This window comes from Cervus canadensis, chromosome 4 (assembly GCF_019320065.1).
Source record: "Cervus canadensis isolate Bull #8, Minnesota chromosome 4, ASM1932006v1, whole genome shotgun sequence".
NCBI lineage: Eukaryota > Metazoa > Chordata > Mammalia > Artiodactyla > Cervidae > Cervus > Cervus canadensis.
The window spans coordinates 104,067,261-104,315,178 of record NC_057389.1 but is presented as its reverse complement, the minus strand read 5'-3'; the positions used below and the strand labels follow the sequence as shown (position 1 = coordinate 104,315,178).

General features: G+C 53.7%; 7 protein-coding genes, 2 long non-coding RNA genes and 1 other non-coding gene across 27 annotated transcripts; 4 read left to right on the top strand and 6 right to left on the bottom strand.

The window, feature by feature from the left end:
• The first annotated feature begins 8,733 nt into the window (after nucleotides 1–8,733).
• ELL (elongation factor for RNA polymerase II) lies at nucleotides 8,734–88,714 on the top strand. Its single transcript, XM_043467357.1, has 12 exons — nucleotides 8,734–8,921; nucleotides 59,243–59,290; nucleotides 65,916–66,037; nucleotides 66,383–66,546; nucleotides 68,465–68,739; nucleotides 72,538–72,662; nucleotides 78,803–78,899; nucleotides 80,048–80,534; nucleotides 84,284–84,350; nucleotides 84,606–84,777; nucleotides 85,824–85,868; nucleotides 86,527–88,714. The coding sequence occupies exons 1-12, from the start codon at nucleotides 8,787–8,789 to the stop codon at nucleotides 86,641–86,643; spliced, it is 1,854 nt and encodes a 617-aa protein (XP_043323292.1). The 5' UTR covers nucleotides 8,734–8,786; the 3' UTR covers nucleotides 86,644–88,714.
• On the bottom strand, nucleotides 77,043–77,149 carry LOC122441049. Its single transcript, XR_006269194.1, has one exon. It is a non-coding gene; the product is annotated as a U6 spliceosomal RNA (small nuclear RNA).
• A 2,495-nt stretch (nucleotides 88,715–91,209) lies between the features above and the next one.
• On the top strand, nucleotides 91,210–95,435 carry ISYNA1 (inositol-3-phosphate synthase 1). Its single transcript, XM_043467358.1, has 11 exons — nucleotides 91,210–92,265; nucleotides 92,372–92,500; nucleotides 92,653–92,814; nucleotides 93,178–93,310; nucleotides 93,393–93,586; nucleotides 93,787–93,936; nucleotides 94,010–94,225; nucleotides 94,338–94,502; nucleotides 94,594–94,707; nucleotides 94,783–95,000; nucleotides 95,126–95,435. The coding sequence occupies exons 2-11, from the start codon at nucleotides 92,381–92,383 to the stop codon at nucleotides 95,325–95,327; spliced, it is 1,674 nt and encodes a 557-aa protein (XP_043323293.1). The 5' UTR covers nucleotides 91,210–92,265; nucleotides 92,372–92,380; the 3' UTR covers nucleotides 95,328–95,435.
• Nucleotides 95,436–95,691: 256 nt separating this feature from the next.
• Nucleotides 95,692–111,424, bottom strand: SSBP4 (single stranded DNA binding protein 4). Of its 14 annotated transcripts, XM_043467363.1 has the most exons (18): nucleotides 111,063–111,412; nucleotides 102,703–102,775; nucleotides 102,257–102,318; nucleotides 102,086–102,170; nucleotides 99,267–99,356; nucleotides 98,806–98,871; nucleotides 98,532–98,591; nucleotides 98,378–98,447; nucleotides 98,187–98,254; nucleotides 98,040–98,107; nucleotides 97,687–97,732; nucleotides 97,568–97,603; nucleotides 97,406–97,460; nucleotides 97,248–97,318; nucleotides 97,076–97,154; nucleotides 96,669–96,697; nucleotides 96,445–96,552; nucleotides 95,692–96,080 (listed from the first exon to the last, which is right to left on the bottom strand). In XM_043467363.1, exons 1-18 carry the CDS (start codon nucleotides 111,119–111,121, stop codon nucleotides 96,051–96,053), a joined length of 1,155 nt encoding a protein of 384 aa, XP_043323298.1. In that variant the 5' UTR covers nucleotides 111,122–111,412; the 3' UTR covers nucleotides 95,692–96,050. The 14 variants fall into 14 exon arrangements, with proteins under 14 accessions (XP_043323298.1, XP_043323305.1, XP_043323308.1 ...); XM_043467370.1 differs by lacking the exon at nucleotides 98,806–98,871 and having other exon boundaries at nucleotides 111,063–111,406; XM_043467367.1 differs by lacking the exon at nucleotides 95,692–96,080 and having other exon boundaries at nucleotides 96,087–96,552; nucleotides 102,086–102,144; nucleotides 111,055–111,424.
• Nucleotides 111,425–126,674: 15,250 nt separating this feature from the next.
• LRRC25 (leucine rich repeat containing 25) lies at nucleotides 126,675–130,450 on the top strand. The gene is given in 4 exon segments (XM_043467377.1): nucleotides 126,675–126,875; nucleotides 127,392–128,176; nucleotides 130,029–130,044; nucleotides 130,046–130,450. Coding segments are annotated over 3 exon segments (915 nt in total). The 5' UTR covers nucleotides 126,675–126,875; nucleotides 127,392–127,400; the 3' UTR covers nucleotides 130,169–130,450.
• A 2,449-nt stretch (nucleotides 130,451–132,899) lies between these two features.
• On the bottom strand, nucleotides 132,900–135,411 carry GDF15 (growth differentiation factor 15). The gene is made up of 2 exons (XM_043467376.1): nucleotides 135,129–135,411; nucleotides 132,900–134,071 (listed from the first exon to the last, which is right to left on the bottom strand). The coding sequence occupies exons 1-2, from the start codon at nucleotides 135,409–135,411 to the stop codon at nucleotides 133,428–133,430; spliced, it is 927 nt and encodes a 308-aa protein (XP_043323311.1). The 3' UTR covers nucleotides 132,900–133,427.
• A 1,855-nt stretch (nucleotides 135,412–137,266) lies between these two features.
• On the bottom strand, nucleotides 137,267–151,473 carry LOC122440757. The gene is made up of 3 exons (XR_006269159.1): nucleotides 151,462–151,473; nucleotides 139,979–139,985; nucleotides 137,267–137,399 (listed from the first exon to the last, which is right to left on the bottom strand). It is a non-coding gene; the product is annotated as an uncharacterized LOC122440757 (long non-coding RNA).
• A 21,895-nt stretch (nucleotides 151,474–173,368) lies between these two features.
• On the bottom strand, nucleotides 173,369–209,569 carry PGPEP1 (pyroglutamyl-peptidase I). 4 transcript variants are annotated; one of them, XM_043467383.1, is made up of 5 exons: nucleotides 209,442–209,569; nucleotides 207,386–207,438; nucleotides 187,509–187,640; nucleotides 182,223–182,455; nucleotides 173,369–177,907 (listed from the first exon to the last, which is right to left on the bottom strand). In XM_043467383.1, exons 1-5 carry the CDS (start codon nucleotides 209,473–209,475, stop codon nucleotides 177,715–177,717), a joined length of 645 nt encoding a protein of 214 aa, XP_043323318.1. In that variant the 5' UTR covers nucleotides 209,476–209,569; the 3' UTR covers nucleotides 173,369–177,714. The 4 variants fall into 4 exon arrangements, with proteins under 4 accessions (XP_043323318.1, XP_043323320.1, XP_043323319.1 ...); XM_043467385.1 differs by having other exon boundaries at nucleotides 187,524–187,640; XM_043467384.1 differs by lacking the exon at nucleotides 209,442–209,569 and adding an exon at nucleotides 208,564–208,693.
• A 130-nt stretch (nucleotides 209,570–209,699) lies between these two features.
• On the top strand, nucleotides 209,700–239,162 carry LSM4 (LSM4 homolog, U6 small nuclear RNA and mRNA degradation associated). Of its 2 annotated transcripts, none has more exons than XM_043467388.1 (5): nucleotides 209,700–209,869; nucleotides 231,340–231,381; nucleotides 233,899–233,997; nucleotides 236,534–236,717; nucleotides 238,539–239,162. In XM_043467388.1, exons 1-5 carry the CDS (start codon nucleotides 209,780–209,782, stop codon nucleotides 238,628–238,630), a joined length of 507 nt encoding a protein of 168 aa, XP_043323323.1. In that variant the 5' UTR covers nucleotides 209,700–209,779; the 3' UTR covers nucleotides 238,631–239,162. The 2 variants fall into 2 exon arrangements, with proteins under 2 accessions (XP_043323323.1, XP_043323324.1); XM_043467389.1 differs by lacking the exon at nucleotides 209,700–209,869 and adding an exon at nucleotides 226,947–227,059.
• A 3,083-nt stretch (nucleotides 239,163–242,245) lies between these two features.
• On the bottom strand, nucleotides 242,246–247,555 carry LOC122440756. The gene is made up of 3 exons (XR_006269158.1): nucleotides 247,207–247,555; nucleotides 244,358–244,614; nucleotides 242,246–243,300 (listed from the first exon to the last, which is right to left on the bottom strand). It is a non-coding gene; the product is annotated as an uncharacterized LOC122440756 (long non-coding RNA).
• Between the last annotated feature and the right edge of the window lie 363 nt (nucleotides 247,556–247,918).

Genomic DNA, 247,918 nt, shown 5'->3' with positions numbered 1-247,918 from the left:
TGTTTGGCATGCTAACTGTTGGTTGTGGCATGTGGGATCTAGTTCCCTGACCAGGAATTGAACCTGGGTCTCCTGCATTGGGAGCATGGCAATTTTAACCACTGGGCCCCCAGGGAAGTTCCTCACTTTTCATTTTCTGTTCATTCAAAGAACAGACATTTAAAATTTAATGCAGTCCAATTTGTCAATTTTTTCCCTTTCATTCCACATGCTTTTTGTCAATACTTGCTGAGCCGTTTGTAGAGATTTTTTGGTTTTTCTTTTAAACCTCTTATGGCTTTAACTTTTACATTGAGATCCAGGAGCCACTTTGAGTTAACTTTTCTAAGTGGTGTGAGGTTGGGGTTGAGGTTCATATTTTTCCAAATAGCCATCCAGTTGGGCTTCCCAGCGGTGCAGTTGGTAATGAATCTGCCTGCCAACGCAGGAGATGCAAGAGATAAAGGTTTGATCCTTGGGTGGGGAAGATCCCTGGAGTAGGAAATGGCAACCCACTCCAGTATTCTTGGCTGGAAAATACCAGGGCAGAGGAGCCTGGCAGGCTAGTTTATGGGGTCGCAAAGAGCTGGACACAACTGAACACACATGCATATGTCCAGCTGTTGCAGAAACATCTGTGGGGAAGACTTTGTCTCCCCTAGTGAGTTACTATGACAGCTTTGTCAAATAGCAGCTGAGGGACTTCCCTGGTGGTCCAGTGGCTAAGACTCTGCATTCCTAATGCAGGGGCCCAAGTTCTGTACCTAGTCAGGGAACTAGATCCCACAAGCTGCAACTGAGAGTTTGCATGCCACAACTAAAGATTCTGCATGCTGCAACTAAGACTGGAGCAGCCAAATAAATAAATATTTAAAAAAAAAAAAAAGCAACTGACCACACACCTGTGAGTCGTTTCTGACCCTGCTCCATGCTGAGGGTCTCTGTGTCCCCTTGGCAGGTTTCACGTGTCCTGAAGAATAGCTTTTTAATGATGATGGAGTCAGGCTGGTCGTGCCTCCTTCCTTTGCCCCTCTTCTTCATGGTTGCTCTGGTTGTGCCCATTATGAGCCGAGCAGGTGAAAGCTCAGAGAGGAGGCGGATCCTGCCCAGGGTCCCACTACCTGGAAGTAACAGGCAGGATTTGGCCCAGGTCAGCCTGCCTCCAGAGCCCATGCAGCTGTTTCTGCATCTTACTGCAGGTTAAGGCCAAGAGGTGAGAATAGGCCTTGAATGCCAGGGCCAGGTGGGGGCTTTAGTGTATCCATCCCCGGGGTCATTCCATCCTCAGTGGTGTGAACAGGATGGTGGTAGGGAGCCAGAGGGGCAGTGAAGCTACCCTGAGGACACAGGAGGCCTTTGGGGGGTGTCAGACGGTGCTTGCTCCTGATTCAGGCACAGTATGTGCAAAGGTGTGCTGACTGGACAGTGTGTGCTGTGTTCAGAGATTGGAGAGATGGATTTTTCTTTCATATCAAAACGTATACCTGTGTCTTCTGTGTACCCTGTCTTGAGTGATGACTCAGCCTAGCCCTTGCCCTCAAGGGGTGCGACTTGCCATGAATTGGAAGTGAACATGGAAGGAGCTTTGTGTGTGAAAGCTCAGGTCTCCTGAGCACTTCAACAGGGTGACCTTTGCACGCCTCCATCTCACATCTTCCCTAAAGGACAACTTGAGTGCTGGCTGGGGTCAGCCAGTGTAGCATCATCAGTGTCTTTGAATGCCCGTTCTCTATTTCTCCTCCTGGTGGAACTCACCTTTACTCCTTACCACACAGATGGGGCTGGTTCCCCACCAGCCTTCGGGCAACCCAGGCCTGACCAATCAGACCAGTCCAGCAGCCTGGCCACAGTGATTGGCTCCTGGGTGTCATGTGACTCACAGTGACCCACTCAAGGCCTTCCCTGGTACTTCCGCTGGAACCATGAGGGCTCTTAGAACCCCATCTGTAGAGCAGTAAAGAAGAAACTCTAAAGGCGTGGGTTGTGCAAACCCTGCACAACAAACCTTGCACATTTAAAGGACTGGCCCTTGACTGGCACCTGGGAAGTCACTTCTAGACTATTGGAATGTCCTGACTGATAAGAGTATCAGCTTACCTGAGGCCATGGGCCATGCCAAATAGTCCACAATAACAATATGATTGGGTGGGGGGTACTTTCCTGATGGTTCAGTGGTTAAGACACCGCACTTCCAATCTGAAGGACACAGGTTCACTTCCTGGTCAGGGAACTAAGATCTTACATGCCATCTGCCCTCCCCACTGCCCACCCCCCCCCAAAAAAGAGAGAAAAATAGGGTAGGGGCTTTTGGTCACATGGTATCAACTCAGTCTCTGGATGGGTGATCAGCCATATCTGCATGAGTGACCCCTCCTCCTCCACAAAAACCCTGGACAAGGCTTGAGTGTGCTTCCCTGGATGGCAATATTCTGTGTGTGTTGTCACGATCGTTGCTGGGAAAATTAAGTGCTGTCTGCAACCAGAAGCTTGTGCCTGGTTTCTCTTGGTTTCTGCCTTATGCATCCTTTTCCTTTGCTGATCCTAGACTGTATCCTTTCACTGTGATTAACACAGCCATGAATATAAGAGCTTTTCTGAGTTCTGTGCATCCTTCTAGTGAATTACCAAACCTGACAGTGGTCTTAGGGATTCCTGACAACAGATGCCTTTGGCCTCCTCCCGAGAAGAGGTGTGAGTCTCCCTATTGCACAGATAAGCCCTGAGACCCCCAAAGGTGGACTTGCTGGCTCTGAGGCGGCCAGCTAAGAGAGCGGTGGAGCAGATTGCTTGCTGGCCACCCCACCAGGCAGAGGGGCCAGCTCCAAACAGAGTTCTCAGGGATCTTCATGTTCCTTCTGTTGCAAAACTGTTTGCTTCAAAATCCCCAAGGTCCATTTGCTCTGACCTAGCAACTCAACTTTCAGGAAGCTGTGGGACAGATGTGCAGCAGTGTGTCTCTAAGGGCTGTGTGTTGCAGAAATTAAGGCGTTCCTGAGATTTCTCATCCTGCATCATCCCTGGATGGGGAATGCGGTGTATCTCGGTCCCATGACTGTTTTGTCATTGGGCACGGTTGACCTTAAGATATGGGGATAATCTGGGTAGGCCCGACCCTGCTGGCTATAGAAGAGTCAGAGGGATTCAACACAAGGGAGGTTTCTATTACTGAGATGGAGGGGGCCACATGGCCAGTGCCTGAGATTGCCCCCCAGTGACAGCAAGAAGTAGGGACCTCAGTCCTACAACCGCCAAAAAATGAGTTCTACCAACAACCTGAAGGAGCTTGGACACAGAGCCTTCTTCAGGTGAGCTTCTGGATGAGGACATAGCCCACCCAACATCTTGACTACAGCTCATGGGACCCTGAGCAGAGAACCAGTTAAAAGATACCAGACTCAGGACTCAGAAACTATGAAATAACTGCTCCTTTTATTAAGCCACTTTGTTATGCAGCAATAGGCAGCAATAGCTGACTAATATATATATTAGCAGTCGCCAGCTAATGAATAGTGGGTGTTCATCCCAGTGTGGCTTAAAATTCCATAAACTGCAAACAACATAGATGTCTAAAGGAAAGGGATTATGTAGATAAACTCTTGTAAAACCATTAATAATGATCCCCATGATAATGGCATCTTCTTTGGTCTAGGGCTATGCTCTTGGGTAAATGCTGTTATTATCCCTATTTTATGGATGAGCAAAGTGAGGAAAAGAGAGGGCAAGACACATCCAAGGTTCCATAGGGTGAGGGTCAGGCCAGGTCACTGTTCCCATCACAGAACTAGAACATTTTCAATGGGCTTGCTACACGGACTATATGTTGAGTGACCACCCCAAGGTAATCAACTGGCTTCCAATTTTTTGGGTGACCTACTTCTTAGAGGCTTTTGGAGAGCATGCAATGCCTAATGATTTCCTCCATTATTGTTTCCAGGGTCCTCGGGAGACACTGGGGCAGTAAATGTAAAATGGAGAAATAATTGTTGCCAAGCAGCACAGCCCGTAGTTGCAGTGTTCTTAATTCTTTTTAACTTCTCTAAGCCCTCAGTTTCCCCATCTGGCAAATGGGACCAAACCACAGAATCCACCCCAAAAGGCAGTTGTAAGTGTTACTGAAAACAGAGCCTGGTACATTTTAAGCACTCATCATGGGGTGGTTGTTATTAATGCTGTTGTCTGTTTCTCAGCTGAAATCACTTTCAGCTCCAGGAGGGGAAGTGCCTTTCCTCATGTCACACAGCAAGCTGGTCAGCACTTAGAGCTGGCTCCTCCCATGTTTTACTCGGTTCAGCAGTCTGGCTGTCTGTCCCCTCTCCATCCTCTAACTCCAGACCACCTGCTTCTCAGTTGCCCTTCCTGCCCTTATGTGGCCCTTCTAGGGGCAGTGCAGCCCTGGCCTGCTCCCATATTTACCTGGCCTAGCCTCCAGATTAACAGTTGGGCACAGCAGTGGGCAAACTTGTCAGCATGTCTGAAGAGTGATGATGGAAAAAATTCCGGAAATGAACAATGGTGATGGTTGTACAACAATGTGAATTTCACTTATTGACACTGAATTGTATATTTTAAAATTATGAACTGATCCCAGATGAAGGGTGGAGGATCCCAGAACTTCGGCCCTGAACTCAGACAGGCTGGAGTTGGAATTCCTGTAGCAGTATTCATACACAGAGAACTGTACATAAAAGATCTTCATGACCCAGATAACCACAATGACGTGATCACTCACCTAGAGCCAGGCATCCTGGGATGTGAAGTCAAGCGGGCCTTAAGGAAGCATGACCACGAACAAAGCTAGTGGAGGTGATGGGATTCCAGCTGAGCTATTTCAAATCCTAAAAGATGATGCTGCGAAAGTGCTGCACTCAATATGCCAGCAAATTTGGACAACTCAGCAGTCGCCATAGGACTGGAAGAGGTTGGTTTTCATTCCAATCCCACAGAAAGGCAATGCCAAAGAATGCTCACACTACCACACAACTGTGGTCATCTCACACACTAGCAAAGTAATGTGCAAATTCTCCAAGCCAGGATTCAACAGTATGTGACCCGAGAACTTCCAGATGTTCAAGCTGGATTTAGAAAAGGCAGAGGAACCAGAGATCAAATTGCCTACATCTGTTGGATTATTGAAAAAGCAAGAGAGTTCCAGAAAAACATCTACTTCTGCTTTGTTGACTATGCCAAAGATTTTGACTGTGTGGATCACAATAAACTGGAAAATTCTGAAAGAGATGGGAATACCAGACCTCCTGAGAAATCTGTATGCAGGTCAGGAAGCAACAGTTAGAACTGGACATGGAACAACAGACTGGTTCCAAATTGGGAAAGGGGTACATCAAGGCTGCATATTGTCACCCTGCTTATTTAACTTATATGCAGAATACATACGTGAAATGCTGGGCTAGAAGCTGGAATCAAGATTGCCGGAAGAAATATCAATAACCTCAGATATGCAGATGACACCACTCTTATGGCAGAAAGTGAAGAACTAAAGAGCCTCTTGATAAAAGTGAAAGAGGAGAGGGGAAAAGTTGGCTTAAAACTCAACATTCAGGGACTTTCTGGATGGTCCAGAGGTTAAGAATCTGCCTTCCAGTGCTAGGGACGCAGGTTTGGTCCCTGGTCGGAGAACCAAGATCCCACATGCCGCAGGGTGACTAAGCCCGGGTGTCCCAACTACTGAGCCACGTGCTCTAGAGTTCCAGGACGCAAAAAGGGATCCCAAGTTGCTGCAACTAAGACCCGATGCAGCCGAATAAAAAAATAAACTTAAAAAAAAAACCCTCAACATTCAGAAAACTAAGATCATGGTACCCAGTCCCATCACTTCATGGCAAATAGATGGGGAAACAGTGGAAACAGTGGCTGACTTTATTTTTCTGGGCTCCAAAATCACTGCAGATGATGCCTGTGGCCATGAAATTAAAAGACGCTTGCTCCTTGGAAGGAAAGCTAGGATCAACCTAGATAGCATATTAAAAAGCAGAGACATTACTTTGCCAACACAGGTCTGTCTAGTCACAACTATGATTTTTCCAGTGGTCATGTATGGATGTGAGAGTTGGACTATAAGTGCTGAAGAATCGATGCTTTTGAACTGTGGTGTTGGAGAAGACTCTTGAAAGTCCCTTGGACTTCAAAGTGATCCAACCAGTCCATCCTAAAGGAAATCAGTCCTGAATATTCACTGAAATGACTGATGCGGAAGCTGAAACTCCAATACTTTGGCCACCTGATGTGAAGAACTGAACTTGATGCTGGGAAAGATTGAAGGTGGGAGGAGAAGGGGACAACAGAGGGTGACATGGTTGGATGGCATCACTGACTCAATGGACTTGACTAGACAGACCTTTGTTGGCAAAGTAATGTCTCTGCTTTTTAATATGCTGCCTAGGTTGGTCATAACTTTCCTTCCAAGGAGTAAGCATCTTTTAATTTCATGGCTGCAGTCACCATCTGCAGTGATTTTGGAGCCCAAAAAAATAACTTCTGTCACTGTTTCCCCATCTATTTGCCATGAAGTGATGGGACTGGATGCCATGATCTTAGTTTTCTGAAGGTTGAGCTTTAAGCCAATTTTTTCACTTTCATCAAGAGGTTCTTTAGTTCTTCACTTTCTGTTAAAAGGGTCGTGTCATTTGTGTATCTGAGGTTATTGACATTTCTCCTGGAAATCTTGATTCCAGCTTGGGGTTCATCCAGCCCAGTGTTTTTCATGATGTACTCTGCATATAAGTTAAATAGGCAGAGTGACAATATGCAGCCTTGATGTACCCCTTTCCCTATTTGGAACCAGTCTGTTGTTCCATGTCCAGTTCTAACTGTTGCTTCCTGACCTGCATACAGATTTCTCAGGAGGCAGGTCAGGCGGTCTGGTATTCCCATCTCTTTCAGAATTTTCCAGAGTTTATTGTGATCCACACAGTCAAAGGCTTTGGCATAGTCAATAAAGTAGAAATAGATGTTTTTCTGCAACTCTCTTGCTTTTTTGATCATCCAACGGATGTTGGCAATTTGATCTCTGGTTCTTCTGCCTTTTCTAAATCCAGCTTGAACATCTGGAAGTTCACAGTTCACATATTGTTGAAGCCTGGCTTGGAGAATTTTGAGCATTACTTTACTAGCATGTGAGATGAGTGCAATTTTGTGGTAGTTTGAACATCCTTTGGCATTGCCTTTCTTTGGAATTAGAATGAAAACTGACCTTTTCTAGTTCTGTGGCCACTGCTGAGTTGTCCAAATTTGCTGGCATATTGAGTGCAGCACTTCCACAGCATCATATTTTAGGATTTGAAATAGCTTAACTGGAATTCCATCACCTCCACTAGCTTGTTTGTAGTGATGCTTCCTACGGCCCACTTGACTTCACATTCCAGGATGTTTGGTTCTGGGGGAGTGATCACACCATCGTGATTATCTGGGTTGTGAAGATCTTTTTTATACAGTTCTTCTGTGTATTCTTGCCATCTCTTCTTAATATCTTCTGTTTCTGTTAGGTCTATACCATTTATGTCCTTTATTGAGCCCATCTTTGCATGAAATGTTCCCTTGGTATCTCTAATTTTCTTGAAGAGATCTCAAGTCTTTCCCATTCTATTGTTTTCCTCTATTTCTTTGCACTGATCACTGAGGAAGGCTTTATCTCTCCTTGCTGTTCTTTGGAACTCTGCATTCAAATGGGTATATCTTTCCTTTTCTCCTTTGCTTTTTGCTTCTCTTCTTTTCACAGCTATTTGTAAAGCCTCCCCAGGCAGCCATTTTGCTTTTTTGCATTTCTTTTTCTTGGGGATGGTCTTGATCTGTGTCTCCTGTACAATGTCATGAACCTCCACCCATAGTTCATCAGGCACTCTGTCTTTCAGATGTAGTCCCTTAAATCTATTTCTCACTTACACTGTATAATCGTAAGGGATTTGATTTAGGTCATACCTGAATGGTTTAGTGGTTTTTCCTACTTTCTTCAATTTAAGTCTGAATTTGGCAATAAAAAAGTTGTACACTTTATTATTTTTTTTTAAGTTGTACACTTTAAATGCGTTAATTTTATGATATGTGACATTTTTTTAATGGGAGAGCTGGATAACCAGCATCTCTCAGGGTCCTTTGGGGATGTAGGATTTTATTCTATAAAAAGTCTACTGTTACAAAAGAGCAAAGTTTACTAACCCCCACGACCCCCCAACAACCCCGGACCTACCTTAGGGAAGACCCAGCAGCGCAACCCAGCGTCCCATTCGCTCGCGGTTTGCATAGACACGCCCACTCACCCAGCCAGTCTCTGCTTCCGCGCCCCCACGTGTTTTGCGCCGGCCTGTCCCCTCCACGCCCTCGCTGGGGCTCTCCACAGAAGCCAAAGACGGAAGACTTGCAGAGACCTCATAAATAATACATCACGTCAGCGGCTGGTGGGGCGGGGCTTCGACGCGCCTGGCTGAGTCAGGGTTATGAATAATACACATTGAGGCGGGGCCTGAAGGAGTGCGCGTGTCGGGGCGGAGTCCGGGCACGGAAGTGGACGCCTCTGGGGCCTTGAGAGGTGGGGGCCATCCATCCTTATGAATATGCAGAAATAAGGGGCGGTGACTGTGGGCCGCCTTCGGCCCGTAGCGCGGCGTGGCTAGCCGCGGCTCATGAATAATGCAGCAAGTCGGCGGGCAATGCTGCCCTGGCCCGGCCCTTAGGGGCGTGGCCAGGCGCGTCTCATGAATAATGCAGTGCGTCAGCGGGCGGCGGGGTGGGGCGTGGCCGGCGCGCCGCTGGCCCAGGAGCCGGGAAGCGGGGGGCGGGGGAGCGATGGTCGCAAGATGGCGGCGCTGAAGGAGGATCGGAGCTACGGGCTGTCGTGCGGGCGGGTGAGCGACGGCAGCAAGGTGTCCGTGTTCCATGTGAAGCTCACCGACAGTGCCCTGAGGGCCTTCGAGAGCTACCGCGCCAGCCAGGTGAGCGGCGGACTCGGCGCGGGCGTCGGGGCACAGGTCGGCCTCGCGCGCCCCTCTCCGCGGCGTCCTGGCTTGGGGGTGCTGGGTCCGGCGTCTGAGGTGTTGCTCGCCGGTTTCTGGGCCAGCGGGGCGCGGGGTGGGCGCATGTCCCACTCGGAGAGCGGGGAACCTCGGCTCGGGGAGGCGACCCTGGCGGGCGGCCGAGGGTGGCCGACGGGCCAGAACTCGCGCGCCGGATCCGGGGGGCGTCTTTGTCGGCACCTGGAGGCGTCCGGGGCCTTTCCGGACTCACCCGGCACCTGGGCAGGAACTAGTTTTCTCACCTGACCAGGGGAGGGGGTGGAGGCAGCGCTGTCCGGGCACGGGAGGTGGGGGGTTAGGACTTCTCTGGCTGCTTGGCAGGGAGACTGGTAGGGATGGCCGACTGCGCTCCCGGGAACAGCTTTTCTGTCTAGGTCACTGGCAGGGTGGGTCAGTGGGTCACCGCTGTCGGGCCGCCTGTGGGGTCCTGTTCAGTTTGTGTGGGGAGGGTCTGTCTGCACTTGGGGGCCGTCTTTGACGCTTTCCAGTGAGGCTTCTGGAGTTGGGTTCACTCTTATTTCTTGGGAAGGGAAGTTTGGGCAGATCCTGACAGCGTTTCCCCAGCTCCCCAGGTGATCCTGAATCGCTGGACACCTTTAGGAAGAGGGAGTCTTTTTTTTGGGGGGGGGTTGCTGGCATGGAGCCTTTCCTAGGCTGGAAGCCTGTGGTGGGCACCTGGGGAGGCACTCTGGCCACTGCACCTGGCCGCTGACTCTCACACTTCTCAGGGGCCGATTTGGGCCCTTCTGGGGAAGTTAGAGGTGTTTCAGTTCTGCCACCTGGCCCCCCGGGGAGAGGGTGTTGGGGATGGGCTTCTTTGCACCATCTCTCAAGGCCTGACTCGGGAGCACATCTGGGCCCGTGGTCAGAAACTGCTTCTTCCCATTTCTGTGTGTGTCATGGCGCCCTCATCCTGTGTTGGGACAGAAGTTGCAGGTGCCCAATGCTCAGGTCCTGAGGGGAAATGGTTGGGGGGGTCCTTTTCCTCTTTGCCTGGAAAGTAGGGACTTCAGAGCCTGTGGTTAGGGGGTTGGGTCTGGTGTCAGGTTCGGGGAGGCGCTGCCCTGTGTGTGTGTGTGTGTGTACTGGGGATGGGGGGGCCTCGGGCGGGTTAGGAGAGAGACTAACTAGGAAGGAATGTGGCTTTCTTCCTGCCCTGGACTTGTTCGGCACCATTAGCTAAGCCCGGAGTTTCTTTCCCTGTTCTGTTCCCAGTGCCCACCCTTCCCGCCCTGCTTCCCACTTTGGGGGGCAGTTTCCTTCCTCTCCTCGTGTCTCGGTTTCCCCTTCATTGAACTGGGAATTCATCTATTTTGGAAGAGCAAGCGCCCACCGTGTCCAAAAGGGGTTCCCCCAGGTGAGGCTGGGGTGTCCCTGCAGGTGAGGAGGAGGGGGCCGGGTGGCCAGCTGGAGCCTCCCTTCCTTGTGGAATCCCAGCCCAGAGTCTTTTTTCCCCCTGGGCAATTCTGACTCGTCCTGCAGGAAGGCGGGCTTTCCTCGAAACAGCTGGGGAAGAGCTCCTGCGTCGTGTAAATGAGGTGAGCTTGGCACCTGGTCACGGTGGCTTGGGAGCCCCGCCTTCCCTGCCATGCTGCCCTCCCTGGCTCCAGTCGCCCGGAAGGCCTGCCTGTGCGTCCACCTCATGCTGTCACGCTGCTATTTTTAATTGAGGGTGTTGGTTACATCCCTTAAGCTGGATCTTCCTCCTGTGAGGGTGAAGGTATAACTGCAGACTCAAGTTTGTCCCACGCAGAGCCCAGCTGTGTGCGTCAGTGTTGATCAGCCAGAAGGGGCTCCCTGGCAGAGCTTCTCCTGCAAGCCGGTCGTGTTAACCTGACTGGTTGGGCTGAGTTTTGGGGGTGACTCAAACTTTCATTTTTCTCAGAGGCTGACAGGTGATTTAAGTTTCTTGCCAATTTTGTATTTAATCCCACCAGACAGGCGGTGTCGTGGACTGAGGTAAGGCCGGGGCAGCTCGGGCACTCAATGTTCTTGGGCGGTGGGCATGGGGAAGGTGACTGATGAACCTGTGCGACCAGAGAAGTGTGTTGGCTGTTAGCACAATATGTGTTTTGTTGCATCCTCATTTGTATGACTGTCACAGTTTAGAGTTTTCTCTTCTCTAGCGCTGTGGCTATATGGTTTGCCAATGGGAACTTGTGGAGAGGGAGGGTTTTCACTTTTACTTTATGTTTTTCTTTACGTTGTTACTTTATGTTTATGTTTTACTTTAAATTGCCCCTTGGACAGCACAGGTTTAAAGTGCCCATTTATACATGGTTTTTCTTTCACCAAACACGTACCATAGTACTAGGGGACCCACGGTTGGTTGACTCTGCAGATGTGGAACTCAGGATATGGAGGGCCGACTATAAAGTTTATTCACAATATTTGACTGTTAGAGGATTGGTGCCCCTAACCCCGGTGTTGTTCAAGGGGGAGCTGTAATGGCAAAGAGGTTTTACAAACTCAGATGTGGCAGGAGACTAGAGAGGAGCTTCCTTCAAAACTTTTTCTGTGGCTCCCAGGAGCCTGTAATCCTACCTGTTGGACTAGCCCAAGTAGGAGTCCCTGATAGCTCCCGTCTCCCGGGGGGTCTGGAGTCTGAGCTGCCTTTTGTAGACCCAGTGAGCAGCCCGGAACGTGGTGGAAGGTAAAGGTGAAGTTACACGTGGCTGCCACTGTCCAGACTGGGATGTCGTGCAGTCTCGAGTGTGTCCCAAGGCACTCCCATGGATCTCCCTTTTCGCTGTGATGGGTTATTTCCGGGAGAGAAGAGAGAGGACGTGTAAACACAGCCCATCACTTCAGGATCGCATCATGGGTCTGTTCAGAGAAGTGTCCCTGATAGTGACTCTGAGGAAGTGATCTTTGCTGGGGCACCTTCCTCGATCACGTGGATATTTCATCATCAGATTTGATGGGTCTGTTGCTGAGTGACCCCCTCCTCTCCTGGATTATAAGTTTCTTGAGAGGAAGATGTTGTTGTTTAGGGAAAATTGAGGGCTCAGGGAAGGGCCCAAGAAACCTGCGAACTGGAGCCTGTCTGGGTTTGAATCTCTGCATCTCAGGTGTACCTGCGTGAGGCCTTGGTTCTGTGCCTGACCTCTCCCAGTCCAGCTCCTCCTAAGAGCTCTGAGGATCCCAGCAGCTGCACTGGATCCTTCTCCTCTTTAGGGCTATGAGTGTGCCAGTCCCTGCGCCCTCTTAGCTCCTAATCCCGCCCTCGGGGTTGGGGGTGTCTCAGTGCCCAATCCCTCTCTGAGCTCTGGATTCTTCTCTCGAGGCTGTGAGGGTCCTAGTACCTGAGCCCTCCCAGCACCCGGTCCTTCTCTCTGGACTCCGAGGGTCTCGGGCTCTGCCTGCTCTAAGCTCTGGATTCTTCTCTTGGGGCTGTGAGGGTCCTAGTACCTGAGCCTCCCAGTCCTCTCCGGACTCCTAGGGTCTCGGGCCCTGCCCGCTCTGAGCTCCGGCTCCTCCTGGGGCTGGGAGGGTCCTAGTACCTGAGCCCTCCCAGTCCTCTCCAGACTCCGAGGGCCTCGGGCCCTGCCCGCTCTGAGCTCCGGCTCCTCATGGGGCTGTCAGGGTCCTTTTGGCACGTGTGCAGCCCTGATCCCTCCCAGGTTCTCAGCATTTGGTGTGGGGACCCAGGGCCGGCTCCCACCTGGAGGTTTGAGCAGAGACTAGGGGAGACTATCTTCCTGAATCTGATTTGGGTGCCCGGTCTGTACAGGGACACTGCTCAGGGGCTAGATGTTTACCAGTGACCAGAATGTGTCCCCAGTCTCTCTCGCTGGCATGCTAGAGGCAGGAGACAGATAATGAACAGGGTGGCACGGAAATCAGCATGAAGAGCTTGTCAGAGGCCAGCGTCAGGAAGGAAATAAAACGGGGTGACGTGAGAGGGCGCTGATTAAGAGAGACACACGCAGGGCATGCCAGAGCTGAGGTCTGCCGGGCGAGGGGTCCCCAGGCATGGCGCATGTACAGGCCTTGAAACATGAGGGGCTGGGGAGGGTGTTTGCTGACGGTGGGGCCTGGGGGCTAGGTAAAGGGGTGGAGGCAGCTACAGGGCTCTGTCCTGGGACGGGTGTAGGAAGAGGGGCTCTGCAGCAGATTCCACAAGACTGTTTTGGACTCACACTGGGGGCTGCTCGCCTGCTTCTAAGGGGCTAGCTGCGTGAGGTGGGTTTGTCTCCTTTTCCTGGGTGGGGCACCCCACTTGGCCCTAACCAGGTGGCTTCTTGCCAGCTATGTTTGTTTTTCAGATAAGCTGTCTTTAGGAATAGCGACTAGGTAGATTCGCTGCCCCTCCTGGCTTCCAGCCAGGTCCCTGTAAGCCCTTTGTCCAGGCACATATCATCTTCCTGATGGTCTTGGCCAGTAGACTAGCTTCTTGTTCCCACTGTTTATTGTGGGCAGTTGAGCCTCTGAGGGGCCGTATTGCTTGCTGAGGTCACTTGGATTGTCCTCACTGGCCCAGGCTGCCTCTCAAGTTAGGAGGGAGTTTGAGCCACTAGGACTTAGCTCTGAAAGGGAGTCCCACTGTGGTCTCCAGTCCTTATGAAATGCCAGCATTCTAGGCCCCTGGAGTGTTGGTGACGTGAGGGGCCATGCAGGTGCCTGAGGTTGCCAGCTGTGACAGTCCTGTGTCCCCTGTCCCTTGAGAAAGCCTGCAGGTGGTAACCAGTGCCTGTGGGTCGTGCCCCACGTGCTCTTCTGTCCTGAGCCGTACACGTGACTCATCTCGTCTCCTGGCTGTCAGCCCCAAGTAGGGAGCGGGTCCCATTGCTCAGGTGAGGACACGGGTCAAGACTCTGGGAGGCTGAGTCTCCAGAAGGAGTCGGGCCCCTGGCTGGATGCAGTGTGTGGCCTTGAGCTTTGCCCCCTCTGAAGGGCGGGGAGCCCCTCCCAGAAGGCGCATGCCTCACAGGTACTGAGGGCAGGCGAGCAGCCTCGGGTGTGGGGTGAGTGCTGGTCATTTCTGCGGCTAGCCTGTGAGGCTGTGTGTGAGGGGCCAAGCCCCTCATCGGCCGCTGTGACCCTTGACTGGGTTTCCGACAGCCGTTCGCCATGGTGACTGTGTGTAAACAGTCGTCGGCTCTCGGAAACCCATCCTCTGTTGACTCATCGGCAAGGCCAGAGTTCATCACCCTTGAAGTAGTTTTGACATCATACCCGGATTGTGACATCTCTGGGAAGTCCTTGAAAAACAAGACTGCTTCTCCTGGTCCCAGAGCAGACCCTGGTTTTTAGAGAGCTGCGTCTTTGTGGCAGCAGCGCTGCTCGCCGTGCCCGGCGGTCAGTGCGTCCTGCGCCTTTGGGTTTGCCTCCGCGGCTTCCTCGTTTGTAGGGCCTCGCTCCCTTGCTCTGCCTCTATGCCTTTCTTTTTGGTCTTCTTTCTTCTCGGTGGCTTGTGTGACCCGGAGTTGTCTGAGATCTCATCTTTTGCAATACATGGCCACTCTGCAGTCACCCAGAGCCCAAATGGATGTATTCTAGAACAGTCCCTCCAGAGACAGCCTCTGACCAGTTATGTAGTAAGTGGCACAGACAGCCACGACGTACAGTTCTGTCACTTTGCTTTTTAATGAGGAAGCTGGTGTCCAAGTAAAGCATCCAGGGGGAGACCTCCTGTCCCCACACTCAGAGGCTGCACTGGAGTCTGATGCTAATTACACCCTCCCAGCTGGGCCCTCCCTGGCCCCACTGAGATGTGGCTCCCGGCTGAGTCACCAGGTCAGAGGGTGTGTCGGTGACTCGCCACAACCCCTCCAGAGGGGAGGGGTCCTCACGGGTGTGGGAAGTTTGTGGGGTCACTGAAGTGATGTGAAAGTCGCTCAGTCGTGTCTCACTTTGCAACCTCGTGGGCTATACAGTCCATGGAATTCTCCAGGCCAGAATACGGGAGTGGGTAACCTTTCCTTCCCCAGGGATTGAACCCAGGTCTCCCGCATTGCCGGCGGATTCTTTATCAGCCGAGCCAGCAGGGAAGCCCAAGAATACTGGAGTGGGTAGCCTGCCCCGTCTCCAGGGGATCTCCCCGACCCAGAATCGAACCGGGCTCTCCTGCGTTGCAGGCAGATCCTTTACCAACTGAACTATCAGGGAAACCTGTGGGGTCACTGAACTCCTATTTAAAAGTGACATGTGTCAGAATTTCTTTCTCTTTACCATAAAAGCAGTATAGCTCAGTGATGAATACTAGTGATTCCCTGTTCCCATGGACTGTTGTTGACACCTTGGTGCCTTCCTCTTTCTTGCATCTAGGCACTGAGTTATCACAGTGGTGTTCTCATATAGTCTTTTTTTTTAATATAAAGTTTTATTGATTAAAAAATATTTACTTTTAGGAGTGCTGGGTCTTTGTTGCTGGGCATGGGCTGCTCTTTAGTTGTGGCTTGCAGGCTCAGTAGTGAAGAGGAACTAAAGAGCCTCTTGACGAGGGTGAAAGAGGAGAATGGAAAAAACTGGCTTAAAACGGAACATTCAAAAAACTAAACTAAAAAAACCCTGAAAACCTAAGATCATGGCATCTGGCCCCATCATTTTATGGCAGCTAGAAGGGGAAAAAGTGGAAGCAGTGACAGATTTTAATTTCTTGGACTCCAAAATCACTGCTCAGTAGTTAACCACTCAACCACCAGAGAAGCCCCTTATATAATCTTAGGTCTCAATTCTTCCCTAAAACTGTATAAACTTTTTTTTTTCCTCTTTAAATCACAGTGCTAAGCTTTGCTTTTTAGTGGCTGCGTTTGCTCCTGCGGTGCAGACTCTGAACAGGTCTGTAGTCCTCTGGCATCGCACGGATCCTGGGGATTCCCAGGTGCCTGGAGCCTTGTCCTCTGCCCTGGCTGAGTGAGGGCTGTGTGGACATGCAGAATTGCAGAGAGGAGCGGAGCCGAGGGCTGCAGGTGCTGAGCAACTGAACTCTTGTCTGATGAAATCGAGACCCAAGAGGGATATGGTCTGTTTTGGGGTGTTGGACTGTCAGCTCGGTCAGGCGTGGAGCAGGGGAGACTGGGGGTAGAAACTTGGATGCCTGAGCTGGGGTCCCGTGGGGTCAGGCGAGGGGACAGATGTGGGAGTATTGGGGCTGCCACCTGTACCTGGGTGGGGAAGGTGGACATATCTAACCTTTCCTGACTCTGGGCACAGAGCGGAAATGCCTTTGTGCTCCTGGCTTATTGTCATGCCTGAGCTAGGTTTGTGAGAGTCAGGTTGTGCAGGGCTTTAGGAGACGCTGGTGGTTGCCTCTGGAGTGACTCTTGGCAGGGGAGGAAGGCGGCTGTGGCCCATCAGAGAGCTGCTGTGGGTCTGCGGTGGGTGAACGACGAGGGCGCGAGGAAGGTGGGCGACGTGTGTGTGTGGCCGTGGCGATGGCTGCCGCAGGGCCTGTGTCTTTCTGGGTTGCTGCCTTTGTCTCAGGGTGTAGATGTCATGAGCTTCTTGCCAGAGTCCTAACGAGTGCAATTTAGAGGTGGTTTTGAATGGATGTGGCAGCCGTGGAAGCCAGCAGCCTTTCTTTTTCTGGTTCTTGGATTGTGTTCGTGGCTCGGGGGCAGTTGGATGGCAGGTTTCCTCGATTGTGCTGGCCTTGACCAGTTCCTGGACAGTGGATGTTCTGGATGCTGGGAGAACCAAGGCTGGGCCCTGGACCTGAGATGGCATTTGGGGGTCAGTGTCACCCCTAGTCAGCTTCCTGGGCAGACAAGCAAGTGGGCTATGCTGTCCACGCACAGAGAACATTGGGTCGGGGCCCAAGGCCTGCTTACCACTTCCCGTGGTTCCTAGGCACACTCCTAAACAGGCAGTCCTGGGGTAGCTCAGCCTGCCTTGGCCTGCCCTGCTTTCGAGAAATGCGTAAGCTGCTGGTGGCTGCAGGCTGAGGTCCGCGCGCACTGTGGCTGGCCCCTCATCGGGGCTCTCCTGAAGGTAGGCCTGCAGCGCGGGAAGCTGAGGCGCGGCCCAGGGACGCCTGTCCCGAGTGTGTGCTCTCCCGGTACCCCTGCTTTCTGCAGCCTACGCCTGTTGAGGGGGTGTCAGCTCCTCATGGTTTGCCTGGCCGCACTCTGTCCATCTTAGATATGCCGGGAGGATGTCCTCACAAGGAGGTGTCTCTGTCGAAGGAGGCTACACGTTGGGATCAGGTGGCCTGGCTCCAGCCAGCTCCTGCTGACCACATGGGGGCCCTGGGCTTCTTCCCCAGCCTCAGTTTCCCTGGTTGAAGCCACCCCTGCAGGTGTGCTGGCCTCCCAGGTCAGGCAGGGGAGGCATATGGATGCTGACCACCCCGCCTCCCCTTGCGTGTGTATGTGCGTCCAGAAACGACCTGAGAATGTGAAGGCCTTCAGAGTGTAAATACCGACTTCTTTGTCTGTGCTGTCAAAGGTTTCTTTGTAAAGTGAAGGATAGCTAGATGAAGTGAATTTCCTGTCTTTTTGAGCTATGTCCCTGTGCCTGCAAAGGCACCGTGTCGGAGGGAGCTGGGCCCCGTCTGTGGTCTCTGTGGACAGTGGTGGTGGGGCAGCCGGTGAGCAGAGCCCAGCTGGAGTTGAGGGGGACAGGAGGGCACGACCAGGTTTCTGGAGACACGTCTGACTGGGCCGCAGGCTGACTGCTGAGCCCTCTGGGTTGGTGGCTGCTGATGGCGGAGCATGAGGAGCCAGGCCCAGAGCCCAGGCTGTGGTGGCTCTGTCTTTGCCTTCAGGTTGTGCCCAAGCATGTGGCCTTTGGGGAATCACACGAGGGCAGCCTCGAGGGGTCAGACCTCCCTCCATTCGAAAATGCTGCTCCCCAGGTTGCAGGGGACGGGGGAGTTCTCTCCCCTCCATCAACAGCTTGGCTGCGTGTGGCCCTGGCAAAGGTGTGTAAAAGCTGAGTAGTAAGGGTCCACCCCTGCCCTTTCCTGGACCCTATGGCTTCTTTCTGGGCAGGAGTGGCAGGACATGGGCATGAAGGGCCTGAGGAGTCCCTGGCCTGTCTCTCTGCCCACGTGGATGTGTGCTCGTGGCCTCCATGTCCTGTTTATTAGATGGACTAAGTTGGCTTTGCCCTACAGCCTCTGCATCCCTGTGGGGGAGGCCAGCAGAGGGCATGGTGACGAGGTGGGAGACGAGATGAGAGAGAGAGAAACACAATGGCAATGGGCAGGAGGTGCCCTGGGGATGCAGGGCAAGTGAAACCCTACGGGGAGGGCCAGGAATGTCTGCGTGAGATTCGAGAGAGCAGTTGAAGGAGGGAGACTGGGGGTTGGGGGGCAGCCGGAGGAGGTGGGGGTAAGGGGTGCCTGGCCGGAAGCTGGGGTTAATTTCATCATCCAGGGAAGACCTGAGTGAGTTGCTGTGGCTGCTCTTCTTTGTGTGGGTGTAGATGGCTGCCACCCCTTCCTGGGCTCCCTGTGGAAGGCTCAGCCCCATGCCTGACTTCACTCTGTGTATGAACATTTTCCCCTGGGGGCTTCCTCCTGTGACAGGCAGGACTGGGGCAGGTTGTGGTCAGGGAGGCCTTGCCAATGCTAAGACCAGTAAATCCCAGTCTTAAACCTGGGACCTCTCAGAGCCTTAATATTCTTTTTATTGTTGTTATCTTTTATCTTGAATTATAAAATTCACATAGCATACATTTGCCATCTTAACCATTTTCAAGCACACAGTTCAGTGCCACGAAGTACGTTCACGTGACTTGGCAGCCGTCACCATCACCCGTCCCCAGAGCTCGTTCAGCTCCCGCTTTCTCCCCCCTCAGCCCCTGGCAGCCACAGTTCTGTTGTCTGCCTCTACAGGTTTGATAGGCTTCCCAGGTGGTGCTAGTGGGAAAGAACCCATCTCCCACTGCAGTAGACTTAAGAAACGCTGGTTTGATCCCTGGGTTGGGAAGATCCCCTGGAGAAGAAAATGGCAGTCCACTCCAGTATTCTTGCCTGGAGAATCCCCATGGACGGAGGAGCCTGGTGAGTGAACATCCTCACCAACACTTGCTGTCTTCTCTTTCGTTGGCAGTAACCATTCTGACGAGTGAGAGGTGGTCTTGGAGCCTTTAAAATGCACGAAGATACTTGTGACTCTCTTACGAGAGCTGCAGTCTGGAGGGCCTCTGGCGCTTGATAGGCTTGGGAGTTCCCTGGTTGAGGGTGACAGGGAACCTGGCCCCAGCAGAACGGGGCGTGTTGGCACCCACACTTGGGGTAGGCTTGGGCTGGCTTCAAGGGCTTCCCAGGTGGTGCTAGTGGTAAGGAACCCCTCTGCCAGTGCAGGAGACATAAGAGACATGGGTTTGATTTCTGGGCCGGGAAGACCCCCTGGAGGAGGAAATGGCAACCCACTCCAGTATTTTTGCCTGAAGAATCCCATGGATAGGGGAGCCTGGCCGGCTACAGTCCATGGGGTCACAAAGAGTTGGATACGACTGAAGTGACTTAATACATACACGACTTCAAGGCCTGCCTGAGGGATGATCTTGAGCAGGGTCACCTGGGAGCAGATGACAGGAAGGGCAGGGAGAGCAGGTACGGCCCCGCCCTGAACGAGAAGCTGTGGTCAGTGGTGATGCAGTGACCAGGGGAGGAGAACAGTGATGAGCAGAGATGGCGGTGACGGTGCGGGAGCCCGGCCCAGTCAGCACCTGGATCACTTAAGTTGGGAGAGTCAGTAAGTACCTTGGGTGATTTTTTCCCTGGTGGCTCAGGCAGTAAAAAAAAAAATCTGCCTGCAATACAGGAGGCCCAGGTTTGATCCCTGGGTCAGGAAGACCCCCTGGAGGAGGGCATGGCAACCTACTCCAGTATCCTTGCCTGGAGTATCCCATGGACAGAGGAGCCTGGTGGGCCACAGTCCATGGAGTCGCCAAGAGTCAGACACAACTGAGCGACTAACACTTTCAAGTTTTCAACACTTTCAACTTAGGTAGTCTAGAAAACCTGTCAGGAAGGGGCAGGCAGAGCCGGGTGAGGGCCAGGGAAGAGTGGGAGTGTGTGACATGAGTCAGCCCAGGCAGCTCAGCTCTCGGCCACCCTCTCTACTTCCTGACCTCCCAGAGGCAAGACTTCTGCGCTCCCCACTCCCCTAAACCCAGACGGAGATCCTGAGCTCATGTGACCGGGAGGGGCTGGGCGCCTCCCTCCAGGCACCTGAGGCTGCCGGACCCTTCCCTGGTCCCGAACCTGGATGGGGCAGAATCTGCTCTGCTTTTGTCAGTTTCGCCGTTTGGGGCCCATGTTGAATCACAGAGGGAATGTTTTTGAAAATGGGCTTTCTTCCAGGTGGGAAGCGGCCTGGAGACCCCAAGGGCCTGGAACTGCCCTTTGTAGGGCACTGGGCGGGTGCAGGCTGAGCCTCAGCCTTCAATACCTCTAGTGCTTTTGTCCCCGCTCCTGTGCTTGACCTGACCTCAGGGCCTGGGTGAAGGTGCCTGGGGAGGCCAGCAGGAGGACCCTGTGGGCCAACCGCGCCGCTTGCCTCTGGGTGGTGGGGCTCCTGCAGGGGAAGTTGGGCCCCCGTCTGGTCCTTCTGCCTCCCCTCCTCTTGCATGGTGTGTGTGCACGTGTGTATATGTATGTGCGCCTTGGCCACACACCCTTGGTCCCCTCGGTCCAGGGAGGCTGATCTGAGGGGACCCACGGGCCCTGGTTGGGGTGACCACTCTGTCATGTCTGCTTCCTGGTGGGGGTACCGCTGGGGCCCAGAGGCACCGTGCCCTGTCCCACTGCCCTGCGGAGCGTAAGTAGGCCAGGAGGTTCCTTTTTCCTTTTCCCTTTAAAAAAGGAACGATTTACTTACTTATTTATGACCGTGCCATGCAGCTTGTAGGATCTTAATTCCTTGACCAGGTTTCTTTTTCCTTTTCCCTTTTTTAAATTGATTGACCTATTGCCACACCGAGAGGCTTGCAGGGTCTTAGCTGCCCAGCCAGGGATTGAAGCCGAGCCCTGGCAGTGACCATGTCCTAACTGCTGCTGGTGGGTGACGGTCTGGTTGCTAAATTGTGTCCGACTCTTGGAGACCCCAGGGGCTGTGGCCTGCCAGGCCTCTGCCCATGCGATTTCCCAGGCAAGAGTATTGCAGTGGACCTCCATTTCCTTCTTTATTTAACCACTGGACTGCCAGGAAATTCCTCCCTTTTTAAAAAATGTTTGTTTATTTGTTCTGCACCAGGCCTTAGTTGTGGCATTCGGGATCTTTCCTCTTCATTGCTGCCTCTGGGATCTTGAGTTGTAGCATGTGGCAGTCTGGTTGCCTGACCAGGAATTGAACCTCGGCTCCCTGCATTGGGAGCACAGTCTTAGCCACTGGATCAGCAGGGAAATACTCTCTCCCCCTTTTTAAAACTTAACTGATTTGTATTTTACTTAACTTCTTCGGTTGTGCTGGGTCTTTGTTGCTGAGTGTCCGCTTTCTCTAGGTGTGGTGAGTGGGGGCTGCTCTTCCTGGGGCACTTGAGCTCCTTGTTGCAGTGGCTTCTCTTGTTGCGGAGCACAGGCTCTGGGTGAGCGGGCTTCAGTGGTTGCAGCGTGCAGGCTCAGTAGTTGTGGCTTGTGGGCCCTAGAGTATGCTGGCTTCAGTAGTTGTGGCTCACGGGCTTAGTTGCCCAGTGGCAAGTGAATCTTCCTGGACCAGGGATTGAACCCATGTCGCCTGCATTGACAGACGGAGTCCCATGTACTGCAGCACCAGAGAATTCCCCCCTCCCTTTTTTTTCAACAGTGACTTTTTGGGGAAATGCAGCTTCCTGCTGTGGACTTTGTGGTTCTCCCCACATCTGGAGGAAGTGATTTAAGGGTCCCAGTGCCACACTCCCACCAAGGGGAGCGCCCACTGAACCGAGTTATGGCAGCCTGACTCACGGGGCCAGAGTGGGGGCAAGCTCAGCTTGGTCTTGCGCGCGTTGGCTGGTGCTTCCCTGCCACGTTCTCAAGGTCCTGGCAGTGAGCCTGCGCCATGTCCCCTTTGGCTGCTCCCGTTATCTGTGGGGTTGGTGGTAGGACTCCCGGGGCCACCTTCTGCGCATGAAGAAGCTGAGTCTGTTGTGCCCAGTGTTGCAAAACCAAGGTGCCGGCAGTCTGCCACCAGGTTAGATGAGCAGGCTCAGGTAAGGATGCCGATGATGTCGCTGTTAGGCACGTTCCTCTTCAGTGCCAGCCTTGGAGTCTCACAGGAGGGTTTGTAAAGAGAGTGTCACTGGGTGCAGCGGCGGCGGCTGGCTGCTGTCTCATTGTGATGGAGGCAGACTTTCCCGTCAGGGCCTGTCTGGCCATCTGAGCCTGAGACGGCGACCCTCTGGCCCCTCACGGAGGAGGCCTGCAGCGATGGGTCTGGAGTGCTGGGTGGGTGTGTGAGCAGACGGCGCTGTCCTGGGGCAGACTCAGGCGCTCGGCCCCTGTGCTGTTGTGAGCCGCCTGTGAGCCCCGGCAGACAGCGTGGTGTCGTGTCTCAGGCTGGGCCCGTGCTTCAGGCGGCTCTTCTGGTCCCGCTCCTTCATTTCACGAATGGGAATGTCTAGAGGGTGGTGGCGAGCCTGACCCGAGGGGGTCCAGTCGGGCCTGCCTGCACTCCTGTTTCACGCAGGCTCTGTGTGCTCTCCGCCCCTCGTGGGAGGCGCTGGCTTTCCTGGTAGCAGCTTTCCTCAGGCACAGTGTCAGGCTTGGCGCAGCTTCCAGTGGGCCTGGCCTTTTCGTTTGTGACCTTCTGGTGAACTTGGGAAAACATAGTTGCGCAGCCTGGGTGGGAACAGCTGTGCGCGAGTCCCTGGGAAAGCTGGGAGGGCGGGGGTCTGCCCCTGATCCGAGTCAGGCTCTGGTGGAACACCCCCCCCCGCCCCCCCCACGGATCCCTCTGCCTCAGCCCCCTGGGTGTAAGGCCGGGCTGGTCCAGCAAGGGGTCAGTTGTTCACACGGTGTTTTCGAGTGTGTACTACCCGCCCTGAGGAACAGTCAGGTAACTGTGGTTTCAGATGGGTCCCTGGTGTGGAGACGGCGGGCAGCAGGCATCTCCCGTTCTCCAGGAGAGAGCACTCACAGGCAGGGTCCGTGCTTGTGGCTTTGGTGACCCTTTGGCGCTTTCTCAGTTCTGGGCCAATGCCACCTGTAGTTAGATCCTGATGGGCGCCATCTGTGGGTGAGTCTGAACTAGATCCCAGAGAAGGCCTTCTTGGGCAGGCCTCTGCCAAGGGGCTGTGGTTTCTGGGTTCTGTCACAGAAAAGGCATGATTTTGCGGTTATCTGATAGTGTCACTTCTTCCTTTTTAGAATTGGATGGAACTGTTGAGCTGCTGCAGGACGTGCAAGGATGGTGTAGGGGGAATTTGAGGGGAGGGGTCGGTCCACGGAGGATGATACGGGGGACACCTCAGGGTGGAGAGACTGCTGAGAGATGTCTGAGGCTGGGGCAGGCCACAGCTAGAAGGATGTGTTCCTTCTTCCCCTGGTTGTACTATTTTTGGTATTGGACGCTCACAGATGTCTGCTCGTTCCAGCAAAATACGCTCAGCTCACAGTAGATCTGGCAAGCGGGACAAGGACAGCCAGCCCTGGCGGGCTGTGTCCGACTTGTCTCCAGCCTGCTCAGAAGAGGGCATCAGGCCCCTGCTCGCTCCCTTTGCTGTGCCAGAGACTTGCTAGTCCAGGGCCGTGTGTGTAGAGATCTGGTGATCTGGGCCAGCTTCTCCTGACAGGAAGTGGAGCTGTGTTAAGGATTCTGAGGTAGTGTTTGGGTTCGATTGTAGGATGGGTGGTACGTGGTTCTGGCCCTCCCTGGTCTTAGCCCTGCCCTCTGATGTCTCTGTGGGGAGGGCCCCTTCTTACCATTGGGTGGGTGAGGTTAATAACTGACCCCCCGCCCCCCGCCCCCCGCCAGGTGAGCTGGGCCATAAGAGTGGGGCCAAGAGTGGAGTCTCCCAGTGTGTGCATAAGTGCGCAGGGTGAGGCTTACGGGTTGTCTGCAGAAGGTGGGCTGATGCAGGGATGCAAAGGCACAAGGCTCTGGACCCTGTTTCCCGCAGGGGTTGAAGGTGATCCTGCAAAGTCTGGGCTCCAGAGCCAGGCCTCTCATTGTACCTCATCCTGGGACCTTCGCACGGCTCCTGCTGTCTGCCTCGACTCCTCCTGGTCTTGGTCTCGCATAGGAGAATTCCGAGGCCCGGCGCTGTGTGACAGGAATGACCAGTGTGTGATCTGCAGGGCACCGCTCAGCCCAGGGGAGCGGCTGGTCTGAGTGGACCTGGTGTCTCTCCGCACCTCCTTGGAGCTCCTGGTGCTGTTGTCCCAGGGCTCAGCCATTCAGGAGCGAGCACCCAGGGTAGGTGTCTCTGTTACTGCATAGCTCAGGGCTGGGCGAGCGCAGCAGCGTTGGAGCAGGCCCCGGAGGACTCACGGCCCAGACCTGGGGCAGACAGCAGGATGCCTCACCCTGGCGGACCCGGGCTGCCTTTGAGCCAGCCTGCCGACCTGGGTTGGCGGCCTCCGGCCCCACGTTCTGGTGGGCACCCCGCAGGCCTGGGTGCAGAGGCTCTGGGTGTCTGAGCCCCGTCCCTCCGTCAGTGCGGGCCCGGGTAGGAGACCAGCTGTAGGGCGCAGTGCACGAGCCGGACCGGGAAGGGGGGGCTGACTGGACTCTGGACTTCAGCTTGGCCCCTTGCGAGATACGGGTCGTGTTGCGGGGGTCTGTCCCTTCCTTCCAGGCCACATCCCTTGCTGTCTGCAGAAGTCAAGGCCTGAGGCGTCTCTGAAAGGGAGGCATTTGCTTCTCTGTTGGAGCTCTAGGCCAAGAGTCTCCCGGGTGCCAGCACTGTAGACCTCAGACCAGCCGACTCCTCTGCTGCTCAGGGTGACAGGGTCTCAGTGGGCCCCTGGAGCCTGTCGACTGGACCGTGGGTGGCAGGACTTGGGGGTGGCTGTACCGGGCTTTGCAGAGCAGGCAGTGTAGGGAGCATTTCCCGTGACAGCACTGGGAGCGTTAGAGGTGGGGAGTGGGGGCTTAGCCCAGTGCACAGAGCCTTGTGAATCACGGCCTTAGGCAGGATGTAGCCTGCGGAACTCTTTAAAATCCGGCCTCGTATTTTGCTTGTTACTTATTAGCCCGTAGATTAACCTGTGCGGGGTACCGAGCTGGTGGTAGGCCTGGCTGCTGGGCTCCATAGGCCTGGCAAGCCAGCCAGTTCTGGAGGGAAGAGGGTTACTGCTCCTCTGAAAACCGGATGCTAGGATTGTGGGTTCTGGAGCCTCAAGTTGCTTCCCTTTCCGGCCCAGTCATAGATGAATGTGACAGAAATCAGATGTGCACCGCAGTTTCATGTAGGCGTCCAGGAGGAATCCTGAAGTCTGCGGAAAATTTAGGGGAAATTTACAACAGCGATCCCCGTGTCATCATTGTCACTCAGGATGTGCCCTGAAACTTTGGTAACTCAGAGAGTCACAAGATGGCATTTAAAAAACAGAACAAGAGTGGCATCAGCCAGCCCACACGGGCAGATCCCTCAGCAGGGTGGCTGGCCCCCAGCACTGCCCCAGCTTGTCTGCACAGTGCCCGGGCACCTGTCTTCCAGGGCCTGAGATGCTCGAAGCAGTGTGTGTATGTGTGTCCTCTGCACACGACAGCCATCTGACAGGCCCTCCCCAGACCCGGGGAGACCCTGACTGTAAGGGATAGACCAGTGGCACATGGACGTGGCGGGTCCTGGTTGGCCCCAGGCGTCTGGCCCAGGGCGCCTGTTCTCTGCCTTGGGTGGGCTGCAGCCAGGCCCCAGGAGTGGCATCCGCAGCCTGGCAGCGCCTGGCCCAGTGCCAGGCCGCACGGGTTCTGAGTGAAGAGCCATAGTCCATTGGGCTCAGATTCCACCGCAGGTCAGGAGGGCTTGCTGGAGAAGGAATGTTTGCTGGGACCTGTTGGAAAAGTGGATCTCCTGGGGCCAGAGCAGGTGGTGAGGAAGAGCCTCCACTCCAGGAGGCCCGTCCTCTTCCAGGTGGGCCAAGATCAGGGTGAGAGGCCAGAGTGTTGGGGAGGGTGGCCCGCACGCGCCACTGCAAGGCAGAGGCTTCAGGAAATGGCTGAGTGCCTGTGCCTCAAACCCTTGTCCTCTGGGTCTTTTTTTTTTAACTTTATATTTTGCGTTAGACTATAGCCGATTAACAATGTTCCCATAGTTTCAGGTGGACACAAAGGGACGCAGCCAAACATACGCATGTATCCATCTCCCCCTAACTCCCCTCCCCTCCAGGCTGCCACTTCACACCGAGCAGAGTCCCCTGTGCTTACACAGTAGCACCCTGTTGGTTATCCATTTTAAATACATCAGTGTGTGCGTGTCCATCCCAAACCCCCATCTGTTCGCCAAGTTTTTCCACCAGGCGGCCAAGTCTGATTGCTCCAGGTCTTCACGGGCTTCTCCCTCCTGCCCTTGCCGTCTGTGTTCAGAGGCCTGCTTCTCCCCGTGCCCCCGCGCGCCGTGTGTCCTCTGAGGTGCGTGTGCTCCTGTCGCAGCGTCTGGGGCCGCGCTGACACCCTGCTGCAGCAGGGCGAACCGTGTTCTGTGAACTCGCGGTGGGACCATGTCGAGGAGGGGCGCGGCTCCTGTGTGGTCCCCATGTCGAATTCATTGGGCACAGTCTGTTCTGTCGTTCCAGGGGCCAGCATCCTGCTCCGGATCCAGGATGCTGTCAGCTCAGCTCCCTCCGCAGGGAGAGCCCTGCCCTGGAGGCCGTGAGTCTTCCCGGTGGGGGGCTCTCCTCAGCTGCCTGTGTCTGATTCCCTCCCTTCCCCGTCCTCCAGCTCTGCCAGATTCCTTTTCCAAAAATAAAAGCCCCGCCTCCTCCTCCTCACTGGCTTTGTCCCAGCTCTCACCCCAGGGTGGTGAAGTGGAGGTAAAGTTCCCTCTGGAGTTGCCCGGGGCAGCAGTGCGGGGCTGTGGGGTGGACATCCAGAAAGCTCTCAGACCACTGCTTAGCACTTGCCCTGTGGTGGGCCTGGGCCTGGCCTGTGATGCTGAGTTTAACACTTTTTCTTTTTCAGCCGGCTTCCCTTTTTACCAAATAAAATCAGCTTTATTTTTACTTATTTTAAATATATTTTTTTTAAACAATTAATTATTAGTGGTGGCGTGCAGGATCTGTTAGTTGTGGCATGCGGGATCTTGCTCCCTGACCAAGAATCACACCTGGGCCCTGTACATTGGGAGCACAGTCTTAGTTAGTGGACCACCAAGGAAGTCTCTATTTATTTATTTTTATATTTTTGTTTTTGTCTGTGCTGGGCCTTTGTTACTGTGCAGGTTTTTCTCTGGTTTTGATGAGCGGGGGCTGCTCTCTAACTGCAGTGGGGCCCCTCATTACAGTGGTCTCCTGTTAGAGAGCCTGGGCTCTAGGGCACTTGGGCCTCAGTAGTTGAGGCTTCCAGTCTCCAGAACACAGGCTCAATAATTGTGGCTCACGGGGTTCATTGCGCTGCGGCATGTGGGATCTTCCCGGATCCGGGATCGGATTCTGAGCCAACAGGGAAGTCCAGTGTTTATGTATTCATTTATTTGCTTGCGCCGGTCTTGGTTGCAGCCCTGCAGGACCTTGGTTCTTCGTTGGGGCTCGTAGGGTCTTTAGTTGCAGCACTTGGCTGCACTGGACGGCCAGGGAGTCCCTCATCAGCTATAACGTGCCACTTTATCAAGCAGGTGATGGGCCACCCTGGTGGGGGCCGGGGGCCCTGCTGGGTGGCCCGTGCCCTGGGGGGTTGGGGCCAGCTCTGCCCAGGAGCTCGCGGCTGTTGGTGAGATGCTGGCCCCGTGGGGTCCCAGGCAGTATCCTCCCACTGCCAGGATGCTCCAGCCCCTTCAGCCTGCCTGTGGTGGAGGCACCTCAGATGGCAGCCATGGGGCATCTGCGTGGAGCCCTGAATCATTCCCAGTGACCAGGCCCCTCCCTGGGCATCGCAAACCTCGCCAGGCTGCTGAGTGCTCTCCCTTCCAGGGGCTTTTGGATTCTGCATTTATGGGCCCGGAACCTCTTCCCTCATTTGGCTCAGAAGCAAAAGGGGAAGGTTGTGGAGTTTGCGCGCGGAGCGTTGACCGTGCCGCTTGCCCTGCCTTCCTGCTTCTCTGTCCTGGAGGTGTGGGCTGTGGCGGGTAGTGTCACTGCTGTTTGTCCTCCTTCACGGGATAGGGTTTTGGGAAACCCCAAAGGCCGCTGTTTGGGGTCCTGACATGTCCTTTTTGAGACTCTACAGGTTTGCTCCTAATTTGGCTGGTTGCAGGGTTTTCCGTGGGGGGGGTCCCCGTTTGCAAGGTTGACTGAGGCGGGCTCACTCTGGTTCCAGCTGCCCCAGCGGCCTGCAGCACCGCCATCACCAGCATGCCACAGGGCGAGGTTCGCTACTCACAAGGGCCTCCACCTGGAGCCGTAGGTGCAGGTCTGCACCCTGCCCTCCCTAGGGGTCTGTGCCCCTTGCCCCGACACCCTCGATGCCCTTTGTTGCCTTCTGACTCCCTCCTGTCACACCACGACTCTCGGAAAGCGCTCTGTCAGCATAGATAGCGCTGTGGTCGCGGCTCCCGGAAGCCTCTCGGCACCCACAGACACGGGGCCTGCCCTGTGTTCTCACGGCCCATCACCCCAGGGCCGCCGTGTCTCTCTCTGGGTCCGCTGCTTTCCTGGAGCCCCCGGGCGTCACTGGCCATTGGACTGGGTGTGTGGCTCCTTAGCGGGATATCCAGCCGCAGTGATGGGGCCCCTCCTGTCCTACAGAGCTCTGGGACGTTTGGTGGCCTAACGTGGAGTGTCTGCCCCCTGTTAACAAAGCCCTGATCTCGGCCAGCTGGGCGGTGGTGCCACTTACAGCTCCTGGGGACCCTTGTGGGCCGCCGGGTGTGAGTCACGGGGTTCCTGGGGTCCCACTGCTGAGGCCACAGCATTCTCTCCTTGGCTGCCCAAGACTTTCTTTGAAAATCTCCTGGGGAATTCTCTGGTGGTTCCATGATTAGGACTCTGAGCGGTCACTGCGGGGGGTGGGGGGAGGGGGTGTGGGTTTGATCCCTGATCAAGGAATTAAAATCCCATAAGCCTGTGCCGTGTGCCAAAAAAATGTCTCTCTGCTATCAGTGCCCTTGCTGCCTCTCCTCCTCCTTGCCCACCGGGAAGCGCCCTCCTGGAGCCCAGGATGCTTCCCAGGGACAGAGTGCATGAGAGGACCTGGCACCCACCAGGCCTCTGCCACAAGCCTGTGGATTTGACTGGGCCTTCCCTTCCCGGTTCAGTGGTTTCCAACTTTGTTTCGCTCTTACACAGTGCGGCCAGCTCTTCGACATCAGCCAGGTGTGTCAGATAGACCAGTGGGAAGTACCTCACTCCCCCAGAGCACACCCTGCTGAGTGCCGAGGCCCCTCAGGTCCCACCCCAGGACTCCAGCTGAGCAACTGGCAAGTGCCCAAGACGTTTGGCCAGCCTGACCACAGACTCGAGGGAGGGCCGGGGGAGCTCCGCCAGCCTGTGGGTTGTACCTTGCTCCCCACCACCCCCAACAATAGCTGACTTGCCTTTAAAATTTTTTTAAATTATTTTATAGTAATTGTTTATTTTTGCCTGTCCCTAGTCTTCGTTGCTTTGCATGGGCTTTCTCTATTTGGGGCGAGCAGGGGCTGCTCTTCATTGAGGGCACGCGGGCTCAGTAGTTGTGGCTCTCCAGCTTTAGAGCTCAGGCTCAGAAGTTGTGGTACGTGGGCTTAGTTGCTCCGAGGCATGTGGAATCTTCCTGGACCAGGGATTGAACCTGTGTCCCCTGCGTTGGCAGGCAGATTCTCACCCACTGCGTCACCAAGGAAGTCCAACAACAACTGACTTTTCTTGCCACATCTGTGAGTGTGTCCCAGGATGTTTCCCGCATCCTTTTGCACACTAGATTGTCTTATTCTTCCTAATTCTATAGCAGTGCTGGGCAAAGAAAATCTCTCATTTTTGTTTTCTTGGGGACTTCTCTTGTGTTTTAGCCACTTGCACTATCTTCTCAGTCTGTACCATATTCATCACCTTTTCTTGTTGGGGGGTGTGTGTCTTTTACTGGGGCTCACTCCAGTGCAGATTAACCTCGGCAGCTCTCTCACAGGATGCTACCTGAGTGCTGTCTGCTCACCAGGATGGCACTGCGGTGTGGTCATTGCTTCTCCCGGGAGTGACCCATCACATTCTTGACAGGACAAGATCACCTCACCTGCTGTGAGTTTTGGCCTGGCTGTCCCTGTGAGCAGTGCTTACTCATAGGTTCTTCTCTGGCAAGTCAGATGTGTGAAGTTGGAAACCAGCTGGCCATTTGTCACTTTCTTAAAGTGTGACCGTGGACCCAGCTGGCTGATGACTTTGAAGCACTTAGACTGTGTTGTTAGGCTAGTTTTCAGGGTCTTGGATTTGCTTGCATTTATCTCCGTGACATATTAGTGGAAAAAACATGATTGTGGATTGGAAAACACTACATTCTACATGACTCCTGTTGGTTCCCAGAGTTATTCCATGTATGTAGAGTGAACCCATGCCAACTTCAGGAGGCGGGAGTGGTCAGTTAGGGGGACTGTGCCTAGGCCGTGGGAGGTGTGCTGCCCGTCCCCGGGCGTGGTGAGGGCTCACCCAGAAGTCCGGGCCCTGGTGCTGTGCCGGCCTCGACTGAGATGAGGACACACTACCCATCAGCCCGACACATCACTGCTTCCCTGAAGGAAGCCGCAGTTTCCCAGCGTTTGGTCCTGCAAGGGTGGTTCCTGTTTCTACCTTTGTCAGAGTTGATTCCTTGAGGAGGACTCTGCTGACAGGTCTTGCTTGGAGGGCACTGGATTTGGACTGCAGGATTTCAAGTGTCATGACCAGAGGGTTGATGAGGGGGCTGTTAAAGGAATCCATGTCAGACGTCTGCCGTGGTGAGTGCTTGGTGAGAGCACCTTCCAAGGGGAGTCAGTCAAATGCTGAGATGCACTGGGGTCCTTGCAGAGTTACCCACCACATGCATGGTAGAGGTGACAGGAGACAGGAGTGTGGCTGGTGGTCATGTTTTACTTAAACGAGCACTTCTCTTTCTTGCTTGCTTTAAATTTTTTGGCCATACCGTGTGACATGTGGGATCCCAGTTCCCTGACCAGGGATTGAACCTCTGCTAGGCACACCCCACCCCCACCCCGGCTCCGCCTGCATGCATTGGAATGCTTAATCACTAGACCAACAAGAGAGAGTGAGAGTGAAGTCGGTCAGTCGTGTCCGGCTCTGCAGTCACATGGACAGTAGCCTGCCAGGCTTCTCCGTCCATGGGATTTTCCAGGCAAGAGTACCGGAGTTGGTTGCCATTTTATTTTCCAGGGGATCTTCCTGACCCAGGGATCGAACCTGGGTCTCCCGCATTGCAGACAGATGTTTCACCCTCTGAGCCACCAGGGAAGCCCCTGGACCACCAAGGAAGTCCCTAAATGAGCACTTTTTATTGACTCATCATCACTTTGTTGAGTATTATTTGAGGTCATCAATACAGTTTTGGGAAAGGTTCTGTGGCCCTGATGGTTCTCTTGGTTTGGGGGCCGGGTGCTCCCTTTGTCCGAGTCTGTCTTGTCAGCTGTCCCTGCTGGGGCCTCTCAGCGTGCCTGGGGCCCTTAAGCGCCCTTTCTCCAGCCCTCTTCCCCTGCGGCCAGTCATTTCCCTGATGGGAGAGCAGACTCAGTGAGATCATGTGACCCAGGCTACCCCTGCAGTGCCCTTGCTGCCTTGAAAACCATGAACAAGGTCATTCCCATTTCGCAGATGAGAAAACTAACTAGCTCAGGCATGAAGTCTGTCTCCCAGGGCCACACGGCTGGTTAGAGGATGGGCTCCCTCACCCTGAAGGTTCTTGGAGGCCTCTTCTCCTTGCCTTCTTCCTGGTGTCTGGGTTGTTGTTGTTTTAAAGAGTGTTGCAGTGGCTTATTTAACAACATTCAGAAACGGAGAGAGAGGAGCTGGAGCTCACATGTGGCAGAGCCGGTTTGTACTGTTCCCTATGCAGTTTCAAGCAGCTGCTGAGTTATTGCCAGCCCTGTGTGACCAAGTCAGAGAGGCTGAGTGTCTTACTTAGGTCACAGAGCTTCTAAATGGCAGACCCTGAAGTGGAAGCGAGTTTTCTGATCTTAGTTCTGGGCCCCGAGACTGAAGTTTTGTCTTTGGTTCACGGCGGCTGTTGGGAGCCCCATGTGTCATTCTTGTTCTGAAGCCTTTGGTTCCAGCTCTGCGGGGACCGGTTGGTTGGTGTGGAGGCTGGGCCAGTGCACTGCTCCGATCTCCTACCGAACGGACGGGACCCCTCCAGGTGCTGCCTCAGCTTTCAGGCAGCACGCAGCCCCTCCCTGCACCCCAGCTCTGGCTTGAGTTTGAATGGCTTGGAGTGGTGTGGAGGAGGGGACCCTGGGGCCCCGGGCAGCGTGTCGGTGATGCGAGGCCGGAGCAGCCGAGGGCCGGCAAGTTAACCTGACTTCTCGCCCTGCTCGGTTCTGGGCCCCTGGCTCACGGTTCAGACTGTGCTGCGCGGTCACCGCCGCCACACGCACCTGTCCGCGCCAGCGGGACCCTTCCGCCTTCCTTTCCTAAACAGACCTTCTGGTCCTGTTTCCGCCAAGGCAGCTGGCCTGGGAGTCCCGCCAGGTTCTACTTCTGTGATGGCGCAGATGGTAAGCTGCGCCCGAATCTAACTTCAGGCCTGAGATAAAATGGTTTTTGTCGACCTGGGCTTGGTGAGTAGGAAGGCGGGTGGCTTGAGCTTTCCTTCAAGGTGTTTCGCAATGTTTGCTCACTCAGAAGGCTCGATGTTCCGGCCACAATGAGAGGCCACTGCGCTCCTCCCGTCACTGAGGCTGGCCTCACTGTGTCACCTACACAGACTAACCTTCTAGTAACTTGGAAAAAAGTTACTTCTCACACCTGACCTGGTTTTATTTATGTTCAAGCCCAGGAAGGTGGGCTCTGTCACCCACAAGTGTGGCGTGGGGCTGGGTCTCTCAGATCCAGCCTGGCGAGCAGCCGAGCGAGGCGTGGAGGGCCGCTCCTTGCCTGGGTCACCCCTCCGGAGGCCCTGCTGCTTCCCGAGTCTGGCAGCAGCTCTGGCTCCACGGTCTCCAAGATCACAGAATGCAGTGGGAGTCTCCTGCTTCATTTGGAATCTCAGCCAGTGTCCACGCTCGAGGGCCTCCCGTGGGCAGCGGAGGTGTCCGGGCGAGGTGGGGTCTGCTCCCTCCGGCACACCGTGCACTCAGGCACGGCTTCTACAGCTCGAGGCCGTCACGAGCTGATATTTGGCTCGGTGATGCTGAAAGGCCGCTGCGGGAGGACCCGGCCAGTCTGGGTTGAGTCCTCCTCCCCCGTCATGGAACTGAGGCCTGGCCCAAGCCTCAGTTTCTCCCTGGGTGGGTGAGGAGGGAGCAGTCGCCCCTGCCCTGGAGGTAGAAAGGGATTGAGGGGAGCATCAAATGAAGGGCCAAGTGTAGGGGCGTCCTCCGCTCACCACTGTCACCCTGAGGCGAGGATGCCCTCAGCCACGTCTCCACACCTGTCCCAGCCCTGGATGTTATCTGTTGGGGTGTCCAAACCCCCACCATCAGGGCAGCCTGTCCCCTCCCCCAGTGCAGACCCCCCCGAAGTGGCTGTGCAGGGGACCTGGCTTCTGTCCGCCCCCTCTTGCCCTCCCTGTCACTCTGCTCTGCCTGGCTCAGCCTCCGTGAGGCTGGTCTCTCTGTCTAGGGCCCCGCCTCCCTCCCTCTGCTGCAGGGGGCAGCTGATGGGGACATGAGTGAGCAGGAGATGCAGGGCCCAGCGTCCCCCCCCCGGGGCCCCGTGCTGCTTACGCGCTCCTGTCCCCTGGTCCATGTGCGCACGGGACCGCGCCCTGCCCCTCTGGGCACTCAGGCCCTTCCCTCCCCACTGCCTTTCCCTGGCCTGGCCTCCCTTAATGTCTGCGCGCCGCCCATCCTTCTGGTCGTGGCTCATCACCACCCCTCGCCTCGTCAGAACACCTCTCGCAGCGTCACTCTGTCGTCCAGCTCTGAGGCTGTGCTGAGGGGTCCTCGGCGGACAGGGCGGCATCTCTCTCATTGGTTGCTGGGTCCCTGCCTCTGCCTCTGCCCTCCACCTTGCTGCAGTGCTTCTGCTGCTTTCTCTAGCTATTCATGTGAAATCCTAGGCGAGTTGGTCCTGAGATCGCACCCGCCTGAAAGTGGCTGGTGTCCAGGTGCTGCCGGCCTAGGAGGTGGAGGAGGGAGCGGGTTCCAGTCTGGCATGGGCGGAACTGACCCAGCTGTGAAGGTGCAGATGATGCGGGAAGATGCACTTACCTGATCTGGCGCCAGAACACTGGCAATGGCTGTGAGGTGGCAGGAGGGGGCCAAACTGGGCAGGGACAGGGAGTTGGAAATTTTCTTCTGTGGTCTTTAGTGCCAGGCAGCAAAGAGGAGGGAGGAGGCTAGAAGGTAGAAGACCTGGGGGGGTTTCAGGGGAGTCTTTGGGGATCCTCTTGCCCTGGGATAGATTTCTGGTAATGGTTTTTGGTTCTGACTCCCTGCCTGGGGAGAGAGGCTTTGCTCTGCCCTTGTAGGACAGATCACCTTCTGGGGGTCTCTGGGACTGTCCCCTCTGGAGGGCACTTATGTGCTGGGACCAGAGCAGACGAAGCGCTGGGAAGAGTGGTCAGTGACCCAGCACATCTTCCCCAGGCAGCAGGGTAAAGAATGGTGTTTCCCAGGGCCAGGTGGTGGTGGGCCCCTTCCATTTGTCTGCAGGGCTCTCCAGCTGTGGCTGTCCTGCTTTTTGGGTCCCCTGGGTAGGTTAGAGATAGGAAAATATGATGACATATTCTTGTCACTTCACCCTCTCGAGTGGGGCATTTCGCTCCCATTTATGGTCTCTGCTTTTGCCCAAGATGAAGCCCATGCCTTGCATGCAGGGAGCCCAGCTCACTCTGTTCTGGTCAGCAGCCTCATGGGGTAGCAGCATCATGACGCTGCCTAGAGCCAGGTGAGCGCGGCAGAGCTGCAGTGCAGTGTTTTCCAGAAGATGCTGGCTGGAGCTTCCCAGCCTGGCCTGGTGGGCAGTTCTGGTGCCAGGGACCCCCTTTCTCATCACCCTGGCCGCTGAGCTGCCCATTGCAGCCTCCTGCTTCTTTCCCTTTTAATTCCTCATACAAATCTCCGGGCTGACAGAAATGGTTTGTGTTTAGTACGTCCCCCCCTTCTCAGTTACCCTCCTGGTCTGTTCTTGGTGCTGGAGATGAGGGCAGCCTGCACTCACCTCTCTCTGTCCGCATTGGCTTTAGAAACCACACTGTGGACTTCGTTGGTGGTCCGGTGGTTTAGAATCCGCCCGCCAGTGCAGGGGACGTGGGATTGATCCCTGGTCGGGGAACTAAGATCCTGCATGCCCTGTGACAATAAGCCAGAGAGCCACAGCTAAGACCCGACACAGCCAAATAGATAAAGAAAAATCAGGGGAGGAGAAAACAAGGAAAGCGTAGCAGACCAGGAGCAGCAGTGGGCCAGCATGCTCTGTGAGGCGTTTAGAGTCCTGCTTTTCATTTGGGGGGGTGGAGGGGAGTCAGGAACCGCTGAGTGTCGGGGGAGCATGGACTTACTCTGGCCTTTCCTGGCGTCATCTCAGCCCGGCTGATGGAGGCCAGCACATGGGCTCTTCCTGCCTGGCTGGCTGAGGAGATGGGGCAGGAGGGACAGCCGCTCCTTGGAGCAAAGTATACAGGGTGGGGAGAGGCAGCCTGACCCTGCAGAAGAGCACCCTGAGTGAGGGTTTAGAGAGGGGCCTGGTCAGTGGGTGTGCTCCAGACAGGCCCCGGGGGAGGGGCATTCATTCCCAAATGTCCTCTCTTGTGTGACGTCTTGGGGCACCTTCGCACACCTGTGTTCTGGAAGTACTAGTGAGACCTTCAGTAACTTGAACCCGATGCTCCAGAGCTCAGTCATGTGTTCCCTGCTGCATGGAGACACCCCCGCCTCACCCCGTGGGCTTCGGGAAGCGCTGGGCAGGTTAGTCCCCCAGCGGCACTGGTGTGGAGGTGGGGTGCTGACAGTCCATGCCCCAGTTAGCGCTTGATGTGGCTTGTCTGGTGAGTCCTCACCCCTCCCCAAGGAGTAAAGAGTGTTTTAGAAAGGTGGAGGAACCTCCCTAGTGGTCCAGTAGCTAAGATTCTGTGCTCCCAACGCAGAGAGCCTGGGTTCGATCCCTAGTCAGGGAAATAGATTCCACATGGAGAAAGTAAGACCTAGAACAGCCAAATAAATAAATTAGTTGAATGTTTAGAAAAAAAAAATAGTAATAGGGACTTCCCCAGTAGTCGGGTGATTAGAAATCCGCCTGCCAGTACAGGGGACACATGTTCGATCCCTGATCTGGGAAGATTCCACGTGCCACAGCAGCTCAGCCCGTGGGCCACAGCTACTGAGCCTGTGTGCGCTAGAGCCGTTCCCTGCAACAAGAGAAGCCACGGTGAGAGGGCCGTGCGCTGCAACTAGAGGAAGCCTGTGTGCAGCAAGGAACCCTCGGTGCAGCCAAAAACACAGAATCAAAAAAACTTTAAAAACAAGGGATTATGACCTAGTACCAGTTTATTATGTCATCATGTTAAGTCATGAGATCAAGCAGAGGATTTTATTGCTATAATTGTGAAATGGTGGTGAGCATAAGTGGCATTGGAAAATAGCAACATAACTGTCTTATCATCTGATAAAGCATGTCAGAGTTGATACTGTTCATAACTGCTGGAGGAAATGCTGAGAAAACAGATGTTTTTCCTTCACACCTAAATTCAAGGACCGCCCAGATGGGAGCCCTGTTCTGTCCATGTCCTCTGATGCAGGGCCCTCAGCGGCTGTTCCCGGCGTGAACTTTTGTAATCTGCTGTGATGAATAATGAAGCTTCCCAGCTTCAGTCTCGGAAGCGGGGCTCTTTTGAGAGGTGGTTGATCCCACAGCTCTGGTCAGATCCCTCATGGTCCTCAGATGTTAGAGAGGGCTCAGAGGAGGGCGGGGATGAGTCCGCAGCCAGCACCAAGGGTCCAGGACCAGCCAAAGACAATCTGAGTATCAGGATGTGTGCGTAGTCGCTCAGTTGTGTCTGACTCTTTGCGACCCCATGGACTGTAGCCCGTCAGGCTCCTCCATCCATGGCATTCTCCAGGCAAGAATACTGGAGTGGGTTCCATTCCCTTCTCCATGGATTTTCCTGATCCAGGGGTTGACCCAGCATCTACTGCGTTGCAGGCAGATTCTTTATTGTCTGAGCCACCTGGGAAGCCCCGAGTATCAGGATAATTAAGGACTACAGTGCATTTGAGACCATTGCAAAAGGCAGTCCACGCATCTGTCAGGGTTCTCCAGAGAAACAGAATCCAATAGGAGTGAGAGAGTGAGAAGAGACGTGTGTGTGTGTGTGTGTCTGTGTGTGTTTCCTTTTTGGCCACGCTGCATGGCTTGCGAGATCTTACTTTCCCAATCAGGGATGTAATCTGGGCCGCGGCGGTAAAAGTGTGAAAGCCCTGAGTCCTAGGCACTGGACCTCCAGGAAACTCCACTGTATGTACGTGTGTGTGTTTTAAGCAGTTTTATCTGTTTATTTCTGTCTGGGCTCTTTGGTGTTGGAGGGACTTTTTCTCTAGTTGTGGTGTGCGGGCTCCTTAGTGCAGCGGCCTCTCGTTGCGGAGCGTGGGCTCTAGCACGCTCGGGCTTCAGCAGGCGGGTCAGTCGCTGCACTTCCCAGGCTCTCGGGCTCAGTCTCAGCAGTTGTGGTGCATGAGCTTACGTTGTTCCAGGGCATGTGGGGTCTTCCTGGCTCTCCTGCACTGGCAGGCAGGTTCTTTGTGACTCAGCCACCAGGGCGGGCGCGTGTGTGTGTGTGTGTCTGTGTGTGTGTGTCTGTGTGTGTGTGTGTGTCTGTGTGTTTTAATTTTGAAGGTTGAGGTATAACTGATTCACAGTGCTGTGCTGATTTCTGCTGTACACCAAAGTGATCCTGGGAGGGCAGTGTGTGTGTGTATACATTCTTTTTTTTTTTAATTAAGATTTATTTGGCTGCATTGGGTCTTAGTTGCAGCACGTGGGGTCTCTGGTTGTGGTGGGGGGCTCCAGAGTGCAAGGGCTCAGAGTGCAGCATGGGGTCTTAGCTACTCCGTGGCATGTGGGATTCTTTTTCCCCCACCAGGGATCGAACCCACATCCCTTGTATTGCACAGCAGATTCTTAACCACTGGACTACCAGAGAAATCCCTATATGCTTTGTTTTTAAGCTACATTTTCCATTATGGCTTATTGTAGGATATTGAATATAGTTCTCTGTGCTATGGAGCAGGACCTTGTTGCTTATCCGTTCTGTATGCAGCAGTTCACATCTGCTCAGCCCGGCCTCCCACCCCACCCCTTCCCCAGTCCCCTTCCCCTGGGCAGCCACATGTCGGTTCTCTGTTCGTGAGTCTGTTCTGTTCATTCGTGTCACAGCTTGGACTCCACATATAAGTGATATCATATGGTATTTGTCCTTCTCTTTCTGATTTACTTAATACGATAATCTCTACTTGCATCCATGTTGCTATAAGTGGCATTAATTCATTTTAGTGGCTGAGTAGTGCTCGATTGTATACACGCACCACGTTGTCCTCACCCAGTCACCTGTCCGTGGACGTGACGGTTGTCTCCAGGTCTGGGCTGTTGTGAACAGTGACGCTATGAACACAGAGGTGCATGTATCTTTTTGAGTTACAGTTTTGTCTGGTTATGCCCAGGAGTGGGATGCTGCATCATATGGTAATTCTGTTTTTAGTTTTCTGAGGAACCGCCATACTCTTTTCCATAGTGGCTGCACCAGCTTACATTAGCACCAACAGTGTAGGAAGATGCCCTTTTCTCCACCCTCTCCAGCATTGGTTTTTTATAGAGTTTCTAATGATGGCCATACTGACCGGTGTGAGGTGGAGTGCCCCAGTGTGGTTCTTATTTGCATTTCTCTAATAATTAACGCTGTTGAGCATCTTTTCATGGGTCTGTTGGCCGTTTGTGTTTGAGAAAAGACTTACTAAAGAATCACCTCATGCATCTCTGGAGGCTGATAAGTTCAAAATCTGTAGGGCAGGTTGACAGGCTGGAGACCCAGGGAAGAGCTGAAGTTGTATCTTAAGATACTGATTGGGAGACTTGTGGAGGCTTTAGTCAGAATCTATTGATTTAAATGTCAGTCTCATCTAAAAAATGCCTTCACTTCCACTGGTATGTGACCAAACAACTTAGTTCCGTGACCAGCCAAGTTGACACATAAAATTCACCATCACACTGCTGATGGTAGCATGTAAATAAATTAGTGGGGAAGGGGGGGGGGGGCTCCTGCTTATTGTGGGATGCCACGGCTGGCAGAGATAGAAGCTGTGTTTTACAGCCGCTGCTGTAAACCTGTGGATGGTGGGGTTGGCTGAACCTGGGCTGTGGGTGGGGAGCAAGCATCTGCTGCCAGCTGCACAGGCAGAAGGCAGGCCAGACAGGTCTGGGTGATCAGAAGTCGCGGTGCCGTGAGGGCAGACAGAGCCCTCTGGGAGGCCCTCTGGGTGGGGCGCTGCCGAGAAGGACGATCCCCCCCAGGCGCGTGCCTGGAGCACAGCACCGTTCATCACAGGCACACTGGGTGGGCCCACAGTCCTAGGCAGCATGTTCTAGTAAAGGGGGGTGGGCGGAAATCTCCAAAAATGTCCGTGTCTTAAACGTCAGAGAAAGCCGAGAAACCTCCGGGATAAAGGCGGCTGATGAGACGGGGCAGCTCCGTGCTGTGTGTGGTTCTCTTCACTGGAGGGAGGGCAGTGGGAGGACACCACCAGGCCAGGTGGCAGTGTGGAAGGCAGGCAGCGGTGCAGAGTGTCCTGTCGATGATGAACACAGTGCAGCTGGCGGCTGGCGTGTGGCTTACCCCTCAGAAACGCACCACGCATTTGGGGTGAAGCGTAGTGGTCTGTGCAGCTCACTCTTAACTGGTTTGAGAAAGCAAGTAGATGCATGCAGATCTATATGCTACAGGGTGTGTGCGTGGGCCAGAGAGCTTGTGGGTTTAAAGGTAACTTGGGTATTCTTCGTGCTGTGGCAGCTTTTCTGCGAGTTGGGGATTATTCCCACACCACGTCTAGGAGAGAGAGCCAGGCAGGGGCGTTTATTCCCTGCTCCTGGAAGCAGCACCTCGCCTGCTGCCCTGTGTGGTCAGGGCCAGCTCCCATCTCTGCTCTGCAGGTGGCTGAGCCCCGAATCAGGTGACCTGGTGCGTGCCCTGGAGGCCAGCAGCGGTAGGACATCCTCCGTCCTTCTGGGACTCAGCTTCCCGTGGGAGAGACCAGCCCAGCATGTCGGTCAGGTCTTCCCCTGGTGGCAGGGGTCCGAGTGAGCATGCCCCCCTGGGAGCCTTTCTGAGGAAGCCTCAGTGGAGGAGGCAGCTGGCTGGATCCAGGGAGGAATGCCCTGAACAGTGGCTTGGTGGGGGGCGGTGGTCTCACAGTGCTGGGTCTGAGTGTTGTAAAGGGGGTCACCATGGGCCCCCGGGCTGTGGGCTGTGATTCAACGGATGCTTGTGAGCGTCCGGGAAGGACTCCTCCTCATTTCCGTCTGCTTTCTGTTCTTAAGGGATCCGCGGTGCTCTCAGCAGCGCTCTAGCTCCCTCCTGGTTTCTGGGGCACCTCAGCTCTAGGCAGATACACAATGCTTGATCCTGTCACTCTGAGCCAAGATTAGTCACTTGTTTTCCGGCAGGTGACAAGATGTTCTGTAAAAAGGTGGCTGATGGTTTCAGACTTCTGGCTCTTTGTGCTTTGGGGGCAGAGCAGGCTGGGGAATGAAAACAGACCTGCAGGAACAGGAGTGAGTGCCCACCTCTGGCAAGGACTCTGGTCAGCTAGTTGAGGGGACAGGAGTGTCCAAGGCAGCATGACCCCGCCTTGCTGCCTGGGGAGAAGTTCTGTCCTAAAGTAGTGGGGGGCCTGCTGCCTCTTGACTGCGGGGGTGCAGTCTTGGGTGTGAGTGTGGGCTCTGCCGCTCCCTGAGCTGGTGACCTTGAGCAGAGCTGCTGGCTTCCCTGAGCCCCCGTTTCCTCATCCACTCTGAGCCAGTCAGGGAAACACGTGACCTTGTCCACGGGAGGTCCCCACAGTCAGGCTCCTGAGGGCCACTTGGGACACCAAGGCGCTGGCAGAACACACACTGCTCCCACCCCGGAAGAGACCAGCGTTGCTGCCCCATCAGCTCTGCAGGACGGGCCGTTTGGTGACATTTCTCATTGCACAGTTCCCACTAAGGGCCGGTCATGTTTCCGGGGAGCAGTCAGTTGGCAGACCTGGGTGGACACCAAGGTACAACTTAACCCAAGAACGGGGCTGATCCTTTCCTGATGAGAGCCAGGTGGCAGCTGATGTGTGTGGAGGGGCAGCCTGCCAAGGTGAGCAGGGGCCCACAGGCACACTTCTCAGAACTCCAGGGCAGGTGGAGGGCCCTGGAAAAGCCACCACCCGGCGGACTCTCCAGTTGGCCCATATGTGCCCCAAGAGCGCCATCCATAAACCTGGTGGGGGCAGCAGAGAGCTCCCTGAGGGCTGGGGCTGAGCCAGTGGCCGGGATGACAGCTGGGTGGGCAGCCGGCCCCCACCCTCCTTGGGTTCCAGCAGCTTGTGAGTGTCCAGAGTTGTTCCAGGAAGGTCTGTTCTGGCTGGCTGATAGAGGATCCTGTTGTTCCGAGAGACTGACACCTGGGTCTGTTGGAGCCCAAACAAGGATTGGAAGGAAACAATCCATTCTTGGCTCTGGTAGGGATGAGGCCTGAGCCTCTGACAGCCGCTCGACTCCTCACTGTGGAGATGCTCTGCTGGTGCGGGACTCCGGGCAGTGTTTGGTTCCTGGGCCTCCCTCTGGGTCCAGCACAGCCACCCTCAACCAGGTCAGGAGTGGTTTCTCACAGCAGAGTTTTAACAGCGTGCCAATTTCAGGTAGCCTTCTCCGTGTCAGACCCTGTGAGAGGGAGGACTTTGTTGGGACAGGTAGCTAGTAACTGGGAACCCACGTCTGCGCCTGCCACCTGGCTGCTCCAAGCACTGTCCCGAGCTGGAGGGTGGCCCCCAGCCCGGCTCTGTGCACGGCCCTCTCGTGCTCCGCCAGGAGAAGAAAGAGCGTGCACTGAGCTCAGCCGCCAGCTGCGTGAGACATGGCCGCCTTCCACGTGTTTGTCACGTTTTCTCTGCTCTCCCCTGCCCCACGCATTTGAGGACTGGCCAGGCTGAGCCCTGCCCCCAGTCAACGCCTGCTCTCTGTGCCGTGGAAGTGGGCCAGTGACTACGGGACCTGTGGGCGGGTCCCGAGCCCTTGACCATCTTTTCTCCCACGTTAAATACGTGTGTGTGTGTGTGCGCGCGCGCGTGTATGGATGTGCTGGGTCTTAGCTGCGGTATGTGAACTCTTAGTGGCCACATGTGGGATCTAGTTCCCTGACCAGGGACTGAACCTGGGGCTCCCCTGCATTGGGAGCTCGAAGGGTTAACCACTGGACCAGCAGGGAAGTTCCTTCTCCCAGATTTTGATGGCTCTTTGAGACTTTTGGAGTCTTCTGGCTCAAAATATCAGAACTACTTGAAAGAGAGAGGTTACCAGCTCTCTGGGGAGGCTGACTTGTCCAGCCATTTCTCCATGCCTCCGAGATGCCTCTGGAGCCCCCAGGAGGGCTGTCTCAGCCTGTGGTCCAAGGCCACGTCTCTAACCTGACCGTGTGGGAGAGGCAGCCATCACAGCCCAGCTGGTCCAGAGTTGGCTCTGCTTGGAGGCAGTCCCCCTTCCTGGGGTCCCCACTGTTGAGTGGTGGGGTGTTCAAGGCAGGATCTGCATGGTGGGGCCTTCTCTGTTCCCGAGCAGCTAGGATTTATTCCAACACAATGGTGGCTTCCCAGGGAGCACAGTGGAAGAACCCGCCTGCCAGTGCAGGAGACGCAAGAGACGCTGGTTCAAACCCTGAGTCTGAAAGATCCCCTGGAGAAGGAAACAGCAAGGCACTCCAGTATTCTTGCCTGGAAAATTCCATGAACATGAACAGAGAAGCCTGGCAGGCTGTGGTCCGTGGGGTCACAGAAGAGACACAGCTAAGCCAGTGCAGCGCTGCAGTTAACGGTGGGTGTGGCGGAGCATGTTGAACACGGCCTGGAGCTGATGCCTGAGGCTGGTCAGAGGCTGGTGGGGTGCAGAGGTGCGTGAACGTGGAGCGTGTCCAAGGTAACCTCGTGGGACTGATGCTGAGTGAGCTCCTAGGCTAGGAATGCAGGTCCCTGACCCGGCAGCTCCTGGGTTGCTCTGTGTGTGTGTGTGTGTGCACTTTAAAAGTGGATGTGAGAGAGTGACCCTGCTATAGGCACCAGCTGGAGGCCATGGGGTGGGGTGGGAGGAGCTCATCCTGAAAGGAAGAGAAGGCTGAGTTCTTGGCCATGGCTTTTGTTTTTCTGCAACTTGTGCCTGCATCTCCTGGGACAGATCTGTGGTGCTTTGCAGAAAATGAGAAGGGGGAAACTTGAGCTGAGCCCTGGGCTGAGATGCAGAGCATCCGGGCAGCCCACATCCTGGGCTGCGCCCCCAGAGGGCCTGGGCCATCTAGGTCAGGCCCTCAGCTTCCTCTGCTGGAAGATTCCATCCTAGTTACTGCTGTCTGGGCGGGGGGTGGGGTGGGGGTGTGTGTGTTTCTTTTGTCATGGTGCCCCTAGGCTGTGGGCGAAAGACAGGTTTGGGCAGAGTGAAGTTTGGTACCAACCTCAGGGCCTGTTGAAGAGTTTTAGTGAGCAGTTAAAAAGGGAAAACAGGACTTCCCTGGTGGCCCAGTGGTTGAGAATCCTTCTGCCAATGCAGGGGCACGGGTTCGATCCCTGGTGCGGGAAGATCCCACAGACCGGAGCACTGAGCCCATGCGCCCCAACTGTTGAGGCCACCCCGCCTAGAGCCCGAGCTCCACACCCAGAGAAGCCTCCACAACGAGAAGCCCACACCCCGCACCTCGAGAGCAGCCCTCACTCACTGCAGCTAGAGGAAGCCCGCTCGCAGCAGGGAAGACCCAGCATAGCCAAAAATAAAAAAACCAAGTACAGTTTTTAAAGAAGAGGAAAAACAAGCCCACTCAGCACACAAGCTCCCGGTGAGGCCCGTCGGGAGCGCATCGGTGCAGAGCGCCCTGTCTACTTTCCTGCCCACTTGTCCATTTCCCCAGGGCTCCCATTGGCCTCATCGGGGCTCCCAGGGAGAGAGTGGGATGAGGCCAAGGACACACTCTGGGGTGGGCCTCTGCTGGGAGGAGGGCTCAGGTCCCCGGGGCGGAACATGGGCGCGGGCTGCAAGCCCCGAGACTCGGTGCTGCTCGTGCGCAGCCCGCTCCGGGCGCACAGGCCCAGGGTGGCAGAGGAGACGAGACCCGCGGTTTGGCCCTCCACAGCCCGTGCCCAGTGCTGCAGGCTGCGTGTGCTGGGGCGTGCAGCAGGTACTGACGTGGGGCGGCTTCTTAATTTTTCTATTTGAGGAAAGGCAGATGGGAGAGATGGAATAGTAATGAGGCAAAAGTGTTGAAAAGAGGGCCTGGTGCAGGCGTGGGTTGCAGAGCTCAGCGCGGTGGCAGGGGTTGGTGGCTCATGACAGCCACACTTCCCTGGAGCCAGGCCTGGGATGTGCTGCCAGCAGCCGTGGAGGGAACAGGGCTCAGTGGAATAGAACCACTTAAAAGTACATGTTTATTTTTGTTTATTTGTTACTGGCTGCACTAGGTCTTCATTGCTACATGTGAGCTTTTCTCCAGGTCAGCGAATGGGGGCTACTCTCTGCTTGTGGTGCACGGGCTTCTCTCGTTGCGAAGCACCGGCTCTGAGAGGGCTTCAGGTGTTGCTGCACATGGACTTATAGCTGTGGATCACGGGCTTAGTTCCCCATGGCATGTGGGATATTCCCGGAACCAAGGATCAAACCTGCGTACCTTGAGTTGCGAGTGGATTCTTAACCACTGGACCACCAAGGAAACCCTAGAAGAACTTTAATGTGAAGAATTAATTATTTAGCAAATGTTGGGTTCATCCTGTTACATTATGTGTGTTTCACAAAGAGTTTGGATAAATTGTAGAATTGGGATACGATCTAATGAACTGTGTCAGGGCCCATGACTGGTCTTCCTTTGAGATTGGGATCAGCTCTACTAGTGAAGTGGGGACCCCAGCCCTGCCCTGGGACCTCCAACAGCCCTGTCCCCGCTCTCTACTTCCTCTTCCTCAGTCATACAACAAGAACCCTCATATCTGTGAGTAGTTGAAGATGAGAGTGAGTTTCCTGCTGGAGATTGGCTGTTCTTGATATCACAAGGCGTCATGTTCATTTTGGCTGTGATTTCCGTGAAGAGCCTGTGCCCGGTGCAGCCCACCTCCAGTCAGGCTTCAGATGCCTCCCGCCCACCCACAGCCAAGTAGAGCGCTTGTCAGGGCTGTTGCCCTGCGGTTCCTTTTGCCCTCCTGGTCTCAGCAGCCCCTGTGGTGCGACTTACCCATCTATAGAGTCACTGCTTCGGGCACCTGGGGCAGTTGTTTGGGCTGACACACAGGGGACACAGGAAACCTGGAAGGGGCTGGGTTTTGGCTCCACATGGCCTAGGCCTAGACATGTTGACTTTATTGGTGTGTGAGCCGTGGAGCAAAAAAATTGTCAAGTGGCACTTTATCAGAGTCTGTAATTGCTCTTTGAAGGACATCGTTAAGAGAACGAAAGGACAAGCCACAAACTGGGGGAAGAATCTTTGCAAAAGTCATCTGCTAAAGCTCTAGTATCTAGAATACATGAAGAACTCTCAAAGTGTGGTAGTGAAAAGTTGTCCCAGTTTTTTAAAAATGCATTGGAGATTTGTATAGCTTCTCCATAAAGGTGCGGAATGGCAGATTTGTCCATGAGAACATTCTTCACGTCATTAGTCGTTAGGGAAATGCAAGTTGAAACCACGGGATACCACTTCACACCTAGGAGAATGGCTCAAATAGAAAACCTGACTACGCTAAATCCTGACATGGATCGGGAGCAGGTGGAACTCTGCTTCCTTGAGGGTGGGATGCAAAACGGCCAGCCACCCGGAAGGCAGTCTCATGAAGTTAAACGTACACTTGCCATTAAGATCAAGCCTATGCTTCTGGCTGTTCATCAGGTGAGATGAAAACTCATGTCTGCACAGGAGTCTGCATGTGAATGTTTGTAGCAGTTGATTCATTGGTCCCCAAGGTGGACACGACGCCAGTGTCCTTCAGTCCACAGGTGGGTGAACAGACTGCAGTATGATATGGGGCTTAATACTAAGCAGTGAGAAGAAGTTTGATGACAGCAGCATGGGTCGGTCTCCAGCGCCCTACGCTAAGGGTTCTGTGGTCAGCTGCGTGTGTTGCTGTTCAGTCTCTCAGTCATGTCCAACTCTGCCACCCACGGACTGCAGCACACCAGGCTTCCCTGTCCTTGACCATCTCCCAGAGTTTGCTCAGACTCACGTCCATTGAGTCAGTGATGCCATCCAGTCATCTCGTCCTTTGTTGTCCCCTTCTCCTCCCGCCTTCAGTCTTTCCCAGCATCAGGGTCTTTTGCAAGGAGTCAGTTCTTCCCATCAGGTGGCCAAAGAATTGGAGCTTCAGCGTCAGTCCTTCCAATGAATATTCAGGGTTGATTTCCTTTAGGATGGACTGGTTGGATCTCCTTGTAGTTCAAGGGACTCAAGAGTCTTCTCTAACACCACAGTTCAAAAGCATCAATTCTTTGACCCTCAGCTTTCTTCATAGTCCAGCTCTCACATCCATACATGACTACTGGAAAAACCATAGCTTCGACTAGACAGACCTTTGTTGGCAAAGTAATGTCTCTGCTTTTTAAAACACTGTCTAGGTTTGTCATAGCTTTTCTTCTAAGGAGCAAGTGTCTTTTAATTTCATGGCTGCAGTCACCATCTGCAGTGATTTTGGAGCCCAAGAAAATAAAGTCTGTCACTGTTCCCATTGTTTCCCATCTATTTGCTGTGAAGTGATGGGACCGGATGCCATGATCTTCGTTTTTTGAACGTTGAGTTTTAAGCCAACTTTTCCGCTCTCCTCTTTCATCTTCATGAAGAGGCTCTTTAGTTCCTCTTCTCTTTTCTGACATAAGGGTGATCTCATTTGCATATCTGAAGTTACTGATATTTCTCCGGGCAATCTTGAGTCTAGCTTGTGCTTCATCCAGCATGATGTACTCTGCATTTAAGTTAAATAGTCAGGGTGACAATATACAGCCTTGATGTACTCCTTTCCCAGTTTGGAACCAGTCTGTTGTTCCATGTTTGGTTCTAACTGTTGCTTCTTGACCTGCATACAGGTTTCTCAGGAGGCAGGTAAGATGGTCTGGTATTCCCATCTCTTGAAGAATTTTCGACAGTTTGTTGTGATCCACACAGTCAAAGGCTTTAGCATAAAGTCAGCTGCATAAGGACCCCCAGTAGATGTCCAAGTCTTAACCCCTGGAACCTGTGGATTTGGTCTTACATGAAAAAAAGGACTTTGCAGTTGAGAAAATGTTAAGGATTCTTAAGCCGATTCACAGTTACAGAGAACACACTAGTGGTTACCAGTGAGGAGAGGGAGTGAGGAGGGGCAGATAGGGATAGGGGGTTTTACAAAAAGGGTTGTTATGGGATTGTATGAAATCGTGTATATAAAACTTCTGAAAATTGTAAAGCACTGTTGAATTTAAAGACTCATTCAGTTTGTTGTTAAGTGGTGTCCAACTCTTTGTGACCCCACGGACTGCAGCCTGCTAGGCTCCTCTGTTCTCCACTGTCTCTTAAAGTTTGCTCAAATTCATTCAGTAAAGAGCTTTACAAAGTTAAAAAAGATATGATACATGTAAATCTGTGTTTAGATGCCAAAAAAAGCCAGGAAAAAAAGTTTTTTTAAAGTTAAGCGTTCAGAGATGGTATTTCCCAGGATCCTTGGGCGCTAAATCTGATCACAAGTGCTCTTTTGAGAGTAGAGAGGGATTTGAGGCAGGCAGAAGAAGAGGAGGTGATGGGGCCCTAAGACTGCAGTGTCCAGAGGCCACGGATGCTTGCGGCCGTCAGAGTCGGACGAGTCAGGGACTGCGCTCCCACTGGCGCGCTCAGTGGGGGTGCAGCCCTGCAGGTGACAGCCCGACTTCGTCCTCCAGGACCCAGGGAGTAAACGGGTTTCTGTTCGTCTAAACCATCGCCTTTGTTGTGACTGGTTCCATAGCCACAGAAAACTAATGCAGTGTGATCCCATTTATGTGACCATGTGGAAAAGGTGCACCCGTAGGGCCAGGACACAGATTGGAGGTCGCTGGGGGTGAGGGGAGAGTTAGAGTCCAGGTGAGCCCGTGGAAGTTACAGCAGAAAGGAAGGTGGACCGTCCAGTGCTGGCTGTTTATTTGCTCATCCAAGACGAGCAAAACAGAAATGCACGGCAGGGTGTCAGGGCCAGTTACAGGTGACTTACATCTGTTTTCCTAATCCTTAAGATGTCTTAAAATTTTTTTCCCTAAGCTTTCTGTGTACTTCGGTGACACATATTTTGACACAAACGTTTGTTTGCTGGCAACCAACATGGGTCCTGATTTACACCTGGCTTCTGGCCAGAATCCCTTTTCTCTTGCCTTAGGTGTCCCTTCACTTAATGATGAATGTTGTGCCCTCCTCCTGGCTAAAGGGAGGAGCTGTTGTGAGCCCTGATGCTGGCCTGCCACGCCCCTTCTCTGCCCTCAGCCAGGAAGGGTGGAATCTGTGTGTCCACTCAGGTTTCCCAGCCTGGCCCCAAGCTGGCCTTGTCCACCGCACTGAGCTGGGGCTGCATCCCAGACCTTTCTTCCTGCCTGTGGTTCACAGAAAGGCCCCCCTCTTGGTCCCCGACACCACAGTCTAAACTCTCCACGGCCTTGCCATCCCCTTGGAACCTGCCAGGAAGCCACAGGAAGGATTCCTGAAAGGCGTTTCCCAATCGTCTCTGCTTTACTGGAAATGGGTGGGTGGGGTGGTGGGCAGTTGCCAGGAGGTCAGCAGCCGGGCCTTTTCTCAGGACTTAACCTCCCCCTTTGCTGGCCGCACTCTGCCCAGGGGAAGGGGCATCCCAGCTCCGAAGAATCAGCTCATGGACTTCTTTGTGCTTCACAGAATTGGAAAGACAAACCCTTCAAGGAGAGGCAGCAGCCTTCACCTTCATCACTTCGTGCAGGCACCTCTGAGTTACGAGGGCCTCGGGCCACAGGGAAGGTGCAGCCTGGGCACAGTCAGCGCCCCCGGTGGGTAGTGGAGGACCCGGAGGGCGGTGTTGGGCACCGCTCCCCATGCTTATCAGTGCTGTGCGTCCTGCCGCTGTGTCTGGATCTGCCCTTACCGCAGCAGTCCTTCCGCCTCGCCCCCTTTCTCCCTGAGGGCACACTGGTCTGTGCTGGCAAACAGGACCTGCCCCTGTCTGCTCTGTGTACCTTGGTGAGGGGCGGGGGCAGGTCTTGTAAACCTTTCACCTGGGAGTGTTCTTGGGTTGGTGGGACAGAGCTGAGAGTAACAGCTGCCCTCTGGCTGTGATTCAGTCTCACCCTCTGAGCTCTGACCTGTCTTCGCAGCTTTGCCCGGTGCCCTCCTCATCTCCCCATTTTTTGGTTTCTTTGGTTTTGATAGTACATCCTTAGAACAATCCCAGGTGTCTTTTCATTTCACCCGTGGCTTTTTTTCAGCCACTGTGTTGCATATGAAGAGATACAGACGTGTGTGTTTGAGACATCGCCTCTGCGCAGCTCCCTGAGAGCACCCTTGCTGGGACTAGTTCAAGTAGTGTCCACACAGAGCCACTCTGGACCTTCACGTCTAGTCTCTGCTCTTCCTTCCCTGGAGGTGCCCATCTGCTGAAGACACTAGCTCATTGGTCCCGTGGAATTTCCCGCACTGTGCTCTGCCAGTCGCCATCCTTGTTGCCTTCCGCCTGGCTGGCTCAGGGCTTCTCAGCCTTGGCTCCACTGACGTCTGGGGCTGGGTGACGCTGTGGAGGGGCCGCCCTGTGCCCTGTCGTCTGTTGGGCAGGGTCTTCTGTCAGATGCTAGGAGCAGCGCCCCGTCACCAAGTGGCGACATCCAAACATGTCTCTGGGCACGGCCAGTGTCCCTGGGGCAGAGTCTCCCCATGAGACCCACAAGTGTAAGTGGATGCCTTACCCACTGCGCTTCCTGCACTCTGGTCGCTAGACCTGGAGGTGGATTTCATAAGCCACTTCCTGTTGCTTCACCCTCGAAGCCGCCTTCATGGGGAGAGGAGGGGATTTCGGCCATCGAGTTCCTCCTCACTGTCTCCTTGCCCCATCTTAGGCGAGGGGAGTCTAAGGCCAGTGCTCACACCTCCCCACCCCGCTGGGCCCACCTGTTTCCCTGCCCGGCACTGTCCTCTGCCCGCCCCGTGTTTTTTTACATCCATCAACATCTTTATTACATGGGTTTCTTCATCCAAGTCGTACGGAGTGGCCTGGGTGCCAAGTGACCTCGGGGTGTGGACACCCCCTGCTGCCGTGTGGAGGCCTTCTCACTGCTCAGCCCTGCCAGGCCTCCCGACTTAGCCCTGGCTCTCAGCCACACCTTGGCACGCGGAGTGCCACTCGTCCTGGGAAGCTCCTGGGTTCATCCCCCCTGCACTGCTGATGGGAAGTGGTTCCTGCCACTCGGGGTGCTGACAGGGCCCGTGTGGGTCGGCGCCTGCTGCTCAGATGGTGCCACGTTGGACAGCCTGGCCCCGGAGGGGTGTGTGGCCTGGGAGCCTGCGGCGAGTGGTGTGAGCCCCCAGAGGGTCTGAGGAGACTCGGGTGCCGCGTGTAAGGCTGCCAGCCTGAGGCGTAGCCCGTGCAGGTACCGAGAGTGAGAGGCGTGGAGACGGGCAGCATTGAGCCTGGGCCGGGCTGTCGCGGGATCACATGACCTGCCCGCTTGCTGGTCACAGTCTGGGGCTGCCCCGAAAGCTGCCCCAGGGAGACAGGGAGATGAGCGGTCCTGGCCCACAGTCCTATGGGGGGTGACAGGGTGGCGCTGACCCCGCGCTGTCAGCCCCTGCGGCAGGAAGAAAAGGGCCATGTTTGCCTGGGGAGCCCCTGCGCTCGGGGCCAGGCCAGGCTGGCTGCGTCTGGAGGGTGAGCCCGATGCACACCGCTGAGGCTGGCTCCGCCTGCTTCCTCAGAGGAGCCTGGTGGTACATTGGCCTTCCGGGGAGCACGAGCCCGGGGGCGCCCTGTCCCCCCTCGCGGCTGTGCTCCACACCGTGCCTCCTCAGCCGCGGCCGCCGTCTTTGCCCCCCTTGCCGCCTGCAGCCCAGCCCAGCGCCTCAGCTGTGTCTCCTTATGCCGTGTGCACTGTGCCCTTAGCCTCAAGGCCTGGGCAGTACCCCTTGAGCGCAGGAACAGGAAAATGATCCACTTAGGCCGATGTTGCATTCAGCATGTCCAGCAGGCAAATATTTGAGTCCGTCTGCTTTGCACCCCCGAGCCGACCGAGGTACAGGGAGATCAGGGTCAGCTCTGGCACCTGGAGACCCCGCCCTCCATTGACCCCCGGCCGTGGGTCAGACGGTGTCAGGACCCTGGGACAGTCGCTGCCATCCCCCCAGATCCCCATCTTTGCACCCGGTTGCCACCCATTCAGTGCTGCACGTGCCAATCCCACACGTCATTATTGTTATTTACACCTTAACCTGTCGTGCCTTTTACAGAAGCGTCATGAGAAAGAAGTCTTTCGTGTTCATACATGCTCACCATAACCCAGCCTTCTTCATCCTCTGTGCAGATCTGCCTGCCCATCTGGTGTCACTATTCGTTCTTCTTAGCGAGCTTCCAGAACCTTCCTCAGAGTGCAGAGCTGCTGCAAGCGGGTTCTTTCCCCCTTTGTCTGAACCAGCCTTGACGTTACCTTCTCTTCGCCCTGTATGTGGGGCTTTAGGCTGTGGTCCTCTTCCCTCCTAGTTGGCAGAGGTCTTCCGTGGTCCCTGAGCTTGTTTCTGGTATTGGACCTTGTGAGTTTTACCTTCGCTTCTCCGACTGTGACCCGCAGTCTGCTGCTGCGCTGACTGGCAGGGCGTGTTGCCATGGGGCTGTTTGTTCTCCTGCTGGAGTTCTGTAGGTCTGTGGGTTTATAGTCTTTGTCACACTTGGAGGTTTGAAGCCATTATTTCTTTGGATACCATGCCCTTGGGATTTCAGTTACATGTATAATGGATTTCTTAGTACTGTCCAGCAGTTCACCAAGGCTTTGTTCCTTTTCTTAATAGATTTGTTCCTGTGTGATTCATTTTGGATACATTTCTGTTGCCTTGTCATCAGATTCACTAACCTTTTCTTCCACAGCGTCTAATATTAATCCCACTCAGTACTTCAAGATACTGCATTTCTCAACTCAAGAAGTTCTGACTCTCCTCTGATACTTCGTATTCTTCTTTGCATCAGTTCAAGTTTCCCTTTAAGCTTGCGAGCATTTTAAATTTAGAATAGTTGCTCTAAAGTGAAACCCTTGTCTGATAATGCCATCTTCTCTGTTCTTTCTGGGTCTGTTTCCATTCATTGACTGATGCTTCTTTTGGGTTAAGGGTCACATTTTTCTACAGCTTCCCACGTCTGAAGGCTTTTGGTTTGGGATACTGAGTGTTGTAGGGTCCATGGGATCGTGTGCTGGATTTGGTTGTCTTTTCTTAGAGACTGACAGTTCTTCTAGCGGCTGACAGGCAATTTGGTTAGCAGTGGGTCAGCTGATATTGGGGAAGCTTGCTTTTGAAATTCCTTAGTGAGAGGAATGAGAGAAGCCCTTAAATGAGGGCTCGTTTAGCTCCACCACTGAACGGGGTTCAGGGAGGACTCCTCTGGGCTGGCTGTGGATGGCAGCTCCTGCCCCCCAGGCTTGGGGCCCCATCTCAGGGAGAGTCCTGAAGCCTTCCTCTGCAGCAGCTCAGGCCCCGTGCTGGTGCCAGGAGCAGTCTCTGCATCATCTCTCCTTCACGGGCCTCTGCCCGCACTTCCGGTTCTGTCAGACTTCGCAGCCCACGGTCCAGAGGCTTCTCTAGGCAGTGAGCTCAGCGGCCTCGAGAGGCTCCCTCAGCCCTTCCCCTCTTGCAGGCCTTTCTGGCCTGTGCCGCCCGTGTTCACTTTGAGATCGTGGTTGTGTGTTCTGTCCAGCACCCTAGCTGTCACCGGTGGATGGCTTGTGTGGCCCTCACATGGGTGCCTACTTGGGAAGAAGCCGAGAAGATTCAACAGAACTGCTGTCTGTCCGTTTGCTCTTCATCCATCCAGTGAATATCTCCTGGGCTTGGGTGGCCCATCGTGGCCTCCCTGGGGTGGAAAGGCCTGCCCCCTGGAGTGCGTCACTGACCTAAACACAGAAATCTCCAGATAAAAGGTTGGAGGTGACTGCAGCTGTGTCCTCCTGGGGTCAGCTTCCAAGTCTTCCTCTGAGGAAAGGAGGCTGCGAGTGTGTGTATCATCCCTGCAGAGAACCTTGGAGGTGGCAGGTGGAGCTGGCTCCTGGCCCTGTGTGGGTTTGGGCTAGTCCTTTGACCTTTTCTGCTGCTTGAGGTTTGTGATAGAGTTTAGCGATAACAAGCCTAAAGTGCAGCTCTCAGCCTGGCCCACAGGCCGCGCTCCCAGGAGCCATGTGCCCTGGTCCCGGGCTGCCCCCCCCTGCCCCCAGGACGGTTCTGGGGGTTTGAGCCTTCACGGGCCGTGGAGGCGTAAGTCCAGGGACATGCGGGCAGGCTGTTCTCAGGGAGCCTAGGCCTCTGGCTTTCAATGTGTCCTGCCGTAGGAGTCTGGAGCTCATGGGCCTGGAGCCTTGAGGCTGCTCTGCCCAGGCTTTCCGAAGCCTTCAGGAACAGCCAGCGTCAGACCTGCACCCGCTACAAGCAGAGCTGCAGCCGCCCCTGCCCCCACTGGCCCAGGGGGGCCTGTGCTGGTGGAGTCTGTCCTGGGCATACCCAATGGACACCCAGCAGCCTCCCATGTGAGAGTCCCGTTGGCACCTGCCGCAGCTTGCTGGTTGGCGCAGGAAGAAAGCCAGGTGGTCCCGCCCTGCCTGGTGTAACAGCGGAGGGAGGAAATGGGGCCACGTTCCCAGGGGCTGGGAGCCCCCGCTGACAGTGTGACCGACCCATATGGCAGAGGGCCTCATGGCGCTTGGGGTTCCCCTTAGCCTACCTGCCCCACTTGGAATGTGACTCAGAGGGAAGGGAGAAAGCTGGCACGTTATCACACAACCAGCTTCCTTCCAGTAGGTTCTTGGAGGTAACAGGGCTGGATGCACTTTGAGTCATTCAGATGAAGTGTGTTTGCTCTACAGTAAATATCTGTAAACTTTGGTTTGAAAAAATAAAAGCCTGGAACTTCCCTGGTGGTCCAGTGGCTAAGACTGTGCTTCCAGTGCGGGGGACCTGGGTTCACCCCTCGGTCAGGGAACTCATGTGTCACATGCCACAGAGAAGATGGGAGATCCTGAGTGCTGCAGCGGAGACCCAGTGCAGCCAAACAAATAAACTCGAGAAAAGTAAGGTGAAAACTTACTTTGATCTAAAACAGATCCCCCCCCCCAAAAAAAATAGATCCCCACCTTCACAGCAAAACAGTACGTGCCAAAGGCCACTTTGGTCGATGTTGAAGACACACAAGTAATTTTAGTACATTTTAGAACTCTTCAGAAAATTCTCTTTTCTTGTAACAATTTTAATTTTGTTGTGCTTCATTAAAATGTCATTGGGCCTCCGAGCTTGAGAGTCTGTGACAGGTGGGATGGTCACATGTCGGTGCGAAGGACACTCCAAAAGCGGAGACTCCTGTAACGCCCCGGCCAGCACCAGCGTTTCCTCCTGGAAACCTGGTTGGGGGTGGGGGGCCACAGTGGTGACCAGGCAGCTTACTGACAGGTGCCCCGGGTGGGAAGGTCTACACACAAGGTCACGGCTGTCGCCCCTAAGACTGAGGAGAACCTGTGGCGAGGGCCGCACCCGGCAGCGGCAGCGCTAACCCCAGTGCGGAGGGCGGGCCCTCTGGTGCCAGCAGGTGTGTCTCTGATGCTGTTGGCCGCCACCTGTTGAGCAACAAGGGCTGAGTGCCATTAGGACGCACCTCAGGAGGGGAAATGCCCTGGTGGACCAGTGGTGTGAACTCCACACGTCCACTGCTGAGGGCCCAGCTGCCGCCGATCAATCAATCAACGAACAGACAAGCACATACCTCAGGGGAATTCCCTGGTGGCCGGGTGGTCGTGACGTGAAAACGTCACGCTTTCACTGCCGGAAGTGTGGCTTCCATCTTCGGGCAGGGAGCTAGGATCCCACAAGCCATGGGACACGGCCCCCAAAAAAGAATACACCTCAGTCATTGACCAGGTGTTACTGACTACTCCTTTTGTTCTAAGATCTTCCAAGTGGGACTCCTGTCCTCTCTGCCTGCACAGGGGCTGGTGTAATTTAGGGTTCCATGTGGTGTCTGTTTTGCTAATGGCTGTAGACAGGTGACTTGTGTCTGGGGGTCACTTGTGTGTGTGTTTGCGTATGCACGATGGTATGAGTGAATTGCTCTGTTGTGGACAGGACTGACCTGGCCTGGTCCTCCTGCTGGCGGGAGGAGACACTGCGAGAGCCCATGTGGCCCAGAGCCTGGTTCTGCGATGAAAGTTAGGCGACACACACTGCAGACCAGCCCTCTTGGCATCGTGGTCCTTTTAGCTTGAGCTTTTAGCCTTGGCCAACTTCCCCATAGTATAAAATCTTATTCACAGTGCCCTTAGTGAATGACCAGGGCTTCATAAGAAAGTGATCTTCTGAATAACCTGCTTGGCAACTAGTAAACGAGTTCAATGCCTCTCTAGATGCCGCAGGGAGCGTGTGGGCCACTCTAGGCACAGGTGGGGCTGCCTTGGTAGAGCCCCTTCTTCAGGGGGTGCACCCTTCTTAGTTCTTCTCCTTCTCGTCCCTAAATCTGGGCTTGCATCAGCACCGTCGTCGTGGTGCCTGTCCCCCAAGCTCCTGCAACGCAGCCTTGCTGCCGTGAGCCCCGGACTGAGTTCTGCATGGAGGGGTCTGGGCTGAGGGCGTGAGAACCAGGTGCTGCGAGCCCTTTGCTTCTGTGGCCCCCGTGTCTCTGCTCCAAGTTTGCACCTGCCGTTCCCCACCAAGAGCACCCTGCCTTCTCGGCTCTCGGGGTCGGGTGATGTCGGTGGAGAGCTCCGTAAGGACGGTGGGCACGCAGCTTTGCTTCGGCGCTGTCTTTGCTGCCCTTGCATGTCCTGCTGTCTCCCTTCCGTCCGCTGTACATCACTGTTGACTGAGACTGGGTAACAGATGAGTCTCCCCGCTGCCTGTTCAGTAACTCTCTGTACGCTCAGGTGACGTTCCCCAAAGCCCCTGAGGCTTTGGAGTGCTCTCGGGGTCTTTTACAACCCATGGAAGTTACACCCATTTTAGGCGTATAGTCAGTGTTAACTCCACCCGAGAAGTTCCCTCCAGCCCACCTGCAGCCACTCCCCACTTCCAGGCACTCACAGTTCTGCGCTCTCACTAGTTTGGCCTTTTCTGAAAATTTATACAGGTGGAGTCATCCATTGTACAGTGTTGTATATTGGGCTTCTCTCATTTAGCTGGTGGCTTTAGGGTTCGTCTATGTCGTGTCTATTGGGAGTTCATTTATTTTTGTTTCTAGGTAGTATTTTGTTTCTCTACCAACTTACGGGCATTTGGGTTTTTGGCTGTTCTTTGAATGTTGTCGTTTAGTCACTAAGCCCTATCTGACTCTTTGCCACCTCATGGACTGTAGCCCACCAGGCTTCTCTGTCCATGGGATTTCCCAGGCAAGAATACTGGGGTGGGTTGCCGTTTCCTTCTCCTAGGGGATCTTCCCAACCCAGGGGTTGAACCTGTGTCTCCTACGTTGGCAGGTGGATTCTCTACTGCTGAGCCACCAGGGAAGTAAAGAGTATTTCTGCTGTGCACATTTGTGTGTATGTTCGTGCATTCCTGTGTTTCCATTTCTCTTGGGTATATCCCTAGGAATTGGAGTTGGTGGGTCACGTGATAACTGTTTAAAGAAACCACGAGGGGACTCCGCGGTGGCTCCGTGGTTAAGAGTCTGCCTTACTGTGCAGGGGATGTGGGTTCCATCCCTGGTCAGGGAACTAAGATTCCACATGCTGTGGAACAGCTATGCCCATGTGTCACAAGTACTGAGACCATGTACCCCAGCTAGAGAGTCTGCACTGCAGCAGAGATCCTGTGTGCTGCAGCTAGGCCCTGACACAGCCAAGTTAGTTGATATTAAAATACCTGCTGGACTTTTCTACAGGACCTTGTATGCTCCCACCAGTAAGGGATGAGGGTTCTGGGGTGTCGTCTTTTTTAGCTATCCTGGTAGGCACCTGCGTAGTCTGCACCGCACTGGTGAGAAATGGCTTCTCCCGTGCTTACTGGCCACCTGCAGATTTTCCTTTGGGCCTCTGTCTTTAAGCTGGTTCCAAGCAAAGGCTGCATAAATGTTGCGTCTCCAAGGGCCCAGCCAGACGGGCCCCCCGGTGCTGCCCCTCTAAGTCTGTGAACTGCATTCCAGGCAGCAGTCTCACCATGGCTGGGGGCAGGTCGTCTGGTCTCGAGCCTGCTGTGAAGGGAGCCTGGCCCCTGTCTGAGCAGCGCAGTAGCCCTTGCCCCTGCAGGGGCTGGAGTCCATCCTGTATCTGCCCACCTGGCAGTGAGGTGGGATGTGCTTTAAAAGTGTGGTCCAGTGGTCAAGCCTCCATCTTCCAGTACACAGTGCATGGGTTCGACCCTCACTGTAGGGGGCACGGGTCAGAGACTGAGGTCCAAAAAGTAAAATACATCCTGACATTCTTTCTCAGAGTTTAAAAAAAATTAAAAAAATGTTTTCAGTCTTTCTCAAATTAAAAAAAAAACAGGGTGGCTGGCTTCTGGGATGTCTGATTCCGTGGAGGTGAGCGCTGGAGCTTGCTGTGACCACTCAGGTCTGCTCCGGGTGCCTGAGTGAAGTCCTTGGAGACTCTTGGCTAAAGGGGAGGCGCCTGTAAGCCGAGCAGGGTGCATGTGTGGCCCCCGTGGTCCCGGTTGGCTGAGCGCTGTCTGCCTCACCTGTGGACAGCTGCCCGGCGGTCTGACAGGGTCACAGGCACTGAGAGGCCAGCCCGAGCACTGGTTGGCTCTCCCCCTGTGTGTGCGGCTGCTCTGCCCGCCCCGGGCCGCTGGCGGGCCTGACGTGCTGGGCACAGAGCAGACAGGTAGTCACTGCAGACTGGTCCTGGGGTCCAGGTGGGGGAGCTGGGGCAGAGGCCTGAGAGGCGGGCTCTGCTGGAGGCGGGTGAGCCCAAGATCTGGGCTGCCACGTGGAGGAAAGCTGAGGAGAACCACAGGCCCAGAGGCTGATTTGGGCCCTGTGGGTTTGAGGATGGAGGGAGGGGGTCGTTGTGACGAACCGGCACCACCCTGTGGGGTGGGGTCTGCTACACACAAAGTAGGTGCCAAGGGCCCGGGATAAATGAGAAAGAGAAGTGTGACCCTCCATCTGGATCCATGTTCTTTCTGAAATTCCACCAGAAGGCTGATCTCCGAATAGCTAAAGCTTAAATTAGAGTTTTTTGGTGTATTTTTTTCCTGTGACATTTGGAAATTCTGCCGCCCCAAGCACAGGGACGAGCTGCTCTGAAGCTGTGATGTGGAGCTGGGCAGGCGTTGGGCTCTGTCCTGTCAGGGCCTTCAGGTGGGGGGCGTCGCCTCATCAGCCGGCCACCTGGCGGGTGGCGCTCACCCGCGCAGTTCCGCTCCTCCTGGAGTGCCCCCGAGGCGGGATGGCCTGGGCTGGTGCTGCTGTGCGGGGGGATGGTGACGGGCTGCGCAAAAAAGTTGCCTCTCGTGTACCTTCAACCCTGGCCCCCGGGACATCTGAGGAGCTTACTGACCTGTCAAAACCCTGCTCCAGCGACTTTTCCTGTAATTTTCAACACGTGTAGTTTCTTCTTTTCACCCTCTCCTGAAAACACTGTCTTTGTCCTGCTCCTTGTATGACTGGGAGGTGAGTCTTTGGGTTTCCCGCTATCTTTTTCAGATTTTAGACTTCTTACTTGACTGATTAACAATGTGGGGAGATTTCAGGTGAACAGTGAAGGGACTCAGCCGCATATAAACATGTTCCAGGTATCTTCATTGATGTTTTCCTGTTTTGCTTTTTTGCAGGATTCTGTTTCACTGAGACCTTCGATTCGATTTCAGGGAAGTCAAGGGGTGAGTCTTTTTTTGATCTTAATCATACTTATTTAGAATTGTGGCTTGCTGGGCACCACAGCCTGCTGGGAGCAGTGTTTTGGCCCCATCGCCCCTGTGCCAGGCAGGGCCTGCTGCTGAGCCATGCTCTGCCTCTGGTCCTCTCCAGGCTGGCCCCGTGGCTGCGGCCACATCAGCGGGCCCTCTGTGGGCGGAAGGCAGCTCCTCTGTCCCGCAGCTCCTGAGCTTCCCACTTCCTGTCGTTGCCAAACTCCTGTTCTGACTTGATCTTTGTGCTGATCGGAAACTATGCACCCCCCCCCCCCCCCAAGCCCAAGTGAACTTGGGCGTGTGCCCGCCCCCAAGGGTGGGGCGCTTCTGTCGGTGGGCCTGGGACCACAAGTATTTAACTTTTTAGTACTGGGAAGTATAGAAACTCAATACTCCAGTTTTTTCGTGGAAGATACTTGATCATAAATGACTATCTTACGGAAGAATTGAGGAATGGGAGAAAGGGCGGGTTGTCCGTAAGCCTTGCCACCCAGGTCCTAGGATCCCCATATCATCCACCCACTAAAGATGCTTTGGAACACTTTAGTTTTTTTCCTAGTTTTTATTGCAAGTCTTTTTTTATTTCTTTATATCTGAAGAGTTGCCACACGCGTCTAAGTCAGTTTCCACCCGACAGCCTGCTGGCTTCTTACAGAATCAGGGAGATCTGTAGATTTCGCCCCAGGCTGGGTGCTCCAGAGAGATGAAGCCTTGAGGAGATACATGTCTGCAAGTGCAGATACAGCGATACCAAGAGATGTATTGCAAGACGTTGACTCACGGGGCTGTGGGGCTGATGAGTCTGAATTCTGTGGGGCAAGCAGGAGCTGGCCCCGAGGTTCATGGGCAAGCTTCTTCCTCATCAGGGAAGCCTCAGTTTCCCTCTTAAGGCCTTCCGCTGGTTGTGTGAGGCTGACCCAGACCTGGTCATGGGTTCACCGCACCTACAGAGAAGCTTTAGAGCACACCCAGGTTACCTCTCAGGGAGTCACTAGGGGCTGTGGCCTGGCCCGGGGATCACCAGCACACCAAGAGCAGTCAGGCTCAGTGAGGGGCCCTTAAAGGCCCCAGGGCATGCGCCCTGCCCCATGCCTTCTCTTGGCTCCCATGCCTTCTTTGGCCCTGGCTGCCTGGCTTCTGCTTGATCTTCCCCTGAGCTGCTTCCCCAAGGGGCAGGGCCCGCTGGGCTTGCTGCCAGACTGGCCCAGTGGCGCCCTCTTGTGGCCTGTGGTCACAGTGTGCCCCCAGCAGCTGTGGGAACGTGAGGAAGCCAGGGCACAGATTGCTGTTCTTTTTATCCATGAGCAGTGCTTTCTAGTCAGCAAGACACCACTGGGGTGCTCCTAGAAGCGCCGTGAGGGTCTCCTGGGCTTTGCACTGTGTCGCCCAAATCCCTGTGCCAAACTTAAGCGCCACATCCATTCAAGAAAGGGTCCCTGCCTCTGAGTTGAGAATCCCACATTTTTTCCTTTTGGGCATTCTCATGTGTCATGGACTACCTAGAAGGTTCTGAGGGTGTGGAGGCCGTGTGCTGCAGCCAGGGGCAAGCCAGGCCGTGAGTGTCCACTAAGAGGCTCTTCCCTGGGTGGGACCGTGTGAGGACTGGAGGAGGCCTGTGGCAAGGGGTTGCTGTTCTTTCCCAGTTTGCTGTGAAGGCCCAGGCGCGCGGTCTGCCCCTGCTGGCCTCTGGGCCTTGTCCTTCTCCTGGGTGTTGATAGAACATGACCGTTCCTCCCCGCCGGGTGTGAGAGGCCTGGCCTGGGGCCAGGTGCAGAGCAGATGTTCTCGTGGCCAGGCACGAGTGCGTGGCCACTCGGAGCAGTGGGGGGAGGAGGCGAGGCCCTTGCTGTCTGCTCCCGATTCTCCTGGCTGTACCCTCCTGCCTCGAGGCTGGAAACAGCAGGAGGCGGGCGGGTCGAGTTGGCCCAGCTCGTTCAGCACTCCTGTGCCTGTGCTGACTCCATGTTCTGGACCCCGAGCAGGCTGGCAGGGCCTGCTTCCCAGAGGCCCATGAGGCTGGCGCGCTGAAGATCGAGACCCTCTTTGCTCCTTAGCTCAGGGGCCTCGGCCAGGTCATCTCCCTCTGGCTGCTGGCCTCCCCACCCAGGAGAGAGCCTGTGCACCTCAGGGCTGGGTGCCTTAGGAGGGAGCCTTCCTGGCAGCACGTGGCTGTGACTCTGCACTCCCCATGCAGGGGGCCTGGGTTCCATCCCTGGTCGGAGAACTAAATCCTACATGCCTCAACTAAGAGCTTGCATGTCGCAAGTGAAGATCCCGCCTGCCGCAACGCATATCAGAGATCCCAGGTGCCGCAGCTGGGCCTGTGAGACCCTGCGCAGCCAACAAAATAAACCATGGCTCAAGGAGAAGCAGAGTCCCCCTGCAGTCCAGAACACGCTCACTCGGTTCCTGGTGCTCGCCACACACCCCCCCCGATGTGAATGCAGCCCAGCTGGCAGAGGGTCTCAGTGTCCCCCAGCTCCTGGGGTGGGAGTCAGGTCCGGCCCGGCCACTTCCCCACCCGTGCAGGGAGTGCCACGAGGTCTGGCCGTGGTGGTGGGCGGCCAGGCCCTGGTGTTGGCTGGTTCCTGGGGGTGACTACGGCAGCCTGTAGCACGTCCAGCATTGGGGCATCATCATTGGAGCAAAACGCTCACCTTTGTTTCGTCTGCCATGTCTGTGTCTGTGTGAGTTCTCTGTTCTCTCTCAGACACTGGGGTGGCTGCCCTGGGCCCCTCTGCCATCAGGGGTCACTTCTCAGCTCTCAATTCCTGACAGCTGGTGAAGCATCAGCTTCCCGAGGGGAAGAGGCAACCCCCTCACTGGCTGGCCCCACCCCAGAAGTCTTCATTTGATGAAGAAAGAAAGGGAGCTGCGATTGGTGTCTAGGGCTGTGTAAGGCATTTCTGTGTGCTGCAGCGGGAACCCAAAGGCAGTTTCTAGAACAAGGTATGATGGCCCTGGTCAGAGGCCGTGACCAGTGTGTGTCTGCAGTCCAGATGCCGGCTCTGCGGGAGTTCTTAGGGCTGGCCCAAGCTTGAGCCCAGGGCTGCCGGTTGCTGCATGGTGGGAATGACTTGGAAGCCTGGGAAGTGGTGGGCGGGGGGCTGTGTGCGCTCCCTCTCCCTGTCCACAGTGCGAGGGGGCAGCTCTTGAAAGGAAGTAGGTGCTCAGAACACCCCCTGGGTTTGGGGCTGAGGACCTGAGGGCCTTCCAGTGGGCGGAAGAGGCTGCTTTGCTATGGGAAGGCCATCCAGGGTGTGTGTGGTCACTTGTCCGATGCTGGGACTCCATGGGCTGTAGCCCAGCGGCTTTTCTGTCAGTGGGATTTCCTGGGCAAGAATCATAGAGTGGGTTGCCGTTGCCTCCTCCAGAGGATCTTCCCGACCATGCAGCCGTGCAGCAGTAATTCTTGATCCAAAATATGTTTTATGCTGAGGGCTCCCTGAAAATAAAGGTAATAAAGCAAGCGTTCCCTGAAAACCCTCTGGCCAGAGTCTGGCTCGGCAGTGTTTGGTTCCTGTTTGGCCCTGTTTGGTCTTGTTCTCTCCTGAAGAGGATGCCAAGTGCGTCCCCTGCCATTTCTTTGTGCCCACAGCCTGCTGGGGTTTTCATTTGTCTCAGTGAAGCCCCCACTTGGACTGCAGACACATCAGGCCCTGCATATGTGGGGTTAGGGCTGCCAGCTTGACTTGGACAAATTTCAAAGGGGCTTGACCTACCCACGGTGGAACCAGCACCATCCTCGGGAGGATTGGATTGGACGTCAGCCCCTTGGGTTGTCCGGGTGGGACACGGCTGTTTGGAGGTCCAGGTCTGCCTGTGTATCTCCGCACTCAGGCACATCCGTGAGTCTGTGGCACCTTGCTCGGCCTCCTCATAGCAGGGGTTGGGGCCGACACCAGATGCACTAAACCTGCCCTGCTCAGGCCTGCTGCAGGCCCCGTGGTGGCCCCTGGGGGAGCCAGGGCTCGGTCCAGAACGCGGAGCAGAGGCCGAGTTTGAGAAAGCGTGTCGCGCTGTCTGCCACCACAGAGAAAGCCGGACATCCTGGGCCATTTGTGCCCAGCGGGCTGGTTTCCCTCACTGGTTCCCGGGACTGGTAGCCATTAACCAGCATCGTAACAGCCCGTTAACCAGAGGATTCCGTGCGCTCTGGTGCCAGAGAGCTGGGGAGGGGCTGGGGCTTCAGGACTGCTGTGGCAGGCTCCACCAGGCCTTCCCCCGCCCGCTGTCTTGCGGCCCCAGTGGCTACACAGACCTGGCTCTGGGCTTTGCCCCCCCACTTGAGGATTTTGAAAGGGCTGATACATACCTGTGTGGAAAAGGTCCTCACTGGGCTAAAGGATCACAGGGAATGGTCCCCCATGCCCCTGCCCGGACAGGCGCACGGTGGTGTCGGGACATAGGCTGTACCCCTCTCCTTTCCTCTCCCTGACGGGGGCTGTGGCAGGCAGTCACGGCAGCTGCTGCCCTCTGAGCAGCCAGAGATGGAAAAATGTCACCGGGGGAGGCCAGGTCTCCGCCAGAGCCAACACATGGTGAGGGAGAGGCTCAGGGTCGGGCGTGGGGAGGGGCTGCGTGTCAGGGCTCAGGCTCCGTTAGAAGCGCTTTTGGTTTTGCTGACATCATGGTGCACACTCTTCCTGCCGCGTTCTCGGTCACTGCATCAGTGTGTCCCTTCCTGTGGTACCTGGGGGGCCTCTCCCGCGGTGGCCCTCAGAAGCGTCTGGGTGCTGGGTGTCCGGTTACTTCCGTGATAGAGAACGAAGGTCGCGTCTGCAGAGGAGTGTGTGCGGACAGTGCGACGCTGCATGGGGACTCCAGTGTGCGTGTGTGTACACACAGGTGTTCTCCTGCCCAAGGTGCGTCGTGGCAGGCAGTCCAGGCTTATAGTAGAAACACACTTGCCAAGTGGGAGGTGCTTCATCCCCTCTTTGACCCTTACAGAAACGTGTGTGTGGAGATCAGGGTCTGTGTGACTGCCCAGGGCTGACCTGGCATGGGCGCCCTGCTGGTCTCCCTGCCACTGGCTGCACGTGCTGACTGGGCCCTCTGCCACCTGCTGCATGCGCAGGAGGATGCTGGAGGGCCAGGAGAGCGTGCGGGGCAGACACCAGCTGTGGGGCGGGGCCGGCGGGGCGGGGAGCTGGGGGCAGCGTGATCGGCAGCCCGAGGTCGTCTGCAGTCCCTGGACAGCCGCTGCAGACTGCCCCTCTCCCCCAGGCCAGGCTCTTCCCGTCCCGAGCGGCTGGGCCCAGGGGCCGCTCTGTGACGCCTTGGCTCTCCCTGTGTGAGGAGGGAGCGTCTCCGTGGAGCAGAGACTGGCTGTGCGTGACGGGGCTTCCGCAGCGTTTAGAGCCAGTCCTGGGTTGCGTGCCCTCCCAGCTCCCCTTGAGGGTCTTCACACCCCGCCGAGGGCTGGGCGGGGCAGCAGCTTCTCTCGCAGTGGCCGGGCCTGCGTGTCCTTGATCACACAGACTCGACTCAGACAGGCCGAGCTGGCTGCGTTGGCATGTGACAGCCGGGCACGGGGCAGGAGGCGTTCAGCCCAGGGTCGCGTGCTGCTGTCCTCACGTCACCTCAGAGGAGGCGTCCTCGGCTCGGCTTGCGGAGGCGGCGTGACAGCCCAGGGACAGCCTGCTGCCCGCTGCACCCTGCTGCCGCCCCTTCTCGTCCATCCGTGACTCCTCCTGTGTCTCCCTGACTGTGACAAGCCCGGTGCTCCAGCCCAGGACGGACCGTAAGGCTGGTCTTCTCTGGCGACAGGGCTCTGGAGGCCCTTCCCGGCCCGCCCAGGGGCTGGCAGCTGGAGCGTGAGGTCTTCCTGTCTGTGTTTCTCAGCAGCTGCTGGCCGTCGCCCAGGGTGGGCAGGGGGCCAGAGGGTCGGCCTGGAATGAAGCGGCCTCTGGGTTTCCTGCCTTGCGCTGAGCCCTGCACCTCAGCCAGGGCTAGTGCCATCTGTCTGTCGGCCGGCCAGGCCTTCTGTCTTTCCTCTCCGGCAGCTGTGGCTTTGCCTAGTCAGGCTCTGGCGATGCCGTCTGCCGTCAGGGTTAGGTGAACCACGTGCACACATCCCGTGTCGTGGTCGGCGGGGGCAAGTGCTGCCCGTCTGTGAGCCCCTCGGGGCCCGCGCCTGTGTGCCTGCCTTCTTCCCAGACACCCTGGAGGAGGTGGAGAGGGCCTCGCCACATGGGAGTAGGGGGAGTGTGCACCAGGGTATCTCAGCCGGGCATGCCTGGCCCGCTGCTGACACCCACCCACCTTGTCCCATTTCAGCGTGGCGGGCTGTCTCGAGCCTGGCCTGCCCGGCGTGGCGGGGGACTGGCGTGGCCGGGTCGGAGCGGCCCTGCCTCCGGTGTGTGCTGAGAGCCCGTGCTCCTCAGCCCGCGGCACCACTGCTGCAGACGCGGGAGGCCGCGTCCCCACCGCGCCGCTGTGGGGGCCAGGGCCCGCCAGCAGCCTGGCCGTGGTGACAGGCTGGTCCCTCAGATAGGGAGACAGAGGGGATGTATTCACACGTTGCCAGGGACGGGCCAGGACCGCGTGCTGGCCCTGCCTGTGGGCCCCCCAGTGACACCCCTTCTCCATGCAGCACATCTCCATCCCCCAACCTGACTGCCCCGCGGAGGCGCGGACGTTCTCCTTCTACCTCTCCAACATCGGCCGTGACAGCCCCCAGGGCAGCTTCGATTGCATCCAGCAGTACGTCTCCAGGTGAGCCTTGCCCGCGCTGCCCGGCTCTCACGGCGGCCCGGCCCACCGTGCGGGTGTTTACCCCCACCTCCAGCCCCCGCTCTCCTCCTCAGGTGAGCTGTCCCGGCGCTTACAGTGCATCCAGGGTCCAGGTGTGGGTCCTGGCGTGCCCCCTCTTGCCCGGGAACCTGGGTTCCCTTGCTTCTTTCAGGTCAGGGTGTGCCTTGCAGAAACCCTGTTGGCCAAGTCAGCACCAGGCCCCCTTTCCTAGGCGGGAGTGTCAGAGGCGGGGGCGGCGTCGGCCCCGAGGCCGCCTCTCCAGTCATCCGAGGAGCTCACCTCACCTTCTGGCCTCTTGTCTTGCAGCCGTGGGGATGTCCACCTGGACTGCCTGGGCAGCATCCAGGACAAAATCACAGTGTGCGCCACGGACGACTCCTACCAGAAGGCACGGCAGAGCCTGGCGCAGGCCGAGGAGGAGACGCGGAGCCGAGGGGCCATCGTCATCAAGCCTGGAGGCCGCTACCTGGGTGAGGATCGGGGGCCGGGGCCTTGTGGGGGTCTTGTGCCTGCTGGGCAGCTGCCAGGAGAGCTGGAGAGCCTCAGGGCCCGTCGGGAGCCGGAACAGGAGTGATGGGCTGACAGAGGCCGGGGCAGTGGGGTCAGTGTTGCGTCAGCAGGTCCTTCTTGGGTGGTGTCCGCTGCATTCTGAATCCAGCATGGACTAGAGGGCCTGAGAGTTCCCGGAATTCTGAATCCCAGGGCCGCGTCCCCAGGCTGTTGCTTCAGGTACATCTGCCTCTCACCTTGCGTGAAGCCAGAGCTGCAGCCTGTCCTTCAGTGGCCACCCCTGCCCTCACCTGCCCCGGTGTCCCCTTCCCATGGCTGCCCTGGTCAGGGCACAGTGCAGATGGCAAGATGCACTCTGCGGCGGGCAGCCTGCTGCTGTGCTGGGGCCAGCGAGGGACCATGGGGTGGAGACCTGGGAGGAAACGCGTTGATCCCTGTTTCCTAGGGCCTCCCACCCCCTCAGCCTCTGCTTGGAAACAGTTTCAGTGACAGTGAGACACTGACCACACTGACAGTGCAGAGAGAAGTCCTGCTCCCTTAGAAAGCTCCGTCGCGCTGCCCCCGTCTTCCCACCTCTGGACGGAGACGGAGTCAAAGAGGCCAGTGAGTTCATGGTCAGGCAAGAAAGGCCAGAGAGGCACAGAGCAAAGGAGAACCTTGCTGGCTTTTGGAGGTTTTTCTTCTTTAAGGAAAAATTGGTCTTTCACATTGCTCCAAAGAGCATGCAGTCTCCCTTGCCTAGCGGTGGCGTTGGCGCTGAATGAAACCCCAGATGGTGCTGGTCCTCCTATCAGCACAGGGCCCTGGTGGGCATGGCAGTGTGGCCAGGGAGCCTGGGCCCTGGGCTGTCAGCCACCCAGGAGGTGCCCACCAGAATCCCAAAGGGCTGCAGCTGCCTGCTCCTGCCTTAAGATGCAAATATGGACATTTGTACCCATTTCAATAAGTTTTGGGTGGGTCTTTCAGTCAGAATTTGCCTTACTGTTCCATTTAGGATACAGTGACGGCTTTTGCGTTGGTTTGTGTTCTCCGGCCTCAGAAGCCACGGACGTGGAGTCCTGGCTGTGTCCGGCCTCTCCCCCGTGTCATCAGGGTTCTCTTGGGATGAAGTCTGACCCTGCAGGTTCTAAAAGCATTTCTTGTGTTCATTCGACAAGTCAGAGTTAAGGGATACATGCCAAAGACAGTTGTCGTGGAGAGGTTTGTGGCCCAAGGGTTTAAGACCTGCACTGACTTCGCTCAGAGGTCCTCCTTCCTGCGGTGGCAGGGGCGTTGTCCAAGGTGGAGTGAGCGACTTTGGATGGAAGCCCCCTCCCTCGAGAGCACTCCGGGGGCTCCATGGAGGACCCCCTTGCATGTCTCTGTTTGCACCAGGAGGGTGGGGGAGAGGCCTGCAGCCCCCGGGGCTCTGAGCACAGGCAGGTCTGCCCAAGTGACCTGATGCTTTTATCTTCCCCTTTGTCATAAAAGAGAATGGCGGGACCCAGGGGACCAGCATAGAGCTGTGAACTGCAGGCTCTGGGGTGCTCCTTCTGGCCGTTCTGGGACTCCTTTTTAAGCATCAGCCACCTTCCCCATAGGGGCCAGGGCTTGGATGAAGTTAGATAATAAGGCTCTCAGCCCACTTCTGAGACTGGGGACCCCGCACGTACCCGTCGATCTGCTTGTGGTCAGCAGGTGGCGCACTCGCTGGGCAGGCGGGGCTGCACGAGGCTTAAGGCGCCTGCCTCCTGGGCTCGGTGAGAGCTCGGGGCTGTAGGCCGTGGGCCATCCATGGGCGTCTCTGCTCGCTCAGGAGCGTGCCGTCCGCTCCAGACAGGGGCACACGGCGACCACCCCTCAGCCCCTCCCGTCCCTGACACCTGGCTCTTACTGTAGGCAAGAAGGTTCAGTTTCGGAAACCGGCCCCAGGGGCAGTGGATGCTGTGCCCTCCCGGAAGCGGGCAACCCCTATCAACCCGGCCAGCGCCATCAAGAAGTGCAGCGCTGCCAGCGCTGGCGGGGGCAGCGGGGTGTCTCAGCGGCCCTTCCGGGACCGCGTGCTGCACCTGCTGGCGCTGAGACCCTACCGGAAGGCCGAGCTGCTGCTGCGGCTGCAGAAGGACGGCCTGGCGCAGGCGGACAAGGACGCGCTGGACGGCCTCCTCCAGCAGGTGCGTGCTGCCCGGGGCGGGGCGCGGGGCACGGGGCACTGTTTACTGTCCAGGGCTCGTCTCCTCACAGCTGTAGGCTCGCAGGCAGTGGGCACAGCATGGGGGACCCGAGACTTCAGCTGCACAAGGTTTTTGGAATTGAATGAAGCCTGGGGAATGCGCAAGCCCGAGTTAGCAAGAACTCAGGCTTCATATCAGGTGGGTCTCCTTGTGGCTTTTCAGTTGTGGCTGTAGGCAAGGGGCTTCATGTCTGGACCCTCAGGCTTCTGTCTGAGGCTGGGGTGCGACTGGAGCACCTCGCTTTGGGGTCAGGAGCTAATCAGGCAGGAACGTGGGGCCGGCAGGCAGAGCCTGCTCTTAAACGGCCAGGGCTTTGCAGCAACAGCGGCGGTCCCAGAGCCTTCCTGGCGCTGTGCCCTGGGGGAGCCAGCTCACGGACTCCTGAGAGGGTGAGTGGCTCGCGCCCGATCCACCGCCTCAGCTGGGCCCCGTGGACGCCGCTCCGCTGTGGAGTGGCAGCAGGCCGCCTCAGAGCACTGCCGCTGCCAGGATGGCACAGCCAGCGGCAGTCACGCCAGTGTTCTGGGAGGAGCTGAGGCCCTGCCTCGGACACTCTGGGCTCCTGGGTGCTGCCTCCTGTGGTCGGAAGTTGGCGCCATGACCATCCGGAGCTGTGTCTGAGGAATTGCCGAGAATTTCCAATTGACCGAGTTCTCCCGTGGGCGCCCTGCTGCCCCTCTGCCCCTCCCTGAGTGCCGTCTGAGGCTGGGGTGACCACACACAGCTTTGGTAGAACGTCGGCGTGGCTCTCGTCCCCCCATGCTTGGATTGGCATCCCTGTGTCGTCATCGCCCCCCAGCGAGTTCAGGGCACGGGGCAGGGGTGAGGAGGGAAGAGGGGCCGCGGTGACCAGCCGCTGCACTCCGACACGAGTGCTGACCTGGGGCTGGGCTCGCCTCCCCTCCCCTTCACCGTGGAGACGCCCCGGGGCCTGAGGGCTGAGGTGCTCCCGGGAGCCTTGTTCCCGTCGGGGGCTCCTCCGGGTACTCACTGGGGCCTCTGTGCAGACTTGGCCTCCTGAGCCGCCGCCCCCCTCGCGCAGGTTGTGCCGGCGAGGACTGAGGGGCAGCTTCTCCCGGCCAGCTCGGGAGTCGGCCTGGGGCCTAGAGAAGACAGGTACAGTGCTCTGTAGTCCAGGAGGTTTCTCTGGGGCTTGCTAGAGCATCCAGAAAGCTCTGGAACCAGGAAGGACATTTCCCAGGGTGCTCATTTCCTTGGAAAGTCACACGTGTTACCTCACCCTTGGGAAATTGGGGGAAGCACACGGGAGGCCCTTTTCCTGGGCTGGGGCCGCCCAGAGCTGCCTCCTGCAGCACAGGGTGGCTGAGGCACGGCTCGGAGCGGGGCAGGGCCGTCAGCCGTGAGCTGAGGCTGACGGAGGGCTGACTACCACGCTTGCCCTGCCGGCGCCTAGAGCGCGGGCCACCGTCCGGCCAGGCCCTCGGTCCCTGGGGTAGCGTTCTGAAAGACGCCCTTGCTCCTGCTCTCCAGTCTCGTTCTGTTCGGGCCCAGAGTGAAAAAGCAGCACATGCAGAATGTGAGCTGTGGCTGACCCAGCGTTTGACGGCACCTGAGATTTACCCACTGAGTGACCCTTAGCCACGACAGGGGCACCAGGCTTGGTGCTCTGGAGAGAGAGGGCGCTGGCGGCGCTGACCTGGGTCTGCCTGGGGCACCTGCTTCGTTTTTAACTGCCAGGGTGTTCTCGTCACTCCTGGTCCTTTCCTGGGACCAGGGAGGCATCGTGCTAAGTGCCAGCCTTCCCAGTCATCTTGGGTTTGGCAGCTCCCCGAGGCGGCCCAGGCGATGTCTTGTGCTAGAGCATCCTGGGAGCCCACTCTGATCTTTCCCATTCTCTGATTTCCTGTCCCTTCTGCCTTGAGCTGCTATGTTTGCTACCGGACTTGTTCTCCCCACCAACTGTGGGAGGGGGCACTGGGACCCCACCAGCATGGGGATAGGAAGGTATGGGGGCTACACCTCACTACGGATGCTCATTTCCCAGCTCCCCCCCCCCCCACCCCGTGACCAGGGACTCTGATGAGCAGCACTGACAAAGCAGCGCTGTGCAAAGACGCCTCCTCCTCTACTCTTGTGAAAACATCCAAAGAGAAGATTTGAGGCAGTCCACCTTCCTGGTGGGAGTGTGGATGGCTGGGTGGCTCTTCTGGAGAGCATTTTAGCAAAGCGTCTCAGAAGCCATAAAAATGTTCAGAGCCTCTGACCCACTAATCCCACTTCTGGGAAGCTGGCCGAAAAAAACCGTTACCAGCATGGAAAAACCTGCGCAAGTGACATCTGTTTATGCTCCAGAGAAGCTGGAAGCAGAGTCCGCGTCCAACAAAGGAGAGGGGATGGAGTGAATCACAGTGCAGCCTCGTGGCGGAATATTACTCAGCCATTAAAAAATGCTCTCTGTGGAAACCGCCGTGACGTGGAGCATAAATTCACAGTCTCAGCTGTAGTGAAAAACAGCAGCTGCCGTGCCAATCACACAGCTCTGCACGCGCTCCGGAGACCGTGGTGCCTGACGAGACGCTCAGGAGAGTGCCCTCTGCGGGCCAGGGGCCTGAATTCCATCAAGCATATTAAGGCAAATGTTCTAAATGCATCTTTGCACAGTCTTGAAGACAAACTCAGCTTATGTTAACCAAAAGCAGCAGGGCTGGCTGGTGGCAGGGAAGGTGGGCTCAGCTTGGGCCCTGAAGGCACCCCTCCCCCAGCTCGGCCAACTCTGCCACAGGAGCTGTGAGTTTGAGAGTGTGTATGTATCTTAGTCCATAGGCTGCTGTCATAGAACACCATGGCCTGGGTGGGTTAGACACCACAGACCCGTCACACAGCTTTGGAGACTTGGAGGCCCAGGATCAGGGCTCCGGGAGATTGGGTGTCTGGTGAGGGCCTGTGTTCTGCCTTCTCATGCTCATCCCGGGGAGAGGGGCGCGGAAACTCTGGGTTCTCTTTTATAAAGACACTTGGGCTTCTCTGGTGGATCAGTGGTAAAGAATCTGCCTGCCAGTCCAGAAGACACGGATTCAATCCCTGATCCAGGAAGATCCCACATACTGCAGAGCAGCTAAGCCCATGCGCCATTACTCTTGAGCCTGCGCTCTAGTGCCTGGAAGCCACGACTGCCGAGCCCATGCACCACTACTGCTGAAGCCCAAGAGCCCTGAGTTTGTGCTCTGCAACAGAACCACCACGATGAGCAGCCCACACAGTGCAGCTGGGGAGTAGCCCCCGACCTGCCGCATCTGGAGAAGGCTCACAGCAGCAGAGACCGGCACAGCCCCTCCCCCAAAAAGACACTCCCTCATGGGGGCTGCACCCTCGTGACCTCATCACCTCCCAGAGGCCTCGCCTCCTAATCCATCACCTTAGGTTAGCAGGGGGTAAGATTGAACATGGATTTGTGGAGGACAAAAATGGTTCCGTCCATAGCAGCGGGATGGGCTGCTGATGGAGTCTTGGGAGTGTAGATGGCAGCGCCCCCTTGTGGAGCCAGCCTGGCCTCCAGCAGCATCTGGGCCTGCTGCTCTGACCCTTCTGCACCCCAAGGGCCACTGTCCCGGACTGCGGAGGAGTTGGGGGGCCAAGTGTTGGCTTGGGGCAGAGGTGTGCTGTCCTCTTTCCCCTTTAATGTCTGTCTCCGCCTCTCCCCACACCACCCCCCAAAATGCTTTCATGATCATCTCTCTCTCGGGCTATACACGAGGTGAGCCTGGCTCTATCTTGCAGGTGGCCAATGTGAATGCCAAGGATGGCACGTGCACGCTGAAGGACTGTGTGTACAAGGATGTGCAGAAGGACTGGCCCGGCTACTCGGAGGGAGACCAGCAGTTGCTGAAGCGGATGCTCATCCGGTAAAACTGCCACCCCATCCATGAGTGGGTCCCCGTCCGCCGGGCCTGGGCCACATCCCGTCTCCTGGAGGCTGGGGCGGCCTCCTGTGGCGCCAGAGCCCACAGGGCCCGCAGGCAGCATGGAGGGGTCTGGAGAGACTGCCTGGGTAGCCCACCGTGGCCTCCTGTAGGGAAAAGGCGAGACTTGCTGAGTGGGGTGGAGGGCACGAGTGTTTGTGAACATGAGAACTTCGGGACAGAAGGCCCCAAAGCGGCCATTCCTGCTGGCCCTCCTTCCCCTCCTACCAAGCTCCTTCTGAAATTTGCACATCCCCACAGGTTACTGCTGCAGGCCGCCTCTTTCTTAAAAAGAAAGTCTCAAGGACTGGAAGCAGAGAGGAACAAAGCAAAGCAAACCTCCCCACAGACACTATTAAGCAGCATTAATTAAACGCATCCCCTCTCGGGTTAATGGGGACCCGAAGTCAGGAGTAGCCAAGGTGGCTCTGGGGAGAAGTGGTTAAGTCGGCCCTTGTCTAAGGCAAGCAGTTAATGATTTCCTTTTCAACTGATGCCCGAGAGCCCGGCTGTGAAGCGCCCTTCAGAGCAGCCTGAGATGCTAATTAGTCCTTAAGTGGTTTCTCAGGGACTTGGAGCAATTTATGAAGGTTTTTTTTTTTAAGTTGTTTAAAGCAGTAACTGCATCTGGAAATCAGAGCCAAGTTGGGGCCACTCCAGGTGAACACGGAGTTCCTCCTTGGCCCTGCAGGGTGCTCACCTGCTGTTCCGGGGTCACTCTTCTGGCTCCCTAGCAGTCTCTAGGTGCTCAGGGAGGCTGAGCGGGATGGTTTCGGCAGACAACGCTCCCCCTCCCCTCTCTGGCTGTCCTCTGCTGCCTGGACGAGCAGGTCTCAGATAGACACTGTCACCTCCTGCAGGTGGTTGCGTCAGCGGTAAAGGATCTGCTTGCGATGCGGGAGACGCAGGTTCAGTCCCTGGGTTGGGAAGATCCCCTGGAGGGGGGCATGGCAATCCAGTCCAGTATCCTTGCCTGGAGACTCTAATGGACTCTAGTGGCAGGCTATAGGGCATGGGGTTGCAAAGAGTCGGACATGACCGAAGCGATGGAGCATGCATGCACGCCTGGCAGTAGTGTTGAAGTAGTAAGTTACACCCACCTCAGTGCTTTGAGGTGCCAAGGGGCACATGGGGGTGGGGCGCCTTGAGGCTGCTCCCACCCTTCCTTCCTTCAGAGCCTCTCACTCGGCGCCTGCTGATCTCAGGCTCCCAGGCCTTGCCCTCCCAGAGCTCTCCAGGAGGGGCATGGCCAGGAGCAAGCAATCTGTGGGCAGTCTGGCCCTGGGTGGGTGTGGGCCCTCGGAAACTGGGCTGAATATTGAGGGGTATCAGGGGGGAGGCTCCTCAGGCTCCTGACTCCCGGAGCTCAGGGCAATGCCAAGCTCTCCTTTCCTCCCTCTTGTTTGCTCTGGGCCGTCTTGGCGCTCTCCTCTTGGCCTGAGTGGTCTAGCTGGGGGGGTGGCCTGGCCCGATGCCTCTCCAGAAGCTGACAGCATCTGCTGCTCTTGGGAGCTTGACCTGATTGGTGGGCAGAGGTCAGGGTCAGTATCACTGATACCCACAACCCGGCGCTGCTCTGCACAGCTTTTTTTTTTTCATGTTTAGGTTGCTCCCTCCCTGAAGAAAGCCTTCATTGCAACCGCTCTTCATGCACGGGTCTCATGGCAAGGAGGAGAAACGAGGTCTTAGGGTGTTACCCTGGGGGCTGTGGCCCTCCTTGTCCTACAGCTTCTTCTAAGCCTGAGTTGGGTGCACTTGTGCTCCCAGGGTCTGCCTGGGCCCCCGTGGCTCTGCTCTGGCAGACAGGCACTCGGGCCTCGTGTTGCAGAGGCTTCTCTTGTTGCGGAGCGCCGATTCAGGGCGGTGCACACGTCACTAGTTGCAGCACTTGGGCTCTGCATCATGGGCTCAGTGGTTGTGGCATGTGGACTTAAGGGCTCCTCGGCACGTGAAATCTTCCCGGACCAGGGATCACACCTGTGTCCCCTGCATTGGCAGGTGGATTCTTAACCACTGGACCACCAGGGAAGCCCTCAGCTGTTTATTTGGATGCTCCCTCCGTGCTTTCAGTCCCCATGAGTAGCTGCTCAGCCCTGGCCTGGCCCAGGCAGAGTCTGGATGTCCCAGTGCAGGATGAGGCCTTGAAATCAGTCCCCCGACTGCCCCGTCCTGGCCTCCCTCCCCCAGGGCGTAGCCTAGACAGCCCAAGCCTCTGTCCATCTCACGGGCGGTGCACTTCCCTGTAGTTGGTGAGCCGCTTGGCCAAGTGCTCGGCCTTCTGTGCCCTTCACGTCCAGCCACAAGCTCCCTCTGGTTGTCTCATGGCCTTGCATCACTTTCAAGGGACCAGGGCTTCCGCAGGGAGCTGCCTCCCTCCCTTGCAGATCCTCCTGTTTCCGGGTCTGTGATTCTGCCCTGATGCTGAAGGAACCCAGCTCTTGGAGCATCTCTCCGGGGAGAAGGCTTTGGGACGTCTGTCTTCCACAGCTCCACACCTGGGTGGCCAGCACACTGTCGGCAGTTGGCCACATCTAGCCTTCTAGATTGGAAGGAACTTTCCCTCCCCATTGAAGGTCTGGCCGAGGAAGCCTCGTCAGTTCCCTCCCTGGCCTGTGTGTGTCCCCGCGGTCACAGGATAGTCCGGAGGGTGCTCTGGGGCCAGGGCGCCGGTGGCCCTGGCAGTCTGAATGCTTGCCTCATCCTCTTCATCCTCCGTGCGGCTGTGAGAGGCCTCAGCGTCCTCCCGGGGGCTTCCTGTGAGTTGCCCTTGGGGGCCATGCTCCTACACCATTCACTGTTGTCCTCCTGGTTGTTTATTTCTTCTACTTTGGGGACATTTCTTCAGCTTCTCCCATGTCTCTCTTTTTGCCATCATTTCTAGTTCCCAAGGTGCAACCACCACCTCCATCTAGTTCCAAACCATTTACCCTCCAAAAACCCAACAACCTGAATTAGCAGTCACTCCCCATCCCCCTGCCCCCAGCCCCTGGCAACCGCTAATCTGCTTCCTGCCTGTTCTGGACGCGTCTTATCAATGGGATTATGTGCTCTGTGGCCTTTGGGTCTGGCTTCTTTCACTCAGTATTATGTTTTCAAGGTTTCTCCACACTGTAGCCTGTAGCAGAGCTTCGTTCTTTCCTGTGGCCAGGGTCTTGGTTCGTTTCTATAGTCTGTTGTGTGTGAGTTTTTGCTTATTCGTTTTTCTGTCAGTGAACATGTGGACTGTTGCCACCTTTTCGGGATTGTGTACAGTGATGCTGTGAACATTTGTGTACGAGGACACAAATACAACTGACACAGATTTTCAGTTCTCTCAAATACGTCCTGAGGAGTATAATTGCTGGGCCGTATGGCAGTCCTGGGTTTAACTTTCTGAAGAACTGCCAAACTCTTTTTCTCAGTGGCTGCCCCATTTTATGTTCCCACCCACAGTGCCCAATTCCAGTTTTTCCACAGCCTCACCAACACTGATTATATTTTCTTTTTTTTTTTAATTCTAGCCAGTGTGAAGTGGTATTTTATAGTGGTGTCAATTTGAGTTTCTTGGATGAGCAATGAATGATGTTGAGCATCTATGCGTGCGGTTATCGGCTGTTTGTATATTTTCTTTGGAGAGGTGTGTGTTTCAGATCTTTGTCTTTCTGAGGCTGTTAAGGCTGGTGTGTTTCTGGTGGATTTAACATTTTCATCCTCTTAGAGTCTCTCTTTCCTTCCTTTCTTTATTTTTTTTTTTAATTGGTAAAAGAATTTTATTATGTGGCTTAGGTAGGTCTTTGCATTCTACTAACAGAAAAGCATTTTCCCACATCTTAGTTAACCTAACAAACGATATATCTGTGGTTTTATCTACACGGCTGCAGTATTACCCTGTTGAAGAAAACCTTCCTTTCATTTGTACTTTGGTGCAATTATACAGTAGGTACCTCTTTCTCCAGAAAATAAAAATATTCTTGATCTAAGCTTGAAGTGGAAAAAGACATTAACACCAAGTTTCTCACACCACTTGGTAAAAGATTGTAACAGAAATCCAAACATTATACTGGTTAACATACAAAGATGACGTGTGCGCCACTGTTGTAGGCAGTCAGAGCTCTGTAGGAATGCTTCCGCATGTGGGTTTATTTTTCTGGGGTTTTCACATATGATAGGTGGAATTGTACCATAATGAAGAATAGTCACCTTTTGCTCAAGAGACTCAAATATTAGATTCTAACACGGGAAACATCTCTTGCGGTCACAGTAATGTACGAATGGATAGGGGAAGAAATTGCCTTAGGAAAAATTTCACCATGGACCAAACACCTGAAATGTTTTTATCACAGCAAGAATATGGAACGCTTCGTAAATTTGCGTGTCATCCTTGCGCAGGGGCCATGCTAATCTTCTCTGTATCGTTCCAATTTTAGTATATGTGCTGCCGAAGTGAGCACTCCTTTCTTTATCACAATTAATTTCTTTGTGGCTGTGCTGGGTCTTTGTTGCTTGCGGGCTCCTCTCTAGTTGCGGTTCTCAGGCTCCTCGTTGCGGCGGCCTCTCCTGCTGTGGAGCACGGGCTCTGGGCTCGGGCTTCGGTCACCGTGGCCTGTGGGCTCAGTGGTTGTGGCACAGGGGCTTGGTTGCTCTCTGTCCTTTGAAATGCATAGTCTTGTCTGCTTCAGGGCCTGACATTTGTCACCTGGAAGCCGGGTGCCGCCTCCACAGAACTCTGCTGTTGTCAGCTCAGCTTCCCTGGTAGCCCTGAGGCATCTCTGGGTCCCTCCACAGGCCCCTCTGTCTCCTCTCCTCTGGAGGCCATGTTTCTGTCCATCCTGTGTGGCCTGAGCAGCCTCCTGGCCCCCTGGGGAAGGCCTGGGCTCCTTCACTCCCGAACATGCTGGGGGTTCCCTTTGCAGCTGCCCCCCAGCAGGCCAGGCCCCAGAGCAGGGCTGTTGGGGGACAGCCTGGCGGGCCCCTGCGCTGAGGTCTCCGAGGCGCACACTGCGGGCCTGAGGCCCCTGCAGCCCAGGACTCCTCCAGGACAGTCCCCACTCGTGCTTCTGCTTTCCGTGTGAAGTCGCATTGCTGTCTTTTTTCCCCTTTCTCTTCTATGCCTTTTAGTGGGGACTTGAGAGAGAATGGACGTGAACACCGGATTCTCTGTCTCTGACTGGAAGTTCTGGGTTGAACAGTAGACTTGCCCCACCCACTCTCGGAACCTTCCTTTCGGCTCTCCTTGCATTTCAGGCTGCTGTGGGGCGGGCGGCCTCCGGAGCCTGGAATGCAGCTGAAGGCCAGGGAGGTGCTCTGCTGGTCACTGGTCAGAGCAGCAGACGTGGCCCCGGGCCTCAGCTCAGCTTCATGCAGGGCGTGGGGGGCCAGCCGGGTGCCTGGCCTCCCCTGAGACTCTCAGCCTCTAGGAGTGCAAGAAGCCAACCTCACCAGCCAGGGTGACTGTCAGGGCCTCTGTTTTCTGTCAGGCCTCGGGGCATTTCTTCTCTCATCCTGGCTGCGCTGTGAGCTCAGATTCCAGTGGTCTGCTGGCTGCCCCTGCCATCCCTAGAGGGCCTGGGGCCTGGGCTCCCAGGAAGATGGGAGCTGAATCTTGGGGGGGCGGGGATCCTCCCACTAAGAGCAGGGCATCTCAGCCCTCTTTTGCGTTCTGTTTCTGCAGTGAGCGTTGTTATTGGGATGACAGTTGTTTATAAAAGTAAGGACCAAATAAAATGTTTTTTAAAAAAGGGCCAATACCCAATGTCTGTAGCTCCCATGGGGACACAGTTTTGCACAGGGGTCCTCGGTCTCCATGATCATGAAGGTCAAGATGAGTGTCTGGGCACAGAGCACCCAATGTGACCGGCCTGATGGTGAGGCTGGGCCGTGGCCACAGGGCAGGTGTGAATGCACCCAGGACAGGTGTGCTCAGACTGCTTTCTGCCTGCCAGGCGGGCCCGTCGCACCCAGCCCTGCCCTGGTTCAGCGGGGAGTCAGGCCCTCCCCAGGACGCTGGGTGCAAGTGGGACAGCATGGGGTCAGTGCAGAGGTGGGTGGGCCTGGGTGCGCCTCGCAGGGAGGGCCTTCCAACCTGCCTTGCTTCTCCTCTGCAGGAAACTGTGCCAGCCACAGAGCACAGGCGGCCTCCCTGGGGACCCTGCTGCCAACAGTCCTCCGGGCGAGCACGGGAGCTCAGCCTCGCCCCCTCAGGTAGGAGCGGCTGGCGGGGAGGGTGGGCGGGCTTCAGCAGAGGCGGTGGGCCTGACCTTGCTTCTCGGGGAATCTGCTGGGCTTCTGACTCAGGGCTGGCGAGCTTTCTTGAATGCGTAAGCAGCTGGCTGGGGGCTGGGGGTCCCAGACCTGGAACCTGGATAGGTTCCTTGGGTTACCTGTGGGGGTAGTGTGGCTGAGGGCGTGCAGGCTGGTGGCCACTGAGCCTTGCACTTTCTCTGTACACTGGAGGCCTCTGACTCCCAGCGCTGTTGTGAAAATCACTGTGTCCCCCAGCGGGACCTGCCGTGTCAGTAGCCAGGGAGGGCCTCGCTATCAGGGGCTTGATCTTCAGCAGTGGGGTCCCTCACTGTTGTTGGAGCTGTTGGGTGAAAGCTGTCTCTTCCCCTCGCTTGTTGTGACCAGTGAGTCCCATGTCTCCATCCCCTGTTTGGCCAGCCCCTCTCTTTCCCCCTCTGCTTCCCCCTGGAGGCATCCGGCCTAGGTCCTGAAGCCTCCCAGGGCACCCCGCAGCTGGGGCGTGGAGGGCAGGGCCTCGTTTCACTCTGGTCCACTCTGCCGCACCCTGGGCCTGGGCCGTCGGGTGTAATCCCGGCTCCGTTCCTCTGCTCTGGCCTTCCTTCCGGACCTCAGTCTTCTCCTTTGTGAATGGGGATGAGGCCTGCACCATGTGACAGGGGTGCCATGGGGACTCCAGGGCCCTGGGGAGGACGGTCCTGGCCTGCGGGGCCTGGCTGGTGTCACTCAGACTGGGCTCGTTGCTCTTCCTGTCATCGGGGGAGATGCCGAGCACAGTCACGTTTTAGACCAGTTCCCGGGGAGGCCCTTGTGGGCTGAAGCGGGTGCAGTAATGGCGCAGCCGCCCTTTCTCTGCCCTGCTGGCCCGTGGCCCGGCCGGGTCCCTGGGCAGGCAGGCCCCAGGAGCTCCGGGCCTCTCGGGCCTGCTGTGGCGTCCGTGCGCCCCCTTGTGGTCGGAGTGGCCCTGCCTGCGGGCGCTGGTCCCTCGGGGCCTGTGGTGGGGGTGCTGGTCAGCCCAAGTTTGGCCTGTTGCTGCCCAGCCTCTCCCTGGGGCACACAGTGGCTCCAGGCACAGGCTCCCTTCTGGGATTCTCTTCTTCCCTTCACAGAAGCGGCCGCAGCCTCCTGATTTCATTGACCCTCTGGCCAACAAGAAACCCAGGATATCGCACTTCACCCAGAGAGCTCAGCCCACAGTCAACGGGAAGTTGAGCACAACCCTCGGCCGCGAGGGCCTGCTGCCCACCCCGGGCCTGCTGGCTGGCACGGACGCCCACCTGCCCCTGCGACTGGAGCCGCCGCGGGCCCACGACCCCTTGGCCGACGTCAGCAACGACCTGGGCCACAGTGGCCGGGACTGTGAGCGTGGGGAGGTGGCCGCCCCAGCCCCTACCGAGCGCCTCAGCATGCCCCTGCTGACGGACTGTGCCCAGCCCAGCAGGCCCCACGGCGGTTCCTTGCACGGCAAATCCAAGAAGAAATCCAAGAAGCACAAAGACAGGGAGAGGGCCGCAGAGGACAGGCCCCGGGACCGGCCGCTCGGCCCGGTGCCGGGCCCCCTTGGAGCCCCTCCAGTTGCCCCACCAGTCGCCCCGGGTAGGTGCCAAGAGGTCAAGGGGCAGAGGGCTCTGCAGAAGGGGGGTCACTGGGAGCCTGAGCACTGGCCCTGTGCCCACGCACCCTCACGCCACAGGACGCCGGGGCTGCCTCCTGAGTCCCCACTGGGACCCGCCCTGCACTCTGAGGCCCCGTGTCCTCGCGCTGGCTCACGTGACTGCCCTGGAGGTGCTCTCCTCGAAGCCTCCTGCAGTCAGGGTGTGCCAGGCCAGCCCTGGGGACCAGGGGCACAGAGCCTGATGGAGCTGAGGCTCATGGGAGGGGATACTTCACAGGGAGAGGAACAATTCCAGGGCCCAGTTCTGGCTGCAGGGAAATCCCAGACACAGCACTCAACAGGGGTCTGGGGCTCAGGGATGGCTGCGGGGGGCAGGACTTGGTGGAGAGGGGGTCCCTGGATCACTGTGGACCTGCTGTGACCTGCTGAGCAAACATTTGAGTCTGCAGAGAGAGGGTCTGAGAGGCGGGTCCAGGAGGAGGCGGGAGACTGTCTACTGAAAGCAGGCGGTAAGAGCCAGAACAAGGTCTCTCACTTGCAGCCTGTAGGGAAGCTGGCGGTTGAGAGCCCCTCAGCGGGGTGCGGGATGTGAGGCTGCCGGGACTGTGTGCTGACCAGGGCCTGGGGCACTGCGGAGGCTCATAGGGACGGAGTCCTCACCCCCAGAGCCTCCCTACTCCCAGCTACAGCCCCAGGCATCTGAGCTGAGCACCCCTTGTGGCTACTGTCAACCCCAAAATAACTCTGGAGGCTGCAGAAAGGGAAATGATTTCTTTAGGGTCTTAAGAATTACCATTCGGGAGACATAGGTTCAGGTGACCATGAGCGTTTGTTCTCAGGAAGAGCAAGAGTTGGGTTTATGGAGAGATCAAAAGCCTTGAGTTTGTTAAAGGTTTCTGGTGAGAACAGTTTAACTCTGACGCAAATCAGACAAGTCAGAAAATATTTGTTTTAGGTTAGGGGTCCAGTAAGTCGACAGTATCACGCATGGTTTGAGGGTGGGGGTCTAATAAGTAGATCAGCTGTCACGAGTTCCTGGCAGATGACTTCATGGGGTCAAAAGGTCAGATTCCATGCTGGCTGAGCCGTGCATAAGTCACACTTCCTTAATGGCTTCTTGATTGCATTTTTAGAGAGTGCTCTGAGCAGTACTGACTCCATTGTGATTTCCTCTCTCGTAATTTAACCTGATCAGCATGTCACAGCAGCAGAGGCACAGCCTTCCGGGCCTTGTGGGCCGTACGACCTGCTGCAGCTTTCAGATTATTTCCTCAGGAGGATCCCCAGCAGGGGGCATTCCTGGATCATGGGTGGAGCCCCTGCTCCTTAAGGCTTTGGAATTTGTCCCTCAGCTGTCCTTCAGAAAGGCCATGCCAGCTCCTCCCTCTGCAGCTGGAGACCGGGGCTCGTCTGATGAAGAGACCTTGCAGCTCCGTCAGTCCTCTGGGACCCCTCGACCCTGCTGCATGCTAGGCTTCTCAGAAGGGAGCCTGGCTCCCTGAGCACAGGCCATCTGACCCGGGTCCCGCCCAGGGACACAGACCTGAGCAGCTGGGTCCAGGGAGCCGTCTGTCCCAGGCAGCAGAAGCGAGGTTCCATATGCTGCTGGCAGGGTCTGGGGAAGTGGGACTATGGGGCCAGGCAGGAGGCCAGGCCAGGAAGGTGCTGCCCAGACCGGCCCCACACGTGGGGCTCAGGAGGCTCTGGCTCCTGCCCAGTGTGTGTCAGCCACAGGCAGCGTGGCCCCAGGCCACGGTGAGGAAGGGGTTTGGGATCAGGAAAGCCAGGGAGCAGGGCCCCGATGGGGAGGAAAGGACAAGTGAGGCGCTGGAAGTTGGATATGGCACCAAGTGATCCACCGTAACTGGCCTCTCTGGCAGCTCAGGTGATGATGATCATAGGTTGGTGGGAAGCCTACCTTTCCTCTCAAGCTCCCACCACACACAGCCTCCTGCTGTGGCTCTTTCCTGGGTAGGGGTTTGTGCAGGCTAGGGCTCCCCACCCGCCTTTAACAACAGCATTGTTCCCTGAACATTTCCCCTGCCTCGCTGGAGAGGGTTCCAGGTCGGCACCCAAGTGCAGAAGCTCCCTTAGCCTTGTTTCCTGTGAGGTAGCCCACCCTTCTGCATGCTGCTGCCCGCTTGTCTGGCCCTGCAGTCCCAGCCCTGCCCTGTGATCGCTTCTGACCCTGACAGGTGTGGCAGCCTCCGGTTGAGCAGACTCCTCAGCTCACCCCACCTGTGTCCCCCGTCTCCCGCACCCCGCCAAGGCCCCCCTCTGCCACCTTCTTCCGCCTGTGCTGCGGGCCCACTCCTGGGTCCTAGACCCACCCTCGTGCCTGCCCCCAGCTCTCGCTCAGATTGTGGTCCCCACCTCTGGCCCAAGGGCACCTTCCTGGCCAGGCCACATGCTGGGCAGGGGCGTGCTTCGGTTTATTCAGGCCGAACTCAGGCCTACTGAACTGTGTGTGGAAATGGGGGCACCCTCTCTCATTGGCACCCAGACCTGGGTCCTGCAGGGTGACCCTGCAGACACGTCCCTGCACCCACTGCCCTGGGAGGGGGCACACGGGTGGGAAGCAGCTGGGCTGGTGCAGGGGTGGCCGGGTGACAGCTTTGCACAGCCAGTGCCGGGGCAGGAGTGGGGCCCACAGAGGGTTGCCACAGGCGACTCCAGTGGTATCCTGCCAGGGTGATCTGATTCTCAGCCTCAAGGTGAAGCACCCCGGGGTGCCTGACGTGCCTGGGCTGTGGGAGGTGGGAATGTAGACTAAACTGCATGTTTGCGCCTATTGGGTTGCATCCCAGCGCGGCCACAGCCCTTCCAGAGACAACACCCAGATGGGGGTGCCGGTGGGCGCCATCCATTGGTGGGAGTCTCCCCTTGCACTGGATGGAGTATAAAACCACACAGGGGCTCATCAAACCGCTGATCCACTGGAGGGCTGCTTTCCTCCAAGAGAGGCACCAAAATAGGCACTCAGCATATGCTGCAAAGTGATAATATCGCTTCTGTCTTGGGGTAAAAAAAGGTCATCTGGGAGAAGTCCCCGGGGAAAGGAGCAGAGTGTAGTTTGGGTTGACTGTAGCCTGGGCAGGCCTCGGGCACTGTCTCAGGACAGTCTCGGGTCACAGTCCCAGGGCTGTCCCTCTGGTCTCACAGTCAGTCTGGTGGGAAGAATGGGAGGATGGGGTTGAGGGGAGGGTGGTCAGGCCAGGGACCAGAGCCTGCAGGGCCTGCAACTCCATCCGCAGGGAGAGGAAGGGGAAAACCCTGGCAGCTATCCGGCTTTGTCCTGCAGGGCCCGAGAATGGTATGCCCCCGGGACTCAACTGGTCAGGGGTCACCGGTTTTCTTCTTCGTGGCCTTTTACGTGGGGTCAGCAAAGGCTCTGGACGAGCTTCCCAGGCTTTGGCCCTGCAGTGAAGCCGTCCTTTTGGGTGCTTGCTGAGAACTGCGCCCACGATGCCATCTCTGCATGGCTGTGCTCTGGGGACGCACACCGTGCTGGCTCGCCACCTCTCCCACTGGCAGGGGGCACGTCCAGCTCCAGGCAGCCCCCTACGGTGGCCAGACGGTGCTCGCCCTGACTCACGCCACCTCTGCTCATCCTGGCCCCCTCTGCGTGGCCTCCCCTCTGAGGCCTTCAGACAATAGGGCATCAACCTTCTGTAGATCTCATCACAGACAGACCAGGTATGGACTCAGGAGATACATTTTCTCTTTGTAGGTTTAAACGGGACCTGCAGCAGCTCAAGTGTCCCCACGTCGACCTCGGAGACGCCCGACTACTTGCTGTGAGTACTTCCCTCGCCTGCTGCTCCCCGCCCCCCGGCCCTGCAGGTTAGCAGAGGGAGCACGGACCCCACGGCTGTGTGTGTGCACGTGCGTGCGCTGACTTGACCCCGTGGCTCTGTGTGTATTCCTGATGGCCCGGCTGCTCGGAGTCAGGGCTGCTTCCTGGGCGGGGCTGGCCACGTGGCTGTGGACACTTCCAGGCTCTCTGCTGCAGCCCCCTGAGCCCTTGCGGCCCCTCTCTCCCATCTCCCCAGAAAATACGCCACCATCTCCTCCTCGGAGCAGCGGCAGAGCTACAAAAACGACTTCAACGCCGAGTACAGCGAGTACCGAGACCTGCACGCCCGCATCGAGCGGATCACGCGGCGCTTCACGCAGCTCGATGCCCAGCTCCGGCAGCTCTCGCAGGGCTCTGAGGAGTACGAGGTAGTGCCCCGCCCGGTGCCTGCATCCCGGCATGTCCCCCCCCCCCCGCCCCCCGCTTCCCACTCCGAGATTCAGGCCTGTCCAGGGAGCTCCGCCGCTTCAGCCATGAGACTGGGCAAGACCAGCGCTGTAGGTGGGAGGTGACTGTGGGCTGGGGGTCCGCCGAGCCGTGGAGACAGCCAGGAAGCCGGGGCTGGGGTGCGTGCGCCCCCCGCTGTGAGCACCTGGGGCTCCTCTGCAGCCCACAGCTGCGTCACCGGAGAACTCAGCGCTGCCCCCCAGTGGGGAGGGGCGGTGGCAGGCCCTGGCCACACCCCACAGCCCCTCAGAGCTGTCACAGCCACGTGGGGGGGGCAGGGGATGCAGGGTCTCTGGGTTCCCAACCCCCTCCCCCACCTAGGGCATTTGAGCTTCCCTGGGCATCCTGAGTGGGAACTCGGCACAGGGGGCCTTGGGACACCAGCCCCCACCTTGCGACCCCTTTCGGAGCTGGTTACCTGATGACAAGGCCGGCCCTGAGGAGCCGTCGCGCTGGGCTCTGTCTGCCTGCTGGAGGCCATGTTGATTTCCCGAGGAGATGGCTTGTGACTGGAGGCGCAGTGGGGGTTCTGAGGGTCTAGGACACGCAAGCGCCCCCCTGCCCCCGGGCACCCCCATCCTTCCGCCTCCTTGCAGCCCCCACAGGTGGTCAGGGGGCCTCTGCACTTGGCCTCGACCTGGGCACCGGCCAGCTGGGCGCGAGGGAAGGCGCCGTCCCACCTGCTCTCTGCCTCCCCCCGCCCCTCCCCCCGTGTGACCCCTCCCACTGTGTGACCCCTCCTGCCGCGTGGCCTCGTGCGTGTCCCCGAGTCGCCCCCTTGGCCCTGCTCCTCCCCCAGCCTGCACCCAGCCCCTCTTCTCTTCTCCCTCAGGCCATCACGCCACAGCTGCGGCCATTGTCCCCAAGCATGCAGTGACCTAGCAGGTCACAGTTATCAAGGAGAAGGGTCACTCCGTTGGGGTATCCTGCAGATAATGCATTGTTCACTTTTTCTTTTTCCATCCAGACTACTCGTGGGCAGATCCTTCAGGAATATCGAAAAATCAAAAAGGTGAGCTTCCGTCCCCTTGTGGGGGTTAGGGCGGGGTGGGATCAGGTGAGTGGCGCCGTGGTCTGGGAGAGGAGGAAGGGCAGGCCTCCCTGAGGTGGTCTCAGGTCCTCAGAGTATCTCCTCCCCTGCTGACAGCTGGGGACCTTAAGTCTGTCCTGGGCGCTCGGATGCCCCCCTCCCCTGAGCACCCCTGCACGCTCTCCCACTGTTGGTGGGCACAGCCCCAGGCCCTTTGCAGCTCCCTCAAAGGTCTGGGGGAGGAAGCACAGTTCCCCACCCCATCCTGGCCCCGTCTGAGCCCTTCACTGCTGAGTCGGGGAGGAACTGTGGTCTCGTGGGCGCAGCCTGCCCCCACCTCGGGCTCCCTGACCGTCTCCTGGGACGTGACGCCACCAGAGCAGTTCTCGTTCCCTAGGGCCGAGTGTGCCAGGGTGGTTCCCACCGGCCGTGCCCCAGCCCCACGTGGAAGCTGCGTGACCCACCTTCCTGCAGCCTCCCACCCTAGCTGTGACCCTGTTTCCCAGGGTGGAGCCCGGGGCAGCTCAGGGGTCCCTGCCTGGCGTGGGTGCCGGGGGCAGCCAGGCGGGCGGCTTGGGTTGGTGCTGGGCTCTCCGTGCTGGCCCCGTGGATGAGGCTCAGCCCAGCCGCCCTCTCGCAGACCAACACCAACTACAGCCAGGAGAAGCACCGCTGCGAGTACCTGCACAGCAAGCTGGCCCACATCAAGAGGCTCATCGCCGAGTACGACCAGCGGCAGCTCCAGGCGTGGCCGTAGCCCCAGGCCCCGGGGCAGGAGGTCCCGCGCGCCAGCCAGGCCGGCTCACCTCACCGGCTGACTGTTCTGGATGGTGGGGGAGCTGGGGACAAGGGGGAGCTGAAGGCAAGAAAACGGAGATTTATTGAACACAATAAACGTGAGGAAGAATACAGTCATCTGAGCCAGCGACGCCGGCTTTCAGGGGAGCCCATGCAGGCCTGGCCGCCCACAGGTCACACAAACCCAGGTAGGGTGTCCAGCTCCCCCCAGGTCCCCCACACCTCCTGTGCAGCCCCCCTGCCTAGGATGGGCTCCCCAAGAAGCCCACCTCCTCGACAGCCACCCCACAGGGGGCTTCAACTTTTTGTCAGAGAAAGACTCCAAGGCCGGCCTGCCTGCTTGCCTTTTCTAGTTTTATACAAAGACAGGCTACTGCTGACGAGACTCAAGTCTATTTTTGTACGAAAGAAAAAGCATCTTTTTTCTACACCTGTGCCTCCCCTCCTTGGACGCCCAGGGTCTAGACGCTGCCCTGGGTCCTTTCTACAGTATTACAGATGCTCCGGAAGTCTGGCCTTGCCTCTGCGAGCGCGAGCTCAGAGGAGAGGACCGGTGGGGGGCGCCGGGGGCCCCTCCCCTGCGCTGGTCTCACACACCCCCTCTCCCTGGCTCCGAGTGGGGCGGGCTCGGCCGTGCAAGCCCTGCAGCTCTATTTGGAAAACTCCAGCTGGCCCAGGAGCAGCTGCTGGGAGCCACCAGGCCCGCCTTGCTATTCCAGGCCCTCAGCTGTCGGGGGTCACCGGGAGCTTCTGTGCTTGTAGCGCGCTCTGCAGCACCAGCGTCGGATTTTCTCTCGCTGTCTTCCCCATTCTCTCCGCTGCTGCTCCTCACTTGGTACTGCTGAGGCCAAGTGGTCCCCGTGTTCTGGACCTCGCTCCGCCCCTCGGCCCCACGTGTGGGTTCTGGGGTCCTTTTTGCAGAGCCCCCATGGGGTTTGCACTCAGGGAGGGGCTGGGGGCCGAGGGGGCCAGGGAGCCCCCGGAGAGTGAGCTCAGAAGAGGTGCCTGATCCCCCTCTCTGGGGGTGCTGGCCCCAGGACACCCATTTGCTGCTTAGTCACTGTGCCTAGTCTGATGTCCCTGAAAGCGTCAGGGGGCGCGTGTGTGTGTGTGTGTGCGCGTGTGTGTGTGTGTGTGTGTGTGTGTGCGCGCGCGCGCGGGGCCCCGCCAGGCCATGCTGAGGTCTAAAGCGCGCCTTCACGTGAATTCAGAGCCACGTTCAGCGAAGCCACAATGGGGGAAGGCTGTGGGGCTGGTTGCAACCCCCAGCCCCGGGGTCACTGCGGGGGGGCGGGGGCAGGGGTTGCTGCCAGGATCCTAGTGAGGCAGGGAGAGCGGAAATGCTCGCATAGACACGTCTATTTTTCTAAGCTGCAGGGGTGTCTCCTGATGGCTTCCCAAAGAGCAGTCATGCCTGCAGTGCCCCCACCACCCCCCAGCGGCTCCATGGGACCCCTGGGGTGCCCGGAGCGCTGAGGAAGCTGATCCTTTATGTTTCAATAGCTGTCGTTTTGTTTTTCATTTGGGATGGAGGGGGACAAGCTGAGCAGACCTGGGACCCTGAGTTCTGTGAGCAGCCATCATGTACTCATTCGAGGGGCCCCACCCCGGAGGGCCCACCTGCCCTCTGCCCTGGGGTCCAGTTCAAAGGACTCTCAGTTGAATTTCCTCCTCCTCCTCATTTTTTGTTGTTGTTGTTTATTTTCTCCTTTTAAGGAATTATGAAGCTAAGAGGAGTTTTGTGCTTGGGGCGGGGGTTGATGGACAAAAGTTCTAGCTGATTAAATATGGTCTAACTTATTGATACTGTTTTTTTTTTTTTCTTTTAATATTGTACTGTGGAGAAAAACTATTTTGAGCCATGGAGTTGGTGTTTACAAGAACTTTTCACTTTTGCCAAAATGTTACAATTGAAAGACGTCTGCATCTTCAGTTTCCTAATATTTTCTTAAAAGATCTAGTGTCCTTTTTGTACACTAAACAGGTGAATGCTGATTTTTTTCAACCTACAATAAATTCACTGAACTGAATCTATCAGCCCAAGCTGGGAGTATATGTGTCATTCCCCAGGGGTGGGGGGATTGGGGTCAGGAGGCCACCTGGCCACGGGGTGACGGGGGTGGGGGGGCATGGGCTGAGCATAGAGAAAGCTTGGCGGGCAGCCTACCACAGCCACTGCCCAGGAATGAGGTTGGCGGTGGAGGGCGGACCTGAGGCAGAGGGCCCTGCAGGTGCCAGAGCGGGAGACCAGCCGGCCTGCTCGCAGGTGGGAGCTGACAGACGGGAGGCGGAGGCCGTGGGGAGCATGGCGGCACATAAGCAGAGTGCTGCCCCTGTGGCGTGCACAGAGTGGGCTGAGCCAGGCAGGAGGACCCCAGGGCTCCCCAGGGCCAAAGCCCCCAGTAGTGGAGCCGTGTGCAGCAAAGGGAGTGCTTGATTTGGGCTAACGAGCTTTGGCTGATGGCTGATGGAAACGACAGAGGGTAACCGCACTGTTTGATTAGTCCTCCCCGGCCGCACACTTGGGCTGGGGGTGGGGCTTCCCTTGCCCCACCATGGGGACAGGGGTACCGAGCCTGAGGCCCAGTGGGGCCCCACAGGCTCAGGACACCAGCCGGAGGCCATCCAGGTGAGGAGCAGGAGGCAGGGGGCAGTTCCTACCCTCCAAGGACACAGTGGAGGGGAATGTTTATTTTAGGAAGGAAAAACAAAGAACAAGACCAGGATTAAAGGGGTCCAGGGGTCAGGGACTGTGGGCCTTAGCCTTCCTGGTGGCCCTGCTGGCCAGTGGCCTTGGCCTGAGTTCTGAAGCGGCCCAGGAATCTGAGGGGGCGCGGGAGGGGAGGTCAGGCAGGCCCTGCGGGGCAGAGTGTACCCTGCTCCCTAGGCAGGCTCGCCACGCTGTTCTAGTGGATAAATCTCTGTCCCCACACCCCTGCCTGCTTCAGCCTCGTCTCGCCTCAGGCTCGCCTTGCCCACCGGCCTCCCGCACAGCCCTGTGGCCACGGGCAGTTCCCTGACCATCCTTCCTGAGCCCAAGACACCGAGTCCAGGTCTCCAGGGGACTTTGCGCCTTCACAACCCACACCACGGCCACAGGGCTCAGGGCTCAGTCCCTGCCACTTGCTGGACAACATCTGCCGGCACCTGGGTGCACCAGCCCCTCCCGTGCCCCGGGCTCCTTCCGGGCGCGGGCACCCAGCAGTGACCGCGACAGTTCTGCCCTTGCCCTTGGAAGCCTGCGGTCTGGTGGGGTGGGGGGCCCCTGGTCATTCAGGGCTCACCCGCAGGCAGCACACTCACCCGTGTCACACCCCCAGCTGGTCCCTACTGGTAGTTACTACTAGTAGCGTTAGCAGTAGCCGTAACTACTCCAACACGGCCCCTCCAGGGAGCCTGCCTGGGCCTGCTCTGCCCACACCCCTCCTGCCAGCACCTCCCACAGGCTGCCCTGTGAATGCTGGGCTTCCCCAGGGCTGGGTCTTTACACAGTCCTGTGGTGTGACTTGTGTCCTGGAGAGCTCCAGCTCCTGCAGGTTCTCTAATACCAACCAGGGATCGGACAGTTCCGGCCCCAGGTTATGGCTCACAGGTCCCCACTTCAGACAGCAGCCTGGAGTCCTTGGCCACCCATACTTGTGAATGACCCGCTGTAAATCGGGGGTTCCCTCCCACCCCCTCAGAGGTTTGCTAGAATGGCTCACAGTGCTCAAGCAAGCAGTTCAACAGGAGAGCGGGGTGTGGGGAATGGTACAGGGCTCCCATGACTTCAGGCGTCACCCTCCCAGCATCTCCATGTTTTCACCTGCACCCCATTGTTTGGGAGCTTTTACAGAGGTTCCATGATTGAATGAATCACTGGCCATTGATAATTTTTTTTTGTCTTCTAATTTTAGGCCACACCTCTGGGCATGCGGGATTTTAGTTACCTGACTAGGGATCGAACCCCAGCCCCCTGCGGTGGAAGTGCAGAGTCTTAACTACTGGACTGTCAGGGAAGCCCCTGGCAATTAGTGATCAAACTCAATCTCCAAGCCAGAAAGTGGGACAAAACCCAAATATTTATTATACCAAATGCCCTGTCCCCAGGCCTGAGGGTCTGCCTTGGTCTCCAAACTGCCTCCCTCCCCCTCGCATCCAGCCCTTTTTCATCTGCCCCTGAAACCAGTCCCCCAGGTTATTGTCTAGGCAGCTCTTCATATCTTTCTTTGATAAGAGATGTCTTCATTATCTCAAGACACCGTCCAGCAGACATCTCTTACAGGCAGCCTGCCCTGCCCACCGCTGCCTCTTAGGTCCCTCTGGTTGGGAGTGCCCCCCTCACTTCTCTTTACTTATTCTTGGCTGTGCTGGGACTTCATTGTGGTGCTCAGGCTTTCTCTAGTTGTGGCGAGCCGCGGCTTCTCATTGCAGTGATTTCTCTTGTTGCGGAGCACAGGCTCTGAAGCGCAGGCTCAGTAGTTGAGGTGCAGAGGCTTAGTTGCCTTGTGGCATGTAGAATCTTCCTGGACCAGAGATCCAACCCATGTCCCCTGCATTGGCAGGCAGATTCTTAACCCTTGGGCCACCAGAGAAGTCCCCCCAGTTCACTTCTGACTCCCCCACAACTGGAGCCCCTTGAGGGCAAAGTCTGGACTAGTTTGAGAGCCCCCATTCCCCAAGGCCAGGCTCTGACCATGTTTCCTGCAAACGTTCCCAACTATCCACCTTTTGGGTCAGTTCCAGGGGTGGAAACTTTCCAGCCGGAGGAGGCCGCTTGTTTTGGAAAGTTCCTGGGGGAGCCGCCCCCGCCCGCCTGCCGGGTTCCCACGCTCCTTTATCACTGGGCGCTTAGAGGGGCTCAGAGCTGTGCAGGCCTAGCTCCTCCCAGATGGCCGCCTCTGCCCGGCCGATGCTCCCTCGCTTCCCCACGGAGCAGTCTCTCCCCCTGCCCCCACCCCAGCCCTGACCTTGATAGGCTTGACAGCCCTCCTGCTACAGGTGGGGGCACCGAGAACTCACAGCCACCCCCCTTACCCCCTCTCCGGGGCGAGCCCTGTGGGAGTGGAGAGTCTGACCGCTGCTCAATAAGGGGAAGAGGAGGGAGCCTGGGCTGGAGGAGTGTCACGCTTTGAAATCCGATTCCTCGCTTGGTCTTCTGCCTCAGTTTCCCTTGCCTTAGTTTCTCCAGAGACGCCCTCTCCTCCAACCCACCAAATAATGAGTTTCCAAGCCTAACTCAAACTCTGCCTCGTGGCTGGGGCTTGGCGCTCCCTTACAGCTTTAAAGTCCTCTTTTGTACAGTGGGGATAGGCGGCCGGGGGTCCTAAGTGACTCACGCGGGCCGAGTTAGGGCCGGGGCCTGGAGCCCAGGTTATTTGCCCGACCGGCCAAGAACCAGACCGCGGCGGAGGCTTGGGACCGAAAGGCCTCGAACCCGAGCCCAAGGTCGGTGCGCGCCCTCCCCCCGCCGCGAGCGCCCCTCCTCCCGCGCGCGGGCGGAGCGAGGGGCGGAGCGGGGGTGGAGCCACGGCTCTTTTCTCTGGAGTTCGCGCGCCCCGAGCCCTAGCCGTCTGCCGCTGCCCCAGCCGACTCCACATCGGTGAGTGCCGCCCCGGGAAGGGTGCAGGCTCCCCGGGGACTGAAGTCGGCTTGGCCCAGCCAGTTCTTGGGACCCCGCTGACCTCCTGCCAACCCCGCGCCCCCAGATTGTCGCGATGGAGGCCGCAACTGAGTTCGTGGTCGAGAGCCCCGACGTGGTCTACAGCCCCGAGACCATCGAGGCGCAGTACGAGTACCGGACGACGAGCGTCAGCCGCGAGGGCGGCGTCCTCAAGGTAGGCGAGGGGCCGTTCGGTGGGCCACGGGGCTGGGGGAGTCAGGGAGCGGGGAGGGAGCGGGAACTGCCCAACGTCTGCGACCCCCGACCCAGTAGTAGCGAGCGGGGAGGGGCCTGCGGTCCCCGGCTCACCCCGCTGCCCACCCCCAGGTGCACCCCACGTCCACGCGCTTCACTTTCCGGACCGCCCGGCAGGTGCCCCGGCTCGGGGTCATGCTCGTCGGCTGGGGCGGCAACAACGGCTCCACGCTGACCGCTGCCGTGCTGGCCAACCGACTGCGCTTGTCCTGGCCCACGCGCACCGGCCGCAAGGTGGGGAGTCGGGTGGGGCTCGGTCGGAGAGAGGGCTTCGCTGGAATCCCTGCGGCGGGGGAGGGGCTCCTACGGAGGAGTGGGCCCACAGGGGGCGGGGTTTCTGGCCGCGGGCGGACTCCAGGCGGGGTTTCCACGGGGGGCGGGGATTCCTCAGGGGTCTTGCGGGGGCGGAGCCTAAGGTGTGGGAGGGCTTCAGGGTGGGACCTCCCTAGCGGAGCGGCTTCCGCCTAGGCTTAGAGCCTCGAGGGGAGGTGCCCAAAGCAGGGCGGAGCTTGCGGGTGCCGGGCGGGGCCCTGGCCTGCTCGAGGCCCTCCCCACGCCACGCCCACCTCTCACTGCGCTCCCACTGCCGCCCCCCAGGAGGCCAACTACTACGGCTCGCTGACGCAGGCAGGCACTGTTAGCCTGGGCCTGGACGCCGAGGGCAAGGAAGTGTTCGTGCCCTTCAGTTCACTGCTGCCCATGGTGGCGCCCGACGACCTCGTGTTCGACGGTGGGCGGTGCCCTGGGCCGGGGGTGGGGCGGGAGGCGGGGCCGAGGCTTGGGGCCGGGCCGAGCTTGAGGGTATCCCCCAGGCTGGGACATATCTTCGCTGAACCTGGCGGAGGCAATGCGGCGCGCACAGGTACTGGATTGGGGACTGCAGGAGCAACTCTGGCCGCACATGGAGGCCATGCGCCCGCGGCCCTCTGTCTACATCCCGGAGTTCATCGCAGCTAACCAGAGCGCACGCGCCGACAACGTCATCCCGGGCACGCGCGCGCAGCAGGTGCAGCCCCTCCCCGTGCCCCTTATCCCCTGCCACTTGTTCTTCCTAGCCATTTGTCCTCCCCGCCGCCCCCGCACCTGCTCTCCTTTTGTCCCCACGCTCCCATCCTGAGGGTCCAGCGCACTTGGGAAACTGAGTAGCCCAGGCCTCCACAGGTCGGAGGAGCCTGTACAACCTCCCCTCACCTTCCCCATCCCCAGCTGGAGCAGATCCGTAGGGACATCCGCGACTTCCGGTCCAGCGCCGGCCTGGACAAAGTCATCGTGCTGTGGACAGCGAACACGGAGCGCTTCTGCGAAGTGATACCGGGCCTCAATGACACTGCTGAGAACCTGCTGCGCACCATCCAGGTGGTGGGGCGGATTGGGATCAGGGCCAGCCCCCAGGGACTCCTCTGGGCTGACTGGCCCCCTTTGCCCGCAGCTGGGCCTGGAAGTGTCACCCTCCACACTCTTCGCTGTGGCCAGCATCTTGGAGGGCTGTGCCTTCCTCAATGGGTCCCCGCAGAACACGCTGGTACCCGGTGCCCTCGAGCTCGCGTGGCAGCGCCGCGTTTTTGTGGGTGGAGACGACTTCAAGTCAGGCCAGACCAAGGTTAAGTCTGTGCTCGTGGACTTTCTTATCGGCTCTGGCCTCAAGGTGTGTGGGCCTGGGGGACTGCTCAGCTCAGGAAGCGGGGGCCTGGACCCCGGAGGGCTGGGCTTGTGTGCTGCGAGGCCTGCAGCTACCGCAGGTCCCCTTGTCCCCCCAGACCATGTCCATCGTGAGCTACAACCACCTGGGCAACAACGACGGGCAGAACTTGTCCGCGCCACCACAGTTCCGCTCCAAGGAGGTGTCCAAGAGCAGCGTGGTGGACGACATGGTGCACAGCAACCCGGTGCTCTACTCGCCGGGCGAGCGGCCCGACCACTGCGTGCGTGGGGCACGGGAGTGGGGGCAGGGGCCGGGGCGAGGGCGCGCCCAGCCTAGGGCAGGGACCCGTGTGACCTCCTGCCGCCCCCCAGGTGGTCATCAAATACGTGCCATACGTGGGCGACAGCAAGCGTGCCCTGGATGAGTACACATCGGAGCTGATGCTGGGTGGTACCAACACGTTGGTGCTGCACAACACGTGCGAGGTGTGGGGCGCGAGGGGGCAGGAGCAGCGGGGCGGCCGCCAACCCGGCCCACCTCCTGACCCGCTGGCCCCCTAGGACTCGCTCCTGGCCGCGCCCATCATGCTGGACCTGGCCCTGCTGACTGAACTGTGTCAGCGAGTGAGCTTCTGCACCGACGTCGACCCTGACCCGCAGAGCTTCCATCCGGTGCTGTCGCTGCTCGGCTTCCTCTTCAAGGCTCCACTTGCACCGCCCGGCAGCCCCGTGGTCAATGCGCTCTTCCGCCAGCGCAGCTGCATCGAGAATATCCTCAGGTGTGCCCCAGCCTTGGGGGTCCCCATCCACGGCCAGGATGTCCGCTGGAGGGGCTGTGCACAGGGCCTAGGGACTGCGCGGCAGTCTCCGGGTCTAGCCCCGCTGAGCCCTGATCATCCCCCAGGGCCTGCGTGGGGCTCCCGCCGCAGAACCACATGCTTCTGGAGCACAAGATGGAACGCCCTGGCCTCAAGAGAGTTGGGCCCTTGGCCACTGCCTCCCCGGTGCTTTGCAAGAAAGGATCTGTGCCGACTGCACCCAATGGCTGTACTGGTGACGCCAACGGGCACTCACAGGCTGAGGCACCCCAGATGCCCACCACCTAAGGCCCTGGCCTTAGGAGTTATGACTCCCCTGTAACTCCTGCCCCCATTGCTCCCCAGGACCCGACCCTTCTAGGCCCCCTGAAGACAATAAAGCCAGTGCCACTATGAGCCACATCTGTATTCTTGGCGCCTGCAACTCTAAACCCGCCCAACTCCAGCCCCATCTCCATTTTTCATCAGTAGACTCCTACCTCCCCTTCCCAACTCTATTGCCCCAACTCTCTGGAACTTTCCAGAACCGCCCCCGCCCCCCCTTGGGAGGAGGGGGTAGGAGCGGGCGACTCTGCCTAACCACAACCCTTGAAGGCTAGGCTAATAAGTAGGGTGTGGCTGCTGCAAGGCAAAGAAGAAATTTGAGACCACATACCAAAAACCAAAATCAAGTTACATTTATTGATGGGGCCCACCCCTGCTGTCCAGGGGAAAGGAAGGTCCTTCAAGGAGCGCCCCCCCCAGGACAAAATAGAAATGACGGGAAGGGCCCAAGCAGGAAAGAACGTCTCTGAGGTCCTTGTGTGTTTGATTTTTTATATATATATATAAAATGAATAAGTCCTTGGTGCGGGGCCTCCCAGCCATCCAAGCCTTGACTGGGAGTCCAGCTGCCCGCGGTGTGACCTCAGACCCTCACCCTGCGGACCACCCGAGCCCCTGGACCTTGGCCCCGGGCAGGGGCGCTGGGCAGAAGCCGAGGCCGGCAGTGGGCAAGGGTCTGCGGCCCCATCACACGCTCATGGTCATCCCGGGGGAGTACTGCGGAAAGACGAGGGGGTGGCGCGCGGGGGCCGGCTCAGTTCCGGACTAGGCTGGGACCCGCCCCCCGGGGGGAATGGGGGACAGGGAGGTGTGGACAGGGGGAGAGGACAGGATCAGGTGGCGGTACGTGGGGAAGCCGCGGGTCCCAGGGCTGGGGGTGGGATGTGGACAGGGTGGTGAGACGGGGCGGGCCGGGGGGAAGGGAAAGGAGGAGGAAGGGAAGGATGCCGCGGCCGCCCCCCCACCTGGCCCGCCGCGGTCACGGTCTTGCTCTGGCCCCCCGGCCGCCCCGCCGGGGTCTGCCCGCCAGGCCCCTCCGGCCCGACGCCGCCGCGGGGGGGGAGTCGACGCAGTCGCTTACGCTTTCGCTCGGGAACGGGTGCAGGAAGGTCCCGGCGGCCGCCATCTCGCCGTCGTCCCGCGGGGTACCCGGGGTGTTGCTCAGGCCGGCCACGGCGCCGGGGGAGCTCTGGGGGCGGCCGCGGTCAGCGCGAACACCGGCCGCGCGGCCCCGCCGGGTCTCTGCTTCTCCCACCTGGCCGCCCCCGGAGCCCCGCCCCCCCCCCCGGAGCGCCGCCCCCTCACCTTCGGCAACCCGTCCAGATCGCCCGAGCCTGTGGACCGACAGACGGCGGACACGCGGCTCAGACGCGCCGGCGCCGCCAAGTCCGCTCCCCCGACCCCTCCGCAAACTCCGCCCCCGCCCCCCCCCGCGACGGCCGCGTCCCCTCCCGCGGCCCAGCCCATTGGGAGGGCCCTGAACGGGGCGGGCGTCAGAGCTGGCGGCCGGGCCGCCCTACGGTTTCGTTGCTGGACCCTCCCCCAGCTCAGCCGGTCACTCGGCAGCCCAGAGAAGCAAAGGCGCCTTCAATGCCCGCCCAGCACACAGAGGCGGACGGGCTGAAGGAGGCCGCCAGGGGGCGCACGAGGCTCGCGGAGCAGCGGGGCGGGGGCGGGTGTGTGGGTGTCGGCGTCCCCGGACGCCCACTCACCCAGGGATCCGTTCACGTGGTGAGGCTCCATCGCGCTCATGGCGGCCATGGGGCCCTCCGGACCAGGGCCAAGCGGGAACTGCAGGCAGAGAAACAGCCTGGGCCTCGGGCCACCGGCTCCCCGCCCCCAATCAACCACCACCCCGCCCCGCCCCCCGCCAGCCCTGCTTACGTTAGACCTGCCGGCGCCCGGCCCGATGGGGTTCATGATGGTGTACATGTTCTCGCTAGAGTTGGTGGAGTCTGAGACCGCATACGAGGGGGCGGGATGTCAGAGGGGCTTCCCCCACCAAGCACAGCCCTCCCTACGCCCCGTTCAGGCTGTCGTACCTCCAGGGCTAGGCATGATGGGGGTTCCAGGGGGCCCACCTCCTCCTGGGGGTCCCTGCACACAGAGGGAGGCACAGACGGTGAGAAAGTCCCCCCCCCCAATGTGTCACCCCACAACCCTTGCGCTCAGGTCCCAGGTGTCCCAGCTTAGGCCCCACTCACCGAGTAGCTGCCGGGGGAGGAGGAGGAGTAGGGGATCTGGGGAGAGGGGCAGCTGTGAGCAGTCCGCCCACTCCACCACCCCGCCTTTTAATCACCCCACACCCCTCCCGGATACTCACCGAGTTGCCACTGGGGCTGGCCCACGGGCCGCGCACTCCGGGGCCCCTAGAAGAGACAGTGGTGGACCCGGGGTCTCAGCCCGGTAGTACCCTGACCCCCAGCACACACTCCCTGACACCCACTCCGCCGCAGGTGCCCTCAGAGCAGCAGCTGTTGGCCACGTAGATTCCAGACCGGCCTTCAAATCCCAAGCCAGTCATGGCTAACTGGTCTTTGAGCCTGAGCTTCCCCACCCAGCAGAGAAGTCAGCAGTGCCAGGGACTGCTGTGTGGGGTCTGCCTCAGTGCCCCCAGCCCGTGAAGTGGGGAGCTGCCCGCCTGGGCTCGCTCCTAGGAGTCCCTGAGGGCCTTACATGTTCATGGTGGGCAAGCCGGGGCCAGCAAGAGAGTTGGGTGGGGGCCGCATGCCACCTCCGTAGCTCTGCGAAGGCAAAGGGGCGCGTGAGTGCAGGCTTAGCGGGGCAGCCCCTGAAGCTCCCGTCACCCCGGCCGGCCCTTACCTGGGGCCCAACGCCAGCCATGCCCCGGGGAGGCGTCACCCTCTGCATGGGGCCCATGCTCGAATGCCCTGGGGGCAGAAGGAAGAGTGGGCTCAGGTCTGGCCTATTTCCCCGCGTGGACACGCGCTGTGACGCGTTCTGGGATCCTGGTTGGCTGGTGAGGGGACAGCAGCTGGAGCTTCCCTACTCACCCTGAGCTCGCGGGGAGGGCTCCATGGTGCCAGGGAGGAGGGGCTGGGAACCGGGGAGGCCCACCGGAGGCTGCGGATGGGGAGTGGCAGCACTGAGTGGGGTGCCCCGACCCCGGCCCAACTCCTGCCCCCCCTCCCCACATCCCCCTCTCACCTGACTCGGCATCCGCAGGGTGGGCCGGGGGCCCCCTGGGAACCGCGGTGACATGAAGGGCTGGAAGAGGTGGGCCAGGGGTCAGCACCTCCCCCCACCTGCTCAGCCCTCAAAGCTACCCGGTTCCTGCTGCCGCCGGGCCCCCAGCCTTCCTCCAGCACCAGCCGGCATACTTCAGCCCGCGGTGCCCGGGTGCCTAGCTCAGTGGTACTCGCCCAGGGGCCCTGGGGAGGGGTGTGCGTGTGCAAAGGGGCGGGGCGTTACAAGTCCTTACCTGAACATGAGGCCCCATCATGGGGGCATTTGGGTTGTGGGGGGAAGGCTGGGAGCCGGGGGGGCCCTGGGAGGACAGAACCAGGCTGGTTGGGAGGAGCGAGGTCACCCGAAGTTCCACGGTTTCCTGTGGCTCTGCTGAGCCTGGCAGGGCAGGGGCGGGGACGCCGTGGAGGCAGGAGAAGGGGCCAGATAGCCCCCTCTGCGGGATGTGGCGGGGGAGGGGCCGGGTGTGGACCCTAAAGGTAGGGTTATGGGCAGGACCCCTGGCTCAGAGAGCCAAGCTTTGCGGCCCCAGGCACTCTGACACTCGAGCAGTCCTAGCGCAGAGCCCCCGCCCTCCTTGGCACTGGGGCCCAGGCAGCTCCACCCCTCTCTCTGGCCCTACCAGGGACGGCACAGTATATACCCACCCTGTCACTGCCCACCCAGGCAGACAGGGGGTCCCAGCCCTGGCTGTACCTGGAAGAAGCCGGGTGCCATGGGGCCTGATGCCATTGCATCATTGGGGGCCATGCTCCCCATCACCGGGCTGGGGGCCGCTGCAGCGCTCTGCAGGAGCGGGAGAGATGGCAAGACCCAAGTCCGGTCACTTTCTGAAGCAGTTTTTTCTCTTCTCCCCAAACAGCCAGCCCCACAGAACAAGGAACCCAAGCTATCTAACTACTCAAGCACGGAGGGATTGGGCAGGGGGGCTAACATTGAGCAGAGTCCTTGTCCCCCCCAGGCTTAGCAGCCCCATATGCTGAGTGGCTCTAAGCAAGGGCTCTGCCTCTGTGCTGCACTCATGACCCACAGGTGATCAGGGCCCCGACCTGCGGAGACCCCAGACTAGGGAGGCGGCCAGGGACGCCAGCCCCTGATGAGTCCACCCTGAGGATTCTAGGGGTCTGCCCGGAACTCCAGTGTGTGCTTCATCCTTCTAGCACAGGCTTGTTCTTTTGGTCTGAATCCAACTTCAGATGGGTGGGGGCACAGACGCCCCCTCCCGGCCCATCCCAACCAGCCCTGGATCCTTCTGGCTGGCAAGGCAGCTTAGCTGGGACCCCAAGACCCCTCAAATCAACAGCAAACATCAGTAGGCAGCTTGGAGAGTTCCTTCTGGGAGCAACCAGCAACGGTACAGGAAGGTGGGGGAAGGAAGAGCAGCACTCCCCAGTGCCTCTCCAGGCCCCCAGTCTCTCTTCAGATGGAGGAGGGGACAAGACCCGGTGTCTGAGAGGGGAGTTCTGGTGTCTGCCAAGGGTGGAGATGCTGGTGGCAGGCCCAGAGTTGGCAGGGGGACAGGCTGACAGGCCACTTCCTCTGGCTGGTTCCAAGTCCCAGGCTTGTCTGCCTTTGGGGCCCAAAGAGCAGGGGGAGGGGGTAGAAAGAGGCCTAGTCTTCAGGGCAGAGGAGATACATCAAAGGACAGGCAAGGGGGAGGACGCTGCAGGCACTGAGGGGAGCGCTTCTCTTGAGGCCCCTTGACTCAAGTCTCTCCCTGGCCGGAGGGGAACAGCTCTGGGCCCTGGGTCTGTCCACCCTCCCCAGCCCACAGGGAGGGCAGCCCGCACCCCCCCCCCCCCCCCCCCCCCCCCCCCCCCGCTTTTGAGCCGTGGCAGGCGGCGCCAGAGCATTTCCTGGTCGGTGAAGGTGGCTGGCGGTGCGGGTGGCTGGCTTTCCAGACCTTGAGGTGTGGGGGTGGGGAAAAGATGGGGCTCCCCAAGTCTAGGCCTTGAAGGTTAATCCGGGGGGTATGGGTCGGGCCTACCCTTCCCGGTGGGTGACCTGAGCTGGACCCCCCACGTCAATCATCCACCCGGAGGCACCAGCCGGGCCCGCGTTGTCATGACGACAGGCTGGGCGCGCTCCCGTTTCCTGGAGACGCCGAGGTCGGCCCCCAGCCCAGAGGTGCTGACTGAGCCCTCCTCAGAAGCTGGGGGCTGGGAGGGAGGAGGGCGCCCCGACTGCGAGGGGGAGGCGGCAGGACGCTCCTCACCCCACCTCCAGTAAGTGCGGAGGTGGGGCAGAACATGCAGCCGGCTTCAGTCTGCTGACACAGGGACCCTGTCACCCCGGAGCCGGGCCGCGGCCGGGGCGCCGCCCCCCTCCCTTGACGCGCCCTGATGCCATGGTAACCAGCCTGCTCCAGGAAGCGCGCTCACTCCTGGGAGACCGCGCACTCTTCCCTCCCCCGGAGACGTGGGGGCGGGGACGAAGCCGGGGCGGAGAGGGAAGGGCGGGCTGCTCAGCCGGGAGGAGGAACAGAGCCCCCAGGGACCCCGGAAAGGCACAGGGAGGAGTGGGGTGCACTGGGGCGAGGGAGTCGGACCCACGCCGAGTCACATGCGCACACAGCTCCAGACACGTCTGTTACCCCCGTTCTGGCCGGACCACAACATGACCAGTGGAACCTGATGGGGGTGAACAGCAGTGACCGCCCCCCCCCCATAAGAGCGCATACAGCGTGCCCGGGGCGTCTTCGGGGACACGGTGAAACCCGGCCTTTTCGGACTGCACCCTGGCCCTTCTGTACTGGGGGGCGGCCTCTGTCGGGAGGCGGTGCCCGGTGTGGGCCTCCCGCTAACTGCAGAGAGGGAGGTGGAGGGCAGGCCCTGAGAGGCACCCCGCCCCAGGGGCACAGCAGAGCGGAGGGCTCAGGGCGTGAACGGCCGCTGCAGAGGGGAGGGGGAGGGCAGGGGGAGTCTCTCTGCGGGGCTGGGTGAGCAAGCCCCACAAGCCGGGAGGAAGAGGGTAAAGGCAGGAGCCGGCCAACGCCTCCCACGTGGGCCCCCTCCTGTTACCCAGCCTCTGCTCTGAACGACACTGACTCCCCCTCAACTTGCACCGAAACCCGAGGCCCAAGAGGCGAAGTGAGCAGCCCCAGTCGCCGAGCAAGGCTGGGAGGTCTGCCAAGCCAGGCCTCTCCAACGCAAGGGTGCACCCCTGCCTGGGCCCCCACCTCAGAAGGCTAGGGGGGAGGGGGCAAGCGTGGGGGACGGCCAGCCCCACCCTGCACACAAAGAGGCAGGCAGCCAGGGAGGCAGGAACTGGGGTTCGGTCTGTCGGGTTCCACACGGGGTTCACACGAGGGGAAGCAAAGGAGGGGCTGGCCTCCGGAGGGTCTCGGGCTTATGGGGACCCGCAGGAGCTGGGTGCAGTGGAGGACTCCCCCCACAAAAGCCACACTCTCAGGTCAAACCCCACAGCCCGGCCGACTTGCCCACTGGAGCCCCCTCAAGAGCACAGGCCCCTGCCCACGCCCAGCCCTGGTCCCAACCCCGGGGGCGGGGACTCACGTAGTCCTGGAAAGCCTTGGCTTCGCTCGAGTGCTCACAAGCCTCTCTGCGGTCGGGCGCTGCACAGTACAAGTCCCAGAACACGCTGTGGGCGGCAGGGGGGGAGATGGTTTCCCCACGCGCCCCCACCCAGGCCCCCTCCAAGGCCCGCCCGCACCGCCTCGCACGCACCACCACCAGGAATGCAGGAAGCCCGGGGGCTCCCCCAGCGTAATGTTCTTCTCCCAGCGGATCTGCAGGGGAGAGGAAAGAAGGTGAGGCGCTCGCTGCCCGTCTCTGTCTGACCCCCTCCCCTCCCGAGAGGCAGCGCCAGCCCAGCCTGGGGGCCCAGGGAACACTGGGGCAGGAAACCAGTGGGTCAGAGCCGGGGAGCCAGGAGGGGGGCAGCTTGATGAGGAGCCCGCGGAGAAGCGGGAGGCAGATCCTCAGATGGATGGACAGATGCCAGGATGCCCATCTGCAGGCCCAGCCCCAGCCCAGCCCTCAGCTTCCAGGGCGTGACCTGACCCTACCACAGGAGACCTGATAAAAAGGGGTAGGGAGGCCCCAGGGTGCGGGGGCTAAGGAAGGATCTGGTGTGGGGGGTCCCTGCCTGGCTGGGGACAGGGCCAGCTTACCTCAGACAGAAAGGTCTGGGCTGACTTCTGGGCACCGACGTGTAGCAGGTACTCATACACGTACAACGCCAACCTGCAGGCGGTCAGGTAGGGCCGGTCAGAGGCCTGGGCCAGACTCAGTGTCCCGCCCCAAGGGTGCCCGGGAGGGGCTCTCAGGCCAAGTGCCTGCCTTCCTGGTGGGAAGGTGGAGAAGGCCCCTCCCTGTGCCCCCTCCCGCCAGCCTCACTCCCTCCCCTTCACTGGTCCCCCCCGCTGTCCCAGCTCCCCCGCTCCTCAGAAGAGATAGACGGCCTCCATGCCAGTTGCTCAGCCTGACCACCTCCACATCAACACCCAGCCTGCAGGCCCCTGGAGTCCCCAGACCCACTTCCAGGTCAAAATCTGTTCCGTTCAACACCCCTCCGATGGACCAAGTCCGGGGCCTGTCCCACCAATCCCGAGACCTCAGAGGCCCTCTGCTAGGAGAAGGGGCTCCTGGGCTCCATCCCAGATCGCGCTCTGGGTGGGCCTCCTGGCAGACACCCTGGTCCACGTGGTCAGGGCCCAGTACCTCGTGCGTGCCCAGTCTCAGCTGCCGAGAAAAGAGAGCGGCTCTCTGACCTGAGGTCTTCCTCCTCCAGGCCCCCGGGACCCCCGTCCTTCTCTAGGGTCAGTGTGCACCCACCAGTGGTGGCTATGACACACCCGTGCCAGCCCCCTAGGAGACTCTGGGGGACAGGAGGCAGGGCCAACAGTGCCACTCAGCTGCCCACGCGCCCAGCACCCACGGACACACCGGCTCGGCCACTGCCCAGGCCAAGAGCATGGGCCACGCTCCAACCAGCAGTACCACTCACGGGCCACACAAGGAAGCCAGACCATCCATACTGCCTTCCAGGCCTTTCCATCCCTGGCCTCTGCCACCCCCCCCCCCACCCCGTCTGTCTGCCACACCAGCCAGCAGAGGGACAACGCCCCACCCGCTGGGCTCACCCAGTCACCCTCTACCATCCCAGCCCCTCGGGGCACCCCAGGGTCCTCCTACTGCCCAACTAGGCCCCAGATGGGCTGAGGGGAGTCTGGGTCCGAGACTGCAGGCTCCCCGAGGGCCGGCCTGAGGTTGCTCTGGTGAAAGCTGGAGGCCCTTCCAGCTTCCTGCCCCCTCCTCTGGCCGCCCTCCTCTGGCTGACAGCCCCATCTTAAAACAACCTTGCTTTGACTCAGGCCCGTTTTCTCTAGCTCTTCCCAGCCAGGCTGCTCAATCCTCCCATCCCAGCCCCTTCGGCAGACCACCCAGGCTCCAGACCGCAGCAAGGTCCTTCTGTCCTGGCCCCAGCCCCACGGCTTCTGCCCTTGTACTGGACCTTCTTCCTTTCTTCACCCATCCATCCCTTCATTCATTCAACACTCATTCACGCAGCGCCTCCCTGAGTAGTGACCACCACAGACTCCTGTCCTCCCAGAGGCTACCAGCTTGCGGGGAGAGATGGAGGAGCAACAATACGAAGGAGAACGTAAGTGATCTGGTGGGCTGGAAGGCAATGCATGCCACAGGAGGACAAGGGGGGCTATTAGGGAGTCAGGGTGGGCAGCTGTCCCAGGGCAAGGTATGTCCACAGCTTGCATTATACCCCAAACTGTGACAGCCGCGGGAAGGACAGAAGCGGGGCACTGAGAGGTGGGATTTGTGGTTTCCCCCAAGACTAGCCAAGGTCCCCCGCCTTGTCATCACACTCCTTTCAGTAGCTCCTCAAGGCCCAGGCAACCTCAGGTTCCAACATCGCACCCAACAGTCTTCAGCATCCTCCTTTCTCAGGCCCAGCGATCTTCCTCACCCTTCGGCCTCAGTGCTCGTCTGTCCAACTCACTCGCAGAGCCCCCTGGCCTTCTAGAGGCCTCCTGAGCCTTCACCAGTGGTCTGCATCCGCCCAGTTGCATCCGCCTGGTCCAAGCCCATCAGTACAAGAATGAACACACAAAGCTGATGGGGCCAGAGCAGACCTGAGCAGCTCCCGCCAGCTCACTTCCTCACCTTGCAGGCAAAGAGAGAGGCGGTGGGAGGTCCACCTGGACCCAGTCACCTTGGGGGGCAGTGCAGAGAGCAGGAAAGGCCGGGGGATGAGACACCCAGAGACAGGGAGTAAGACAGAGCCGGGGAGGGGGGCCCGGGTAGGCTGCCCCAGAAGGCAAGCAGGGGGGGCTGCAGACCCCCCACCCCCACCAAGGGCAGAAGCTCTCCTCAGGGCTCTGGAGTCCTCTGAAGAACATGCTGGCTCCCACCAAGGGGTCAGGCCGCCAGCCCACCGTGTCGTCCTCCATCACCTCTCACCCTCCACCCTCGGGTGGCAAGTGACCTAGGACACAGGTCTGGGAACCCACGCCCGCCTGCTCTCCTCCTCTCTCCCTGGGTGGCCTCCCCTCCTGCTTGGATGACTGACTGCTGCAGCTGCCCACAGGCTTGCTCAGAACTCAGTGTCCACTGCCCACTTGGTATCTTAAAGGCCCAGCCCCACCCCAGCTTCTTCTCCTCCCCTTCCCCTCCTGTTCCCCAACCTGGGTGGTCTGAACACACAAGTGTGCGGTGTAAGTGTGGAGACCCACCCAGCTATCCTCCAGGGATCACTACATTTTACCAAATTTAGGGGAAAGAACTTAAGGAAAAAGCCCTCTCTCCTCATCCTGAGCCTTCTCCCCGCCTTCCTCAGCACACTCTGGGTCCAGGCTGCCGCCATCACTTACCTGGACTTCAACAAAGGCTGCTTCCTTCCTTCCCCACCAGCACTCCGCACGCAGACCCTCCTCTACTCCCCTCTCCCCGCCACACACTAACCACTCACTACCTTTCCACCCCAGGGCCTTTGCACAGGCTGTTTCCCTGCTCGGGGCACTTCAGCTAGAGACCCTCATGGCCCCACTGTCACCTGTAAGAGACGTCTTCATCACTTCTAACCCCAGCCCTGCTCCAGTCTCCCCTCGCCCCCATCATTTTATTTATCTCCGTTTGACACCAGGCTCTCCGCTTACTGTCTGCAGCCCCCACTGAATGTCGCTTTGGGCGGGCAGGGACTTCATCTCACTCTTGAGCTTACCTGGCACTGGGCCCTCAGCCGTCTGGAGGAATGGATCCTGAACCCCCTGGGGATGTCGGGGAAGCACTGCAGAAGGTAAGCACCTACTATTCTGATGTTAAAGATTTGGGGTTTTATCCCAAGAGCATAGAGAAGCCAGAGAAGGTTTTCAGTTTTGCTGAAACCAAAAACCTTACATGCTAGTACTTTTCATTTTTATCTGGAACAAGTCTCAGAGAATTGGGAGCAGTTTTGTTTGCCTGAAGCCTGGGCTGGTGGTTTGGGCACCTCCAGAGCTCTCCCCTCTGGGGCGCTTCTGGCTTGGGGGCCCCTGTCCAGGCCCTGAGTGGGTCCAAATCCCGGTCCTGCCCCAGCCCTGGTCAGCAGATGACCTACAGAATGAAGAGCCCGTCCATCCGAGGGGATCCCCGCTGCAGGAGGGCAGGAGACGGGAGGGAGCAGGGGGTGCACTGGAGGGCCCCCCTCCAGAAGGACTGGTGACCTGGAGCATGCGGGGTGCCTGGACCCAGGGTGCTTACGGGGAGAAGTGCCCGCCGGCCTCCCTGCAGCTGCGCATGGTAAGTAGGGGCAGGATGGGGTGCCGGGGCCTCCCAGACGGAAACTCCGCAATGCCACCTTCATTATCAGGAGTTACCGTAACTGGCCAAGAATCAAGGTAACAGGGCTCCCTGCTCAGCTCTCCCTCCCCCTAGAGCCCCTGGAGGCGTGTGCGCTGGGGGCTGGGAGAAGCCCTCCACTCCAGGCCTTACGTCAGCCCTCCACCCTCAGCTCATCCACTGCCAGCCCCACCTACGCCCCTCAGGGACTCTCTCGCCCACATGTTTCCTGCCTCCTCTCCACCACCCACAGGGCCAGGCCTTCAGCTCTCCAGAGCCACCCTCCTCACCAGCCTTCATGTTACGGCCTTCCCCCCACCCAGCAGCCAAAGGAACGACCCCCCCACTCATAAACTCCATCCCAGCATCCGCCCCCAGCTACTGCCTTCCCAGAAGGCTCCCTGTGTGGCTGGCTCCACTCAGCCTCTCTCAAGAACCTCTTACCCACGAGCTCCCCTCCAACAAGGGTGCCCAGGGCCACACCTGGACACCCAGCTAGGGATGGGACAGACACAAGGGACGGTCATTCCCTTGTCCACTGGGAAAACGGACGAACCACCTGAGGTGATGTGCTTGTATCAGAACCAACTCTGGTGGAAAAACACACAAGATGCCCGGCGACACTGGCCACAGATGTCATTTATGGGACTATTCTACACCCACCTGGCAGCACACAAGGTGTCCCCGAAGCCAATGTTTAGATGCCGCCCCCCAATTTAGGACAGCAGAGCCTCTGAGGCTGGAAGGGGGGAAGGATGCCAAGCGGACACAGGGACCTTCAGCCGTCCCTGTCACCTTCATCTCCTTATTTAAAAAGACCTGAAACCAATGACCAAACGCAAGTGCTCGTTAGTTCTGGGTGGGAAGTGCTCCGGGGACCTCCCTGTAGGTTGATGTTCATCATTTACAGGAGGAGAGGCTGTGTCTTCCTGCAGGCAGCCCATTCAGACCCCACCTCCCTCTTGCCCACCCGGCCTTCCCTCCCCTGTATTCTCTGGACCCTAGAGTCGCCACTGTGTGCCTGGAGCCCCAAGAGCACAATCAGTGTCCATTCTCTACCCAGCCTTGGGGTCATTTTGGAGGAGAGATTCTTCTGGCCAGAAGATGCTAGACAGATGACTGTCGTTCTGGCCCCCTCTTATCTAGCTGCGCAGTTGTGAGGGTGGGCTCCATTTCCAAGCACCCTTAAGCAGGAAGACTTTTTAAAATTGACACCTGTCTTCTGCCCAGGTTGGAAGCAGGAGGTGTCTGACCACCCCACTCCTCGGGATCCTGGCACATCTCCAGCCATCCTTGTACCCTGGCTGAGGTCTGGGGGCTACCACTGTCCCGGGGGGAATGGTCTGCTTGTTCAGACATGTGCTGGGCTGGGTCTTAGGGTGTAGTGGTCAGGAAGGCAGGTGCTGGCCCAGAAGAAGCCCACATCCTAGCTAAGAGGTAGGTGAGTTACCGCACAAACTGGTGGGGGGATCTGGTGCTGTGCAATTAAGAAAGTAAGTGGAAAAGTGGGTGGTGGTGAGGGATGGGAGGGACCAGCTATGTGGAAGATCTAGAGGATCTAGAGGAAGAGCCGTTTACTATGGGCACAGCAAGTGCAAAGGCCCTGGGGTGAGGTCGGGCCAAAGAGCTGGGGCTGGTACCCAGGGTGGGGGGATGCCATGTGGGCTGGAGAGGTTTGTCTTTTAAAGTACGCTCCAGCTCCTTTGTGGAATGGGGCTTATTGGGGGTCTGCGGGGGGGGGGGGGGGGGGGGGAGGGCCAGGAAACCTGGGGGAGGCAGGCACAGTTATCTGGAACAAAGCTGACTGTGGCAGCTTAGGGGATGGCCATGGAGATAATAGAAGGGAAGAAACAGGTTTGTACCACATGTAAAATAGACAGCCAATGGGAATTTTCCGTGTGACTCAGGGAACTCAACCTGGGCTCTGCAACAACCTAGAGGGGTGGGATGGGGTGGGAGGTGGGAAGGAGGATCAGGAGGAGGGGACACATGTATACCTATGACTATTTCATGCTGATGTGTGGCAGAAATCAAACCAATTTTGTAAAGTAATTATTCTTCAATTAAAAATAAACAAATTTAAAAAAAAAAAAAAAAAGAAACAGGTTTGAGCTGGGGTGGAGGGCTTTGGAGTTGAGTTTCAACCCCACTGGACAACCCAGGGGAGATTCTGAGTCTTTGAATCCAGCCTCAGTTCTTGGCCAGAGTTGGAAGAGGGGGTTATCTGAGTTCTCGGTCCCCCGCCATCATTTTTGGCCAGAGCTATCCTACCCTCAGCCATTTCTTGTCAGGAGGGTCCAGCAGAAGTGCTGGCTTGGAGACGAGGTTCTGCTGCTGCAAAAAAAAACTTAGGAAAACAGCAGATGGTAGCATCCGCTTCACTGATGGGGATGCTGGGCTTTAGATAGGAAGGACCCCATCAAAAACTCAGGTTCAGGGGCACAGGAGAGCTCTTCGAAGTGTGGGGCTGATACACTAGAGAGGCAGACTGGAAGCTCTGAGCCTGGTTTGGTGTCCCATCTGAAATGCGGACAGTCAGCCTTGCAGGATTCTCACCAGGGCTGGGGGAGAGGCTGCAGGTAGAGCGCCTCTCACAGGCCACCTCCAACTGAGCCACTTCTGTCTCTGGGCCTTTGTTTCCTCCTCTGTGTAATTGGGTGAAGGGGGTTCCACTGCTCAGGTCCTTAACTCTCCAGGCCTGTTCTTTTCTCCCTGATCTCACCTTCCTGTCTCCTCCTGCCGTTCTTCTCCTTCCTTCTTTGGCCCCTGTCCTGAGCCCCGTCTGGCTCCCCATCTCAGAACGAGGTCTGGGCCAGCCTGTCCTAACAATGGACTTAAGAGTCTGCTGGGTACACAGATGGTGGGTCCCTGCCCTTGGGGGTTCACAGCACAGTGGTGACTGCAGGCTGCAGGGAATACAGGGGAGGGAAGGCAGGGTGGGCGAGGGGGAGGTAGGGTCTGAGTAGGCTGCCTGCAGGAAGACACAGCCTCTCCTGTAAATGAAAAACGCTCCAGCTTACAGGGAGGCCCCAAAAGCACCTCGCACCAAGAACTAACTAGTGCTTGCATTTGGTCATTGGTTTCAGATCTTTTTAGATAAGGAGATGAGGGCTTCCCTGGTGGTTCAGTGCTGAAGAATCCACCTTGCAACGCAAGGGACCCCGGTCTGATCCCTAGTCTGGGAAGATCCCACATGCTGTGGAGCAACTAAGTGGTGCATCGCAACTACCGAGCCAGCACTCTGGAGCCCAAGAGCCGTGACTACTGAGCCCTCGAGCTTCGCTTGTCCTCAGCCAAGAGAGAAACAGTTGCCGAGCTGTAAGAGATGAAAAGCCTGCACGCTACGCTGAAGAGTAGCCCCTGCTTTCCACAGCTATAGAAAGCTGGTGGGCAGCAACGAAGACCCACCACAGCCAAAAAATAAAATAAGTAAGTAAATCTTTAAATAAGGGGATGAAGGTGACAGGGACAGCTGAAGGTCCCGGTGGGGGCGGGAAAGGGTCCCAATGTCAGCCCAGGCAGAAAACACAGGACAGGAGAGAGCCCATGTTTAGGGCTCCTTTTCACTGCCCAGACTTTCAAATCCTCACTCCTGCTCTATACCTTGAAGAGTCCTCATGGGACCTCTCCCTGAGAACACAGTCTCCTAACGTCTCCAGCAGCTGGTGTCCCACACTAGGTGGCTTGATTTCTACGATCCTGCAAATCAGCCATCGCAAGCCTTCCTTTTTCCCTGGCACTATAACAATATCACAAACCACCATTGGGTGCCCTTGCTTTGACAGTCACAGGTCCTAGCACTTTTCAAATGCTCCCTAAACCTAAGAAGCGGAACTGTTATTACGTCTGCATTTCTCAGGATAAAGAGTGAGCTTAGGAGGCGGTACTCACTCACCCAAAGTCACACCCCAGGTAAGTAGCAGTGCCAGGAGGCAGGCGCAGCAGCTCAGCTGCCACCCCACTCCAAGAAGCTCTGAGCGCCCCCAGCCCCTCATCGCAGAGTCTGGGAGTTAGGTACCTGTCCGTCTACCAGCCTGAACGCATCTGCGACCCAAAGCCCGGCGCCATGCCCAGAACAAGTGGGCGCCCCAAGACTGTGAGCCCTGCGGCTTCCCCAAGGGCCCCACCCAGCTGCGCCAGGCCCCGCTGGACAGGTGGTCTTGCGGGGGTGGGCCCGCCGCCCCTCAGGCCCTTCTCCCATCTCTCAAGCTTTCACCAAGGAGCGGAGTAGGGGGCGGGCAGCAGAGTGGCCAGTCTCGCCTGCCCGGGAAACTTCCCCCAGAGGATGGGGGAAGTGGCACGAATCGCGAGCGCGCACACCGGTGGCAACCTCGCACACCCAAGTCTCGACGTCGGGGAGGTCTCGCGACCCTTTAGTACCCCTCGGATCTCGCGCGCCTCCGCAAATCTCGCACCCTTCGGGTCTCCCGCTCCCCTTCTACTCTCACGACCTCTCGGATCTCGCGTGTCCCCTCAAATCTCGCGACCCCTTAAACCTCTCATGCCCCTCGGTTCTACCGCGCTCTCACTTAGCTCGCGACTGCCTGAGCCCTTCTGGTCTGGCGTGCCCCCACAAATCTCGCTCAGACCCTCACCCACGTGCCCCACGCGATGCCCGCCGGCATTAGGGCCCACGGAAGCGGCGCGGCCACCGAGCCCCGCCCCCGGCTCCCGCGGTCTCGACCCACCGACTCACTTCTCTCGTGCCTGGCTGTCGGAGGGCACGGCCGAGCCCTTACCCCCCTTGGCGTACATGCTGCTCCGCACTGCCGCCGCCGCCGCCGGGGCCCCACACCTGTCAGGCGGCGCCGCGGGCCGCGCTCCCTGTCGCCATAGCTACCCCGCGCCCCGGGCCTCACCGCCCTGAGCCCCGTGCGGGCATCGCGGGCATTGTCCGCGCGGGGGAGCTCCAGACGGCGGCGGCGGCAGCTCCAGCTTTGGCTCTGGCCGCGGGTTTTATTTTCTTCCTCTCTTCCCTCAGCGCGGGCTGTTCCGGGAAGCGCGCGCCCCCTCCTCCTGCCGCGCGCGCCCCCGCCCGCCGCCACCCCGTCGCCCGCGGGCGCCGCTCTTAAAAGGGCGATGGCGGGAGCGCGGGTGGGTCCCGCCGCCGGGACCGTGGGCCGGGCGCGCACGCGCAGTGGCCGCCGCGGGGGGAAGGGGCGCGGGGCTACACACTCTCAGGGCGCGAGTGGGGACTGCCACTCGGGGGCGAACAACAGGACACAGCTGATAGCTGCTACACACGCAGCGTCCAGATAAGCCCAAATTGTACACAGGAACACAGCCACACACTTAGTTGCGGCTACAGTCGCCGACACAGGACTCGTGAGTCCGCATGGCTGCTGGAGCAACTACTCATAGCCCCATAAAGCTACAGGCAGTCACACTGGGTGCATCGCCCCCGCAGAGCTGCCCACACCCAGCACGGGTGGGAACTGCCACACACACAGCCCGCCTACGGGACCCACTGTCATTCACGTAGGTATACACAGCTCAAAGAGTGGCTGTTACAAAACCCTGCAACACACGCTCCACACTCACATAGGTACCGAGCCGCACGGAGACACGCATAGGCACCGCTATGCCACAGCTCCCAACAGCTGTGGAAAGACTCCCCGCAGCTACCCTGGGGCACACTGTCGCAGCCTCCCGAGGGCTTCACACAGGGACCTGGGGTCTCACCGAGCCAGAGACGACTCAGTCACGTGCAACACAGTCACACAACAGACACCACACGGACAAGACGCTCCTGGGTATCCAGGCTACCTCCTGGGAGCCACCCAGCACTGCCTGACAGTCACACCTGTTGTCAGTTGCAGGTGCTGGGTGACTTGACTGACTGGGTCACTTTCGCTGGCTCCGCCTCCCAGCCTGTGCCAGCTGCGAATATTCCACCTTAATAGCACCTCTGCAAGAGTAGGGGTGCAGGCAGTAGGCATCCCATTCTCCCTCCTAGGACCCCTCTTCTCCCCCCGGGGGTGTGCAGAGGAGGTGGAGGCCGACACCCGCAGGACAGGGGCGCCTGGGGTGGGGTGGGGTGGGGGGTGGTGGAGACCTGTGTACCAGGGTACCCGTGCGCAGTGTGTGCTGGACCTGCTTGGGCTGGGTGGGGGGAGGCGGCCTAGCTGTGACTTGTAGGTCTAGATGCTTCTGTGAATGTTTGCCGTGGATATTCTTTTTCTTTGCTTTGTACAGCCGCGAGTGTGTGTGTAAACACGCGGTTCCTCTGAGTGCACGTGTTCGTCTTTGGGCGTGGGGGGTTGGCAGGCGCCCCAGTCGCTGTCCGGGCAGTTGTTCCTTGCTCTGCGACGGTGGCTGTGTGTCCGCGGCGGTCGTGTGCTGGGCCGAGTGATGCCGCGTTAGGTTTTGTACACTAGTGTGTGTGCCTCCGCGAGTGGGTGGATTGCTGGCCCCCTGGGACCTGTGTTGTGTGTGGTTGTCCGCTCAGATTTCCTATGTCGTGTGCGTCTTGATTGGAGCGCCTCAGCCGCTGCCGGCCGACCCCGAATAAGCTTCCCTCTTAGTACCCCTCCCCTCCAGTGGCCTTCCCCCGACCCAGGCCTTCTGGTGGGCGGGAAGTCTGGAGCCGCTGGGGTTCCAAACAGGCGAAGAGGAAGGGAAGGGCTAGGCCGGCCCCAGCCCCGCCTCCATCCCGAGGGGCCCCGGCCTGGGGTTGGGGGTGGGGAACGCCAGCCCTTCCCACTTCCTGTCCAGCCGGTCGTCCCCTCCCCCAACTTCCTCTCCCGCGGGCCTCCCGGCCCCCGGCAGGCGCGGAGGAGGGGCCCGCGCTGCGCTCTCCTGGGGGCGCGGCCCGCCCGCTTCCGTCAGACGGTGAGCTGGCGGCTGTCCAATGTCCCGGGGGCCAGCGATGGACGTTGGCATCAAGGACACCCTTGTCGTAATACCGGTTCCCATCACTGCTCTCCAGCACCTACTCGCAGCCAGGCACACAGAGGGTGTGACTCACCCAAGTCACACAGACATCTGTGACTCCCAGGTCCCCCAGACGCTCCAGTCGCCACCCCGGACGCCCCCATTTATCTCTGAAGGCTCGGTGGCTCTTCAGAATTCTGTGTGCCCTGGGCAGGTCCCTGGCCTGCTCTGATCTGCGGTTCCTTGAGTCGATGTGAGTCTTCCACAAACATTTATTGAGCGCCTGCTGTATGCTGACTCTGTGGACCCAATCGGGACACACTGCTATAGCTTGTGGAGCAGAGGCTTCTGGCGAACAGGAGGATAATTTCAGAGAGTGCCACGTGCTGAGCAGAGGGAGGGGACCCCGGTGAAGAGGACGGGGCGACCGCTGGGGCAGAAGGCGGCGGGAGGGAGGGAGGCTGGGAGGCGGAGGCGCCCGCGGCCGGGCTAGCTGCGGAGGGGGGAGGCGCGGCGGGCTGGAGAGACTAGCACGGTTCTCATGGCAACGGGGACGGATCTGCAAAACACAGCCTCGGCGCCGGCGGAAAAGTCCGAAAAGAGCAAGATCTGGGTCCCAAGCGGCATCCGGGAAGCTGAGCCGAGCGCATCACGAACCGGATTGCGTGTCTTGCAAAAGCAGAACCCGTAGAAACCCCCCACCCCCATCCCTCACCCTTGTAAGGGAGGGGCAGGAGGAGAAAAGGATTTTTGGTTTTTTTTAAACAAGTGGGAGGGTGGATCTGAGACATCAGGAGGAAGAATTCGCGGCAAGTGCAAAGGCCCTGAGGCGGGCACACGGTTGAAGTGCTGGAGGCAGAGCCAGGAGGGCAGCGTGACTGGAGCAGGCAGGGAAGGAGCAGAGGAGCCGGGCCGATCCCGGCGGGGACGGGTTGGGCTTTGTTTTGAAGGGAATCGGGAGCCCCTGGAAGGTGTGTGGTCGCAAGGGGTGGGGTCTACGTCAGGATTTTAAGAAGCTCCAAGGGGCTGCCGGGTGGGTAGGGATGGCGTTGAGGAGGCAGGGAGGTTGTTTCGGGAAGAGGCCCAGGCGGGCAGAGTCGACCGGGGAATTGACTTAGGAGCAGGAGTAGGGGCTGGAGGGACGGTAAGCGAGGAGAGCTAAGGGTCAAGGCTGGATCGGCTCCCGGTCGCCCCCGTGTGGCTGCGCGGGGGCTGCAGCCCTTAGCCGGGTATCTGACTCGTGATACCAGTGACTCCCCCAAACCCCAGCCCCGCGAGGTCAGGGTCGTTGTCCGCGGGAGCCCGGAGTCAGCTCCGCTTTTAGGGCAGGGGGCTTGCCTGGGGGAGGAGCCATCCGTCCCCTCACTTCCTCCCCTCCGGCCCTTGCATTCTGCAGACCCTTCCTTCACAGGCCCACTCCTGGCCTTTGCACTAGCCCTTCCTGCCGCCTGCAGCGCGCTTTCTCTGGCTACTGGCCTAGTCAGTTCTGGTCTCCTCCGGCCTTTGGCCACAGTATTCCTCCTTCTCCCCACCCCCACTTCTCTTCCTCTCTGGCTCTTCCCTCCTCCCCTCCCCTTCTCCTCCCTCCCCTTTCCTCCTCGCCTTCCCTGGCCGTCTCCTCCAGTTTACTGGTTCTGCACTAGCCTTGGTTGGACTTGTCACTGTTATGATAAAATAATGCCTAAGTCATCTGTTGGCAGCCCTCGCCTCCCTCTGAATCTGCCCTCCCTGCAGACACAGCGGTAGGGGCTCATGAATATGTTGCTTGCGTCGGTGGGAAGGCTAGTTTGGGTTTTCCCGTTGGTGGTTTTTCCTCTCCACAGGAGGTGGGTGCAGCCCGTTAACGGGATGGGCTAGGGGTTCAGGGAGGGTCCAGGATCCGAACCCAAGACCCCTGCAGCCCCTCCCCAGCCGAGCGTGGGAGGCCACCACAGCTGGGAGCAGGGTCTGCGCCATGAGACGTTTCCTCGCAGAAGCTGTAATTATGGGTAATTTTCTAACTGCAACACAAAAATTAAAACCCAAACAACATCGGGAGGGAAGAAGCCAGAGCAGCTGGTGAGCACCGGGGCAGGCTGAGCCGCGGGTTCTAGCCTAGACCTGGGGGGAGGGGGGAGGGAGGGGGGAGGGTCACTGGGACCGGCTGAACTCTGGAGAGCCAGCAAGCCCTTGTAGTCTCGGGTTATGGCCCAAATCGATCACCTGGAGGCGGAACTCCCCGGATGGAGGGTCTCCACCTGCGGCTGGAAACCTGGCGGTGTGTCGGGCCAGCTGGAGCGGATGGGAGCTCAGCCCCCAGGCTCTCGGTGTCTGGAGAAACTCCAGGCGAGAGGAGGGACACTGGGGGACTGGGCGGAGGAGCCTCAGTCTAACTAACCTACTGGCCGCCCCTCCCCCGCCACACCCTGTTCATCTTCCACTAAACTTAATCTGAGGCAGTACACATACTGCCCTGCTTCCAGCACTTTCCTTGGCTCCGAAACCCACAAATCAAGACCCCGCCTCTCCGCCCTGCACTTTCCAGAGTCAGACTAATCAGTAGGAATTGGTGCACCCAGCTCTGACAATCCTGTAAGTCCTCCCAGCAGCCTCACGAGAGAGGCCGCCTTGTGTTTTTCCTCCCCAGGTTACAGAATGGGAAAACTGAGGCTCAGAAAAGCTTGGAGGGAGATACATGGGACGCCCCGAGGCAGCGCCCCACTCACTGGAGCGCCCTCAGCTCCCCGTCTGGATCTAGAACCCTCTGGGAAATTGGAGGCATTTTGTGGAAATCTCAAGAGCAAGGAAGGGAGGAATGGGGGAGGGAGAGACCTACAGCAGCTGCAGAGAAAGTTCTGCAGGTGAAACTGAAGCTCAGGGCCAGGAAGCAGCCTGCCCGGGACGCACAGTAGAGAGTGGAGGTGCTGGGTCCCACTTTGGCGTCCCCAGCAACACCCCTCCGTCACCTCCTCTCTTTGGAGCTCCCCCTCTTTTCCTGTGGTGGAGGCGTTTCCATGGCAACCTAAAGCCCCGCGATTCCCAGGCAGTACAGGGGGAATGCTGGGAGTGCTGGGCTCTAGACAGGAAGGACCCGGCCGAAGACTCAGGTTGGGTGCACAGGGGAGCTCTTCGAAGCGTGGGGCTGATACACTAGAGGGGCTTTTCTTCCCTTTTGAGGGGCTTCCCTGGTGGCTCAGCTGGTAGAGAATCCGCCTGCAATGCGGAGACCTGGGTTCAGTCCCTGGGTTAGGAAGATGCCCTGGAGAAGGGAACTCCAGTACTCTGGCCTGGAGAATTCCACGGACTGTACAGTCCACGGGGTCGCAAAGAGCCGGACACGACTGAGCGACTTTCATTTTCACTTCACTTTTCTCTGCTGTCATTAGAAAATAACAGCACTGAGGAGTAGATGCTTGCTAAGCACCAGAAACCGGTCACTTCTGTTCATGCTACTGTCGCGGGCACGCAGCTCATTTTCCCACCCCAAAGCCTCAGCGGGGTTTGTCACCCCCCACCACACACGTGCCCAGCCCTTCCCCTAGCCAGCCTCTCCTTGTCCTTCCGGCCTCAGAGAGGCCCTCCAACTATCTGGGGGCACGTTGCCGTGTTGGATTTCCTGCAAATCATGGTTTTGCACATTGATTGCCCATGTCCCCAGTAACCCATGAGCTCTAGGAGGGCAGAGAATTCGATGATCTTGTTCAGTGCTGTGTCCCTAGCACTTAGAACAAGTCTTGGCATACAGGAAATGTTTGATAAATACCTGTTGCTGAACCAATGAGTTAAAAATTGCCAGTGTCCCCTCTGCTGAGAGTGGGGGGCAACACAGATCGTCACCTGAGGGCGCCCCAGACCATCTTGACCTCGCCCCACCTTCCCGTTTTGGTCGAGGTGTAGTCTGGGGGTCAGAATGGGAGGGGCTAGGACTTCCCTGTGGTACTGTGGATAAGAGCCCGCCAGCCCATGCAGGGGACACTGGGGGTCCCTGATCTGGGAAGATTCTGCATGTCTCAAGCAACTAAAGCCCGTGGGCCATAACACTCTAGAGCCCAGGAGCCACAACTTAGTAAGCCTCTGTGCTGTAATGACTGAAGCCCCCCTCCCCCAGGGTCCACATGCTGCTACTACTGAAGCCCGTGTGCCTGAGCCTGTGCTGTGCAACGAGAGAAGCCGGTGCACCACAAGGAGGAGTCACTCCTGCGCCCAGCAACGAGAGAAAGATCTGGAGCAGCAAGCAAGACCCAGCAAAGCCAAAAATAAATTTTAAAAAGGAAAAAAAAAAAAAGTGGGCGGGACCAATTTTTTGCCTCTGTCAAGACCACCCAGGTTGCAATCCCGAGCGTAGCCACACGGGGGCAGCAGAGACTCGCAAGTTCGATTCTGGGGACCTGGCAGGTCCCGCCTTAGCGCCCCTTTGAGTTAATCAAAGGCCTCTCTGATTTTTTCAGGCTTGTAACCTAGTCCACCTCTCTTGATCTTGCCCATGCACCCAAGTAGGTTTCCAAATATATATTTACATATTTATGTGCCAAATTAGTTCATGGTACGAATGAAGAAAAAATCACTCAGTACTCCCATCCCTTCAAAAAAAAACCGTTCCTATTTTGAGCTCTTAGCTGTGCATCTTTTTTTTTTTTTTTTTTCTCGAGAGGCCTTTGATTAACTCTCTTCAAAACTGCAAACCTGTGTCTTGCTCTCTGAATCTCTCAAATTCTGCTTAACTTTTCCTCTCCAGGACTATTATCTCCTAATCTCTTTGAAATTTACTAATTTACGTTTCATCGCGTTTCCCCACCCACCCCCATGTCAGCTTTCCAAGGGCGGAAGTTTTGCTGTATCCAGTGGACGCTCAGTAATATTTTTGGAAGGAACAAGGAAATCTTACCCAACTCTAAGAAACAGATAAAACCTAGCAGATAAAACTAAATAACCTTCTTAGCCGCCCCCCCCCACCCCCCCCCACCCCCGCAGGCAGTCACTACCACGAAGTCAAGTCTAAACCCGCACATCCAGGAGCAACAGATTACCATCCTGTGCCATACAGTGGCTATGCACACTCTTCCAGGTAGATCCAGACAAATGAACTCGTCTGAGCACAGTGCAGACTAATGCTCAACCACACGACTTGGGGGCTGACTCTTCAGTTGCTGTAGAGCTTTGGACAAGCTACTCAAACACACTGTGGCTCAGTTTCCCCATCCGTAAAACGGGGGGGGGGGAGGGGGAGGGGGGGAGGATAATGACGCTTCCTGCCTCAAGGAGATCATGTGAAGATGACATCACTTAATGATACTTAAATAGACAGTGCCTGGCTGCTGCAATTTATAATTCTTAGAATGTTTTAAAAATACGACTGCTTATAGTATTCCTTTATAGTCCTCCACCTGTTTTTTCTTTTTTCAATTTTTAAGTGTTTATTTGACTGCAGTTGGGTCTTTGTTGCAGCACGTGGTTCCCGGACCAGGGATTGAACCTTGGACCTCCTGCGTTGGGAGCAAGAAGCCTTAGCTACTGGACCAGCGGGGAAGTCCCAGTCGTTCACCTATCTTAATTTGGGGTCCCTTACAAATATCAATAACCTCAGATATGCAGATGACACCACCCTTATGGCAGAAAGTGAAGATGAACTAAAAAGCCTCTTGATGAAAGTGAAAGAGAAGAGTGAAAGAGTTGGCTTAAAGCTCAACATTCAGAAAACTAAGATCATGGCATCTGGTCCCATCACTTCGTGGGAAATAGATGGGGAGACAGTGGAAACAATGTCAGACTTTAATTTTGGGGGCTCCAAAATCACTGCAGATGGTGATTGCAGCAATGAAATTAAAAGACACTTACTCTTTGGAAGGAAAGTTATGACGAACCTAGATAGCATATTACAAAGCAGAGACACTTTGCCAACAAAGGTCCGTCTGGTCAAGGCTATGGTTTTTCCAGTGATCATGTATGGATGTAAGAGTTGGACTGTGAAGAAAGCTGAGCGTTGAAGAATTGATGCTTTTGAACTGTGGTGTTGGAGAAGACTCTTGAGAGTCCCTTGGACTGCAAGGAGATCCAACCAGTCCATCCTAAGGGAGATCAGTCCTGGGTGTTCATTGGAAGGACTGATGCTGAAGCTGAAACTCCAATACTTTGGCCACCTCATGCTTTTCCTCATTAGAAAAGACCCTGATGCTGGGACGGATTGGGGGCAGGAGGAGAAGGGGACGACAGAGGATGAGATGGTTGGATGGCATCACCGACTCGATGGACATGGGTTTGAGTAAACTCCGGGAGTTGGTGATGGACAGGGAGGCCTGGCGTGCTGCGGTTCATGGGGTCGTAAAGAGGCGGACACGATTGAGCGACTGAACTGACTGACTGAGGAGTAGGCCAAAGATTGGAATTGAACTGGAATTATTTGGAAAGAAGTCCTGGTCCAGGTGAGAAGAGAGACGGTGGCCTGCAGGGGGCGCCAATGAGCAGGCTCCACAGGCCGCGTTCCCAGGAGGCCCTGGGGAGCCCGCGCAGAGCATGTGCCTGAGACTTCCTACCCGAGGAAAGTGGGGGCTGAGGCGTTTCTAATCAACTCTCCTTCGGTCTGTGGTCAGGGTTGCTCACAGGAGAGCAATCTGGGCCAACGGCGTGGCCTCCTGTTACCAGAGCAACCTCAGCAAAGAAATGCCCCTCTGGCAGGTGGAGCATGGTTGCTGACCACAGCTGCCCTGATGCCACGTTTTGTTTGCCCACCCCTCTCCCAGAGGCATTCTGTGACTTCTAAATTTTTACCATCCCCAGCGAAGCCGTGTGACCTCAGACAAGGTCTTTCCATTTCCTTGAAAATCAAGCTTGGCTTTCTGAATTCGATTTTTGTGCCTGATGGCCCGTTTACCTCTGCCCCACCCTTGGGACCCTCAGCTGGAGGATGCGTCACACACGTCCCCGGTACCCGTCACATGCTCACGTCCACCTCTGTCTCCAGGCCCTTCCCTATGCTTGTTTTACAAAGGAGGAAACAGAGGCACAGACAGTTTAAGGTACTGGCCCCAGGACACAGCAAGGAAGTGGCTGAACGAACCTGTCACTGTTTGCTGAGTTAATGCACAGAGATCCACAGCTGCCCGAGCTTGCTCACCCTCCAGGTTTGTCCCTAAGTTGGCTTGGCCATCTTAGCCCAGCACTCAGGCTTTGTACCTGCCTCTGGTCCCGACCTGCCAACCCCATAGCCCCTCTGATACCTCAAGACCCCTAGGGCCTGTAAACATCTTCCACTGTGCCCCGGCTGCCTAGCACCCTGCCCTCCACCCTCCCTGGGGTGAGACTGGGCTCTGAAAGTAGCCAGACCAAGGCCAGGGCATGGGGGGGTTGGTGGTTCAAAGGCTGTCACAGGGGACTTCCTGGTTAAGAATCCGCCTGCCACCGCAGAAGACAGGTTTGATCCCTGGTCCAGGAAGCCTCCACGTGCGGAGGGGCAACTAAGCCTATGGCTCCACAACTCCTGAAGCCGAGTCCTAACACGCATGCTCCACAGCAATAGCAGACACCCCGATGAGAAGGCCAAGCACCCCAACTAGAGAGGCGGCCCCATGCAGCAACCAAGAGCCCGAGCAGCCAAAAATGAATAAATAAGTAAAATTTTAAAAGCTTAGCTACAAAGGCTGTCACAGGAGGAAAGGAGGTGGCAGGAAGGGGCTGGGGCCGGATATGTGGAGGCCTGGCCCTGGGGAGGCTCGAGGTGGTGAGGGGCTGGTTCTGGATAAGAGCGCCCCGGGATGGGCTGGAGCTGGATGTGGGGCAGGGGAAGCCCTTGGCCACTCTGGCTCCCAGGGGCCTCTGGGAGCACACCGCGGCCACACCAGCACGGGGTGGGCGCAGGGAGATCAGAGGGTGTCCGGGGCATGGGGCCAAATCGAGGCGCCATGAGTCGGTGACCCCAAGGCTGGGTTACCCCAGACAACCCCCTGCGTCTCTGTCTTTGTCTTTGGGGGAGACCTCTGAGTCTCTCTAGGTATCTCTGGGGTCTTTGGAATATCTGAATTTTGGTGGGTATCTGGGAGTTTCTGAGGGGCTTCCCAGGTGGCTCAGTGGTAGAGAATCCACCTGCCAACGCAGGCGCTACAGGAGACTCTGCTTCGATCCCTGGGTAGGGAAGATGCCCTGGAGGAGGAAATAACAACCCACTCCAGTATTCTTGCCTGGGAAATCCCATGGACAGATGAGCCCAGTGGGCTACAGTCCATGGGATTGCAGAGTCAGGCAGACTAAGCGACAAGAGCATGCACACATGGTGATCTCAGAAGGTCTGTAGAAGTCTTGGAGGATCTCCGAGGTCTCTGTACTGACAGGCTGGCCTGCCTGGGACTCAGAGGAGCAAGAAGGGGAGTATGAAGATGTGTCTTCTGGAAGTTTCTGGTTCCTCTCGGCCAGGGTGGGGGCCCCAGATCCCAGAACCGCCCCTCTTCCCACAGCCTACCCGTGGCCTGCGGGGGGCTGCAGCAGGAAGGTCCAGGCCCCAGCTTCCTCCCAGACCCATCTCTAGCACCCACTCTCTCGGGCCCCAAGCCTGCTTGTCCTTCCCCAACCCCCACGCCAAGCCTGAGTGCCTTGAACCTTGTTTCCTCATTTCCTTCATTTCCTCATTTCCTCCTATTCTAAGGGGCCTCAGCATTGGAATCCACCCAGAGCCGCAGCTGACTGGCGCCCCTCCGTTCCTCTCCTCCTGAAAGCCCGGGTGCTTGTCTGTGCCTGTTGGCTGATCCCAACGTCTGGACTGAACGTGCTGCCTGTGATTTGTATTCACATGATATGATAAGATTCTAAGGGAAAAAAATGTAAAAACACACACGGGGAGCTTGTTCCTCCCATCCATCTGCCACTAAGAGGTAACCCCAGGGTATTTGTTTTTCCTGTTTCATCAAAAGTCTTTTAGGAAGCTGCTTTAAAATTTTTTATTTATTTGTTCCAATTAACACACTCACTGAGAGGCATTTGCTCTCACCCAGATCCACTCTCACCCCAGGGCCTTTGCATGGGCTATGCTATCCCCCAGATGCCCTCCCCCATCCCTTTACTTAAACAAGCCCCTTTATTCCTTGCAATAAAGTCTCCTTTGACCATCGGATTAAAATGTTGTCACCTTCCCTGCTTGCTTCCCAACTTTATTTTCTCTGCCACCTATTACATATTTTCTTCATAGATTTTGCATGTTGTCAGTCTCCCTGTTGCTACAAGAGCTCCACAGGGACTGGGAATTGTCTGTTTTGTTCATGGCTGTATCTGCAGCTCTTAGACCAGTGCCTGGCACACAGTAGGAGCTCAATAAAGGCTTATGAAGTAAATGAACGAGTCTCTCCTTATTGTTTCAGAGATCTATAACTTCATTTTCATGACTCTGTGGCATCTCCCAGGGTAAATAACCATTACTGATCTAACCAACTCCTTAGGTTGCTTCTGATTTTTTTTTTTTTTTAATAAAGAGTACTGCAGTGAATCATGTTGTAGCTATGCTATGCTTTTTGCCTTTAAAAAAAATTTATATTGAAGTATAGTTGATTTACAGTGTCAAACAAGTTTCAGGTGCCTTTTTGTTTTTTATTGTGCAAACTACATTTAACATAAAATTTATAATTGTAGCCACTTTAAGGTGAGTAATACAGTGATTTTTATTATAGTCACAGTATTGTGCAACCATCCCCCCTGTCTAGTTCCAAAACATTTTTATTACCCCCAAAGGAAACCCCACACACACCAGCAGTCACTCTCCATCTCCCTCCCCAGCCTCTGACAACCACAAGTCTGCTATTTGTCTCTGTGGATCTGACTGTTCCAGACATATCCTATCAATGAAATCATACACTGTGTGATCTTTTGTGTGTGGCTTCATTCACCCAGCACAATGTTTTTGAGGTTCATCCACGATGTAGTGTATGTCAGAGCATCACTCCTTTTTAAGAAAATTGATTGATTTATTTTAATTGGAGGCTAATTACTTTACAATATTGAATTGGTTTTTGCCATACATTGACATGAATCAGCTACAGGTATACATGTGTTCCCCATCCTGAACCCCCCTCCCGCCTCCCTCCCCATCCCATCCCTCAGGGTCATCCTAGTGCACCAGCCCTGATCACCCTGTCTCATGCATCCAACCTGGACTGGACATCTATTTCACATATGGTAATATACATGTTTCAATGCTATCTCTCAAATTATCCCACCCTCGCCTTCTCCCACAGAGTCCAAAAGTCTGTTCTTTACCTCTGTATCTCTTTTGCTGTCTCACATATAGGGTCATTGTTACCATTTTTCTAAATTCCATATATATGCGTTAGTATACTGAATTGGTCTTTATCTTTCTGGCTTACTTCACTCTGGCTCCAGTTTCATCCATCTCATTAGAACTGATTCAAATGAATTCTTTTTAATGGCTAAGTAATATTCCATGGTGTATATGTACCACAGCTTCCTTATCCATTTGTCTGCTGGTGGCCAGCTAGGTTGCTTCCATGTCCTGGCTATTATAAACTGCTGCGATGAACATTGGGGTGCACGTGTCTCTTTCAGATCTGGTTTCCTCGGTGTGTATGCCCAGCAGTGGGATTGCTGGGTCATATGGCAGTTCTATTCCAGTTTTTTAAGGAATCTCCACACTGTTCTCCATAGTGGCTGTACTAGTTTGCCTTCCCACCAACAGTGTAAGAGGGTTCCCTTTTCTCCACACCCTCTCCAGCATTTATTGTTTGTAGACTTTTTGATAGCAGCCATTCTGACCAGCGTGAGATGGTATCTCATTGTGGTTTTAATTTGTATTTATCTGATAAGGAGTCATGTTGAGCATCTTTTCACTTGTTTGTTAGCCATCTGTATGTCTTCTTTGGAGAAATGTCTGTTTAGTTCTTTGGCCCATTTTTTGATCGGGTCATTTATTTTTCTGGAATTGAGCTGCAGGAGTTTCTTGTATATTTTTGAGATTAATCCTTTGTCTGTTTCTTCATTTGCTATTATTTTCTCCCATTCTGAAGGCTGTCTTTTCACCTTGCTTATAGTTTCCTTCATTGTGCAAAAGTTTTTGAGTTTAATTAGGTCCCATTTGCTTCCTTTTGCTTTTATTTGCATTACTCTGGGAGGTGGGTGATAGAAGCTCCTGCTGTGATTTAGAGCATCACTCCTTTTTTAAAAATTTATTCATTTGGCTTTGCTGGGTCTTAGTTGCGATAAGCGGCATCTTCAGCTGAGGCAGTCAGGGTCTTCTCTTTGAGGTATGTGAATTCTTAGTTGTGGCATGTGGGATCTAGTTCCTCAACCAGGAATTGAACCAAAGCCAAACCTTCATTGGGAGCACTGCGTCTTAGCTGCTGGACTACCAGGGAAGTCCCAGAGCTTCATTCCTTTTTAAAAATTTATTTACTTATTTCTGGCTGTGTGGGTCTCTGTTGCTGGTGCGGGCTTCCTCTGGTTGTGGTGAGCGGGGCTACTCTTCACTGCATGCACAGGCTTCTCACTGCTGTGGCTGCCCCTGTTGCAGAGCGTGGCCTCTAGGACTCGGGCTTCCGTAGTCGCGGCCCCCCCCCCCCCAGGCTCCAGGGCGCAGGCTCAATAGCTGTGGTGCGTGGGCTTAGCTGCTTCGCGGCAGGTGGGCTCTTCCCGGACCGGGGACTGAACCCGTGTTTCCTGAATTGGCAGATGGATTCTTTACCTCTGAACCACCAGGGAAGCCCCAGCTCCAGCCCTTTTTCTGGCCAAATAACATTCACTGTAAGGATGGACCACATTTAGTTTATCCACCCATCAGTGCCCGGTCCTGTCATTTTGTAACATGCAACTATTCCAGAGTCCCAGGAGTGGAATGCTGGCTCTGGGGCCTGGGCATTCATAATTCCCATGACAGGATGCCTCCCATTGCTCTGTGCTACTGATGCTCCCCCAGCAACATGTGGGCTTGCTCGTTTCCCCACATCCTGGCCAGCACTGGGTGTCATCACACTTTTGAATTTTTGCACATCTCATAAACATGCAAAACTCCTCTGAGTTTGAAGATAGAAAGGGGCAGAGTCTGAGGAGAAGGGAAAGCATGGGGGAGTAGACTCCAGCCTCCCAGAGTCCAGCAGAAGACTCTTGACGTTTATCCCATTTTACAGATGTGGAATCTAAGATAAAGAACAGTTAAGGTCAAGCCACGAGCCAGGGGCTGGAAAGGATTTGAACCTGGTCTGCCTAAAGCCAGGACCCCAGTGAGGCAGAGACCCTCTGCCAGCCCACCTGTGCCCATTCCCTCCTCAAACCCTCTTTTTGTTTTGTTTTTTTTTCCATACCACAGAGGATGAGATGGTTGGGTGGCATCATCAAGTCAATGGACATGAGTTTGAGCAAACTCCGGGAGATGGTGAAGGACAGGTGTGTCCACGGGGTCACAAAGAGTCAGACATGACTTAGCGACTGAACAACAATGTGGCATGGCTAGAGATTGAACCTGTGTCCCCTGCATTGTCCCCGAGTTTTAACCACTGGACCGCCAGGGCAGTCCCCTCAGCCTCTCTGTGTCACTGTTCCTGGGGTCTGACTCAGGCCGCCCTCTCCTGAGACTCCGGGCTCCTGGAAGGGTTCCCCACCTCCAGAGCCCAGGCTCACTGCAGAAGAATCTTTTCACACAGTGCCCTGCCACACACCTGCCTTGGCCCTGGGAATAAAGCCCCACTCCTCAGCCTGGCTTTGGAGGCCTTCGCTGCCTGGCCCCCACCCGCCGCCAGCTCCTCCACTTACCCTCGCCCCTCCAGCCACTGCACCCCTAACGAGGCTGTCCCTCTGAACCACTCTCTCCCAGGCTGCATGGCCTCTCCGGCGACTAGACCTGTGCTCCCGCTGTGCCTTCTCATGGCCCGTTCATTTCTGCCTGCTGCTGCTGCTCGTCCTCCAAGCCCCAGACAAAAGTCCTCTTCCCCAGCGAGCCCTCCTCTTAATGCCCCGCCGCCCCAGCATGTTCATACACAAGGAGAATTCTGAGTCTGTGGGAGAGGCTAAGAGCTTGCAAAATCAAAGGCAGGTTTTAGGAATCCTTGGCAAACTCCTATTCATGTGTTGAAACCCCACCTCCTTCTCCAGGAAACCTTCCAGTACCCTGTCCCTCACCCCGACCTTGACCTGACTCCATCAGACTGGGGGTGTCTGTGTCCAGCTTTATCTTTTTCCAAGACTGGATGCTCCTAGAGAAACCGACTGGGGGCGGAGCCTCTTCCGGGGCTCAGCGTGGATAATGTTTGTTGAATGAATAAATGAATGCATGGGTTGGGAGTCAACTGAGCTGAGACTGGGAAGTGAGAGTGAGTTGATGAGGTAGCAGTTAGTTGGGGTGTCACTGGGGGACATGTAGTCATTGGGTCTCAGCAAGAAGGAAGCAGGCCGCCCGCCCCTGCCCCTCCCGTGAGAATCCCGATTCTTGAGGCCTTCCACGGGGCGGGGGCGGGTCTCTGGGTCGTCTTTATTCTTCCCCTCTGCACTTCACTCGGCACCAGTTCCTCTTCCCCGTGAGCAGAGCTGGGTGCAGAGCGAGAGGAGCGCCAGGCATCACAGTGGATCGGAATCCGGGGAGGGTCGGACCCTCTGACCCCCAGGTTCGGGTGAGCCAACACGCCTCCGGCAACTTCCAGCACGACCGAGGCCAAGGGCGGGCAGTAGGACCAGAAAGGTGGGAAGGAGGCATTGGAACTTGGGTCTGTGGAAACCAGAGCCGGAGCGGGGTGGGGGGGTGGGGGTTACTCGTCAGCACCCCAACCCAAGACTCTCAGACCCAGACTCCCAGCCCCCTGCAGTTCGAGAAGAAAGGCAGAGGGGCGGGGTCGTTTCCGGGGCAACAGCTCGTTTGCATATAGGCCTGTCTTGGCCGGCTAGCTCTCCCAAAATATTTGGGGAAATTGGGCAACCTAGCCCGAAGGGGCACGTCTGAGAGAAAGAGAAGGGGCTGACTGGGCCAAGTCTCCTCTTTGCCTTTCAAGCCCCTGAGGCATCAGGGTTAGGTACCCATTCCCCAGAAGGGGAGACTGAGGCCAGAGCCAATCAAAGAGGAGCAGCCAGCGAAGGGCTGCCGTTTTAACACTTCAGAAGTGGCCTGAGCTATAAAAACATACATATATATATACAAGTGGCAAGGGGGAGGGTGACCACAAGCTGAGGCTGGGGCTTGGATTCCGGTGTCTCTGCCTAGGTTGCCTGAATGGGGGACGCCCTGATGTGGGCGCTGTTGTTGCCATTGCTGCTGCACCAGGCAGGCAGCCAGAGATGCAGCGTGCTCTCAGAGGACATGACCTGGGCCACGGAATACACTGACAGATGCCTCAACTTCAGCGGCCACATCCTGAGCCAGCTACCTCAGAACCAGTCTCTGCAGGCCAGGTCCGTGCAGGTCCTCGACCTGTCTGCGACCGGCCTTCAGCAGCTCCCGTGGTCCTTCTTCAGAGACCTGCCGCAGCTGCAGTTACTGATTGTGACCAACAACTCCTTGGACTTCGTGGACAGGGCGCTGGCCAAACGCTGTGACCTCACCCTGCGGGCTGACTGCAGCTGTGCCCTGGTAGACTGGCACAAGGACCGGCAGGGCAACTGCTCTGGCCCAGAGCTTCCGGAGTGCCTGGATGTGTCCACCGGTGCCTGGCACAACCTCTCTGTCTTCTTGGAAGTGAGCTGTCCCTCTGGCCTGACCAAGGCAACCATTGGAGCGCTGGCGGCCAGTGGAGGCCTGCTCCTTGTGCTTGCCATTGCTGGCCCGGTGCTGGCCTGGAGACTCTGTAGACGTCGGATGGGCCAGAACCTGAGCAAAACGTGGGCTGCTCAGGATGTCTCCAGGTCTGGCTCGGGCCGGCAGCCGAGGTACAGTAGCCAAGCCCGCAGGCCTAAGACCCCACCCAACACCCCGCCCGGATCTTTCACTTCTGACTACGAGAACATGTTCGTGGGCCCACCGGCTGCCAGACACCAGTGGGATGAACACAGGTGAGTGACCCACACACGTGTGTCTGTGAGTCTCTGGAGCTGGATGGCCAGGGTCCAACTCCTGGCCCTGCCTCTTATAGGCTGTGTGATCTTGGGCAAGTAGTTTCCCCTCTCTGGGCCTCAGTTTCTTCCCAGATAAAATGGGGTTAATAATAGCCCTCTGCCTCCCAGAGCTGGCGCAAGAACTAAATGAGTTCCTGGATAGAAGACACGCATCCCCCTGCATGACCTGCAAACCCAGTTTCTGGCTGACAAGGATGCGGAGGGAGGAGGCAGGTGTTCAAGGTGGAGTGGGGGCTCTGTGGTCGCAGGCAGCGGCCTGGGCTTAGATCTTGTGTGACCCCAGGCTGCCTTTGAACCTCTGTTTCTGTCTCTGTAAAATGGGACCACATCCCTGTCTCCCCCTGACACACAGGAGATGCCAAGAAAGCCGTCTATGTCTCTCTATCCCCACAAAGCCCTGCCCCCCAAATGGGCTAAGCTTAGATAGATGGGCCTGTTTCCAGGTTGGATGAGAGAGGGGATTTCTGGGGGGCAGGCACAAGGAGGAACAAAGACCTGGAGGTGGGAGAGAACAGAGACCAATGTGAATGTGTTTTGAGAAGGCAAGACTTCAGGGCTGAGGTTGGAGGGGGCTGGGAGGATCCAAGCAGGAAGGTAAGAGGGTCACGATTGGGTTGGGCAGCAGAGTCCAAAAGATGGGGAGGCCTGTGGGAAGTTATTGATGAGAAATGAGAGAATATGCAAAGCAGATACAAATATGGCTCAAAAGCAGAAGTGGTCTGCAGTAGGGAGTAGAAGGCACCAGACTTCCTAAGGCAGTGTATGTTCTGATGACCACCTCTGCCTTGCTGTCCCCAGGATCTCAGGGCCAGGCTCCTCTAAAAACACTGCTTACAATAGAATGTGTCAATCTCATCCTACACTTCACAGTTGCAGAAATAGAGTTTCTGGAAACTCCTTGGCAGCCCAGTGGTTAGGACTCTGTGGTTTCACTGCTTAGGGTGCAGGTTCAATTCCTGGTCCAGGAGCTAAGATTCCACAAGCTAGGCGGCACAGCCAAAAAAAAAAGAAAGAAAGAAATGGAGGTTCTGGGAGGCAGGAGAATGACTTGCTCAAGGTCAGAATCAGAGACTAGAACAAACCCTGACTTCCATCCCCATACAACCATTTATGTATTTTGGAGTAATGTATACTAAAGTATAAATGACTGATAGACACCACTTAGTCAGTGGGGCCTTTGTTCCAGGAGGAGCCAGGGGTGGGGTTAGGATGTTCTGGAGATGGGAAACTTCTTCTCTGGGGTCTTGCCCACCATAGCAAGATATTCCTAGAAGCTACCTCCTCCCTAATCCATTCAATAGGTGGGGAAACTGAGGCTCAGAGATTTATTTTTGTATCGAGGCCCAAAGTCAGTTGCTTCAGGAGACCTGGGGGGAAATTTCCCATCTGAAGGGGCACTGATTCAGCTCCAGGCAGCAGGTTCATGTGCCTGGTGTGACCAGAACTTTCCAGTTTTTCAAGAGGAAACCAAAAACTAAATTTGAATGTAAAAAATGGCCAACTATTTCAGCTTTAAGGAAGAAAAAAAAAAAAAAAAACCTACCATGACTCAAGGTCCTCGGACCACAGCGTTACAATGCTGAATCCATAGACGCTTCCCTGAATCACTGCCCCCTACTTGCTTTCCTCATAGGAAGTTGGGCCAGGCTGGGAGAGCACTGCCTAATGCCTCACTCACCTCATATGTAACTAGGAGTGGACTCAATCACCATGAACTACTTTGCCTCTAAAAGCTGATGTGCCTGCTCCCTGAGTCCTGCCTGACCTCCCATCTGTCTTTTCCCCGCAGGTCTCCCCCTTCAGAGGGGCAGCGACTTCTACATGACCTACGAGAGCTTCCAGCACGAATCCCAGCCTGTCTATTGCAACCTTCAGTCACTGGGCCGGGTCCCATTGGATGACGAGGAGTATGTGGTCCCCGGGCGCTGAGCAACGTCTTCATCATCTCAAACTCCAGCCTGGCCCCTTCCAGGTGACGGGGCATTCTTCAGTCCTCCTGTCTGAGGACTGGGACCAGGGGAGGGTCATCCTTGAGGCCCCAGAGAGGCTCTGGAGCCCCATCCCTAGCCCACTCTGCCCCCCAGGTCACTTGGCTGCTAGAAGAGGAGGAGAGACCCCAACATGGATGGGGACGGGAGAGTCAATGTGTGAACGCTGCTGGCATCCCCTGTCAGTGGGCAAGCATTGCCCAAATAAATTCTACAGGACAGACGAGGCTGCTGGTGAGTGGGCTCCTCAGAGCGGGGATTTCTTGAGCTTCCAAGACAAGAACTCTGAGACTCCTCAATTGCTCCCAAGCCCCAGTCCCTCCCCTCTGTCCCTCTCAGGCCCCTTTCTCGGATGCCTGGTATCCAGCCTTGGGCCCCAAGGCAGCCCACACCAGCCTCAGAAGGGTCTTTATAACTCAAGAATAGCACCGTGCTCCTCCCCTGCTCACATACCCTCTATGGCTCCCCAGCGCCTCCAGATTCTCAGCCTAGTGGTTGAGACCTGCATGGACCCAGCCCTGTCCAACTCACCACCCTTTCCCATTCCTCTGCCCTTCTGATCTGGGCCTCCTCTCCCATCAAGCTCACTTCCCTCCGGAAGCTTTCATTTCCTCACACTTATCCATGCCATCTGACGGCCCAGCGTGCCATCCCCTTCCACATCTTCTTAGGCTTAAGCATCTGTATCAGGTGGCACGGGTCCAATTCCTAACCCCGTCGTGAACTCTCTGGGCTTCAGTTCCCCCACGTGTAAAACAGGGTGATTAGAATTGGTCTCTAAGGTGGTTTTAGCTCTAATATGTTGAGACACCTTAACTCATCCTTCCGGGTCTAGGTGCAGCACCAGTGCCACTCCAAGAAGCCAGTCCTGGTTCTTCCTCAGGTAGAGTTCATCACTGCCAGAGCTCAGGGTATTTTGAGAGTTTGTTTAAGCTCATGCCTCAGCTGGGTTTCCTGTCAGCTGCCCCCAGCCTGGCTTCTGTCAAGCCCTCAAACTACGGGCGACAGAGCTGGACACAGACATCCCCAGTCCTGGGAGGTCAAGCCTGGACCAGAGGGAAAGATGGAGCCAGGACCCCCAGACAGAGATGAACGAAGGTGGTTTTAAAAGGCTGTATGTAAGAGGGGAATCTGGAGTGGGTTTTGAAGGATGCATAGGTGTTTGAGGAGCAGGAAAGACAAAGCACAGGGGGCAGGGGGACCAGCCTGGAGGCGTGAAAAGACACATGGGCAGTGGTGTCCAGCACAGGCAACAGCTGGGTTGGGGGAAAGACTCAGTATAGCATCTGCTGCCTTTGGGTCATCCTGACATTGAGTTTTATTGAATCACACCACCTGGGAGTGACCCCAAGTGGGAGAGGTGACCTATGAGGGTCTTCAGCTTCCTTGCACCCCTGCACCCCAGTCCTACATGGCTCAAGCCCCGACTCCTGCCCCCAATCATATGTGTCCCTCTGTTCACTAATGCATTGCCTGGGTTGACTCCTTGGCACAGTCCTCACTGCAAATCAGCCACTTCCTTATGACATCTCTTTTACTCATCTCTCTTGTACTCATTTGTCTTCTGCACTTGACCGAGCTGGAATGGAGTGGTTTTTGCCTACCTTGTCACTTTATCTCCTCAGGGGCACAGCCAAGGCCTGGCACAAAGTGGGTACTCATTGAATACATTCAGGGGCACCTACAGTCATTCCAATCTGCCTCTGGGTGGGGGGATTCACAGGGGACACATTGCACTCACTGCTGCAGGTGAAACTGTCTCCTCCAGACCCCTATTCCAGTTACTCAGGGTGAACAGGCAAGTGAGGAGGGGGCTGGACTTGGCACATCTCAGCGATTATTCACGATCCCAAGTAGAAAAGGGTATAACCTGGGAAACGTGACGTGCATGAATGTTCTTCACACCTTTTCTCTCCTTGCTCTCTCTTATTTTTTTTGACACTGGCATGAGGCATGAGCCATGCTCAGCTCCCTAAGGCGTTGAACCCATGTCCCCTGCAGTGAAAGCATGGAATCTTAACCATTGGACCATCAGGAAAGTCCCTCCGTGCTCTTTTTACATGAAAGGATAGAGGCACCATTAACATGAAGGGAGGTGCCACAGACAGCAGAGGGAAGGCAACTCTTCTAAGTGGTGGTAGATTCACACACACTGCACCTGATGGCAGATGGACGTGACTCTGGGCTGCCCATGTTTGGAAAGGTGACCCCCATGGGGGCAGAGACCACAGGATGGTGATCAAGACAGGGCCAGATACCTACAGAGGCAGGAGTACCAAGAGATGAGAAGACATGGAGGGAGACCAAGACCCAAAATGGTCTCAGAAACAAAAGCAGAGGAACAGGGAGGTAGAGAAACACAGAAACAGTGAGAGGGATGTCCCCGGATACCCGTGGGTCCCATGGATGTCCTGACAGTTAAAAGAAAGTGTCAGCCTCTCAGCCGTGTCTGACACTTTGCCACCCCATGAAATGTATAGCCCACCAGGCTCCTCTGTCCCTGTCTGCAGGCAAGAATACTGGATGGGAGTGTTGACAGAAAACAACAAAATTTTATAAAGCAATTATCCTTCAATTAAAAGATAAATAAATTTTATAAACAAATAAAGTCACACACACACACACACACACAAAGAATACTGGAGTGGGTAGCTATTCCCTTCTCCAGAGGATCTTCCTGACCCAGGGATCGAACCCCGCCCCATCCTGAACTGCAGACAGGTTCTTTACCGTCTGAGCCACCAGGGAAGCCCATTGACATCATGAGCATCACCCCCTTTCCTGGCATCCCCAAAGAACGTCCTGCCACCCATTCCCTGGGCTGTTTCAATCATCCCATATCAGATCCCCTGGGGGAACTGAGGCCAACGGGGCTGGGGTGGGGGTGGGCTCTTCCCAAGGTCACCGGCTCCAGCCTGGACACCACAGAGGGCTGATCAGACAGCTTCACGTTTATTACCAGGGTTTTTCATAAACACACACCCTGTCAGACCACCCCTCCCCAGCCCTCTAGTCCCTAGGCAGAAGACCCCAATAAATTAATAATAAATAGAAATATAAATACATAGCTTTGGGTGGGAGGGGACAGACAGCAACGGTTATGAAGAGGGTATTTCAGGTTCCAGGAGCCCAACAGACAGGCAAGGACAACTGAAGTCTTTCAAAATGCGTCCATGCCATAAATGAAGGACCAGGGCCGCTCACACGCAGTGACAGTCCTTGGCCACGAGGTCGTCAAAGGGCGTGAGTGACACGCGGCCGTCGCTGTCTTGGTGCATGAGCACCACCGGCTCGTAGCTGGCAGGCACGCAGCAGGGCGCCGGCGCAGCATCAGGGTTCAGGCCATGCAAGCGCGCCTGCATCTGCGCGTGCGTGTTAGCGGACCGGAAGTGGCTCGGGCACGCGCCGACGCACATGCGCACGTCCAGCTCCCGCGGCGCCAGCACCCAGTCGGCCCAGCCCAGGTCCTCAAGCGACGCGCGCAGGCTCTGCAAATGACAGCAGCGCCCCTCCCCGAGCGGGCAGCCGTCTCGAGTGTGAGCATGCGCGTGACGGCGCCCCCTGGTGGCGCTTGGCCGCCAGTGCAGCTCAAGCTGGGGCGGTGCAGAAGGCAACGCCTCCTGCAACTGGTCCGGGCTTGCTAACAGTTGCAGGCGTATTGCGGGACCCCGGGAGCCTCCGAGTCTCAGCTGTCGCCGGAGTGGCCGCGTCACGTCCCACGAGCTCCGCGCCTTCGGGGACAGCCGGAGAAGGGCCCGATGCAGGCGGGAGGCTGCAGGGAGCCCCTCAGTTAAGTTGACCCGGGGGATGCGCATGTGCAGGTGGCCACCTGGCCCAAGTCGCACTATGGAAAAGAGGAAAGAAAGCTAGTCACTCACGGGCCTACCGTGTGCTGAGCGCGGGATGGTGGTGGTGGTGGTGGTGGTGTTTGTGCCATTTCCTCCAACACCCCAAGCTGGATCCTACCTCAGGGCCTTTGCACTGGCTACTTTGTCCACCGGCCACATTCTTCCCCTGAATCTCAGCGTGGCTGGTTACATACCACTCCATTCTGACTGAAATTGGCATCGATCGATTTCATTTGGTTGTCTATCATTTGCCTCCCCCGCTAGAATCACAGCAGGGACTTCTGTCTCCTTGGTCACCACTGTGCCTGGCACACAGTAGATGCTTAGTACCCGCGGGAATGAATGTATATCTGATCTTTAGAGAGTCTGCGATTTCAGCACTGTCTCTGCCTCCTTTCTGCTGAAGTCCCATGGTAACAAGTGGCATTAAGGTGGGATAAAAGCTCTCGCTTCTGACTTGACGCCTCCCAGTTCCTAAAGCAGCCCAGATCTTGCGCCTACTCCGCCTGCTGGAGGCTCGGTGGAGAACGTGAATATACTCCACTCCCTAAGACACCAGTCACATGCACCTTTAGCAGAGTCTTGGCGCGCGATTGCATCAGATTCGGAACCAGCCCAAGGAGGTTTAGCGCATCTCAGCGCACCGCTCAGTACCCCCCCCCCCGCCCCCCGCTTCCCTTCCTTCCGCCGGACACTGGATCTTTCCCCGGGGAAATCCCCCATACAAACAGCCCTTTCCTTATGTCCAAGGGCAGAGACCACACCCCCTCGCCCGAACTTGTCTCTGGGTTCTCCTAGGTTCTTTGAGTCTTCAGTGGAGTCGCTGGATTCTCTGGCCTTAGTTTCCCCATCTGCGACCCCGGGAAGTGTTGTAACATCTCAGATTGGCTAAGCCTCGCCTGGTCCCGCCGCACATCCAGTTTTTTGCTCCCCCAAGGGGCATCTTTCTTGCCTGGTTCAGGGATGGGGAAACTGAGGCTCGGCGGTAGGTCTAAGAACCACCAGTTAGATGATTGGAGCTGCCCAGGGTGGGGTCTCGGAGATTTTACTCACGTTTTGGAGTGACTATCCGGACTTGAGGAGGGGGGATGAGGCCCGGGTTCGGGTCTTCCCAGGTCTGGTTCGCTCGAAGCCGTGTCAGCAGATCTTCGTAGCGTTTCCGCAACTCCCGGAATCTGGAGATGTCCGGGCTGGAGTGCACGTTTGAGGGTCCCTGCAAAGTCTGGAGGTGCTCCTGGGTCAGAGACAGGGCGCCTCCCGACCGCAGCCAGGAGAACATGAGCAGCATCAGCAACATCGGAGAGCGATGTGGCACTGCCGGTCGCTGACCAGGCATGGCTATGTTAGCTAAGTTCTAAACTAGGACTGACCGGTCGCTGCTGGACCAGCCTTTATAGTCCCCGGACTTTGTCCGCCCCCGCCTGCCTGGTCCCGCCCGCCGTGGGTGCAAAGTAAACACTCCAGGGACCAAAACTGGGCGGGGCCTTCCGCTGCTTTTCAGAAGGCGGTGCTTTTGATTAGGGGGGGGGGGTTGCTCCTAGGTATGCTGGGGAACCCCCCTCAAGGGCCTTCTGAGCCTCAGTATTCTCTACTGTGAAATGAGGTCATCATCCCACCTGGGCTGGTGGGAACAATAATTTTCTCAAAAAAGATTTATTACTTACTATGTGCTAAACCCCATAGCAGGGATTTAAGAGGTGGCTTTCTTCTCTGATGAGATTCCCCCTCTCCTCTCTGCTCAGGTCAAAGGCTTAAGATAGTGAAAAACAAAGAAAAAAGAGGGGAAAAAGGGCCAGAAATAGCCAGAAAGTGCAAACTGGGGCAAATCATTCCTATCCATCCCACCTCTATTCCTTCACCTGGAAAATAAAGATTGAGACTTTCCCTTGAGAGAAGGTCAAACAAGGTGTAAAGGACAGGGCCAGGCACAGAACTGGTGCTTGATAAACTGGGTGTTTTTGCAGTTACTCATCCTCAGCTGGGGAACTCCTATCCATTCCTCAAAACCCTACTCAAAAAGCCCCTCCTCCAGGAAGTCTCTGACATTACTTTTCCAGGCTCAGCAGGATGCTTCCAACCCCATCCCTTCCTCCAGCCCAGCCCTGACCCCACAGTACTGGGAGTGCATGTACTTGGCCCTGTCTGCTCCAGACTGGCAGCTTCTTGAAGGCTTGGACAGGAACAATGGATCTGGGCCCTAATCCTTTGGCTGGGCCTGAAGAGGAGATGGCAGGGAATTAGGGTGGTGAGGCTTAGGGCAGGGAGGGCTGATGTCAAGTCTAGCCACTAGATAATGGAAGGGCAGCAGGTACTCTAGGAATACCCTTCCTCCTGGGCCACCCAGACCTTGTTCTACTGCTTGGGACTCCTGGCCCCAGGCATCCTTCCCTGTGCCCGCTCCCAGCTTCCAGGCCTCAGAGAGGGTGGGCAGCTGTTCAAAGCAGACCGTGGGGGTGTGTAAAGTGTGAAAAGGATATGTGCAGGGAAGGGGCTTAAGGACTTATTAGGGGTCACACAGAAGGGATCCCCATGAAAGAATGGAGTCCAAGTCTCTCCCACCCTGGCACACACCCACTTGCTGGGTGAGCCCAGCTATGCCTCCGGCACCCCCTGAGGCTCAGTCCCAGCCTCTATGCAGGGGTTCAGAGGATCCCCTGGCAATGCTCTGGGCTTAATAAACACACGAGTAAACGTGCTACCATCCTGACTGTGGCTGCGTGGGAGGCTGGGTCTTCTGCACCCACATCTTGGCACACAGAATAAGTGCGTGCTCAGGAAAGGGTGCAGGACTGAAGAGACAGGGATGCCCCACAGCCTCCCCACCACCCCCTCCTCCCGACCCCACCCCCTGCAGAGGCCAAACCCTGGAAGCAAGGCAGAACGCTGAGTAATGCTTAACACGGCAGGGGCTATTCAGCCAGGATCATCATGCCCAGGCTTGACTAGGGATGGGGGGGGGGCACGGCGCAGAGGGGGCGCTGTCTGGGATGGCATCACTGCAAGGTAAATAATGGTGAGAAGCCAACATTTACTGGACTCCAGCCTGTGGGCACAGTTCACACGCAGTTCCGTTAATGGATAAAGGAACCAAGCCTCGGGGGACTGGTGTGTGTCTAGGGCTGAAAGGTTGGACTCCACGATGGGCTTGGACTCATCCAGACTTTGGCTGAGCTACCTGTTACCTGGCATTTCTAGGCTTGTGAGGGGATTCTGAGACTCCTCCATTTGTGACTGGTTTTCCTCCTAGTTTAAAAGCCTTGTGAAGAGTTTGCCCTGATCCTTGATCCAACAATCTGGATGGCTCTTGGCTTCAGAGAGGTGAGTCTGGGTTCACGTTCCCTTCCCTCTTCTCCCTGACTGTGACACGTGCAACAATGGATTTCAACCTCAGTTTCCCCATCGGTAAAAGGTGTAAGAGCAGCCCCCCCTCCCACGACACAGGGTCATGTGTGAGTGGGAATTTTGCACACACTGGGTATCAGTGTGCATGTGTGCATGCTTAGTCGCTCAGTTGTGGCCAACTCTTTGCCCCGCCATGGACTGTAGCCCGCCAGGCTCCTCTGTCCATGGAATTTTCCAGTCAGGAATACTGGAGTGGGTTGCCATTTCCTCCTCCAGGGGCTCTTCCCTACCTAGGGATTGAACCCACGTCTCCTGCATTGCAGGCAGATTCTTTACTGCTGAGCCTTCAGGGAACGCAGGGATCAGCGTGGCCAGGATTCAAATCTCAGCACCTACCACCCACCCCCCACCCCCGCCTTGCTGTGTGACCATAGGCAAGTTACTCAGCCTCTCTGTGCATCAGAACCAAGGCAGTGTGTTGGTTGTAGGACAGAGGACAATCGTTATTGAAATCCTCGTATAGTTTTTACCCAGGGCACCCATAGCAGCTGCTGCTGACCTACTCTCAGGTCACACACCAAGACAGAAACCCTGGTGATGTGGGGGCCCCCCTTCCCACTAATGACCCCAGGCTGAGGATGACCTTGGGGGACGCAAGCTTCTCAAAAAGACATGCCGGAAAGCTGATATTTCAATGCTTTACTTGCTTTCTGGGGCATCAAGTTTAGTGTCTCCCGGGATCCAGCCCCCAGCAAAGTCCGGCAGACCCTTGCCTACCCCAGGGTCCCAGACATGGGGCTTTCAGACAAGACACTCAAGGGGTCTCCCTGGGGTCAGGGAGAAGCCACCCCAAGCCTGCAGGGGCTGGTCTCTCCTTTGGGGACAGGACACAGGGTCACCTCCAGGAGGCAGGGCTCTTCCTGGAGAGAGATTCAGGACAAGATAGAAACCTGAAATGTGGAGGGAGCCCTGGAAACATGCCAGGTACCCCCAAGGCCCAGATGGATCTCCTGTGGCCTCCAGCCAGGCCTTGTGGGCAGAGAGGCCAATTCCCCACCAGCTTTCCCTGGGGCTTCCTCAAAGGGGGCAGGACCCAAAAGCCCCTGGCCCAGGCCCCACCCCTGTGAACGGCTTGGATGAGCCCCACCCAGGGGAGTGGGGAGCCAGGGTCTGGGGGTGTTTCTCTCATTCCTGTCTGTGCCCCACGTGTACTGTGGGGGCAGGCACTTCTGTGGGTCTCTGGGCAGCTGAAGGGGAGGCTTGGGTGAGGAGAGGGAGGAGGGGAAACGGATTTCAAGTCGGGGGAGCAGCTCAGGCTGGACTGGAGCCCCTGGAGGTCTGGGAGCTCCTGAAACTCAGTTACAACCACTGAGCCTCAGATTCCTCATCAGTAAAAGATATCAGTTCATGTCACCCCTGACCAGGCTGTGGGAGCTCTTACTGGGACTAAGTCATGGGACAGGGTCTGTTGGAATGTTTACTTGGCATCCGTTAGAATTAAATGTCAGGAATTCTCTAGCGGTCCAGTGGTTAGGACTCTGCGCCTTCCAATGCCCGGGGCATAGGTTTGATCCCTGGTTGGGGAACTAAGATCCCACAAGCCTTGAGACAAAAAAGAAAAGAATTAAACTTCAAGGCATGGACCCTGGCCAGTATCTCCTCACTTTAAATGCTGCCATTCTGACCTGCGGGCCTAGCATGGACTCAGACCCTTGGTTGGCATCATGGCTGTGGTCAGACACGGGGCGGACAGGAATCCCAGTGGGTGACAGGTAGCCTGTCTGGCAGATGCAGCGCCTCAGGGGCCTGGATGCAGCCTCTGGGTGGGCGATGAGTGACCCCCACCTGGCGCTGTAGGGACCCTCAGATTCCTATTGTGGGAAGGCGGACCCCTTCCAGGGCCGAAAGTGGGCTCTTGTCTAACACTTGGAAATGAATTGTCCGAGGAGACACATGTGCTGACAAAGCAAGAGATTTTATTGGGAAGGGGCGCCCGGGCGGAGATCAAGAGGGTCAGGGAGCCCAGGAGAGCTGCTCCGCCACGTGGCCTGCAGTCTCGGGATTTATGGTGATGGGATTAGTTTCCGGGTCTTTAGCCAATCATTCTGACTCAGAGTCCCGCGCACGCATCACTCAGCCAAGATGGATGCCAGCGAGAAGGACTCTGGGAGGTGGTCGGGCACATGGTGTCTCCTTTTGACCTTTCCCGAACTCTTCCGGTTGGTGGTGGCTTATTAGTTCTGTGCTCCTTACCAGGACCTCCTGTCGAAAAACAACTCCTACAAATGGTTCCTAGGGTGCCTGGCCAGGGCGGGCGGTTTCAGTCCGTGTGCTAAAGCACTCCTGGTAGAGTTGCTGCCACTGCAGACAGAGGAAGCAGGGTCCAGGGAAAGTGGCATTTCCCATGGGAAAGGGGGATGCTGGGCCGGAAGTTCCCTGGGGCAGAGAGACGCAAGCACACAGCAGACTCACGGGTCTATTGTGTGTCCATTTCCTCCAGCATCCCAAGCTGGATCCTACCTCAGGGCCTTTGCACAAGCTACTTCCTCTACCAGCTACACTCTTCACCTGAACCTAAGCATGGCTGCTTACATGTCCCTCCAACCTTCCTAAAATAGACACAACCCTATTTTACCTGATTGTCCATCATTTGCCTCCCCCATCAGAGTCACAGCAGGGATTTCTGTCTGCTTGATTGCCACTGTGCCTGGCACACAGTAGGTGCTTAGTTAATACTTGCAGGAATATTGAATGTGTGTCTGATCTTTAGACAGAGAGGTTCCAACACTGGCTGTGCCTCCTCCTGGTAGCCAGAATAATTTTTACTGAAGGTCTACTAAGTGCCTGGGGTTGAAGATGCAGCAACCAGCTACTGCGCTTTCAGCTGTCTGGGTCTCAGATTCCATAGCTGAGAAATGCAGGGTACCAGACCACACACCTTGGTTTCCCAGGCGGCGCTGGTGGTAAAGAACGTGACTGCCAATCCAGCAGGCATAAGAGACGTGGGTTCAGTCCCTGAGTTGGGAAGATCCCTCGAAGGAGGGCATGGCAACTCACTCCAGTATTCTTGCCTGGAGCCCAGTGGGCTACAGTCCATGGGGTCACAAAGAGTCAGACACGACTGAAGCGACTTAGCACACACACAGACCACACAGGTCACCTAGTTTCCAGATTCCATGGACCACTTTCCTCTCCCAGAGTGGTCTGGATCTTGGAAATAAGTGTGGGTTGGGGCTGTGGGTCTAGGGCCCTCAGAGTCCTCACTAGGCTCAGAGAGGATGGGGTTTGCTTGGAGTCACACAACACAGGTGAGGTTAGAGAGGGGTGAAAGCAATTTCTGAGGTGTGACATCCCCTCCCCTCACCAGGCCGCTCACACACACACGTGCATGCACACACACACACACACATGCACGTGCACACACACAAACACACAGGAAGTCCTTCCAGATCCTGGTGTAGCCCATATCGCCTTCCACCCCCCTGGAGCCTCCCTGGAATGCAAGGAATTTAGGGGAAATTGTGAGGGCTCCTGCTGCTGGCAGCTTCAGTGGTCTTTGACACGCGATTGCTTCAAATCCAGAGCTAGTCTGGGCAAGCTCTGCCCCCCCTGCCCCCCACAAGCTTACCCAGATCCCTGCTCCTGAATTCCCTCCTCCCCACAGCCGAGGGCTAGGAACTGCGCCCTCCTGGAGACTCCGCCTTTGTGTTCTTTGGGTGCTGTGCCTCTTCAGGAGAGTCACTGGGCTTTCTGGGCCTCAGTATCCCCATCTGTGATCCGAGGAGGGGTTACTACAATCCTAGAGTGGCTGAGTCCCACCCCGTCTGGACACAAAGGCAACTGCTAATTCCCCCGTCAGTCCCAAAGATGAGCGGGGTGTTCCCGCAGGGTTTGCAGGTGGGGAAACTGAGGCTGAGTGGCAGCTCTGGGTCTCGATGACACAGAACCACTGGTCAGATGCAGGGGCTTCCCAGGGGGATCTTAGCACTTCCGCTTGGGCTTTAGCCTGAGGTCTGGGTTCATCTTTTTGAGTTCCCCTTCATTCGCAGCCTAGTCAGCAGATCTTTGTAGGATCTCTGCAGCTCCTGGAATCTGGGGATGTCTGGACTGGATGGCACTTCTGAGGGTCCTGGGAAAGCCAGAAGGCCCTCCTCAGCCAGTGTTGGGTGCACCCCAGCCATCACCCCAAGAGCATCAGCAGCATCAGAGAGCAGGTTGGTGATAAGCCCAGGCATGTCTGTGCTTGGCGTGCTCTGAGCCAGAGCTGACACCTTTGGACCTCCTGCATGTCTGAGCGTATCCACTCTGGCCCGCCCAGTGTCTTCTGCTTGCCCTTGTGTGAAGAATAAATACTCAAGAGGTCCAAGTTGGGCCTGGTACCAGGGATGTGCTTCTGGGGAAGCTGAGGCACCACTCAGAGCCTCAGTATCTTCCTTCATTAACTGAGAACATCATTCCAGTCTGATGGGCTTGGGAAAGAATGATTTCGTCAAAAAGCAAAATAAAAAGCCAACTTTACACTCTGCTAAGTTCCATAACAGGAGTTTAAGAGGTGGCATTCTTCACCTATGGGATTTCCCCTCCCTTCCCTCTGGTTAGGATCAAAGCCTGAAGATGTTAAAAAAAAAAACAGGAAGCATGGAGAAGGAAATGGCAACCCACTCCAGTATTCTTGCCTAGAGAATCCTGTGGACAAAGGAGCCTGGTGGGCTGCTGTCCATAGGGTTGCATAGAGTCAGACAGGACTGAAGCAATTTAGCATGCATGCATGCGTTGGAGAAGGAAATGGCAATCCACTCCAGTATTCTTGCCTGGAGAACCCCAGGGATGGAGGAGCCTGGTGGGCTGCCGTCTATGGGGTCGCAGAGAGTCGGACACGACTGAAGTGACTTAGCAGCAGCAGCAGCAGCAGCAGGAGAGGCCCCCCCCCCAAAAAAAAAAAACAGGAAACAGAGGGAAAATGACCAGAAAGAGCCAGAAAGGATAACCTGGAGTAAGTCATACTTCTCTATCACACCTCTGTTTCTTCACCTGGAAAATAAAGATTGAGACTTTCACTTGAGAGAAGATCAAATGTGGTATAAAGGACAGGGTCAGGCACATAGCAGGTACTTAATAGACTAGCTATTTTTGCAGTTACTCATCCTCAGCTGGGGAACTCCTATCCATTCCTGGAAACCCTACTCAAAAAGCCCCTCCCACCTCTCATAACGTTTCCAGGCTCAGCAGTGTGCTTCCAACCCCATCTCTTTCTCCAGCCCAGCCCTGACCCTATAGCACTGGGAGTGTGTGAGCTTTGCCCTGTCTGCTCCAGACTGGGAGAGTCTTGAAGGCTTAGGGATGAAGCTCCTTTGGTTTTTTGTTTGAACTTTTTGTTTTGTATTAGGGCATAGCAGGTTCACAATGTCGTGGATTCACAATGTCGTGGATTCACAGTGTCGTGATAGGCAGACAACAAAGGGACTCAGCCATACATATTACATGTATCCATTCTCCCCCTAACTCCCCTCCCATCCAGGCTGCCACATAACATTGTTCAGAGTTCCCTGTACTATAGGGTAGGATCTTGTTGGTTATCCATTTTATTTAAAAACTTTAAGACAAAAGTTTTTATTTTGTATTAGAGTATAGCCAGTTAGCAAAGTTGTGATAATTTATCCATTTTAAATATAGCAGTGTGTACATCTCAATCCCAAGCCCCCTAAGTCTGTGAGTCTGTTTCTTTTTTTTTTTAATGTTTTATTTTTTGGCCACACCATGGCTATAACGTGGCATCTTAGGCATGTGGGATCTTAGTTCCCCAGCCGGGGATTGAACCCTGGCCTCCTGTATTGGAAGTGCAGAGTCTCAACCAATAGACCACCAGGGAAGTGCCTGCGAGTCTGTTTCTGTTTTGTAAGTAAGTCAGATGAAGCTACTTTGGACCCTAATCCTTTGGCTGAGACTGAAGAGGAAGTAGCAGAGAATTGGGGTGCTGGCGCCTGGGGCAGGGAAGGCTGGTATCAGGTCCAGCCACCAGAGGACGGAGGGGTGGAGGGTGCCCCAGGAGCATCCTTTCCCGAGTGGTACCTGGTCTGTGCTCTGCTGCTCAGAACTCCTGGCCCCAGGCATCCACCCCTGCGCCTGCATCCAGCTTCTGGGCTTCACAGAGAACGGGCAGCTTGGGAGGCAGACCGTGTAAAGTGTGATGGGGCGTGTGCAGGTTAGAGCTACAAGGCGGGGGCACAGCAAGGCTCCCACTGGAGGAACGACATCCAGGCCCTCCCCACCTACAGCTGTGCAAACCCCACCAAATCTCAGGCTCCGTTTGGTCTTCACCTCGGATTGAGTGCAGTGGGATTGCACCATGGCAGGGGGCAGTGGGGGAGGATTGAGGCTCTCCCCGTGATGCCCCAGGCGCTCAGCACGTGCTCCCCAAGACATCTGTCTGCTCACGTCACCATCACGTCCATGTGACTGCAGCTGTTTAGGAAACTGGGCCAGTCTTCTTCCCATACAACTCATTCCCTTTCTAGGGATAAGGAAACCAAGGCTCTGGGGGAAGTAAGGCGGGTATGTCAGGGACAATTCCACTGTGGGATCGTGCACGTGTCCACACAGGCCATGACTTCATCCAAGTCCACACAGGTCAAGACTTCATCTGAGGCTTGTCAGAATGCCTGGGTTCCCTGGGAACCCAGAGCTTGCAGGCCTGGGAGGAATTTTTGGGAAGTCATCTCTGCTCCCCTCTCTACCTCTTCTGGGAAACTTTCACAGGACTTCTCCTGCCTCCCAGGTATGCTCCTCCCCAGAAAATTAACAGGAAATTCGCCTTTTAAAATGAACAATTGAGTGACTTTTAGTACATTCACAATGCTGTACCACCATCCTGTAGTTCTGAAAGATTCCCTTCACGGCAAGAGGAGACCCCACCCCTGTTAGCAGTCACTCCCCACCCTCCCTCCCCTAGCCCCTGGCAACCCCGTTCTTTCTATCTGTAGAGCTATAGAAAGACCTCTGTCTTTCTATCTATAGAGCTTTCTATCTCTATGGATTTGCCTGTTCTGGATATTTCACATTAAACATTCTTTTCCCACGTGAACAGTTCTCTGATGCCAGCTGGGTGCCTTCTAATTCAACTCAATTAGGGTTTCCTGGTGGCTCAGACTGTAAAGAATCTGCCTGCAATGTGGGAGAGCTGGGTTTGATCTCTAGGTCAGGAAGATCCCCTGGAGAAGGAAATGGCAACCCACTCCAGTATTCTTGCTTGGGAAATCCCATGGACAGAGGAGTCTGGCGGGCTACAGTCCATGGGGTGGCCAAAGGGTTGGACACGACTTGGTGACTAAACAGCAACAACCCAGAGATAACATCGGACCCCACAGCTTACGGGCTCAGTCCCGCAGACTGCCCTCCATCACCACCTGTCTTCAGATGCCCGTCAGGAGTCCAAATTGTCACCTGTACTTCTGATCAAATGAAGTACAGGTGAACTCAAGGAACCCATTTACTCACTAGACCACAGGTTTATTACAGAGGATATTAAAGGAAATGGATCAACCGGCAGATGGAAGAGTTGCATAGACCAAGGTGTGCAGGAAGGGCATGGGTTTCTCTGCCCCCGGCCCAAGCGCACTACTCTCCCAGGACCTCTATATGTTCATCAACCCAGAAACTCTCCAAAGCCCATCTTCTGGGGCTGTATGGAGGCTTCATTCCACAGGCACAGCTGATTAAGTCATTGGTTGTTGGTGACTGAAATCTATCTCTAGCCCCTCTCCCATCCCTGAAACTGGCAGGAGGGGGTGGAGCTGAGTGTCCCAACCCTATGATCACATGGTTGGTGCTCTCAGCAACCAACCCCCACCCTTGGGTGTTTCCCCAAAGTCACCTCTGTGCCAAAAGACACCTTTGTCTCATCACAGAAAATCCCAAGGGTTTTAGGAGTTCAATGCCAGAAGTGGGGTAGACCACAAATATCATAAGTCACATCGTGCTGTGCTGTGCTTGGCAGCTCAGGGGTGTCCGACTCTGCGACCCCAGGGACTGTGGCCCACCAGGCTCCTCTGTCCATGGGATTCTCCAGGCAAGAACACTGGAGCGCATTGCCATGCCCTCCTCCAGGGGGTCTTCCTGACCCAGGAATCTAACTGGGGTCTCCCGCATTGCAGGCGAATTCTTTACCAGCTGAGTTACCAGAGAAGCCCATAAGTCACAATATACACATATAAATGGAATCACACAGCGTGTGACCTTTTGAATCCGGCTTCTTTCAGTCAGCGTGTTTTCACGGTTCATCTCTGTTGGACCGTCTATCTGTGCTTTATTCCTTTTTATGACTGAATAATATTCCAGGATGTGAAGACACCATGCTTTGTCCATCAGTTCATCCACTGATGGTCGTTTGGGCTGTTTCCACCTTTTGAACTACTGTTGAGTAGTGCTCCCTTGAGCATCCATACGGGAAGATTTGAGGATCTGTTTCCAATTCTTGTGAGGTTGTACCCAGAAATGGAATCACTGGCTCATATAGTCATTCTATGTTTAACTTTCTGAGGCATGACCAGAATGTTTTCTATAGCCCTCTGTCTTTTATTATTACTTATTTTTTAGTATTTTTATTTACTGCACTGTGCCAGGTGTTAGTCCCCTGACCAAGGATTGAACCCAGGCCCCCTGCACTGGGAGCATGGAGTCTTAGCCACTGGGTCATCACGGAAGCTTCCGTATGCCTTTTATTTTTAAACATTTATCAAGATATAAGCTATGGAAAGAAAAAAGGACTAACCTAACTGTTCAGCCTGATGACAGTTCACATAACCATTTCCCAAAATGAGTTTCCCGAACATTCCCAGCTTCACCACTCTCCCTACCTCCTGTAACCACTGTGCCCACCTCTGTTACCCTGGGTGAGTTTTCCCATTTTCTAACTTGATATGAACAGAACCAGCCAGTACGTCCTCCCTTCTGTCTCGTGACTTTCACTCAATACCATGTCTGTGAAAGGCTGTGTTCTTCATCTGTCGTGTGGCTCATTCTTTTTCCTTGCTGTATAGTATTCCACTGTGCATGTCCAGGAGTGGAGCTGATGACTCATGAGTGGGTGTCTGCCACTTTACGAGCAGGACAGTAATTAGTTCCCTTTATTCCTGGAAATTCTCAAGGGGACACAGCCCATGGGTGGTCCCCCGGGACAGGAAGAGGGAACATTAGCTCCCTGGTGTTTCCACTTTGTCAAATTCTGGAATGTTGGCAGCCAGGCCAATTTGGCTCCCCTTCACAGCATCTTTAGCCGATGACCTCACAGCCTGTCCCCTTGGCCAAGCTGGGAGGAGCGGTGGGACAGACTGCAGATAGCCAGCCAGTGATGAGCACTGTAATCTTCACTGGCAGCTTCCGTGGGTTCCGGAGGCCAGGCCGGGGCAGCGGTATAAACAGGGCACAGTGACCGGTCATACTGCTCCTTCCACTTGGCTTAGCTCCCAAGCGCCTAGAATTTTCCCCTCTACCTACTGTTGGCCATAGACACCTTCATCAAACAGACTCCCCACACAAGAAACAACCCAAACCCGATTGTTTGTTTCTCATGATGTAATGATCTCATGATGTCTCATGAGGCAGACAGGGTCACGACATGAAATCTGGAAGAGGTGAAAAAGCAGGTTATTTAAAAATCTCTGAGTTCAACAGGCAAGGATAATCACTGGCGAACCACTGTAAACATACCTCCAGGTCAACACTTGTATGTGTCATCGAGGGGAACCCATGGGCAGCCTGGGTTCACATCCTGGCTTAGTCCTTGAAATGCCAAGCTGATTTGGGAACCTCAGTTCCTCTCCAAACTTCGGTTTCTCAGTGCGACCTGCTTCTCTGTGTTACCCCCTTACAGGGTAGTGCTGGTTAGATTGGTTGGAGCGTAATCCCAATGTTTTAGAACTAACAGCTCACTATTTTGGGTAGTTGGCCAATCAGTAATGTCTCAGCTTCAGCCAGAGTTGGGTTCAGACAAGCCTGGGCAAGTTTGCTTACAAAGAATGGCCCCCCACTGGCAAACTCCTCTTTATCTCTTCAGCCCCAGCGTTGATGCCCGTCTTCCCATAAGTCTTCCGTGTTCTCTGCCCTGGGTCCCTCAGGCTAAGGGGCCTCCGTCTGGCTCCATCCTGACCATACAGAGCCGGGGTGTCCGAGTCTGGCTCTGCGTCCTGCCGGCCCAGGGCTTTCTCAAGGACCACGTCCTTCGGTCACTGTTAGTGCCCTGTGGCTGCCATAACAAGTCGTTATAAACTGCGTGGCTTAGAAGCAACAGGAATCTATTCTCTCACAGTTCTGGAGGCCAGAAGTTTGAAACTAAGGTGTCAGCAGGGCCGTGCTGCCTCCAGAGGCTCTAGGACAGGAAGATTCCTTGTCTCTTTCAGCTTCCGGGGCTCCAGGCATTTCTTGGCTGGTGGTTCCATCACTTCAGTCTCTGCCTCTGATTTCCCATGGCCTTCCCTTCTCCTCCATCTTTCCTCTTTTCTTTTTAAAGTAACTTTATTTATCTATTTTTATTTACCTATTTTTATTTTTGGTTGTGCTGGGTCTTCAAAGGCTTTCTCTGGTTGCGGTGAGTGGGGGCTACTTTTCGTTGTGGTCACGGACTTCTTGTTGCGGTGGCTTCTCTTGTTGCAGAGCACAGGCTCTAGGTGTGTGGTCCTCAGGAGTTGTAGCATGCAGGCTTAGTAGTATGTTACATGAGCTCAGCTGTTCCTCTGCTTGTGGGATCCTCCTGAACCCGGGGTTGACCCCATGTCCACTGCATTGGCAGGCAGACTCTTGCCCACAGCACCACCAGGGAAGTCCCTTGTATTCTTTTTTAAAAAACATATATTTACTTATTTGGCTATGCCAGGTCTTTAGATTTGGTATGTGAACTCTTGGCTTCAGCATTTGGAAGCTACTTGCCTGAGCAGTGATCAGACCTGCACCCCCTGCACCCTGAGTTCGAAGTCTTAGCCACTGGACCACTAGAAAAGTCCTTATCTCTCCTCTTTTCTAAGGACAATCTGTCAGTATATTCAGGGCCCAGTGTAAATCCAGAACAAAACAACCTAATTTCAAGATCTTTAATGTAACTACATCTGCAAAGATCTTTTTTTTTTTTTCTCAAATAAGGTCACATTCACAGGGACTGAGGTTAGGTATGGATCTTCAAATAGGTGTGGTGCAGAGAAGAGCCACGAAACCCCCGAGAGACATCGCCGCAGGGAGTGGCGGTGATGTGTGGGGACACCTAGATCTGCAGCAGAGTGTGGAGCAAAGAAAGAAACACCAGGTGAAAAGTTTTCAAACACCTACCGTTGCCAGAGTGCGCTCAGGTCAGTTCACTCTCCACGCAACATGCTGGTATTGAGGGGAAGTACATTTATTGCAAGGCGCCGAGCAAGGGAAGGGAAGACAAGCCTCCAAACCTCTGCACCTTGGACCTTGAGTTAGGAGTTTTGTTTTGTTTTTAAGAGGGAGAACAAAGAGGCTGAAATTAATCATCTTGTGGCATTGTTGTGGCTTTTTAAAAAATTTAGATCTTTTGTTGGTGAGTGTGGGTTTCTCTTTAGTTGCGGTGCGGGGGCTTGGCTGCCCTGCGGTGTGTAGGATCTGAGTTCCCTCATCAGGCATCGAATCCACATCCTCTGCGTTGGAAGGTGGTTTCTCAACCACTGGGCAGGCAGGGAAGTCCCGCTATGACATATCTTCCTTCCTTTTATTATTCATTGGTTTTTGTGTGCTCAGTCGCTCACTTGTGTTGGACCCTTTGCCACCCCATGGGCTGTATCCTGCCAGGCTCCTCTGTCCATGGAATTTTCCAAGCAAGAGTGCTGGAGTGCATTACCCGTTCCTATGCCAGTGACCCTGCCAACTCAGGAATCAAACCTGCGTCTCGAATGTCTCCTGCATTGGCAGGTGGACTCTTTGTCCCCGTGCTGCCTGGGAGGACCCCATTTGTGTCATTTTATTTCTGGTTGCCCTAGATCTTTGTGGTTGTGCCCGGGCTTTCTCTAGTTGCAGAGAGCGGGGGCGACCCTCTCGTGGTGGAGCGCAGACTCTAGGCAGGCAGGCTTCAGTAGCCACAGCTTGCGAACGCAGTAGTTACGGTGTACGGGTTTAGTTGCTTCGAGGCATGTGGAATCTTCCTGGACCAGGGATCAAACCCGTGTCCCCTGCGTTGGCAGGCAGATTCTTATCCACTGTATCACTAGGGAAGTTCCGCTATGACATTTCTTAATCATAGTTCCAAGCATCAGATGTCTCTGGTTTACGATTTTCCGGCCAGGTGCTCCGTGCCTCCAGGATCTGTGAGTTCATGTTGCCCTGGAGAAACAACCGGAGTTTGTACATTAGCGATATTATCTCCAACGATCATTTTGGTACATTAATGCTGTTATCGACATCAGCAATTGTAATCATCTGACTGGTTGATCAGTGTTCAGTTAGCACAAGATTGAGGTCACACGGGACAAGAAAGGGAATAAAGTTTGGGACAGATGAATTAACCATAAACTTGGTAAGGGAACTCTTTTGGGGGGCTCAGTCCAGCAGGTAAGACTCAATTCTTGTGAGACCTGATAAGGTGGATGCACTGTCTTTATCTCAAGGGTGACAGATTGAGGCCAGAGAGGCGGTTTTGCCAAGGTTAGAAGTCAGTGAAGCTGGGCTTGGAGCCCCAGGCAGTCAGCTTACTGGAGCCTTTAAAACAGGGAATACAGCTGCCCTCAGGAATGAGCATCCACTGTGGGGGTGGGGACGGAGACGAATTTGCCCTCCTCCCTTCTGAGTTACTGGCTGAGACCCCCCGTAATAAAAATAGACTGGCAAGAGAGAAACACACAGAAGTTTGGCATGTGTACTTCAGAGGGAAATGAGTAAAGCTCCCCCAAAGTGCCTAAGCCACTCCTTTAAATACCATCTTTCAGTTCGGTTCAGTCGTTCAGCTGTGTCTGACTCTTTGCGACCCCATGGACTGCAGCACGCCAGGCTTCCCTGTCCATCACAAACTCCCAGAGCTTGCTCAAACTCATGTCCATCGAGTGGGTGATGCCATCCAACCATCTCATCCTCTGTCATCCCCTTCTCCTCCTGCCTTCAATCTTTCCCAGCATCAGGGTCTTTTCCAATGTGTCAGTTCTTTGCATCAGGTGGCCTAGGTATTGGAGTTTCAGTTTCAGCATCAGTCCTTCCAATCAGTCAGGACTGATTTCCTTTAGGATTGACTGGTTGGATCCCCTTGCAGTCCCAGGGACTCTCTAGAGTTTTTACCTAAAGACAAAAGAAGGGTGTTGGCTACCATATATAAAATAGATAACTAAGGAGAACCTCTAGTATAGCACAGGGGGAAAAAACATAAGAAGGTATTGTTGAGTCCTGCCCCGAGGCCACAGGTGTGAGGTCTTGCACCCAGGCCTCAGAAGCGGAGCCCAGAACCAAAGTCACCTTTGAAGCTGACTGAACCCCTTTGTAACTATTGTCAAAAGTCCCTGACGATCACTAACAAGCTTCCTGACTCCCAGTTAAGTGAAGATGGCCACTCTAGCAAACACCCTATAGCGCCCCGACCAATCATCTAATGCCAACCATCTGGCAGGGATTTTCTTTGTCTTGAGGCTATAAAAATTGGCTGTTAACCCACGAAAATTGTTGACTCTCCCTGGTCAGGAGGTCGGCACTGCACCCCCAGTGCCCACTTTATCTCCATTCCTTCTTCTTAATAAACTCACTCCCTGCTGAAATGCTCTGTGTCTGGAAATTCTTCTCCAACCTGCGCTTGGACTACCTCAACAGGTATGATCTGTTTGCGGGACATATATTAAGTTAACCTTAAAGATGCATTCCAATATATAGGGTGTGTGTGTGTTCAGTCGTGTCCATCTCTTTGCGACCCCAGGGACTGTAGCCCACCAGGCTCCTCTGTCCATGAGATTCTCCAGGCAAGAATACTGGAGTGGGTGGGCATTTCCTCCCCCAGGGAATCTTCCCGACCCAGGGATGGAACCCGAGTCTCTTGTGTTTCCTACTTTGCAGGCAAATTCCTTACCACTGTGCCACCTGGGATTGATTCCACTTGTGGGAAGTACCTAGAATACTCAAATTCATAGAGTCAGAAAGTACATTGGTGGATGCCAGGGACTGGCGGGTGGAGAAGGGGAGTTAGTGTTTAACGGGAACAGAATTTCAGTTTAAGAAGGTAAAAATTTCAGGCGACAGATGATGGTGAGAGTTGGACAACAATGTGAATGTATCTAGTGCCGCTGAGCTGTATGGTTAAATATGGTTAAAATAGTACGTTTTATGTGACTTTTATCAAAATAAAAACACATTTTTTTCTTTCTTTTTAAAAAAAAGAGTGTTGGTGGGGGCTATAGGGGCCAATTCTGGAAAGTGACCAGGAAAAGCAGAGTAAACAAGGATTTGTTCTGCAGTTTTTTTGGATTTTGTGTGTGTGCGTTGAATCTAATTTTTTTTTTTTTTCACTGCGTCGTGCGACTTGCAGGATCTCAGTTCTCCAACAAGGGACTGAGCCCGGGCCCCCTGCAGTGAAAGCATGGAGTCCTAGCCCCTGGACCTTCAGGTTCTAATTCATGCTTTCTCCGTGCAGAAGGTTCTCCAGTCATTTAGAGCCATGATTCTCCTCCAGGTACACAAAGGGACCCACACCTACAGATGGAGATTTCCTTTATAAATGGAAATGGCTCTTACAAAAACATAACTTCTACTCAGTTTTCGGAGCTTCTCCAGTATCTGCAGTTTTTCAAAAGAATCCTTATGCTGAAGAGGCATCTTCTGCTGCCTTCAGACGGTACTGAAACACTGGTGATGTCAGGCATGAAATAGGCTTGCAGTACCTGGGCGCTGTGGGAGGAACGCAGCTGCGGGAAGTGAGATCCAGGTCCAAATCCTGATTCTGCCGGTCCCTGGCCGGGTGGCCTTGAGCAGGTGGCGTGGCCGCTCTGGCCACTCTCCCTTCAATGTCCTGAGCCCTGGACTGGCCGCAGCTGTGAGGATCCACAGGTCTTGCTCCTTGTGCTTGCTGGGGAGGTGTTTTAAAGGAACACATCTGCTCATTTATCCATTCACTCCTTCATTTGTTCATTCCACAAATATTTCTTTCACCTCTATTATGTGCCTGGACTCATTTCAAGTAGCAAAAGAAAGTCTCTAGACATGGGAGAAGGAGAGGAAAGGGTGATCCTGGCAGGGGAACACAGCATGTTCAAAGGCCCTGAGGTCAGACAGGCAACGCCAAGCACCAGGCTGGCAAAGGAACTTGAAAGTTGACCCAGGCCCAAGAGGCCATTCACAGCAAGCAGGCCTGGTTCAAACCCCAGTTTGACTTCTCCTTGGCTCTGTGACCTGGGCAAGCAAACACTTCACATCCTGTAATCTTTTGCTTTTCAAAGGTAGTTTTCCTCACCTGGAGAGGTTGGTTTTTTTTAAGCCCTTCATAGTCAAGGTAAGTTTAAAAAAATCTGTGAGTATGTGAATGCACACCCAAAAGTGCCCAATTGATGGCCAGGGTCATGTGAACAAAGTCATAGTTAATAAGCAATGTATTATTGATATATTAATTATTAATTATATTAGTTAATAACTATAGTAATATCAATAATGAACCATAATGGAAAAGAGTTTTTTAAAGTTACATTATTGATATTAATAATGAATATCATTCTCTATGCTATACAATAGGACCTTGGTTTTTGTTTTTGTTATTTTTGGCTGCATTGTAAGGTATGTGGGATTTTAGTTCCTGGACCAGGGATTGAATTCATGTCCCCTACAGTGGAAGCTCAACATTCAGAAAACTAAGATCATGGCATCACTTCATGGCAAATAGATGGGGAAACAGTGGAAACAGTGGCTGACTCTATTTTTGGGGGGCTCCAAAATCACTGCAGATGGTGATTGCAGCCATGACATTAAAAGACACTTACTCCTTGGAAGGAAAGTTATGACCAACCTAGATAGCAGAGATGTTACTTTGCCAACAAAGGTCCATCTAGTCAAGGCTATGGGTTTTCCAGTAGTCATGTATGGATGTGAAAGTTGGACTATAAGGAAAGCTGAGGGCTGAAGAATTGATGTTTTTGAACTGTGGTGTTGGAGAAGACTCTTGAGAGTCCCTTGGACTGCAAGGAGATCCAACCAGTCCATCCTAAAGGAAATCAGTCCGACTGATGTTGAAGCTTAAACTCCAATACTTTGCCACCTGATGCAAAGAGCTGATTTTGAAAAGAGCTCATTTGAAAAGACCCTGATGCTGGGAAAGATTGAAGGCAGGAGGAGAAGGGGATGACAGAGGATGAGATGGTTGGATGGCATCACTGACTCGATGGACATGGGTTTGGGTGGACTCCAGGAGTTGGTGATGGACAGGCAGGCCTGGCGTGCTGTGGTTCATGGGGTCGCAAAGAGTTGGACACGACTGAGTGACTGAGCTGAACGGTGGAAGCACCGTCTTAACCACTGGACCTCCAGGGAAGTTTCAATAAGACCTTGTCTTTAAAAAAATTTTTTAATTGTGGTAAAATACACACAGGGGCTTCCCAGTGGTAAAGAACCTGCCTGCCAATGCAGGAGATGCAAGAGATAAGGGTTCGATCCCTGGATCAGGAAGATCCCCTAAAGTAAGAAATGGAAACTCACTCCAGTATTCTTGCCGGGAAAATTCCATGACAGAGGAGTCTGGTGGACCCCACAGTCCATGGGGTCGCACAGGGTCCAACATAACTGAGTGACTGACCGCACACACACAAAATACACACACCATGAAGTGTTTCATTTTAACCATTTAAACATGTGCACCTTAGTGGCATTTAGTACCTTCTCAGTGTGGTATAACCATCACCATTATCTATTTCCAGAACCTTTCTATCAGCACAAAAAGGAAACCATGTCCCCATTAGTTGTCACTCCTCATGATGCTCCCCCAGCCCTTAGCAACCACTGAACCAGCCTTAGACACCAGAGAGATAAGAGAAGCAGATGAAAAGCAGGGATTCTCAAGTTTGTCTGCCAAGCAACACAGAGGGGAACAGCTTGCTGAAACCCCTCTGGCTGTAAACTGCTTTCACTGATTAAGCTTGCTTTAGTTCTTTTTTTCCCTTTCACTCTTTTCTTCCTCTCTTTGACTGCCTAGCTTCCCCAGTGTCACGTAGCCCAGTTGTTTTACAGGAACTTGGAGTCAGCGCTTGTCCAACTAAGGCTGATGGGGCCCACTGACCCTAAAACTGGGCCCGTGTAGGTGTTGGATGAATGACCTTTTGACGTCAGAGGGTCAGAAAAGTCCACCCTCGGGTCATGCTAAGTGCCTCCACGTTTGAACATGCGGAAGCATGTAACCCGTATACACCTGTGCAGAACACCAATTACGTCACCTTTTCTCCTACCTCCAAGCCTTTCCCCATGCCCAAGACCACGCTGCTTATCCTGTAACTATCCCAGCCCCCTCACCTTGTTCTTTCGTCTCCTCGCTTGACTGCCTGGTGAATAAATTTTTTCTCTGCTGCAAACTTCAGAATTTCAGCATTTGGCTTGCTGCGTGCCAGGCAAATGGACCCAGTTCTGTAACACTGGGATCAACATGCGTGTACAAGTTTCTGTTTGAACACCTGTCTTCAGTTCTCTTGGGAATGTACCAAAGCATGGAATTGCTGGGTCGTGTAGTAATTTTATGTTTAACTTGTTGAGAAATCACCAAGCCTTCTCTTGTTAGTTTTATTTTTCATTATGAAATATTCAAGGCATACAGAAAGGTATCAATAATAAAATAACAAATACCCATGTACCTGGTGCCCTGATGAAAAAACATTCCCAAGATCGTTGAAGCCACTGTACACCCCTACCACTCATCAAGCCCTTGTCTAAAATTGGGATTTGATCATTCCCATATATATGTATATATATACACCAGCATGCTCAGTTGCTTAGTCATGTCTGACTTTTTTGTGACCCCATAAACTGTAGCCCTCCAGGCTCTTCTGTCCATGGAATTCTCCTGGCAAGAATATGGGAGTGGGTTGCCATTTCCTTCTCCAGGGGATCTTCCTGATCCAGAGATGGAACCCATGTCTTCTGAGATCCAGCACTGGCAGATGGGTTCTGTATCACTGAGCCACCTGGGAATTCTCGTGTACATATGAGTGTATATGTATGAGTGTATCTATGTGTGTATATGTGTGTGTTACATTGCTTCAGTCTCATCTGACTTTTTGCAACTCTATGGACTGTAGCCCACCAGGCTCCTCTGTCCACAGAATTTCCAAGCAAGAAAACTGGAGTGGGTTGCCATGCCCTCCTCCAGGAGATTTTCCCAACCCAGGGTTTGAACCTGAGTTTCTTATGTCTCCTGCATTGGCAGGTGGATTCTTTATCACTAGTGCCACCTGGGAAGCCTATATATATACATATATATACACATACATACATACATATGGTAAGTGTATTTACATCTTTATCAGCAAAACGGTGCAGCGAAGAGATGGGAATACCAGACCACCTTACCTACCTCCTGCGAAACCTATATGCAGGTCAAGAAGCAACAATTAGAACCAGACATGAAAGAGCAGACTGGTTCAAAATTGGGAAAGGAGTACATCAAAGGCTGTATATTGTTACCCTGCTTATTCAACTTATATGCAGTGTATATCATGAGAAATGCTGGGCTAGTTGAAATACAAGGTCGAGTCAAGATTGCTGGGAGAAATATCAACAACCTCAGAAATGCAGCTGACACCACCCTTATGGCAGAAAGCAAAGAGGAACTAAAGAGCCTCTTGATAAAAGATTAAAGAGTAACATGAAAAAGCTGGCTTAAAAACTCAATATTCAAAAAACAAAGATCATGGCATCTGGTCCCATCACTTCATGGCAAATAGTTGGGGAAACAATGGAAACAGTGACTGTTTTCTTGGGTTCCAGAATCAATGCAGATGGTAACTGCAGTCATGAAATTAAAAGATGCTTGCTCCTGAAAGAAAAGCTATGACCAACCTAGACAGCATATTAAAAAGCAGAGATATCACTTTGCCGACAAAGGTCCATGTAGTCGAAGTTATGACTTTTCCAGTAGTCACGTGTGGATGTGAGAGTTGGACCATAAAGAAAGCTGAGTGCCAAAGAATTGATGTTTTTGAAATGTGGTGTTGGAGGAGACTCTTGAGAGACCCTTGGACAGCAAAGAGGGAGATCAAACCAGTCAATCCTAAAGGAAATCAACACTGAATATTCATTGGAAGGACTTATGCTGAAGCTGAAACTCCAATACTTTGGCTACTTGTTGCGAAGAACTAACTCACTGGAAAAGACCCTGATGCTAGGAAAGATTGAAGGCAGGAGGAGAAGGGGACAACAGAGGATGAGATGGTTGGACGGCATCACTGACTCAGTGGACATGAGTTTGAGCGAACTCTGGGAGTTGGTGAAGGACAGGGAGGCCTGGTGTGCTGCAGTCCATGGGGTCACACAGACCCGGACATGACTGATAGACTAAACATACACACTGGGATGATTCCACTTAACCACAGGGTAACTAAGTCCGAGCACTGCAACTTCTGAGCCCATGCTTCTAGAGCCCATGCTCTGTAACAGGAGAAGCCACCACAATAAGAAGCCTGCGCAGTATAACTAGAGGAAGTCCTGTGCAGCAACGAAGACCCAGTGCAGCCTAAATAGTGTACGAACAAAATGAGATTATCAATTGTTCAGTCATGAAGGCGTGTCTGACTCTTTGCACCCCCATGCACAGCAGCAAACTAGGCTTCCCTGTCCTTCACTCTCTCCTAGAATTTGCTAAAATTCATGTCTATTGAGTCAATGATATCATCCAACCATCTCATCCTCTGCCTCCTCTTTCTCCTCCTGCCCTCAATCTTTCCAAACATCAGGGTCTTTTTTCCAATGGAGAGATCACCTCTTGCATCAGGTGGCCAAAGTATTGGAGTTTCAGCTTCAGCATCAGTTCTTCCAATGAGTATTCAGGATTGATTTCCTTTAGGATTGACTTTTTTGATCGCCTTGCTGTCCTTTTGAAAGTCTTCTCTGACACCACAGTTTGAAAGCATCAGTTCTTCGGTGCTCAGTCTTCTTTACGGTCCAACTCTCACATTGCTACATCACTGCTTGAAAAACCATAGCTTTGACTATATGGACATTCGATGGCAAAATGATGTCTCTGCTTTTTAATACACTGCCTAGGTTTGTCATGGCTTTTCTTCCAAGGAGCAAGCGTCTTTTAATTTCATGGCTGCAATCACCATCTACAGTGATTTTGGAGTCCAAGAAAATAAAGTCTGTCACTGTTTCCACTTTTCCTCCATCTATTTGTCATGAAGTGATGGGACTGGATGGCATAATCTTTGTGTTTTAATGTTGAGTTTCAAGCCAGCTTTTTCACTCTCCTCTTTCACCCTCATCAAGTGACTCTTTAGTTCCTCTTCACTTTCTGCCATTAGAATGGTATCATGTGCATGTTTATGGTTGTTGATATTTTTCCTGGCAATCTTAAATTCAGCTTGTGATTCATCTAGCCCAGCACTTTGCATGATGTACTTTGCATATAAGTTAAATAAACAGGGTGACAATATATAGCCTTGATGTACTCTTTTTCCAATTTTGAACCAGTCTGCTGTCCCATGTCCAGTTTTAACTGTTGCTTCTTGACCTGCATACAGGTTTATCAGGAGACAGGTAAAGTGGTCTGGTATTCCCATCTCTTTAAGAATTTTTCACAGTCTGTTGTGATCCACACAGTCAAAACCTTTAGAGTAGTCAATGAAACACAAGTAGAAGTTTTTCTGGAATCCCCTTGCATTTTCTATGATCCAGTGGATGTTGGTAATTTGATCTCTGGTTCCTCTGCCTTTTCAAAATCCAGCTTGAACATCTGGAAGTTCTTGGCTCTTGTATTACTGAAGCATAGAGCTTGAAGGATTTTAAGCATTATCTTGCTAGCATGTGAAATGAGTGCAATTATGTGGTAGTTGCGTTGTGTTTCTTTGGGATTGAAATGAAAACTGACCTTTTCTAGTCCAGTGGCCATTGCTGAGTTTTCCAAATTTGCCGACATATTGAGTGCAGCACTTTGACAGTACCATCTTTTAAGATTTTAAATCAGGAATTCCATCACCTCCACTAGCTTTGTTCATAGTGATGTTTTCTAAGGTCCACTTGACTTTCACTCCAGAATGTCTAGCTCCAGGTGTGTGACCATACCATCATAGTTATCTGGGTTTTTAAGATCTTTTTTTGTATTGTTCTTCTGTGTATTCTTGCCGCCTCCTCTTAATCTTTTCAGCTTCTGTTAAGCCCTTGCCATTTCTGTCCTTTATTGTGCCCATATTTGCAAGAAATATTCCCTTGATTTTCTTGAAGAAATCTCTAGTCTTTCCTATTCTACTGTTTTCCTCCATTTCTTTGCTTTGTTCAATTAAGAAGGCTTTTTTTTTTTTAATCTCTCCTTGCTATTCTCTGGATCTCTGCATTTAGTTGGGTGGGTACATCTTTCCCTTTCTCCTTTGCTTTTTGCTTCTCTTCTTTTCTCAGCTATTTGTAAGATCTCTTCAGACAACCACTTTACCTTCTTGCATTTCTTTGGGATGGTTTTGGTCACTGCCACTTGTACAATATTATGAACCTCCATTCATAGTTCTTCAGGTACTCTGGTCTACCAGATCTTATCTCTTGATTCATCACCTCCACTGTATAATCATAAGGGATTTGATTTAGGTCATACCTGAATGTCCTAATGGTTTTCCCCACTTTCTTCAATTTAAGCCTGAGTTTTCCAATAAGGAGCTCATGATCTCAGCTCCAGGTCTTGCCCCACTAATGCCAAAGAAGTTGAAGTTCAACAGTTCTATGAAGACCTACAAGACCTTCTAGAACTAACACACACACACACAAGATATCCTTTTCATCATAGGGAATTGGAATGCAAAAGTAGCAAGTCAAGAGATACCTGGAGTAACAGGCAAGTTTGGCCTTGGAGTAACAAATGAAGCAGGGCAAAGGTTAACAGAGTTTTGTCAAGAGAACACAATGGTCACAGCAAACACCCTCTTCCAACAACACAAGAGATGAACTCCACACATGGACATCACCAGATGTCATCATACTGAGGTCATCAATAAAGAGATACAAATTATGAAAAGAAACCAAACAGAAATTCTGAATCTGAAAAGTACAATGACTGAAATGAGAAATTCACTAGAGGCATTCAATGGAAGATTTGAGCAGATAGAAGACAGAATCAGCAAATCTGATTGAAATGGTCAAGTTGAAGATCAATGATCAATTGAAGGGCAGAAATAAAAAGAATGAGGAAAGGTGAACTGAGTCTAAAAGACCTGTAGAGCACCATCAAGAGGACCGACATATACGGTATGGGAGTTCCAGGGGGAGGAGAGAGGGAAAGGTCAGAGAGAATATCTGAAGAAATAACAGCCCAAACTTCCCAGATTTGACGAAAGATACAAAACCACCCTGGTGAGCTTCCCTGGCGGCTCACTGGTAAAGAATCCTCCTGCCAGTGCAGGAGATGTAAGAGAGCAGGTTCAGTCTCTGGGTTGGAAAGATCCCCTGGAGAAGGAAATGGCAACCTACTCCAGTATTCTTGCCTGGGAAAGAGGAGTCTGGTGGGCTACAGTCCATGAGGTCACAAACGAGTTGGACACAACTTATTGACTAAACAACAACAACAAATCTACACATCTCAGAGGCTCAATGAACTCCGAGTAGAATATACGCAAACAGACCCACACCGAGACACATTGTAATCAAACTGCTGAAAGCCAAAGAGAAAAATGAACTTTGAAAGTAGCAAAAGAAAGCTACTTATCGAGTACAAGGGATCCTCTATAAGATCAAAACCAATTTCTTATCAGAAACCCTAGAGTCCAGAAGGCAATGAAATGACATATTCAAACTACTGAAAGAAAAACTGTTGACCAAGAATTCTATATCCAGCAAAACTGTTTCTCAAAAACAAGGGAGAGGGAATTCCCTTGTCGTCCAGTGGCTAAGACTTGGTGCTTTCACCGCCAGGGCCTGGGTTCAATTCCTAGTCAGGAAACTAATATTCTGCAAGCTGTGTGGCAAGGCCAAAAAATAAGAAAGAAAGAAATAAAAGGGAGAAATCAAGACATTCTCAGGTAAGCAAAAATTGAGGGAGTTTGTTACCATTATATCTGCAATGCAAGAAATGCTAAAAGGAGTCTGGCTGGTTGAAAGTTATCCTAAATAGTAACTCAAAGCTGTTACTCAATCTAAGAATTGAGGGGAGAAGTAAATAGTTTTATGATAGTAGTTGGAGACTTCAAAGCCCTACTTTTAATAATGGATAGAACATCTACACAGAAGATTAAAGATATGAGGGTTGAAGAACCCTCTAACTAGCCCAAATGGACATCTACAGGAAGAACACTCCTTCAACAGCACACACATATCCCTATCAAATGCATCCAGAACATGCTCCAGTCAGACCAGTTATTCAGCAAAAAAGCAACTCTCAATACATTTTTGGGCATTTTAAATTTTATTTTTATTGAAGTATAGTTGATATAAAATATTATATGTTGCAGGTGTACTCAATAAATTTTAAAAGACTGAAATCATTGCCAACAGCAATGGAATAAATCTAGAAGTCAATAACAGAAGGAAAGGTGGCATGTTCACAAACATGTGGATATGAAACCACATACTATTCAAAAAACAATGTATTAAAGAAGAAATCATGAAAGAAATTGGAAAATACTTAAGGATGAATGAAAACAAAAACACCACATGCTAACGAACCCAACTTGGGTCCACTCACCCTCACGCGGTGAAGTCGATCTATTGACAGCTGGTTGTGGTGAAGGAAGATGCAGCATTTATTGCAGTATACCAAGCTAGTATTCAAAGCCCCGGAGCTCTCTGACAGCTCTCAGTGAAAGGTTTTTAAGGACAAGGTGAGGGAAAGGGATTGTGGGTTTGTGATCTGCTCGTGGCTGGTGGGGAGGTGATCAGGAGTCAACACCATCGACCTTCTTGTTCCCACTGTTCTGAGGTCTGTGTCCTCAGGGACATCATAAGATGAACTTCTTCCTCCTGGTAGAGGTTTCAGTATCTAAAAACCCGCTCAGAGGACGTGACTCAGAATGTTATCTATAGCCCTTGAGATGGAACTAAAGATCCTTGACTTGTTTAATGGCTAAACTATTATTATTTTGTCTTGCTTGGCTATTTTTCCTTCTTTCTGCCTTTTCTCACATCTCTGATTAAATTTATTCTTTGGAACTTGAGGAAGGATTGGGAGGCTAATGTTTTCCTAATCTGCCTTGCAGGCGTGGTGAGGGCGTGGGGGAGGGGGGATTCTGTCCCAGGAAGCCCCATAGAGTCCTGATCAAACATACTAAAAGTTATGGGGTGCAGCAAAGTCAGTGCTCATAGGGAAACTGACAACTTTAAATGACTACATTGAAAAAGAAAAAAACTCAAATCAATAACCTAAATTTATACTTTGAGGAAGTAGAAAAAGAAGAAAAGCTCGTAGAAGGAAGGAAATAATAAAGATTAGAACAGAGACAAATTAAGTAGAGAACAAAGAAATAACAGAAAAAAATAAAAATGAAAAAAAAAGAAATAACAGAATCACAGGAATTAATGAAACCAAAAAGTGCTTCTTTGAAAAGATTAACAATATCAACAAACTTTTAGCTAGGTTGACAAAGAAAAGAGAGAGAAGACTCAGAAAAATAAAATCAGAAATAAAAGTGGGGCATAACTACTGACTCAAAAGAAATAAAAAAGATAAGGGACTTACTGGTGGTCCAGTGGTTAAGACTCCAATGCAGGGTACGTGGGTTCCAATCCCTGGGTCAGGAAACTAAGATCCCATATGCCATGCCACTCGGCACAGCCAAAATAAATAAAGAAAATATAAAGGAAAAAAACGGTAAAAGAATATCATGAAAAATTTTATGCCAAATTAATAACCTAGATGAGATGGACAAATTCCTAAGGACACCAAATTACCTAAACTGACTCAAGAAGAAATGGAGGGTGTCCCTGGTGGTCTAGTGGTTAAGAATCTGCCTTGCGATGCAGGGGACACCAGTTCAATCCCTGGTCCAGGAAGATCCCACATCCCTCGGAGCAACTAGGCCCAAGAGCCACGACTACTGAGCTCACGTTTCTCAAGAGAGTAGCCCCTACTCACCGCAACTAGAGCAAGCCTCTGCACAGCAGCAGAGACCCGGGGCAGCCAGGATAAATAAATAATAAAATATTTTCTTTAAAAGGGAAGAAATAGAAAGTCTGGAAAGTGGAAATGTTAGTCCCTCAGTCAGGTCCGACTCTCTGTGATCCCACGGACTGTAGCCCTCCAGGCTCCTCTGTCCATGGAATTCTCCAGGCAAGAATACAGGAGTAGATAGGCCCATAACAAATAAGGAGATGGAATCAAAAGTCAAAAACCTTCTGGGACTTCCCTGGTGGTCCGGGGGTTAAGACTCCCAGATTCCAATGCAGGGGACACAAGTCTGAGCCCTGGCTGGGGAACTAGATCCCACATTCCTTGAGATGCTACCATTAATAATAACAAACTTTCCAACAGAGAAGTCCAAGACCAGATGGCTTCACTGGTGAGTTCTGAGTCATTTATGGAATAAGATCAATTCTTCCAATTCTTATCATACTCTTCCAAAAAAAATGAAAGGGGAAATAACAGTTCTAATGATGCTAGAATTACTCTGATAATAATGACAGATAAACATGCCACCAGAAAATAAAATTATACACCATGAGATAATAGAAAATATATATGTGTGTATATTTACATTGGGCTCTGCCCCCCAGGTCCCCAGCACAGAGCTCCTGAAACCCTTGTAACTTCCTACTATGAGTAATTTTTGTGCTAATATTTGGTCTTTAGCCCTCGTTCCCTGCACAGAGTTCCTAGACCCTCTGGAATTTCCTGGGTGACAGAAGTGTCTTTCATTGTAATGAGGTGACTCTGGCAGAGCATATGGATGGCTCATGGATGGGAGCCTGTCACCACAGGGGCCAAGCCATGATTAGGAGTTTGGAATTTTCAGCCCCATTCCCTGCCCCCTCCCCCATTCTCCAGAGAGAGGAGATGGCCTGTAAATGGAGTTAATGATTGATCATGCTGATGTGATGACGCCACCATAAAAATCCCCAAAGTACTGGGTTCAGAGAGCCTCCGGGCTGGTGGCCATGTGGAGGTGCTGGGAAACGGCATGGAACCCCTGAGCCTCTTCCTGCATGCCTTGCCTTCTACATCTCTGTATTTTTTTTTTTTCTTTTTTTGCTTAAAATAGTAGCAATTTCATTGGAAGGACTAATGCTGAAGGTGAAGTTCCAATACTTTGGCCACCTGATGGGAAGAACCAACTCATTGGAAAAGACCCCAATGCTGGGAAAGATTGCGGGCAAAAGGAGAAGAGGGCAACAGAGGATGAGATGATTGGATGGCATCACCGACTCAATGAACATGACTTTGAACAAACTCTGGGAGATAGTGAAAGACAGGGAAGCCTGGTGTGCTGCAGCCCATGGGGTGGCAAAGAGTCGGACCCAACTTAGCAACTGAACAACAACAACAAGTAACAGTTTATATTTTCATATTTCTGGAAGATACAAGTCTGCAATCATGGTATTGACAGGGCCTTCTGAGATCTATAGAGAAGAATCCTTCCTTGTGTCTTCTAACCTCAGGCATTTGCTGCCAATCCTTGTTGCTCCTAGGCTGATAGATCAGTTCAGTTCAGTCATTTAGTCATGTCCAACTCTTTGAGACCCCATGGACTGCAGCACACCAGGCTTCCCTGTCCATCATCAACTCCCAGAGCCTACTCAAACTCATGTCCATTGAGTCAGTGATGCCATCCAACCATTTCACCCTTTGTGGTCCCCTTCTCCTCCTGCCTTCAATCTTTCCCAGCATCAGGGTCTTTCCAATGAGTCAGTTCTTCACATCAGGTGGCCAAAGTATTGGAGCTTCAGCTTCAGCATCAGTCCTTCTAATGAATATCAGGACTGATCTCCTTTGGGATGGACTGGTTGGATCCCCTTGCAGTCCAAGGGATTCTTAAGAGTCTTCTCCAACACCACAGTTCAAAAGCATCAGTTCTTCAGTGCTCAGCTTTCTTTATAGTCCAACTCTCACATCCATACATGACTACTGGAAAAACGATGGCTTTGACTAGACAGACTTTTGTTGGTAAAGTAACGTCTCTGCTTTTTAATATGCTGTCTAGGTTGGTCATAGCTTTTCTTCCAAGGAGCAAGCATCTTTTAATTTCATGGCTGCAGTCACCATCTACAGTGATTTTGAAGCCCCCCAAAATAAAGTCTTTCACTGTTTCCATTGTTTCCCCATCTATTTGCCATGAAGTGATGGAACCAGATGCCATGATCTTTGTTTTCTGAATGTTTAGTTTTAAGCCAACTTCTTCACTCTCCTCTTTCACTTTCATCAAGAGGCTCTTTAGTTCTTCTTCACTTTCTGCCATAAGGGTGGTGTCATCTGCATATCTGAGGTTATTGATATTTCTCCAGGCAATCTTGATTCCAGCTTGTGATTCATCCAGCCCGGCATTTTGCATGATGCACTCCACATATAAGTTAAATAAGCAGGGTGACAATATACAGCCTTGATGCACTCCTTTCCCGCTTTGGAACCAGTCTATTGTTCCATGTCTAGTTCTAACTGTTGCCTCTTGACCTGCATACAGATTTCTCAGGAGGCAGGTCAGGTGGTCTGGTATTCCCATCTCTTGAAGAATTTTCCAGTTTGCTGTGATCCACACAGTCAAAGGCTTTGGCGTAGTCAATAAAGTAAAAGTAGATGTTTTTCTGGAACTCTTGTTTTTTCGATGATCCAGCGAATGTTGGCAATTTGATCTCTGCCTTTTCTAAAAGGCAGGTTCCTCTGCCTTTTCTAAATCCGGCTTGAACATCTGGAAATTCACGGTTCACATAGTGTTGAAGCCTGGCTTGGAGAATTTTGAGCATTACTTTACTAGTGTGTGAGATGAGTGCAATTGTGCGGTAGTTTGAGTATTCTTTGGCATTGCCTTTCTTTGGGATTGGAGTGAAAACTGACCTTTTCCAGTCCTGTGGCCACTGCTGAGCTTTCCAGATTTGCTGGCATACTGAGTGCAGCACTTTCACAACATCATCTTTTAGGATCTGAAATAGCTCAACTGGAATTCCATCACCTCCACTAGCTTGTTCATAGTGATGCTTCCTAAGCCCACTTGACCTCGAATTCCAGGATGTCTGGCTCTAGGTGAGTGATCACACCATCGTGGTCATCTGGGTCATGAAGACCCTTTTTGTATAGTTCTTCTGTGTATTCTTGCCAGGCTGGTAGATGTATCACTCCAGTTTCTGCCTCCAGGAACTGCCCTGGCTGTCCAGTGGTGAAGACTCCTCACTCCCACTGCAGGGGTCGAAGTTTCCATCTTTGGGGTGGAAATTAAGATCCCAGATGCCAAAAGGTGTTCTGCCCCCAAGATTGTTTCTGCCCCCACTGGCTTTCCTTTTCCTGTGTGTACCCATCTCTGGTCACATTGGATTAGGGGTCCATGTACTGCAGTATGACTTCATTATAACTTGATTTCACCTGTCAGTCAGCTCTTCAGTGGGTCCTCCCCATGGGGAGGGTGCCCCTTTCACTGGTCCTTCCCAAAAAGAAGAGAGAAGAGCTGAAAGAGCACGTCACGTTACTCTCCATAGATCCACCATTCCAATGAAGTCATTCCGATTTTTCTCTTATTTTCACCAATTGAGTAAGCAATTTACCTAGGACTGTGTGGCCTTAGGGTTGGAAATTTCTGTAAGCCTTCAGCTCTTATCATGTTGTTTTATTAATATAATAAACAGATCTATACTAAGTGAAGGGTTTCCCTGGTGGCTCAGGTGATAAAGAATCTGCCTGCAATGCAGGGGACCCAGGTTCCATCCTTGGGTTGGGAAGATCTCCTGGAGAAAGGAATAGCTACCCACGCCAGTATTCCTGCTTGGAGAATCCATGGACAGAGAAGCCTGGTGGGCCACAGTCCCTGGGGTCACAAAGACTCAGAGACATGAAGCAAACTGCTGTGGTGAGCTCTGCGATCGGCTCTCACTAACATCACCCGAGCACGGGGCTGTGGGAACCTTCCGTTAATGACCAGTGGTCAGAAGCACAGGTGACCACCTGCACCTGTGATTGGCATCTCAAGTGGGGCCCGTCTTGCAAGACTGAGCCCTTAACCTGTGGAATCTGATGCTATCTCCAGGTAGAAAGTATCAGAATGGAGTTAAATTATCACCCAGGTGAGTTGCTTGAGAATTGCTTGTTGTGGGGGAAAATACAGAAGCATTTTTGGGGTCAGAAGCGCTGTGAGGGGGCAGTGGTGAGAGCAAAGGAGCAGCAGAGAGGGTTTGCCTGGAGATCCAGTGGTGAAGACTCTGAACCTCCAATGCAGGGAAGCAGGGGGTGTGGGTTTGAGCCCTGGTCGGGGAACTAAGATCCCATGTGCTGACTTGCTGTGTGGTGTGACTGAGAAAAAAACCAGGGAGAAACAAAGGAGGAAGACTGAGGTTTTCTTAAGACGCAGATCAATATCCCTTACAAATAAAGATGAAACATTGGTAACCAAACGTTAGCAAACCCAAACTGAATCCAAAGGCATATTAAAAGAGCTACATATCATAACCAAGTAGGATTGATCTCAGGAAGGTTAGCATGTCTCAACATAAGAAAATCAATCAATGTAACACATCCTATTAATAAAATGAAGAGAAAAAAAATCCACTTGATCATCTCAATTGATGCATTTAAGGCACTTGAATGCCTTAAAATCCAATATCCTTTTATGGTAAAAACCCTCAGAAGAATAGGGAAATTCTCACACATGATAAAACACATTTATGAAAATGCCACAGCTAATTTCATCATCAATAGGGAGAGGCTGAAAGCTTTCCCCCTAGGACAAGAAACAAGCCAAGAATGTATATTTTGACCCCTGCTATTTCAATGTGATATTTGGAAGTTTCAACGAGAGCAATAAGGTAAGAAAAATAAATAACAGACATCTAAATTGGAAAGGAAGAAGTAAGACTATCTCTATTCACAGATGACATGACCCTATGTCATAGAAAACCCCAAAGAATTTACAAGAAAGCTATAAAATATCTACATGTCATATGTCTCACGAGGGTTCATTATCCAAAATATATAAAGAACTCCTACAACTCAACAACAAATATCCAATTTAAAAATGGGCAAAGAATTTTACATCCGAGGAAAATATACAGATGGCCATGAAGTAGGTCAAAAGATGCTCACATCATTAATCATTAGGGAAATGCAAATCAAAACTACAAGGAGATATCACTTTATACCCATTAGCATGGCTGTTAGGAAAATAACAAGTGTTGGTGTGAAGAAACTGGAACCCTCTTGTGCCTCTGGGGGGAATGTGAAATGGTGCAGCTGCTGTGGAAAATGGTTTGGCATTCCTCAAAATCTAAACACAGGATGACCATATAATCCAGCAATTCCACTTCTGGATATTTTTCTAAAAGAATTGAAAAGCAGGGACTCAAACTGAGCTTGTACACCAATGTCCACCGCAGCACTATTCACAATAGCCAAAAGGTGAAAGCAATGCAAATGTCCACCAAGAGCCAAATGGGTAAACAAAATTTGGTGTATCCTCACAATGGAAAACTACTCAGCCATAAAAATGGAATGACATTCTGATTTGTGTCACAATGCAAATGAACCTTGAAAATTATGCTGAGTGAAATGTCAGTCACAGAAGGACAAACATTATATGGTTCCACTGGTATGAGATATCTAGAACATGCAAATTCATAAAGACAAAGTAGATTTGAGGTTACCAGCGGCTGGAGGAGGAGGGGGAGAAATGAGGAATTATTGCTTAATGCTTACAGAGTTTCTGTTTAGGTGTGACGGAAAAGTTTTGGAAGTAGATAATAGTGATGTTTTGTGCTATTTTTTTTTTTGTTTGTTTGTTTTGTGCTTTTTAAAAAAAATATTTGCTTATTTATTTGGCTGCACCAGGACTTGGTGGCAGCATGTGGAATCTCGTTTCCTGACCCCCTGGACACCAGGGAAGTCCCCGGTGGTTTGTGCTATGTGTGTGCTCAACATTGGGAATATACTTAAGTCACTAACAGTCCACTTTAAAATGGTTAAAATGGCAAATCCTATGTATGTTATACATATTTTTTCACAATACAAAATGCAAATTAAAAAAACTTTATAAAAATGTATCACACTGTTACAGTTATCTTCCCTGAATGATCTGAGTTGGAGATTTTGACTGTAAGTCTGGCTCATCCTTTTTCACTGCTATATAGTACTCTGTTCATAGGAGCACACTCTAACCTTTCCCTAGTTTCCAGATCCTTATTATGAACCATGCTGCTGGGAAGGCATGCACATATAGAGTTCTCTGGGGTTCACACCAAGACCAGAATGGCCAGGAGGGAGATTCTAGCCATTCTCAGCTATACTAGCACAAGCAAACTGTTCTTCTCAACGGTGAAGTCAATTCTCAGGCCTGATCACCAGTGACTCTGTCCCCTTCCTGAGAGTGAAGAGACATCTCAGTGACTTCTATTCACTGGTGACCAGATTGAGTTTCTAGTTATTGGTTGTCCTGGGTTCATCTTCCTGGAATTACCTGTTCATTCCCGCACTGCATTGAATGTGTGTATGTGTGCGCTCAGTCACTCTGTTATATCTGAGTCTTTGTGACCCCCCATGGATGGTAGCTCACCAGGGTCTTCTGTCCATGGAATTTTCCAGGAAAGAATACTGGAGCAGTCTGTCATTTCCTATTCCAGGGGGTCTCCCCAGTCTAAAGCTCAAACCCACATCTCTTGTGTCTTCTGCATTGACAGGTGGATTCTTCACCACTGTGCCACCCAGGAAGCACAATGAGTCCCCAAATTGATGTCCACCCAGAACCTCAGATTGTGACCATGAGGGTCTCTGTCGATGTAATTATGTTAAGCTGAGGTCATGCTGAAGTAGGGTGGGCCCTAAACCCCCGCTACAAGACTGATTTCCTTGCAAGGGGTCACATGAAGATGTAAGCGAAGATTGGAGTGATGCAGCCACTAGCCAAGAGACCCTGAGCAGTGCCGGAAGCCATCAGAAGCCAACAGAGAGGCCTGGGGCCGATTCTTTTCCATAGCCTCCAGTTGTGTGACACTTTGATTTGGGACTTCCAGCCTCCAGAACTGTGAAGGAATAAACTTTCTGCTGTTGTAAGTCACCCAGTTTGTGGTTGTTGTTATGGCAAAAAAAAAATACCATTTGCCCATTTCTCTTTCTTTTCTTCTCTCTCTCTCTTTCTTTTTTTTTGGCTGCATCACACAGCTTGTGGGATCTTAGTTCCCTGACCAGGGATCAAACCTGTGCCCTGGCAAAGAAAGAACTTAGTCCTAACCACTGGGCTGCCAGGGAATTCCTACCATTTATCCATTTTTCTGTCTAGTGTGTCTTGTGGGGGAGGGGGGGCTTCTATGTCCTGGAAGTTATTTCTTGGTTAGTTAAATGCATCACAGATATCAACCTCTCTGTCCCTGGATTATCTTTTCATTTTTTTTTTTTTTAAATGGATTTCTTTGGTGGCTGGAAAGTTTGAAATGGATCCTAATGGACTATCCCTAAAGTATTCATTTTTTTCCTTATCAAGGGCAGGTTTTCATTTGTCAGGCAGTTAAGTCTGGGGTATGGTTCTCCTCTGTGATGATTCCAGTCAGCCGTGACTTCCCTGCCTTCTGGGTTTGGGGCTCTGCCAGACCTCCCAAATCACCACTTAGTCGGGGAAGGATGAGGCCAGCTGAGTGTGAGTCAGCAGGGCGTGCCCGGACTGCAGGAAGAAAGGGGGACGGAAGTGGTCAGCTCAGACCCTGGCCATGGGGGTCGCCAAAGCAGCCCAGGCCAGGCAGGAAGTGGGTCAGCTGAGGCCTCCGGCTTGAGGCCCCACGTGCTCACTGCCCGGAACCCCCAGCCGCCCCCACACGGCCTTCTCCAGCACCCTGGTTTGCATGCCTGTTCCTGTAATGGTTTCACAGACCATGTGCATTTATGGAGCACCTGCTGTGTGACCATGTGGAAGCCAGCTCCCTGATACAGGGGAGACGGAAGCCCAGAACGGGGCAGCCCTGTGGGTGACTTAGCATGGAGGTCCAGTCACCCAGTACCCCAAGTCCTCCTCCTTGGCTGGGTGGGGACCTCTCTGTCTCTGGGTGTCCTCACCCTAAACACAGCGACTTAGAAGAAAAAACAGCTAAAAAGTGTCCACATTTTTTCTGCCTCCCTCACTCCCTCTGCCCCACTTTGCCCTCACTGCATTTCTGTTTTTCAGTAATCACCACCAATGCCATAGTGTGTGTGTGTGTGTGTGTGTGCATGCGCAGGGGTGTTGGGTGGGCAGCCTGAACCCATCCTTCTTGTCTTCCAGGGGACCAGGACATGTCCAGGCAGGTCTGGGCACTTGCAGAAATTGCCGAATGCCTGGCAAGCTGCCAGGGCAGGAAGGAGCCGGTAAGAAGGTTAGAGAGGGTGTGGGAGAAGGACTAGCTTGGGGTTTCCGGTGTGGTACTTTGCCCTTTTTACCCCTTCCCAGACCCATTCCACTCAAAGTGTCCCAAGATGACCTCAGCATCTTCCCCCAAAACTTAGGGTTTTGAGGAATGCATAGGAGTTCTCTAGGTGTAAATGGAGCAGGGTGGGGGGGGGGTGGACTTTCAGGCAGAAAAGACAAACTGGGATCAGCTTGTCTGATCCAGGGAAAAGGGGTTCAGATGTCCAGCATAAGAGCCTGGCTTTCTCCTGTGGGCCAACAGGAGCCACCGAGAGTGTGAGAGGTGGAGGGGGGCCCAGGCAGATGGGTAGAACTGGAAGGACCCTAGTCTGAGACCCTCACCTTTAAGATGGAGACTATCCAGGCGGGAGCTGAGGGAAACTCTGTTGAAGGGGACCAAGCCCTACCCTTGAATGAGCCTCCCTGAATATGCCCCGGACCCTTCAGCTGCCTGTCTGTCCTCCATCACAGCTGGGACCCCCTGTACTGCACCCCCAGACCAGGAGCTGCTGATTTCCTGGTGTGTCTCCAGTCCCAAGCCCAGCGCACGGCAGGCAATTCTTAGGAGGCTCAGCCAACAGAAGACCCGGCTCTAGAGGCAGAGAACTGGCAGGATGGGGCCTCAGCTGGAGGAGGTGCCTGACCTTCAGGGGCTCGACATCCCCTTCCCCTTACCCGAGGCGCCTCCCTGCGCCCCCTGCTGGCGGGGGACAGAACACCAGCACTCCCGCCCCTCCTCCTACAGTTGTGAGCGTGCGCTCACTCAGCCGTGTCCGACTCTGCGAGCCCCATGGACTGGAGCCCGCCAGACTCCTCTGCCCACGGAATTTTCCAGGCAATGAGTGGAAGTGGGCTTGCCATTTCCTCCTCCAGGGGGTTTTCCCGACCTAGGGACTGAACCTCGCGCGTGGCTTCCCGGGTAGCTCCGTGGTAAAGAATCCGCCTGCCAGCGCAGGAGACACAAAAGGGACGCGTGTTGGATCCCTGGGTTGGGAAGATCCCCCAGGAGGAGGAAATGGCAACCCAGTGATACCCAGGAAACTGCTGACAGGTTTTACCTCTGAGATAAAGACCTAGTTTCCAGAGTGGGAAGTGGGAAAGAGACATTTCAGGAAACCCTTCCACACTATCTGATTTGGGGGCTTCCCGGGGGTTCATTGCACCGCTATTACATACCCAGGGCTTCCCTGGTGGCTCAGTCGGTAAAGAATCTGCCTACAAATGCAGGAGACACAGATTCGATCCCTGGGTAGGGAAGTACCCCGAGGGAAGGAAATGGCAACCCATTCCAGTATGCCTGGAGAATCCCATGGACAGAGGAGCCTGGCAGGCTACAGTCCGTGGGGTCGCAAGAGTGGGACACGACTTAGTGACTAAACCACCACCATTACATGCCCTGCGCTGTGCTGGGGGCAACACACACCAGGGACCCCAGACAGATCTGACTGTCCTGAGGGCTCCCACGGGACCTGTCAGTTACTACCCAGAGCATGTTGGCATGGGGATGGGGGCCGGCAGGCAGCTATGGGAGGCAGAGGAGGTACCTAGACAGCCAGGAGGGCTTCCCAGAGGAGGAAGTAAAAACATCTGTACTTATTAAGTAACTCCTATGTGCCAGAGCTCACACAATACACCTGAGTATGGGGAAACTGAGGCTCAGTGAAGGGGACTCAGATTGCCCCCTACCTCCCGTACCTTACTTATGCATTGGGAGGTGTGTAGACCCCGGGACTCATGTTCCCAAAGACAAGCCATTTCCTTATTGCTGAAGCCCCTTCTTCCTGGAAGGCCATTGACCCTGGAACATCCCCATTCTGGCTGAGATCAGATGCAGGGGGATGACCGAATCCTGTTTTCTAGAATTTAAGCTTCTCAGATCCAGGGAAGCCAGCTCAGGTTCCCATTCTCACTCCTCCTTTCCCTGGGATCAGGGTTTCAACTGACAAAAGGCTCGTTTCCCCATCTGTAAAAAGTGGTAATGGCATCTCCACAGGGGGATTCCACACACCCTGGGGATCAATGTGATCACGATTCAAATTCCTACCCGCCCCCACCTCTTGCTGTGTGACCATAGGCAAGTTACTCAACCTCTCTGGGCATCAAAACAAAGGCAGGGGGTTGGTTGCAGGAGGAAGAACAGTCAGTACAGAAACGCTCTCGTCATTATCCATTCGGCACACTCATAGCACCCACCACAAACCAAGAGCCAGGTCACATGCCAAGGACAGAAACACTGCCGCTTCGGGGCCCCCTCTGCCAGCCAACAACCCCAGGCTGAGGGTGACCCTAGTGGACGCCAGCTGCTCATAAAGACACACAAGAGACTGCACATTTTAGCTGTTTTATTTGCTTTCTGGGATGTCAAGTTTGGGGTGTCCCAGGGCCCAGCCCCCAGCAAAGTCCGGCCTGGGGTCCCAGACACGAGGCTTTCAGACAAGGCACTCAAGGGGTCTCCCTGGGGTCGGGGAGAAGCCACCCCAAGCCTGCAGGGGCTGGCCTCTCCTTTGGGGACAGGACACAGGGTCACCTCCAGGAGACAGGGCTCTTCCTGGAGAGAGATTTACGACAAGATAGAAACCTGAGATGTGGAGGGAGCCCTGGAAACATGCCAGGTACCCCCAAGGCCCAGATGGATCTCCTGTGGCCTCCAGCCAGGCCTTGTGGGCAGAGAGGCCAATTCCCCGCTGGCTTTCACTGGGGCTTCCTCAAAGGGTGCAGGACCTAAAAGCCCCTGGCCCAGGTCCCACCCCTGTGAACGGCCAGGGAAGCAGGGAGCCAGGGTCTGGGGGTGTTTCTCTCATTCCTGTCTGTGCCCCACGTGTACTGTGGGGGCAGGCACTTCTGTGGGTCTCTGGGCAGCTGAAGGGGAGGCTTGGGTGAGGAGAGGGAGGAGGGGGAATGGATTTCAAGTCGGGGGAGCGGCTCAGGCTGGACTGGAGCCCCTGGAGGTCTGGGAGCTTCTGAAACTCAGTTGCGACCACTGCCCCCCAGTTGGAGGATAGGGTCTCTGAGTGGCGTTCATCCAAGAAGCGACTCGCAAGACGTGGAGTTGTGAGGGGGGGTCCTGGCCTCTAACACACTTCCTTTCTGCAGAAATGGAGACGCTTCTCCTCCAGTGGCAGCCCCAGGCCCTTTACCAGGCACTTGTTCCAGAAGAAGGGAAATTTAACTGGGGATATAAAATCAAAGTCCTTTGCGGCTCCACAGAAGCCTGTGGATGAAGGCCATGGGGCTCGTGGCCACGAGGGGAGGCACCTCCATCAGAGCCCCATGCTGGCTGAAGGCTCAGGAGAGCTTCCAGTGGTCTCGGGGGGAGGCTGGGGCCACAGAGAAGAATGAGGCTTTGTTCCACAAACCCCGACGACAACGACAAGGGACTTCTGGGTTCAGACACGCCAAGGGGCGGGGAGGTCAAAGGTCAACAGTCTAGACAGCAGCAGAGAAAAAAAGAGGCCAGTGTGGTGGGCCGATTTCCAGGAGCAGCTCCCCTCCCCCTCCCGGGTACCCCTGAGTTGGGAAGGGGGCGGGGTGCACAGGCACAACCTCTGGCCGGGCTTCTTGGCAGAAACCTCCAAGGTGAGAAAAAGGCATCACACGTATACTTTTCGAGTCATCCCCCTGAGCAGGTCCTGTCTGTTCGAGAAGTGTTCACACCAACAAAGAGCAGAATAGCGAAAACTATTTTTCTTGCTGAAACTATCAGAAAGGTCAGAGTCTGACCTTCCCCCCAAAGACGTGGCCCTGACTGGGGGCTCCCGCCTCCCCCGCTGCCCCGTGGCCCTGCGTCTCTCAGTGACCAGGGCACCTTGACTGTTTCTTGACTGGACCACATGAGCCAGGTTGTACCACTGGAATCCCAGGTTCACCCACTGGCATTGCTGCTTCTTTCCACCTTGCTTTCTTTCTAGCCACTCCTTTAAATTTCTTTTTCAAACTACATACTCACGCACAGACCACCGACCTTCTCTTTGGTGGGAAGCGGGGAAGCAAAGGGGCTAAGAAAGGAATAAAGTTTTAAGGGGCAGAGGTTCTGGCATCTTAAGGGAGGTGCCATTACCTGACACCATCCCCCACCTCTGTACCCTCCACAGGAGCTTATCAGAGACAGGACCCCCTCCACTTTTCAGCATCACTTTTCACCTTTCCTCTACCAGCCTTCCCACGACATTGCTTAGCCCATCTTTCCACCGTTAACACTTACTGCACCCACCCCTTCTGGCATCGCTCACCTTCATATCTTCCAGGCTGCACCCACTTCACAGAACCATCCCGTTGCCTGTTCTGCGCCCCACCCCCCCACAATCTGAGACTCTGAAATGACAAGGGAGAAGTAACGGGACTTGGCCCCCCTTTCTTACACAAGGACATTTCAGTCCAGGACCCAACAAATGCAGACAGATACGCCATGGAGTGAATGGATGAATTTGCCCAAAAGGAAAAAGATAAATTAAAATAGGAACATTAAAAAGCTGGCAGGGAGTGAGTGAAATATTTAATGGCTGTCTGATTGAATAAAGACGAGCTATATGGTCTGTATCGTGAACAAGGACAAGGCTTTGGCTTGACTCGATGAGGAGATCTAACACCATTGCAGGAACACAAAAATGACACGCACACACGATAATGATCAGACAATAAGTTATATCTCTAAGTGGCTAAATCTCATGTTGCTTTAAACAGAGAGAAGAAATGAGGACAAAAGAAAGATGAAAGTGCAGAGCCTGGGGATGGTGTGTCTGGGTTCCAGTGGGTGCCCAGCTTAGTTCAATTCTGACTCACTTCCAGTCCCCCCTTCCCTCTGCAGCTTGCCTAGGCCCATTTCTTCCTCAGAGCCTCCCCCCTCAGACCTTTAGAGAAGAGAGCTCATTAGAGTTTAATGCCATTCTGAGTGAGACCTCTGGGAGACCCTCATTAAAAAGAGCCACAAGCTCAGCTCACAGAAGCTGGCTGACCGCGTAGATGCAATGACGTCCTGCACTCCAGATTCCTCAGGAGACTGCGAACCAGATTCCTCAGGAGACTGCGAACGCAGACTGGGGGTGTGGAGGAGAGAGTTCTGGAAGAGGGAGGGCTGGCATGGAGGAGGGAGAAGGTCCCGATCGTTTCACCCTGCAGGGCATGGTCCACACCCACTGCCATATGCTGACCCCACATCACTCTTCCCTTCCAGGGAAAACACAGGACCCAGAAAATGCATTTCACTCAGAAACCCATCAACCTGGTCTCCGAGTGAGACAGCAGCTCAGCGGAGGCAGCAGCTACCCTGGGCTTCGGAACAGGAGGGAAAGAGGGTGAACATGTAAGAAAACAAAACAAAAATCTCCGCTGTTTTCAGAAGAACCGCCTGCTGGGAGACCCCAACATGATCTAACACCACATCAGACACCAGCATGCCTCACACTTAGGGAAGAGATCAAGCTGCGTGTTCTCCAAAGAAACAGAATACTTTCCAAACGGTTGTTTTCCTCATGGTTGCTGCTGCCAACCCCCTCTCTCTGATGGGTGTCAAGGTCCAGCTGAATTTAGCTGCCTCCTGGGAGATGCGCATCCCTGGCTGGTCAGTTCAAAGTCATCAGGGAGTGAGATAAAAATTTACCAACTCTAAGGCGTGTCCAAAACCTAGCTGCACGAAAGCTCGCTGGCTGCCCTGCGGCCCTTCCGGCCAAACACACCGGCACACGCGGAGCCCAGCCGCCAGCCTCCACTCTGCCCCCCTCTTAAGGAAAACAAGAAGCTGGGCCCCCAGACCAAGACTGAAGATCCAGGCCAGATGTGGGGTAGGTTTGTAGTTGCTACATACTTTTACATATTAAAAAAAAAGTGTTTGTTGAATTGACAGTCTGCTTTCCCACCAGTGGCCCACCTCCGGAGGTCCTATGGGCATAGCTCACAGCTCGGTTGTTAAAGGATTAGCCAACCCCTTCAGTCTCCTAGGGCAGCAGCAACTCCCTCTCCCTGTGGTCTGGCCAAGGGCCTAGCCTCCACCCCCGCTGAACAAGGGGATCTTAATGTCACCCCCAAAACAAAAAATGTAGGTCCAGTGTTCAAAGCCAGAGGCAGAAGCGGCTACACTCCAGGAAAGAGAAAAGACACTTTTGTGTTCGGCTAAAGCCCGTATTTTAACCAAAGGGAATATAAATAACTCTGTGCCCAAACTGGCACTATTGCTTTTAAAAACAGAATAAGAAAGAAAAAGAACCCATACCAGACCCCAAGCTGGCCCTTGCCAGAGCTGTCCAGGCTGTTTGGACATGGATCAGGGCAAGGGGTCTTCGTGAGGATTTTCAATTTGGAAAAAAAACCAGTCATGGACAGAGGGAATTCTGGAATCCTTCCACCACAGACTTAGAAAAGCAGGTGGCCCCAGCCATCCCAGAGTGGAGATCCACCTGATCGGGGTTCTCGGTAGAAGTCAGGACTTCCCAGCTTCCTGACTGCCCCAGCTGTATCCCCAGGTGCAAAGAGAAATAGAAAAAAAATCTTCAGTTGCTGCCTTCCAACCAACCAGCGCTTACGCAGAGAAAAAGGGAGAGGAGGTGTGCGAGCTGGCATATTTGATCCAAATCAGATCCCCAGCTGGATGCGCTTGTCTTGCCCAGTCAGGGCCCGGGGGGCGGACGTCTCTCCCAGGCTCCTCGGCAGGATGAGGTCTTGGGAGGCCTGGACAGCCGTCAGTGTTCATGGCAACAGTTGATTTTGCCCTCTGACTGCTCTAGGAGGTCCAGCATCTCCTCAATGATGGCCCGAAGTGCCCGGCCCAGCTGGTCTGCATTGTACGGCTTGCCCAGAGGGGGCACATGAACAAAGGCCGAGCGGCCGTGACTCTGGTACAGCGAGGTATAGTAGGTGAAGTCGCAGAGGTACCTAAGCCATAGGGCATGGGGGATGGGAGGGAGACCAAAATGGGGTTAGAGAGTGAATGTTCCATCCAAATCCATCAGAAGACAGCCCCTCAACCTCACCAGTCAGCTGCAAGATGGAATACAGCTCCTCCCTCCCCAGACAGCAAAAACGAAAAAAAAAAAAAACCAATAACTCCAAGTGCTGGTGTATATGTGGAGAAAGAAGCAATATGAGACACTGTTGGTTGGGATGCAAATTGCTCCAGAATTATAGGTGTACAATATTCAATGTCCTGTGATAAACCATGATGGAAAAGAATACAAAAAAGAATATATGTATATTTATACCATGTGTGTGTGTGTATATATATATACAGACATACACATAGATATGGGCTTCCCTGGTGGCTCAGATGGGAAAGAATCCACCTGCAATGTGGGAGACCTGGGTTCAATACCTAGTTTGGGAAGATCCCCTAGAGAAGGGTACGGCTACCCACTCCAGTATTCTGGCCTGGAGAATTCCATGGACAGAGAGCCTGGTGGGCTACAGTCCATGGGGTTGCAAAGAGTCGGACATGACCGAGCAACTTTCACACACACACACACACACGCGCAGATATGACATGTATATAACTGAATCACTTTGCTGTACAGTGGAAATTAATACAATATTGTAAATCAACTATACTTTAGTAATTTTTTAAAAAATAATTAAAAATTATTTTTAAAATTTTATTTTAAAAAATAATTTTTTAAAAAATTACAAATGCACAGACTTTATGACCTGATGTTTCAAGTTTTTAGAATCTATCTCAGGAACCATGTGCACCAGAGCAGAAGAACGATGAACAAGGTATTTGTTGCAGCATGATGTGTAAAAACAGAAAAACAGGAAGCAAACTGCTAGAATGGAACACTGGTGGTCCCCTCCCAAGCCCCTCCCACCCCGTGGGGGACACAGCCAGTCGGCAGTCTGCGCCCCGTAGGAAGGCTCCGTCAGAATGCCACTGGGCTGCCGCCTTGATCTTGAACTTCCCTGCCTCCAGAATTATAAGCGATGACTTTCTGTTGTTTACAAGCTACCCAGTTGGGTTCTTTTGGTTATAGACGCCTGAATAGAATAAGATACCACCTAAATGTCCACTGACAGTGAACGTGAAAGAGGCTCAGTCGTGTCCGACTCTTTGCGGCCGGCCCCACGGACTACACAGTCCATGGACTCCCCAGGCCAGAACACTGGAGTGGGCAGCCTTTCCCTTCTCCAGGGGATCTTCCCAACCCAGGGATCGAAGCAGGGCCTCGCATATTGCAGGCGGATTCCTTACCAGCTGAGCCATCAGGGAAGCCGTCCGCTGACAGAGGAGTGACTTAATAAACTGGTTCGTCTGCACAGTGGGATACCATGCAGTGGTTTACAAGGCATGCGGTGGATCCACTTGAAGGCAGAACTCAAGACCCCTAGCACATGCCCACAGAGGCGGCCAGGGAAGGGAACTCTGATGAAACCCACACCATACAACCTCACCCACATAAAAGCAAAGCGAAACAGAACAAAATGCAAAAGCAGCACACAAAGTGTCCTATACTGTATAGAGACATCTGTGGCTAAGAAGGAAGTGTCACAATTTAAGTCTCTGATTTAACAGAGGGATCCCGGGCAGGGATGAGGCGGGGAGAGAGAGAGGTCAAGGGAATCTTTCACAACGGGAACACATGAAAATATATTTCAGAATTATCTGAGTAACTTAAAATTAGCTTCAGGAGAGTTTCCTGGTTGCCTAGTGGTTAGGGTTCCAGGCTTTCACTGACAGGGCCTGCAATGTGTGTGGCCCAGTCAAAAAAAAAAAAAAAAAAGGTCAGTTTTAAAAAAAGACTGATGGGAGAGGGGAGGGACAATGCAAGAGTAGGGAATTAAGAGGTACAAGCTATTAGGTATAAAATAAGCTAAAGAATAGAGGGTATATTGTAAAACACAGGGAATATAGCCAATATTTTATAATAACTATAAATGGAGTATATACACCTTTAAAATTGTGAATCACTGTACTGTACATCTGTAATGTATAATATTGTACGTCAACTACACTTCAATTAAAAAAATTAAAAAAAAGACAGATGGTAAATTCAGTTACTTCTTCATTCCGTCAACTGAATTTGCCACCTGCTGCCTTTGGGCTGCTGAGGTGTACACAGTGTGGAGAAACTGAGGCACTTGGTGTTGAGAGGGCATAGAACAGAGGAGTCTGGGAGGCAGGGGAGGCCTTCCCAAACAGCCAACTTTCGGAGTCAAGACCTGAAACAGTCGTATCAGCGGAAAGTGAGTTCTGAGCAGAGGCATAGCATGTGCAAAGGCCCTGAGGCTAGAGTGAGCCTGGGGCGTGTGAGGAGCAGGAGGAGAGTAGGCTGTGGGTGTGGAAGGCAATGGGTGAGGGGAGATTACAGGCAGAGAAGGCTGCAGAGGTGGACAGGGGCCAGAGCACATGGGCCTGGGGATGGCGGAGAGCTGGGATTCTATTTGAGGTGTAGTGGGAACTGCAGGAAGAATTAAGCAAGCTAAGGACTTCATCTGCCTTAAATTAATAAAAGACTTTCTAATAGGCTGACTAGTTAGTTTCTCCTCCAAACTTCTGTTCACCTAGAACATCAAAATGTGACCTGATTTGGAGATAGAGTTTTGCAGACATAATTGGTTAAGATGAGGTCACACTGGATGAGGGTAAGTCTTATATCCAATGACTGGTGTCCTTCTAAGAAGGTCACGTGAAGACACATATCAGGAGGAAGCCATGTGGCGATGAAGGCAGCGACTTGGGGTAAAGTATCTCAAGCCATGGGACATTCAGGGTTGTCAGAAGCCACCAGAAGCCAGGAAAGGGTCTGAGACTCCCCCTCAGGCCCTCCAGAAGGAACCAGCCCTGCTGACACCTTGATTTTGAACTTCTAGCCCCCAAACTGGGAGAGAATAAATGTTTGTTGTTCTAAGCCACCAACATGGTGATTGGTTACAGCAGCCACAGGAAACTAATATAGAAGCTGACTTCTCAGGGGAGAAGGACCATCAGGGTTGGAGCAGAGGTGGCAGGAGGAACAGGTGGGAGGCAGCCGGAGCCAGGGCCAGGAGATGCCAGGGTCCCGGGGTGGGAAAAGTGGGCAGAGCCACACATGAGTTGCAGATGGGACCTGTTATGAATATATACTTAGCTGTGTGCCTTGTGCATGTTGAGAATTATATACTGTGAAATCCTATGTAAAGTTTACTGTGTAAAATATTGTGTGTGTGTGCTGGGCTTGCCTGGTGGCAAAGAATCTACCCGCCAATGCAGGAGATGTAAGATATGCTGTTTGATCCCTGGGTCGGGAAGACACCTGGAGGAGGCCGCGGCAACCCACCCCAGTAATCTTGCCTGGACAATCCATGGATGGAGGAGCCTGGCGGGCTTCAGTCCAGGGGGTCACAGAGAGCTGGTCATGACTGAAGCGACTTAGCACGTGTGTATGTTAAGTCGTTTCAGTCGGGTCAGACTCTTCTCGACCATACTATTTAAACAGTCCATGCTTTGATTTCAATACCTTTAGACCATGAAATTTTTGTACCTTGTTTTATGTCCCTGGATATGTTCCAATGTCTCCGAGTTTACAGTCTATGGGAACTTAAATAGAATTTGTATCCTGCTGCTCTGTGAGAATTGTATAAATCTTAATTATGCTGAATTGGTTCACAGTGCTTTTCAGGTCTATTATATCCTTCTACTTCTCTGTATATTCATTCTATTAATTTTTGAAGATTTGATAGTGAAATTCCAACTAAAAATCTTAAATTACCTACTTAAAAAATAATTGTGATATATAGAGGAACTGGGCTTCTCCAGTGGCTCAGACGGTAAAGAATCTGCCCGCACTGCAGGAGACCTGGGTTCGATCCCTGGGTTGGGAAGATCCCCTGGAGAAGGGAATGGCAACCCACTCCAGTATTGTTGCCTGGAGAATTCCGTGGACAAAGGCGCCTGGCAGGCTACAGTCCATGAGATCCCAGAGAGTCGGACACGAATGAGCGACTAACACATAGTAGAATTATATGTAACCTTGTTCTGTATCCTCCAAGTCTCCTGTAAATGTGTTCTCACACTTCCACAATTTAAAAAAGATTAAAAATAAATAAATAGTCCATCAAGTGATAAATCAATGACCTTTTCAAAAGTAAATAAATAAATAAGTTAGCGCTTGGCCCAAAGAGGTCACAGTCAAACACACTTGGCTCATTCAACACTCAGCCTGGGCTGACGGGAGGGAAACCCCATTCACACCTGCACCGCAGGGGCCCCATGGCGCCTTACCTGCCTGCATCTTGCGAAATGGTCACTGACACATCTAAGCCCAGTGTAGTGACCCTCTCACATACAGCATCCATGTCGATGATGGAGTCAATGCTTTCAGGCCCGTCCTCCACACAGCAGTGGGAGCCGGGGCAGAATCGGCAGTTGTCCAGGCCCTTGTAACCCTTGTTGTGTCCACACTTCTCCAGCGTGACTGCAGTTGCCATGCCTGACACTCCTACGTGCACCACCAGCTGCAGACAGATGGGTACAGCTTAGTAAGGTCTGGTCATGGGACTGGGGCACCACCCAGGCCAAGGAGAGGACAGTGTCCTCACAGAGCACTGCTGGTGGTTACGTGCTTTCTGTCCTCTTGCTGCTGGAATAGATCCTGCAATCACTCTTACAAAAAAGGTGTGCTAGGTGAACCATGCAAGAATGTGAAATATGCCAAGATGTTCATAGGAGCTTTGTCATTACAATACTGGAAACAATCTAATTGGCCATTCACGGGGAGGGGGGTTGACTAAATAAATCATGAGCTGCTATGGTCAAGGCAATTTTGTATGGCATAATCTTCAAGACATATTGCCAGATGCAAAAGGCAAGGTATAATTTCTAAGAATCTAACCTAAAAATAATCAAAGAGATAATAATCTGCCAATGGTCACTTCAGTGTAATTTATAAAAATGAGAAAAAAAAAGGAAATGAATAGCAAGCCCAATAATAGAAAAATGGTCATATTAATTACTAAATATTACCCAGCTATTAAAATAATGTTGAGGGAGAATTTTTAATGACCTGTGTGATTAAAAGCTCCTGGGCTGCTTTATCTGCCACTGGCAATAAGGCTGTTACCTGGTCCTCCATAAACCAGTAGCACCAGATAACACAGTGATCTCCTGTGAACGTAAAAACAAACGAGCAGCTGTGGTTTATACTTTATAGGGCCAAATGGTGACTCTGCCACCATCTCACACACACACACACACACACACACACGGAAAAGGTATGTCCCTGTGCTAACACCTAGAAATTGTGACTGGGACCTTATTTGGGAAAAGGGTCATGCCAGATGCAATTAAATAAAGGATCTCAAGATGAAGTCCTCCTGGATTATCTGGATAGACCCGAAATCCATTGACAAATGCCCTTTAAAAAGACACACAGAGGAGGGACAGAGGAAGAGGGAAGGAGAAAGTCCTGTGAAGACAGGGGCAGAGGACAGAGTGATGCAATCACAAGCCAAGGAATGCTTGGAGCCCCCAGGAGCTGGAAGGGACAGGCAGGACCCTCCCGTAGAGCCTCTGGAGGGAGCCACAGCTCTGCTGTGACTGTGGACTTCTACCCTCCAGGACTGTGTACAGATAAATTTCTGTTGTTTTAAGATGTCTTGTTGGCAGTCAGCTGTTCCAGCAGTCACGCTAATCCATGTAGTGCATGCTCAGTTCCTCAGTGGCGTCCAACTCTCTTCGACCCCATAGATTGTAGCCCACCAGGCTCCTCTGTCCGTGGAATTTTCCAGGAAAGAATACTGGAGTGAGTTGCCGTTTTCTACTCCAGGGGATCTTCCCGACCCAGGGATCAAACCCTCATCTCTTGCATCTCTTGCACTACAGATGGATTCTGTACCACGGCGTCACCTGGAAAGCCCTAACGGTGAAGTACACTGCTTAAACAGTACTTGTAGGTGGGCACATTTGTATATGCAGATCCATGTGTGTGAAGATGTGAGTGATGACAATAACCACGGTCCCAGTCAACCATTATTGAGAGCCTGCTGTAGGCCAGGAGTTCTCAACCAGGGGTTTGGCAATATCTAGAGACATTATGGGGTATCAAACTGGAGACAGAGAGCTCCTGGCATCTAATGGGGGGTGGCCAGGTATGCTGCTTAGCCCCCTTTACAGTGCCCACCACAGGGAAGGCTGCCCCAGCGAGGCTGAGAAATCCTGGGGTGGGCTAAGGAACCGTTTATCACCCTTCTGGCCTCATCTCCCTCATCACCACCACAAACTCAGGATGTTGGTACTGGTGATATTCTGATCTGTCATAAGAAATACAGGGATTTCCCCGGCGATCCAGTGGTTAAGACTTCGCCTTCCAACACAGGGGGTGTGGGTTTGATCCCTGTTTGGGGAGCTAAGATCCTCCATGCCTTGTGGCCAAAAAGCCCAGCATGAAACAGAAACCATATTGTAAAAAATTCAATACAGCTTTTAAAAATGATCTACATCCAAAAAAATCTTAAAAAAAGAAATATTTATTTGTTCTTAGTCCACTATTTCAGGCACAGAGCTCTTAAAACCCCTAGAGTTCCCTAAGTGATTAAAGCAATAAAGGTGTCCTGTTGTGTTTTTCTTGGGGTCGCGTGGCATCGAGATCTTAGTTTCCCGACCAGGGATCAAACCCATGCCTCTTGCAAGGGAAGTGCAGAATCTTAACCACTGGACTGCCAAGGAAATCCCCTGTTTTGTGAATGAGGTAATTAAAAAATATTTTTAAAATTTATTTCTGGTTGCACTGGATCTTCATTGCTGTGGGCTTTCTCTCTAATTGCGGAGAGCGGGGCTACCCTCTGGTTGCAGTGCTCAGGCCTCTCGTTGCAGCGGCTTCTCTTGTGGGCACAGGCTCTAGGCGCATGAGACCAGCTGCTCTGCTGCCTGTGAAATCTTCCTGGGTCGGGGATCAAACCCGTGTCCCTGCACTGGCAGGCAGACTCCTATCCACTGAGCCACCGAGCAAGTCCAGCGAGAGAACTTCTGGAAAGCACCTTAGAATGGGGGCTGGTTGCCAGGGGAACCAGCTATCTGATTAGAACACTGAAACTTTCAACTCCAACCCCTGTCCCCCCACCTCAGGGGAAGGGAGAGGGCCCGGACATAGAGTCCAGATGTCAGCGGCCAAGCAATTAATCAGTCATGCCTATGTCATGAAGCCTCCATAAAACCCTTAAACAACAGGGTTGGGAGAGCTGCTAAATCAGTGAACAAATGAAGATTTGGGGAGAGTGGGGCACTCAGAGAGGGCGTGGAAGCTCTACACGCCTCCCCCCATACTTTGCCCTCCGCATCTCTTTCATCTGAGTGGTTACTCCTGAGTTACGTGCTCTTACGATAAACTGGTAATCCAGTGAGTAAATGGGTTCCTGAGTAGTAAGCTGCTTCAGCAAAATTAACTGAGCCCAAAGAAGGGATCTGATTTATAGTCAATTGGACAGAAGTACAGGTAACAACCTGGACTTAAGACTGCCATCTGCAAACTATTCTATATAAAATGGATAAACAACAAGGTCTATAGTCAATATCCTATAATAAACCATAATGGAAAATAGCTTTAAAAAGAATGTGTGTGTCTATGTGTGTGTATATAACTGAATCACTTTGCTATACAGCAGAAATTAACACAACATTGTCAATCAACTGTACTTCAATTAAAAAAAAAAAAAGATTGGAATCTGGAGGGCAGTCCTTAACCTGTGGGATTTTATTCTTTTTATTTTTTATATTTCTGGCCACGCCCGAGGCATGTGGGCTGAGTTCTCTAACCAGGAGTCTAACCCACACCCGCTGTGGTGGAAGGGCGGAGTCTTCACCACTAGAGAGCCCGGGAAGTCCTGGAGTGTGGGAACCAAGCTGGACTGTAGGACTCCCAGCTGCTGTCTAGGAATTTCGTGGTGTGCGGATAATCCCGAACACACACTGAACTGGGTGGTAGAATTTCAGTGCTACAGTCACTCCTTGGCTTGGTATTTACCGGTGATAGCTTCCAGGTCCCCTCTTCTCCCTTGGATACCAAAATCTGGGGGTGCTCGAGTTCCTTATCTAAAATGGCCTAGTTTTTGCATAACCTACTCACATCTTCCTGTAGTCATGAAATCACCTCCAGATTACTTATAATACCTAACAATATAAACGCTATGTAAATAAATAGCTTGCCGCTCAAGGAAATTCAAATTTTGCTTTTTGGAACTTTCAGGATTTTTTTTTTTTTCCTGCACTGCATTGCTTGTAGGATCTTAGTTCCTCAACCAGGGATGGAACCCAGGGTGTGGAAGCATAGAGTCCTAACCACTGGATTACCAGGAAATTCCCTGGAATTTTTTTTTTGAAATATTTTTGATCTGTGCTGGGTTGAATCTTGACTATTATTATTTCCACCTGTCACAGAAGGAAACTGAGGCATGTGGAAGCCTTTCTGTATGGTGTGGAGTTTCCTAAAAACATTTTCATGCATGAGGTTTTCTTTTTAACTAGAATAAGGCGGGGCTGCCTAGACACAGTAGAGGAAAAAGCTCATTCAAAGAAACTTCAGCCAATTCTTGCTAAGCCTCCAGGCCCCCCCCTGTAAAAAGAGGCAAATTCCACTTGACAGGGCTCGTTAGAAAGCAAGATGCCTCGAGCCAGCCCGGGAGAATCTGAAATAACAGGCTAGAGTGGAAAACTGGGGCCCCCCCATAGGATACTGGGACCTCACTTGTCAGAGATACCAGCCAAATTCCTACGCAGTTCGTGCCCAAGGTCTTGGCTGGGCCACAACTACCTCTGGTAGGAGGATGTGATCCCTGCCGGTCTGGCCTTCAGTCCATCACATCTGGTTAAAAACCACAGCTCCCTCCCACAGCCATTCTCCCTTTGTGAAACACCACCCCCTCCTGACTCCTGCTCATTCTAGGAGGTTTGGGGAGAGGTGACACCACCCCCTGGCCACCAGAGTGGGCATGTGGGATCCAGGCTTCATAAATTACAGCATTCCTTCTTCCCCAGCCATAGGGACTGGCTCAGGGACTGGACTGTGACCCAAGCTGGCCAATGAGAATCAGCTATAGACTTTGGGGAATTATTTGGAGGACAGGTGTTCTCTTTTTGCTGAGGGACTGAGTTGGGAGGATATCAGTCAGCAGCCACTAATCATTGCCAAAACAAAAGCAAAGTGCAAAGCAAAGATGAGTGGTCAAGAGAGGAGGCTGATGACATTGGGTGAGCACCTGGATCAAGCTATGCCTGAAGCATACAATGTTGATGCTCAAGCTGGGTTGAGGTGTGTTTTGACTGTCACTTATAACGGAACATGTTATGACTGATAACAGAACTTTAGTAGGACAGAATCAGCCTCTGTGAAGTTTCAGATGTTTGCTTTCCTCTCTCACCTCCAAGGGTAACCCAGAAAAGCGTAGCACTTGGGGGGATAAGGCTGTGGCCATCAACCATGTGATCAGAGGAGGAACAAAGCCACACAAACCATCCATGCCTGGGGCAACCAGCCGCAGATCCTGATAGGAAAGCACCTACCTTTACCCCACTCACCTTTGCCCTGCTTACCTGGGGACTGTGCTTCTCCCACAGGGCAGGGATGAGCCTCTGGACTGTCTGATACTCCACTGGAATCTCATACACATGTAGATCCACGCTGTCCCCAAGCCCTAGCTTCTCCAGCTCCTGGAAGCAAAGGCAGAGGAAATGCTGTGGTCTTAGGTCCGGGCAGCAGGGATAACACAATCTCTGGGGATAAGCTGACCTGTCCTCAGAAAACAAGCAGGGCTTCTGACTCACGGCAGAGCAGGAAGGCACCTGTGCTCATCCACCCCAAAGCTCCTCCCCCAGCCCCTTCTCCACCCATTCTCTCAGCATCTCCGTGGGCGGCAGCATGGTGCTGTGGCCTCTGAGGCTAGGCTCCTGGATTTGAACCCTCCCTGTGTGACCTTGGGCTTCCCAGGTGGCGTTAGTGGTAAAGAACCTGCCTGCCAATGCAGGAGACTCAAGAGACGCAGGTTCAATCCCCGGGTCGGGAAGATTCCCCTGGAGGAGGGCATGGCAACCCACTCCAGTATTCTTGCCTGGAGAATCCCATGGCCAGAGGAGCTTAGCAGGCCATGGGGGCGTGAAGAGTCAGACAGGACTGAAGTGACTAAGCACATGTGTGACCTTGGGGAAGTCACTTAACCTCTCTTTGACTCAGTTCTCTCATCTGTAAAATGGGGGTAATGATGTATTTACTTCAGCAGGTAGCTGTAATAATTGAAGGAACTAATTCACACTGAAGAGTTTCAAGCAATGCTGCAATGCTTAGCATATCATAAGTGCTCAGATAATATTGGCTACCATTACTACTATTATTTTTACTGTTTGTTATTATGGCCTTCCTTTGTTATACCTGTAAGAATTATTTATGATCTTGGTGCATGGTACACAGCAGGGTCCAACATATCTACAGATGGACCCAACTCATTAGAGAGTCTCTAACCATCTCAGGAATGAAGAGGTGTAAGAACATCATGGATTATAAACAAAAATGGGCTGTGATGACCCCAATGTTCATAGCAGCAAGATTCCCTACAGCTAAGACACAGAAACAATCTAAATGTCCATCAAGAGATGAATGGATAAAGAAGATGTGTGTATTATATATATGTATATATATGGAATACTAATCAGCCATAAAAAAGAATAAAATAACGTCATTTGCAGCAATGTAGATGGACCTAGAGATTACCATGTTAAGTGAAGTAAGCCAGACAGAGAAATACAAATATTGTATGATATAAGTGATGTTATCTTATCGCTTATCTGGACTCTAAAAAAAAATGACACAAATGAACTTATTTACAAAACAGAAACAGACTCACAGACATAGATAAAAACTTTTGGTTACCAAAGGGGATGGGGGGGTCAAGGAAAAAGATAAATTAGGAGTTTGGGATTAACATACACAAGCTACTATATATTAAACAGGCAAAAAATAAGGACCTACAGTATAGCACAGGAAACTATATTCAATATCTTGTAACAACCAATAATGGAAAAAATCTATAGGCATATATACACATATGGATATACATATATTATATGCATATATTTACATAAATAAATGGGGCTTTCCAGGTAGCTCAGTGGTAAAGAATCCACCTGCCAATTCAGAAGGCACAAGAGATGCAGTTTCGAACCCTGGGTCGGGAAAATCCCCTGGAGGAGGAAATGGCAACCCACTCCAGTATTCTCGCGTGGAGAATCCCACAGATAGAGGAGCCTGGTGGGCTGCAGTCCATGGGGTTGCAAAGAGTCAGGCATGACTGAGTACGCACGCATGCACACAAATACATATCTGGAAAAGTGGGCTATTGATGGGCCACCACAGGTGTACATTTCTGGGGAAACACAGGGGTTTTCTTCAGATCTCAGTGTGGCGTGCTCATGACTGGGCTTCTTCCTCGAGATTGGCACAGGGCCCAGCGCATAGCAGACCCAGAAAATTTCCCTGGAGAAGGGGGTGGCAACCCACTCCAATATTCTTGCCTGGAGAATTCCATGGACAGAGGAGCCTGGTGGGCTATGGTCCAAAGTGTCACAAAGAGTTGGATACTTAATACTTGTGGGATTCACTAGAGGTGAGTTTTTATGGTTTTGGGTTTTTTTTTGCCATGCCACATGGCTTCTGAGATCTTAGTTCTCCGACTAGGAATTGAACCCAGGCCCATGGCAGTGAAAGTGTGGAGTCCTAACCACTGGACTGATAGGGACAGAACAGGATAGTTATACAGGTGACTATGGAAGTTCCAGGAGGGGACTACGGATAGAGAGTAGAGAGGGAACCCTAGGAACTTTGGGGAGATTACTGTAAGTTAATGATCACTCATGTAAGCTATTGGAATGTCGTGGAATGAAACAGCATGCTTAACTATAAAGCCAAAAATAAAAGCATGAGATATGCCCCAGGCCATTAGGTGGCAGAAAAATGTCACCACCCTTTTATGTCTGTATATATGCTCAGTCACGTCTGACTCTGTGACCCCATGGAGTGTAGCCCGCCAGGCTCCTCTGCCCATGGAATTTTCCAGGCAAGAATACCGAAGCAGGTTGCTATTTCCTCCTCCAGGGAATTTTCCTTACCCAGGGACTGAACGCGTGTCTCTGGAGTCTCCGGCATTGGTAGGCGGATTCTTTACCACTAGCGCCACCTGGGAGTTGGTGATGGACGGGGAGACCTGACTGAGCGACTGAACTGAGCTGAGTGCCACCTGGGAAACCCCACCACCCTTCACTGATTTGAACAAGCATCACAATGTTCTGAGTTGACCTCAGAGGGTCAGATATTCTCCTGCCCGAAATGAAGGAAGAGCTAGTGATGTAAGTAAGCCTCACATCTAGTCGAGGGAGACAGTCTTCCCCGTCCCCTTTCCTTTGACTGTAAAATTGCAGCCCAATTAATCCTCAGGGCAGAGCTCCCTCGCTTGCCCACCTGCATCTCTTCCAAGTAGATTTATATTAATAAATCTACTTCTTGCCTCACTTTGTCTCTCACTGAATTCCTCCTGCAATGAGACATCAAGAACCCAAGCTTCATTAAGTCCTTAAACCAGGTGCTGTGATCTTAGTTGGAAGACCGTGAGTTCTGGCCTGATTCGACGGGTTCAAGCCCCAGTCAGAGGTGAATGATTCCAGAAGCACCAGGGGAAGTCCCCAGAGGTGAGTTCTTGCATCTCCTGCAGTGGCCGCAGGATTTCCTTCTCCAGTCACCGTGACCTTGCTACCCACGCTGTCCCAACTCCCTGCCCCGTCGACTGCAGTTGCTCTAGAGAGTGTCCAGGAAAGGCGGGTCTCTGCTCACCGATGTGCTGTGTGCTAAGTCACTTCAGCCATGGCTGACTCTTTGAGACCCCATAGACTGTAGCCGCCAGGCTCCTCTGTCCATGGAATTCTCCAGGCAAGAATACTGGAGTGGGTTGCCATGCCTTCCTCCAGGGGATCCTCCCAACCTAGGAATCAGACCCACGTCTCTTATGTCTCCTGCATTGACAGGCAGGTTCTTTACAGTACCACTAGCATTACCTGGGAAGCCCCCCTCACTGACAGATAAGTCCAAACTGCTCCCCAAAGAGGGTATATCAAGGTCACCTGGAGACAAGGGCATCTGGAGGGTAGGTGGGGTGTGGCGGGTGTGGGGGGAGTCTCAAATGCCAACACCAGGAACCAGGACCCCAACCCTCTTGCCAAACCCAGTGATGTGTAAGGTCAGGAGGGGCCCCCCAAGAAATTCCATAGCCAGAGAGATGAGGGCAGAGTGCAAGCCTGCTCCCCAATCTTGGTGCACGGTGAGCTGCAGACACTGGTGGGTAGATGACTGGGGGGCCAGGGGGTTATATTTTATGTGAAATCTATTTTAAAATGCACTGAAGAAAAAACTTTGTAAAATATGTAATTTCTTGCACAATCATTTTTCTTGGTCACTAATATTTTTATTCTTCATGCTCCCTTGTCCTTTCAACTCCCCGTTCTATGGAGATGGGAATCAGGGGGAACTTTCCGTAAAGGTTTGCAGATCCAGAGATGAGACAGGCCTGGTGCTCCTGGCACATAGCCACAATTTCTACCTGACCATCGAACCCCTAAGAAGAGCTGGAAGTTTTAGCTCTGTGCTCCCTGTTCCCATTCCCATGATTTTATCAATATTCACCCTGTTTCTGCACACTGCACGCCCAGGGCAATTATTCTGAATGGCCACACATTAAAAATAACAAGATCTGGGATGTCCCTGGAGGTCCAGGGGTTAAAACCCTATGCTTCCACTGAAGGGGGCTTGGGTTCAATTTTTGGTTCGGGAACTAAGATTCCACATACTGCTTGGTGTGGACAAAAAAACAAAAGAAGACATTACAGGCCACTTTGCTTGAGGCTTATTGGATACACCCAAGTTTTGTTTGGGCTTCCCTGGTGGCTCAGATGGTAAAGAATCTGCCTGTAATGAGGGAGACCAGGGTTTGATTCCTGGGTTGGGAAGATTCCCTGCAGGAGGGCATGGCAACCCACTCTAGTATTTTTTTTTTTTTTAGAAAGAAAATCACTTTATTCTAATTAGTTCACAAACAATAACATCAGAAAAGCACATTTAAGAGGCCACAACTGCCTCTTCTGCCCAACCCCAAACTCAATACCATCTCAATGAACTTCTATATAGTGGCAATACCCTCTTCCACTGTAATCCTGAAGCACAAAAGCTAATAAAGATTAAGGAGAAGTTTAAAAGGTGGTCTCACACTTCTTATCTTCACTATTAATTTTACTTTAATTGCTAAATCAACATGGTCATGAGAGGTGATCTTTCATGTCTTCAATTGGCACTTCTTGATTAAGCTAATCCATTGGCTGATCTGCACTGTTTCAGCACCTCAATGAAACCCTCACAAAGTTTAAGGTCACCCTGACTCTGAGCACACTCTAAAAACTTTCACCTCATAGAAGCAGGGGTCATTCTGCTGCAGCTGTGCCCCCTTGGTTCCCTGAGCCTCCTGGAAAGTGATTCAGGCCTTGAGGGCTCAGCACTGCTTCCTCCACTGAAGCCCCCCGTGATGGTGTGACCCAGAGTGTGGCCCACGGCAGAACACCCAGCCACACTGGCAGCAGTGGTTGCCAGCTGGGCCATCAGACCTGGCTGCTGGGGAGCGGCAGATGGGGGGGCCACTGCTGGTGGCTGAGCTGTGGGCACTGGCCTGGGCGCTGCTCTCATCTGAGGCTGGCAGGAGGGGCCACGCAGGAAGGCTTCCACGAGGCATCCTGACTGCACTGCTAAGCCCACTCCAGTATTCTCGCCTGGAGAATCGCATGGACAGAAGAGTCTGGTGGACTACACAGTCTGTGGGGTTGCAAAAGAGTCGGACATGACTGAACGACTATGCACAGCACAAGTTCTGTTTGGCAAGTTGATTGGAGACCAAATCTCATCTCCTCTCCTGAACTGCCCCTCCTCTGTCCATGGGATTCTCCAGGCAAGAATACTGGAGTGGGTTGCCATGCCCTTCTCCAGGGGATCCTCCCAACCAAAGGCAGAATCTAAAAATCACATCATGAGACTTCCCTGGTGATCTGGTGGCTAAGATTCTGGCCTCCCAGTGCAGGGGATCCAGGTTCGATCCCTGGTCAGGGAACTAGATCCCCCATACCACAGCTGAGAGTTCCCATGCCACAATGAAAGATCTCATGTGCTGCAACTAGGACCCAGCTTGACCAAATAAATAAATAAAAATAAATAAATAAAATGAAATCATATCACAGCCTTTCCTGCTTCTTCCCTGCTGTGACTCCTGCCACGCTCAGAATAAAACTCTTACCTCCCCACTGTGGCCCACGACGCCCTCGGGGTCTGGATGCTGCCCTCCTCTCCCTGTGTCCCCCTTCTGCTCAATTCCCCCAGTACAGCCGCCTATATACCAGACTCACTCCTGCCTCAGGGCCTTTGCACTGGCTGTTCCTTCTGCTTAAAATGCTTTTCCCTCTCTTTAAGGAGTCAGTTGACTTCTCAGCCCTCATGTCTCAGCCTCCCGAGACCTTCTGGAAGCCCAGGCTGCTTTACATGCTCTCTCGGCCCCACAGGTCAATGTCCCAGCCACAGCCCAGGATGTGCATACAACAGATGCTGACGAATGTCAGCTGAACAAGTGAGCAGCTCAAGCATGGGCTGAGAACAAATCCAGAACCAGCCGAGCCTAGGCAAGTGCCTGACACTCCTGAGGGTGCCTTGCTTTCCTTAACTGTAAATGGGTTTGGACTTGCTGTTGGCTAAGACCCTTCTTTCCTTTTTATCCTTTCCCACATCTAAAAGGAGCTTCTTCCATATGACCCAGAAATCCCACAGCTGGTCATACATCCTGAGGAAACCATACTTGAAGAAGACACATGTACCCCCATGCTCACTGCTGCACTATTTACAATAGCTAGGACACAGAAGCAGCCTAGATGTCCGTCAGCAGGTGAATGGATGAAGAAGCTGTGGTACATGTACTCAATGGAATACTACGCAGCCCTAAAGAGGAGCACATGTGAGTCAGTTCTAATGAAGTGGATGAACCTTGAGCCTATTATACAGAGTGAAGTAAGTCAGAAAGAGAAAGACAAATATCATACATTAACGCGTATATATTCCATGATCTAGAAAGACGGTACTGATGAAGCTACTTGCAGGGCAGCAAAGGAGATGCAGACACAAACAGGCTTGTGGACACAGTGCGGGAAGGAGAGGGTGGGACGCATTGTAAGACCAGCATGGGAACACACACTGCCATATGTAAAACAGCCAGCCAGTGGGAGCTTGCTGTGGCATTCAGAGAGCTCAAGCCAGTGCTCTGTGACAATCTAGATGGGTGGGATGGGGCGGGAGGTTGAAGGCAGTTTCAAGAGGGAGGGGACATATGTATACCTATGGATGATCCATGCTGACGTATGGCAGAAACCAACACAATATTGTAAAGCAATTATCCTCCAACTAAGAATAAATAATTTTTTTTAAAAAAGTAGCCTCAGGACTTCCCTGGTGGTCCAGCGGCTAAGACTCTGCACTCCCAATGCAGTGGGGCCCGAATTTGATCCTTGATCAGGAACTAGATCTAGATCCCAGGGGCCACAGCTAAGACTTGGCAAAGCTAAATAAATAAATATTAATAAAATAAAATAAAAGTAGCCTCACTATTCACAACAGCTGAAAGGCAGAAACAGCCTGAGTGTCCATCGATGGATGAAAGGATATAAAGAAAACATAGTCCATCCACACAGTGGAATTTTACTCAGCCATGAAAAGGAAGGAAACACGGACACAGGCTAAAAGGTGGATGAACTTTGAAAACATCAAGCTGTGTGAAAGAAGTTAGACGCAAAAGGTCACATTACATGATTCCACTTATACGAAATGTCCAGAGGAGGCAAATCCACAGGGACAGAAAGCAGATTGGGGGTGGCCAGGTGGCCTAGGGATAGGGAGTGACTGCTCATGGGGACAGGATTCCCTCTCTGGATGATAGAAAACATCCTGGAATTAGAGGCGGTGGTTGGACAGCATGGTGAATGTAATAAATGTCCCTGATTTGCATACTTTAAAAGGGTTAATTTTATATTATGTAAATTCATCTCAATTTTTTTTAAAAAACAAAAAGGAAAAAAAAAAGCAGCTCTTCATTGCACAGATGTTGGAGGGTGGGAGCTGGGGCAGAGCCTCTAGAACCCGGGGACCAGGTTTGCTCTCCCTCCCCTACCCCTACCTCCTGGCTGGGTGACTCCAGGCAATTCACTGACTCTCTGGGTACTTTAGTGCCCTCATCTGTAGATGGATGAACAGTGGTACCCATATCATAGGGGAAAAATAATAATAACACAATACACATGAAAGGCATAGTGCTGAAAAGGGCTCAAAACATGTTAAATCATATTTAAAATCATTAATGTGTTTCCTTTAAAAAAAAAAAATCAGGGACGCCTCTGGTGGTCCAGTGGTTAAGATTCCGTGCTTCCAATGCAGGGGGCCCAGGTTCGATCCCTGGTCAGGGAAAAAGGATCCCACATGCCATGGGGCATGGCCAGAAAGAAGAAAAAGAAAAAATTATGCTGAATGAAAGCCAGACACAAAAGGACAAAAACTGAAAGGTTTCACTTATATGAGGTCCCTATTACCATCTGAGCCGCCTAGGGCTTCCCAGGTGGCTCAGATGGTAAAGAATCTGCCTGCAGTGAGGGAGACCTGGGTTCAATCCCTGGATCAGGAAGATCCCCTGGAGTAGGAAATGGAAACCCACCCAGTATTCTTGCCTGGAGAACTTCATAGATAGTACAGTTCACGGGGCTGCAGAGTCAGGCGTGACTGGAGCGACTGAGCGTGCACAGAGCAGTCAGATTCATAGAGACAGAAAGTGTTTGAAACGGTGGGTGTCAGAGACTGGGAAGAGGGGAGGTGGGAATGAGTGTTTACCGCGAGCGGGGTTTCAGTTGTGAAGATGAAACCCTTCTGGAGGTGAACGGTGGTGACGATGTGGTGCTCAGCCGTGTGTGACTCTTGTGACCCCGCGGACTGTAGGCTGCCAGGCTCCTCTGCTGATGGGATTTCCCAGGCAAGAATACTGGAGTGGGGTGCCGTTTCCTCCTCCAGGGGATCTTTCCCAACCAGGGAAGATCAAACCTGCATCTCTGGAGTGTCCTGCCTTGGCAGGCAGGTTCTTTACCAGTAGCGCCACCTGGAAGGCCCACGCTAAGGACGACTACACAACAGTGTGAATGTACTCAGTGCCACTGATCTGTACACCTACAGACGGTTCAAGTGGCAAATTTTAAGTTGCTGCTGCTGCTAAGTCACTTCAAGTCATGTCTGACTCTGTGCGACCCCATAGACAGCAGCCCATCAGGCTCCCCCATCCCTGGGATTCTCCAGGCAAGAACACTGGAGTGGGTTGCCATTTCCTTCTCCAATGCATGAAAATGAAAAGTGAAAGTGAAGTCGCTCAGTCGTGTCCAACTCTTCCCGACCCCATGGACTGCAGCCTACCAGGCTCCACCGTCCGTGGGATTTTACAGGCAAGAGTACTGGAGTGGGTCGCCACTGCCTCCTCCAGAAATTTTACGTTATGTATATTTTATTGCAATTTGACAAAGAAAAAAACTGGAAGCTACAGTCTGTATCAGTCACCTTGCTGAGCAGGGACACTAAAAGCATCTGCTGAAGTGCTGACACCAAGGACTCTCAGGCACTTGTTATCAGGAAGACAAACAGCTTCCATCAGGCCTCTTGCCCTGACTGGGGGATCTTAGCACATGATTCCCTGTGATCCGAGCTGTTCCCTGCACACCAGACTCTCCACGTTGGAGATTTTGAATTTGGCTCTTTACCAACTGTACTTCATTTGTTGAAAGCTGGGAACTATTAGATTCCAATTATAAATCCTCCAGAACTTTCTGGAATTCCTCCCTGCTTTTTCTCCCAATCTCAATGGAAAAATCTAAAATCTACACAGGATAGGACTTCCCTGGCTGTCCAGTGGTTAAGACTCCAAGCTTCCACTGCAGGGGTGAGGGGGAACTAAAATCCCACATGCCGCACAGCATGGCCAAATAAATAAATAAAACAAAATAAAATCTACAGAGTAAATGGGCTTCCCCGGTGGCTCAGTTAGTAAAGAATCCATCTGCAGTGCAAGAGACCAGGTTTGATCCCTGGGTCAGGAAGAACCCCTGGTGGACAGCATGACAACCCCCTCCAGTATTCTTGCCTGGGAAATCCCACGGACAGAGGAGCCTGGCGGGCTACGTCATGGGGTCACTGAGAGACTAAACCGCCACCACGGAGTAAATACCCACTTCCAAGCCCTCCACACACTCACCACTTGCAGGAATTTCAATCTCCCAACAGGAAGGACCCAGACATGCGAAAGCACCCAGTATGGAGTCCTCCTCGGTTTCCTGAAATGATGAACTCTGTCCCTTTATCAGGATCTTGAACGTATAGGGGAAATGGGGATATACAAACTTTTCATTTTCAAGAAATGTGAATTTCCCAGAAAGTCATGAGTTCAGAGCACAGTACACCTTTGCCCAAGCTTCAGGGTGGACAGTCCACCCTGCTCGGTTCCTTTTCCCCAATGGAGCTGATACCGCTTACTATTTTCCTCAAGCTCAATCACTTAATTTTTCCCCTTAAATAAATTTAGCCTTATCCCTAGGTGCCCAGGTAGCAGAGTGGTAAAGAATCCACCTGCCAATGCAGGAGACACAAGAGTTATGAGTTCGATCCCTGGGTGGGGAAGATCCCCTGGAGAAGGAAATGGCAACCCCCTCCAGTGTTCCTGCCTGAGAAATTCCAAGGACAGAGGAGCCTGGCAGGCTACAGTCCATAGGTCACAAAGAGTTGGACATGACTGAATGAGCGCGCGTGCACGCGCACGCACACACACACACACACAATACTAAGTGACAATACCTGTGAGTTACAGGGTAACTTTAATATAAAACACATTACATTAAAGACGGGTGCTTTGTGCTTAGTCCATCGGTTGTGTATTATTAAAGACATGGCCACCATAATTTCACGACTGTCTTATATGCAGCGTGTGTATACTTTTCATAAAAGAAATATTTCAAAAATAATTTAAAGCACTTCTCTCTCTTTCCAAAAGTGTTTTTAAGTTATTCCTTTAAAAATTAACTCAAGCTAAAAAAAAAAAAGAAAGCTAACTCAAGTAGCAAAACAACAAAGTCGTACTGTATAGCACAGGGAACCATAGTCAATATCTTGCAATAAACTATAATGGAAAATAATTTGAAAAAGAATACACACATGTATATAACATTGTATATATATATATATCATTTTTCTATACACCAGAAACTAACACAACATTGTAAATCAACTATATTTCAACTAAAACTAAATGAATAAATAAAAACTAACTGAAGTTAATTTTTTTGAACATGGTGTTTGGACTCTGCCCTCAGGTTAAAGACAAAAAGAACCATCAGCAAATACCAAATTCTAGTGAGTAGGTTTTCTTTGGGGGAAGCGTGGGTTAGCAATTCTGAAGTTCCTTTCTATTTTTTCTAGGATTGATCAAAGAAGTGAACACACTGGGGATCACAGCGGCGAGTGGGAGGTGGGGGAGGTCTACACTGTCAGAGGAAGGAGTTATATGTCTGTGATGTTGGATCCAATTTGGAGGTATCCGTGCAAATTCCAGGGTTTTGATACAGAAATGGGTGTGAGTTTGGGCGCTCTCAAAATACTGCTGTTTTTAAAATGGATAACCAACAAGGACCCACTGTATAGCACAGGGAACTTTACTCCATATTATGTAACAACCTAAATGGGGAAAGAATTTGAAAAAAAATAGATATATGTATATATATAACTGAATCACTTTGTAGGACACCTGAAACTAACAGTTAATCAACTATGTTGGTGGCGGTGGTGTTGTTTAGTAGTTCAGTCATGTCCAATTTTGCGACCCTATGGACTCTAGCCTGACAGGTTCCTCCGTCTATGGGATTTCCCAAGCAAGAACACTGGAGTGGGTTGCCATTTCCTTCTCCAGGGGATCTTTCCAACCCAGGGCTTCTTAGCCAACAAAGTCATCCATGAGACTCAAAGGAAGACTGAGGAACTTCCCAGATCACAAGGGATTAAAGAAATGGGACAACTGAACCCTATGCACAATCCAGAATTCTCTTTCGCCAATGAAGAATTTTAATAGGATGGTGGGCAAAATCTGAATCAGAGCTGTATATTATAGAATTGTATCAGTGTTCAAGGAGTCTGATTTCGATCACTGTGCTGAGGTTGTGTTTTAGGAAATATACAGTGACATATTTAAAGACAGAGGGTCTCATGTCTGCAACTGACTCCGAAATAAAACAAAGCATGACAGTTCCTCAAAATATGAAACAGAATTATCATATGATGCAACCATGCCACTTCAGGGTGTATACCCACAAAAACTGAAAGCAGGGTCTTGAAGAGATACTCCCTATTCATGTTCATAGCTGTGTTACTCACAGGAGCTAAAATTTAGAAGCAACCCGAGTGTCTACTGACCCATTAATGGATAAGCAAAATGTGGTATATACATGCAATGGACTATTAATCAGCCTTAAAGAGGAAGGAAATTCTGACACACGTTACTGTATGAGTGAACCTTGAAAACATTATGCTAAATGAAATAAGCCAGACACAAAGGGACAAAACGGGATGGTCTGACTTATATGAAGTCCCTGGTGTAGTCAGAGTCTTAGTGACAGAAAGTACAGTGATAGTTGCCAGGGCTGTGGGGAGAGGGGAGAATGGGGAGTTAGGGTTTAATGGCAACGGAGTTTCAGTTTGGAAGATGAAAAAGTTCTGGAAATGAATGATGATGATGGACGCAAACAATGTGGATGTACTTAAAGTCACTGAACTGCACACTTAATAACCACATAGTTAATGTGGTAAATTTTATGTTACATATATTTTACCACAATTAGAAAAATTACTTAGCAGTAAGAAAATATTTTAAACTATATTTATCTACCTACCTATCTATCTATGTGCTCAGTCACCTCTAACTCTTTGTGACCCCATGGACTGTAGCCCGCCAGGTTCCTCTGTCCATGGAATTTTTCAAGCAAGAATACTGGACTGGGTTGCCATTTCATTCTCCAGGGGATCTTTCCAACCCAGGGATCTAACCTGAGTCTCCTACACAGGCAGACAGATTCTTTACCACTAAGCCACTTGGGAAGCCCCTAATTATATATAGAGAAATGTAATATAATGTTAACATTTGGGGAGTCTGGGTGTGAAAAGACTTCTTTGCACTATCCTTATAACTTGTCAAAAAATATATTTTTTTTAATGAATGGGGTTAAAGATGGCTTGAATGCAGAGTCCAAAGAATAGCAAGGAGAGATAAGAAAGCCTTCCTCAGCAATCAATGCAAAGAAATAGAGGGAAACAACAGAATGGGAAAGACTAGAGATCTCTTCAAGAAAATTAGAGATACCAAGGGAACATTTCATGCAAAGATGGGCTCAATAAAGGACAGAAATGGTAGGGACCTAACAGAAGCAGAAGATATTAAGAAGAGGTGGCAAGAATACACAGAAGAACTGTACAAAAAAGATCTTCATGACCCAGATAATCACGATGGTGTGATCACTCACCTAGAGCCAGACATCCTGGAATGTGAAGTCAAATGGGCCTTAGGAAGCATTGCTACGAACAAAGCTAGTGGAGGTGATGGAATTCCAGTTGAGCTATTTCAAATCCTGAAAGCTGATGCTGTGAAAGTGCTGCACTCAATATGCCAGCAAGTTTGGAAAACTCAGCAGTGGCCACAGGACTGGAAAAGGTCAGTTTTCATTACAATCCCAAAGAAAGGGAATGCCAAAGAATGCTCAAACTACTGCACAACTGCACTCATCTCACACGCAGTACTCTTGCCTAGAAAATCCCATGGATGGAGGAGCCTGGTAGGCTGCAGTCCATGGGGTCACTAAGAGTCAGACATGACTGAGAGATTTCACTTTCACTTTTCACTTTCATGCATTGGAGGAAATGGCAACCCACTCCTGTGTTCTTGCCTGGAGAATCCTGGGGATGGGGGAGCCTGGTGGGCTGCCGTCTATGGGGTTGCATAGGATCGGACACGATTGAAGCGACTTAGCAGTAGCAGCAAACGCTAGTAAATAATGCTTAAAATTCTCCAAGCCAGGCTTCAGTGATACGTGAACTGTGAACTTCCAGATGTTCCAGCTGGTTTTAGAAAAGGCAGAGGAAAAAACTAAGATCAAATTGCCAACACCCGCTGGATCACTGAGAAAGCAAGAGAGTTCCAGAAAAACATCAATTTCTGCTTTATTGACTATGCCAAAGCCTTTGACTGTGTGGATCACAATAAACTGTGGAAAATTCTGAAAGAGACGGGAATACAAGACCACCTGACCTGCCTCTTGAGAAACCTGTATGCAGGTCAGGAAGCAACAGTTAGAACTGGACATGGAACAACAGACTGGTTCCAAATAGGCAAAGGAGTACGTCAAGGCTGTATATTGTCACCCTGCTTATTTAACTTATATGCAGAGGACATCATGAGAAACACTGGGCTGGAAGAAGCACAAGCTGGAATCAAGATTGCTGGGAGAATTATCAATAACTTCAGATATGCAGATGACATCACCCTTATGGCAGAAAGTGAAGAGGAACTAAAGAGCCTCTTGATGAAAGTGAAAGAGGAGAGTGAAAAAGTTGGCTTAAAGCTCAACATTCAGAAAACTAAGATCATGGCATCTGGTCCCATCACTTCATGGGAAATAGATGGGGAAACAGTGGAAACAGTGGCTGACTTTGTTTTTCTGGGCTCCAAAATCACTGCAGATGGTGATTGCAGCCATGAAATTGAAAGGTGCTTACTTCTTGGGAGGAAAGTTATGACTAACCTAGACAGCATATTGAAAAACAGACACATTACTTTGTCAATAAAGGTCTGTCTAGTCAAGGCTATGTTTTTTTCAGTAGTCATGTGTGGATATGAGAGTTGGACTATAAAGAAAGCTGAGCACCGAAGAATTGATGCTTCTGAACTGTGGTGTTGGAGAAGACTCTTGAGAGTCCCTTGGACTGCAAGGAGATCCAACCAGTCCATCTTAAAGGAGATCAGTCCTGGGTGTTCATTGGAAGGACTGATGCTGAAGCTGAAACTCCAATACTTTGGCCACCTGATGCAAAGAGCTGACTCAGTGGAAAAGACCCTGATTCTGGGAAAGATTGAGGGCAGGAGGAGAAGGGGATGACAGAGGATGAGATGGTTGGATGGCATCACCGACTCAATGGACATGGATTTGGGTGGACTCCGGGAGTTGGTGACGGACAGGGAGGCCTGGCATGCTGCGGTTCATGGGGTCGCAAAGAGTCGGACGTGACTGAGCGACTGAACTTAACTGAAAAATGGCTTTCTCTCCCACCACTGCTGAGAGGAGAAATCTCCAGCAAAGACCCTCTCTCGGCATAAAGTAAATAATTTCATCTATCTTTATATCCTGTCAACAACAACCTCATTTTTCCTTACCCTCCTGCCCCTTGCAGCCTGAAATTTTCCTGTCCCCTCTCCGGCTTTTTTTCCCCATGGACTTGGCAGCCCTTTCCGGCAACAGAAGATGAAAGGTCAGTAATTAAAAGAATCCGCGACTTCCCTGGTGGTCCCGTGGTTAAGAATTGGCCTGCCAATGCAGGGGACACCGGTTCAATCCCTGGTCTGGGAAGAATCCACGTGGAGCAGAGCAACTAAGCCCATGTGCCGCAACTACTGAGAATGGAGCCCTGGAGCCTGTGCTCAGCAACAAGAGAAGCCACTGCAGGGAGAAGCCCGCACACCCCAACTAGAGGGTAGCCCCACTCTCCACAACCAGAGAAAGCCCGCACACAGCGATGAAGACCCAGTGCAGCCTAAAATAAATAATTTTTTAAAAGAATCCTCAAGAAAAAAATCTATCCCTCAGGTTAAGTGAGGACTTCTTTATTGATTTAGAGTTTCACTTGGGGACTTGTCCTCAAAGCGAGACTGCTGTCCACGCAACAGGCCACCCAATGTGCGGGCAAGTCAACTGGGGGACCATCTCTGTGGGTGGGGGGCTGGGAGACTGAAGATGCTGCTAACTCGGTTAGAAACCCAGCCTGGGAAACTCTAGTGGGCACAGGAACCCTCTCGGTGGCCACCATGATGTGATGTGCCAGACGGCCACGCAGCGGCCCCCCCACGGAGCCTCTCTGTGCCCCTCTCCCTTCATCCAGCAGACTGGTCCCTGCATGCCGATCACCCTCATCTGCACAGAGTAACTCAAGGCTCACTTCCACTGGGTGACGTTTATGCAGCATTAGTGGGAACAACTGCCCACATGGACGGCTGATGATTCAAAAATCGCCTGATGTCAGCATGGTATCACGGAGTGGGTCACCTTCTTGTTCTAACCTTTTCTCCTCATGTCCTCTGGGTCCTCATCTACCCCCTCCCCAGCTGGGGGTAAAATAAACTAAGAAAACCATCTCTGGGACTTCCCTGGTGGTCCAGTGGTTGAGAATCTGCTTTCCAACGCAAGGCACGTGGGGTCTGATCCCTGGTTGGGGAACTAAGATTCCACAGGCCTCAGGGCAACTAAGCCCATGTGCTGAAACTAGAGAAGGCTCCGCACTGCAATGAAGACCCAGTGCAGCTGAAATTTAAAAAGAAAAGAAAATCATCATTGAAGATACACACACGTCACATGGCCAGCATCCCCAGAGAGGCGTCCACATGTTCATCAGAGACCCTGAGAGGGGCATCCTTGCTGCTTTATCTTTGGGGAGCGAACCCTGAAGCCCCCAGTGCCAGTGCCAAGGGGAAGGGGGCGGTCGGGAGAGAAGACAGCTGTCCCTGCCCCCACAAACACACCAGTACAGGCTGAGCATAAGCAGCCAGTGTGAGAGGACCGTGGAGCCTGCTCCATGGACCATCTCCTTGCCTGCAGCGTGAGACCAGGCAGCACCCATCTGTGGTGGCAGAGTTCAGGAATCAGCTGCCTTCAGGGCAGGATGAGGTGATGGGGGCAGGGGGCGGGTGCTGAGCAGGAAAGAATGCTCTGGGTTGATGGGAATCAAACAACTATCTTGCTGAAAGCATCAGTGACATGGGCATAAATACTTTTTAATTTTATTTTATTTCTTTGCCACACAGCACAGTATATGGGGATCTTCCTGGGCCAGGAATTGAACCCAAGTCCCCTGCAGTGGAAGCGCAGCGTCTTAACCATTGGACCACCAGGGAAGTCCTAGGCATAAATACTTTCCACCAAAGTGATGGGGGCATTGAAGACATGGGTACATGACTTTATACAAATGATTCCCCAGTTTTAAGAAGGGCAAGGGTGGGAGAGGAATAGCTACACTTTTCATTTGAAGTTAGGAAAAGTTAGGAAAAGCTCAATTCTTGGCCTCTGAATACTTTCTGCTCCAAAAGGTCTGGACGGTTTTCCTGGGGGGGGAGGGTAGCAGGGCACCCCAAGTCCGCCAGGCACATACCGTGAAAGGAAAGGGACTTGGGCGCCCCAGACAACACATTGTCTACACCCCATCTACCTGACAAGACCCTGCCGCTCGGCCGCGTCTGACCGATTCCCTTGACCCCACAACAAAGACCCGCTTTGTTCCCTGGTTAATATCCTTAGCAGGTCTGTCTAGACTCACTGTGGCAGTAATTGTCCCGTGATGCCACTAGGACCTGTGACCTGGTTCCTCCTTGCCCTGCTCGGTCAGGGAAGGCTCCAGACTTCCCCCAGCTAAGGGGTCCCAGCCCTTGACACCCACCTGAGCCTCCTAGGGAGAGACACACCCACAGCCAGCATCCCATGCTAACCACCCAAGACCTGCGAGGAGATGTGACACTTGAAAAAAGCACTCCTCTCCTGCTTGAGGTGCTGAGACGCAGCGGCGTCTTGGGCAAGAGGAAAGGGTGGAGTGCCCCTCTGTCCCCAGAACTCCCACCTCCCCCGTGGAGCTCGTGGGAAACAGGTCACTCTCTGCTGGGGCACAAGTTCACCCAGGGCATGCAGAAGGAAGGTCAGATGAGGGAGAGAAAAGAGAGAGAGACAGGGAGAGAGAGGCAGACAGAGAGAGAGAGAAAGAAGAGGGGAGAGGGAGCGAGAGCTTGAACGACAGAGACAGGGAAAGACAGACACGCAGAGAGGCCACGGGAAACTGGAAGAGAGAGAGAGAAGGGAAGAGACATGAAGAGAGAAGGGGAAAGACAGAGGTCCAGAGAGCAAGAGACACGCAGAGAAAGACCGAGAGAGACAGAGACGTGGAGAGACAGACCGAGAGGGGTGATCTGGTCCCTGGCAGAGGAGGAGGAGTTCCTTCCGCAGGTGGCAGCTTAAGCTTCAGGAAAAAGCAGCTGGGACAGGAGGTGACTGCTGCTCACCTCCCCTCACCCAACATCCATCTTCAGCTTGAGCTGATGACATCAGTGGTTGCCCACAGCTAATGCCTGGACCACACCAAGGGCACTCCTAGGCAGATTTTCTTGAGGAATGGGTTAGACCCATCCGGTGGCTACGCCCCTCCCGTGAGCAAATCTGTTCATCCAGAGTAACTGAGAAGCACCACCAGCAGCTCCAAGGTACCCCGTGGGGGATCCTGCAGACGCCCTGTTGTACGGAAGGTGTGGGTTGTTGTTTAGTTGCTCAGTCATGTCCAACACTTTGTGACCCCATGGACTGTAGCCCACCAGGCTCCTCTGTCCATGGGACTTTCCAGGCAAGAATACTGGAGTGCAAAGGCATGGGCCCCAACTGCAACTGCATTGACACCAATGCAGAATGCACCTATGGCGGCCATAAAGTCTTCAGAGACATCTGCACCTGGGTGGGGGGCAGGGGGCAGTGGGAGGAGCTGGGAAAGGACATAAGGGGCTTCTGCAATGCAGAAGAGCAGAGAAGGGGCTGAGAATGTTCTAGATCTCAATCTGGACTCAGGCGCCACAGAGGTGCACAGGCGTCGAACATCATGGAGTTAGACATCTGCGTGCACTCAGGGTACATGGGGGCTTTTTAAAAGGGAAACGATCAGGTCCGGGAAGGTTGGCATCTTTTTAGCTGGGGAATGGTGGAGAACCCTCTCTTCCTGTCTCATAAAGTAAAGGAAGAAAACTGAAAGACTTCTAGAGGCAAGGTCTGGAGGGAGGGTTGACTGAAACAGAAAGTAGATCTCCCCTCCGGCAGCAGGAGGAGAAGCTGCCATCCTTCACCATCCGAGTCCTGATGCTCGGAGGGATTTCCAAAGATTGTTTAATTGATTTTTCCCCTATTTAGATGCAGATCATAGTGTCTGGGGGCCCGGGAATTCAGACACACGGCTTTGTGTCCACTCAGCCCCGTGAAGACTCCTGTCTGAAACTCGCACAAAGCCAGACACACACATCTTGAGAAACACGCTGTTTCTTTTTTGTCTGGGGCTCCAGGGAGCGGGTGCAACGAGCAGGGCCTCAGACACGCTCCCATCTGTGGAGTCCCGGGGATCCCGTCCCTCTGTCTTGCTTCCAAAGTGGGGTGAAATTTTTTTTTAAAAAGAGAGACGAATGTGGCTGAGATTTGGAGGTCTGGAAGAAGGGTATAAAAAAACGTGGGGGTCTCCCAACTAGGTGTTGACATGCTGAGGTTTCACCTTGGACTTTTCTCCAAATTCAGGGCTCTGAAGTGGAAAGCCAGGGCGGGGGGTGCTTTAAATCAAGCAGCTAATGGGCTAGGATTAACACTAGTTTGGCTCGGGTCTCTGCAGATCTGATTTATATAAGGAGAAAACGTTTCTCTCTTTCTCTCTGCCCATTGTTCCCCAGTCTGTCTCTCCAAATGCCCCAGCTGACAAAGAAACTAGAAGGCTTGTGACAACAGGGAAGACTCCCCCCTCCCTGCCCTCAATATGCAGTTTTTGCTTCCTTCAGCTGCCAGGAGGCAACACAGAGGATCACTGCAATCCCCTCTACAAGGTTGCCACAATTCCCAATATCCCTGCCTGGCCCCCGCTAAACCTGGCTGGGGCATGGGACACTTTTGAAGAAAGACCGTTCTGGTTTCTCAGCTGGATGGCCTCAAATAACTCTCTGTGGGCCTCAGTTTCCTCATCTGTAAAGTGGGCACAAGAATAAACACACCTAAGGGTTGTTGCAAGAACTCAGTGCTCTAGGCAGAAAAAAATGCCTGGCACAGAGCAAGCACTCAACAAACATTACCGCGGTAACTATCTGAGCAGGAATACCTATGACTCATAACATCTTTCTCCGGGAAACTTCATGGGAGACGCTCTCTTCATAGGTTCCTTGCTTTCTTTGGCACCAAATATTGCCAGGGGAAGCCCAGCCTGATTCCTCCCCTCTGGATTCAGTTACCTGGACCGCAATCCAACTGGCATTCACAGTGTGTTCCCCAAAAGGGCCGAATCCTGAAAAAAAAGTAAAAGCAGCACATCACCACCCAGTGGCCCCTCCTGGCCCGCCCAGGGCCAGGTGGCTGCATGTATCCACAAGAACGGAGCACGGAGCTTCGGGAGCAGCCATGCCTGGGACAATGTCAGGGCCCAGTCCAAGTTCTGGGGTGCACCCAGCGGTCCCTTCAGAGCGCCCCGCCACGTAACTGTTCTTAACAGAAGTTTCGAGTCCTTCCTTGCTCTCACTCTCACCTGGCCTCGTGTGCCAAGGGGCCAGCGCCCGCTTTTGCTCCAGAAAAGGCCGACTTTGTTCCCCTTGCAGTGTCTTCCCCTAGCTGTGACCCCCAAATATAACGATTTTATCACTGTCTTCGTGCACCTATCCTGGGCTCTGGAATTACAGGGCTGGAGGTGCTTCGTGATTCACGGTCTGATAAGGAATGGCCCTTAAGTGATGTACGTGGGTATCTCGCAGGTCAGGCTGTCCAGGCACCATCTCATCATCCTCCTCCCTAGTCACTGCGCCCCATTTATTTACAAACCAGACTGTACCTGAGGATGTGCCGGGTGCTCTGCATGCCCTGTGGCCTTCAGCCCCCCTGTGCCTCCCTTTCAGGCAAGGGTGTTTCCTGACTGAAGCACAGAGGTGAAACCAGCTGTCCACGGTCACACAGCGAGAAGACGGAGGAGCAGGGATTCAAACCCAGACCCAGCAGAGTCTGTGGCCTGCCTCTTCTGACCAACCCAAACACACTATCTAAAAAATAAATCTCTTCAAGAGAGGCTGTCCTTGATCACGTGTCATGGGTCACTCCAGCTGGGCCAAGTGCCCCAAGCGGTATCATGGCCCTGGGAGGAATACTGTGTCCTGGAACAGCAGGGGGCCCCCAAGTAGGGTCAGAATCTCTCTACCCCTTTCCTCATCCCGCATGGACCAAACATGGGTCCCAGCTCAGACAAACAAGGGCACCTCTGTGAGACTCGGTTTCCCCTTCTGCAAAATGAGACGGTAAAGATCTAATAACCTCAGGCCAGAAAAATGTCCCTCCCAGGGCCGCCGCCAGAGTCAGCCCTAAAGTAATAAACAAGCAGACACGGGAGGGCTGCAGGGGAAAGTGACCCCCTGGCAACGTTACACACCTGCCAAGTAAGTGGCTTCTTCCATCCTCCGAGGAATTCCAGGGCCAGCCCGGACCTTCCTGGGCCACACACCACCTGTTTGAGTCTTGGCCGGATTGCTCACTGTCACCCCTCATGACGGGTCCCCCCTCCCACTCCCCGCAGAGGCCCGGCGGAAGTTGACGCCCACGAGGCTCCGAGGCGGAGTCTCTCGGAGGGGGAGGCGCAGTTAGTTTCGGGGAGTTGGTGACAGAGGAGTGGGGGGGGGTGAAGGGGGGAGCAGGCTTATCCACAAACAGCCCGGGCAGGAAAGATTTTGATCAAGACAGTCCCTGAAACAACCGGAAGAACGGCCGGCACCCGAGGTCCCCCGAACTCCGCCGGCCCCTGCCTCGGGGGAGCAGCCCCTCATTAGCGCAGGGTTCGGGGAGCCGTGTCCGGCAAGACGTTCATTTGTCACCGGGGCACTTCCTGCCCGCAAATCGGCCTTTGTCCCCTGGGACCGGGGGTGGCGACACCCACACTGTCCCGACCTCGGGAGGGCAGACACAACAAACAGGTGTCCGGAGGGTCAGTGTCCCCAACCGGGGAAGGGAGGACGCCAGAGGGGCCTGCTCCGTGCGGGGCGTTTGCCAGGACCCCCACGTCCTTGGCTGCCCCGACCCCTGACAGTGGGATCCCAGGGGCGCCCCTTTCTCCACGTTCTCTGTTTCGCGCGGACTGCGCTGGGCTCCCGCGGGCGATGACACCTTCCAAACCTGAGGCGACTTCTAGCACCTGCCCCACCCGGCCGCCGCGTCCCTCCCCGCGACGCGCCCCGCTGCCTCCCGAACCGCCCCACCCAAGCCCTGCCCCGGGCCGCCCCCGCCGCGGCCGCCATGCGCGCGATGCCTTCGTACCCGTCACCACCACCGCCTTCCTGGGCTGCTCCATGGCCGGCTCAAGCTGTGCCTCTGACCGGTTCCCGGTCCGCACTGGCGAGTCAGCTGCCGCCGCTCGGACCCGCGCAGCCCCGCCCCCGAGCCCGGTCCCGCCCCCGCCAGGCCCCGCCCCCGCCAGGCCCCGCCCCCGTCCGGGCCGCCGGGCGTGCGCGTGCCCGGGCCCGAGACGCAGCGCGCGCGCCGCGTCCGTAACTCTCCGCTGAGAAGTGTGTGGCTCCTCACGGTCCCCAACCTGTTTTCCTGCAAGATTCGGACGGTTCATCTCGCAGGCTGTGGCCGCTCCAACTCACTGAGTCATGCCTTGGGGACGAGCTGATCATATAGTCCACAAATGTCCACTCTTCGCTGCTGTGAATTATATCGGAGCCCCGCCCCCCCTTCTCCCTGTGAGTAAGGCTCCTTTATTCGGTCCCTTTGACAGATGAGAAAACTGAGGCATAGTTCGGGAAGCCACTCACCTAAAGCCTCCTGGGGCCACAGATGCGGCATTCAGGCCAGGAGTCTGAGGGGGGGGAACGAAATAAAGTGAACACACGGCACAACTGGGTGGTGCCTGAAGCAGGCTCGTATGTTGAGGAGGCTGATGTGGCCCCAGAGACCAGGCCTTCCCCCCGCTTGTTGTTCCAGGACACAGCTGCCCTAACCCCAGCAGTCCTCCAAGGGCCCAGCCGCAGGGCCTTTGCACTTGCTGCTCCCTCTGCCTGGAACATGTTCTGAAGATTCCTGCGAAACCAAATGCTTCTTCAGAACTCAGCTGGAACATAAACTCCTAGGTGTCCGCCTCACCTCGGCTGAAATCCCTACCCCACTTCACCACCACCCAAGTAGGTCCATCTCATTTCCTTGTTCCACTCTGTTCAGAGCAGCAGTCACATTCAGAAATCATCCCTTTAGAGGCACTGCTGTTCTGGTTTATTTCCCACTTCCTGCCCTAAATTCCAGAGCAGGGGCATGTCTACATTAGAGCCTTGTGCCTGGCACACAGTAGGTCCCCAGTCCACGTTCCTCAGAGGTCAGAATTCCTCCCAAGATAGCCAGAAAAATAACACTGAGTTTCTGGCCGCATCCTTAGAAACAGGGCTGGACCTTGGAGTTGGGTCACTGACCTCTCATTCCAAGCAGCCTTGGCCTGGATTAACCAGGGTGCTGACCAAGGACCGTCTGTCTCTGACCCAGGCCTCAGAATACCCAAGGCAGCGTTCTCCGAACTGCCCAAAGCCTTGTTTGCAAGCTCAAGCCCGAGATCACATACTTAGTGGCTATTTTGGTCTCTGGCAGCTTCAGGTAGAATTCAGAAAATCTGAGATCTTGCCTGGGCTGGCTTGGGAGTGACAGCTCAGCCAATGGGAAGAAGGGAACAGAACTAAAATCTTACCAAGAATCAGATTTTATCATTCAAACATGTAATAAATGTCTGGATGAAGTGCATGCATTGCTAGAAGCCGGGACTGTGGAAAGAGAGAAACCACAGTGGGTGTCATTTCCCCCCCATTGCACTGGGGGGAGAAAAGGAAACTGTTAACACCCAGAGTTAATGGTGATCAGAGAAACTGAGTCACATGCTACTGCCACGAGTGACTGGGGATAAAAGTTCATGTCACTGGATGCAGTCCCTGTTTAAGCACATCACTAGTGTTCTTTTTTTCTTTTTAAGGTCTTCAAAAAAAAACAACAACACACATTTATTTATTTGGCTGTGCCAGGTTTTAGTTGTGGCACTCAGGATCTTCGATTTTCGTTGTGGCATGTGGAACCTTTAGTTGTGACATTCAGGATTTTTTAGCTGTGGCATTCAAACACTTAGTTGCAGCATGTAGGATCTAGTTCCCTGATCAAGGATCAAACACAGGCCCCCTGCTTTGGGAATGTGGGGTCTTAGGCACTGGACTACCATGGAAGTCAGTAGTGTATGTTTGTTTCTTTTTAATATCACAAACCTTTGGAGGGAGGAACTGTTCTTACCCTGTTTTGCAAGTGAGGATAAGGAACCTAGAGCCGCTAAGTCACTTGTCCCAAGTCACACGTGGAAGGGGCCAGGACTTGGATCAGGAGTAACTGATTCCTTGGAGAGGGACAAGCAAGGTGAAAGAAAGTTGGCTGGAGGAGCCAAATGGTGAGTTCAGTCTGGCTTAGCAACAGTGTAACCAGCAGCACAGTGCCTGGGACACCCTTAGGTAAAGGGAAGGGGAGGGATGGACAGCTTTAAAAAAAAAACAAAACCAAAATGGTTACATTGGAAAGCCACTCCTGCAAAGTCTAGTTACTGTGGAAAAATTTGGCAGTTCTTCAAGAGGTTAAACATAGTTACTGAAGACCCCAGCAATTCTACTTCTAGGGATACTCCCCAAATAATTACAAGTGTCCAAATACTGTGAAAGTTTTTGAATGCTCATGACAGTACAATTCAGGACCACCAAAAGGAAGAAAACAAAACAAATGCTCATTAGATTAAAAAAAAAAAAAACAACAACTGTTTACTTTCCATTATTTCAAACAGTGGAATACTGTTCAATAGTAAATGAAGCAGGGACACATGCTGCTGCCTGGAGGAACCTTGAAAATATCATGCTGAGTAAAAGAAGTCAGACAGGAAATGTCACACAGTGTATGATTCTAAGTATACAAAATGTCCAGAACAGGCAAATCCATGGAGACAGATAGTAGCTTAGTAGTTGTCAGGAGCTAGGGGAGGGGGGCTAGGATGTGACTGCTAATGGGAACACGGTTTCTTCTGAGGGTGATGAAAGCATTCTGAAACTAGATAAGAGGCGATGGTTGTGCAACATGGTGAATGTCTTTGATACCACTGGATTATACACTTTAAAATGGTTGAAGTGTTAAGTGTTATGTGTATTTTGTCATAATGATTTTTTTAAGTGTGGAAGCATTGTTGGAAATACAAATGTCAGGGAAAGGAAAGATTTGTTTGCAAATGCAGAAACTATCTGAGGAAGGAAGAGTAGGAGTGATGATAGTGGGGCCTTTGGGGAGGGAACCAAGATGTGGGGGAGGTGAAGGGGGAGGTGGAAGGGAGACACTTCCACATTTCTTCCACTGGTATCACTTACTTGATGGACGTGAGTCTGAGCAAGCTCCAGGAGTTAAGTGATGGACAGGGAAGCCTGGCGTGCCACAGTCCATGGGGTCACAAAGAGACACGACTGAGCAACTGAACTGAATTGTACTACTCAGAAATAAAGATGATATGGACACTCTCTTTGAAAAACACCACTAGATTTTTTTTTTTTTTTTTTTTTTGGCCATGCCACATGGCATATGGGATCTTAGTTCCCTGACCAGAGATTGAACGCATGCCCCCTGCAATGGAAGTGTGGAGTCTTAACCACTGGATCACCAGGGAAGTCCTAGATTTTTTTTTTTTTATTGTGGTAAAACACACATAAAATTGACCATTTTCAAGTGTACAGTTCAACGATGTTTAAAAGAACATTCTTCATATTGTTGTGCACCCAACCTTCAGAGCTCTTATTTTGTTGGCTGCGCGGAGTCTTGAGCTTTGCTTGGGCTTTCTCTGGTTGCAGCCATTGAGACGACTCTGCTGTGGTGCGCGGGCTCTGGGCGAGTGGGCTTCAGCAGCGGCATGCAGCGCACAGACTGATTCCTTGCGGCGCACCGGCTTAGTTGCTCGCAGCATGTGAAATCTCCCCAGGGATTGAACCTGTGTCCTCTGCATTGGCAGGCAGATTCTTACCCACTGCACCACCAGGGAAAGCCCAGAGCTCTTTTCATCTTGCAAAACTGAAACTGTATCCATGAAAAAGCAACAACTCCCCATTCTCCCCTCCCCCAGTGCCTGGCACCTACCATTCTACTTTCTTTGTGAGTTTGACTCCTTCTAGGAAACTCATAAGAGCAGAATCATCCAGTATTTGTCCTTCTGTGCCTGGCTTATTTCACTTAGCATAATGTCCTCAAGGTTAATCCAAACTGTAGCATGTGTCAGAACATCCTTCCCTTTAAAGTGGAGTCGCTCAAAAAAAAAAAATAAAAATAAAAATAAAGTGGAGTCGCTCAGTCATGTCCAACTCTTGGTGACCCCATGGACTGTAACCCACCAGGCTCCTCTATCCACGGAATTCTCCAAGTAAGAATACTGGAGTGGGGTGCCATTCCTTTCTCCAGTGGATCTTCCTGACCGAGAGATCAAACTCAAATCTCCCACATTGCAGATTCTTTACCTTCTGAGCCACCAGGGAAGCCCCAAAATAGTAGTTGCTCAGTCATGTCTGACTCATTGTGACCCCATGGACTGTAGCCTGCCAGGCCCCTCTCTCCATGGGATTCTCCAAGAAAGAATACTGGAGTGGGTTGCCATTTTCTACTCCAGGGGATCTTACCAACACAGGGGTCAAACCCACATCTCTATGTCTCCTGCATTGGCAGGTGGGTTTTTTACCACTTGCACCACCTGGAAAGCCCAGTAGACTCAGGTACCACATCTTATTTCCCAGAGTTGTTAAAAAATAAAAACAACAACAAAAACAAACCAAAAAAAGCATTTTAGGAACTTCTCTGCCAGTCCAGTGTATAAGACTCTGCAGTTCTAATGTAGGAGTTGTGGGTTCCATCCCTGGTCTGGAAACTAAGATCCCAAATGCCACAGAGTCACAATACAAACAAAAAAAGTTCTTTTGTCAAGAATTGTTCCTAAAAAAAAAAAAAGAGAACTGTCCCTCTTAAAATTATTATGCATTTTTTTTTTAGGGAGAGAATGGAGGGCAAGAAGTATAGTGACTAGAGAAAACTGTCCTGGGTTCAAATTCTTCCTGGCTCTTCACATGGTGTGCACTCTTGGATGAGTTATTTTCACATTCCAAACCTGTTTCCTTATCTGTAAAATGAGGATCAAAGAGTGCCAAGGCCCCACTGAGTCCTGGGAAGGAAGGTAAAGTCTGTGATAGGAGTGTTCTTGCCTGAAGAATCCCGTGGACAGAGGAGCCCGGTGGGCTGCTGTCCATAGGGTCGCACAGAGTCAGACACAACTGAAGTGACTTAGCATGCATGCATGCATTGGAGAAGGAAATGGCAACCCACTCCAGTGTTCTTGCCTGGAGAATCTCAGGGACAGAGGAGCCTGGTGGGCTGCCGTCTATGGGGTCGCACAGAGTCAGACACGACTGGAGCAACTTAGCAGCAGCATAGATAACAATGTGGGCAGTGTGTCTTTGTGGGACAAAATTTTTTTAATGTATTTTAGTATCGTTGATTAACAATGTTGTGTTAATCTCTACTGTATAGGAAAATGATTCAGTTATACATACATATCTATACATTCTTTTTCATATTCTTTTCCATTATGATTTAACACAAGATATTTAATATAGTACCCTGTACTATATAGTGTTTTTTTTAATAGGATGGTCTGAGTGTTTGATATGGAAAGATGAGTGTGGTGTATTGCTTAGTTGATCAACAAACCCACAGCCTATCCAGTCTTCCACACGCCCTCCCTCCAGATAACATCTCCAGTCTCTTCTGACATGTGTCACTACTGTAACTTCACACTTATTCATACGATTATGCAGCTGCAGACTGTCTCTCCCTCTGGACTGTGAGCCTGGGAGGGCAGGGACCTGGTCTGACTTGGTCACTGCTTTCACAGGGCCCAGCATGCAGTAGATGCTCAATAAACGTGCTAAGTAGAACAGAACCCACCATGCTGGAGGTTGGCTTGGGAAGGAAGCTGCATTCTTCTGTGGGCTCCCACTGTGATAACACTGGGAGATTAGAGACACATGGCCACATACAGCCAGGTTGGGGAGGTTGGGACTGGAGCTGGGTTCAGATCCTACCCCTGGGGATCTTCAAGACTCTTCACATTGCCAGCTCCTGCTGGGTGTGGCCTTGGGGGAGGAAGGGAGAGAGTGGAAGCCTAAAGGACCCCATGACTCCTTCTTGGGGCTCCTTTCTTTAGACTCTGTCAAGGGCAAACTGGGCCCAGTTCAGGGACTTGGATGGCCTTTTGACCAAATCAGACAGAGGGACAGTTGGGTAGATACGTATGTTTAAAAAGGTGAATGCTTCTTTTACTCCAGTTGGTCTTGATACCTGTGAGTCCTTTAGGGGTCTCAGGCTAGAAAATGGAAGGGGTGCTTTTGTTAATGAACCAAACTTGGGTTTGCTCACATGCACACAGTAAAGTCAATCTACTGATATGGGTTTCTGGGGAAGGAAAACGTAACAATTATTGTAAGGCACCATAAAGCAGAATGGGTGCCTCCAGCGGCTTGTGCTCAAAAACCCTGAACTCATGGAAGAGCTCCTCCTCTTCATCACAGTTACTCTATATAGTGCATCTCTGTTACAGGTGACTTTTTAAACTGAAGTATGGTTGATTTCGGAGAAGGCAATGGCACCCCAGTCCAGTACTCTTGCCTGGAAAATCCCATGGACAGAGGAGCCTGGTGGGCTGCAGTCCATGGGGTTGCGAAGAGTCGGACACGACTGAGCGACTTCGCTTTCACTTTTCACTTTCATGCATTGGAGAAGGAAATGGCAACCCACTGCATTGTTCTTGCCTGGAGAGTCCCAGGGGTGGCGGAGCCTGGCGGGCAGCCGTCTGTGGGGTCGCACAGAGTCGGACACGACTGAAGCAACTTAGCAGCAGCAGCAGCGTGGTTAATTTAACATGTTGTGTTTGTTTCAGTTATACAGTGAAGTGATTCAGTTATACATAGACACATATTCTTTTCCATTATGGGTTATTACAAGATATTGAGTATAGTTCCCTGTGCTATACAGGAGGTCCTTGTTGTTTTCTTGTTTTATATATAGTAGTGTGTATATGTTAATCTCAAACTTCTAATTTATCTCTTCCCCCAGCTACCACTATCCCCTTTGGTAAGCATAAGTTGTTTTCAATGTCTGTGAGTCTATTTCTGTTTTGTAAATAAGCTCATCTGTATCTTTTTTAGATTCTACATACAAGTGATATCATATGATATTTGTCTTTGTCTGCCTTACTTCACTTAATATGATAATATCTAGTCCATCCTTGTTGCTACAAATGGCATTATTTCATTCTTTTTCATGGCTGAAACTGAAAGTTGCTCAGTCGTGTCCAAATCTTTGCGACCCCATGTACTCTACAGTCCATGGAATTCTCCAGGCCAGAATACTGGAGGGGGTAGCCTTTCCCTTCTCCAGGGGATCCTCCCAACCCAGGGATCAAACCCAGGTCTCCCGCATTGCAGGCGAATTCTTTACATCTGAGCCACCAGGGAAGCCCAAGAATACTGGAGTGGGTAGCTTATCCTTTCTCTAGCAGATCTTCGTGACCCAGGAATCGAACTGGGGTCTCCTGCATTACAGGTGGATTCTTTACCAGCTGAGCTACCAGGGAAGCCCTTTTCATGGTTGAGTAATATCCATTTTATTTATTTATTTATATATGCAATATATCACATCTCTATCCTTTCATCTGTTGATGGACATTTAGATTGCTTCCATGTTTTGGTCATATGATTTGGAAATTTTGTTTTGGTTTTTGGTCTTCTTGGCCCAACCCTGCGGCATGCGGCATGCAGCATGCAGGATCTTAGTCCCCAGACCAGGGATTGAACACGTGTGCCTTGCATTAGGAGCTCGGACTGCCAGGAAAGTCCCCTATGTGACTTTTTAAATGAGCTGTTAATACTGGAATAAGTTCGGATCTACAGAAAAGTTGCAAAGACAACACAGAGAGTTCCCTATCTCTTCACCCACGGTCACCAAATAGGAACAGCTTACCTTATCAGTTCTATTATTTGTACAACTAAGAAATCAACACCAGTGCACTGCTGTCAGCCAGCCATCTGACCGTATTCAGATGTCACCAGTTCTTCCATCCATGTCCTCTCTCTGGTCCAGAACCCTGGCCAGGGAACCTTGTTCCATTAAGTCATCACACCTCGTCAGTTTCCTCTGGCTGGGACGGCTCCTTGAGCTTTCCCTGTTGCTCATGACCTTTGAAGTCTTGGGGAGGACGGGCCAGGCGTCCTTCAGGCTCCCCTGATCTGGGTCTGCCTGATGTCCTTGTTATGATTAGGATGGGAGTCCGAGGAAAACCAGAGTTGAGGCGCCCTTCTCATCTTGCCATATCGGGGATCCCTGACTTCCACATGACTTGTCACAGTGACATAACCTGAATTACTTGATTAAGGCGGTGTATGAGATTCTCATGATTGTATATCAGATGACCACAGACTCTGGCTTAAATAACGCACATTTATTCTCTTGCACTCCTGGAAGCCAGAAGTCTGAAATCAAGGTCAAGGTGCTGACAGGGCCACGTTCCCTCTAGAGGCTGTAGGGAAGAGTCCTTCTTTGTCACGCCCTGCTTCCGGGGGGCTCCAGGCATCCCTTGGCTTGTGGCCGCATCACTCCCGTCTCCACCTCTGTCTTCTCTGCATCTCAAATCTCCCTCTGCCTTTTCTTAGAAGATTATCAGTCACTGGGTTCCAGCTCCAACCTAAATCCCCGATGACCCCTGGCTCCTTAGCTGAATTACATCTGAAAAGACTCTTTATTCAAATAAGGTCACTTTCACTGGTACTGGGGTCAGGACTTGGACATGTGTTTAGGGGGCCACCATTCAACCCACTGGCTTCTCAGGTAGCTCCTTGGTAAAGAATCCACCTACCAATGCAGGAGACACGGGTTTGATCCCTGGGTCGAGAAGATCCCCTGGAGGAGGAAATGGCAACCCACTCAAGTATTCTTGCCTGGAAGATTCCATAGACAGAGGAGCCTGGCGAGCAAGTCTGTTCATAAGGTCACAGAGAGTCGAACACAACCCAGCACGCGAGCACATGCACACCACACATTCAACCCACTACAGGAGGTGTTGCCGGTATTTTTGCTGTTGAGTTTCTATTTTCCCTTTTCTCTATTGTTTAAAATCTAACCACTAAGTTCAGCCCACTGTACTGCCCCCCCCCCCAGGGTAGGGGTGGGGGAGGATTAAAATACAATTTTTTAATGAATGGAAAATATTCTGTCTAGTGGAAGAAATATAGCTTAATCAACTAGTCCACTGTTGTTAGATATTTATATTCTTTCTGCTATTTTAAAATTGGTGACATTGCTGCAAGGCCTTGGCACAGAGCAGTTCCCTTCATTTGCAAGACCTCCTTAGTGTGAGTTTTCAGAAATAAATTACTGAGTTGCAGGGTGTGACACTTTTATGGATTTTGAAACATAATGCCATTTTCTTCCACTTAAAATATATGTCTACCGGTTTCACTTTGTCAGCATTGAGTTTTACAGTACTCCTCCTCTCATTTTTAAAGTGCAGGGTGGTGTATCTTTTATTTTTTTAATTAATTAACTTATTTATTTATTTTTGGCTGTGTGGGGTCTTGGTTGCACACTCAGGCTTAGCTGCCTTGCTGCATGTGGGATCCTAGTTCCCAGATCCATCCACTGAAACCCTGTCCCCAGCAATGAAAGGTGGATTCTTAACCGCTGGACCACCGAGGAAGTCTCTAGTGTATCTTTTTTAATTTGATAGGTTTAGCAGAAACTCTTTAGGTTTCTACTGTCAGAAATATAATTTAAATTGGACCGCAAAAAATGGAGGAGTATTTTCTTTTTTGAGTATTTTCAAGGGATAGGAAACGATGACAATTTATGAAGTCTCAGGTACAGCTGGATCTAGGATTAAACAGGGCCAAGATGCCAAAGTGGAAAGATGGCTGTGTCTGTGCCTGACGCACATTACTCCAGCTCTGCGATTCCGGCAGCTTCCCGGGGAAGACCTCTGATTAGCTGAACCTATGTCAAGTGTCCATGATGAAGGGGAAGGAAAAACTGTGCTGCAGCCTCAAACAGTGGCCCATGCAAACTCTGACGTTGTTCCTGTAAGTCAGGATCAAGTAAGATTACGTGTGCAAACAAGCAGTTACAACCGGGGCCAAACCAGGTATTGATTGAAAATCAATACAAGGTACTGAAATTCAAAGTATAAGAAACGGAATGATTAGATTTTGGGGGACAGTCACTCCAGAATTCAGAAAGCTATGCGTCTAGTCAAGGCTATGGTTTTTCCAGTGGTCATGTATGGATCTGAGTTGGACTATGAAGAAAGCTTAGCGCCGAAGAATTGATGCTTTTGAACTGTGGTGTTGGAGAAGACTCTTGAGAGTCCCTTGGACTGCAAGGAGATCCAACCAGACCATCCTAAAGGAGATCAGTCCTGGGTGTTCATTGGAAGGACTGATGTTGAAGCTGAAACTCCAGTTTCTGTTGGAGTTTCTTTGGCCACCTCATGCGAAGAGTTGACTCATTGGAAAAGACCCTGATGCTGGGAGGAATTGGGGGCAGGAGGAGAAGGGGACGACAGAGGATGAGATGGTTGGATGGCATCACCGACTCGATGGACATGAGTTTGAGTAGACTCTGGGAGTTGATGATGGACAGGGAGGCCTGGCGTGCTGCGATTCATGGGGTCGCAAAGAATCGGACACGACTGAGCGACTGAACTGAACTGAACTGATGCATTAGTGGAGGGCTTACCAATTGCTAGGGACAGAGTCTAAACTCCAAGTGGATTAAGCAACAAAGGACAACTACTTGTATTCATATATGTGGAAAGTATACCTTTAACTTCAGGTATAGCTGGATCCAGGAGCTGAAAATATGCCTCTTTTCCACAGAGTTCTTGTGTATGTTAGATTCAGTCAGTAGAGAGCTTCTTCCAGAAGATCAGTTGTAATAGCCCTGGGCTTTCACTATTGCACTTTCAAAAACCTCTATAGAAAGTGCTTTTCTCCCTTCTAGCCCTCAGTATCCCTTTCAAGGGAGAGTCTAATCGGCCTTGGTTGGTCACTTGCTCCTATTAAACCAATCAATCACTTTGCCCAGGTGGACAGAGGACTGATTTGGTGGTGTTATTCAGTTGCTAAGTCATGTCCAACTCTTTGTGACCTCATGGACTGCAGCACACACTTCCCTGTCCTTCACTATCTCCTGGAATTTGCTCAAACTCAAGTCCATTGAGTCAGTGATGTCATCCAACCATCTCATCCTCTGTCACCCCTCCTCTTCTTCTGCCCTCAGTCTTTCCTAACATCAGGGTCTTTCCCAATGAGCCAGCTCTTTACAATAGGTGGCCAAAGTATCGGAGCTTCAGCTTCAGCATCAGTCCTTCCAATGAATATTCAGGGTTGATTTCCTTTAGGACTGACTGACTGATTTCCTCTAGGATTGAATTCTGATTGGCCACCACTCTACACATGGACATCACCAGATGGTCAACACTGAAATCAGATTGATTATATTCTTTGCAGCCAAAGATGGAGAAGCTCTATACGGTCAGCAAAAACAAGACCAGGAGCTGACTGTGGCTCAGATCATGAACTCCTTGCTGCCTAATTCAGACTTAAATTGAAGAAAGTAGGGAAAACCACTAGACCATTCAGGTATGACATAAATCAAATCCCTTATGACTATACAGTGGAAGTGAGAAATAAATTTAAGGGACTAGATCTGATAGACAGAGTGCCAGATGAACTATGGATGGAGGTTCGTGACATTGTATAGGAGACAGGGATCAAGACCATCCCCATAGAAAAGAAATGCAAAAAGGCAAAAGGGTTGTCTGAGGAGGCCTTAAAAATAGCTGTGAAGAGAAGCAAAAAGCAAAGGAGAAAAGGAAAGATATTCCCATGTGAATGCAGAGTTCCAAAGAATAGCAAGGAGACATAAGAAAGCCTTCCTCAGTGATCAATGCAAAGAAATAGAGGAAAACAACAGAATGGGAAAAACTAGAGATCTCTTCAAGAAAATTAGAGATACCAAGGGAACATTTCATGAAAAGATGGGTTCGATAAAGGACAGAAATGGTATGGACCTAACAGAAGCAGAAGATATTAAGGAAAGGTGGGAAGAATACACAGAAGAACTGTACAAAAAAGATCTTCATGACCCAGATAAACACGATGTGTGAGTGTGATCACTCACCTAGAGCCAGACATCCTGGAATGTGAAGTCAAGTGGGCCTTAGAAAGCATCACTACGAACAAAGCTAGTGGAGGTGATGGAATTCCAGTTGAGCTATTTCAAATCCTGAAAGCTGATGCTGTGAAAGTGCTGCACTCAATATGGCAGCAAATTTGGAAAACTCAGCAGTAGCCACAGGACTGGAAAAGGTCAGTTTTCATTCCAATCCCAAAGAAAGGCAATCCCAAAGAATGCTCAAACTACCGCACACAATTGCACTCATCTCACACGCTAGTAAAGAATGCTCAAAATTCTCCAAGCCAGGCTTCAACAATATGTGAACCGTGAACTTCCAGATGTTCAAGCTGGTTTCAGAAAAGGCAGAGGAACCAGAGATCAAATTGCCAACACCCACTGGAACATCGAAAAAGCAAGAGAGTTCCAGAAAAACATCTATTTTTGCTTTATTGACTATGCCAAAGCCTTTGACTGTGTGGATCACAATAAACTGTGGAAAATTCTGAAAGATATGAGCATACCAGACCACCTGACCTGCCTCTTGCGAAACCTATATGCAGGTCAGGAAGCAACAGTTAGAACTGGACATGGAACAACAGACTGGTTCCAAATAGGCAAAGGAGTACGTCAAGGCTGTATATTGTCACCCTGCTTATTTAACTTATATGCAGAGGACATCATGAGAAACGCTGGGCTGGAAGAAGCACAAGCTGGAATTAAGATTGCCGGGAGAAATATCAATAAACTCAGGTATGCAGATGACACCACCCTTAAGGCAGAAAGTGAAGAGGAACTAAAATGCCTCTTGATGAAAGTGAAAGAGGAGAGTGAAAAAGTTGGCTTAAAGTTCAACATTCAGAAAACTAAGATCATGGCATCTGATCCCATCACTTCATGGGAAATAGGTGGGGAAACAGTGGAAACAGTGTCAGACTAATTTTTTGGGCTCCAAAATCACTGCAGGTGGTGACTGTGGCCATGAAATTAAAAGATGCTTACTCCTTGGAAGGAAAGTTATGACCAACCTAGACAGCATATTAAAAAGCAGAGACATTACTTTGCCAACAAAGGTCCATCTGGTCAAGGCTATGGTTTTTCCAGTGGTCATGTATGGATGGGAGAGTTGGACTGTGAAGAAAGCTGAGCGCTGAAGAATTGATGCTTTTGAACTGTGGTGTTGGAGAAGGTCTTGAGAGTCCCTTGGACTGTAAGGAGATCCAACCAGTCCATCCTAAAGGAGATCAGTCCTGGGTGTTCATTAGAAGGACTGATGCTGAAGCTGAAACTCCAATACTTTGGCCACCTCATGCAAAGAGTTGACTCATTGGAAAAGACCCTGATGCTGGGAGGGATTGGGGGCAGGAGGAGAAGGGGACGACAGGATGAGATGGCTGGATGACATCACCGACTCAATGGGCATGAGTTTGAGTAAACTCGGGGAGTTGGTGATGGACAGGGAGGCCTGGCGTGCTGCGATTCATGGGGTCGCAAAGAGTTGGACACGACTGAGCGACTGAACAGAACTGAACTGAAGGTTGAAAGAGCTGAGCAAACTGTAGTAACCATAGTCTGCCACAAGGGGTCACCCAAGCAGAGTTTTCAAGGATGAAAACGAGTTTATCAATTGCGCAAAAGGAGAAAGACTGCACATAGAAAGATCTAGAAAAGTCAGGAAGAGGTGAATGACCATGCAATTTTCTGCCAGCACCGTGTTGACATTGGAGCACATCATGTGCCCCAGTTTCTGTTGTTTACATCAAAGCGGCCTTTACCCTTGCCAAACACAGCTTGGCTAGTCACGCTGATCCCTCTATCCCAGTTGGCATATCACTGTTGCCTGCTACTAATGTCCTAAACACTTCCCAGACCTCACCAGCACCCCTGGGATCATCCCCAAGCCCATGATAGAGAGGAAAATAAACAATGCCCTGACCTGGGTGGGACCTCTTTGAGACACAAGCTCTTATGTTGTCTCCCTAAGGTCCACAGCTGGACTAACCCTCAGGTGTCCACTTTGTCACCTGCTCATTGGCATCCACTGCAGGAACCCTTCCCTCCCTGTCTCAGGTCTCCATCCCCAGTGGGGATGTCCTAGGGTCACCCCTTGAGTACTCTATGTATCCTTGAGTCCTCATCTCAGGGTCAGCTTCTGAGGGAGGGAAGACCCCAGAGACATGAAAGACAGCTGTGTGTCCAGGGCTATCTGCTGCTTCGATCTTTATCCAGTTTCACATTTGATCACTCTACACAGTAACCCTGATTGGTAGAGATGATCACAGACAGTCCCCAACTTGTGATGGCTTGACTTCAGATTTTTCAACTTCATGAAGAAATCAAACTTTGAATTTTGACCTTTTCCTGGACTAGTGATATGTGGTAAGATGCTCTCTCGTGATTCTGGGCAGCTGGCAATGAGCCTCAGCTCCCAGTCAGTCATGTGGTTACAGCTGTAAACAACTGATACATTGACTTTTTTTTTAACTTTCAGTACAGTATTCAATACATTATATAAGGTATTCAACACTATTATCCAATAGGCTTGTGTTTGATGATTTTGCTCAACTGTAGGTTTATGTGAGTGTTCTGAGCACATTTAAGATAGGCTAGGCTAAACTAAGCTACGATGTTTAGTAGGCTAAATGTATTAAATGTATTTTCAATTTATGATATTTTCAACTTACAATGGGTTTATTGGGACATAACCCCATCACAGGGCTTCCCTGGTGGCTCAGAGGTAAAGAACCCACCTGCCAATGAAGGAGACCTGGGTTCAATCCCTGGATTGGGAAGACCCCCCTGGAGAAGGAAATGGCAACCCACTCCAATATTCTTGCCTGGGAAATCCCGTGGACAGAGAAGCCTGGTGGGCTACAGCCCATGGGGTAACAAAAGAGTCGGAGAGTCGGACACGACTCAGCGACTAAACAACAACCACCCTATCACGAATGAAGGGAAATCTGTATTCTTGTTTTTAGCAAGAAGAAAGAGGGAGGAACAAGCCTCAACCACTCAGTCCCTTCATAACAAAACTGACCCCCAGACCATCTCCCCTCACTCGGTCCTGGAGAGGAGATTCTAGTGCCCTGCCCAGTGGGATGTGGCTGGGCGGTTCTCATCCTCCTCTGCCCAGGTCTCTGAGACCTGATGCAGGGGAATCTTTTATTGAGAAGCTGAGCATCAGGGGCTTCCCGAGCCAGCTCTGAGAGGCATCGGGTCTTCTCAGCTGGAAGAGCTTGGCTCTGGGCTCTTGAGAATTCCCTGGTAGTCCAGTGGTTAGGACCTGACGCTTTCACTGCCGGGGTCTGGGTTCAAATCCTGATTCGGAAACTAAGATTCCACAAGTCATGCAACGCTGCCAAACAAAGAAAGGAAAAATCTCTCAGGCCAATGCTGGTAGTAAGGAGGCCTGGAAAAGGGTAGCACTGGAGGAGGACACCTATGTCTCATTTATAAACCTGAGTCAAGGCATGTGTGGAAGCCAAAACACAGAAAGGAACAGTCGATGGTCACCCAGCTGGATCCCTCTTGGAAATTCAGGCTGCAGACATGCTCACGTGTGAAAGTACATGCATGGTCACCTAGGTGATGTGAACTATTCAAATAAATGTCAATGTTCAAAGGAATCATAGCTAATACTTGATGCAGTGGGTTGAGAATTGGCTCTAAAAAGATACGTTCTAACATATCTTAGACAACATAGATAAGTTCTAGTCCCCATATCTGTGAATATGACCTTATTTGAAATGCATTCTTTCCAGATTTAATCAAGATCTCAAGATGAAATTATCCTGGATGTAGGGTGGGTAGGCTTCCCAGGTGGCACTAGTGGTAAAGAACCCACCTGCCAATGCAGGAGACATAAGAGACACAGGTTGGATTCCCTGGGTCGGGAAGATCCCCTGGAGGAGGACATGGCAACCCACTCCAGTATTCTTGCCTGGAGAATCCCATGGACAGAGGAGCCTGGTGGGCTACAGTCCATAGGGTGGCAAAGAGTCAGACATGACTGAAGCAACTTAGCGTCCACAGTGCGCAATAAGAGAAAGGAGGGTCCTCATAAGAAAAGAAGAGGAAAGAGAAAAGCTATGTGATGACAGAGGCAGAGATTAGAGTGACATGTTTATAACCAAGAACTACAAGCATTGCTGGATTGCTGGGGGAGAAGCTTGGGATGAATTGTCCCTCAGCTCCTTTAGAAGAAACCAATCCTGCCCACATCTTTCGAGTTCAGACTTCTGGATCAAGTTCTGTGGTTTAAAGCCACCCAGTTTGATTGCTCTGTTACGGCAGCCCAAGGGAACGAATACATTTGCCAATTTGTCTTGTTTACCAACTGTCACCCCTCCTAAGCCTTGGGAGGGCCAGGAGTCTTGTCTAGTTTATTCACTTTGTGTTTCCCAGAGTAGGCCCATAGTAGGTGCTCAATGAATATTGCATATCTGTATATATCAAGTAGACACTGTTCTATGTGCTTTCCCATGGCTTTACCTCATTTCCTCCTCACTGCAACCTTCTACAGCACTTATTACGTCCATTTTAAAGGGAGGTGAACTGAGGCTCTGAGGGACAAAGCCAGGATTCCAACCTACCAAAAGATGGTGACTGTAGTCATGAATTAAAAGGCACTTGCTCCTTGGAAGAAAAGCTCTGACGAACCCAGAGAGCGTATTAAAGAACAGAGCCTTCACTTTGCCGACATAAGCCCGTATAGTCTAAGCTATGGTTTTTCCAGTAGTTATGTACAGATGTGAGGATTAAACCATAAAGAAGGCTGAGCGCCGGAAGAATTGATGCTTTTGAACTGTGGTGCTGGAGAAGACTATTTAGAGCCCCTTGGACAGCAAAGAGATCAAAGCAGTCAATCCTTAACCCTGAGTATTCATTTGAAGGACTGATACTGAAGCTTCAGCTTCAATACTCTGGCCACCTGATGCGAGGAGCCGACTCACTGGAAAAGACCCTGATGCTGGGAAAGACTGAAGGCAGGAGAAGGGGAAGGACAGAGGATGAGATCGTTGAATGGCATCACCGACTCGATCGACGTGAGTTTGACTAAACTCCAGGAGACAGAGAAGGGCGGGGACGCCTGGTGTGCTGCAGTCCATGCGGGTCGCAAAGCGTCCGACTCACTGAGCGACTGAACAACAACAATAATGAGAATCAGAAAAGAGGCGGGAAGGCAGACATTAAGCACATTCCAATAATAACCGAAGAGCCTCCATTTCTCAAGGAAATTGGAAGTAATAACCGACTTTGCCCACAGCGTGGAGCCGATGAGATCCTCGATCGTCTGACCTGCGCCAGCGCCTTTACCCACAAGGCCTCCTGCTCTGACACATATTGTTCCGCCCCCTTTTGCAGCACTCACGGCGGCACTTTACGACTCTGGTCCTCATTTCACTGGTGAGCACACGGCCCGGCCCGCCCCCCGGGCTTAGTAGGCCCCGCCTTACTCTGGGTGGATTGGTTGTCCTTCCCACGAGCCCCGCTCTGACTGGCTCGCGTCGCTGCCACTCTATTTCAGCTTAGTGGCGCGCAGCGGCGGCTACCGGCGGGAACGTGAGCGGCGGCGGCGGTGGCGGAAGTGGCCGGGGAGGCCGGTCCCTGCCGACACCATGGTGAGGCGACGGGGGAACCGGCCGCCAGAGGCCTTTTGGGCGGGTGCTGGGGCAGGGGCGATGCAGAGCGAGTGTGTCATCCGGCCCTCGACTCCTGCCGCCCGGTCGGAGCGGGGGAAACAGACCGGAGAATGCAGGGGTTTCTCTCAAGACACCCGGCACGTCGGTCTCAGGGGAATAGAGGATTGGACGAACGTGTAATCATAGTATAGCAACCTAGCCGCAGTCTTCTCATTTTCCGGATGGGAAAAATGAAGCCGGAGAGGAAGGGGACCCCCCCCCCCCCGCCCCGGAACCCCAGTGAATGAAACAGAATGACTTCTCAGTGAGGGAAGTGGCTCCGAGTGCATTCGACCCAGTCTGACCTCGTAAAATGTAAAGCTAGAGCGCCGGGAAGTAGAGCCCCGTTGTGCGTTCTGAAATTAAGCCAACTTGGGGAATTTCAGAGCTTGTAAGGTCCTTAGAGGGCTTCCCTCGTGGCTCCGTGGAAAAGAACCCACCTGTCAGTGTAGGAGACGCGCGTTCCATCCCGGGGTCAGGAAGATCCCCTGGAGAAGGAAATGGCAGTATCTTCCCAGAGAAATCCCGTGAACAGGTGGGTCTGGCGGGATACAGTCCATGGGATCGCAAGAGTCGGACCGACTTAGCTACTGAACAACAACAAGCCCCTTAGGATGCTAGCCGCACAATCTCCTGTGCCTCTCCTTTTCAGGCTGAAAAACACCCAGAGATGGGTTTGCTTTTCCCAGAGTCACACAGCATGCAGTTTAGAGAGAGAGGGGGCATTTTGAGCCAAAATGGGCTAACTATCCTCCCAGTTCACAGAAGGAAAAACTGAGACCCTGACAGGAAACCTCTCCAAAGGCATGCTATTCACAAGTTGTGGACAAGTTACAGATCTAAACCAGAGAGTGCATGTACCCCCCAGTGTATGAGAGGGAAACTGTGGCCCCACAATGGAATTGAGAGCTGAGGGCTTCGTGAGAGAGTACCTGGCCTGTCAGCACCCAGGTTGCTCTGAGGTGGTCGCTGCACATTTCTCCGAGCCTACCATGAGGGCTCATTAAATTTCTCCTGGTCAGTGTGAGGCTGGAGAGAAGGGAGCAGGTTCCTCTCTGCTCAAGGGTAGAGTTGGTCTCAGGGAATGAGCAAAACTGGAAAAGTCCATGTGTTAAGCTCTTTGGAGACAGGATTTTTGCTTTTTATTCTCACGGGAGTCCCAGAGCCTAGAGTAGTGCCTGCATGGACAGACTCGTTCAGCCTGTTCTGCCTTCTGGGGAGTGTTGAGGCCATGGACAAGGCTTCTTCCCTGTGGTCCCTGCTGGGCGGGAAGCAGAGGTCTGGGTGAAGGAGTGGGTGGTCTGCAACAACTTCCTGAATTGGGAGCCTCAGGATACTGTTAGGTCTAGGCCTGAGGACCAGGCCCCAGGCATTCTGAGAAAGGCCTTTCTTTCCTCAACCTTTTCCCCTGACTCCAGAGGACCCTGTCTCCCCCAGAACTGAGTGTTCAGCCCTCTCCTGTCTCCCTGGCACCTTCACGCATCTTCCATCCCCCACCCGTGGTGCCGTCCCTTCCTCTCGGCTTTCAGGTTCACCAGGATCCTCCCCTGCCCCTCACCTCTGTCTTCAGCACAGTTTGGGGCTGTAGAAGGTGGCAAGCTGTGACCGTGGCTCCAGGCTGTGCGCTGTCCCACCTCTCCCTTACCTAAGCCTCTCCTTTCTTCATCTGCAGGGCGGAGCAGGAATCCCCCTGCCCCACGTGCCTCAGGGGGGCGGTGTGCGCTGTATTTGTTCAGCAAATATTTACTGAGACCTTCTCGTGTGCCTGACCAGGTGTTCAGTGCTGGACAAAGTCCACACCCTCCGAATTTTCCAGTCTAGCAGGAGGCTTGGTGTTTCCAGTCTAGCCAGGGAGACATAATAAATAAACAAGTTAATTAGAGACTGGCTATGTCCTGTAATAGAAGCAGCAGAGGGTGACCCAGGTGGAAACCTCCTTTCTTCACTCGACAGGGTTATAATGAGGGCCTGGCTGAGGGAACAGTCACCAGCTGGGGGCAGGGCACCCCAGGCAGAGGGAACCTCGGAACAAAGGTTGCCAGCAGCACCGGGCGTGGTGTGTGAGGTGCAGAGTGGGCCGGTTTGCTGGAGTTGCATCAGGTCTGGCCCTGTGGGCTGCCTAGGGAGCGGGTGCACGGGGAGGGCTGTGAGCAGGTGCTGGTCCCATCTGTCGCAGCCATCCTCCGAGGGCATGCTGCCAGGAACAGCTGCGGAGGCTCTGGGTCCTGTAGGTCTGCGCTGCTGGTAGCTGGGACAAGGTGGCAGCCTGAGAGGGACCAGCTTAGAGGCGCTGTGTGCCATAAAAGGACATCCGTGGGTTCCCTGCTGACAGGCATCAGCCTACTCTCCCCAGCTTTACCAGGACCTGGCTCTGTGGCCCTGGGCAGGTTCCTCCTGCTCTAGCCGCTGGTGTCTCATGTAGAGGCTCCGTGATTGGACTGCTTTGATCCTCCCACCACCTCTCAGAGTCCATCTTCATTCTCGCCTTCCAGGGCTAACCTGGCGATCTGGGAGGAGGACCTAGGTGTGCCCCGGTCCAGATTCCCATTGTGGACACAAGAGAACAGGCTTGCCCAGGAAGAGTGTGAGGCTTCTCTGCTGTAAATACCACCTGGGTGTGTGGCTGCTGCATGCGTGTCTGAGCTTCCGGCTCACTGCACTCGGGCAGCCTTACACAGATGCATTCCAGAGCAGAGGGCAGGTTGGCCACCCACCGCCCTTCTGGGAACAACCATCTCCTTTCCACGTGGCCCCTTCTTCCTCCTTATCTTGCCCTTCCAGGAAGCCTGTGCAGGAAGTGGGCTTGGGCCTAGCTTCCTGCCGCCTCTGGACCTCCCCCGGGTGGCTTGTAGGGAAGGCCCGTGGGATGTGGAATTCCCCTCCCTCTAAGCCCTTCCACAGGGAGCCTTCCTCTGGAGATTGAGGGCCATTTGTGGCCTCCTGACAGAGAGGCTCACAGCCCCCACCACCTGGAGAAACAGTTACCCCCTATTAGATAGAGCCTGAGGGTAGGCTGGGACTCCCCAGCAAAGAGCTCCTAGAGGTCAGACCAACTTAGAGTTCCCCAGTTACTGGGGCATGATACGGTTTTCCCTGAGGCAATTTCCTGTCTGGTGGGGCCCTAGTTCTAGAACTTTCACCTGCCTGTGCTGTATAGACTGCCATTGGACCCTGAACCCAAGCACTGCCCCTTGAGTCACCCTTCTGGAGGCCCAGAGACAGGTCCCAGAGTAAGGCTCAAGCTTTTGTGTTCCAAAAATGAAAACTGATTTTTCACCCCCCAGTTAACACTATATGGTTTTTTTTTTTTAATGAAAAAGAAATTCAGTAATGAAACAGAACAATCTTGAAAGTTCACCTTATCTGGGTGAGTTTTTAAATCCCATCGTTTATCTACTGTCCCTTGCAGTAACCACAGACTTTTTCTGAAATGTTTCTTCCTCTCACCTGGTAAATTCCGCTCAAATACCCAGCTCAGATGTGACCTCCTTAGATCAAGAGGCCAGTTGAGCCTGATGGATCACTCTGCCAGGGGACAGTCAGGGCTGCCCCCCAAGGTGTGGGCCCAGCATGAGCTGGCTTCTGACAGATAGCGTTGAGCCAGGCTCCATCTTTCACTGGGTCTCTGGTGCTGGGCAAGTTCCTCAGTCTCTAAGCTCATCATCCCCATCTGTAAAGTGGGTGTGACCATCTACCATACTGAAAATGAAAGGCTTAGCTAGAGCTGCATGTGTTAACCTGGACGTATCTCTGAAACATTAGCAGAGCAAAACACGCAAGCAGCAGCAAGACCCGTGTGCCCTGATTCTGTTGATAAACCTGGAGGGCTACACCTGGTCCTGTCAGGTGTGACTACGTACAGCATGAGCTACAGAGAAATGCCCAGAAGGATCAGCCCCAACACCAGAGGGCAGCTGCTGCTGAGATTGCCAGGGGAGAGATCAAACCATTTCATTGAAGGACTTCAGGGGAGGGTCAAAAGGCTGGGAGGACAAAGATCTAACGTCCTTCTCCTGGCTGGGATCTCCCCAGCTGCAGAATTACTGAAATGAGGATTTTTCTAGACTTCTGTGCTAAACTGGGAGGCGGGTATGTGACCTGGGGTTGGGCAGAGTTCAGAGACTGTGTTTCGGTTGAGGGATATGCCAGCCCTGCCTAGAGGCCAGGGCTCCACGATGCTGATGAGCCAGACAAGTCATGCGCTTTTGTTTGCCTTTCAGCTTCCCTTGTCGCTGCTGAAAACGGCTCAGAATCACCCAATGGTGAGTATGTGCCTCTCTGAAGCGGTGCCTTTCAGCAGGGTCCAGCCTCAGCACAGGAACACGGACACTGGGTAAAGGGTGAGGTGCTTCCAGCCAAGCCCGCCTCCTGCCTGTCCACGGAGCAGCAGCTTGTCCTCTTCTCCCTCCCACACGTCAGGGCCTGTGTCATTTCTGCTCCTGTTCCAAGTCATACATACTTATTAAAAGTGTCAAATACTAGAGATTCAGAGGAAGTGGAAGCCCCTCTTCATTAATCTTCCCAACAATTTATTCTTCGGCATTTACACGTTTTGGCTTTTAACGTGTGTATAAGCATGAATGAATTTTTAAAATGTGGGTGGGTTCATCTGCTTTTGTTCTTTTGTGATAGAGTGTGATATCTGTCAATATTTTCTGTTGTCTTTCCTTTTTTTAATTCAGATATTATTCACACAACCATACAGTTCAGCCTTTTCAGGGTGGACAGTTTAGGGACATTGAGCACATTGACAGGGTTGTGCAAGCACCACCTCTGTGTTGTTGCAGAGTAATCCTATCACCCTAAAAGGTGGCCCAGTCCCCAGTAGCTGCCACCCCCCCAGGCCCCTCCCCCAGCACCTGGCAGCCACTCCTCTGCTTTCTGTCTCTGTGGACTTGCCTGTTCTGGACATTTCCCATAAATGGGATCACACAACATGTGGCCTTTCATGTCTGGCTTCTCTCACTAAGCATGATGTTTTCAGGGTTTGTCCACATTATAACATGTGTCAGAGCTCCATTCCTTATGGCCAGGTGATATTCCATTGTGTAGATATATCACACTTTATCCATTTGTCCTGGTGGCTTCCCTGATAGTTCAGATAGTAAAGAATCTGCCTGCAGTGTAGGAGACCAGAGTTTGATCCCTGGGTCGGGAAGATCCTCTGGAGAAGGGAATGGCAGTCCACTCCAGTATACTTGCCTGGAGACTTCTGTGGACAGAGGAGCCTTGCAGGCTATAGTTCATGGGGTCACAGAGTCGGACATGACTGAGCAACTAACCCACATCCATTTGTTCCCTGATGACAAACATTTAGGTTGTTTCTGCTTTTTGGCTGCTGAAAATTTGAGCTGCCGGGAACATTCATGTACATGTTTTTCCGTGGATATATGCCTTCATTTCTCTTGGGCAGATAGCTAAGTTGGCTTATTTTATTTTATTTTTTTTTAAATTTTTTCAAACTTGAAAGTGATGACTTTCTAAATCGTGTTTTAAACCTTAAAGTGGTTGCCAAGGGAAACAGGCAGAGTAGCTGTAAAATGTCTGCAGCACCATGGAAGGCAGAGGGGAGCAAGTGATGACTGGTGGCCATCCGGGGACTCAACTGAGTTGTCCTACAGGCTTACCAGGGTCTCACCCTCGCTCGCGTCACTTGTCACCCACCAGCAGGAACTTGAGCAGGAAGCCACGGGCATGGACTGGGCTGCTGCTGGTTCTCATCATGCCAGCACCCGGCATCATGCCATGACGCCAGTGCTCAGGCCCGGCCCACAGAACAGTGCAGAGGTGGTGTCTGGGCAGCCCAGTGCCGCTCAGCCCCAAGAGTTGATTATTTAAAAAAATTCTTATTTTATATTGGAATATAGTTGGTACACAACATTTTGTTAGTTTCAGGTATACAACAAAGTGATTCAGTTATGTATACACAGGTATCTGTTCTTTTTCAAAATCTTTTCCCATTTAGGTTGTTGCATAATATTGAGCAAAGAATTCCCTGTGCTGTAGAGTAGATCCTTGCTCAATTTTTGTTTGTTTGTTTTTGGAGTGCACTTGCTTCACAGTGCTCTGTTAGTTTCTGCTGGACAATGAAGTGAACCAGCTATGTGCACACTTGCATCTCCTCCCTCTTGGCCCTCCGTCCCAGCCCACCCGCTCCCCGTCCATCTGGGTCGTCACAGAGCGCTGAGCTGAGCCCCGTGTGCTAGACTTCAGGGTCCTGGTTACCCATTTTAAACATAGTTGTGTGCACACGTCACTTCCAAACTCCCTAACTATCCCTCCTCGCCCCCATCCACTCTGGTAACCATAAGTTTGTTCTCCGAGTTGATATTTTTTTAAGACAGGCTTTTCCTAACAAAAGCATGTCTTCTGAGTGAGGTGCTTTTCCCGAAACACATCAAGACAAGCAAGTAATTCCTGCAATGAAAGACTAAACCACCATAGATCACACGCGTAGCATCAGTGGGCACCTGGCCACCCTGTTACCCTAACCTTACTCATTCTTTTAAAGATGTGTGGGTGTTGTTCATTTCTTCCACCACAGGAAAACGGTTTCATCATAGAAAGTGTACAGTGCAAGCAAAGTGTACTGAGAAAGCAGAGCGCATCTCCTGTAAGAAGGGCCACTGGGGGCCTGGGTACTGTGCGCTGTGCCCATTGGGTCCCAAGAGGAGCCAGGGATGGGTCTGAGCAAGGCCCGATGGTGGCGACCTGCTCCTTGGGGTAGGTCTGCACCTTCCCCGGGGCCTATGACTGATGTGGGACCCGTTTCTCTCCAGTTGGTGGAGCTTAAAAACGGGGAGACATACAACGGGCACCTGGTGAGCTGTGACAACTGGATGAACATCAACTTGCGTGAGGTGATCTGCACATCCAGGGTGAGTACCCTGTGCCCTCAGCCTGTACCCCCTGTCTGGGGGCCTTCGGGTGGGCTGGCCAGGTGGGCATCTTGAGTGGAGGCTGTGTGGCCAGGGTCGCACACTGGGACCTGGAATGATTTTCCAGGGCCTTAGCGTTCGCACTTCCAAGTCCGGTCCAAGCCCTCTTCCGGGTCGTTTGGGAGGAGTGGGACGGTCCACACCTCAGCCTCTACTGCAGGTCATCCCGCCAGGGTGGGGCCCGAGGGACTGGGCTGGATGTGGAGCTGGGCAGAGGGACAAGGCTCCAAGTCTGGTGCCCTGGACTCGGCACCTGTGGATGCTGCCCCGCAGGTACTGAGCCGCTCCTCCTCCCCCCAGCCCCAGCGCCACTCCTGACCAGGAAGGACTTGGGCCTAGGGGTGCCTCTGGCTATAAACCCGTTCTCTACAGGGAGGGGGTGGCCTCCGGGGCAGACTCCCTCCCCTTGCCTGCGCTGGGTTCTGCTAGTCAGTGCTTCCTTTCCCCTTGATTCCCGTCTCCACCACCTGCCCAAGGTAGCCCCCCCTGTTATGGGGAAGAAGCTGCTGGGAGGCCTGGGCCGTCTTGAGCCAAGGACAGGGTACCCTCAGGGCTCGCCCCGCCAGCATTCAGCAGAGCACAAGAGAGCCACTCTCGGCCTGTGGGACCTTTCCTGCCCCAGAAGGCAGACGGGGGTGGGGGGACCACCCCCCTTCCCCTCACCTGCTCAGCTCTGTGACTAAGTTCTTGGGACCGAACTCCAGGTGGCAGGTGGCTGAGGATTCCCACTGTGGATTTCCATGGCACCGTGGTGCACAGCTGGGCACATGTCCTTCTGCACACGGCCAGCAGGTTTCTGTCCACTTTGAGGATGTCGAGCCAATCACTGGGTCTTGGGGCAAGGTCAGTCCCGCCTCCCTGGCCAAGCCGGGACACATGGCTCCCCCTGCAGGGTTCCCCTCAGGACCCAGTGGTTGGGAGGAGAAACTGGGTGTGAGGAACCATCTCATGCAGGCCATCAGGCCTCCTCCCCTGTAAACAGGTGACGGCAGTCCATCCTCCCCTCGGGCAGCCGGATGCAGAGACCCCAGGGGCTAAGTGCACACAAGAGAGCAAGCGTCTGGAGGCACGCTGCCCCCGTGGAACGCACATAAGCCTGGTTCCTCCAGGGAGTGCGCTGGGCTGGGCCTGCCCTTGGCTGGGGAAAAGCCTCACACTGAATGGCCGCCCTGGTCCCAGCCCTGAGCTTCCACAGAATCATCATTCTGCCTGGCTGTACTCTGCATCCCCACGGACTTGGCCGCTCGCCTCCCCTTGCTGGGAAAGGAATGCTCTGAGGCCTCTTGGGGCTCCTGTATGGGTCGGGGCTCTTATGTGTGTTCCTGGGAAGAGTTGGCCCTCAGACATTCTACTGTCCCCGCCGAGCGCCTCCACTGGGCTGGGCTGAGTGGCTTAGGCACCACTGATGTCATGCAGGAGGACTGGGGGCTTCAAGGAGGCTAGAGGCGTGGCCTGTTGAGGGCTGCAGTTAGCCAGACACGAAAAGGCGGGAACAGCGTGTGCAAAATGCTGGAGGCCAGAATCCCACTCTGTGTGTTCCAGAATGTTCCATCTGGAAGGCATGTCGAGTGCCGAGAGGGGGCAGCCAGAGTGGGGCTGGATCTCAGGCCCTCTGGAGCCACACCGAGAGATTTGGACCTCGTCCTGAGCCAGCGGGGCCCTGATTGGGATCTAAGCAGGGAGATGTCTTGGTCTGATTTCTAGGGGTATGGGGGGAGGGGTTGGCTTGGGGCAGCAGGGGTGGGGTGGGAGAAGCAATCTGATGGATGAGGTCCCGGGCTCCTGCCCAAGGGCAGCAGGAGGGTGGGGCGAGGCCTTGTGCTGGTCACAGGGTGTATGGGGGCCGGGGGGAGACAGCATCCTGAAAACTTGAAGGTCGGCATTGCTCCAGAGTCTAGAGCTGTACCAGCCCCCTTGTCTCTCTAGCTTCCATTAGCTCCCCTGTAAACTGGCATCACCGGGTGCTGCCCCGGCCGGCCCCAAACCTACCTCCCTGCCCCCCTCCTGGCCCTCTTCACCCACCACACACGGTCTGTGTTCTGCTCACCTGCGTCCCATGCCCAGCTCAGACCCTGCCACGAGACACTTGTGTGAATGAATGAGTCACGGTGCGTGGAGCGGATTCCAGGAGAGTTCGGAAGACTGGGAGCAGAAGGGGGAGGAGCTGGGCTGTGGCAGTACCTGGCACGTGAGGCAGCCTCACCCCTCTCCAGGCTTTGGACAGCCTCCCCCACCAGAGGACAGGCTGAGGACAGGGTGCTCACGAGGCCCTGCCCCGCCTGCCCTCATGCGTGAAGGGCTGCCAAGGGTCTGGAGAGAGCCTGCTGGAGGCGGCCCCTCCCGTGTCCTGTGCAGAAGGAAGAACCTCATACCCCATGGGGGCGATGCCAGGTGCAGGGAGCCTGAGAGGATGGATGCTGCCCGGCTGTCTATACGTCCCTCCCCATGGCCCTGACACGTACCACCTCTCTGGCAGGACGGGGACAAATTCTGGCGGATGCCCGAGTGCTACATCCGCGGCAGCACCATCAAGTACCTGCGCATCCCCGACGAGATCATCGACATGGTCAAGGAGGAGGTGGTGGCCAAGGGCCGTGGCCGCGGTGGCCTGCAGCAGCAGAAGCAGCAGAAGGGCCGCGGGATGGGGGGCGCCGGGCGAGGTAGGCCCTTCTGTCCCCCTTCTTCTCCCCTGGCAGGCAGCGGGGGCCTCCCCGCTGGGGGGTGACCGCCGCACACGGCATCTGGCCTGGCCCGGTGTTGACATTCTCCACTGGTGTTGTCATCTTGCCGAGGGCTTGGCTCTGAGCCCCTCCTCCATGGCGCTGGGGGGCCGTGACTCATGGGGCTCTTCTGTGGAAGAGCTGACACTGCTGCTTGCCGCCTGCATGCCCCGTGTCCCCAGCTCCAGGAGCCCAGCTGAGTGCTGGTAGTCAGTGCTAGCCGCGCCCATCGCCGCAGCATGGACCCTCCTCCCCGCAGTGGCTCTCCGCCCGGCAGACTAACCCAGTGCCCACACAGACCTGGGGCTTGAGCCCTGCTTGTTTCTCCGAAGGTGCTGTGGGCACCTCGCGAGCCTCGGTTTGCCCCCTGCGGAGAAGATCCCCGCGGTGCCCAGGCTGGGACCCTTCCTGCTGTGACTCCTTTAGACAAAACCGAGGTCACGCCTTTTGGGTAGATCACCCTGCACCACCCTGAAATCATAAATCTAGCATAAAATTAAACGTGCCCTCAGCTAGAGCCAGAGGCTAGCTGTGGGCCCCACCCTTCCCCGCCTCCCCCACCCGACTTCTGTCCTTGGAGGGACCTGACTTTGTCTCTGCCACCTGGAGAGCCTTGTATGCCAGGTCCCGGGAACCCACCTTGGGGGCTTACAGGCAGAGCCAGGAAGGACATAGGAGCCCGCCCTGAGCTGAGGCTCCAGTGACAGTCAGAAAGGAGCCAGAGAGAGGAGGGCCCCCCAGGTGGAGAAGAACCCAGGATGGGGGTGAGCAGGGCCCCAGGGGCCCCAGGGCTAGGCTCTCCAGCCAGGGTGCCACCACTGTCCAGTAAACTGCCTGAAGGAGCAGGGAGGACAGGGAAAGCGGCTTGCTTGCACAGGGGCCCCTGCATGACCAGGCTCCCCTTGGCCAAGCTGGGTCTTGCCCCGTTAGAGATGAGGCTAGGCAGACCCTGTCAGCACTGGCTCTGTACCCTGCGTGTGTGTGGAGGAAGGGGGCCCTGGAAGGCCAGGCTGGCTCTCTGCGACTTCCTGGGCAGGGGCTGCGCCCGCCCTTGTGCTGTTCACCTTCCCCAGCAGCAGTGCTGTGTGCTCCACGTACAAGGTCTTTCGGAAACAGCCCCGCCTCTGGCTGCAGAGGTCAGAGCTCAGGAGGCTCCCCCGCCCCTTCTCTGGGCTGGACACAGAAAGCCCACCCCACCCCATTGTTTCTCTCCTGGGCCAGATGTGGGTGGTGCCACAGCAAGGCAGGCTGGGGTGCCCCGGTGCAGACCCGGCCACACAGCTGAGCATCGTTGCTCCACCCCTGGGCTGAGTCCAGGCCCCCTCCTCGCTTGTACTCCCTGCTCCTCCCGGAAACCCTTCTGACTTTGTCCTGATGACCACCCACCCCCAACCTTGGCCCTCAGCCCTCTCTTCCAGGAAGCATCCCCCCCGCCCCCCGGCAAGCCCCAGTGTGACTTGGTGTCAGCCTCTGTCCTCCCTGGCATCCTTCGCACCCCTGGGGAGCCTGGTCTGATAGCCCTGGTCACACAGAACATTGTGGAGCAGCACCCCCGCCCAGCCCTGGTCAGACGCTCCACCTCAGGTTTTCAGCCTGCTCTTCCCACTGAAGGTACAGTCCCTGCCCCCACTTTACAGAGGTGGAAGCTGAGGCTCAGAGGGGTTCAACGACTTGGCTATAGTCTGAAGGTTCCAGTTCCTGGTCCCTGCCCACAGTGCCCCTCCCAGCCCAGCTGTGCTGAAGCTCCCCCCTGTCTCACAGGTGTGTTCGGTGGCCGGGGCCGAGGTGGGATCCCCGGGACTGGCAGAGGTCAACCAGAAAAGAAGCCAGGCAGACAGGCGGGCAAGCAGTGAGCCACCCCTCCACTCCCGAGACTGAGCTGCCACTCCGAGCATCCGCTCCCACCCCGAGGCTGCATTCCTGCTCTCCAGTTTATGACTGTTCAGAACAAAAAGAAGACGCAGGGGTCGGGGAAGACCCTGCCTGTCATCTTGTGATCCTCCTGTTTTTCTGTTAGCCAGCAGTTCTATGGTTGGAAATGTTATTCTGTGCTTCTGGTTTTGTGAAGCCGCAGCCAACTGGATTCCTGGAAGATTCTGTGTTTAACGCATCTTTAAAGCCCTCACTCTTGTTTTAAGGGCTGGCATTTTCCAAACAGGTTTATTTTGCATTCTGTGTGGTGAACAGACGGGAGGTTTTTATTTTCAGCTGTTTGCACTGAGATAGATAGCCTGGAGGGTCTCCTGAAACACGGACCCTGAAACTGCCTTTTCAAAATGAATCCAGGCAAGTGTATGACTCGGAAGCTGTTCTGGGGGATGATGCTGGGCCCTGTTCCGTCCCTTCTTTCTGTCTTACAAAAATAAAAACAAATTCAACCACAAACTGCGAAATCCGTAATTCCTTTGAACCACTGGGCACATCCAGTAGTGGTGTCCTCAGGAAATCACAGCCCCCACGCAAGAAGTTTCCTTTTGCACCCGTGGCCTCTCACCAAGGGGAAGCGTTTCAATGGGACACTGGTTCCCATGACCCTCAGCAGCCTCTTACAAAAGGTGGAAGGCAAGATGGGGGTCTGGGCAGCACCTTCCCCTCTTTGTGGGGAGGTGGGGGAGGGAAGTCCTAGGCGGGAGCCAGTGGGACACCCACACTGCCTGTCCTCACCCTCCGTCCCTGTGTTGCAAGCCCTGTTCACACCAGAGCTCCCTGAGAAGCTGTGACAGGGAGCTGCCTCCAGGAACACATGAAGGTTTTCGTGAACCTTTCACCTCCTCTTAGAGTCAGGGCACTTGCCTGTCCACGGCTCGGCGAGTTGCCTGAGATGCTGAGCCAGCACTTGTGCAAAACGCTTCCGGTGATGTGGTCCTTTGACCGATACTTCTAGACAGCCTGGTGTTTAAGAGGCTGGTTCCTATGGATGTGAAGTCTACTTGGCCTGGGGTTCTACTTGTCACCGATACTGTGTTGAGACCGGTTCTGAAGGGTGATTGGAAGAAAAGATGGTGGTGCCTGTAGAACTCCACTTAGGTCTGCAAAGTACTGGCCTAGCTATCTCAAAGATTCTTTTACGATTTCTCAGTCTGATCCTATCTGGAGAGTGCTGTTCCCTGCCAGTACCTCACCATTGCTTCTCTCCTTTTGCAACCCCTCCAGGGACCTGCTGCTGCCTGAGTCCGTTTTGGCATAGGTTGGGACAGGGGTGCGTCTGAGTGCGACCTGGGCCCGGGGAACCCACCTCCCTCAGACGTGGGCGGTGCCAGGCCAGGCTGGTAGGAAGACACAAAAGGAATGGTGGGAAGGGAGGGCCTGGGTTCACAACTCCCCTCCCCCATAGCCCTGGATACAGAATCCCATCATGGCCTTTGGGGGCCTTGGTCTGGAGTCTGGGTTTCCCACTTGCCAGGGGCGTGATGTCTCTGGTGAGGCTTTGATGAGAGCTGGGCGCTCCGCCTCGGGTACCCTGCAAGGCTGTGAACGAGAAGCCCTTTAGAAGCCCCGCCCCTTCCTGCTGTTCGCGGTTTGGTTTTTCTTCCTTAGCTCTGGACCAAGAACACGTTCAGACGTTCCCAAGGGCCCCTTAGCCGCTCAAGGTCTTGGGTCTCCGACGCGCCCCGTCTGCACACAGGGGCGCATCCCCGGCGGCGTGCGTAATCGCGGCTTCCTGCCCGCGCCGCCAGCCGCCCCTGACCTTTCCAGCCGGGCAGCCCGGGCTCACGGCCCAGTTCTCTCCGAGCCCGCTGGTGACGTGAGCCGCCTCCCCGGCACTGGCCGCTTAGGTGCCAAGGGGCTTCCGGAAGACTCCGTCTTCCTGAGTTGGGTGTGAGGACAGCCCGGTTTTCCAGTTCTTCTTCCTGGTTGGTTTCAAGAAACCAGCCTCAACGCCCTGAACAAGAAGAGAAACCAAAAGTGCCGGCCTGGTTCCCACAAGTCGGCCTCCTTTCTGCCCTCCTGATGGTCTGTCTCCGGGGGCTGGCGCCCCCATCAGCTGACTGCTGCATGACCTGCAGCCTGTGGGCTACCCTAAGAGTAGGTGGTGAAGTGTAGGTGTTTCCCGTGGGCCGACCTTCTCCCTTTGGAGTTTGTTCCAGCTGTCAGGCCAGGGAGGCCCACACACCCAGGTGTGACTCAGCTTGGGGCCAGCCTGGATTGCCCTGTTGCTTCAACCTGGGGCCATGAGTCCATTTCAGGGAGCTGGAGCCAGTGGGCAGCTGTAAGCAGCAGCCCCCCAAGGTAGTGGTGGGCAGGAGGGCGACTCTAGCCTTCCTGTGTCAATCCTGCCTGCACACCCCTCAGCACTGATTCCTCCTCCACTGGGCCTCACCTACTGCTCCATCAGCACCTCCCCTGGAAGCCCTGCCCCAGCGGGCTGCCTCCCACTTCCTCCAGGCCAGCTTGATGGCAGGTGTCCTCCCCACCCATCCAGCTGGGCCCTGGGGTCTGCACGTCCTGGCCCATGTGTCCCTACCCGCCCATCACTGTCTCCGTGTCCTCTGGCCGCCCTCCGCGGACAAGGCTGCTTGGTCTGTGGGAGGTATGGGAGGTGGTCTGATGTCCACTCAGGCGGTCTCAACGACGGCAGCTGTTCACCATAACAGGAAGAGAGGCCTGGCTGGGGGTGGAGGAACTGGGGCCACAACCGCATCCCAGGCACTGGAGACTAAGCTGTGAATTAAACAGAGTCCCCCACCACAGGGACCCTTACCTTCCAGGAGGGTGAGTGGCAACAGACAGGCCAAATGCATAAATTCCAAGAAGAAAATGAGGGTGGGGAAGAGAGGTGGTCAGGGCAGGCCAGGGGTGACATTTGAGAAAAGGGCTCCAGGCAGAGGAGTCATACCCCTGGGGGGAAGAGTGTTCCCGACAGGGAGGCAGCCTGTGCAAAGGTCCTGTGCCAGGCGGTGACAGGAGCAGACTGAGAGGGCAGGAAGTGGGGCAGGCGCAGGCTCTGAGTGACAGAGGAAGCCACAGAGGGTTCCAGAACAGACTGAGGCAAGCGTGGAAGCCAAGAGACCAGGGGAAGCAGTGCTGGGGTGGGGGTGGGGTCAGCCTACAGGAGAGGCCACAGAGGTGGCGGGGGAAGGGGCCAGACTGGGTTGTTCTGCAAGCTCAGGATGCTGGGGTGGGAGCTTTCTGAAGACTAGAAGGGGGACATGGTCAAATCAGTTTCTGAAGGACATGAAGCCTCTGGTCAGGACTTTTCTGGAAGTCTAGTGCTTAAGCCTGCCTTCCAATGCATGGGGTGCAGGTTTGATCCCTGGTCAGGAAGCTAAGATTCCACATGCCTCTGGGCCACAAAACCAAAACATAAAACAGAAACAAGACTGTCCAAATTCAATTAAGACTTTAAAAATGGTCCATATCACAAAAGTCTTAAAAAAAAAAAAAAAAAAAGAAGAAGCCTCTGACCTCGGGAAGAGAGCAGGGAGCAGTAAACACAAAGCCCCTGAGACTGTGGGGCCTGCTCAGGGAGGGAAGTGAGGACGGACAGACCCCGGGGCTTGGTCCCAGGAACGGCCGAGCAGGGCCCAGGCAGCGCCCATGTGCAAACACAGAGAGCGTGAGCCAGCCACCCCAGCACACACGCTGGGAGGTGTAACCCCACTGGGCCTCAGACATACAGCCAGTGCTCCATACTTGCTTTTATTTATTTATTTTTTTTTCCATACTTGCTTTTAAAAAAAAAATTTTTTTTTTTTCATACTGGGAATTAACTCGTGCCCCCTGCAATGGAAGCGCAGAGTCTTAACCGCTGGACCTCTGGGGAAGTCTCTCATTCCTACTTGAAAACACAGGAGAAGCGCCTCACTGAGCACCTGTGGAATGTCTGAAACCTCACCTGGGACCCTCTTTATCTCCATAAGCTGTGGGGGGCAGCGTGACTGACTGGCCAGGGGGGACCCGGGCAGTGGTGCCACGCCACAGGGAGGGGCCAGGCTACTGTCCTCTGTGCCCCGGAGGCCGACACCAGATGCCTGGCCCCAGGTCCGAAAGCTGTCACCTTACAGGCCCTGGGTCCTGCCCTGAGACCCCCCTCCTGGTCTGGGCCCAGCCACCCAGGGATGACTCATCCCCACTCCGCCCCCGCTGGAACCAGGCACCAAAATAGTCACCCAGCTCACTCTTGGGAGTGGCCGTGGAAATATTTCAGGGCTGCATTCAGTGCCTAAAAATACTTGGGGAATACAGGCATGCATCTCTCCTCCCTCAGTCCCTTCTCTGTTCCTTGGAAAACCATCCCTATAAGCACCCCCGGGGCCCGTCCCTCCATGCTACACACCTCCAGCAGGTTATGCCTCTCTGGCCAGCAGGACTGTGGGAGGTCCCCAAGTGCCCACATCCCTGTCAAGTGTGGTGAGGTGGCCTTGCTTCCTCCCTGTTGCCATGGAGAGACTCCACAAGGTTCCCCAGAACTCTCTGGAAGGGCAAAGCCTTTTCCACAACCCTTAGACGTCTCGATTCCTGGAGAGGGAGGCCAGGGTGCAGCAACATTGATCAGGGAGATCTTCATTACTCAGCAGTTTTCCTTCAAAATTAGAAAATGGATCTTGCTGTTTGTGTTCATGAGACTGCTGGAAGCAGGCTCCTAGGACAGGGCCCCCAGCTGGATCCAATCCTGTTGCCTCCCCTGCCCACTTGTTTTGGGACCCCACATAGGTTATTGGTCCTTCTCCCTCCCCCAGGGAGCAGGCTGTCCCCCTCCAATGCACCCAAATATCTTTGATATCATCCTAACCACTCAGTCTCCCGGGCATACCCCATCCTAACCACCAAGCCCCCTGACCTTTCTTGTGGCCCCAGGAAAGTGAGGGGAATGATTCGAGTTGGAATGTGGCTTGGCCCACTGGGATCTAATCCGCTTCTCTATCCCCTGAAGCCTCCAGCTAGAGGGAATAGCAGGTGCAAAGGCCCTGGGGAAGGCGCATGCTGGGTGTCTTGGAGACACAGCAAGTTGAGCATTATTGCCTAAAGTCCACACTTGATGACTCAGAAGGTAAAGAGTCTCCCTGCAATGCAAGAGACCTGGGTTCAATCCCTTGAATTGGGAAGATCCCCTGGAGAAGGAAATGGCAACCCACTCCAGTATGCTTGCCTGGGACATCCCATGGACAGAGGAGCTTGGTGGGCTATAGTCCACGAGGTTGCAAAAAGTCGGACATGACCAAGCAGCTAACACAGAGACAGTTTTTACCTAAAATGCTTTAAAAACAATTGAAGTAACATTCAGTAACATAAAATCAACCTCTTTAAAGTGAGCAATTCAGGGACTTCCCTGGTGGTCCAGTGACTAAGACTCTGGGCTCCCAGTGCAGGGGGCCAGGGTTCCATCCCTGGTCAGGGGGACTAGATCCCACTTGCCTCAACCAAAGATCCTGCATGGCACATCTAAGATGTGGCACAGCCAAATTAAAAACAACAACAAAAAAAGGGAGCAATTCAGCGGTATTTAGTACATTCACGATGTTGTGTAACCACCACCTGTACCTAGTTCCAGAACATCACCCCAGAAAGAAGCCTCACACCCATTTCCTCCTCCTCAGCCCCTGACAACCACTAATCTGCTTGCCTGTTTATGAACTGACCTGTTCTGGACATTTCACATAAACGGAACCACATCCTATGCGGCCTTTGGCATCTGGCTTCTTTCACTCAGCATAGGATTTTTAAGGTTCACACATGTTGCGGTGTGTATCAGTGCTTCATTCCTCTCTTTGGCTGAATAATATGTCATATGACTGGATACATTGTTTATCCTTCATGAGCTCCTGGACTGTTGGTTGAGTGTTTACTCTGTGTTTACACCAAAGGAACAACAGGCCATCTCTTAGGTCTATATACTCTGAAGATGGGGGGAGAGAGAGATAATCAGGAAACTAAGAATTAAACAAGACGGATACTGGGTGAAGACCCTAAGGGTCTTCCAGGCAGAGAGAGCAGCATGTGCAAAGGCCCCGAGGTGGGAATGAGCTGATGTACTGGAGGAAAGGCACAAAGGCTGGTGTGGGCTAGAGCAGGATAAGTAAAGAGGGAGGTGGGCACAGCTGTGAAGCCTGAGGGGTGTGGGGAAGGGGCTGGGCTGGACTTTGAGATGGAGAGACAGAGAGAGAGACTGACAGCAGAAGGGAGAAAAGAGGGTCTCAGCATCTTGAGGCCTGGGCCCAAGTGGCCAAGGGTCTTCACCAGCATCCTCTCAACCCAAACCCTTCACTGATACTCTGACTGCATGAGCGAGAGCTAACTGCCCAGTGCTGAGAGAACAGTGTGGTCACACAGGAAGTGGTCCATGAACGTTAGGTGGCTGAATGAACAGAGGGATGGATGGATAGGTGGGTGGATGGATGGATGGCCAGACAGATGGACAGGATGACAGGTGGATGGAGGGAGGAAGAGCTGGTACCCAGTCACTGCAGTGAGAACATGATCTCCCACCTGCTAGTAGGTGATTGGATGGGGGTTGTGGAGGAGCTTAACCAGCTGCCAGAGGGCCTCACCCACCCTTCTCTAGTCTCAGAAGATGAGTGGAGTGGAGGCTGAAGGGTGGGGGTTGGGCAGGGTGCCTTGCGTGCAGAGGCGGCCGCCGGGTACCAGATGCCGCTACCTGCCTCTGCCTCTGAGTCAGCATCACCATGGCAACGCGGGCCCTGCCGGATGCTCCTCGGGGCACATCCCCCATCACTGCAGCCACCGTCACTGCCACCTCCTCACAGGGGGCTGGAGCAGAGGGGCAGCTATTTTTAACCAGGTTGCGGGCAGAGCTCAAAGACCCCGATGCCCACCTTCTCCCATCTGTCAGCCTCTCTGTCTCTTAAGTCACCCCCTCCCTGCAGAGCTTGCAGCCAAACATGGGGTGAGGGGGCTGAGTGAGGGGCCCAGTGGGGTTGGGGAGCCAGCCGAGGGAAAGTCTTCAGGCTCAGCTAGATAGGGGGGCTGCAGAGTGTTTCGTGGGCACTAGTGAGGGAACATCATGGGCAAAGGTTAGGTGGCTGGATGGCAGCAGTGGGCAGAGAGCTAGGGGGTGACAGGGAGATGGGCTGAGCAGGGAGCCACAGGGCATGTGAAGAGGCCAGGGGGGCACTCACAGAGAGCAGAAGATGGACCCCTGTGACCCTGGGCTGCCTCTATACCCACTGTCTCCCCTGCATCCTCTGGAACATGGGCACTGGTGGGGAAACGGAGGCAGGGAGGGTAGTCACAGGCTCTACCTGAGCTGGCAAGGACTCCACCTACCCCCACCTCAGCAGCTGACAACAGGGATGCCCCTGTGATTCGCCCCTGCCCTTACCTCCCCCCATCTCCCCTTTGCTCACCCCACTCCAGCCTCTTCCTTGATTGTCTTCCAACACATCCTATATCCCTACTTCAGGGCCTTTGCACCTGCTAACCCAGCGTTTAGGAACATCCTTCCCTGGTGCCTCCTTGCAGAGGTCATGGGCCCTCTGTATTCCCTACTCCCCTCCTCCTGGTGAGATTTATTCACAGCCCTTGCCAGATACTATATTACCTATGTTTTCAGATATTCCCACCCCAAGAATGCGGGCCCCTCTCAGAGTGTCGGTCTATCCAACGATGGCAGTAGCCAGTGAGCCGAGGGAAGGGGAAGCCAGGCAGTGAAATGCCAGTGTCTGGGTCCTCTCCACCTGACCCAAAGTTGCAGGGCCAGGCTGGGGACTTGGGAGCGAGAGCTACAGCTCCCTGGGTGGTTCAGGCCACAAAGCACTGTCAGAGGTCACTGAGCAGTGGGTGAGCCAGGCCGCGGCCAGAAGCCAGCATCAGGGATCTTGCCCTGTGAGCCTCCAGGGTAGCTGAGACCTCCAGCTCGCAAGGTGGCCTCCTGAATCCCTTGTCACCACACATACTGAGCACCGCTAGGGCCACCATGTCCTCACTAGCTCCAACTGGGCTGCCCTCTGACACTCACTTCAGATAGTATCTTCTTTGTACAGATTTATAATGTCACCTTCTCATCATGTCAAGACGGAAGACTGGTTCCAATCCCCAGCCAAGAACCAAGCATCCCAGTGAAAACTGGCTTGATTTTCTAACAATCAAGTGTCTCTTGCTGTGTCTTCTGCCTTCTATAACTGGTCTGTCTTCCCACCTCCTTTCTCTCTGGTCTCTGTCTCCACCAGACTTTGCCTCCTTCCCTCTCCTGCTGTCTTCCTCCATCTCTGCCTTTCTCCCTTTGTTTATTTCACAGTCACTATAATTCCTTTCCCCCTCCCAACTATTTGTCTGCTCCAGCCCTCCTGTTAGGAGGCCATGAAGAATCTGCCTTGTCCAGAATCTTGGGGCCAGCCCCTAAGCCTTTACTGATCCATTCATCAGTTTTTCCTGGTGGCTCAGTGATAAAGAACCCGCCTGCCAATCAAGAGACTCGGGTTCCATCCCGGGATGGGAAAAAGATCCCCTAGAGAAGGAAAGGGCAACTCACTCTAGCATTCTTGCCTGGGAAATCCCATGGACAGAGGAGCCTGGGGTCGCAAGAGTCAGACGTGACTTGGCGACTAAACAACAGCAACCCATTCATCAGATGGGCTTGTCCTGGGGCCCGAAGTTCTGGACGCAGGGGAGTTTGGCAGCAGACATTCTCCCTCCTTCCCTGGCAGTAACAGCGCTCCAGGGCCCGGCATGGAAGGGGTTAAGGCGTGCGGTCCTCCCTTCCCCAGCCCTGCATTTAATTAGCGGCCCCGCGGGGAGGCCAAGCCTGCCCGGGGGTGGCGGGGCGATGGGAAGGAGGAGGGGAGGAGGGGGGAGAAGTGGAAGGGAGGAAGAGGACGGAGGGAGAGGGACCAGAGAGGGCTGGAGGTAAGGAGGGGGGCCGGGAGCCAGTGGGGGATTCGAATCTCGCCTGGCTAGAGTCCCCAACTCGTACCTCTGGGCTCTCGGTTCCCCTCCCCGCCCCTTGGGGTGGGAATCCCCTTCCAACCCCCTCCCTAAGGCCGAGCGGGCACTCGCAGTAAATGTCAGCTCTCTCCCATTGTCGGGTGGAGAAAACTGAGGACCACGTTGAAGCGGCGACTACGTACGGCAACGCTCGGGGCCGCCCAGCGAGTGTTTAGGCGCTTTTGTCCGCGTGCTGGAGAACGAAACTAAAATACCAGTCCGTGCCAGCCCGGCCACCCCGGGCGGGGGGCCGGAGGCGG

Excerpts from the sequence above, each read along its gene's own strand:
- LSM4 (XM_043467388.1), top strand. The coding sequence starts at position 209,780 with ATGCCTTGGGGACGAGCTGATCATATAGTCCACAAATGTCCACTCTTC. Across the intron at positions 209,870-231,339 it reads CCCCGCCCCCCCTTCTCCCT|CTTCCCTTGTCGCTGCTGAA; the intron begins GTGAGTAAGGCT and ends TTTGCCTTTCAG. Across the intron at positions 233,998-236,533 it reads AGGTGATCTGCACATCCAGG|GACGGGGACAAATTCTGGCG; the intron begins GTGAGTACCCTG and ends CCTCTCTGGCAG.
- ELL (XM_043467357.1), top strand. The coding sequence starts at position 8,787 with ATGGCGGCGCTGAAGGAGGATCGGAGCTACGGGCTGTCGTGCGGGCGG. Across the intron at positions 68,740-72,537 it reads TGGACGGCCTCCTCCAGCAG|GTGGCCAATGTGAATGCCAA; the intron begins GTGCGTGCTGCC and ends TCTATCTTGCAG. Across the intron at positions 85,869-86,526 it reads AATATCGAAAAATCAAAAAG|ACCAACACCAACTACAGCCA; the intron begins GTGAGCTTCCGT and ends GCCCTCTCGCAG.
- SSBP4 (XM_043467359.1), bottom strand. The coding sequence starts at position 111,121 with ATGTACGCCAAGGGGGGTAAGGGCTCGGCCGTGCCCTCCGACAGCCAG. Across the intron at positions 102,776-111,062 it reads GACAGCCAGGCACGAGAGAA|GTTGGCGTTGTACGTGTATG; the intron begins GTGAGTCGGTGG and ends GACCGCCTGCAG. Across the intron at positions 98,108-98,186 it reads TGGCTGGCGTTGGGCCCCAG|AGCTACGGAGGTGGCATGCG; the intron begins GTAAGGGCCGGC and ends TTGCCTTCGCAG.
- PGPEP1 (XM_043467383.1), bottom strand. The coding sequence starts at position 209,475 with ATGGAGCAGCCCAGGAAGGCGGTGGTGGTGACGG. Across the intron at positions 207,439-209,441 it reads GAAGGCGGTGGTGGTGACGG|GATTCGGCCCTTTTGGGGAA; the intron begins GTACGAAGGCAT and ends CTTTTTTTTCAG. Across the intron at positions 177,908-182,222 it reads ATTTCGCAAGATGCAGGCAG|GTACCTCTGCGACTTCACCT; the intron begins GTAAGGCGCCAT and ends CCTATGGCTTAG.
- GDF15 (XM_043467376.1), bottom strand. The coding sequence starts at position 135,411 with ATGCCTGGTCAGCGACCGGCAGTGCCACATCGCTCTCCGATGTTGCTG. Across the intron at positions 134,072-135,128 it reads CCGGATAGTCACTCCAAAAC|TGCGACTTGGGCCAGGTGGC; the intron begins GTGAGTAAAATC and ends TCTTTTCCATAG.
- ISYNA1 (XM_043467358.1), top strand. The coding sequence starts at position 92,381 with ATGGAGGCCGCAACTGAGTTCGTGGTCGAGAGCCCCGACGTGGTCTAC. Across the intron at positions 92,501-92,652 it reads GCGAGGGCGGCGTCCTCAAG|GTGCACCCCACGTCCACGCG; the intron begins GTAGGCGAGGGG and ends GCCCACCCCCAG. Across the intron at positions 93,311-93,392 it reads CGACGACCTCGTGTTCGACG|GCTGGGACATATCTTCGCTG; the intron begins GTGGGCGGTGCC and ends GGTATCCCCCAG.